This window comes from Falco peregrinus, chromosome 2 (genome assembly GCF_023634155.1).
Source record: "Falco peregrinus isolate bFalPer1 chromosome 2, bFalPer1.pri, whole genome shotgun sequence".
Classification (NCBI taxonomy): Eukaryota; Metazoa; Chordata; class Aves; order Falconiformes; family Falconidae; genus Falco; species Falco peregrinus.
The window spans coordinates 110672115-110960472 of record NC_073722.1 but is presented as its reverse complement, the minus strand read 5'-3'; the positions used below and the strand labels follow the sequence as shown (position 1 = coordinate 110960472).

At 43.1% G+C, this 288358-nt stretch overlaps 9 protein-coding genes across 25 annotated transcripts; 2 read left to right on the top strand and 7 right to left on the bottom strand.

Moving 5' to 3' along the window:
* Positions 1–64188: 64188 nt before the first annotated feature.
* Positions 64189–72894, bottom strand: MRM1 (mitochondrial rRNA methyltransferase 1). Of its 3 annotated transcripts, XM_013296210.3 has the most exons (5): positions 71833–72893; positions 71298–71391; positions 69259–69379; positions 65064–65183; positions 64189–64927 (listed from the first exon to the last, which is right to left on the bottom strand). In XM_013296210.3, exons 1-5 carry the CDS (start codon positions 72621–72623, stop codon positions 64878–64880), a joined length of 1176 nt encoding a protein of 391 aa, XP_013151664.3. In that variant the 5' UTR covers positions 72624–72893; the 3' UTR covers positions 64189–64877. The 3 variants fall into 3 exon arrangements, with proteins under 3 accessions (XP_013151664.3, XP_055653095.1, XP_055653094.1); XM_055797120.1 differs by lacking the exon at positions 64189–64927 and having other exon boundaries at positions 65089–65199; positions 71833–72894; XM_055797119.1 differs by lacking the exons at positions 64189–64927; positions 65064–65183 and adding an exon at positions 65208–68132 and having other exon boundaries at positions 71833–72894.
* A 1695-nt stretch (positions 72895–74589) lies between these two features.
* DHRS11 (dehydrogenase/reductase 11) lies at positions 74590–102221 on the bottom strand. Of its 2 annotated transcripts, XM_055798141.1 has the most exons (7): positions 102063–102221; positions 86784–86993; positions 80741–80835; positions 80170–80299; positions 79392–79484; positions 78670–78735; positions 74590–77689 (listed from the first exon to the last, which is right to left on the bottom strand). In XM_055798141.1, the coding sequence occupies exons 1-7, from the start codon at positions 102192–102194 to the stop codon at positions 77648–77650; spliced, it is 768 nt and encodes a 255-aa protein (XP_055654116.1). In that variant the 5' UTR covers positions 102195–102221; the 3' UTR covers positions 74590–77647. The 2 variants fall into 2 exon arrangements, 1 of the variants encoding a protein (XP_055654116.1); XR_008746206.1 differs by lacking the exon at positions 74590–77689 and having other exon boundaries at positions 78665–78735; positions 79392–79506.
* Positions 102222–105964: 3743 nt separating this feature from the next.
* GGNBP2 (gametogenetin binding protein 2) lies at positions 105965–125724 on the bottom strand. Of its 2 annotated transcripts, none has more exons than XM_055798137.1 (14): positions 125592–125724; positions 124725–124853; positions 120851–120931; positions 118500–118753; positions 117443–117541; positions 114172–114285; positions 112292–112501; positions 111110–111284; positions 109353–109547; positions 108535–108685; positions 108230–108355; positions 107997–108148; positions 107360–107608; positions 105965–106622 (listed from the first exon to the last, which is right to left on the bottom strand). In XM_055798137.1, the coding sequence occupies exons 2-14, from the start codon at positions 124815–124817 to the stop codon at positions 106419–106421; spliced, it is 2103 nt and encodes a 700-aa protein (XP_055654112.1). In that variant the 5' UTR covers positions 124818–124853; positions 125592–125724; the 3' UTR covers positions 105965–106418. The 2 variants fall into 2 exon arrangements, with proteins under 2 accessions (XP_055654112.1, XP_055654113.1); XM_055798138.1 differs by having other exon boundaries at positions 112298–112501; positions 125592–125723.
* Positions 125725–125774: 50 nt separating this feature from the next.
* On the top strand, positions 125775–152842 carry MYO19 (myosin XIX). Of its 8 annotated transcripts, XM_055798132.1 has the most exons (28): positions 125776–125931; positions 126400–126523; positions 127312–127398; positions 127721–127800; positions 133262–133337; positions 135200–135344; positions 136113–136261; positions 136475–136588; positions 137306–137438; positions 137658–137727; positions 138086–138188; positions 138401–138497; positions 138984–139060; positions 139441–139531; positions 140590–140758; positions 141073–141146; positions 141241–141362; positions 143081–143194; positions 143552–143728; positions 144582–144728; positions 145276–145383; positions 146243–146313; positions 147275–147384; positions 149208–149368; positions 150027–150156; positions 150346–150431; positions 150779–151084; positions 152039–152842. In XM_055798132.1, exons 5-28 carry the CDS (start codon positions 133326–133328, stop codon positions 152165–152167), a joined length of 2895 nt encoding a protein of 964 aa, XP_055654107.1. In that variant the 5' UTR covers positions 125776–125931; positions 126400–126523; positions 127312–127398; positions 127721–127800; positions 133262–133325; the 3' UTR covers positions 152168–152842. The 8 variants fall into 8 exon arrangements, with proteins under 8 accessions (XP_055654111.1, XP_055654107.1, XP_055654105.1 ...); XM_055798130.1 differs by lacking the exon at positions 127312–127398; XM_055798131.1 differs by lacking the exons at positions 127312–127398; positions 127721–127800.
* PIGW (phosphatidylinositol glycan anchor biosynthesis class W) lies at positions 130160–132280 on the bottom strand. The gene has a single exon (XM_005233680.4). The coding sequence runs from the start codon at positions 131694–131696 to the stop codon at positions 130176–130178; it is 1521 nt and encodes a 506-aa protein (XP_005233737.2). The 5' UTR covers positions 131697–132280; the 3' UTR covers positions 130160–130175.
* A 48-nt stretch (positions 152843–152890) lies between the features above and the next one.
* On the bottom strand, positions 152891–154441 carry ZNHIT3 (zinc finger HIT-type containing 3). The gene is made up of 5 exons (XM_055798140.1): positions 154268–154441; positions 154042–154073; positions 153868–153954; positions 153674–153754; positions 152891–153399 (listed from the first exon to the last, which is right to left on the bottom strand). The coding sequence occupies exons 1-5, from the start codon at positions 154345–154347 to the stop codon at positions 153209–153211; spliced, it is 471 nt and encodes a 156-aa protein (XP_055654115.1). The 5' UTR covers positions 154348–154441; the 3' UTR covers positions 152891–153208.
* Positions 154442–156180: 1739 nt separating this feature from the next.
* Positions 156181–158672, bottom strand: LOC106112258 (lysophosphatidic acid receptor 1-like). Its single transcript, XM_027781333.2, has one exon. It carries the CDS (start codon positions 157701–157703, stop codon positions 156735–156737), a length of 969 nt encoding a protein of 322 aa, XP_027637134.1. The 5' UTR covers positions 157704–158672; the 3' UTR covers positions 156181–156734.
* Positions 158673–165429: 6757 nt separating this feature from the next.
* CA4 (carbonic anhydrase 4) lies at positions 165430–185408 on the top strand. The gene is made up of 8 exons (XM_055798139.1): positions 165430–166013; positions 177174–177227; positions 178052–178222; positions 180545–180705; positions 181484–181580; positions 181852–181911; positions 182401–182564; positions 183591–185408. The coding sequence occupies exons 1-8, from the start codon at positions 165956–165958 to the stop codon at positions 183777–183779; spliced, it is 954 nt and encodes a 317-aa protein (XP_055654114.1). The 5' UTR covers positions 165430–165955; the 3' UTR covers positions 183780–185408.
* An 18714-nt stretch (positions 185409–204122) lies between these two features.
* USP32 (ubiquitin specific peptidase 32) lies at positions 204123–285277 on the bottom strand. Of its 6 annotated transcripts, none has more exons than XM_027781352.2 (34): positions 285184–285277; positions 262223–262350; positions 253901–254006; positions 253186–253304; positions 249723–249882; positions 239060–239191; positions 237435–237542; positions 236538–236653; positions 236092–236154; positions 234130–234213; positions 231286–231347; positions 231066–231168; positions 229090–229282; positions 227724–227899; positions 226834–226974; positions 223392–223551; positions 220973–221127; positions 220146–220227; positions 218314–218388; positions 217547–217685; positions 217157–217262; positions 216324–216497; positions 215652–215826; positions 214862–215013; positions 214012–214123; positions 213213–213424; positions 211589–211773; positions 211093–211179; positions 210086–210206; positions 209335–209526; positions 208443–208734; positions 207533–207966; positions 207094–207186; positions 204123–206541 (listed from the first exon to the last, which is right to left on the bottom strand). In XM_027781352.2, the coding sequence occupies exons 2-34, from the start codon at positions 262283–262285 to the stop codon at positions 206368–206370; spliced, it is 4746 nt and encodes a 1581-aa protein (XP_027637153.1). In that variant the 5' UTR covers positions 262286–262350; positions 285184–285277; the 3' UTR covers positions 204123–206367. The 6 variants fall into 6 exon arrangements, with proteins under 6 accessions (XP_027637153.1, XP_055651558.1, XP_055651559.1 ...); XM_055795583.1 differs by lacking the exon at positions 285184–285277 and adding an exon at positions 284520–284691; XM_055795584.1 differs by lacking the exon at positions 285184–285277 and adding an exon at positions 284520–284690 and having other exon boundaries at positions 223434–223551.
* Between the last annotated feature and the right edge of the window lie 3081 nt (positions 285278–288358).

Sequence of the window (288358 nt, the reverse complement as noted above, 5' to 3'; positions counted from 1 at the left end):
AGGTCAGAACGGCAGTATATTGAATCTCTAAACATACTGATCACACAGTTCTGCTAGCTCACTAGAATCCATTAATATCCAAGATACTGGAAGGGAAAGGGAAAAAAACGTTCTTCCATGAACTTAAATCAATTAGCTGGGACTAAAAAAATGTAGATTCTTGTGGAAGAATAAAAAATGGAAAACACCAGGCCTCATTATCCTGTCCCTGAAGTGCCAGAGGGTAAAATTATCTTTCATGATGATGTTCCGCATTGATTAGTCAAACATGTAGGAAATCATATTAAAGATTTGACACCTGATGTGGAATCAGAAGACTGTGTGCTACAATAGCACATGCAAATGTTGTGGCAAAGAAGTATGTGCTTTGGCCAAAGGAAAGGAAGACGAGAGTGTGGAAGTATGATGGGAAAAAGAAAGCTTGGAAAATTCTCTGTGGAAGAATCTTGTAGGCTTTAATGCTCAGTTCAAGAAAAAAAAATCTGCTTCTACAACAGGTATTCCAGAAGCTATATAATAATTTCCAGATCATTTCTTCTTTGCTTTTTGCTAATTATTCTGCAGAACCCATACCCAGAAGCTGATCAGATGCATTCAGGTTCAATAGGCAGAGTAAATTCTAGACAGCCATATGCAGAAATCAAGCACTCCCAAAGAGACATGTTATCAAGGTTTATAGCCCTGTAGTGACCTCACTGTGGATTCAATAAAAAAATAGATAAAGCCAGTATTAATGGAAAGAAACATTGCCCTGAAACGGGAGACTGAGATCTACAAGTGGATTGAACTGACATAACTCACTCAACTTGAGGGAAGCCACAGTGAGTTATACCACCTGAGACCAGGCTCTTGTGGTCACCCCAAGGGCAGGGCAGAAACAGCTGATCAGACCACATTGGACCACAGTGAAATCCTGGCTTTGCTGGAATCCACAGAGAAGTCTCTGTGATCGCTGTATTTGCAAACACCTCCACAATAAGCATCTGCCGCCTCCAAAGCTGCAAAAGGATCATAAATGACTGCAGCTCCCATCTCCTGAGTACCTGCAGCACCACGGTGATAAAGAGCTTTGTCTTCAGCATCAGCCAGGTACCAGGTCAGAGGCAAATCAACCCCTGTACTGACAGAAGCCATTTCATCAAACTCCACAGCTACTACAGTCCCAGATCAGGAAGGGGAAAGAAACAAGTTTTAGCTATTTAAGCAGTACCACTACCCTAGTGAGTGGTCTTGCCTGAATCAAGGCCAGAGACACAGCATCGCCATGAGAATCTGCCATTTAATATTACAGCCTTGCAAACCAAGCAGCCTGCAAGAGTGGCTTTTCTCATGACTCTTTACTGGTGGTGAGGATCATAGCGTGTATCTCTATGATCAAAATGCTGACTGCCTTCAAAACCAGATGAACTTTTAGATGAAAACATGGTATAAAATCATTATAGGTCTATGCTCTTATCAGACAACCATAATCAGCAGCACTGGGATCTTCCAGCACTCAAGGGCTAATTCCTACGTCAGTGTTAAGTAATTTCCATGGCATGGATAACTTAAATTATTTGGCAGATTAGACTGCAGGAAGCATAGCAAACATTACTTAAAGCGTTTTTAAAAGTGCTGTACAAAGTGCACTACAGCGATAAAATAGAGCAATACCTAATTAATATGCACAAAGAAGCCCTATCGTTAAATAATTTTAACCCCTTCCTTACCACTGATTCTTAAGGATGATGTGAACAGAATACATACTGCAATCAGCTAAGCAGAAAACTATCTTGGTTGTAAGACGAAGCTGACAGAGGTGCAAGTCCCTAACAGAAGAAAGCCACCCATAAAGAGAGCAAGAGACTGAGGCTTCCCCCTTCAGAACTATGTCTTTCCTCTCATTACTCCGATGTTAGTGTCACTGGCCAATTCATCCCGCGCTCTCAGCACCGAGCTCCTTACCTCAAGTTCTTGCTCCCTGTTTATTTCCATTGCCTTGTGAACATGCACATTTTTCTCCCTATAGTTCCCATGGACTATAGAAATCAAGAATTTTTACCATAGGACAAGACCGTGAACATCACATGGCCCACTGCTACACCTGATTTGTCCTCCCTACTTCCTCCCACCACCCCACCACCTTCTGCCTCCACACTGTTGTTCCACAACATAAAGGCACATGCTCGTAGGGCCTGTCCACGCATTGAAAGTCCGCACTGCCTTCAGCACGGCTCTCACCCATGCACTTTCAGTTCTCTCTGTTCTTTCAAAAAGGACTCTCCCTTTCTTGTCTGGTTTTACTTCCATCTTATACCCGATATTTAGACCCAGCGATGACGATCACAGTCCCTGGACAGTTCTCTGTGCAGACATGGGGCGCGCAGCAGAGCAGTTTTCAAGATTCTTTACAACCTCATGCAGCTGTATTCAGACTGGAACATTTGAACTCCAAACTCAGCAATTGAACTCACACCAGAATTGCTGCTGACAGTGTAACTAAATATAAGATCTACTTTTCTAAACCCTGAGGCCAATACAAGAAACACTGGTGAAGAAATGGGTATTTTTCATCCATTTGACTGCAGCGATCAACATTGAATTTGAACATAAAACCCAAAAGACCCATGTAGTATCACCAAAAATCCTGGAGTGGACTGTCAGATGATAATAAATCACTTGGAAATTACTTTATGGGTGAAATCATAAACTGATTTTGGAGCAAAGTTTTATGGAAAGTCACTGAGTGCTGGGGGGAAGGAAGTTTAGATTTCTCTCCTTCCTCCTATTTTTCCTCTCAGTCCAGACCACCCCACCCCATCCCACCAACAAATTCATCAGGCTTGAGCATCCAGTTTAAAATTTCTGCGGGAACATCTATCTGGTTTGTCCTTATTTGCAGATGGACAGCACATACTGCTGAAGACCACGACTTTCTGATGATGCTTGTGTCACCCTGGAGCCAGGGGTGACCTAATAGTGTGAGAAAAGCAGGCTAAATCTGCAGAAGATGATTTTATGGGCACAAAGTTACAGAGAACCGCTGACAAGAAGCCAATACAGCTGATGCACTTTCCTGGACTATTTAGACAAACGGTCCAGGCAATATAGTCCCACTGGCAGCTCCATGAGTAGTGGGGTAGCGGGAGGCAAGTACAGTATCCATATATTCACAGGTACCTCTAATATACACAAAAATATATAATAAGCATCAGCAGTCTTCATTAGAGTGCAACCAAGAATTATGGAGATCCTAACCTTGCAAGACAAATAAATTATTGCCAGGGGAATATTATGCATTCTAACAATATCTAATGTACCTCTTTGTCTCTCATAAATTACAGGGCATCCTCCGACTCCTAGAATATACTTGGTCTCACACATAGCCACTACATAGGCTTTTTTTTTCTCTCAGTACACACAGCAGAAATTCTAATCAGCATGGTCTTGCATAGAGATTTTAATAGCACAGAAAAACATACTTGTAGTCACATGTTCACTGGCCTGGTGTAACTATTTCAATTACCAAAGCAAATGACCACAATTTAAATGCACTGATAAAGGGAGAGCTCATTTGCAGTGTGTATGTAAGAATATCATTATTAGCTACACACACACACTCCTGTTCAGTTCCACAGGAATTCTACCATTGTACAAAGAATCTCCACCCAGTGTAGGCTATAGTAGATGATCGTTTGACTTCCTGCCTTTCAGTCAAAAAATTGCCAATAACACCTGCTTCTGCATTGATTTATCCAATGCAGACTTAACAACTCCCGATAGTGAGTCACCAAACTCAGTTCACGCCAGCAGCACCATTCTCCCCACCCAAAAAAAAAAAAAAATCCCTTGTATTTAACACCTTGCACTCACTACCGATAAGAGATGACACCTAGCAAATCTTAGGCCTTGGTACTCAGCGTGCATCGGCACCAGATCAAGCTATCTGATTTATATCAATAAATAGCTGGCCCTCATGCTCTTGAAATTAGCAGAACTTGGTGCATTTGCCCTTCTTTGCCGAGTGCTTTTGTCCACACCCAGACAGCACTGGAACTGGTCGACTGTTGTTTTCAAGCAGATTTGTCCAGACATCGGATACCTGCTTCAGGAGTTTTGAACATCTGGATATACCAAAAAGCACCATAGAGTCAGAAAGTTCTGTACCCCAGAACCAGATCTTTTGTTGTCCATTTCTGCTGGGAAAGACATGAAAAACACATTTGGTTGTGTGCTGCATTAAAACTGCAAAGGAAGTTAAAATTACTTTTAAATGTCCCGTTCTATTTACAAGGCCACAAGGACAATTGTTTTGCATTATTCTCTCAAAGTCTTTCTGCTTCAGGTTCCTTTTACCACTTCGATTGTCACACACACACATTCAAATCCTCCTTTAGTATGAAGAGTTCGAGAAGGATATTGTGCATAAGCCTTCATGGACTGGGTTTTTTTGATACATATTAACAAGATGACGGACACCCTGAGTAGACTGGTCAGGAAAGCAAACAAAGACAAGAAATATTCTCAGGGTGTTATTGATTAAGTGTTTTTCAGAACAGAGGGAATCATTTTTAACTGGTTTAAACTATGATGGACTCAAGTGGAAAATGCAAGCAGAGTTAGCAAAGAGCATAATTGACTGGGCATGGAACTAAGTAACCTCTCAGCACGCTGGAAGTGGTGGAGCAAGGGGGGTTACAGCTGGGGCTGCTCCGGACCCAGAGCCCTTTCTTCCCAAAGTGAACTCTGCCAGCAGCCAAAGATGACAACGACAACAAGTAAAGGGAGGGGAAAAAAGGGAAAAGAAAAAAAAAAAAAAAAAAGGTCCAGCCACTCAGTTACATGATCTAAATTCTAATCAAACATCATTTAAAGCATGTTTTATTTCAGCCTCTGGAGAGATAGTCCCTTCTGACTCCTCACCATGGCAACCGGTGTCTCATTTCAGAAGTGTCATGCCACATTATCATCTTGCCGGCTCACACACTCCTGCCTGACAAGTTCTCTCTGCCCCTTGTGACAACCGTTCCAGGCTTATGCTGTTTATTTTTGGTGTCAGGCTGGCCCTGGCAGATTGAAAGGCAACCTCAACCCCTTGAACAACAAGCACCACACCCCACTTGGTGATAAGAGATGATTTGAGAAGATATTTGCTTACATGTGTATAAGCAATTTGCTGTATGATGAAGCCCCGATGTGTCTGTGTGAATGCACGCATATGTATATGTGTGCAAAGGGGAAGGAAATGCAGAAGCATAACGTTTCATGAGAAAGCAAACAATTCATTTCAGATCCCAGGTAGTAGATTTCAATCATCAGATCCCGTTATTCACACAGAACAATACGAAATGTAGGCCAAAAAGGCATCATAGGTACCCTCTCCTAAGAGACAGGAATGCAAAGCCAGACATTATCTCTGTAAAATACCCTCACTGCATCCCTGCAGAGTGCTGCGAGACACAGCAGCAAAGGCACTCCATGGAAGGCATGGGGACAAAATGTAATATTAATTGCTAAAGGAACACATTAGAGAGATACTTTGGGCCAGATTCATCTCTGCTGTTGTGGTGTCAATTTGGAGCAACATCACTAATGTCGATGAATTATTTGGGATCATCTGCGATGAGAATTACAGAACCTCCCACATATTCAAGTAACGGATTCTGTTCATCACAGCCAAGGCTTCCTTTTAAGTATGTGATTTGTACAGCCTCTGCATAGGTAGGGCTAAGTCCACAGCTGGTTTCTTGGTGAAAGCATAATAATAATGCTGATAATAATTACAAAAGTACGCATTATTTATTTTTAATAGTAAACATAAGAAAATATCAGTACTGTTGACATTCATTTGACTGCTGAGACCGTGGCAGTACAGCAGGGCTTCTTTCCATTCAAGAGACCCAGAATTAGAAACAGTTTCCTACCTTGCCATTCAAGTAGGTAGAGAACAAAGTGTTCTTGGAGTAATTGTTCTATTGTTACCTACCATTAAGCCAGGAGGGAAGCCCTTGGGTATCGAATATGATGTCTAGGATGCTAGGTAGCAACACCACAAAGAAGAAATACAGAAATAGGTGTTGGCTGTAAAGACAACAGCACAGATTTCATATTTACTACCCAGACCAGTTTCTGTAGACCAGGAGAGAAGAAAGGTGAGGCTCCACTCTGGAACAATGCACTAAATGAAGCTAAAACAGCAGGAGTCATGAAAGTGATATTTTTCACACAAGTTGCAACTATGCCGAGACAGTTAGAATCTTGGTCTTAGTTAATCAGTAACTGATTTCCCAATTATCATTTTCATGGACAACAATCAATTTTAATATTGCTAACCAAATTAATTGAATGTCATTTTCACAACAGCCACACAAAGCCAGCAGAATATCTGACTGTGATGAGTCACTCAACACCGTCACAGTCACCAGGAACATCATTATCATAATATTTGTACATTTTTCCACCAAAGAGCCAAAGAGTAACTTACAACACTGAAAAATCATCCGGTTGCTTGGGAACATTTTACATAAAAGGAGAAAAGCAGCATTAAATGCAGTATGTGTGATAAAGGGCTTATATATTTCAGGTCATCTATAGACACTGGAGTTCCCATCCACACATTTCATGGAGAGAACAGAGCACCATCCCCTGATAAGCAGCTAAAAAGGATTGCATTCTGGAAACTTCATTATGATATTTTCACAGAAGTGATTAGGAAGCTGATTACTGACAATGTGCCACAAATACAACTGCTGCAGCGATTTCTTTCCCCTGTGTCATCAAACCTCTGTACCAATTTCTCTGCGGCTACATCTATCCCAACAGATAGTCAAACTCTTCTAGCAAAGATCACCAGGCTGTGAATAACATCTACAGAGCTGTTGATGGAAAGACTGATTCTAAAGTCAATCCGTATGATGGGACAGTATAAAAAGAAAAAGGCCATGAATGACTTCTGTTCAAGACAGCCATCACATGGACACAAAACCGTGGTCACTAAGAGACACAGCAGGTGGTCAGTGACCCTGGTAAGAATGGCCCTTGCTAGCACCAAGTGGGAGGATATCAATTGCAGATTCGTAACTGCTTTTGCAGTGACGAGTGTTTTGGGCAAAGCTGGTATCAGCCACGCCTTGCAAATTGTTCTCACCTTTTCAAAGCCACATGGTGAGAAAGGTGCCCATGATTGAAGAAAAGAACATCGGAGAAGGCTGGAAGACGAACAGTCTGAAGTCTGGCACAGCACTGCAAAACAAGGTGCAACAGCATTTAAAAGATGGCTGCAAGACTTTTCAAACCGTGACAGTCCAAAGCAGAGTTTCTCCATCAGACACACACGCAACATTAGGGATATAAACAAGTAGCACTGGCAATTTGTGGACAATCTCTTGCCTCTACCAAAGGCAGTATGTAACCCAAAGACTGAATATCAGTTGGAGCAGGGGATGAAAATTCTCTTGAAAAAATAAGACACGCTAACATCAAATAACTACATACCTACAGCAGTGCATTTTATTTAGTTTACAGGCATATATGCATGTGCTGCTCTGGTCCTGGGAAAGAGGTGTGCGTGTGGTTTACCATAGAGTTTATTGGGTCACAATGTAAATAAAACTTGACCCAGTTATCCCAAAGAAAGAATCATAGACCGGGCAAAACCATACAATTAACTCAGATGCAATCTTTGATCAAATAAGGAGCTAATTGGAAAACAGCTTTCATTAAAAACAAACAAAGCAATAAGATCATTTAATTTTCAATCCATTTTCTGGTAACTGTACCATAGAAAGACAGAGGCTTACAATAGCAAGGCATCTGTAAACAAAATATGATCATCCCAAGACACACTAATGGTGTTTTACTGAGTTTCTAAGAGTAGAGCATGTACATTTTTAAAACCATAAAACGAGGAGAATTAACATTGATTATGGAGCGGCAATGAAATTCCAGAGTTGCAAGTCCCATAAAAAGCTATAAACACAGCAAATGCTACAGGAGGCCTTTCAGAAAAGAGAAAAGGAAGACAAGGGGAGCATTTCACAATGTAGAAAGAGCTTCCAGGGAAGGCAGGGAGGGAGCGATGCCTGTATGGCTGTACTAACCATAGGCTCAATTATTCCCCCAGCTGCACACGTGCAACACCTCATCAGCTAAGATTTCTCAGTTTCTGTATCAAACTCATTCGTGTACCTAGAGGCAAAATTTAACTTACTCTCTTAAACAATACACAGCTAACAGAAATGGACACCCATTGTAGCAAAAACATCACCTTGCCTAGCCATCTTGCTTTATAGGAAACATACAGAATATATGTAAATCAGCAGTCTTTGGGGTTTTTTACCTGAAAGTGCTTGGGTACTTCTACTCACAACTGTATGCACAATTACGTGTAAGAGTATGTATGCACATGCATGTGTTGCTACCACCACATAACCCAGCCTGGGAGGCTTCCATTCCCAAATGCCCCAGTGAGTATCCACCCAGCTCTTCAGAGTTGTAAAAAATCCAGTTTGCACACTGACTGCAATGACAGGCTGCTGAAAGACAGCTCACATTGCCTATATGGTCCATCTATTCATCTTGGCCCACAAGCCTTCCTTGTACCAGCGCATGCTTTTTATACTCCATTAAAGCAAATCACTGGTGTTCTCCAGCAAACTAGTGTCACAGAAAAGGACTCAAAGACTGGCAGGAATTCAGCTTTGGCAAGCAAATCCTGTATTTTTGTTTCATATCTGCAGTTGCTCAGGCATATTTATATATCCATTTGTACACCTATCTTCATAAAAACCTAACTGCAACAAAATAAATAATAATAATTCCGCTGTTTCTCTGTTTCTGGTATTCTCCACCAGAAAGTGGGTAATAAAACAGCAAGCTCTCTGAAGTAGACATTACCAATCCAGGCCATGCAAACAAACACTTCACCATTTTATAATCTCACATGTCGAATGAACATCATCGTTCCCTTTGGTGTCTTAAAATATCAGGTCCATAAAATTACTAAAAGGCAAAGCAGCAATGCTGCCTAACACTAGGACCGCCTAGAACAGGCACGAAATCCTCTTCCCCCCACAGACCCAGGCCATGGTCCCTTTACAGTCTCCCTCGCTGAACAGCTAAGTTTTAATTTCTCACATTTGATGTCAGTTGTCTCCTCCGCCCCTCATAACTGTAAGACTGCATAACGTCTCTGTGAGTCCACTCCCTTCCTAGCTACCCACAAAGACACAATCACACCTGCCTCTGAGAAATTATGTTAATTTGCAAGTAAGTCTGAAGCCTTCAAGCTACATCTGTATCACCCTCGCTCATTTGTGGCTTTGAATCTGCAGAGCAGTGTTTACTGTGTGAAGTGCTTGCAGAGGCAATGGGCAAGCGAGGCCCACCTCATGCATGAGCTTCCCTGGAAGAAAAAACTGGCTGGAAACTGGAGTCAGCATCTCCCCACCACAGAAGTAGCGTGCTCAGGGCAGGGAGCGGTGGCCAGGTGCAACCTCAAGCCCTGAGCACTCAGTGTGCACGCAGTTACATCTCCCTGTCTGCCTGCAAAAAGCTGATACCAGCACTTCTTTCTTTCTTGTTTAGCCTTCCTGTGCACGCACTTGTCAGCAGCACAGGAAGGCTAAACGAGAAGTACTGTGGGCCTCTGAATATGGGAATTAGAGTGAGAGAAATTCCTGATATAGTCTGGTTTGTCCATTGCTGTAGTTGTTTTTAAATAATAGCGTACATGGCATGACAGATTCTGACAGACAGAAACTGGCTTTTCCAGGGAACAGATAGGGCTTTCCAGCTTTACCCTTTCAGAGCAGTGTTAAAAAAACCCCAAGTAATAATAATAAAAGAGACCCTGGACCAACAACACTGATGAAAAATACAAAATGAAAATATAAGCATTGCTGCTAGGGGCTCCCCTTAGTTCAGAACACCAGGTTTACGACAAGGCTATAATTTTGCAGATTATTAAGATCAAGTTGGTGGCGAGAGAGGGTGGGGGGGAGCGGAAATAGTCTGAGTTTGGGGAGAGGAGGAAGGAGGCTGGTGAAAATGCTGATACTTACTTACTGTAAATGTTGAGCCTATAAAACCTTCCCTCACACAGCAGCCTAAAGTGCCAGGCAGACAACAACAATAGCATGCTTGAATGAAGTTGTATATTGTTTTGTGAAAGCAGCAGCTCACAGCAGAACTGAGATTAATAACAACCGCAGCTTTCTCAGTGTAAGTTACAAGAGCACGCCAACACTCGCTGAGAGCGTTCTGCCCAGCAAGGCGAGCGCTGCAGCACCAGGGCTGCCATTTTCATCACCATATCATCATCTCCTGGTTGGTTCGTTGTTGGGATGTTTTTTTTTTCAAAGGGAATGGATTTCTGGGCTGCTGCCTGCAACAGCACGTGCACCTGCTCCTCTGAGACAAAGGAATTCAACAGGCAAATAAAATCTCTCACAAATCTCTCCTTTGCATGGAAACCCGGGTATCTGTGTAGATGCGCTTCCTGCAAGACTGTGCCTGGCAAAGCCAGTGGGGATGGCTGGGATCCCGGAGCAGAGCGGCTGTATAGAAATACACTGATCAGGGGGATAAGTGCTTACAGATGTCCCCGCGCCTTCCTGGGAGCTGGGAAGCAGAAGGCGATAATCCCGCCGTCCGGGGACCCGCCGGAGGCCGGTGGGGCTGCGAGCCGAGGCGGCGGGCTTCCCGGCCTCCATCCCCGCTGCCCCTCGGTCCCACTCGCTCCGCATCCCTCGTTAATTGTTGTTTGTGTTTATTTAATGAGGTGTGGAGCAGCCTCTAGCGGCGGCCGGCGGGCAGCTCGGCTGGGCCCGCCAACTGCTGAGGGGAGAGGCGGCGGGCGCCGCTTTCCCACCCAGGAGCTGCTCCCGCTCCTCGCCCGGGCGGCGGGGCGGCTCCATCCAGCCCCACCGCCTCACGGCGCCGATTCCTACATGGGCGCGGAGTGACAGTCCCCCCCAAAGCCGCCCTCCCCTTTACCTGAGGGAGATGCACACAGGAGCTGAGTCAAGCTTAGCCCACCCGCTCGCAGGGGCTGCGGCCCCCTGAGGAGCCGCCCGCCGGGGGAGGCAGCCGGGCCAGCCGCAGCGGGGCAGGCGCTGGCCTCCTCAGGAAGGTATTTCTTCTTTTCCTCATTTCCTTCTGTCTGAGGCACAAATTACCCACTCCTGGGTATGGGTGAGTCTGGCACAGCTGGGGGCAGCGGTCCCCTCACCAAACGCGGTTGTCCGAGACGGTTGGTGCGTGCTCCCTCACAGGCAGCAGCAGGCTTGTGGAGTAGCGCTGGAAAATCTCTTCGGTTCTCTTTCCTTTTTATTTACTCCCCTCAGCTCTACCCAGAAGCCTTCTGGAGTGCAGAGGAAGGCCCACGGGCAGCCCCCCAGGCCCAGCACCCCTCCATCGGCCACTCACCCCTCCTGTCCCCGCCACTTCCTGAAGCACTCCTGGCACTTTCCGAGTGGGTTCGTCCTCAAAAACTTTACTAAATCCAGCTTTACAAGACAGAGCTAGGAATATCCAGGTATGGGATGTGGTAACAGCAACACACAGGTGAGCAGCGAGATACATAGCTCTTGTCAAGGCTGGTTGCAAATGCAGATTCAGGCTCCCAATTTGTTCTGCTGTAGAAAAACAGGCAGTTTTCCTAAAACAAAGACATAAGATTTAGAAAGCAAACTCCTTCCTGTAGTCCCTGTTACTGCCTTACTCTAGGCAAGATGATAATGAGTGCTTTAAAGCTGTTTGGATACCAAATAAATGGGCGTCAGACAGCTGGAGAGAACCAAAATGATGCGATTTCCCCCCCCAAACACTTAAGATTTGAGGAGCAGATTCCTCCTGGTTAACCATGGGCAAGACTGGTGCAGCAGGTTTGATGGTAGCTGTTTAGCTTGTACTTACCTACCAAAAAGGTGCTTGGAGTTTTAATTAATTAAGAGTGCATGAATCAGAAATCTTTCATTGGAACTTGTTGCAGAAACACAAAAAACTCTCCCATCAGTGCTTGAGTTAAACTTATGCTTGCTGTTTGCCAGCCAGCAAGGCACCCTCAAACCCTTGCAATATTTATTCCCTTCATTTTGTCTCTGAATTGTGCTTCCTTCAGTTAAATTCACTTTGATAATTGCTTTATCTTGTCTCCTGAAGTTCCTCCAGCACCATACATCCTCCAGGCTCACAATCAGTGCAGTATAAGCCAGTGCGTCCTCACAAGTAGCTCAGTTACAAGGGCCTACCAGTCCAGTGCTCAATTAGGCACTTGCATGTCCCATGCTCATCACTTTTACTCCAGATTACAGTTCTCAACTGTTTTATATCCAACCTTTCCTGCCACTGCAGAAGTTATATCTTTTGGCTTTCCCTGGCCTATGATTTGCATTAATTCCTCAGAAAGCTGCTGTCAGTTTTCTTCTCCCTTTACTGGCACAGCTTCCAATTTTTTAATCCTTGATCGTTTTCCTTAATTAAACTCATAAGTTCTCCAAACTATTTCTCTACTGCAACTCCAGATTAAAATACATGTTGACCTCCTGGCCATGCAAGGTACTTCCCTCCATACCACTAGCTTTCATTTCTGGAAAGCTTCCTCAGACCTCCGGACTTGACACTAGCAGGAACCTCTCCATTACTGGTCTTCAAAGAGGTTCTCATTTCCCTCAACAGATTTTTCATGGATTTTGCTGAATCAGCTCAAAATCCTGAAAGGGGTTTGACATGGACCACATGCTTTCAGGGTCTTTTAACAGTCTTAATTTCTCCATCACCTCTGCTCTGTTTCCTTCAATATTTCTTCTTTATGCAAAAGGAAATTTATCTTTCATTCTGGCATATGCCCTGCCACCCGCCTTTGTGAACATGAAGGCAAAACTATCAGGGATTTTTTTTTTAGATTTTTCTTTTCTTCCACAATGTCCATCAATAACTCTCAGCAGCTTTTAGAGTCTTTCCATTGCTGATCTATTATTCCTTTGGCCCATGCAACATTTCTTATTATTTATTATAACCATTTTCACAGTCTTCATTTCCTACAACGGCTCATCCTGTCACTTCTTTTGCTCCTTGCTTTGTTCTGAATTGCAGATTCAGGACCATATCTTGGCACATTCTTGTTCCTCCACACAGGCAGGTCTGCAAGAACTCCCAGGTAGGCAACCAGCCACTTAAGGTGGGAGAATTCAAAGGGTGAAAAACCTCAGACAGTTTTGGTCCTACAGATGGATGGCACATGAGAGAAGGCAGCAAAGACCTTCTGTTAACTGTGAATGTCATCGGTCATTTTATACCAAGTGTATATATCACACTATAATATCATATATTGCCTTTTTGATAGCTAGCCTTGTCTATTTTCTACTTATTTCCATTTTATTCTGATCTTCTCCCAACTTTCTGCTTGTTTTTCCCAAGAAAAAGTTCCCCGTTCCCTTTCCTGAAACTCAGTTTATTTTTTGTGATGGCAGTTTTGCTCCCTCTAGTCAGGATAAAATACCAAGCAGAATGAAACCATAACCATGAGTTTTAGTTTATATATGATGTACACTATGAGGGCTCTTGAAATCTGTGAACCTTCATAACTAATGCTCCCATCCATCTCAGTAGAGCTACATGAGGAAAAGATTTGGCTCTGTGAATTTGCAATTAGATACCTAAGAGAATAAATCACTCCTTTTTCCAAGAAGCAAATTGCCCTCACCTATGTAAACAAAATCCCTCACTTGAGGGCAATTTCAGATTTTTTTCTAGCTGAAACTTTCAGTGAGATCTTCTCTGGAAGCCCTCTTTTTTTCCCCCTTATCCTCACCTGAATTTCTTCACAGCTTATCTCTAGTTTTTAATAGCTGTGACCACCTTAACTCCTACAAAAGTATGCACTAAAAAGCCACAGCCCTGAGGGTCAGAGTAGAAATGCTCTTTATTTATAGGGAGCACATTTAACTGTCATGCAGTTCCTGCCCATTTTTTGTGTCACCATTATTAATAGGTTTCTCTAGTCATCGCTGCCTCTGTATGTGCTCAGCTTTTGAGGATGAGCAGCACCACCTTGGACACTTTGTGGAGCAAGGGAACCAATAAAAAGACATTCATGAAAATGACCGTTTCAAGGGAGATAAAATATCATTATGTGAAATGGATTTGCTGGCACTCCTCACCGAATTTAGCATCTATTAAATTATAGAAACCATTATTCCTCTTATACAGAAAAGTCTGAAACTTTCCCTCAAAGATATATTTTATTGTTTTAAGTGGGGCCTAAATGTATTTTTTCCTTGTGATCCATTTCCACATATGATTTTTTTTTTTTTTGAACAAACAGGGCAATACTTCCCTTTTCCTACAACACAGGAGTATTTCTCTCCCAAAGTGATACAGCTTTATTTTATTAACAGCACAGCCTACCTGAAGTAAACCAAGTGTTTTTACTTACAAAAATACTGCTACACCTCCCAAGCATGATCTATCCAAATCCTCCACTGCGCTTTCCTACACTTTATTTTTCTTTTTTCACCAACATTTCCTAAACTCTGCCTCCACACTAGGCTTGTCCAGCATACTGTTAAAGGCAGTTAACACAGGCTGGCCTGTTAGGAGTTGTAAGAAAGTTTGGGGTTTTTTTCCTTTCACTGAACAAGTACTCTGGGAAGTCTGGAGGCTGCAGAAGCAGAAGTGTTCAGCAAGTCTATAATCAAACTTCCCCTGGCTGGGCAGGCTGGGTGCAAGAGGCCAAACCAATTAAATAGAACATTAACACACCGAGGGAATCAAGTGTCTGAAGAAAGTTGCCTGGAGAAAGAGGAGCGGATTGGAAAAGCAAGTGCCTCACGAAGGAAGGAAGTGTGGCCTTTCAGGATGAAACAGTGCACTTTTAGGAATACTTTCTGCAGACGCCTGAAGGGAACCTGTGCTGCAGATCCCCAGTAGATGCTGTTAGAGACAAACACCCGAGAGGCAAATGTGGAGGGGAAACATGAGAAAGGCTGATCCTGTTTGATCACCAAGCATAGAAAAAGTGGAAGAGAGTGGATGCACCCCTGCAAACAATTTTTTTCCTCTTCCTTTTTAACATTAAGAAACTTTGAAACACCTGCAGTGGGAAACAAAAGGTTAATTAAAAAGAACCCTAGTCTTTGCACTAAACTGATTGCTGGGACTCCTGCCAGCCTGGGAAGGTTAAAGAGCTCAAGCATGCGTGGGCTGCGGGGGGAATGGCTAAAATTTACAGCTAGCTCCCTGGAAAGTCACAGTTCAGCTGTTCTCCCGGAGCAGGTGCTCATGGGAGCGGGCCTGTCCCTTTCAAAGCGTGAAGATTGATGAAGCCTTCGCTCTCACCAACTGTAAATATACAACCAGCCTTGTCAGAGCAGGTTTGTAACATCACTTGCTGACAGCAAGAAATTTTTTTTAACCTCCTAAACACACACACACGCCTACCCCACACAGACTCACACACACACACACACAAAAGTACTAGAAAAAAGGCTTTTCCCAGGAAACTGAGAAAAGCCAATAAATAAAATGGGGGGAAAGGCATTTATGTTTTCCCTGCCCAGAGAGACAATAGATAGAGGACATACATGGGGTGATTTCATCCTGTCCTTCAGAAAACAAGCAACATCTTCCTTGGGCTGCGCAGTTTATGACCGAGTCCTGTAAGGCAGCTTGGACTTCAGCAAGTGAGCCAACTTGGGAGCCTGGCAAGCTTAAATCAGCAGAGCTGTGTGCTGTCAGCCACCTCTCCACAGAGATGGAGGATAAGCAATCATAAGAGATGATGTGGCTAAAATAACCATTTCACTCTGCCCTAGCACCTGCTAGCTGAGGACTTCATAACATGTTACAGATAGGAATTACTTACTCTTTGCAGCCACACTTATTAAGTTCGACAGCCTTGTGTTTAGATTGGGATTTTCAAAGAGGCCTTAGAGAATCTCTTGCCAAGGGAATACAGGCTGCCCGTGGGGGTGAGCAGGCCTCCCTGAGGAGCCAGAGAGACAGGGAGGGGGTCAAGCAGCACAGCAAAGTGATGGGACCAGTACCTGGGGTCTCAGCCTTGGGATATCCCTTTCTGCTTTTAACATCATGTATGATATATATCCAAGCACTCCTCTCCCATAATTAGTGGTTTAGTTCCTTGAAGGCACCATGGCAGAGGTGAGTCCTCAGAGAGTGTTTTCACCAGGAGAAGGCTGTCATTCATTATTATCTTAGGATGGGTGTTTTAGGCCTGGAAAATTGGGCAACAGACTGAAAAACACCCTGCAGGCACAGCCCTTGGTGCTGCCTACGAGGACTGAGGGGAGATAGGATGTAGACAACAGAGACAGAGCAGCAGGGGAGAGGTGGCTGCTTCTCCACAGAGGGAATTATTTTCACTAATAACATTGAAGAGTCACAGGCAAATCTAGCAGGAAAGAACAGAATTGGCAAGGCCTCTCCAAAGCCCATGGAAACTAGATTATGAATGCACTCCTGACTTTAGTGACTGAACTCCTTGGGTGATTGGAAACAGTGTTCTTGTATGAGTTTCTTTATTGTCCTGCCTCAGAATTCATTTCTAGCATGGCAGTCAGTTAACTAAAATAATTCTGCAGCATCCTTTACTTCTTTCCCAAGGAAATTTCTTCTGTGTTACCACTTCTCTAAGGCAAAATTATTGAAGGGTAAAAGAAAATGTTTAGCCTAATAAGTTTGATCTTACCCTTGCAGTGTGGAGGGATTAAATTCGTTGTTTTAGGAATACATTCCAACCACCCCATTGTACCTTGGAAAAGAATCAGTTTTTGTTTGGTTGGGGGTTTAGTTTTAGTTTTGCTCCACTGCTTCTGGTTTACTACTTTCTTCTGATTATTATTAATAGATTAGCACAAGAATACCCTTCCCTAGGGCTCCATGATGTATCCCCTGTTCTCTTAGGCAAAAACAGGGCACGGGTAATTTCTTGCAATTTTCAAAAAGCCCTTTGGTTATCTCTTTCTACAAGAAAAAGAAATTTTTTACATGTCTAACAAAGCTCCAACAAACCTACCTTGCACATACATTTGTACAGGATAACATTCATTTGCATTTCCTTCATGATACATAAAGAATAAGCACACCTGTGAAAAATCATGCAACTCACTCAGTATTTGCAAACCATCACATTCTTCCTTTTGCCTGTGTTACATCTCTTCTCTCAAATTCTTTGACTGACGTGGCTGTTTGAATTGCTAACACTCTGTGATGAGGACTGTCACTGTCATCTCGGCTGTGTTTACCCAGTGCCACTCACAGCGGGGTTCCCCTCCCCAGTGCAGTCCCTCACAATATGGTACATGCTAATAAACAGTAAGAGAAAAAGGTACTTCCCTCTTTTCAGCAGCAGAAATATAACAATCCTGATGAATAGGCCAGGGACTGGGAATGTTTCCAGGAGCTGTAAGGAAAAAGAAGTAATTTATTGCAAGTGCTAAAAATACATCATATACCTGTGAATACAGGTGACCATCACTTGCTCAAACGACTGGTGCTGTCCTTGGAGGCAAAAGACCACGAAGGTCTCTTTCTACCATAGTGAACAGCAAACAGCAAAGTCCTCCACGAGGTTTCAGGCAGGAGGGGCAGGTGTTGACATGTGCTTGCATTATACCCCACAGCAGAGGTGGCCTGAAACACAAATTTTCTCAGTAAAATTACATTTGGGTCTTCCATGAGATCCAAAATGGCTAAAGCGATTTTTTTATCAGCTTCATTATTACCTTCAAACAGCATTGTCATTCTCCTCCAGTTCTATTTTGCTTATCCCTTCATTAAACTCTGCCTGCTGATGTTTCAAATCCATGGTTGCCTGTTCTGCCCTGTCTCTATTACACCCAGATCTCCTTGGCTCCCTTTGCTGCTCTGCAGCCAGGAGAGGCTGGGAGCCTCCCTCTGGAGGGGGGCGGTTGGGGGAGCATGCACCCCCTTTCACAAATGTATTAAATGCCCCATACCATCAGGGCTGCTCCAGAGGGGCCCTGCTCTTCCTCAGCCCTCTGGGATGGAACTGTTACCTGCTCCAGGCTGAACCCAGCACCCCCAGGGTCAGAGCTCCTCCAGGTTTCTAGGGGCTTTTCAACATAGCCACATTCCCAGGTACATTCATAGGAACCTAAATTAATCGAGCTTTTTTAAGCCCTGTTAAGGGCTACTCCCGTTTCCATCCGCTGAGGATCAGACCAAACAACTTGCTTTCTTTTCCTACTTTTGCTAAGATGTTACAAAGAGGGAGGCCAAGGCAAGGCATGGCCGCCCATCCCCTCACCCACCAAGCTCCCTCCTTCAGAATTGGTATGGTGAAGAGAAGGAACCTGAAACCAAGTTACTGCTCCACTCCTGTTCTCCCAGCCTGCCCATCCACCCAGTGAAACACATGGCATTACGAACTTCTGCAGCTGAGAGGATCTGATTATTTTTATGGAAATTTGCTCCAAGTTCAGAAGCGGATCAATGACAATTTCTTGAGCTGGCTCCATTTTGAGAACCAAAATTGACTTCTGGAGAAGCTGCTTGATTTCCCCAGCTTTCCCCCACCAGAAAACAGATTATTGCATAGGATGGGGGTGATATAATTCTGCTCTGAATAGGTTCTGGGTCTATTAGACCTCAACATAAAACTCACGTAGGCTCCAAGGAAAACAGAATAGCTTCCTGCTATTCACTTCCATGTCTCACCTTTACACCAGAGAGAGATGGGAGTAAATCCATTTTACTAGTGTTCAATACACCACACAAATATAAATGGCAGCTCAGAACGTAACACAGGAGAGCCTCATTTTGAGCAATTTAGTTCAGCTTTTCCTTTTCTGAGTTCCCCAGTTTGCCCTAGTTCTGTTACACAGCCATGCCACTTATTTGCTTGCTATATTGTCTTGCTGCCTGCCCATATCTCTCCTCATTCTCCTTTCCTTTTACATTGGAAAATACTTTTCTTCTACTTCAAAGGCCTTTCACTTGTGTGCAAGTCCCTCTGTTTCCCACTCACCCGTCACCTGCTGGGTCTCTGCATCTCGCTGGGACCACATGAGCAGCAACTCACCAACTTGTTTGCACGGAGCACCCTCCCTGGCACTCTCTCCTCTGCCAAGGAGCTCCCGAGACCTTTCTCCGCACATGGAGGGAGTGTGAGCTGAATCGGGTCCACAAGAGTTGCACAGCCCTCAAGACACACTGCCAAAGTTCTTCTCATTTCTTTTCTGCCACACAGCCCTACAGCATTCACTTACACCTGCATGCTCTTTTGGCACCATGTTTATCCTGGAGAAACCTGACTCACCTTTTGCTGTTAAGTACTGTGATTCCTATCATTTAGGAAGAGTTTTAATGAAGATTCCGCTCATAAATGTTGGTGCAGTGCTAAAACTGCATTTTTGCAGGCTGTAATTGCGTCAGCGGAGCGCATTCTGTGCTGGACAGGCACAGGAGGATAAATGAGGCTTATCTTTGGTTCCGCTTTAATCCATGCAGCATCTGCCCAGCCTTTGCTCGTGCCTGGCGGTCATGACAGTTTACACCCGCTTGAATGTGCTGTCAGCACAGACTTACCAGGCTGCCCCATGGCAAAGGTCCCTCTGCCCACTCTGGTCTAGGAAAAGCAGTGTAACCTTTTCCATCTGTCTTCAAAGAAGAAATTCAGACTTTCTTTTCTTCCTGTGTTTCCTCCCAGCTTGGCCTTTCTCGGGAGCAGGATCTGCCTACAGAACACGCTGTGCTGCAGGAGAACTGGGAGAACTTTGTTTGGTTTTGCTCCAGCTCTGTTTAACAAATACTTACCTGAACTACACTTTTTTCATACTCTCATGTAACTCAGAGGCTGAGTCCCGCTCAGTAGGGCCAAATGGCTGCAACAAGCACAACCTCTCTAGTCTTCCACTTAATATGTTAAAATCATCTTGGGGGCACGAGGGGTAACAAAGATTCAGGCTATTAATGCAAATTCCTGGCTTCAGGTTAGCACAGTGCAGTACTTGCTGCCAGGCCTCCATAAAGAGGCTTTTAATTTAGCTCTAATAGGGAGGTTATTGTATGTTAAATAAACACTAATTGATTATTTAATATATATGCATTGAGGGTTAACTGCTATGTAATGAGCTCCTCTCCATTAGTGGAGCTGCTAAATGTCAATTAATATGGGTTTTATAATCAATTGATATTTAACATGCCCTAACTTCCCTGTTTAGACTTAATGGGTCAGCATTTCTGAAGTGGCCAATGCCAATAGTTTCTTTTAAAAATTAAAAAATATTTGTTGGAAGATTTACAACAGGATGGAAAGTTATGCATCTATTAAAAGCTCAGCAGATCAGCTCCACAGAACTGGATGCAGCAAGGTTAGTCTGTCTGATACCAAGACCTGCACATATCAGAAACATCTGGGAATGGGAGAGGGGAGCCACGTTCCCTTAACTTCTGTGGGACTTGGACTTTTTCCTATAAAGAGTTTCCAGAAAATGCTCTGTACCATTTCAAAACTTTGTACCATTACGCTCTCCCTTTATTCAGAACATTAAGCAGTATATGGCACAGAGCTGGGCTTGGCCCCTGTGTGATCCTGGTTTTACTGTCCACTTGCACTTAGATACACACTAGAAATGGGATATGCAATGCCCCATTTGGAAGTGACTGCAAGATAAATATTAGGGACAAGATTTTCAAGGATGACCAGGGGATTTAGACACACAGCTTCCATTTATTTTAATAAGCATCATGTCTCTAAATCTCCCAACTGCCTTTTAAAATGTCTAATGGCTAAAACTTTATTCACTTTGCCTCTCCTCCCCAAACACACACAAATAAATCATGTGCAAGGTGTTAGTGGTGTACACCACGGAGAAAACAAGGACATTTCTAATAAATGAGTGATCATAATGCATTTACAACCATTATCTAACACTATTTCTTCTAAAATTTCCTTACTTTCAGACAATTTTCATGATGTGGCATAGTTTAGCTTTGCTTACCAAAAATTCAGGCTGGAAAAGAGCATACATGGAAGTACAGGATCAAAATATCCCATCTGAGAGTGGCTTTTCCAGGTTTGCCCTCTTGTACCCAGGTAGACCCCTGCACCATAGCAGGCCACTCCAGAACCTAAATGCTCCCTGTAAGTATTACTATATTTCTAATCAGCAGGGCTGGGTGCAGGATGATGGATTCCTGTTTCAGTGTTCTCACTCTGATATGCAACAGCACTCATTAAAGGCAACTCGATCACTTTGCCATTGTGGAGAGCAGCTCATCTTACACTGAAACAGGTCAGTTCATACAGATTGTCTAACAGATATTAACATCACAGCCTAAATCCTAAAGTAGACAAGGCCCCCATCTCCCACACTTACAAAACACAGGTTTTGTAAAACGTGTGGATGTTTTAAGCAATAAAAGACTGTGCAGAGCAGACTAAAGCATGGAAATACCTTCTCTCACTGCCTTTGTACAGCACTAAGACAATGGATCTTAAAGCATCATTGCAGCTTTCAGGCAGCATTATGATGCAGATAATGAAGATGAAGAAAGAACAAAGAGGAGTATGTGGCCAGATCATGGTTTGAAGTCTACAGCCTGATTTATGTCATCTGAGAATCCGGCCCAGTTAGATCTAATTTTAACATCCTTGACAAATTCCCTTTAACGGCAAACTGTCAAAAGGAAATCTTTTCTCCGCCCCTCATCCTTCCATCTCCATGAGCTGTTCCCTGTGACAACACCGTTCTCCAGCAGTAATTGGCAGTATCATTCTATTATCACTTATTCTTAAGGCCTGAGGATTTCATTCCTTGCAATTTTCTTGTTGTACAAATTCACGTCTATTAGTTTAACACATGTGCATGTGCGTGCATTTATTCTCTCTGTGTGTGCGCGTGTGTGTCTGGCAAGGAAAACAGTACTTAAACCTGAAAGGGCCATTGTCTTATAAAAAAATCTTAGGGAAGCAAAAGAGCTAATTACTGATGACATGTACTTGTGACTTCCAGTAGGAGGTGCCTCTGGTGTCTCCAGCAAACAGTCTCAATTGTCCTTATAAGCATTTTAAACGGATGATGATCCTAATGAACTTAATAGCATCACTATCCAGGGACAGCATCAACTCATTGCCATCCTGTATTTTGCAGAAATAGCTTCTCTTTAAACAGTGTGCCCCTGCTTTGAACAGTAATGGTTTTTAAAAGTGTCTTAGCACACAAAGGCAAAATCTTTTTTGAAACAGGGTGGAATTGGTTGGTGATTATCACTGAAAAGCTGGCAGCCACCAGCTAACCTTCTAACAATGAAATATGGGAATTTACCTTCATGCTTCAGTGCTTGCTATTCAGCTGTCTACCAGGGTCTAAATCAATGATTCTACACCCTCCACTCAAGGTTTCTCTTTCAAATGCTGCACATATGACCTTAAGTTCATCATCTAAACAATGCAGTTCACGTTTAATTTCATTAATCTGAGATCTTCCATAAAATTGCAATATGGCACCATACCTTTCAAGTACCTTCATTAAAATCCATGTTATTTCTAAATCCTATGCATATCTATGAGGTCATACAGTGTTTTATTAAAATGGATTTTTGAAAGGCTCAGCTCTTTTATCACCAATTGTCATAAGGTAGTATACAATAAAAAAAATTTTAAAAAGAAATGCTCTCCTATTGCTTAGGTGATGACCAGCTCACCCATTTCTGCAAATTACCCCCTTTCCTAATTTTTAGCCTTTTTCCAAGGATTTTACATTTGGAGTGGAAGGAAAGAAATTATCAAACCCTCCTTGTTCCTGTGTTTTCTGCTGTTTACTGTGCCTGGTGCAGTTACCCTTTTGAATATATCATGCCATTCAGATGCAGTGGACATTATTTCCAGGATTTTCCCCCAGATGTGTATGTTCTCAAACTGCACATTTGATTTTTTTTTTTGCTATTGTTGGACTAATACATTGGCACAAGTTTATTTTTCTACTGCATCCCTCTCCCTATTTCTTGTCTGTATTATATATTATATGGTATTGTGATAACACTTTGGAAGGCCAGTTGGAGCAGAGACCTCATGATAGTAGATGCCAAGAGCACAGAAGACAGATCCTGCCCCCGAAAGGCCCCTCTCTCAGCACTTCCCACCCATTTAGATCAGAAGATATTCAAAGGAAAGAATTTTCCTCTTTATTTTGTGCTTGCAGCAAGCAGAAGCAGTTTGTGCAGTAAAGTTCTTACATAATTCAGACTTATGTGCATAATAATAATAGCAGCAATACAAAATAAATAGATTAGTCATCTTCCTAATAAGAATGTGCTGAGATCTGCCTCTAGTGCCCCGATTCTGCAAAGGCCCTGTGCATGGCTGCCTTCCTGCACTCCAAACACCTGCAGCCTCCAGACCCTCCCACAAGCCACTTGCACTTGACAGGATTATTTCCAGGATCAGGGAACAAATTCATCCTGCATGTTACCTGAGCTTACCTGAGCTGTGCTTGACTCTGGGTGTTCGCAGACCCCCCTACTGCTTTAATAAGCAACATCACAGCAGGGAAGGAGAGAGAGAGGGCTGAGCTCCCTGGGGGAGCATCTCGGAGGTGGGGCACATTCCCCCGGCCTTGCACAGGAGTTGTTGATTCTGCCTCTTTATTAGCAGGAGTTTTACTCCCTTCCTGTAATGAAAAGCAAAATAAAGCGCTATGCTCCAGCATTTATTACAAAACCACCAAAACGCACGTCCATAAGAAATCCGAGCAACAACAAGTTCCTTAAAACGAGGTTGGCTTATATGTCTCCCTGTGAACTGGGGAGAAAAAACACCTAAAAAGACTGGGAGTAAAAAAAAAAATCTTCTGGAGCATTGTAGTCTCAGGAATACCTGCCTTGCTTCTGAGTGACACGAGCACACCAGGCAGCAGCCTGTGTGCATGCAGAGGTACCCAAAATGCTGCTGTGACACACTCGGTAAGTCAAACTTTAAATCCTCTACCTACACGTTGAGGCAAACCAGCAGAGTGGTACTGCGTTCCCACCCTCAGTGGCCGCGGTGTCCCAGACTGTGCCAGGCTCAGTGGGACAGCTCGGAGATACAGGCAACAATCATAGCCTCCCCTCCCACGTTTTCCCCAGGCTTCACTGCACCTACGCTGGTTTCCATCAGTAAATTCTGCAAGTCTGGAGGCTACTGAAATCACCAGAAGACTTCTCTGTGTGTATGGGCTCAGTTTAGACTTCATACTTCAATTAATTGCAAGTGAGGCTGCATTGGAGCAACCATTGCTCCCTCCTTAATTAAACTTGCCACTTAAATGTAAGTTCAGGACCCGCATATCGATCTCTTCTGGAAAAAATCCACCCACTCCTTACGTTAGTACTAAACAAAAATAGATCCCTGGCAAAATCTAATGCAAATATTCACGTATTTAGATTTTTCACAAAGGCAAAGAGGACACAAATGACAGTATCTATGCCCAAAGGAAAATAATGTTCCACAGCATTTTCCATCTCCTAAGCAAAAAAAAAAGAAAAAGAAAAAGAAAAAAGCATTTCCATGCTCCTAAGTAGCCTGAAGAGACAAAGCTGTCCCACGGTCCTGCCCTCATCCTCTGCACTGTTTTACTGAGGCTCCAGCAGGAGACACTGAGACACTGCTATTGAGATGTCATTTGTGACAAACCTTCCACAGTTAATATTGGTTGATGACTTCAACCTCGCCTTCCTTCATCCTTCCATAAAAACATACCACGCCTGCAGTACCGCACTTACGGTGTAACATTACTCTGAAGAAGCAATTACAGCGAGCAGAGCAAGGAACTAAAGACAGGTCACCTAAATGAACTGAGGGAAAAGTACATGAGAAAACAAGAAAATGTCTTCATCACTTTTCAGGCTTCAAATTGGAAAAACAGGGATCAATACAGCAGAACTTCATTTAATGGTGTGAAAAACAATCCACCCCAAGACAGGCAGGAATCACTTATGGCAAAACAAACAGGCCAATTAGGGCTGGGCAGGGTGCAGCAGGATGCAGGCACTGGAGCCATTCCTCCAGCCTCGGCTGCCCGAGACACGGGCACAAGGGACAAAGCCACCAATGGAGGACACTCCGAGGCCACACAGCAAAATATCCCCCCAAAAAGGGCCACATGGCAGCAGTTTGCTCCTTTTTCTCCCCTAATTTTTTCACTGGTAGTGCTTGCCATTCATTTTAAGATTGCAGAAGTGGCATGCAGCACTGGCTGATGCAAACACCAAGAGACCCGGGCTGGGAGATGGGGACACAACACATCCTCGTGTGTGCTGAGGTTCAGCCAACACCTCTCGGTCTAGCCCCCAGAATAGCCAGGAGGAGGGTGTTATTGAGCCATGGCTTTATGTCATCCACAGTGCTGGGGATGTGCAGAACCCCTTTACCACGGCTGTTACCACTAACACCATTCCCAGCTGACAGCAGAAGACTCTGTGGAGCCACACTCACAGCATTCTTGCATCCTTCCTCAAGACTTGGTCCAGCGTGGCCTTAAAACTTTTGCTATCAGAGTCCAGCATCCTCCTCAGTCAACTCATTCTGCCAAATGGTTTCTGTGTTGGAAAGTTTTTCTTCATCTATAGAGAAATGGCAGCTCATCTCTCCAGCATGCCATTCAGGACACTGTACCCGAATGCAAACATCTGCCACGTGAGGATTTTATTGCTTTTACTGTCATTGCCACTGCCAGGTCCTGTAGCATATTAAACAGATTAATAGAAGTGATGTAGAGGGAGTATAAAACCTGCCAGTCTTCACTGTGGGCCAAGTGCCACTGAAATGGAGAGAGGCTGGAGCTGACATTTGCAGAAGTAACGTCATGTTATTAAAACAAATTTGGCATGAGGCGAAAATATGTTTGCTTTGCACTTAATAACGGCTATGAGAGCATATTCAAAATCAAATATTTGTAAGGCAGTAAGTTAGCATTTTCTCCTCCCCTTCGTCAGTCAAATCCGGTCCTCGTCTTACTGAGTCACAGGGCTGCTGTTTTTAAAAGTACATCAAAATGCAGAGTGGACATCCATCAGGCCTAAATCTCAAATTAACTTTGAATTTATATTTGTCTTCAGAAAAATAATCAACCCCAAAACATGTGGCCACAGTCTCTGGATGCATTTACGGAAAACTGCTATGCATTGCAATTTTTCTCTCTTTTCTTTTTTTTTCCCTTCTGCCGAAACATTGGTTGTATTTTCTCCCTTTATTTATTGGAGTGCTAAATGGATTATTTCAGTAATAAATCAGGCCTTTTCATTACATTTTTTAAGGTGTTGTCACTGTTATGAAGTACAGTGTGCCATCAAAATTAAGCTCAGATTGCATTACCACCTATTTTATAGATAGAGAATTACTTGATGGATTTTTTTTTTCCAGCAGTCTAAGCAGTTTGAGTCTTTCCTTCGAAGAACAACTGGCTCCCTAGTTTCACAGAAATGTTCCTCTACAAGTTACGAAATTTTCATTCAGATTGTCTCACAAATATCTTTGCATTATGTTTTAAACCAGAGGGATGATATTTATTTTAGCCCAAACCAACTATTCATGTAAATGCAAGGAATTAATGGGTACAGGCAATACTGGAGCAGAATTACCCGATGTGTCTGGCTCCTCTTTCACTTCCCAAGGTATAAATCAGAAGTAATTCCACTGAAGTCAGTACAGTTACCTTACAGCAAAAAAAAAAAAAAGCCTCAATGGCACTGGAATGAGGCAACCTTTCGGTTATGCTGCATTTGTAACAAAGGTGACTGAAGGAGATGCTGATTTCCAGGGTAATTTCTAGCTGACTTCATCTGAGCAAGAGTCCATGCTCCTTGCCCGCTGCCAGCTTTCCTCCGGGCGAGCACAGGGAGCCCACTTCATCATCTCCCCATTCCATGGCTTCGCTGCAAAGGACAAATAGCATTACTGAGGCTTAATTTCCAAACAAATCTCCACCTATGAGAGTTTAGTATTAGCCTTCTCTAATTAGCAATGGAAATTTCTACTTGGGTGTTATAATATGCAGTAATCATATATGAAGTTATGGGAATTTTATGAGTATTAATAATAATCTTATCTCTGTGTGTGTGCATGTGTGCAGGAGTCCGAGACAGTGCAGGGTAGCTCAGAAAATCCAAATTTAAATCTCTGAGCTTCCATATGTGATGGCAGTGAGTGATGTCACATCTCTCCTCACAGACAGTGGAGCTATACTGCACCCTCACCTCAGAGATCTGCATGGAAGTACCATCAGGAAAACTTCCAGAAAGCTTGCAGGGGTGAAAGCCTGCGTTACACTGTGTTTCCCACCCCAATGCAGGAATGGTACACGCACACCCCTTTGCCTGCCTGCTCAGGCTCTCCATCAGAAGGAGCACAGAGAGGCCAGCATGGGAAAGACCTGTGTGAGCCCCCCTGTTACAAAGCAAAAGCAAAGCATCTGTTCTGTTAAACACTTCAGCTGAAAGGAGTATTAAACACTGCTCTGTTAAAAGTACTGGATCTTGAGCGTATGTTTAAAGTTAAGTGTATTACGAAAGGCTTCCTGAATTACATCTTTATGAGTAGTATATTTATCTTAGATGGAAGATGTAGAAAAGAGATCCGTAACACAGCCAGTCTGCTGCGGCATGGCCACATCACACCGGGGAGCAGACTGAGCTGCACAGTTCAGGTCAGGTAGATCAGGTGGACGGGACTTTGAGTCACATAGGTTAAATCCAGACCGCTGACCTGCGGGCTCCGTACCACCGCTGCTGCGACACTGCTGGTTTTAAGCAATAGGTGGCACTTCAGGAAAGAGTTTCTTCTAAATTTTCAAAGCAAGGAGTTTTTCAGCATTCCTCCTCTGTGCCTTTCCTTTAAATCGACAGTAACATTTTTGCCAGGATTTTTAGAAACCAGAATTTCCCAGAAGAAATAAATAAACGTCTCACCTGCAAATTATACAAACCGCTCCAGCCTTCACTGTGCCTGCTCCTTCTTCCACCCCCCGACACAAACTGGGAGCAATCCAAAGAAATTAGTGACATTACCCTCCAGTAGCCCGCTGACACTTATGTTTCAATCTTCAGAAAAGCGACTGCAAATCTGTGGACATGTCTGCCTACTGCTGCAAAAGTAATTTTAGAAAACTAGCTACTGCACATTATGGGCAATACTTTGAGAGCCGTATGTGTCAGTGACCCGCTGCTGCATCCTCTGACAGAGCTGCAGAGCATTTCATTCGTCTTCCCTTTCTGGCCACAGCACTAGCAAGATGAAAGCTTGAAATCTTATGTATTATTTAAACCTTCCCTTCACCCCCACCCACCCACACAGCATCTCCGATTGTCCAATTTGGGGATAGCCACAGTGTAATGCACTGCACCTCTGTAGATCGTGATGTAGAAGCTGGCCACTGACCACCCTCCGAGCAAGTCTTTGCTCTGTGGCTTTGCAGGCTGCAGGGCTGGGGCAGAACTTTGCAGCTTTCAGGAAGAAGCAATAATTTCCCTTTAGTGCTCCGGGATGACTCTTCCTGAGTGCGGAGCGGATGATGTGCGTGCTTAGTGCTCACCTGGGAAGGGCCAGGCACCCTGCGATGCTGGCCACCAGAAAACAACTATTTACAACTCAGAAGTTTTCTCATTCATTAAAGACATAGCAGAGGACCAAGCTGCTCAAGGAGTTAAATGTATTAAGCAATTTACAATTAATATAGAACTCATTCCAGAGATATCTACTAGAGAGTACAACAGGGCAATTAACCCACTAATACACTAGGCTATTACATCGCTATGTCTCTTATTTTAGCCTGAGGTGATTTGAAACGCATTGGATTAAAGGATATTACAGGAGATAGCATGAAAAATAGCTTAATGTAATGAGCCATCCCGTGATGTCTGCTATTAAAGATGATTTGCAGTTGAAAACTACAACATACAGTAGTTCAGCCATTTAGAAACATGAGTATGTTTAACCCTTTTCTAGCCCATGTCCCTTAGATAAATCAGTGCAAGAGCTTCTCCCCCCACCCCCCATTTTCAATGCCTTTATCTGAGGATTATCAAATGCACCTTGTTAAAGTACAATAGTATCTTTGGGAGATTGGTGCCTGAGGTTGATAGAAAAACAGTAATCTGCTAATAACTTTTAAAAATAGATCCTCGAGAGAGTAAATAGGCTCAGACGGAGGGAGGCTATTTGACTGGTGACACGTCTGTGAAATGGGAACTTGTAACAAATATCTATACTAGCCTTAGGCCTGTCATATCAGTTTCAAATGGTAACTCAGAACTGGGAAACAAAAGCACCTTATCTTAAAATCTATAACCGTACAGCTTAGCATGGAAATAGCAGCACGCAGGGAGAGGAGGGCTCAGTGGTTGAAAAGTTCCTGCCTGTAGAGCAGACCTGCCATGGAGACCTCTGATAGCTCAGGCACGTTCGCTGCTGGGTTTGTACTGCAGGCAGCTGCAGGTCAGCAGCTCTGGTTTAGTCTGGCTTTGGTTAAGAAACCAACACCATAAAGTCTGGGCATTGAATAAAGGCATCTGGAAGGCATCTTGATCTCAAAAAGAAAAACACACCTGAGCAAATGCTTAGCTCCAAGCACAGAGCTTCACCCATGGGCTTCATCCACCTTCGCCAGCAAGGGAAGGACTGTGCTGCTCATGTCCGAGGTGGATGGTGAGCATGTGGAGGTACTGGGTGGCATCTGATCCTGCCCGCACCAGCAAGGCTGCCTGCAAAAGAGCCCAAAAACTGTGTTGCAGCCAACATGGCTTTCCACGAGTGGCTTTAGCACAGTTGCACATTAGCAGCACTCTGCCAAATTACTCAGCTGTAAATCACCTTCCAAACCCTGATCTCCTGCACAGACAGTGCTCCTGCACAGACAGTGCTCCTGCAGAAAGTCAGTGGCCTCAAGGATGATCTGGCTGCTCAAGGCCTTCTTCAGGTGAATTTTAAAACTCTCCAAGGATGGAGATTCCTCACACCTCCAGGCATCTCTTCCAGAGCTTGGTCACTGTCATTAAAGAAGTGTTTTTCTTACATCCAATCTGAATTGTATTTGCTGTTGCCTCTTCTTTCACTTTATTTAAAACCAGGTAGAAACACCTACAGAAGGCCCCTCCAGCCACTACGTCTACCGAGTCTGGAACAAAGGAGAAATCAAGCATTCAGCAGGAGCAAATGAACTCAAAGCAGAAGCATCCCATGGCATCTCCCAGAGCCTGGCATCAGCCTCCTCTGCAAACCCACTCAAGCAGACAGCCTCTGCCTGCGGCTGAGCCAAGGAAGCAAACCTCAAACCTGCCCAGGCTCAGGTACCCCACCGAGCCACTGGCCACCACCACTGAGGAGAGGGAGCCTGTCCCTTGGTTTGTTGCTGGTAACTTTTTGTGCTGTTCTTCTAAACATAGCACAGGCTTTATTACTTACATCTGTGAGTATTTTAGCCCCAGCTTGCCAACTGCAAACCCATGTCCTTCCAGCCCCCATGTCTGCTGATTTCAGTTCTCAGGAAAAATCATGATGCTGGGAAAACAGTTTCCGCCTGGACAGTGTGCATTTCTCGTTCTCCTATTTCTGCATTTTCCTCTCTGACTCAGAAGCAGTAAAATCATTGAACTCATGCTGTCAGTCATGTTTTTTGTCTATGAAACAGGTAAGATTCTGCACACCCCAGGCACAGTTTCTCTTCTTAACAATGCTATTTACACAGAAATAGAGATGAACAAAACAGGCACTTATTTTTCCACCAGAAAAAGGCAGGATTTTTTTCCCCATGTTTCCTGTGAAAAAGTTTCTTTTCTCAACAAATAGAAAGCAAGGAAAAAAACCCCATGCAACCTATTAAAGACATCCCAGAGGGACCTGGGGAAGAGTTATAAGTAAAAATATGATTAAAAGAAGATAATTTTCTGGATAGCTTTGCAGCTAGGTGAGGGATTACAGAGCTGGGTTTTCTTGCCTGCCTCAATGGAGACAATCCCACAGCAACTTCTTTTCAACTCCCGTACCTGTCATCATCTCCTTCTCCATCCTGTTTTGCGACGAGGTCCTGCAGACCTGTGGCATTAGGCCTCACCTCTTCCACCTCAGGTTGCCTTTCTCCATTTGAAGAGCTCTGCATTTGCTGCTCCAGCCTCAAATAACAGCCTGTTTGAGCTGGGGTTTCCAGCCAGACCCTCTACCCATGGTACAGGCAGGATCTCAGGAACAAGCCCATGTGTACCAATGCTCTGAGCATTCTTATTTCCATTTTGCCCCTGGAGGTGTGGTAGCAAAGTGGCTCAGCACCTGCAAAGCCGCCCCAGTGCTCCCTATGAAACACCCAATTGCCCCCATTGCCCTGCCAGCACTTGTGACGGGGCTCTGCACACCGCATCCCTCCATGTGCACGTGTCCTCCGCACCATCCCTATGGACATCTGCTCACATCAGCATGGCTGCAGGATTCAGGCTGCTGGTGCAGGTTTCTCTGATGGTGAAGCTCTCTGGTCTTCGCAGAGCAGTGCTTTCTCCCTGAAACCCAAATAAAAGCACTTGGTTGTAAAATAATATATTTTAGAAGATTCACATGAGGATTTTCTTGTTTGCATAAAAATAGAAAAACAATTAACAGGGAACAGTCCAAACTGATTATGCTTCTTACTTTGGAAAGCACGTTGGTGAGGTGCTTTTTACACAAGGGATAACTTCAGGGCAGTCAACATGAAGAACTGGGCAGGGTAGTTTGTAGACAGGAGGACACAAATGCTGCCTCAGCCCACATCTCCCAAACACAGTGGGTGCAGCTACTTCTTTTCCAGGAGTTTTTACCACCTCCTCTTGCACATTCTCAAAATATATGTAGACAGAATGAACAATTATCCAACAATTAAAGCAAATAACCACAAATGACACAAACACCACCAAGATTAAATCTCCACCTGAGAAAACATGACCTGGCAGTGCTCCCCACCTCCTTCGCACGGCTCCCAGCACTGTCCCAGGGCCAGTCACCTGGGTAGTGGAGGTTGCCCAGAGTATGGTCAATGGCTACTCAGGGATACCGTCACTGATTGCATTGGCTTTCAATGGTTAACCCATGCCCTGAGATTTAAAAGGTGTGTGCCAATGTGCACTGAAATTAGGAGGAGGATGGATGGTATCATTATGGTTCCTCCTTTGAAAAATTTGTGAGGAATGAGGAAAAGAAGGGGAAAAACCAGCAAAAAGTGCTCTCAGGCTGAGATTCTCCTGGACCTGAGCTGAGATATTTCCACACCAAGGTGGAAACAGAAGACAAGAAAAATCCATTTCCCCAACTGACACGCACACCCATGCCGCAGCAGCATTCAGCAGGGATTTTAGGCAGAGGGTGGTGCTTTCCACAAACCCTTCCACAGGGGCAGGAGGGAGGAGGTGGTGGGGACCTCTTTCTAATCAAAGAACTTGTCACTGCCACTTTGGTGTTAGCAGATGCCATGAACAATAACCAGGATCCCGTGCCTTTGAAATGCATTATTAACAGGCTACATTCATTGCTATCCACCCCTACTCCAACCGGCTTTCCTTTTTGTTTTACTCTGGGCTGCCTGCATCCCAAGTGGCACGGGAACCTGTCATTTCTTGTTTCCATCCAGAGGAACAAGTGATTTGGGAGAAGGGGAGAGGATGACCAGGGCTTTCTGACCTTTTCTCCTTCAATTTCATTCCTCTCCTCTGCGAGGAGAAAATGGCAATCACACTAGGTGGAACCGACAAACTCATCTCTGTGTCACTCCCTTACACGTACAATAGCTGTGTCACTCGGCATCAGGGACGAGGAGGCAGTGATGGGATTACGGGCCCATGATGGCCCTAATCTGTGAGCAGATTTAAGCCTTCCCGCTGTGCTGTCGATGCTGGCTGGGGTGGGGTTATTTAATTGTAAGGGTAGTTATGCAAAATGCAGCAAAAATCTACGTGCTCTGTCCATTTTTTCTTTCAAAGTGGGACTGGTGTCTCCCTGTGCCTGCAGAACTCCTCCTCAAGGGGGTAAGAGCTTGTGGCGTCTGAGATCACTAAGCTCTTTGCATCACTTTGTAAATTAAAATGAAGATATCCCAGGAATATACTATAGTGGTGAGGAAACCAAGGCACAGACAAGTCAGTAATGGGGCTGTCCCAAAAGCCATGAGAGGACCAAGCGCCCAGGTCCCTTCCCTGCGCCCTCCAGGGCTGGGCTTCCCCACAGCCAGGTGGGGGGGGACAGCACAGGAAGGCAGCCGGACACCCAGCGCGATGCCCACCCTGTGCCACCCCCAGAACTGCTCTGCCTGTACCAGCAATTATCCCACAGGGAGAAGACAAGAGACACCAGCGGTCCCTGCAGAACTGTCCCCAGCACCTTGCGGTTGCTACATGGAGGATAGGATGGCCCAGAGCATCGCAGCCGCTTCCACAGAGGGCCAGCCCAAGCCACTGCTGGCATGCAGACGAACAGAGCAACTAATGAATAAAAATAGTAGCAGTAAAAAATGGCTGGACAAGAGTACTCTGCACTACAACTGGCACCTCTTCACCAGGGCTTTGCAGGTCACTCCTGAACCTGTCCTGGCACACGCCGCTCGGTGTAATGTATTTGGCTGGTTTGATATTGAACGCGATTGTCTGCCACAGGAGCCCAGCGGGCTGTGCCTGCTGGAGGCAGTGCCTGCGGGGCTGCCGAGCACCAGCGCTGCCCCGGCCCCCATGAGCTCCATGCCAGCACCAGCCCGGTGGCACCGGGGCGCCTCAGCCCCAGCAAAGGCAGCGGAGCCACCACCACTACAAAGCCGTCGGGTTTACACAAACCACCGGCTGCGCCTCTTGGATGCGGAGTGACAATTCACATCTCACCTGGTGGCTGCGTATGGTTTGCAAACACACCTTGATTTGTGAAGGGGAACGGTTTAAGTTAAATTAGAGATTTCACATTAAAGGGGATTTTTCTAAACCGTTCTTAGCCTCAAAAGAATAGAGCCTAACACAAAACCGCTGGAGACAAGAACAAAGACCAGCTATAGCATCATTTTAGTCAACTGTAACTAGTTCTAGATGAGATATGGTGTTGCAGGACTATATATTCCTGGTCAGCATGATGCAAACTGCATGATTACTCCTAATACTCGAATGGAAAAGCACATGAAGGTGAAGGGGGGAGCAGAGAGAAGCAGGGGAGAAGGTTTTGTACAGAGAGATCTTCTACAAGAAAACTCCCTTTTTGGAGAGTAGGAGGGATATTAGTTGGTAACAGCAAGAGCACAGATTTTTGCACTCCTATAAATCATTATTACTGGAATGTCCCTGAGGGGATGAGAAGAATGAATCAGTTACACACACACACATAGCCAAACTTTTAGATGGAGAAAGAAAAAAAAAAAAAAAACCCACACCAAAAAAAGAGGGGGGGGAGGGGAAAAAAGGGGGGGTGGAGAAAAAAGGAGGGGGAGAGAGGGAAAAAAAAAGAAAAGAATAAAAGACAAAAAGAGGAAGAAGAGGAAAAAAGAAAAGATAAAATAAGAGAAAAAATAAACATAAGAGGGAGAGGTAAGATAAAAAGCAAAAGAGAAGGAGACAAAGGCAGGAGAAAGGGAAGAAGAAAAAGGGGGAGAGAGAACAAAAGCAGAAGGAGAAAAAGAAAGGGAAGAATGAGAAGGGAATGAATGAACTTTGGAAGCAATTTATAATTCCTTTCACCTGCACCATGAATTGAACATGCAAAAAAAAAAAAAAAAAAAGGGAAAAAAAAAAAAAAGGAGGGCAGGAAAGGAAAAATATTCCGCCTAGCATGCAGATTATCATTTGAAAAGATTCTGTTGCTATGTTTTTGTCCCTGGGTGATGAAAATGAAATTGTCTGATGTGTGCGCCGTGTTAGATTTACCTTTGCAGGGTTCACCCACAATCAGTAGAGAGGGGTCATGCCACAATATGTCATCTCACAGCTCCATCACACCAACTCCAATTTATACGAGGAGGTATTATGCATTTCAAAGGAACCCCCTGCGCGTGGCTCTTGTTACTGATCTATATCACAGCTCAGCTGAGGGAAGATTAGTTCTGCTGCAAGGGCAACGAGACTTATTTGTTTATGATTATATTCTCCTTAAAGACGCACTATTCCTTTTTTTTAATGTCTAATTTAAAGTGTGCATTAAAGGAGTTGGGGAGGGGGTGGGATGTAAAAGGTGAGAGAATTCTGCACTCTCCCACAAGGAAACCTAATAGTCTTAGTCTCCCATGCATCGTGCTCATTAAAAAAAAAAAAAAAAAATCTCCATTTAAATGCAAATTTGAGTTTTAGCTGGGGACTCCCCCAAAAGCTTCTCTTGGAAGCACCAGGGAAATAGGATTCAGAAACCTAAAATGGCTGACAGCAGCCGAACGCCCACAGAAAACCCTTCCCGTCTAAATACCCCCATCCTTCCCCTCCGCAGCCCGATGCCCCCGGGTGCCCGTGCCACGTCCTCGTACAGCCTGGCTGGCTCAGGCACAGCATCACTTATCACCGCGCTCCGCTGCAAGATTGTTTTACCTCAGGCAAACACCACCCCAGCGAGCTAAAACTGATAATATTAGCCTTTCAACTCCTGCTCGCTGTTACTTTAATCAACGTTTTCCCAGAAAGTCGACGGTTTTGTCCCTGATAAAGGCTCTGAAGGATTTAATGAGGCTGCCGAGTGCCGCAGACCCCGGGAAGCCCTGCTCAGCACAGCTCCCTGAATGTGATCTGGGGGGGCCCCAGGTGACGGTGGGCACCCAGGACATCACCAAGCAGCTGGCACCGCTTCCATGGTTCCTGAGGTGTGGGGCACCCCTGTAACCCCCCACATTAAAAAGTCTACAAGTCCTGGGAAGTTTTTCCAGCAGAAGAGCAGATTAGTTTGCTTTGATGGGGGTAAGGTACAGAAGAGCAAGGCGGTTGTGCCCTGCTGCCCTGGTCCTGCCTGCCATGGTGAGTATGCTCAAAACTGCCAAGGAAACCCCATAGCGGCTGCGGAACCAGGGCACCAGGGATGCCTCTCCCGGAGGAAAGCCCTACGCTGTTGGGGCATCCACCCCTGGGCAAAAAAAAAAAAAAAAATTAAGAACAGAATCAAGGTTTTAAAAAGAAAAAAAGCCGAGAGGTGAGATGAGGGAGGTGAGGGCACCTGTGACCGCTCTCGCAGCAGAAGGGTGTTTGCTTTCACAGTGAGAGCAGGGCAGGATTCACGCTGAGCTCTCACGCAGACACTTTTGCTTATTGTTGCTGGGCCTGTTTCCGACTCCTCTGCCCATGATTAACGTATCACTGGTTATAATAAATAGGCCCATTCCCATCTAGGAAATAAATGGGTCCAGTGGGGACCCACGAGGAGCGGAGACACAGAGATGCCGCTCTCTGGCCCCATCTCTCGGTACCTCCCAGCCCCTCGGCAGAGCAAAGCCGGCAGCGATGGTGCGAGTTTGCTGGGAGCAGGGCAGCGAAGGTTGCCCGCACACCTCCAGCTTTTCTTACTGTTTTGTTGAAGCATTTTGCCAAACTTTGTGAAATCCACACCAAATTGGAAGCATCTAAGCCGCCATCATCTTGGCTCAAAATTATCGTCAGCTGCATCGATTAGATGTGCAAGACTGAAAGTGATACCTATCTCCCTGTGCAGTGCTGTCACTGTGCTGGAACAATAGATGAACAGATAAAAGTATATAGAAGAAAACGAGTATATTAATTAAGGGTGGAATTGGCTCATATTTCACTTGAAACATACCCTGCATTTATGTGGCATTTGCCCTCCCCCAAGGCTGGAGCAGTTGGTGGGACGCAGGATGGCTGTGGTACCCATGGGGATCCCTCCCAAGGAGCTGCCGGCCCTACAACAGGTCCCTCTCACCCTGGGGGCCTGATCCCGCTCATCCATGTGCTGGGGAACACCCAGGGAAATCCGCGGCATTACCAAACCCCTGTGCCTTGACACAAACGGGCGTGCTGGTAAAGGAGCGCTCCCAGCAGCTCAAACCCAGTGTTAAATATTTTCTCCTTAAGTGCAAAATCTTTACAGTACGGCTCATTGAGCTTCCTCTTACCCCAGAGCTTCACCACAGAAGGAAAACCCGGGATGCCAAGGGCCAGTCACAGGTCCCCAAAATCCAGGTTTATCCAAAGGGCCTCATGGCCATCGGGCTCTGACCTGAGCTAAGAGTCTGTCTGCGCCGGCCCCAGCATCACTCACCACCACCCTGGGTGAGGAGCCGACAGCCAGGGGCAGGTGGGGGGTGTCCCCCCCAGGTCCTGCAGGAGACCCTCCTGGGAAAGGAGCCAGCCTTCCCTCTCCCTGCCATTTCCTCCCTTGTTCTTTGTAAAAACCACACTCATTCCACTACTTTGAAAGCTCATAATATGATGGGTGAAAACAATTAAATGAAATAGACTGGTAATACCCATGGGAAAACATTTTTAGATATGATATTACAATCTTGTTTCAAAATTGGATTTTGCCAAGAGGAAATACAGTTTATTATAAAACACATTTTCTTTTAATTTAATTATATAATCTTTGGCTTCAGAGAAGGGATGCTTAAATCAGACCCATTTAATTTTCAAGTGTATTCACCCATCACCTAGGGCAAATTGGTTTAAATTAGTAGGTGACTATATAAGTTCTAGATATGTGTCAGACAAAAATTTATCTGCGAACTCTGTATAAAAGACCATCTACATCAGCAGCACAGCAGCAGAAATTACCGGGGATGAACAGACAAGTATCTGAAGAGTAGTATTTGCTCGGATTTCAATGATGCCCGCTACAAAACCCGACCTAGGATTATTTTTTTTTATCTTTGTTAATGTTTTGCCAGATCAGTTCATCACACTGCATGTCTGCACTATGCCAATAAAAACTGATGACCTGCAGTTAGTTTCTACCAGGTGCATTAAATTCCCATAACGTGAACAGATCTTGCTAAGTCTACCATAGCCTCTTCTTTTGCAGAGATTACATTTCCAACCTAATGACAAGAGCGGTTTGTTCAGATGCTGCAGTCCCTGAACTCTTCCTGCGATCCGTCACGGTGACCCGGCGCACGTCGCTCGCCCGCGCTCTTGCGAAGCAGCTCAAGACGGACGATCCTGCGCACGTTATGTCACGCAAGTCTCTTCCCATCCCACCCCTTTTTTCCCCACTGCTGGGTTCCCAGAACCCACGGTTTGCTGGGATGCAGCATTTGAAAGTGGCCAAAGAAAATACCTCAAACCCAAGTCACACGTGCAAACCTGGCTTTGAACAAGCAGACGTGCATTTACCATTTACGGCTCCCAGAGCTTGAAATCCGCGGTTTACTGCTGCTCGCTGTGGTTTGGGATAATCACTCGGAAAGACAAGAGAGGAAATTCCTCAGCAAAAGGAAAATACTGCAGTGCAGTCAAGGCTGACTCGGCGAGAACACTACAGTAGTAATAAATAATAATACGTGGGACTTAGATGTGTTTTTCATTCCAGGTATCGAAACGCTCTGCACGAGCACTGGCTGCGGGGGGACGAGCCACCCCACGCTGTGCGGCCACGTGCCAGCCTGGCTCCAGCGCCCGAGCCAGCCCCACCACCAGCACCCTTTTGCCAGGGGGCTCCTGCCTGCGGGCACAGCTCGGAAACCTGCTCCAGGAATGGTTCTTGAGACCCACCTGAGCCCCTGGCTCGGTTCACACCCCCCATCAGCCCTTTCCCTATTTCTGCTCACCTCGGTAAACACGTCTAGTTTTGTACCCTCCGGAATAACTCTCCAGGTGATGGCACCAGCAATGGGCACAGGGACCTCGCGTTAAATAAACTGAAAAGCAGAGGCATCTGCCCCTGCCCAGTGACACCTGGGTCAGAGACCCAGCCAGCATTAGAAGACAGGAAACAAAAGCAATACCAAAACACAAAAAACCCACCATGCAAATGATTCTTGCAAAGCTGTTTTCTTTTTAAGGAACAACAAAATCTATATCATTACTCTCATGCCAGGCAGTGAGCACAGGCCCCTCTAAGAGCCAAAGCCTGCGAAGACTCCCACTGCCACAGCCCCAGCAGCGTGCGTATATATACATCTATACACACACAAATATAAACATATACATGCATCAGTGTAGGGGAATTCTGAAACAGTGATTTGAATGAATTGAGAGTGTTGCTCAAAGGCAAACTCTTACTAAACTCCATAAAAACATCATTGGCAAAAATAGCTTCTTGTAAAATAGTGATCGAAATCTGGAATTCCCACAGCCAAGATCTAAATCCTTCATTCCAGGTTAGACACAACTCCCGTGCCCTGGCGAGGGCTTGCCAGCACAGCCCTGGCTGGCACCCCGAGGCACAGCGTTGGCACGGGGGGGAAGCCCGCAGGTGCTGGTGCCGCAGCCATCGCTGGCCCCGGTTTTCCTGGTACCTCTTCCCAGGGACACGCGGTGTCCCATGGGCAGGGAAGGTCGCAGCCCTGGGAAGCACCGCGCTTCATGTGGTTTTGCCACTATTTGTGAAACGTCGATGGCTGGATGTGCTTGCCCAACACGTGCAGGTGTGCATCGACGCACGTGCAGCCATACTGTGATATATATATATATAAGTAAGCCATAAATCAATAAATATGATTATTTCAACAGGTGTTGGACATCCACCTCCTTCTGGGTCTTTGATGCTCTCCCCCTCAGCTCCCCAGTTTGGAGATGGACCCAGGCCATCCCACAGACCAAACCCTGCACGGACCAACCCTGCCAGCTGCTGAAATGCAGGTGTACTCCGAGTGTTATGAAAACATATGATCTCAGCCATGTCTGGCAAATAAACATTACAAGGGGCTGTTTCAAATCTTTGTAGTAGCAAATCTCAGCACTTAACTAGTAATGCAATAAGTCCTATCAAGAGCACACTGAAAGGTGGAATAAATTTCCTGGAGAACAATGCGGGTGATGTATGCATATGACCAATGCACAATAAAACTGTAGAATGGGAGGAAAAAAATGCATACAGTCAATACAATAAAATCAGCACAAGTATAGGCTGTGTAAGCAAATAAATCTAACAATCCAAATATTTTACAACACACTCACATGCAGAACATTTTTCCCCCAGAAATCTTAGGGAAAAAAAAAAATTAGACTGTTTTGCATCTTAGTGTATTGTAAAGGCACCAGCGGCTGTCTGCACAAATTACCATTCATCTAGGCGTTGTTGTGGAAATTTTCAAGGGATTTGCAGTAATTATATGACAAAATGCTTGCAAATCTCACTCATTGCTGAATAGAAACACACGGGTCAAAGATTGAACACTCTCAGCTTGGTAATTTGTAAATGTCAATCAGACGGGGGCCACGGGAGGCACACAGGCGTAAGCAGTGAAAGGCAGAGCGATTCCGTAGCAACCAGAAAAAGCCTTTTCAATACAGATTATAAAAGGCACGGGATAGTTTTACTTTCCAGCCTTTTTTCCTTTTTTTCCCCCCCCCCCCCTTTTTTTTTTTTTTAAACAAACTGATCACCTTGCACCAAGAGGAGGAGGAAGAGGGGGGGGATAGGAGGAGGGAAGTAAAGAAAGGAAGGAAAAACAGTTTAAATAAAACTGGTGAGATTAAATTAACTGATACATACATTCGCAGAGGTAGATCGTTTGCTCTGTAATAAATATGGACTCCTATCTTCCCTTCTCCGAGACAGCAAGGAAAGCAAAATAAAATTAAAAGATATAACAATAAAAATTATAAATGCATTGCGGTCCCGCAGACCAACAGCTTGTAATGAAGGCTGCAGCGGAGCTGGGTAGCACGTTATCTCTTGGGATCATAAATAGGTAGAGGAAGGCAAGGTGAGGGGGTCCGATGTCCCCCTCCCCTCCCAAACTGCCACCAGCCTCCCATGGGGACACAGACCTTCTTCGAGAAGTCAACTCCATCTTTTCCCATTTTCCGGAAAGTGGGATTTGGAATTAAATTGTTTTAAACTATACAAAAGAATCCAAATCCATGGGGAATACATCAAAGCGATGTGATTTGCCTCTCGGGGGAAGGGTCTCTCCTCCACGAGGGCGATTCCAGGTCCAGTCACCGCCCGGGCTCGGTGGGCACCGCAAATTCATGGTGCTTGCCCTCGGGGGCCTGCAGCTTTTCTGCAGCTTGCCCTCTATTTCAGCACTAACAAAAATGGTATTTTTGTTTAGCAGTGGTGATATCTGAGGGCTCCCGAGGTTGGTTGCCTTTGTTTTTTTTAAAAAGAAAGGGGAAAAAACCCACAGAATGACAAGATGCTGCTATTTTTGTCCCCAAAACTACTATTTTAGGACTGAAAGCCCCATTGCAGGAGAGCTGCAAACACCCCAAGAAGCTGTCCGGCCGTTCCCTTGGGTGCCAGGTGCCTGTGTCTGGCTGGTGACGGGTGCCCCCAGTGTCACCTCCCTCTTGTCACACCGGCGGGAAACCACGGCCAGCCCAGGCTGTGCCAACAGGGCTCCTGCTGCTTCGCCCGCGCGGAGTCACACCCAAGTTTTCTTAAATTGAGCATCATCTGGGGCAAGGTTCAAGCGCAGAAGGAAACGCCGGAGCTGACAAGCTGCAGAGATATTTTTTCCGTACCAACAGTCACAGTGAGCGCAGTGAGATGCCGTCGCCCACCAGGAAGGGCTGGCATCAGCCAAACCACAGGGTGTGGGCTGAACACCAAAACCATTCAGAGCCCTCAAACTTAGAAATGTCACTTTTGGTACATGGCATCTCCCAAGCCAGAAAGGTTACAACAAACAGCAGCAGAGCTGGAGGTTAATGCAGGAATCAGAGGATTTATACAGAAATTTGTCAACAGCAAAGCCCAAGCTGCCAAAATACACCCTTGGCTTAAGTGTAACGCTTCCCTCCCCCCTGCCCCAGGCTTATGGGAGCCAATGACTGGTTTAACTGGTTCAGAAGAGAAATCCCACCACTGACAGGGGTCACCTGTGACATGAAGACACTGAGGAGCACAAGAAATACTGTCCGGCTGCCTCCTTGCCTGCCAGGTGCATCCACCCCTCCCAGTCCCCAGGCGGGACCCCCAGTGCGGCTGTGATGGGCTGCCCCCCCCCCATACCTGGCCCCAGGGATTTTGTGACCTGCTGCTTCGGGACAACGTAAAACCTAAACGCCTTAAAGATACCGTTTCTTTCCTGCTGTCACAGGCTGAGCTCCCAGCCCAGCCCAAGCCCGGGTGCAAACGCACCACCCCGTGTTTGCAAAGGGAATGGGTGTCTAGAGGCGTCAGCATTTCAGCATCGCCACATGCTCTGCGTGGTTCTCCGCCAGGATGGAGTCACCTTCACCAGCAGGATGACCATGGGCAGGCAGCAGCTCCCAGCCCTGCCACGATCTGCCTCCAGCAGCGGCTGGGTGCCAGTGTCACCCACGTCACCTGCTGCATCCCTTCCCTCTGCCACCCGCGGCCCCAGGCGCACCTCACGCATCCCGAGCTCAGCCTGAAGCTGGCTCCGGCGCTTTGCAGGGGGATTACGGGCTGCTCCGTGGTGCTGGGAACGCACTACCTGCTCTGCCATTAGCTCCACCCTCAAGCGGATTTAATGAATCTGAGAAAAATTATGAAGTACCATAAAGCCACAAGTATCATAAAAAGTATAATAAAATTGAGAAAAGCTATTAAGTTATAAATACAACCAATACATGCAACATCACTCAGATGGCAGAAACTAGCTATAAAATAAAGTCATTTTAAACCATCATTCTACAAGTTACCAAGTCTCTTAATTCACAAGTCACACGTCCCTTTATGGCATCCAATCCTATTGTCTGTATCGAGAGCTTTATAACATATATCTTCCTGTACCGGTTAAACATACACGTGCCCTTACACACAATGGAGGACAAAGGACTTCAGGCACCGCTGCGGTACCTCTCACTGCCCCCCAGGAGGGAGCTGGGCAGATTTCCACTCTGTCCCTACGTGGCGTCTTATTTAACCAACTCCCCAAATATCTAGCAAGTGCAGAAAACATCTTTGGAGCTGCTGCCCCAGGTGGGGGTTTGGGGAGCAGGGAGAAAGAGGGGCTCCAGGCACCCCTTCAGCCCGCAGCCCCACATCAGTGATGCCGCCTGCACCACGAGTCACGCTGCCGCAGCATCAGGCGCCAAACACCCTTCCTATTTAAAACCAAAGTTATCCCAAACGTACCAGCACTGAAAACAAATTACTCTAATAAGGTGCTTAGTAAGAGGTGTATTCATTTCCTAAATATATACATATATATAAAACTCAACTGCAAAACCAAGGGTTTACAGTGCAGGTGTAATTCATTTTTGCTCACTCAATTTAAAGACCAGGCTTTGCTTATCAACCTCCCAATCACCGTAGAACAATTTCTTCTCTTTATTTACTCAAAAGGTCCTGCGTGTTATGAATATTCATTGTAATAATTGAACACACTGTTCACAGCTTGTTGTGTTTACTGTTGGCCCAATAAAAAACAAACAGGTTAATGATGATCTTTAATATGGGAATTTAATATTATTTCACCTATATATCGGCTAAAAGTTTAGCTTCCCCTTTAAGCCTCATCAATTTACTGAAAATAAGTAACCACCGTAAAAACATGCTGCAGACTATAAGTCAGAGGTACATGCCTCTATATATTTGTCTTCTGTGCTTTTTTTGCTGAATTTCTCATTTTGGTTTTAGCTAACGTACTAGAGAAAAAATGAGGTGTGATTTGGGTTTTTTCTCTCCCCCTAAGAATTATTCCTGTGATGGGGAGTTCAGCGCCGCTGGTCGGTCACGGAAGAGGTGGGTGGAACAGGAGCACAGCCTGGACTGACAGTGGAAAAAAACCCTGTTATGATCCAGCAGTCATTAGAAAAAAAGATTTACCAAAGATTGTATCCAAGCGAGGAAGCCTCTTAAAATGGTAATTGGTGCCTCTGCTTTGCCATGGGACGAATCGGCCGCGGCAGCGCCCTGGGCTCCCTCGGAAGATGCCACCCACACCAAGGCTGGTACTTGCTAATTAACCTACTCCAGTAAAGACCTAAGAGCTCCCTATTAGCCATTTAGAACAGGCTGTCAGAGACACGCAGCCAGACTAGAAAGGACCAGCACAAATCAGGAGAGTTTATGAGGATAACTTACATTAATTTTATCCTTTATAGGCAATAAACCTTTGCTGGTTCATTACTGTCCACTGTTAAGTTTTAAAGGAGTTTTGTAAGGCGGTGGGGAGGCGCTGCCCATCCCGTGTCCCATGGGCACAGCTCGGCGAGGAGGAGAGGTGGGTTTTGGGGACAGGGTGGGTTTGCTGCAGGCACAGGGCAGGGGACACAGCGGGGCCGTCACTGTCCCCCAGCGGGGACTTGCTCCCCGATGGCCTCGTCACTGCTGGTGTTGGCACAGGATGGGGTCCCCCCGCCGACCTTCCTTTGCTCACAGCTTCCTGCAAGTCCCAGCTCAGCACCCCCGAAGTTTGTTCTCTGCTTTTGGAAAGGGCGCGCTGGCCTGGTTAACCCTTTCCTCTCTGCTCACAGCAAAAGCTCACCCAGCACCAGCAGCCTGGGGATGCCACTGCGGTGCCCCAACCCCACTGACAGGGGATGGTCCCACAACAAAAACGCAAACACCAGGGCTCCCCGTTCCTTTCTGCCACCCTGTGCTGAACATCCCTGGCAGGAGGGCAGCAGTGCCAGCTGCAGTCGGAGCTTGTCCCCACTGCCTGCTGGGCACCGCCAGCTTGGTGCCATCACGCGACCAAGACAAACACTTCACTTGCTGCGTGCCTGGGTCAGCTTGAACACCCGATAAAAGCAAGTGCCATTGGGTCAGGAAGAAATTACAGAGCAAACTTTCAAACTACAGAGCAAAAATGATACTAAAGGTGCAAAGCTGGAAATAAAAAAAGCGTGAGGGAGAGAAACCTGCAGCCACCACCGCTGCCTTGTCTGTAGTTGCACGATGATTCCACAGCGTCAACTTGGCTGGAGACTTTTCCTGGGTCTTGAACGTTAGAGAAATATTATTCTCAGAACTACCTGAAGTTTTATTTAATGCAATAAAAGCTCTTTTTTGATGGGAATTAGTCCTGAAATAGAAGACTATTAGGAAATGCTGGATGATGTATAGCTCAGCCCTCTGAACTAATGAGCTCCCAAATACCGAGGCGCAGGGGAGGGGGCTGCCAGGGTGTTTGATGCCTTTTTGTCAGAGAGGTGGAAAATGGGACAAACAATTAAGAAAATGTCTAATTTAGCACTGAAATTAACGGAGATCTCAATTTATCCCAGCTAAGCAGCTAGTCCTCTATCAGAGCTTTGGCATTGTCACAGACTGAGCCGAAGCAAAGTTCCTCCAAACTACTCAAAGGAGATGAGAAACTAAACCCAAACTGACAAACATCCCCCAGCCCAGAAAAAACACAGAGCAAGAGAAAACCACAGGTATCACCTCACTTACAGGGTTTTACAAGGAATTTTCTATTAATAGAATTGTTAGCATCATTTAGTGGGAGATTATTCCCAGAGTCCCCTCCAGCCTCAATCAAGAGGAGCTACTGCTAATTTTAAGAAATGACATCGACTGTTTTCCAATTTGTTTCTTCCCAATTCTTGGCAACTATTTAATAAAGTAAAGGGATTCAGGGCAAAAAGAGGAGAGCAGCTGGAGCTGGGGTCTCAGGGGTACGCCTCACATCCCTGTTAAAGCACCTTTTTGCAAGAAGAAAGGAGAAAAAGATGAGGAAAAATCAGTAAAACAAAACCAGTAGCTAGGGCACCAGCCCCTACTCCTGCAAAGACAACAATAAACCTCATTTCCCTTTGGAAGGCTCCAAGCTGAGGGTAGAAAATAAAATGACCCAAGGAGATAATCTGCATTTCAGGCATTTATAACCTTCAGTGACCCTTACCTGAAACCTGGGCGGGGGAACTGAGGGTCCCGAGGAAAAGCCCCACCAGACTGATAACTGAGAGCACCTGAGTGCTTCCTCCGAAGCTCACACTGATGAATTAAGGGAGAAGTTCATTTAGAAATCGCTTGTTTCTCTGCAATTTTATTCAGCTCTGCAGTGGTTCTTAGCACACACACCCCAGCTGCAACCAGAGCAGCTCTTTTAACAAGTTCCCTTGAATATTTCTCCATACAAGAGGAATAATTAACCCCACTTGCAGCAGAAGGCAGGTAAAAGGAGGGGGAAAGGGAGTTAGGCCCCCCACACCTGGAGCTGCACTTTTGGGCAGTTTGGCCCAGAAGGGCGTGCTTGGCCCCGGGGCTGCCGGGAGCACCCCTTCCCACCCCGGCTCTGCACTGGGATGCCAAGCAGGAATTCAGAGATCCGAAACAGGTGACATAAAGTAGAAGGAACCCAACCCAGGAAGGCAGCTCCTGTCTGCTGGGTAAATGCCATATCTCGTGAGGCTGTCCTTTTTAGCTGTCTATATAAATAAAAAGGCTCCCCCTCGTCTCCATTTTTTTTCCACCGAGCAGCCTGTGTTCATTGTAGCAGTAAATGGAGTTCTTTAAAAAGGTGTACGGGAGCTCTCAGTATTACGGTTGCGACACTGACGGACACCATAGATCACACGGTAACACAATGCAGTGCGGATGCAGGGCCTGATCCTGTGCCCGCAGGGATGCGGAAAGCCCTGGGAACCCATGACCCAAATGGGGGGGTGAAGCCACCCTGAGTCTCGGGGAGCTGCGGTGCCCAGAGCCAGCCCCAGCTCCTGCACCAGCAGCATCCCTGTATGCTTTGGCACCAGCTTTTCCGACCGATCAGCCTGGTCCTCAATTCCCAATGTGTGGCAGCATCCCCCGGCCACCATGGGTACCAGGCCCTGGCGCAGTCCTGCCTGCTTTGCTGGGATTTCAGTGGGTTTTTTTCCTGTCACAGGTTCCCATGGCCATTTACAAGAAACTCGGTGATTCTGCATGGGACAGCGGTGGGGCGGACAGGTTGGTGGGTCAGCTGCCGGAGCGGGCACCGTCTCCCCCTGAGCTCCATGGAGAGGGCAGCCGTGGGCAGGATCAGGCCCCCAGCCCAGGAGAAACGACACCTGCTCAGACACAACGAGCATCCCTGCAAGGCGCACAGCTCCTTGGAGCAACTCGCAGCTTTAAACACTGCTGGTAGACAACGCGTAGCTCTGGTGTTACATACGGCAGCGGGTGGCCGTGAGATGCGCTGCAAGTAAGTGAGATACACTGGAAAAAAATTATATTTACCAAGAGACTGTCATCGCAATTTAGGGATGTGGGGGACTGCAGGAGGGGGAGGATGCTGCAGCCGGCCAGCCAAGAGCTGGGCCATGGGGCACACCTCCCCTGCAGCAGCAGCGCAGGCATTTCCCCCAGCAGAAGGGTCTGGAAGTTTTTTATCTGGCATTTTGCTGGGCAGGTGGAGCTCTGTGCACAGCGCGGCTGCCCCAGAGGAGACAGGGTTGCAGGGCCTGAACTCAGAGATGGATAATCCAAGATGCATTTGCTGCCTTGGCCCCTTGGCTGTGCAAAAATGAGTTGTGCAAAGTCCCAGGGGCAGAGCCAGTTGCAGTAGAGGTGCAGGGGCTTTTCTCCATCCCACAGCATTAGCTCACCTCTGCTACGCATGCACCTCCCCAGCCAGCCCCCCACCCCAGCCCCTGCTCTCCATCACCCCTTTGCCACTCTCCTGTCATTGCTGCTGTTGGCTCATCCCCTGGATATACCCAGGAGCTGAAGGCAAGACCCTGCTCCTCCGGCACATCCCGAGGGCAAATGCAGAGGCATGGGCAGGGACATGCTGTCGGCACCAGCACCACAGCCAGACTGGCCACCGGAGCCCAGAGCTCGGAGAAGCCCAGCAGCAGCCGTGAAACAAAACAGAGCGATGGCTGGAAACGTGCCTGGGTGAGGGGACGCTGCCCAGCGCAGCTCTGCCCTCCCTCCAGCTTCCCTCCGCTGTCTGGGTTCCAGTCCCACAACACAAGACTCGAGGCCAAGCAGCGACTGGCGCTCAGAAGAAACGAATGAGGAAAAGCATGCCACGAGGCGGGACTGGGACTTGGTCCAGGGGGCACCTCTGCCGGGGACAACGGCATCAGCCTGCTTGGTGCACCCTGTCCCGACGCACACGAGTGCGGGAGGAAGGAACTAACGCTGAGCAGCAAACCTGCACCTGCAGCAGGAGCGGGGCAGTGCTGGCAGCCAGCATCCCTCGCGGCATCCCTTGTGGCATCCCTCGCAGCATCCCTCGCATGGCTGGACCACCCAGACCTCTCCCTCCAGTGCAGGGGATGCTTCACCTTCACTGTTGGCGCTGCAAAGGAGAAACCACCAACATTATTTCCAAACTCTATGATAACGCCGGCTGTTTATTTCCTTAAGTGAGTTCCCGTGTTGGGAACAAACACGGACTTGCTGGTTTGCAGCAGGGGGAGGCTGCGGGTGCGCTGGGGCGCCTGGCCTGCCCAGTGTCCTCACGCTTCACCCAGCTGCCTCATAAGGAAATTATCGCACCGGAGACTTGGCCGTGGAACAGAACAGATTTTGTCAAATTGTGTTGAGATTTGTTTAAAGTGCATCTTGTAAAATCGCACATGTTCAGGGAAAGCAATCTGGGATATACTACTACCATTAATACATTCTTTTATATGACAAATAATAACGTGTGTTTATAAACATCTGTTACTGCACAAGCAAAAATAGTTCCAAAAAAAAAAAGAAATCCAATATAAAATAAAATGACTTTTTAACTTTAGAAATTCAGTTGCAATCATGAGACACAATCCATTTCAGACAGTAACAGAAATTTCTTTTTTTTTTGAGTACCAGCCAAGCGCCCGACCAAACAATGAGCAGGAGCAAAAAAGATCTTTAACATGACACGTGGGAGGGGAGGGGGGAGCTCAAGGTTCCTCTCTTCTCTCTTGAGAGCTGAGCAGCGGGGAGCAGACAGCGGAGCTGGAGGTACACTGATCCTGATCCAGGCACCATTCCCACCTCTGGTGTTTTCTTTAGGAAACCAGAAGCTACGTGTTTCCAACCCAGCTGCTTTAAGAAAGAGAAAAAAGAGGAGAATCCCCTGTATTTCTGAAAGCCCAGCTTATGTGTATACACACGTCTTCTTCTCATATATATTGCTTCAAGTAGCAAAACAAATTCCTATAACTGGGGTCCCTGTTCTACTCCTCCAGGCCAGCTAAATGATGCTGCTACACCAAACACGGCTGCAGCGTTCCCGATGGCCTCGGCTGCAATACACAATCTATACATCAGGTTTCCCAGCACGGTGCTGTGTGTGGCGCTGGGCACCCAGAGGGCCCCATCTGCACCCAGCCGATGGGGACACCCAGCCCAGCCTCTGCCACAGCCGCCCTGTGCCACGTGCCTGGGGACGGGGCTGGTGCCACCATCCCACGGACCTGCCCAAACAGTGCCACTGGCAGCAAGTGCCTGGGTCCCGTTTAGCCCCCTCCAAGTATGCAAAGGCAAAAAATGGATCTTTGAGATGGTTTTCTCACCCACCTCCATTCGGGCGCTGGTCTGGGCAGGTGGAGGGACCGCAGCAGCAGCACCTGTCACCCCTCCGCAGATCAGCCCCTTCATAACTAACAGAATGACCAAAAAATGTTTTTTCGCCATTTGCTCAGCGCTCTGCTGTGCCCCAGCACATTTCTTGGGGTTCCATCTGCGTCTCTCACGGGAGGGATGGGCCATCTCCAGTGGCCACAGAGGGGACAGACGGAGCTGGACCACGATGGGAGCTTCCAAACCCGGTGTGGCTGCAGCCAGCAGCTCTCACCCAGCATCCCTCAGCTGCTGCAGCCCCTCCCCAGGGGCGCGGAGCCCTCACCCACCCAGCACCCATCGCCCCACCACCACCACCTTGCACAGGAAAAAGCAACGCGGGTTTCCCAGCATTCTCCCCCGTTCACTTCTGCTGCTGCTGAGCCTCCGCGCTGGGGGTTCCCCCTCCTGCTCCCCATCATTTGGTCCGTCTGGGAGACGGCAGGGCCGCAGGGCTCACCCATGGGTGCCAGGCAGGCGCACCCATGCCTAATATCAGAGCTCCACCTAGTGCTGCACAGCCCCTCCCGCCGCCAGCCCGGCGAGAGGCAAGGGGGGGAGGGGAAAAAAAAGGGGGAAAAAAATTAAAACATATTAAAGGTGTTAATAAGCGACTTATTTAAACAGAGTATCACATATTGAACATTAATCACCTTGCAGTAAAAGTGTAATTAAGGAGTCACTCTGCCTTCTGGGGAAGGCTCGCTTGGAAGCCGAGAGAAAATGGTCTCTTTATTAACACAAATTATTTTATTTGGCTAAAGGTAATAATTCTAAGTGAGGTCAACGGGACTCGCGCACACGCGAGCGGCGCCGGGTCCCGGCCAGCGTTTCCATGGCGACTGAGCCAAGTTCATCCTCCGCGGTAATGGCTTTGCTCTCCCACCACCACTCAGGATTGTTTCCTGGGAAAAAACAGCCTTCGATCTGTCAGCAGCATCTCCTTGCTGCACCCGGCTGGGGACCGCACGGGAGAACCCCCACGGCCTTCTGAGGTCCATTTTGCAGAAGTCCCACGTTCAAAGGGTGGTGGCACCGTCCCCACCAGCCGCTCGGCACCAGGGCCCACAGCACAGCGCCCACCAGGTATTCTCCGCATGGGAATGGCATTCAACAAGCAGGACCAGCAGACAATATTTTTTTTCATATTTTCTAGCTCACGTGTAGCCTGGGACACTTGTAGGACCGCGTCCATCCCAGCCCTGCGCGGCCGAGCCACGGGAATTTTCCCCCATCACCTTCCTGCAGGGGAGCGAGGGCTTTACGGAGGCTGCAGCTTCCCTGAGGAACTGCCACAAACTGCAGATCCACCAGGAAAGCCGTGCCAGGGACGTGCCCCCGGATGTTTTCCAGCAAGAAACATTTTCCTTCTCATTTTAGTGCAGCTCTAGCAAATGCGTTTGGCGTCCTAATGGGCACCAAGTCGCAGCAAGTCATTTACCTGCGAGCACTTCCAGGCTTCTACGGCACTGAGTGTTCATTACGAGCAGGGAAGAGCATATTTAAAAATATATCTAATTTCATAAAATCGAACTGTAATAAACGTGCTAGTAAAAGGCAGAGAGGGTTTGGGCTGTAAAACCCCATTTTCCCAAGCACATTCCTACGCTCAGAGAACTCATGTGTTATTCTGTCTCCCACAGATTATTGTCTGAACACAGCGGTGATTTATCTGTCTCCCATGTCATGTCATCCGTTTATGTACAGTATTATATGTAGAGTATGGCATTAACATTTTACTATTATTCTTACCTTTCAATGCAAAAAGATAAGAGTGTAAATCTGGGAGACAAGGGATGTGTCAACAGCTGAGCCAGTGCTCCCAGGCGTGGGTGCTCGTCCGCCTCCCTCCGTGCACTGAGCCTGGGTTCACCAGGGGACCATGTCCAGCCCAGTGACCACGGTGGGGACATTCCCATCACTGCACCCACCGCAGCACCCCGCAGCGGGATGGGCGAGCTCTCGGTTCCCCCCAATAAAACAAACCCCCTTAACAGGAGCATCCCTCATGCACAGAGCATCCTCCCGCGAGGTTGCAAACATAAAGCACCTCCCTGCCACGCCAGACGGAGCAACAAACAGCCTGCTCACAACTTACGGCCAGGCCCGCATAACTTATTAACACCTAGTCAAGATTAATCAAGCAGGGAAAGCTAAAGCAGGTCCCTAATTAGTTACTGATGATAACTATATTTGTCATCCTCTCCCAATTAGTCTACTGTACATTTTGGAGTTTAATTGCACCTTGTTCTTCATTTAAATGTCATCATGTGCATATATTCTCCTCGTTCTTTAGTAAATTTGAGAAAAATTTGACATTAAATATAGATTATCTTTAGATTTTCATAATTAACACAACTGAACTGTCTTCAGCCTAAATACATCTCCTTATGCTATAAATCTGGCCGCTCTCCTGGAAGCGGGTATTTCCAGGGGCACCGCAGATGTGGGTTTGCATCCCCCTGGCACTGGTGACACCGGTGGCCGTGGTCAGGACGTGGCCTCAGGGACCCCCACAGAAGGAAGAGATGGGCCAGTCTTTGGGTTTTTCCTCTCTTTAGGATTTTTTTCTTATTTTTCACAGCCAATAACATTTTGAGGAGTCTGATTTGCAAACGGTGGGTCCGATTATACCCAGGCAGATGGTGAAGGTGAGGAGACGGCGTCACCTGCTGCCAGAGCTGCCCCGGGCAGCGTGGGGACAGGCAGCCCCGCTCAGCCCCCATCCCGCATCACCCTTAGGACAAGACACGTCTGTTGCTCCACCAGGTTGCACCCAGTTCCCGCAGACCCGGATCAGAGGATATTCAATATATTGATGTACACAAAGCTCCAGCCCAGTGACCTGCGCCTCTGCATCCTGCTGCCTTTAACCCTTCAGCTGCTGCCCAGAGCTCTCTGGCAGGGCTTTGTACCTCCAGCCTCCCCTGCCACCCAGCAGAGTTGTCACCGGGGGTGGGGACGCCCAACCACATTGCCCCCTGCGCCTGGCTGTGTGCCCGTTTGCTCACCCAGTGTACCAGCACCATGGCAGCTCGAAGGGAGCAAGACCCAGGGAACAGCTGATCATCAGCTGTTCCCCGCAGGATTCAAAGCCCCATGTGAGCATGAAGCCTCTCTCCTGCCATAACCACCATACCCCAGCCCCAGGGGGGCCCTGCCACATCCCCACCCTGAGCCCCCTGCCCAGACGGGGCCAGACCCACGCCAAGCCAGCGCTGCCAGGGAGCCAGCCCAGCGCGATGGCCCAACGCACCAGGAGCTGTGGGGCGAGGGGCGATGGGACAAGCCGGGATGGGGGGCTGCCCTGCTCCGCAAGCGTGCTGGCCACCACGTCCCGCGGGGTCTCGCACTGGCCGGGCTCCCCTGAGGGATGTTGGCATACTGGGACACAGCCACCCGCCGCGTACAGGCACAGGGAGCAGCTCCGCAGCCATCCTCCACTCACTGGATCCGCGGCAGAGGAGGCGACCAGCACAACCCCCCCTGCCCCCCCCGGCCCCCCATGCCTGCGGGGGCAGCCGGACACAGAGAACTGGAGGAGATACTGGTGGCCAGCAGCTCTGCCCACAGTCCCTGCCACAGCGATGCTGGCGCTGGAAACAAGTCAGGCTTCCAAAGAGGAGGGGAAGGGAAAAAGCAATGAAGGAAGCTGTACGGTCCTACCTGTTCCCTTAGGAAGAGGCTCAGCACACAGATCATCCCTACTGCCTATGAAGTGCAGGGAAAAAACGCGCATTTCCTAACTGCTCCGGGGCTCGGCGTGTCCAGCGCAGGGACGGCAGCCACTCGCTTCCCCGGGAGGAGGCTGCTGCTGCATGAGTGGACGGGGGAAGGAGAGGAGAAAGGAAAAGTGGGAAAAAAATTTTAAAAAACCCCATGAAATCAAGGAGTAGTCAAAAAGTGTATTAGAAGCAAATTTGGAAAGAAATCAATGGCATGTAATTAGATTTGATTTTTCTTCACGTTTTGTTTGGCTGAGGGTTATGTATAGACTCCCCATATAGCGGAGCAGAGAGATTAAAGCACAGGGAACAGGTGCCGGCTCACGAGCCGGTGGCCACCAAAGCATGACAGCTCCATCACTGCTGTCAGGAGGCACAGCAAAATAAACATATAAATAAATAAAGGGAAAACCATTCAGGGAGGAGATGGGCATTTGCTTATTTACTGTTTTAGCTGCTGCTCCCCCTACCTGAGCACAACAACCCCCCTGTCAGCAGGAAAGGGGCCGTGTGGGGACCAGAGCCCGACGCCAGCCCACTGCCTGGCCCTGCTTGGACCCCGGGCTAAAGCCCCCCCGATGCCACGAGGGACCCAGATGAGTCCTGGGTCACACACAGTGACAGGGATGTCCCTAAAACCATGAGCAGGGACTCCCAGTGTGTTCCTGCCGGCAGGAATGCTCCTACCCCCCCCCCCCCGCCCCGAGCTTCACCAGCCCGCTCCAGCCATCGGTGCAAGCCCGGCGCGGGTGTGCACTCACTAGGAAAAGAGAAGGGAGCCCACCCGTGCTGGGTCATCCCGCACCTCCGGGCAGCGGTGCTACCCACCCATAAAACCCCAGCTGGTGCGGTTTGAGGGTTTCGCTCTCCTCTGAACTGAAGCAATCCCTACGGAGCCTGGAAAGGCAAGCCAAGCCGCTGCAGGGGCTGCAGCACAGCGTTATCCCTCAGGAAAACACTGGGAAACACGCGGCAAACCCGGACAGAGGGTGGACCTTGGCCCTCCCCACACAGCAGCACCCAGAACAAGCTGCCTTCGCTTTACTTCCTATGGAACCTTTCCATAGCTGGAGAGCGTGACTCCACACAGCAGCATTTTTTCCAGCCAAAACTTGGGAAATGAGCACGGAAAAGAGGATGGGAACTGCTCAATGGCCTGCGTGGCCCTGTGGGAGCAAGCATGAGCCACATACATACATACACACACAGAGGCTTAGGTGCAATCTACACAGACATTATAGACATATAACTCCTGCACAGTTTTCAGTGTTGAGCTGCCAACCATCGCTCCTCGTCCTCCAAAGTTGCGAGCTATTTTTTTTTACCCTTTAACCTTGAAAATTAACCTAAAACGCAGGGCTCTGTACACATGACTTACTCAAATAAATTGCATCCTTAATTATGAACACCCTCCGCTCCTCCGTGCTCCAGGCCACGCTGCCCCAGCGGACACCCCCCTCCTGATGAGTGGTTATTGAACATGCGAACAACAATCAACACTAATTAAATACTCAGCTGTTGAGAGGAGACAATGTTTATCAAAAAATGCAAGAGGAGGGGAGCACATCTTCTGTTTTCTATAATTAGTTAGCAATATTCCCCAGGCGGTCTTGGAAATCGAACTCGGGTTTGTTCACATCTGTTTGGCACAGGCAGACAAAGGCCACCGTGGCCCTGGCCCCCCCAGACCTACACCCCAGTGAAGCACGCAGGGTGCAGCACCCACACCGCGCCCCCGGCCAGCGGAGGAAGGCCACCCGCCTTCCTCATCCCCTCCGTAGGTGTCACCGATGGGGATGAGCACACCGAAACGGGAGCGAGCCACCGGGGCGGCTGTGGGCTGCAGAGGTCCAGTCTCAGGCAGTGGCATGGACCGGGGCGGGGGGGGCACCCCAGCACCCCATCCTCACGGCCCCACAGGCACGGCAGCCACCGGCACCCACGGAGGGGGGACAGCAATGGCGAGGGCACAGGGTGTCTCCACCTTCCCTCAGACCCTCTAAAAACCAAACCCCTCATTGGCAGGAAAAGCATTTTGGTGCAAAATTAGACCTTTTTTAATTCTTTACTTTAATTCTTTAGTAGTTTTCAACCAGGGAAGGGGCAGGACAAGGCCGTTAATTTCCCTCTGTCTCACATTATTACCGGCTTAAAGATCTACTCAGCGCAGAGGACAAGAGTTAAAATTTCCCTGAAGGAGGGGAAATAAGGCGATTAGCGATTGCTGGGGTTTGCATACTGGAGCCTGGGACAGCGGCAGATAAGAAAACACTCGTGTCAGAATTCGGATGGGAATAAAGACCGACAGGAACAAAACCCCTCTCCGTCACACTCCACGCTGAGGTTTATCCAAGGGCGGCTGAACAGCCCCTGTCCTGCAGACCCACACTGACGTCACCACCTTCCTACACACCACGGGTAGTACAGACAAGCCTTGTAGCGAAACCAGTGGCTAAAAAAACGACCTCAGACAATGCTCTGAAGTTACTACACTGGCAGGTGCAGTGCTGCACAAGGAGTAGTGCTGCGAGCCCTTTGTGCCCACCCCTATAGAAACTGCTAGCCCTACACTACACGCTTACAGCCACCCCTCGTAGGCATCCCCTGTGCGCAGGCACTCCTACGCCGCACATCCAGATGGACACGAGTGCCCTTCTGAAGTCTATTCCCCTACATTAATAGCTCATCTTTCCAAATACTGAACATAATTCAATATGAACAAATATTCCCCGTGCAGCATCACCCCCAGCTCGACCCCACAGCAGATGGGGCAGCCGCATCCCCCGTGCCAGGAGGATGCCCGGGTGATGCTCGGCTGCCGGTCCAGCGGGAGCACGAGCCCTGGGGACACCCCTGCTGTGGCTCCCTCCCGCTCCCCGCCAGCAGCCGTTGCTTCCCACCCTCGGCCCTGCTCGCCGCTTCGATCCGTCAATACTGGGCGCAGTCGCCGGGAAGGGCAGGCAGGGCTCCGGCCCCAGCCCCATCAATCGGCAGCAGTCGCTGGCCCCGTGGGTGCTGCACTTGTTGAGCAAGGCTGCGGTGGAAGGAAAAGAAACCCCATGTAATACACTGCTCCTCATACAAAGCCAAAGCCAAACCCAAACATGTAGGAGCAAGCAGGGAGGCAGCAACATCCTTTAGTGTCTTGCAGAGGGTGAATAATGGCAGCAAAAGCAAATGCTGGGAGCCGGGGAGGAGCAGCGCCTGGGGACGTGAATCTGACCTGCAGCGGGGCTGTATCGCTGCTCCTGGGCTTCATCTGTTGCACCTGACACCGCTAATGACACACAAGCTTTGGTAGGAAAATACACTGGAAAAAATAGATTAAAGTTCAGCACATCTCGGTGCTACTGCTGGGCTCCCGGTCCTGCGTGTGTGCAGGTGACGAGGGCTTCGCCCCCTCTTGCTCTAATCATCGAGAGCACGAGCTCGCTGGGGATCAACACACTTCTCCTCTTGGCAAGTCTGAAGGTGACAATAAATAACAAATGATACTTTCACAGTGCTGTTCATCCCAGGGATCGCAAACCACAGTTATTAAGACCAGGAATTAATCCATACTGCCTCCCTACAGTACAGAGGGACCAGTACCCTGCACTCACAGACGGGACATCCCTGAGGATGGGGACGGGGGGTGGCACCAGTGCTGCGAGCCAGGACAAGCCAGGATGCTGGTGGTGCAGGAGCTGCCACCACCCCAGATGCGCTTCCCGACTCACTCGGCTCCTGGCATCAGCACTGCGGGTTTATGTAACCAGCCTCAGAAACCAGTACATTGCCCTTACACTCCACTGTGATCTACCCTAAATTCCTACAATATTTCTGGTAGTAAACAATCTCCAAGACTCATTTCTTAGAGCAGCAGCAGATGGTCAAGAGCATTTCCTGAAATTGAATATTATAATGAATTTAGGATCGAAAAAATTTACATAATAATCTGTTTTAGATTCTGATAGTGAAGAAACCTACACAGAAACTGCTTATTTTCAGCTATTTGAATTAAAGTATAAATCTTCAAGTACTTTAATTATAAACAAACTCTTTGCTATTCCAGATCCATGAAAGAAATTGAAAAATTAACTACCCGGGGAGGCTCAAGGCCACATGTCAGACTTAATTCATCGGCAAGTTTACCTCTTGTGACCCGGCGGCAGCTGGGGTGGGATGCCGAGGGGCCAAGCAGCCAACCCAACTTGGGTGTCCGAGTTGACTGGAGATCTGGCTGATCCTGTCGGGTCCCCATCAAACTGCACGGCCAGGTGACCCCACAGCAGCTCGCCTTGGACTGGAAACCTGCAGAGCTGCCCAGGGAAGGCAAGAGTTCTTGGATCAGGACAGTCTTTGAATGCACCGCTGCGGGGGTCCCAGGTTTGCACCCACAGCTGGGGATGGGTGGGTGAAATGAGAGGGGAGGGATGTGCACATGCTGCTGCATGGCACAGGTGGGATGGGACAAGCCCATGCCACCCTGGGGATGTGCTGTGCCCAGATCCTGGTGAAGGAAGGTCCTCCAGAAGAGGCGCAAAGCCCCGATCACACACAGACACTGGGGGCCAGGTCCCCCCCATGCCTCCTCCTCGCTCCCCCCACCTGCAGCACAGCCACAAGGGTGAGGCTGTGGAGCCCCTCAGGGCCACCTCCCGTGGTGGCAAAGCCAGCCCGTGCAAAGCGCATCCCCGCAGGACCCACGGTGGGCTGCGACGGACCTGCTGCGGGGGCAGCCAGGGCTCCAGCAGACACCTCCATCCTCCCGCGATTGCTGGACCACGGGAAAATTTCACTTTCCAGCCTCGTGCCAGGAGATGCAGAGGGCCTTCCCTTTTAGAAAAGCAAATATTTAGTCTAGATAAAAAACCCCGAGAGCGTTTTCCCCAGGTAATACTAGTAACTAAAATAATCACATTCACTTTGCTGGTTTAATTTTATATTTCCATTTCTACCTTATCTTTTTTCTGCAAGCATCATTAAACCACACCATAACAAAAATACATGAACTGTTATTCTTTCAAGAGAAGCCATAAACCACCTCAAAGCTTTTCAAGTTTATTCTTATCTCGTACATCTTCCTCTGGTTGGGTTGTTGTTTTTTTTTTCCTTCATGCATTTCAGAAAGGTAGTTTTCTCTAATGTTAAGAATAGTTGCATTGAAAATGAGATGCTGCCTCTGAAAAGCCCCTCTGGAGGATTAAATAAGTAAAATATAGCCAGAAAATAAACTGGAACCTCATTAAAATAATTTTGCAAGGAGAAATCCTACTTTACAATAGGTTTTCAATATCACTTAGAAAATTCTTAGAGTCATATATATATGTTCTTAATTCAGGACCTTCCATTAAAAAAGACATTATAGAGGGAACTGAAAGGCCATTTAGTACCCTTGTTTATATAAAAATGCATATTAGGCACAGATGCAATCTCCAGCAAAAGACTTGTGATACAGTTTGAATAAGCTCCGCTTTGCTGAAAGGTGCTAATGAGGGTTGGCAAAGCTGCGAAGGCACCGCCAGACACCACCACCTCATTTATTCTGCCGGGGAACGCGAGCCCTGGCACATCGCTCCTGCGTCCCCCTCCCTTTTCTCTCCCGCTTGCCGACCCCCCTGCAGTGCCGCTGGGGAGCGGGGGGCTTGCCTGGGCTCGGCTCGGGGGGGTTTGATGGCACCAACTTGCTCCATCCTCAGCCAACAGGGATAGGGCCTGCACCAGCAGCTTGGGCTGGGGTTGCAAAACTGCCCAATTCCCCCCAGCTGCCGCTCGCGGGATGGAGCGTGTGTGCCAGGAACAATCCCACATGGAAAAGGGCTACCTCCCCGTGCTGGAACTCCCTGTCACGCATCTCTAACGTACAATGCTATCCCATACCCTGGTATCGGCATGCACAAGGACACCTGGCTGCAGCACCGGCGGGACAACCTCCATCCTGCACTGCTGCAGCATCGCTCCACCATCCGCTACTTCATCTCACCCCGGGACCCCCTCGCTCCGATCCCCCCCATCGCTCCCGTCCCCGAGCCCACGCGGCACAGCAGGGAAGGGGACATGTGCTGCAGCTCCAGCACCTGAGGGAAGGTGGGTGGCAGCGAGGGGTTCTGCGGGACGGGGGCTGCACTGGTGTGCCCAGCCAAGTCTGCAAACAGGGGGGGTCAGCCTGCAGCACCCCCACCCCAGGGAGCCTCGGCAGGATGAAGGAAAAAGCACATCCACAGCTCTCAAAAATGGGAAAAGGGATTGCGGTTTGGGGACGTGGGAAGAGGAGAGGAGGGAAAGCATCATTTTACTATTCATCGGTTCCTGCAGGAGAAGCAGGCAGCAACTGCTCCAATTAATTAAACATCAGAGTTGCACTAATGATTTATACAGACATGGAGGCTTCCGAGCCGAGACCCCCGAGCCCTTAGCGGTGCTGGTCACCCCGAGCTGCCCCACGGGGCTGAGCCTGGCCCCTCTGCCCGCTCTCCTGCGGGCACTTTGGTGCTCAGACACCTCACCAGGACCCTGAACCCCCAGGGTTGGGCGGACTTTTTATCTTCTGTACAAACCTTTCAAAGGCAGCTTTACAAATATTACGGAAGGACATTTACACCCAACTGCAGACACTACAGCATCCGTCCTGTGCAAGTGGCCGTCAAAAGGGAGCTGGCAGAGTCGGGGCCGCATCCGTGGGACGCACAGGATGCGATGTTCGGATCTTCAGAGAAAACAGCTGAGCTACCGCTTCCCCAGCACAGGGGAAACACTGCTGAGCTGGCAGCTTCTAAAACAGGCCAGCGGGAAGAAAAAAAAATAAAAATTGGCAGGTTTAACTTTGCATCAATCCACAGTGGATTGTTACATTTTTAAAGTATATAAAACTATTGATCATAAGCAAGGCAATTACTGCCGCCCATATTTAACGCCATGCAGCAGGCGGTAAGGAGTCCTCGCTGAGCCCCCCCAGGCATTTCGCAGGAGGGGGCAGAAAACGCCGTCAGAGGGCAAAACCCCCAAGCAGAGCTCCTGGCACGTGAGCCCTCACACGGCCACGGGGCTGAGGTCTCTAAACCAGAGTCGTGGTTAAATGATGGAAATCGCCAAGATGGGAAGAGTTTTGGAGGCCCTACTTAAAGAGAAAGTAAAATACAGGCGACCCGCCCGCGCCCCCGTGTACTGACACCTATTTCACCTCCACCAGCTTCAAAACCCATCAGAAGTGCAGTGACAAGTCCCAGTCCCACTGAAAACACAAGAACTTCTCCAGCTTCCTCCAAACCTCCATCATTTTGAGTTGGGCCTTGAAATAGCTGCAATAATCCTGAGACTGAAGCCCAAGGGAGGTTAAAGCATCTTCCCTTGAAGCAAAATCACCCCTTACCCCCCCGGTGAGACCCCCCCAGCCCACGAGCACGGTATCGGTGCAGAACCCGAGCGTGCAGGCGTTACGCACAGCACAGCCGCTGCAGAAACGTCTCGGCAGTGACCAAACCTGATCATACACGATATTTGGGTGGCAAGTTTTGTAGAGAATAAATATCACACTTCAATTTCATGGCAACTTAGGGGGGTTTACTGGCAAATACCATGGCTTTTACATGGTTCTACCAATTACCGAGCAATTACATGTAACCTAGATCTGGAGGACATACAGCAGTGATATAATGTATTCCTCTCTCTGTTAAAAAGAAGGCGACAGTTAATAGAAAACTCTTTTTTTTAAATTATAAACCCCTCCACAATATTCCTGTGTGACATTATTAAAACTCCACATCAATATCAAACCCAAAGCAAAGACTGCCATCCCATTAACACATCAGTTGTGGGATGATCAATAAAAATTTACTTTAAACTGCACCATATGTCGCTCCCCACAAAGTTTTATTATTCAGATTCATCAGTTTGTACCTCAACCCCCATGCAATTAAATCCCATTTAGCAGCACTGACCTTCTGATTTGAACTTGTCATTCCTACAGCTGGTTTGGAGTTTAACAGCACTTTTAAATAATGAAAACAAAATGTCTGTGAATTAATGGTGGGGTATGGGGAGCCCTCCACCGGGAAAGCCCTCCTGCACTGCTGCCGGCGGCACAGCTCCTGTGCCGGAACAGGGAGAGAGAGAGAAAAAAAAAAAAAAAAAAAAAAAAGGAAAAAAAAAAGTGCCAGCACATTTTAACATGTTGTAGCATATTTGTAAACATCGTTAATCACGGATTAGCAGATGGTACTGTTAATTGCACCTGTGGAAGTAACAAGACCTCAAGGTTGATTACATTTACAAACTCAGATTGTGGCTGTGGCGCGGTGGAGGATTCCCCACCACCGGCGAGGAAGGTGCCTCTTGGGTGGCATTTCCAGCACCGGCTACTCCCGCCCCAGCCCAGCATCCCCCCCCCCCCGCTGTCCCCTTCAGCCATGGTACCACCTCGAGCTTTGCAAAGACAAAGGTGTTCTCTGTCCCAAAGCCTTTCCAGCTTCAGGAAACCTCCCTGGGACCCAGTGATGGATTTGATGGAATACGATTTTTTCGGTCGTCTTGATGATCTGTGCACAAAAGTGAAACCTGGGGCATGCGCTGAGCTTCTCTTGCAACCAGTTCTCCCTGGAGTTGATTCTGGGAGGTGAAAAAATTTGTGTTCGCCCCGGTTTTGAGGATAAAAAAGCCAAGGCACGAAGCGCGTCTTCTGAACCAAGGAAGACAAATATTTTGTCACTGTGCTTAGAGACACTTTGATTATTGAGAAATCATTTTGGAAGGGCAATTAGTAAATTTTAAAATCGATTTGGTAAATAAGCCTCCAAAAGGAATCCATGACAAGCAGCAGGGAGGGAAGAATTGACTTTCAAACTACACACACACACACACACTTTATTCATATCTAAACATCAAAGAGACTGTATGTACAAACAGAAGTAATCAGGAAGCATGTTTTGATCTTGCTGATGAACACAAAAAAATGACAATTAATGTCCTCCTTTATGATTTAAAGCTGGGAGTTTTCTTACAGTTACATTACAGGGACAATTATAGTCAAGCTTAAGGCTAAAAATAATGAAAGACTATAAAAACTACATTTTAACATTTAAAAATATCCAGGAAATTAACTGGAGAAGCAGGCAATGATCCAATTAATGGAACTCATTTATTAGATCCGGGGCAAATAGCACAGCACAAAGCTCCATCTCCAAAGGTGCAAGTGTGCAGAGGTCCCCATGTTCCTTGCGGGTCTCAGCCCAGAGCAGGGTGGAGCTGGGGCAAAGGAAAAAGCATTGGCCACGGCAGATACATTGGCCATGGCAGATACATCTGGCTGATAGCGGAGCAGAATCCCAGTGAAACAAATCTGGGCCAAAACTTCCACCAAGGGAAACAGGCTAAACGTGAACAGCAGAGCTGTCTGGAGTGGGATCTACTGTGCTCACAGAAGACTGTGTTGCAGCTCTCAAGCACAAAAATCTGAGCTGCAGCCCTAGTTAAGCGCTCAAACTCCTGTCTCTTAAAACTCAAGCCTCACGCAACTCCCAGTAAGCCTTGTCTGATACTTCAGTGCCAAATCAAGGTGCTCTGGGGATGCAGCAGCTGCAAGGGGAAATCTGTAGGGGAGTTGCAATGGCTGCTGGAGCAATGGACAAGTAACTGCGGGAACTTTGACCTACTTCACCCAACCTGTCGGCAGCGCTGCTGCAGGCACTCAGGTTTCAAAGCTTTTTGGGTGCCTTCCAGGAGTAAAGTAGCTGTTCTGTCGTTACTCACTTGCGTCCTCATTAGAGGGGGTGAGCCAGCATGGTCAAGCACAGTCTGATGGTGCCCGGCTTTCCCAAACACACACAAAGCCAGTGAAGCATCTCCTCTGTTAAGGTACTGCTTAAATAAATAAACAAATAAAAGCAAAAAGGAGAAAGTGCACTTCCTATGATATCAGAAATATATATACTTACCTACAGGTCAAGAATAAAGAAATGGTTTTAGCCTCATCCCTGCTGCTTGGAAGGAAGGATTCAGTTAGCCCCAAGTGATGAATCTTTCCTCAGAAAAATGAGGAAATCTGAGCCACGGGCACCCTCTGCTGGGGCACCCACAGCTGCTGCAGCACAGGGCTGGCCTACAGCCTCCCTGGCCCGGAGCCCTTTTATTTCATCGTTTAAAAAAAAACAACCAAGCAAACCACCAGACCAAACCCACATGCAGCCCACACAACGCAAGAGCTGTCGCCCCTGTCATGCACCCGCTCACCGTCACTCTGCGACCAGCTCGCACGACGGCTGTCGTTTCGGAGGGATCTGGGGTTTGTCCTTTTCCACCGGAGTGGGTGAAGGGGCAGACACAGCCCAAGATGCATGCCACCGTGCCAGGCACCCTTCTCCACCGCAGCCACAGAAGTGAGCACATGACACCTTTCAAGAGCTCTGTGTCCCATCCTGTCCCCCATCCCTGGCACCTGGGGTGTCCCCAGCCCCATAGCCACCCACGGCTGCAGCACCCACCGGCCAGGTCCTCCCAGGGATGCATGGGAAAATCCTCCACATCCACAGACCAGTTTACAGACTTCATTTAGCTCAAAGGAAAGTCCTAATTAGTCACTCTGAGTGATTTACTTGTTCATTTGGAAGGGGGGGGGAGGGGGGAGACTAAGCTGAATTGTTTGAAATTATCCCTAAAGGGCACTGTAAATTAAGTGTTAATGAGGAATCCTGTGCAAAGGGCCACAGTAGCTAAATAAAATAATTAAGGTGCTAAGTGATAACATTCATTTGGTTCTCAATAATTTAGCCAGCCTGGTTTTCAACCAGGGTATTTGCAAACGAAGCCACCCTCACCCTAGCCCCATGCCATCAGTGGAACCGTGCAGCTGGGGCAGCTCAGCATCCAGTAGGATCAGGCCCACCAAGGAAAGGAAACTTCTCCAGAAGAGAACAAGCTCCTGATTCCTCTTACTACCTGAAAGAAGTGCTCTGTTCCACTAATCACACCCCGGATTTATATATGACACAAAAAGGATTGATTCAAGTCTACTACCAATCTTTACAGAGGCTTTATTTCAATGGGCTGCATTTATCCCCACTACAGCTGTTTCCTAACAGCTCGTGTCCATCTTTCGGCAGCGCTGCAGATCTGCTTTACAACCAAGTACAACTTGGTGTGTTTACAGACATTCAAGCAGCAATATCGAACAGAGAAACCGCCTCATCACGAAGAAATTGCTACCAAGTTGTCCCAAATCACACCTGGCTCTCGCCTGCACCCTCTCAGCTGCTAGGGGGGCGGTGGGCTCAGGCAGGGGGCACAGGGTGGGCACAGCTGCTCTCAGCCCACATTCTCTCCACAGCACAGGTGACATACAAAGTCCCCTGTGCAACAAGCACGAAGCTCGCAGCCATCACAGTGAGTACGGAACGGCAAGAACGAAGTACACGGCTGGCTGCTTTGAAAACCCAGCTTTGTCTGCCTTCCTTACAGCCGCTCCTCCCAGGTGCCAGTGGCAGGTGTCACTCAGTACGTGCAGGTGTCTGACTTCAGCATTAAGCCAGGAGGGTTCTGGTGGTATGGTGCAGCAGCCAAGACACAGCTCGCATCAACGGGACACCCCCCCCGTAACTTGCAGTGACGGCGAAGACCCTGGAAAGAGCACTTCCATATCCGCACCAACAGAGCACAGCCACGGAACACCGAGCAGCGTCCCCACCAAACAAAAAACAGTTTCAATCACTATGCCTCAGCTTTTGGCTGCAGATGGAGTGCAGGAGAATACCTGTAGGAAAGTAAAACTAACTAACTAAAGAAAATCTTTTTTAAACCACAAGAAAATCATTCTGCGGGCCTGGATATTTGATTTTTAAATACAGAAATTTGGACAATGATGCCTCCGTGCTCAGAACTGTTCTTACCAGTAGCAACAGAGACATTCAGTGACTCGATCCCAGGGTGAAGCACTCTGCCAGGGGGTATGGCCAGCATCCGATGGCACAAGAGCTGCGTCTCTAGGGAAAGCCCATCACCTTCACTACCTGCAGAAGAAAGGCACTACTCAGGTCAGCTCACAGCTGCTGCCACGTCCCTTTTCCCCCCTCCCAAGTACAGTTCCCGCTAATGCTCTATCGCAACTACACCTTTGCCCTTAAGTCCACCAGAAACTTCACCAGCTCCCATCAGCAACAGCCAAGAACTACCAGAGGCAAGATGGGCACCTTACCTGCCTTCCCTTCCTGGCCCACTCCAGCCTCCCTGGACCTGTTCTTAAGTATCTGAAGTGGTTTTGAGAAATACCTGTGCAACATGCCTGCACGCACAGCGTAAAGCACAGAGCCTGGTAATGTGACTGCAAAGCTCCCCTCTGCACGCAGCCACCGTGCCTGCAGATGGCTGACCACGTACACGGGTTGCTGCCAGAGGGACAAGGCAGACGAGAGGCCACAGGCCTGATCTGGTCCAGCAAACCCCACATCCCTATTGATAGTGACGGGTTCAGCCTTTTCAGCGCACAGTACCACCATCTGGGTGCAACTTGTGAATGCAGACAGTTTAACCAGAGGCTTCAATTGATTAGTTGTTAAACCATCCAACAGCCCTGATATGTTTGGGCTGATACACTGGTGAAACAGAGTTGAAATCTATCCCAGGTCATTAGTAGTTGTTTGACTCACACTGTCACAAAGGGAAATGGAAAGGGAGAGGCTTTAAACAATCCTGTGCGCAGACAAGTGAAAATGCAGAAGACCACAGACCTCCCAGCCCACTCGGCTCCCCAATGAATTCTTCCACATTCATTATTTAGAGCTACACAGACAGCTACATGGCTGCAGGAACAGTCAGCTCATTTTGAAGACATGCTCACCCTCTGACAAAACAGGCTGAGCACGCTGGAAGCCACACGATCCCCTCCCACAGCGATAGCCCAACCCCAGCTGAACACCAGACTCATCCTGGGACGGCACTGCCGGGGCACACGCTGCCTGCCAGGGCTTCCGTGCCTCTGTCTGCCTAACCAGCGCTGTCACCAAGGCCTCGCTCAGCTCACGTAGATTTAGAGACATGAAGTTTAAAGGATGCTTTTAGGCACTTCCTATGCCACTGGAGACTCACTCCTCTATAAGGAGCTCCTTGCTGGGTTGAGTTGCCACAAAATTCTTCCCCCACTGTCTACGTATAGCACCTCCCCAGCAGGTCCCTCAGCACTGATCTGCATGACACCCCTCTGCCTGCACAGGGTAGCAAAGTGTTCTTATCCCATTTCACAGGCTGGAAGCTGAAGCCCAGTCTCATATTTTGCTGCTCTGATCTAACTGGCAAGATGCATTTTGGGTAAGGAAAAGAATGCCTTGGGTAATGCATCTTGCATCACCTTCCCACATGAAATAAGCCATACAGGCAAAAATATCCTTTGGCTGGGGTAAATGAACCTTCAGAAAACCAAAATCACATCCTAACCATTATTTTCCTTCTTCTGTAAGCCAGCAGTGCAGACAAGGCCTGGGTGAGTTGTCCAAGGTCATGGGGGAAGCCCGAGTGACACAAGGAATTGAAGCCAGGCCTCCCACAGCCCAGCCTGCCTCTTCATCGCTAGACTGTGGCTCTCTAAGGATGCTTCAAGAAATAATTAAAAATAAAAATTATATATATATATATTTAAAATCCTACTTTTTCCTGATTCAACACAGAAAAGTTTTACAACTTATAGTCATATTTGCCTCCTGAGCCTCTCAAACCACGTTCTCATGGGACTCTCCAACTGGGACAGCAGCTATTGCCAGAGGCGTGACAGCTCCTGGAGCAATCCTTTCCTCTCCCTGATAAGGGTCTTACGATTCCTAATAAAGGCAGCAATTTTGCTTCCAGCTTTTACAAAGCTTTTTATGGCTCTGGCTGCTTAAAATAATTAGGAACCATAAATTCAGGGCAGAAAGACTTGCACACTGTGACAAGAGGGAGGGAGCACTGACTGAATCAGATTAAATCCTAGTTTATACTGGTGAACCAAACATTTCCCACTTCAGATTTCTGACTTCCATCTCTTAGCTTTGTCCCTCACTGACAGGCCTCAAAGACCAGAGTTAGAGCTTGGCTGAAATGACAGAACAGGTTTCCTGTCCCATTTACAATTTACAGCACCTTAACAACTGCAGGCTCCAGTGCAAGAAATTCAAATCCAGGCAGAAGCATCCATGCTGGCAGTTCAAGAGAAATATGCAAAACGAGCATCTCCATAAAACCAACAATTCCGTGAACAGCCTTAAACCCCAAGCTAAAGACCGAAGGAGTAAAAAGAACAAATTACCCAGAAACTCTTCTTACTCAGCCATCTAAGTGCTCCCAATCTGTTCCTGTTCGCAAAGGCTCCCAGTCTTCAGGGCAGCCAGCCTGCCTGTCACCTTTGGCAATGACTCCAGTGCAGACAACATTAAACTGGACTGTCCAAATCACTCCCTGCCAAGGCAGCGAAGATGCCAGGAGGGTGAATTCAAGTCTGCAAATGCTTAACTTACAAGACAATCTGTGCAATGCTAGGAAACTCACTATCATGCTAAATTATCTCTGCTGCTCGCTGTAGCTGCAGGTACACTACATATTCAGATCTAGGATGTTTCTTCAAACAACCTCAGCATCAGACGACTGTAATGTTCAATTTTCTTTTCAGCAAAGAGTTAGTGCTCAGCAGAGAGTTGAAATCATTACTGCTGCAAGGTCCGGGAGCTCTCCTCATGCATCTACCAATCAGCCTCCAATCTCCCTTGACAAAAGGATATTTGGACTTTTTCCTGGAGAAATCTCTCATAATTCAAGGTAACGACACCACTGCCACTTTCACCCCCTTCCTTTCTCCTGGTGTTGTCGTTGTTTCTGCGATGCATTTCTTTGTGGTCCATCAGCAGCACTGCCAGCCTCCCTACTCCCTTTATAATATAGCTCCACACATCTTGTAGAGATGCCAGATTTGCGGTGTTGTCTTGTCAGTATTTCTAGGAGTTCAATAAACATTTTAATTAAAGGAATGTCTTCTGAGCCAAGAAAACCGCAGCACGGGGCAGGATTACAGCCCCTTGATGGCTCATCGCCAGCATGACACTACTTCCAAGTGTAAAAGCTCAAACCAGCTCTCGTGTCTGCCAGGTGACACAAAGTGGGGGGGGCGACACCATGGCCACACAAGGGTGCCTAGAGCAGCACTCCTGGATGAATTTCTTTCTCTAGCTGTCACGATGCCACTGCTCCCTTCACTTCACACTCCTGGGAGGCTGCACAGCCCCATACTCTACCTACGAAAGACAGCATTCTTTGCCAGTATCCTCTGCACAAAGGGGGCAGAAGCAGAGGGCTGTGCAGGAATTGCCCAGTCTAGGTGCTCAGGAAAGTGGCACCCATTGCTCAGACAGCGCACAGCTCTGGCAGGGAGCAGGTTACACTCACTCCTCCAGCTGGTACTGCAGGAGCCAACAGCTCCTGCCTTCTCCTAGGCATACAAAAGCAGCCACTGCCTGGTCTCCATGGTGGTTTCTGTGCCACGAAGCCCAACTTTGAGTTCAGACCATCCCAGCAACAGCTCCTCATGCTTCTTTCCAGACCTGAGCACAGCGATATATTCCTGTTTTTTTAAGAGGAAACACAACAGAGCAAAGACATGGCACAGCTCACCATTACAGCCTCAGCCAAGCAAGCGCAAACCCGTTCCTTCTAGGTGTCTCACTCAGGTTTGTGGTTTGCCAACACAAAAAATCCAGGTTCAGGGCTCTTCAGGACAGGATTAAAAGCGCCCCAGAACACAACACAGAACAACACACTGTTGGCTACCCTGACCCAGATCTGTCCTGCCACTGGAAACTGTCACCTAGACCCTCTGCAGCTACTAAACTCCCTGTTCACCTACACAAACTGGCCTGTCCTTGCAGTTCCTACTGGGAGGCTTGTCAGCTCCTGGTTTCATTTGCAGCCAGCTCATTCTAATACTTCTTGCTCAGTTTGTCCTGTCCAGACCAAACTGTGATGTAATGTAGCAGGCCTGCAATTAGCTTTGGAGTGAAACATCCCCCTGATCAGTCCCTCATACGTGCACCTCCACCAAGCCCAAAGCTCTTTAAATTGAAATACCTATTACTATAATAATGGGTTTATTCCACCGGAATTCCAAGCAGCTGATGACAGGAACGTTTTCCACCTCCTCAGGCTTGCTGACCGTTCCCACAACTTCCCAGCCTTCTGCAGTTTTAGCCTAGAAAGGGAAAGGGAACAAGCGTTAAAAACTTGCCTACTTTTCAAGCTTAAAAAGAAATTAAGTCATGTATGCAAACACCCATTTTTTTATTTGGTTTTTTGTTTTGTTTTGTGGGGTTTTTTTTACATTTTCAGTTAGGTTAACTGGCTTTTCTAGTTTTTTGGCATCCCTTGAATTTTTACCACCAAAGTCCTCCCTGTACCAGCACACAAAGCTTGATTTAAGGGGGGAAAAAAAAAAAAAAAAGGAAAAAAAAAAGTAATTTCCCTTCTGCTTTTTATTCTAGTTCAGCAAGCAAACAAACAGCAACTGAAAAGCCTTTTTTTTTGCCCATACAACAGTTCTAGGAAGGTTTTTGCCAGGAAAGCATACAAAAAGAGTAGCGTTAAACAAATTAGCATAAGGATAATCCATGGAGCAACGCAGTGGAAGTTCTCAAGTGCAGGCTCAGCCATCAGAAGCCCACAGTAACGTTTTCAAACACAAGTGCACATTTTCAAACTCAGATGCCAAAAATCAGCTCATATAAAAGGCAGGGCACTCAGCACTCAGTGCCTCACATAATCAAAGAACCAGCCTTCCCTTCCACACCCTAGTAAAAAGAGCCTTAATTATTTGTCTTGGAAAGCCATTTTAACAATAAAAGAGCCGCTGCTTCTTGCCAGCTTCATTTCCTGTGAAACTGGCACTTTTTACATTATGTTATATCAAATTTACACCAGCCAGGCAATGCCAAGGGTTAGGCCAGTGAATCTGGGTCCAATTAAATGAACTGCTGCAATGGCTGAAAATGTTAATAATTCAAGCTTTACAGTAACAAAGTGATTCATCCAGCTGTTTCAATTAGATATCAATGTATTTTATGTATCTTTCATTTCACCATCATCCAGAGCTCCACCTGCCACAGACCTACTATACAGATGGGCAAGGGTTTTCTAGCACCAAGTGAAGAGTCCAGGCTTACCTCTGCTCATGAGGCCTCTTGCGGTCACACCAGACTGTGACGAGCTCTTCCTAAACGGGACACTGGCACACAGTGACCCTGGGAGCGCAGGCTGGGTGCCTCTGCTTCCCTGAGGATCTGCAGCCTCTGCCCTCCCTGGGCTGAACCCTCCAACTCCACTGCTCCCCCCAGTCTGGGGGATCCCACATGAACAGGGGAGGGCAGATGAGAACCTGCAGCTCCTCGCTCTGCACACACACGATATTCAGATGGTCCTTAGCCCAGCCAGGGCACAGGGGACCTCCATGAGGAGTCAGGGCAATCACACGGTGCTATCACAGGGCTGACACACTCTGCCGATTCAAAGCAACACCCATGGGTTTGTTTCAGTTTAAATCACGTTTTCCCACGTGCATTCCCCTTCCTTTTGCAGCGTGTTTCTTCAAAGGGCCCTATCTCACCTCACCACACAAGTACAGTGTAAAAATATTCCCTGCAGCTCGCACCAGCCCCGGTTTCGCCTCTCTCCCCTGCTCCAAAGGCTGCCCAATACTGCCATCATGTGCTTGGGTCCCAGGACGCTGCCTCCGCCACACGCCAGGCAAGAGCTGCCGCAGGCAGCAGCGCTACCCCACGGGTCCCCATGTTAGCGAGCTCGCATCCTGAGCATGTTAGCGAGCTCGCATGCTGAGTACGGGAGATAGATAAAGCATTGCCCAGCTACTGCCACCTTCCAGAAAATGACCCACAACTCAGACCTGTTCCCCCACCCGATGGAATGGGACTGGGGGTGCATGCCTGTCAGCGGTGGTCCAACAGCACAGACCACCGGCAGCAAACAGGACTGCAGAGAGGGAGCACAGGACACTGGAAATAACTCGAGTCCTCTTCCTGTACCTCCTCTCTGTTCAATACATGCAATAATTGAGGTTTCTTGAAAGGAAAGGGGAAAAAAACCGTGGAACATTCTACCTTCAAAAAGCTCCGAAGATCATCTGTGCTGTAGACGTCGAAGACTTCCATAGTTCCAGAGCTAGCTTTGCTCACTGTCGGAGTCAAAGGGCAGCTGCAAGGAAAAAAGAAAGGAAAAGTGTCATGTGAGAGCAAAAAAAGAAATCCGGGAGACTTTTATTTCTGTGTTTCCTTCTCCTGCCTCTGCAACACAATTCCAACTAGTCCACTAAAGATCTCGCTGCTACACAGATATATTTTCCTATGGAGAATAGGAGGGCTGAGAAATTAGCGCAGGAAATAGGTTACAGCAGTTTTGTGCACAGATGGGTAACTGAAACACAAAATGCGTTAAACCAGAAAGTACCCAGGGAGGCTCCTTACTAGCCTGGAACACCACATCCCTGCAGCCTCCCTGCGGAGCGCAATGCAAAGCAGCAGCTGCCCAAGTTCAGCCCTCTGAAGAAGCTACCGAGCAATGCAGGCTAGAAACCTCTTTGGGAGCCAGCAGGAAAAGCAAGCAAAAAGCTTAAGGCGCAGATAACCAACCTCGTACCTGTTCTTCTGGCTTGCCACCACTCTGTCCACCCCCAAGAAGTACGCAGAGCGCAGCAGTGCCCCCAGGTTCATGGGATCCTTGATCTGCTCCAACACCAGCCAAATCAGCTGTCGGTTCGGACTCTCTTCATCCCCCAAATCAGGCTTCTCAACTTCCTCCAAACTCTTGAAATGGAGAGGGGTGGCCTCCAAACAGACGCCCTGGTGGACCCGACCTCTGCAAAGAGCATCCAGCTCTCGCCTGGTGACGTGGTGCACAGGGACTCCCCGGGCCGTGGCCTGAAGGACAAACTCGCTCATAACGAGCCGCCGAGAGCCGCTGCTCTGCTTGAGGAACAACCTGAACAGATCCCTCCTCGACTGGGAGAGGGCCAGGGAACACGGCGCGATCCCGAATAAGATCTCTGAGCCTTTAGCCCTCTCGACGGACAGAGGCTGTTGCTTCAGCCTCCTCCTCGCCTTGGAGAAGTCACCCCCCGACCAGCCCCACCGCTCCCGGCTGGCTGCCGCGGGCCTGCCCCTTCGCTCCTCGGCCTTGTGCCACGGGCGGCCCACGCGGGGGGCCCCGGAGCCAGCCGCCGCTCCGGAGACCGCCGGGAGGGCTGGCGGGGGCGGCCGGCCTGTCCCGCCGGGGGGCGGCCCCTCCTCAGGCCCACCCGCGGCTGGCGCTGCCCGGGGCGACGGCTGCTCCCGCGTGGAGCAACACCTCAGCGCTGCCCACCGCGGCCGGCAGACGGCAAGGGGCAGCCCCGCGGCCCACCGGGCGCTGTGCTTCAGCACCTGCTCCATCGGAGCCCCGAAGGCCTTTCCAGCGGGGCAGGGCCTGCGCGGCCTCAGGCCGCGGCGGAGCCGACAGGAGGCAGCGCCGCACCGCACCGCGGGCACGGGGCCCTGCCCGGGGGGAAGACACAGAGCTCGGCCCCACAGGCAGCCCGGCCGCAAAACGGGGGCGACGGCAGGGGGCGGGCACGCGAGGGGGCGGGCGGAGGGGCGCCCCTGCACGGCGGCTGCCGGTGGCGGCGGACACGCGTCAGCCCGGCCCCCGCCCCTACCGCCCGCGCGCGCCGCACCACTTCCGGGTGGGCACGCGGCCGCAGCAGCCGGGGGATGTTCCGCCCCGCCCGGCAGCGCCGCCTGGCGGTGGGCGGGGGCGCAGCCGGGCCCCGGCCGCTCCCTCCGGCCCCTGACAGAGCGCGGCCCCTCACCGGCCCCAGCTCCCAGCCAGACCCGCAGCCGTGAGGCAGGAGGGCAGCGCAGTCCCCTCACCCTTAGGCCCAGCCGGGTCACCCCGTGGGGCGAGGGCAGGGCTGGTGCTGCCCCCGAGCCTGAGGGGAGCCGACCCCCGTGGCCTGCACTGACAGGGCCTTAATTAACCAGAAAATCGGAACCGCTTCATTAGGGCATCCCAGCCTTGGTGAGGTGAGGGGCAGCATCCCACAGGCCCCAGGCCAAACAACCGGCACCACCCAGCCCGGCAACAGGAGCACCAGCGCTCTGCAGAGTCCTGGCCTTGGCCTAGCCCTGATATTCTTAATATTTAAAAAGAAAAAATAAGCCATTCCAGCCTCTTCACCACCCAGGCGACGTGCTGCCCCACACACGGGCAGAAAGGGCTCCCAGGGCAGTGGGCAGGCCCTGGGCCCACCTCGCCACCAGCCTGTCACCTTACACCAAAACTGCTCTTCTCCTTACCTGATACTCCATTTCCATCTTTTAATTTCATAAATGGGTAAAACAAGGGGCAGGCAGGGAACCGGGCCGTTCACAGCAATAGTGTTAGGGCTGCCAGGCGTTTATCCCTCTGTGTGGGCCATAGGGGACAAACCACAGTGGTACTCTTTCAAAAGGATTTTACAGAGAGAAGCAGAAATTTTTCAATTCCTTTTCTATACGGTTAATCTGAAGCATTGTTACATCTGGACTCAAAAATACCACAAAATTGCTTGTACGGATTGAGAGATTTTAAGTAAAACCATGTCCTTCCTGCTGCTTGCCAGAGCCAACTGTGCCCGTGGTTCCTCCCCAAAAAAGATCAGAGCTGAGACTACTCACCCAAGATCCCATAATTTGCCAGAAAACACGCTGCAGGTACAGCAGTTTTAACACAACGGATGATAGGTACAACGTGTATGACAAACAGAAAAAAAAGCACAAGAATAGGAAAAAAACCCCAAATATTGTTTTAATCCTATAAATGCTCTCTACCTATTTACAAGGCATCCAAAATATCTGCCTCAAATCCAGCAATTGCAGCCAGTTCAGCCATTCAACACGCATTTGCAAAAACTTCGTTGTCACTGACTACAGACTTGGGCTCAGCAATGTGCCTCTGTGCTTGGACAAGCTGAAAGGGGACTAGGAAACAAAACCGCCTTCAGTTATGCCAACAATAAGCTGCCTTGCTTCCAGGCAAGCACGAGAAAAGAGTTCAATATCCAAGTCCGAATAGCAACAGCAGCTCATCCCTTGCACAGCTTAGTCAAACCCAGCCATGCCCAGCAGCCTGCCTGGGGATTGCCGTGAACCCCTGTAGAACGCAGCATCCTTCCAACAAGGACCAGCAAGTCCAGCCTCCACAGGTCATCTGTGAGACAACTGGGCACTATTCTGCTCTAGAAAGTAATTACAGTTTTTCTTATGAAGAACCAAAATCACGTTTCTGTTTGAACTCTTCATAAAAGAAAGGTTTAGCTGTGAACAGTAAAAAGGATGTTATGTTTTTACACAAAAACTACAGTATACACAACAAAAGAACCACAGTGTGCCTCTCTTTTTATTCTTTATTTTACAGTTCACAATTAGAAACCTACTGATAAATTACACAATTCACCCTCTTATTTGGGGTTTTTAAATGCCTCAGAATTGTGCTGCCAATCCTATCTCATCCCAGGAAGGTGGCTCAAGGTGCCACCAGGTTACACAAGGCAGAGCAGCCAAACAACTCGTAACAAACCCCTCCGCAGGCTGCGTTTCACATGGGAAGTTAACAGGCAGCAGGAATTATCCTCTAAAAACACATTTGAAATGGAAAAATATACTGGATATCATTTCAAGGTTATTTTATAGACTTGCAAAGGTTACAAATGTTGGGGGGGGGGGGGGGGGGGGGGCATGGGGTGGAGAACCAACACAAACTTCCAGGGCTGCAGGTCAGCCGGGTTGTATTTGCAGGGAGCAATTTACCCAGACTGGCCCTTTTTCAAGGCCCTACATCTTAAGCAATTCTCTCCGAAGCCTCCTTTTACAGAGCAGAAAGGTAAGTTAAGCCCCTCCTCAGCTGTGCATTTCAACATCTACTTAACTTTGTACACAGTTGCGGCCACCTATTCATATATTTCACCAGTGCTACCCACATCCCTGCTCATTTGTTTTTCTGCTCAAAAGTTCCTAATTTCTCAACGCTTTTTTTGGCCTCCAACTCCTAGTTCAACCATCTTAAAAAGATGGCACACACTGCACAACAACAGCGCATCTGCTGAATTTCAGCAAGCTCCTGCAGAAGACGCCCTATGGAAAACACCAGTTTTCATAACAAGTCTAGCTGAACATCATAGGGGCGTGATAAAAAAGCACAGTAGTGCTTGAAACTTCCTTAGCCAAGTGCCTCTGAATTGAGGATCATGGTGGCACAGAGACCAAAGAACTTTTCCAGCTGGTGCAGGCTCTTTCTCTGCTGCAGGGAGGATGGCTGGCTGCATGCAGACCTGGACTGGCTGCTCCTTGCAGGACATGATCTAACCCAACCCAATGCTGGGGGTGAAACCCAGCTCTGGGCAAAGAGCCCACCCAAAGTCACCACCTCAGCAAGGTGGAGGAGGGCATGGCGTTACCGTCATGCAAGCCTTCACCTAAAGGGCATGAATTTCACTCAGAGTAAATTAAAAGGCCAAATCCAGAGATGAGGCTATGTGTACTTGCCAGTAGAAACTGGTGACAGATGAGGAATGGGCAGAACACACCGTGAGCATGTATTTATAAAGAGGAAAAAAAGGGGCAAATTGCCTTTGTTTTTCCATTACGAAGGAACTTTTTACCAGTTTTCTCCTTGTATCCTTCTACAGTCGCTTACCTTTGGCACAAGGAATTCTATGTATCACAAGATTTAAGTAATAATAATACTTCATATCAACACTCAGCACTTACACAGCGCTTCTCATATCCAAAGTGCTTTACAAAAGTTTGTGAGTCCTCACAACACCCCTGTGAGGTAGGCAAGTATTATTATTCCCATTTTACAGATGGGGAAACTGAGACAGAGAGGTAAAGTGATGTGCCCAAGGCTATACAGGGAGTTGAAACTCTTGACATAGTGGCCCAAATCTGGTCTCCCTTACGGTGGTGTAACACAGATGACCTCCCACAGAGGCATAAAATGGTGTAAGCAAAACAATCCAACCCTAGTTTCTCTGGCTCCCAATCCTCCACCCTGACGAACTGACCATACCTGCTCCACCTAAACCAATGTTTGCCTTCTGAAATGCTACAGAAAGTCCAGAGCACAGCAGGAGCGAGTCTGCAACCTTAAGGCAACATGTACATTAACAGCTCCATAGCTCTGCAGCAAGTTGGTCGACACACAGACGTCTTTCTGCCACACTGCGAGACAACTCAAGCGGTCTCCAGTGCTGCACGTATCAGCTTTGCGGCTGATTCTCTTCTCCCTCAAGTTAGAATAAATCCAGAGCAAAACAATGGGGCAGCACCAGCGCAGAACTAATATGAGATCTGAACCAGACCTTTTACCTGCTGCTTTGTAGGCAAACACCCCTACTAACATCTTTTCATTTTGGATAGCTTCGGCATGGTTCACTTCAATCTCTCTCTTTCTCTCTCTCTCTCTCTCTCCAAGTTTGTATCTCTGCATATAGACAAACTTTCAACATTTCCAACTGGTCAGCACCAAGCATTTAAACAGCACCATACATCTTTCTAAGACCAACCACTATTTCCAGAAAAAGTGTCAATGCATGCAAATACCACATACAAAAACATCAAGAGTGCTGGGAGATGATACCAAGGATAGAGGTGATCACAAGACAGCACACATTTAGTTTTTATTAAAAATACCAAACAACTCACTCTTACTGTAACTATGCCACTTAGATGATCATTCTAACCTGCAGAAGTGCAGGTTCTTTTCCTCCAACTACTTACCTACCTACCTAGAAAGAAAGAGAAATAGCAAGCACACACATTTATACTTCCTCAAACTTGGCAGGTGTGATTCATGTGAATGGGAAAGGAGGGTGTGGGGAGGTGGGCGAGATTCTACACCGAGTTTAGAGCAGTGGAGTATGAAAGAAGCAGAAAATATCACATGCATCATTACCATCAGTAATCAATCTGATGAAAATAAACCCCAAAATTAGATGGATTCATGTATGAGATCCACTGTAAATCTCAAACCCTAAGCACACTGCAGCTGGCAAACGTCTTGTGCCACTTCACCTATGTCCAGACACAGCATCAGCAAATAAGATCAAACAAACCTTGAAAAGAAAGCAAAAGGAAGAATAAACCAGCCTGGAGACAACAATCTTCCACAAACCACTTCCCTGCATTAGTTTCAAATACATTTTACTCTTTTAAGCAGTTTCAGAAAGGAGTGGGGGAGAAAGAGACCCACTACCATGTTTTTTTTAAAACTGGCTCAGCACCAGCACCAGCTCAGAGAGAGGGAGAGAAAAATAATTCTTCAAACACAATCCTTGGTACTTGATTAAAACGTTGCTAGCCAGCCGACGAAACCCTAGATTGCCAGAGGGTTCGAAGTGGAGTGGATACGCTGCGCTGCTCACGGTCCTCTTCATTTGCTATGATATCTGCTCCGTGGGCCTCATCTGTATATCTCCAATCTAGAAGAGACCAACACAGGATTTTACTGGAGTGCTGAAGTCCGTTTTAAATCCTGCACTGGGCACTTCCATGCTGCACCGTTACAGTGGCAAGCTGCACACGAAGAAAGCTCCTGTGACTAGAAATGAGCCTGCTTAACTGAGATACTAGAAAGAAATACAAGTGAATGCGGCTGCTCTGCCTTTAGCGCAAGGAATATAAGCACAAATATGCACAGAAAAGGTACAAGATGACACTGATTACAAACTCCCGTGGTTCAAGTCTTTGGTCCCGCTCACAAAGGGTCAAGCAGAAGCACTGCTTGACCAGCCACAGGCAAGACTTTTTATCTTCTTAGGACAAGAAGGTCAGTGATCCAGTGTCAAGATGGCCACGTCTTGCTCCAAGGAGCAGAGTTCACGCCAGGGGCTGCTAAACCTCTCACGATCAAAGTTTGCTTTTGCAACAGGAACTTTTACATTGCACATATTAAACTACAACACTGCTCCTGCCTCCTCCTGGCTCCAGCTCAAAGCTGGTCACTTATTTCATGTTTCACAGGAGGGAAGTCCCTCCCGGCACTGCAAGCATCTCACGCCACCCTTGGGGAGGTGCACAACACTCGGCAGGATCAGGCCCAACACATCATTTAGTAACTGGCAGAACCCAACCCAGCTGCAAAACTATCAGCAAATCCATCCAAAGGGGCAGAACATGCCCATATCCCTCCTGTTCCCCCTGCCTTGCGCAGCCCTTCTCTGGGGTCCAAGCAGCCCTTGCTGGATCCGCAGGGCTGTGAGCAGCCCGAGCAGTGCCATCCCATAGCTACCATAAGGGAAGTGTAAACAAAGGTGCTCACTGCTAATCCCCAGCCCAGGCTCCTCGAAGCACACAGCTGATATGGTGGCTGCAACCCTGATTAGCAAATGTCAGGGCAGCAGTTACCCTCTCCGCCTTCAGCCCCGCCCCAGCAGAGTCCTCCAGCCCAGCCACAGCCTACCTGTACATGAGGTGGGGCACTGAGGACATATATGACAGCGTTAGCCATATCTTCAGCTTTGAGACACTGGAAAGACAGGAAAGAGACTCAGTCAAAGGGCACCTCAAAGTTAACCACAAGATCACTCCTTTCCTAACCATCAATAATGAGTTTCGACAGTGTCACTGGGGCATGTCAAAAAGATGCAAGCAAGCAGGAAAAAAATAATCCATTGAAAATTTAACAAAGGACGTGTCTGGTGCTGATAATTCACCATTTGCTGTGAATAATCTTACTACTGGCACAGTAATTCTGCCAGGTCAGGCATTGCCATCCTTATCAAAAATTCCCAGAGAAGCACAAGAAATCCTGCGCTAGCCACCTGCAAGACAACATGCTCTCACATTTCTTCTTGTGCAGGCATGTTTGCTTATTATATCTTCTCTTCAATAAAGAAGTCATAGCCTGCAAAATGTCAAAGCTGACTGATTTATTTACAGGAACATCAAAACAAAAGGAAAAATATAGGCAGTCAGAAACTGAACCCAAATGAAAATCTGTATTGTGCGTAAATATCAGTGCAAAATGTGAGGTTTGAGTGCTGAGACTTTGGGAGATGCTGATTTTATCCTGGAAGGCACCGGGCCACTCTGCAGAACTAGTTCCTTGTGCCGTTCGCCAGGAAAGAGACGTGAACTACAATCAGAGCCACTTCCCTCCGTTTCCATTTCTCTTTGTCCTACCCGAATGCTCTCATAGGTTGCAGCAGCTCTCTCGGGGTCATTATCATGAAGTTTAAAAGCAAATCCCGTTTCCACCAGTCCTGGAGATATACACTGGAAAAAAGCAGAGCACATCCTAATAGGATTTGTAATTCCCCTTCTAAAAGAATGAAAAGAAAAAAAAAAAGCAAGAAAAAAAAAAAGGAGAAAAACTTTTTAGTGCTGAAAAAGCCCCCAAAACCACAGCCCCCATTCTATTGTCCTCCTTCCCCACTCTTTTTCTAGGGGAACAGTTTAAGTGAGCAGGCTTTGCCTTAATGATTATTGTGGCAGGAACCTCTGGGGGACTGCTGACGGGTACTTCCCTCTTCACGCTCCAAAGGGGCAGAGAAGCAGAGAAAATGACAGAAAGGCTTGTAATGCAAATTAACTTCTGGATACATCACTCCAGAGATGCAAGCTCTGGATGAGAGCAAACAGCCCCACTGACCGCCCCCCTCTGCTGCCATGAGCCCCCCTCGCTCCCTGACCGGCAGCTCCCCACTTTGTGTACCCAAAAAGTTTATTTCCTGACGCAGCTCACTGCTGCCATGCCTTCTGTACCCCAGGTCTCCCTCTGCCTGGGAAAGGGAGGCGGCCAGGGGCAGCTCGGCACAGGACCCGAATGTTCCCCAGGGTGCTGAGTACTATTTTTGCAATTCCTTGCCTGTTTCCCAAAGGGAAAACCTCTGCCCCATAAAGCCGGCCAGCTCTCTACCATCCACAAAGCAGGAGAGAGGAAGAAGCCCACGGTACTCACTGTAGCTCGTATATGAGTCTTTGCTTCTCTGAGCTCCTGCCTCAGCCCCTCCGTGAGAGCCGTAACCGCGTACTTGGTGGCACTATAAAAATGCACCACCGACTGTGGCACAACGCTGTGGCCATTCATGCTGAGGAGAGAGCAGAAAGGAAAGCGCTGAGAGGTGGGCGGCAAGCCGGGTCCTGAGAAGAAACCAACAGGATATTCAAACCAGCATTACAAACACAGAAGGAGAGGCTGACAGGGTGGCTACGTGAGGAATTCCCCTCTCCTGCAGGAAACTCACACCACCAGAGGCTCCTTGGACCCGGCTGTCTTCTGGAGCTGGTCAAGAAGCTTCAGTCTTCAAACTTGCACCATCGCAAGTGGTTGGCATTATCCTTTTCTCTGTGGTTAGGTCTTTCTTGCATTTAGACCAGCAGAGGTTAAAAAAAGCGGTTTGAAAAAAATCAACCATCACAATCCTTGGAAAATCTCTCCTTGGACACCACCAGCCCACTGCTTAAGTCCTCTCTAGGAGGCAGGGAGGAGCAAGCCCACGTAGCTGATCCCACATTCCCCCCTCACGTACCTGTTAATGTTAATAATATGCCCGTCATCGATGTTCCTCTCTTTCATGGACTGGTAGGCCTCTCGGGTGCAGATGCTTACAGCCATCACATTGACCTGAGGGATGAGCAAAGAAGACCAGGAGACCTGGTCTTTAAGACCAGCAACCCTGCCTGGCAGCTTCTGCCTCCAGCCTGTGACCCACGGCAATTCCCACGCAGGCCAAGAGAGGGAAATGCACATACACGCCTGCCACATGCCTGCCACCCAGCTGGGGCTGCAGGCCCCAGGGGTTGGCAGGGGAGCCACACATACCCAGCTCTGTGAGACAGCCCTGGCCTCCGCCAGAAAAAATGGGCTGAATTGTTCCAGGGGCAAACGTGAGGCTGGAGTGTGAAATAAGGGAGAAGAAACCCACCGCCCCACAGCCAGCACTGCCTCCAGCAGACAGCGTTGTTTATTTTGTACAGCACTGAGCACACTGGTGTTTGGGCAGCTGATAGGACACTAACAGCAGGTAATTAGGTCAGCTAGTTAACAAGGAAATCCCCAGATATTGCCTGTCAGAGCGCCAGGTGCTCAGCGGCACTGCAAACCACACAGCCAGCAAAGAGCTTCCTCCGCACAAACAAAGCCAAAGATCACATCGTGCCACGGGGAAGGCCAGAGTGGGCAAGTAACCCTGCAGATATGAAAGCCACCGACCTGTCACACTGCCTGCTGGCATCTCCCTCAGCTCTAAGCAGGTAAGGCAAGGAAGAAAGGACACCGCGATTTATCCAGTCCTATAGCACAGGATGCAGAGCTTTCCAGGCTCTTGCTCTTTGGACCAGCGCTCCCCAGCACACCGTGGCTTGGTTAAACTCGGTCATATCACCCCTGCAATGTGCCACCATTAACGCACAGATGCCTTCAGCGTTTGCTGACCATAAAGCACAGAGCCAAAGTTTCCAGGAAGACAGAGACATGGAAGTTCCCCCAGCTGGAATACACAGCACCCAGAGGTACGTGCAAGATTGATGAGCAAGCCAGCTCAGCAGCAGTGTTAATTGCTGAAGTTTATGGTGGTTTAGATTTAGAAAGGTGGCTGAAAGGTAGAAAGCGTTTGCTAAAGCCCTCTAGAAAGGCTGCAGCCATTCCAAGGCAGGACACACTGGCAGGTCCTACCTAATGGCATGTCACTTTGCTAACGAAATGAGCAGGCCAGACAGGTCTAAAAGCACCCCTGTGAACTAAATATCCAGGAAGAACAAAATTTCTGATGAATCAGAAGTCAGGTGCAATAAACGGGAGGAGAAGCAGGAACAAGGCCATGTGGGCAGCGAGCAAGGGATGTATCATCGCTGTGAAACTTATAAACAAGAACGGGGCAGGCTAACTAGGACTTGCTAGCACAGAAGGACATGCAAGACAGGAACATTAATTTGGAGACCAGAAAGTTAAGAGGCAGAGAAGGATGGATTTGAGAGATGCAATTACCGTGCAGCACACAAAAGATGAGCGGGGTCAGCTGAAGGATCTTCTGGTCACTGCTTTTGTCTTGGTCCTTATTTCCTATTCATTACTAGAGGCCGTGCTTGTGAGTTTTTGTCTTGGCAACAGATAAATAGCATGCTTATCTGATCTTGGGAGTACCCAGGCAACACAACAAAGTAGAGTCCTCATCCTCATCCAAGTGCACTTTGGTTAAGCACACAGTCACTGCCAGGTATCTCAGTCATCATACCTGGAACTACAGAGATAAATTCCCTGGCGCCAGGTTGAAGATTTACCTTGGCTGCACAAGGAAGAAAGTTAGCAGACATGTCAGCAGAAGTGGCACCTCAGCACTGGAGCGAAGCCCAGAGCAGGCAGGGCATCTGAAGGCTTTTGGATTTCACAGTAAGGTGGGCAAGGAAAGCAGGAGTAACCTGCTCCAGTCTGATGTACCAACCAAGTGAGGAGCCAGTCCTTTCCCATACAGATCTGGGCACCTGGTAGTATAAGAAGCCTTCATGATAAGCAACACGCCTGCTTTCCTCCCTGCCCCAGGAGACCCTGAACCCACCAGGCACCGCATCTTTGGTGCGGTAGCTCCCCGATTCCACTCCTTCTCCTTAGGCCACTAGAGGGTAACATCAGCCTGAAGCCTGAGACCCAGCTCCAACGCCGTGAGTCACACTGAGCAATGCTTCCATGCGTGGGTAGACTCACAACATTTTGACAACTACTGGCAAAGCAAGATACTAATCAACAGCCACATGGGAAAGTCCAGAGCCTGTACGATAAGCATCTTGGTACAACAAAACAACTGGCTGGAAGGCAGCTGAGCTGGGATTGCCTCGCCGCCTTTTCCTGATAGCACCCACAAGGTTTTTGGGTGAAATCCCATTTCAAAATGTGGAACAGGCACTCAGGAACTGAAAAACACACCTGGAAAACGTGCAAGTCTTAGGGCTGTATCACTGTGAGAAACAATCCAAAGGCTGTTGTTACAAATATCCACAACAACACATTTTCCAGCCTCGTTCCTGTTGTCAGAAGGGAAGGTTCAAAGATCCCTTCGCAAAGACAGCCAGCACATCCGTGCTCCGCCTTTGCACAGCACGCTGCACAAGGCAGCGGGTCCGGGGCTGCCGCGTGTCTGTGCTAATACAACAGAAACAATGAAGGCGCATTTTCTAGTAATTAATGAGTTCCAATTGCAGGTTGGGAAAACATAAAAGATCCTGTTCCTGGAAGCGCTGAGCATTTCACTTCCCAGAATCAGCCTTTTCTAACGCATCAGAATGAGCACCCCAGCTCCTAAAGCACACATAAAAACGCAGGTTACAGAAAACATATCTCTGCACAGATGGTATATAAAACCAAGAAGAACAGAGCCTCATTGGTCAATGAATAATACCAAGAAGAATCAAACCCATTTAGCATCTCGAAGAGCGAGAGGATGTGTGCTGCAGTCCTTTGTGCCCTGAACAGTGCAAATGGAAAGTTCAGCTTGATTTCCTGACTGTAAAGGTCAGTAGGTAAAACGTGAAGGAGCTGTTCAAATCCCAGAGCCTGCAGTCAGTGTGTACATAGCACCCAGCCCTGGCTACTCCTGTGCGGATCGAGGACAGCTGGAGGACTTTGCTCCAGCCTCATGTCAACCTCACAACCTCACAAACATATAAAGAGGAAAAGGGGGAAGCTGCAAACCAAAAGATGACGGGCTCAGAACCTGCCTGTGATAGCACGCTCCCTCCTACACACACACCAAATTTGCTGGCTGGCAACGCTGGGCTCTGTGCTGCTGTAAAGCAACAGAGACACGATTCCTAACATGAGATTCCTGCAGCCCAGGGAAAAGCAGCTCCTCCCTTGGGAATAAATACCAGACAATAAGGAACCAAAACATACAAAAAAAAAAAAAAGAGGAGGAATAAGTAAATAACATGATTTTTGTATAGCAAGGAATCTTACGGAAGGGGAAACTGGAAGGAGACAGAGCCTCAAAGCTCATAAAAAATGCATGGAAACAAAAATCGATTTACCAAAAAGAAAAAATGCCTTTAATTTAAGGCCCTAATGCCTCCTAAATCAATAGATCGATGGCTGTTTAGAAACTTTCCCTGTCTGGCAGCCCAGTAGCATGCTGAAACTCTCCAACAGCATCTCAAACTGCGCTGCTCTTTAAGACCTTTCTCCAAGGGACCTTTGGAAGAAGCCTCCCTGCTCCCGCTCAGTTCTGCAAAGCCCAGTGGCCCATGAAAGGTGCTGGCAACCTTCCCTCGTCCTGACCCTCCAAGAGCTTCAGAGCATGTAGGAGGAACGGGCCTGGTGCGTGTTTCCCTGGGGCTGGTGTGCCACATCGGGGAGAGCTGTCACTGCAGATTCCTCCCCAAAGCCCACTGCGACGCCAGTGCCTGCACAGCCACGGCCGCGTTTGGAGAGCGAGATTTTCAAGCAGGAAGGTTACAGCCACAAAACAGCGGCACACAGCAAAACAAAAAACCCTGAGCTATTACTACCACTTACCAGCAGGCTAAAAAGCAAAGCCCAGGCTTGTCAGGCTGCCTAGGCTGAGGTGGGCGAAGCACTTGGCTCTGGACTGGCTGTGGGCATCACCCTTGCATTAAGGGTGCAAGTTGTTGTTCAACTACACACAAGTCAAGAGCAAACCCACCAGCTTCTGGGAAGCTGGCAAGAGGAAAACATCTACCAGTACAGGAAGAAAGTTTGGGTAACTCAGTCTGTTCCCAGAGCTACACCAGCATTTTTGCCAAGCAGTGACAGCACATACAGCCATACAGATCACCTCTGGCAATAAAACATGCTCCCAGCCTGGTTTCATAATGCTGCCCTTGTGGAGGCATCACCCTGCCTCTCCTCCCACCCCACCCATCACCCCCAGGCAACTCCAAAGGGTGAACACAGCAGCACCCACAAGGACAGGAGATCCCACAGGCTCCCAAACTTTGAGCCATCATAAATACCAACACTGGAGTGTCACACAGGACAATCCTCATTCCCAAATCTTTCTTCCTAAAGGTGGTGGAAAGTGAGGTAACAGGAGCGCTCCCACCTGAGCAGCCCAGGAAGAGAGCACGAAGAGAAAGGCCTTCAGCTGGCAAAAGCCACGTGTCTCCCCCAGCCTGACTGCCTTACAACAAACAAAAGGTCAGAAGAACAAAAATGAAGAAGCGTAAAGGATGCGCAGCATCCACAGAGGCATTCACACAAGACATGATCACAGTGACCAGGATGAGTTTACAAGGCACAGGTGACCCACAGGGCCAGGCTTGCAGCGAGACAACGCTGGGAAGTGCCCTGCTTTACACCAGCTCAGCCTCAGCTACACTTCACTTAATTTTCTTTAAAGACTCCATGGCAACCAGGGATGGGGAGATGTAGCTGTGCAGTGACCCAGGCTGGGCAACCCACAAAAGCCTGGCTGGGCAAACAAAGCTGAGCTGAGCTTGCTTTGGCTGCAGTCACAGCAGCTAGCAGACCAGCCAAAATCCTAACAAGAACTTAATTAGCCAGGATACGGCAGCTCTTGCCCTGGCAGCAGGAGTCTGAGGCCTCAATGCGCCTCTCTGTTTTGCTTTACACAGCCCCTGAAACTACTTCTGGATGAACAGCCACCAGCTGCCGCAGGAGCCGACAGATCCTGGCTGAACCCGCTGTCAGACACAGCGGCCCCGAGCTTACAGCTTGGAGCAGCTTTTCAAATAGACGTGTCTTTTACTTCACTGGGACAAGCTCTCACAGCTGCTGGAGGTGCTGCAAGGCTTACTCAAAGCCATGAGTTTGACTCCAGTTTCTATGAGGACAAGGCTTTCATGCACAAAAGTAGGTAGTACAGGAGGGGAAAGCTCCTGTTTCAGCCTCTCACCAGCCAGAGGTGCAGGAAGGTCAGTACAAAAGGGCTGTTGCAAGGGCACAGTAAGTGGCCTGGGGTCCCACTGCTGTGGCTGCCACTGCTATGTGCAGAAAAGGGCCATCCCATAACGACAAAAGATGGTGAAGTCCCCAAAAGATGCACAGCAGCACCTCAGGACAGCAAGACCCAGGGAGAAGCGCTGCTAGTAACAGCATGGACCATTTGCACAAACTCCCAGTTCGGCATATGAAATTGTCTCGATCACATCCAGCTCTAACCAGATTACGAGCAGAAAATTAAGCTAAAAAGACAAAAAACATTACAGTTTTTTAAGCCAAAAAGAATCTGCCTGTTTTACAACCCACTGCTACAACTAACAGGATTAGCTACAAAAGCCAGTGCTTGGCATTCAATTTCCTATTTTACTGAAGAAACAAAAAAAAGCAGCAAGGCTCATCACCCTTTATAAAGCCATTGAGCTAAAGGAAAAAATGCTACTGAAGGTATCGAGCGTTTTCATACTCCAAGGTGAAGGCATGTGGCTCAGCAGTGCATGATGTCTTTCCACTTCCCAGTCGGCAAGCCCAGGCCATGTCAGAGCCAGAGGGGAAGCAGGTCCTCAGCTCTGCACACATGGAATAAGTAGATGGGACTATGGTGCCGGTGGCCAGAAAAAATTAAAATCTAGCCCAGTTCCCACTCTATCAGTGGCAGTACTCACATCTATCATCGTCCGCCAGCCCTCCGTCTTCCCTGAGAGCAGGGGCTCCGGGCGAGCCAGCCCCGCGTTGTTGATGCAAACATCAACTCCTTGATGAAGCGTCTTGATGGCGGAGAACATCGACAGGATCTCCTCTTCGTTGGAGAGATCGCACTTGTACGGGATGAGGGTCCCCGGGTAGCCGGCACTCTGGCATTCTGCTGCCAATTTCTAAGGAAGAGAAAGGAAGGAAGTAAACAGCCATCAGCCTCCTCTCCTCCTGGAGTAGCTTATCCAGCCACTTGCTTAAAAACACACCCCAGGGCTAAGAAAACACGGCAGGCTTCCCAGCGAGCCTGCCTTTAAAGTAGACACTAGGGAAGAATCACTGAAAATGCTAATTAAGAAAGAAGAAATATCGATATACATGAGAGTCTGAGTGCTTCAGCCTTTAAGTTATTAAACTTGAGGAGACGCTCTGTGCTCATCCATCACTCTGGCAATACAGGTCGAGGCAAGCAAGTGCTGGCAAAATACAAACAAACACTGCCATGGCACCAGGCGGCAAGTCTGCCACACTGCTGCGCGGATAAAGGACGTGGCAATCGCATACCCGACAATTCCTCGTTAGCCGTTATCAACAATTATTCCAGGCATTCAGATCTTTTATCAGACTAGATGATATAAAGCAAATGAAAGGCCAAGAGCTGCTGCTGGTTGCCCGTGTTAATGATGTGGCAGCCACCACACCAAATCCTCTGGAGGATGCCCTTTACCCCCTGATGCTAATGAGAAGCAGCATCTCATCTCTGATGTGTCATATTAGCGACAGTGACAGCTTCCAGTGTGAAGCGAGAGCCACATGATGTCTGGTTTCTGCAGAGAGATGGACTCTGGCTACAAACGTCCACCAAATCACTTGAACGCCATCGCCCAGGGCGCTTTCACCAACATGACATTTCAGCGGGTGCAATAAAGCTCTCCTGCCAGGGGCAGCTTTCCCACTCCTCCCAGCTCCTCCCTGCATACCAAGGACTGCAGCTCACAGCGTTTATAAAAGGAGGAGCGAGGCCCAGCACAGGAGTCACCTGGCTGGAAGCAGAGGACCTGGGACGGTGATTGCACATGCCGGCGGCTCTGAACAGCCAAGCCCACCTGCCTTAGCCAGCAACAAGGGTGCAGGGAAGCCAGTGCACCCACCACAGCACCTGGGAGCACCCGAAACACCGCTGGGAAGCTCACACCAGAGGGATCTGACTTTTTTTGCTTGCTGTCAGGTGTAGCATCTCATCCCTGCTGTATCATATCACCTCCCGGACTGGCCCAGCCCCTCCTGGCCCTCCAGGAGGACACATGGGAGAAATTCGCACATTCTGGAGAAGGCAGATGCTAAAACCAGCCCCGCCATCTGTACCGACATCGGGAGGAGCCTGGAGAGCCATGCTGGCCTCAGACACAGCTCGCTCTCATAGAAGCGGGAGTGACACACCAGAGCATGGAAGGTGTCCTTCTCCCCGGGGAAGCTCGCAAGCCCCCGGGCCCCTGTCCCCTCCGCTCAGGAGAGCTGATCTTCCAGCAGCTGCAGCAGGGGCAGACCTGCCCCACACAACACCCAGCATCGGTGACACTCGCAGCGTGTGTTTGCCAGAAAATAAACATCAGACAGAGGAGAAAACAACAACAAAAAAAACCCCATGGAACATAAGGGAAAGTGGAAAGAGAAGGAAAACAACAACAACAACAAAAAAATCAGAGACAGCACGGCACCTGCTCCCCCAGCGCAGGCTGTCAGGAGAGCTTGTGGGGCTGCACCAGTTCATCACCACGGGACCGGGCAAACGCCAAACCAAAGCCTGGGCCCGGCTCCCATCCAGCTGGCCTCCAACGCATTCCATCCTGCAGATTAGATGCCAGCATGCCCAGGAAACCTGCTGGTTCTGACCCCTGAAGTTTTGTTAGAATCGGCTCTCTTGTCCCCCAGTCAGCACAATGCAGGGTGGCCGTATGCCTAAGGGTAAGGAGGAAGGCTGGCAACTTGGTTAGATCCGCAAAATCCAAAAAGGGGAAAAAAATTAAAATCCACCTGAAGATGTGAATTGGCTTCCAACTCCAAATCATAAAGTGTGCTCTTCATCAGTGGCTTTTTCAATGACCAACTTTCTCTTAGCCAAGTTTAACACAGAGCAGGGCTCAGCATCCTCACTGCAAGAGGAACAGCCAAGCCAGGACCTCCAAACCCCTCTCTGTGCCCCAAGCACATTCATTTTAATTACCCTGGGGCAAGTGCTCTGTTTGGTAAATGTTTTTCAGCCTTTCTCAATACCTAACACCACTGCTGAGCTGGGTCAAGTCCCTGAACAGAGCATTTAAGCTTTTCTTGATTTGCCTTTCACAGCAAGCCACTGCTTTCAGAGCCCACAAGCTGAATCCAGCGCAGGTCCAAGGGTCTGGTCCAGAAGCCACTCTCCTTTCTGGGTACCACTTCAGTGAAGGCACTGCAGTAACACAAGAATTATTATTATTGCTCTCACAGCACCAGGCAAGAAGGGGACAGACATGCTGAGTTCAGCCCAGAGATCGATACATCCCAACAGCATCACGCTCTCTGGAGAGCTCTGCTTGGGCTGAGCTAGACAGTATTTCTGCCCAACAGAGAACAAAGGTCCCCCTGGGACTGAATCGTACCTCTCTGTACCCTCCTGGGGCTGGTTTCACTTTGCTATATATGCAATCTTGGTGATTATGTGCTGATCATAGTAGAAAAATATATAGTTTTTTCAAGACTAGTGTACACACTTGAGAAAACAGTTGGGGGAAAAATTCTGCAAGAGTAGCATCTAGAAAATTAAAAGCAGTATGAAGGGCTGTTGGAAGGTGCTAAACCACTCTGGGGATAGGGCCTTGTGTCTGCAAAGATAAAGGAGGAAAAAATGGGCAAGGGGCCTTCAGCCAAATTCTTCACAACCTGGCACCAAGGTGACAGCTTGGAAGTGCTCTCCGTCCCACTACCCAAACTCAAGCACCCCACTTATGGGATCCACCCCACTCAGTATTTCCTGGTAAAGTACCAAGGCTCATGCCTGGCACTTTTTCTTCCTAGTTCACCAGGTCATGGCCAGGAGTACGGTCTTAATTTGCTCCTGGAAGAGGGCTGGTGCCCTGGCACCTCCTGCAATTGCCAGGCTGCGTTTAGGTTGCTTGAACAAGGGCTGGGCTGAGTTATCTTTCCAGTGGTGCCTCCAATTTTTGCTGCTGATGTCAATGCTCGTCACAGGTAAGGTGGGGTGCTGTCTTCTGAAGCCAGCGTACTCACACACAGAAAGCAAAAGCAGGGCCCCCATCGCGTCCCGAGGCTGAGCATCATGGCGCGTCCCAGAGCTGCTGGGAGGAAAGCTTAGAGCTGATGGCAGGAACCGGTCCAGCCAAACTCAACCCTGCTGAACTTGAATCAAGCGACACCAATGATTTTAAAAGATGAGAAATACAAGCACGAGGGATTGGGATGTATCTCCCAAAAGAGGACTCGTTCCAGGAGAGCTGGCTGGAAGGATGAAGGGCCCGTCAGCATGGACAGGAAAGGACAGACAAGCTTATCTACAGCCCAGAGGGAAACGCCGTGTTTAATATCTCTGTCTTCATGTTCAGCTGTCATTTCTCACTATTCAGTGAAACCTTTCACTGTTCAGTACAGCTCTCGATGGGGGCAGACAGGGTCTAAATACCACGGGCTGCAGCACAACAACCGATGAAGGAGCAGATGAAACAAGGGATGCTCCGGACAGCAGTGGCTGTCGTGGTGGAGCTGCCCATCCTGCTGCCCCAGTCAATTTCCTTAGCTTATGTCTTAGATGTACCAAAGAGAAAGCCCTTTCTGAGAAAGGCTCCTCTGCTACAACTGACCAGAGAAATTAAGTATCTCTCAAGATACTTCTTCTGTCTGGTGTCTCGCCGCCTGAAACAAGCCTCAACGTGGATCCTTTCATCTTTCAGGCTACACTTGTGTTAAGAAATTCTCTTTGAAAATGAAGTGCCGAACACCACTGACACTCAGGCGGAACTGAACATGCTTCAACCCTCTGTAGATAAAGAGTCATCACAGGCTCTTCAAAGAAACATCAACTGCGGGCAAGTTTGCAAGAGAAGACTTATGTAAAGCAACTCTCTGAATTAGGAAGCTTGCAATATTTTTTTCAGAGCATCCGTTAAGTCACTCAATTAATGCTCATTCCACTTTAAGCACACCACACACACAAGAAGGGAAGGAAAAAAAGAAAAAAAGCTGGTTTTCCAGATTTCATAAGCAAGTTGAGAGTGACCATGTAATGCAACACCAATACAGATGAGGGTCGGTGCGCCTCCAGCAGCTGGAGGTGAAGATTTGAAACAAGACCTGAGCATCTCTGTTCCACACCATTATCACTAGATGCTTGGCAACAGACAGCCGGGTGCTGTAGCTACTGGTATAAACTGGGATAACACAACATAAGAAATAGATACCCTACGTGTTAATATGTTTAACCTAGAGCCATCCACTGCCACGGATGCAAGCCCTGGTCCCTGTAATTCTGACCTGCTACCTCGCATGAACACAGCACGCGGCAACTCCCATGAAAGGCCAGCTTTCCACAGAGGGCACCTAAACTGCTCGTGGGATACAGCGAGTCGGTACGGCAGCACGCACTAGACACGTGGGCTGCCGTGTGCCTCTTGCTTAGACACCAATTTTTCCATTGACATCACAGTGATTTACCTCTGCTTCCAGCGGTGTTGGATGAATGAATAAGCAAATGAAAAAAACAAAAACGTTAAGCACCTACCTGCATGTAAGTAAGATGAGACTATCTGGTCATGCTGCTTCCTATATACTATTTAGTTGTCTGCTTTTAAAGGTTCTAAAAGGATGCCTCACATTATGTTAAGAATAGGTCAGTTCTCCCAAGAAGGGGTTAATGCTCTTTGTGCATACAACACTTGGAAAGGGCACAGTGCCATGCATTTAGATTCAGTCTTGGTAAAATGGTTTTAGAAAACTAACTGATATAAAAATTTAAAGGGACTCTTAAGGGGAGGAAAAAAAAGAGTCACGTAGGGCTTTATTTGGCAAACCATCCCATTAACTCCAGACACATTTAGTTCAGAGAGATTAAAGCTAGAAGAAACCATTAGGTAATTTTTAATCTAACCTGCTATTCATCACAGGTGCTTGCATCCTACTGATTTAGCTTATGCTTAAATACATAGCTGTACCAAGAAACCAACTGGAAAGAAACCGAAGACACCCCAATTACTTTTGCTATCTAAAGGAAATGAAGGAGAAAAATCCTAACGAACAGCATCACAGTTGTGAAAGAAAACAGGGGGCTTACAAATCCTTTCATTTTACTGACTGGCAAGTTTGAAGCTTCTTTTAATTAAGATTTAATGCCACTGCAACAGCATAATACAGGAAGAGATACACAGTGAATAAAGCACGAGACTGTGGTTGATTTCCATGGTGTGCTCTGTGACCATGGGCAAGATGCAGAGCCATTTCCCCATCTCTAAAAAGGAGATAATTACATTGAGCCCCTTCCTAGAGCTGCCAGGTACCTGGGGCTTTTTGCCCGCATGTGATTCAATAATGAGTATTACTTCATATTTCTTCAAGTTCGTTTTGCCTGGCTCCAGGTGCCCAGACAGGGCTTCCATGGGAGTCTAAAAGGAGTTTTCAAATGAATATAACAGTAAAGCGACGCCTCTTCCCTCCCCTAAGCTTTAAATTGATGCTTTTCACTGATGGCTTTTGCCAGTCGTCGCTCCTCAGCTTAGATCGGTGTCTGCTCCAGGACAGAAGGAAGAACGGTGGGGATGGGGAGCTTAAATGGAAAAGCAAATGTGCAGTACTCTGCTGGAGATACCAAAGCAGAGTACAGCCAAAGAAGGACTAGCACCAGTTTCAGACCGTTTACCTGAAGTACATCTCAAGTACAGGCTGCCTGACCAGGGAGACTAAATTTTTCACACCGCTTCAGAAACCCACCACCTCTTGGCACAGGCAAAGGAAAAAATGCAATCAATACCCAAACAAAATTTAAGTCCCTGTATGTATTTCTTTTCACCTTGTATCATCCTAAATGGACTGACTTCATAGTCCTCGCAAAGACTCACAGGTGGCACACAAAATCAGCACTCGTATAATAAATAACCCAGAAAAATCAGATCTCATTTTCTGAAAGAGAAAGGAACAAAACCCCAGGGAACCTCTGGGACCTATCTGCTGTTTATCAGCTTCCAGCAGCAAGAAGCAGACCGTGGAGAGGCATCTAAGGAGTAACAGTCCCAGCCAGGTAGTCATGACCATGGTCCTCACCAGGGCTGCAGAGCATGGCATGGCAGCCCTCCCTCCTGCCAGGCTCCTCACCCCCACGGTGCTGCCACAACTTACGATACCCACTGGAGACAGCACAAAACTACATCTTGGCATATCCCCAGCATCAGCTGTCCGGGACATCTCCTGGATGCTACCCAGGCTCTGGACACGGAACATCAGCATGGTGCATGCCCTTCACACTGCAAACCCATCCCGCAGGCTCCGGAGGGGCCAAGCGGCATCTCCTGTCCACCCACTGCCCGTGGGCGCAGCGTTGCCCAGGGAAGCCCCTCGGCTGGTCTCACCCCAGGCACTGAAGCCAGCCTCCCTGCTAACCAGGAGCCTGCCTGAGCAGTCACATCTTCCTGGTACTGATAATCGTCCCCCCAGACTGCTCCAGATTCACGTTGGTTTTTTCCAAGCTCTCTCTGCTTCCTGCACTTTCTCAGTAGTTAAACATCCAAGTTTATTTTTTTCCTAGCTCACTTAATTTTAAATTCCCAGCGTTATACACGCAAGCCAAATCGTCCCATTTACGCTGCCCTGAACGTCCCTGCTACCTTAAGACATTCAAACAATCACTCCTTACGTCAAGGCTGAAGGCACTTTTTTTCTTTTTTATTTTTTTACTGCTTGCTCAGATCACGTTGCTACGGGCTGGCATGGGGGAGGAGGAAATACGCTTGCTCCTACGATGACAGCTCATTAAAGCAATATCTCTTGCTTATTCTGAGGTATGACTATCCTAAAACAAGCATCATAGGTGCCTGCCTGCTCTTCAGCTCCAAGATGCATAAAGCAGGTTCCCACGCAGCCAGGCACGTAGATGCTTTCCTTCCTCAAAGGACCCAATACTCATTAAGACCGAAGCTGCTGTCTTGCAGCCACCCGTGGTCCCCCACCAGCCCTTGGCTGCCTTCATAAACAGGGTTCAAAGACCGCGTTGCTCCAACACACCCAAATGCCTGCATGCAGCAGACCTGACAGTCCACACATCACAAGCTGGATCATTGCCCATTCCAGCAACAGATTTCCAAGGCAACCTGCAAACACACCACTCGGAGGGCAGAGCCGAGCCTGAGCTTCAGCCTGACACCCTCAGATCACGGCACATGCCTTCTGTGTCATCCCCACCACAGGCGAGCACACCTCCACTGCGCTCAGGGAGTCAGAAAAAGATTATCTGTTTATTTTAGTTAAATCAGACAGCAAATCCTGCAATAATGAAGGTCTGAGATGCCTCACGGTACCCTGAAGATCCAGGGTGTGATCAGAGGTCCATGGAAACCATCAGGACACGCCTGCCCTGAATAACATACATTATAATTGAATGTATCGCCGTACCTTGTGGGTAAGACTCAGGAGCACTCTCGAGGACAGCCAGGACATGATCCCAGCTCTGTCACGACCTCACTGGGGGGCTTTTCCCCTTCCCAGCCCCAGCATCCCCACCTGTGAGACAAAACAGCAGCAGGTGATAATCTTCTTGCTTGGGGACCCAGGAAAACCTGAGCATCAACTGCAGCCACCGGGCTCCCAGAGCTTGGCCAAGCTCTGCACCTTGCTGTGACACAACACGCCTGTCAGCATGGCCATGAGCAAAGCACCCACCACTGTCACCAAAAAAGCTGCCACCAGACCACGAGACTGGCCTTTTCTCCTCTCAACACCCCACAGCGCAGCCCTGGCTCGTCCCCACAGCTTGCAGGAGCTGGGTGTTTTCCCGCTGCCCCCCAGCACCACCCACACGGCAGCAAGCATTCCTGCTGCCAGGGCACGGCCAGACCTGCGGTCCTCGTCCCCATGTCCCCATGCATTTCTCCGTCTCATCGGCTCCCATCCTGCGCCCGTGTAATCCTCAACGAATCCTCTTCTGAAAAGGCAGATTAACACGCGCTGGGCGAGGAGCAGGCCTTTCCCCACCAGCTCCCAACGCTCCCCAGTACCAAAACAGAGATGACAGGTCCTGAATTTTAATACACCCCAGATTCATCACCCACCGACATGCAGGACAGAGGCTCCCACACACCCCAGCCCAGCCGCAGTCGGAGCAGGGACGGTGCCAACAGGGATTAACACTTCCATCGCCGCACAGCGCGGGCGCCGCGATCAAACATCTGTACTGATGCCAATGCCACCGGCCGCAGCGGGCTCAGCGCTGCTCACATCTACGCTGATGCTAATCCCCAGTTAAGCTGAGCAGAGCCGCAGCTGATCTGCATGAGCCCAACAGGGAGTAAAGTCCGGCTGCAGGAGCGAGACCGCAGGCCCTCTGCTCCCGCTTCACCCGACAGAAGCGGGGTGGGCACAAACCCCCCCAGGACCAGCAAAGGCAAAATAACCATGTTCAGTCAGGAAACTACCGTTAACACTGTGCCAGCTGTGCCTGGACCTCCCTGCCCTGGGACACCCTCCACAAAGACGAACCACAGGCCAGAAAACCCACCCTGTGTTTGAACGCTGCTCCCATACAGCCCTCTGACCATTCCAGGGTTTTACATGGGGAAACTGAGGCACGGGACAGCCACCCGGTCTGCCCTGTTACACAGCACGGCAGAGGCAGACCACGCACCCCACTGCATCTCCAAAATCCCAGGGAAGGCTCAGTTTTTACTTATTTTTAGGGCTGCGACCATGACATACCCCGCTATCACGGCTCTATCACAAAGCCAAAGGGAACAGAAGAGAAGCAGGGAAGGGAGGGCGGCTGAAATAAGACATTTTAAAAGCACATTTTGGGGGAAAGCGGATAAATCCAACCTGGTTTAAAAGCAACCCCTCCCCCACATGCCGCCTGAGCTTCAAGGCTGTGCAAAACCATTGGGACAGCGAAGCATTTGTTCCCACTACTCAGGACAGCAATTATGGGATCTCTTTCCTATTCATCAGGAAAGGACCTGGTCAGGGACAAGCGGCAATAAAAGCACCTCAGAGGCCTTGAGTACCCACCATCCCCGAGGCAAGGCCTTCACCAAACACAAAACAAGCCCTTCCAGAGGCCAAGGAGATTCTGAAGGTCATTCATTTACAGGGGACTGTGCCTTGGGATTATCCTGCCTGAAGCTGCTCCTCCTGCCTTAGAAAATAATTCACTGGGCTACCAGACAGCCTAGCAGCTCTGCAGCCTGCATGCCACGAGAGCGACAGGTCTGGGGAAGAGGGGCTGGGGAGCCATGAGGTCCTCAACGAGCTTTTGGGGACAGTGGCTCACCCACCTTTGGCACGGGGAGGCCAGGAGCTGCAGAGCCTGTGGGCACAGCCAGGCTGCCCGGTGGGTGGGAGCCAAGCACCAAAATTCAGGTTTCAGCCATGAGCACGTTGCTTTAAGTCGCACAATTAAGACAACACAGGCCCAGAGGTGAAAGCTGTGCGTTCGGGAATGCCCTCCAAAACGCAGCCCCAGCCGTAGGGCAGACGGACAGAGCCCACCAGACACCCAGCACTGCAGGGACACCCACAGCTCGACCCCACGGACAAGACACCCAAAGGGGGGATGCCAAAATTTTAACCAGTTGACCTCTACACCATCAACATGATTTGTACCCAGTGCAATTAAATTCCACATTCGGGTACTATGAAACTATTTAGCCATTAATTAATCGCCTTGGAGGACTGAAGGGGTCAAGAGCCTCCCTTGCACCTTATAGCCCGGGCAGTGATGGGTGGTGGGGATGGGCCAGCCTGCACACGGATATTTGGGATGCGCAGCTCCCGCGAGGAAGGCTCGGCTTCTTCCTCCTCCCACACCGCCACAGCATTGCTTAACGAAGAGAGCGCAAACCTCTTCAGAGATTGGACTGCTCGAATCTGCAATCAATAGCTCAGCTTATCAAAGGCTGTTTCTTGAGCAAGATCTAACCTTGACAATGCAGTCCCTGGTTATAAATGTTACCTTTGATCAATAACTGTCACAAATGCATTAGAATTAATTGGTTAAACCTTGTATGCTAAGCCACGTTTACTGCTTCCTGCAAAGCTCACTCTCCACACCCTAACAAAGAAAAAAAAAATATTTTTTTTAGAACACAGCATCTATGATTAGATTTCTTCAACGCCTTACGGCAGGCCATCACCTGAGGGCCCCAATCCCCCCGACGCAGCCTCGCCGCACGGAGAGGGCAGCAGGTTCCCCCACCAACATCCCAGAGAGCAGCCAGGTACCGCCGCTTCAGGGGATGCTCACCAGTCCCCCGGGAGCAGCCGCACGCTTTGTTACGTGGCTTGCAGCGGACCCAAGGCGCTCCCATCGCAGACTGGGAGCCCAGGGTGAGCCATACAAGATAAACCCACCAGCACCCTACAGCCACCAGCTCTGGACACTCCAACCTGATGCCACAACCCGGCAGCTCAGCTATTTCCAGCAGCGAAGTGAAGGACTGCAGAAGCCAGCTGATTTCCCGCACCTCTTCGGAGGAGTCTCTTCTAAGTGATGAATTAACCACACTTGGAAGGCATTGAAGAAAAATAAAACAAAAAAAATAAAATAAAATAAAATAGCATAAAGCAAGTGACTGATGCCCCAGCCACCCTACAGCAAGGTATCAAAGGAATGAACGAGCTGCTGGAGGATTAGAAAACAAAACCGAGTGCAACAGCATCAGGTGTTGCCTGTTCCAGAGCAGCCGACACCGCAGTCGGAGGGGGAACTCCTGCCAGCACTTTTGCCATTCTCTAAAAACATAAAAATAAATACAAAAATACATTAAATTAAATTTTATTATAGAAGAGTGTAATACCAAGCATCAGCTGCAAACTCTCTGGAAGCAGCTCCCTGTCTCACACCTTCCTGTGCTCCAAAAGCACCAGAGTACCTCGATGCCATCACCATGACTGAGCCAGACCCTACATTTACCACAAACTCTCCCAAGTCTTCCCCCACCCCAGGGGAAGAACGCTGCGAAATAAAACTTCTGCATCACACTGAATAAAAGACCAGAGAGTGGTTTGTCAGCCGTGGGGGAAATGTTTTGTCCCATGCGCAGGGAAGCTCCCTCCTTTTTTTGTGCTGCTGCAAGAAGTCAGACACTAAACACAAATTTCTGGGAAACATCAGGAAGAAGCAAGTTGAACAGCCTCGGAGCGAACCCATCAAAAGTGATGCTCTGCTTTTTGTCTGCGGGATGGTGTGACTACTGCATAACCTGCTATCGTGCACCAGCTAAGCTGTGGCAAGTCATTAAATCACAGCAACTTTCCTCGGGTGCTGGAGACTCAAGGGATCAGCCAGGGGGTCCCTGTGCAGGTGATCATTGGACAGGGCACAGTTTTCACCAACGCTTGGTCTTACGGGCTCTGAAAATTCTTGGCTAATTCATAAAAGCACAATGCTCGCTCCTGACTTGGAACACACATAGGTATCTGAAGAGCAGAAAACACTCAGCAAGAGCACATGCCAAAAAGTCTATGACAGCTGTTAGTACCTCCAGGCTTCTCATTTAAAACAAGCTTTCAACCTAAATTATCTCCTGGCATTCAAAAGTAAAATAAAGCCATTTAAATTATTCCTCGATGTCTGACTATTACAGTTACTGTCGGATGACCCACACGATGACTCTCCGCTCACAGAAGTTGCACAACTGGGGAACACGAGGCTGCTCGTGAGCCGGGGCTGCAGGATGGGCAAACCCATGGTGTAAAGGCTCACGGCCAGAGACAGCTTCTCAGGGGAAGCCCAGTCGCCGGAGGCCACGCTTGCCATGGCTGCATGTAGAAAGATGTGACAAAAAAAAAAAAAATCAAATCCAGTTTTGAAATAATACTGCTGAAGTCAGCTGGAGCACTAACTCAAGACACGTTGAGCATGTGGCTCTTCTACCGAGCCACTGGAAGAAAAAAAAAAAAAAAAAAAAAAAAAAAAAAAAAAAAAAAAGAGAGAGAGAGAATTTTGCCGTTTTTGTAAGCCATTAACATTTTTATTTCAAAAGTCAAGTAATGAGCACTGGAGTCGTGACACAGGTTTTATACCAAAACCACAACTTTGCAACTCCTTCATTAGCTTGCCTCAAGCCCTTATCTGATTTTCCAAGAGATTAAGAAATCTTGACATAGCATTTATTGCCCTAGTTAAACTCCCCACAGAACAAGATACTCTTTCAGTCACCAGTTTACAGTAGGTTGTAAAACCACCATGTAGAGTGGTTTCAGCCACCTTACCTTAAAATGGATGACTAGTGCATAACATTAATGAAAACATACGCTTTTCTGCTACCAAATGAACACCACATTCCTGGTTTTTAACTGTACCAGTTGCACTCTTTCCATTTCAAGCTGCCTGGATTTATTTTGGGGGTTTGCTCCTCTAGTACACCGTTATCCACAATGGCATTTAGCAAATTATTCAATTTTAATAGAGCAACAAGATCTGTCCTGCAGGAACTGTGGCTGCAATGCCCCAACCTCTCCTTTATTCGCATCTGGCAACACCAAGCCCTCAGCTCCTTCCTATTTCTCTCCTCTTGTCCCTTCGTCACTGCGCCCCAGCCTGAACATCAGTGCCGCTTCCCCCATCCTGCCCCTCCGGCTGGAGCCGCTCTCCTCGAATTAGCGCATCCTTCAAATCCCCACCAAGGCTTCCTGCCAGGGGATGGTCCTCCAGCTCCCAGCCAACCCTGACTTGGAAGATCAGCAGCCGGACATAACAGATGAGCATATTTTGTGGATAGATCTGGTTATACAGTAACTAATTAAGGTAACGACATGCTTACAGAGTGCTGGTGGCCCAGACCCTCCTGTTTCCTTCCTACTGTCCCCACAGCCAAAGCCCCTCCAGCGGGCAGGAGCCCCTAGGCAAGGTCTGGCTGCACAGTCATCCCCGCACACAACGCCACCTCCTGCTTCTCGAGATGGCTTCTTACAGCCACGTCCAAAGTCCCAAGCCCCAGCATGAGTCTGAAGCCTGAATATCTTCCTCTTTTTTTTTTTTTTTTTTCCAAAAACACATTAGGTGAAGCTCCTGGAGGAAAGCTTCATTACCGCAAACAACTCTGCTCCGAAGGCACAGCAGGAGCCAGCAAGAAGCCTCACCTGTGCCAACACAGGTGTCCCAGGCAGCCACTCCAAGGTGACAGACCTGTTCCCAGAGTGAACCTGGGCCACCTCATGCTTCACCACCTTCCCTTCCCCGAGCAAGCAGCACCTCTGGGATTTGGTTCTTTAAGGAAACATGCTTTGCGGCAAATAGAAACCAGAATAGCAGCGGAGCAAAACACAGCCCAAACATCTAACTAAACAAACAACCGTGTGCTGCAAACACAATTCAGTCCTCGAAAGAACGAAGCCGGGACAAACATCAGCTGCAGTGTTAGACACAAGGCTTGGAAACGCAACAGCGACAAGGGACTCGGAAGGGGCCGAGCAGTCAGCATTGCTCGGTACAGGCACATACCACACAGCCCAGACAAATCACCTACATAAAATGTGATTGCATTTTGTGCAGATTCAAATAAAAAGACAAAGCCTTTAAAAGACTGCTCTTTCTTAAATCTATACCGCATTTTTGCCAGAAAGTTTCAGAAAGGAGGGATTTCAGGCTGCAGAAAGGAAGGAAACTCCTCTGCAGTAGTGAAGGAAAATACAAGTTTCATTTATTTTCTTTACCAAAGAAAATCAAAAGGTTTCAAAAGCAAATCCAAAGAAAGTGCAGTATTGGAAACAGCAATACTGGAAATGGCTTTTCTGTCCTTTCTGGAGCGGAGTGGGAAACAACAGCATCCTTTACCACATCCTTCACCAGGTACCACAAGGCTACAAGAAGCCAGGCTACGGAAGTACATCCTTAAATACCGCTGGCCGCACATGGGAAAGCCTTCGGAGAACTCGGCTTTCCCTGCAAACCACAGTATCAAAACACTGGGAAGTCCAAAATTAGAAGTAAGCCCCAGAGGACATTTAAACAAGTCACATTGGGGTATTTTCTCCTCTCTGCAAGCAGTCTTTCTGATTCATGATGAAGAACGGAAAAAGTTTTGATTCCTCTGAGCGTTTCTTTATTTAACCCCATATCTCAGCAACACCCACCATGTCAAGCCTCGTTTCCCATGATTTTTTGGACAGTTTATTCTTGGTGTGGCCAACTGTGCATAGCAAGTCCTTATCACCTTTACTAAGGAAATACAAACCCTGGGTGTTCGTACGGACCTCATCGGGCTCGGCTGCCACCGAGCAACCAAGATGACAATATTTGGGCTGTCTGACTGTAACTTTTTTCTTCTCTTTTTTCTTTTTTCCTTTAAGAAGGAAACTTCTTATGAAATGAATAGGCTTCAGCCTGCGCCGTTGCGCGGTAAAGCCTACAGACACATCCAAGGACAAGAAGGACCCCACAGAAGCTACACTGAGCATCTTTAAGGCAGCGGCGAGGTGCTGGCTCTAGAGGTGGGTGAAGGCTTAGCTCTTGAGATGCTCATTGTAGGGGTGAGCAACGTGGGAAGGTCTGGAGCCCGATTTTAACACGAACTCGTAGAAACATCCGTATCGCCCGAGCACCCGCAGTGGGCCGGTATGCACCGCACCCCCCCGCACCCAGCCCCGCTCCTCACAACCCATTTTTAACCTCGATAAAAGGCAGCTCAGAAAAAAACAACCCCAACCGAACCTGCTCCCGGGGCAACTCCCACCCCCGGCCCTGCTGCTGCGGGGTGGCGAGCCCCTCCGGGCCCGCCCGGCCACGGGAACCCCCGCGCCGCAGGGGCACAGCTGCTCCCGCCGGGCCGGGAACGGCGGCGGAGCCCGCCCGCGGGGGGAGCCCACCCGCACCGGGCCCGCAGCAGGGCGAGCGGCCCCGCCGGCCCCAGCCCCCGCCTCCCGCCGACCCGGCCCCAGCAGCGCTCCCACCCCGCGGCGAGGCCTCCCGGGGCGGCGGCCGAGCCCCTCCCCGCCGTGGGACGCCCCCGCCGTAGGGCTGCCCGCGGCCCGACCGGGGGCCGCCCACCCTCGGCCCCCGGCCCCGCTACCTCGATCTTGTCGACGCTGCGGGCGCAGCCCACCACCTTCATGCCGTGCTGCACCAGCGCCCGCGCCACGGCCGCGCCGATGCCCACGGAAGCGCCGGTGACCAGCGCGACGCGCCCGGTCCAGCGCTCCATGGCCCCGGCCCCGCCGCCGCCGCCGCGCACAATGCGCCGCCCGCCCGCGCCGCCCGCCACGCCCCCGGCCACGCCCCCCGACCACGCCCCCGGCGTGTCAGGCCGCGCCCCCCCGCCTGGCGTGCACCGAGCGTGCGAGGGCTCAGCCGGCGGCGGGGGCGGCGCTGGGGCTGGGGGCTTCCTGCCCGAGATGGCCCCTGCGAGAAGGGTGAGGCACCGCGGCGGGAGGGACCTTAAAGGTCATCCAGTGTCCCCCCCGCGGGGACAGGGCCACCTCCCGCCAGCCCGGGTGGCTCCCAGCCCCGTGCCCCCGGCCCTGAGCCCTGCCAGGGACCGGCACCCACCGCCGCTCTGGGCGGCCTGGCCCGGCGCCTCGCCGCCCTCGCGGTACAGAATTTTCCCTAATGTCTGATCTGAATCGCCCCTTTCAGCTGGGGGGGTCTCACCGGAGCGGAGCAGAGGGGCAGAATCCCCTCCCTCGACCAGCTGGCCACGCTGCCGGTGGCTGCTTTCTGAGCTGTGAGTGCACTGTCGGGCCACGGAGAGCTTTTTGTCCCCCAGTCCCTCCCAGTCCCGCTCCCAACCCACTCTCCGCCCAGCCAGCACTGGTACTGGGGGCTGCCCTGAGCCAGGTGCAGGACCTTACGCTCGGCCTTGGTGAATCTCGTGCGGTTTGCACAGCCTGTCAGGGTCTCTCCAGAGGGCATCCTGTCCCTCCAGCACATCAACCACACCACACAGCTCGGTGTCATCGGCAAGCTTGCTGAGGGTGACCTCCATCCCGCTGTCCCTGTTGCCAACGAGGATGTTGAACAGTGCCAGTCCCAGTACGGACCCCTGAGGAATGCCACTGGTCACCAGTCTCCACTTGGACACCCAGCCATTGACCGCAACTGAGTGCAACCACCCAGCTAATTCCTCATCCACCGGGTGGTCCATCCATGGAATCCCTGCCTCTCATTTAGAAAACGAGCATAAGTGGGAGAGGAGAATGCAACGCACTTCCAGTCCTCAGCTGGAGTCTGCAGCTTCAAGCCCAATGTTTCCATGTGTATGTCCAGCTGCCACCCTCACCATGGTGGGACAACCAGCTGCCCAGTTTAACTGGGGGGAATTTAAGGGACTTGCCCGTTTGCTCTGAAGTTGGTCAGACCTGGAGTAGAACCGCGTTCCTCTGAGGTCTATCCTCTGCTGGGGCCAATGGCTTGCTGCAAGAACTTACTGGGAAAACTGGTTTGGAAGGTTCTTCCTCCCGCCAGCCATGCATTGCTGGGCAGCTTAATTTAAACCTGCTTTCAACTGCCACACAACAATGGGGAACTTTATTATATAAAGTCTGATTGCTAAGTACCACCCCTAGAGCTGATTGCACAGCCTGTCACTGAAAGTTTTTTAAAAAATAAATTAAAAAAAAAGCCACCAAAAAAAAAACCCAAAAAAACCCCAAAAAACACCACACTAGAAGGAAAAAGCTACACAGGTATTCAGGTTCTTTAGGATGCGTAAAAAATGAAGCAGCACTGGTGTACTTCACTCGACAGGGCAAGGGGTGCAGGAGGTTTTTCCAGGAGGCGTCTGAACTCGGCTTGGTGCAAGGCCTGGGGACAGCACAGGGCTCCTGCCTGGGCGGTGGGATGCAGGAGCTGTTGCAGTCAAAAGGGCCCCTTGGCCATAATAAATCCGCAGGGAGACTGGGGCAGCACCCACTGCACACAGCACCCAAGCTGGCCACGTGCCGAAGGGGCTCTGGAGCTGGCCACTTTCCTCCAAGCTGCAACCCCGAGCAGGCTACAATCCCACCACGTTGAGAACAAAGCGATCCCCATCATTCCAGCTGCGGTGAAGCACAGAACAACAAACACTCCACTTGAAAACTGGGGTTGCACCAATTCCCAAGGGCAGACACCCCTTGGAGCCAGCTCCTCGCGATGTACGAGCAGCACGGCCAGCAGCCCCGCTCTTTGAACTTCACTGCGTTTTTCCTGTAGCTGGCGAGCAGAGTATTTGATTAAAGAGAACCGCCACAACAAGGACTCCCCTTCCCCGCGTTCAAGATGAAACTCCTCCCGTTTGCAGAAGCAGCCTTTTGCCATCGCAAAGGCCAGGTCCTTGTGGCCTCGGAGGAAGCTGAAGGGTGGCTTTCACAAAGGCGAATTTCAGAGTTCAAATCAGGACTAGGAAAAGCATCCGTACGTGTTTGCTGTCACTCTCCATGAATTAATTCTCGGGTTCTTTGTGAGAACCCTGGGCAAATTAAGCATCGCCAGGCACAGTGCCGCTTTATAACGTGGCTGAGGCGTGAAGCAAAGCCAAGAAAACAGGTTTGTTTCTTTCTCAGAAAGACTAAGGGAGCACAGCACAGAAAATGAGGATGTTAGAAGTTATATTCTGTAATTCTCCTTATACCCCCCCACCAAAACCAGAATTTTCTTTTTAGTGACAGCTGCCACCATAATCATCATATTAAAAAAAAGCATTCATACCTTTATAGTTTTGTTTTGTAATTAAGTGAAATAATCTGTGAATATATTTTAACCATTACCCAACTGGACTATTTATCTAACTTGGAAAAAATTACGAAGGTAAAGCTTATTCAAGAACGTATTTTCACATCTGATTTTGCAAAGTGGCTACCAAATCACCAAGAGGGATGTGCATTAGCAGAGCATGATCTCCTTTCAGTATGAAGGCTACCTGGGGGTTTTTGTTTCATTATGAATATGCTTATATCTTGATTTCAACTTCAGACATAAGTTTTAATTCCTACATTTTTTCAACTGCACTTGTACAACACATAGCCATCATCTCTAGATAAACACAGATATATAGCCGCTCCCAGGTGCGGGTGCCACAGAATTCACCTCATGTCAGCTGAACTTGGATGTTCACTGTGCAGAACCGTACCACTGCCTCATCTTGTTGATTTAGCACCAGGTATTAAACTGCTTTTTTCTTAATCTCCCACACCCTGCATCTTCGCCGCTTGTCAGATCACCCTCTTACAAAGAGGCCGTGACATTAGAGACCGTATTCAGTAGAACAAGACATGGTTGAACGGATATTTATGCAAAAGCACTCCTGTTCAGTCTTCACAACAGAGCTTGTTATTCCATTAAGAAAATGTCAAGGTGTGGTGAAAAGCTGCTTTTTGTTCGATTACATTCTGACGGGCTCAGGCAGCAGCTTCGAGTCTGCGTTGTCAGGGGAGAAGGAAAACGAGCGCAGTAGTCTCCTAACTCACCGGCATCAGTAATTGTCTTGATGAAAAACTAAATTAAGCCCCAAAAATGGTACAGGCTGCACACTCCAAACTCAGAACCATCATCAAACCAAGTATGCTGCCCTTGGGCACAGCAGCCATGTCAAGAGTTACAGAGCGCACCCGCACAGCACAAGGCTGCTGGAGACCCCTCAGCCAGCTCCGCACCACGCCGATATATTGTCCGCGAGCCTGGAAGCAGAAAAGGCACTCGATGCCACATGGCGCCAGCCAGGCTGGGTGCAGCACCACACGGACACGACCGAGCTGCCATGGACCCCACTTGCTTGGCGGTAGCTCGAAGATCTCTAAAGCACATGGAACGGGGACCCACACAGCCCGGCAGGCTGGCTGCCACGAGTGCCGCTGAAGGACCTGTGCTCTTCCCAGGCCAAGCTGACTCACCTGACACCCACCTCCGCGAAGCCACGCAGGCTGAAGCGACAGCCGCCCATCTGCACAACAAGAATTCAGACTGCTGGGAAGGAGAAGTAGAAACACGTACACCAACTTTTACTATGCATATTAATAAATATTCTTTATTTAAATTTTGCACATTGCGCTTTAACATATTACATCCAAAACATTTTGCAAATGGATGTCTACTTTGTAAAATCTTATATTCAGCTCATTGTCATTCTGTACAGAATTATAGGTACAACATTACTTTGCCACTAGTTTGCTTTTTTTAAGTCTCACAGTAAGAGAAACATTTAATGAAAAGAGATGGCTTAAATTATAAGAGAGGCTTGCACAGCTACTCAACTAAAGATACAAGCCTGAAGAAAGAACAAAATTAATGAAATCACCTCCACCAGCCTCCCCAAAAAACAAGAAAAAAAAAAAAAGAATCACATTAATTTAAGATAAAATTTTGCCATAAGTCACTAAATTAAGTTTTTGAAAGAGAAGGCGCAGTAGTCATCTTGAGAATTTCAGTGAAAGACAGAGCTATTTTATTGTATTTAGTTCGCTCCAGCCGTTGTCAACCAGCTGTTACAAATGGGCCCCTTGTGATCATTTAAGCGGCAGTATTTATTAAATTTCTCCTTCAGGTGCTGTCGGTATTGTTCTCTATTGCTGTAAAAAGACTTGTTGTTTGCCATAAAGGACTGTATTTCATCTTGTGAGATAAAGATTTCCTCATCAGAAGTGCATTCAGACTCATCCTACAAATGGAAACAGGCATTTAAGAACTCGAGCATGGCCCCCCCCGTGCCGCACACCTCTCCTGCAACGGTACGCGCTGCCTACAGGTATCTGAAGAAGGCTGTAGCCTTCACGGCACGACACCGCACGCGGTAGCTGGCTAATGCAGTCACCCGATTCACAGATAGGTGCTCCACTATTTTTTGGGTAAAAGGCAGCCTATACAGTCCTGAAAGCTACCAGAATAAGCCTCAGATTCTTAGCGCATTTCCATTGAAAGAGGATGGCTTTTATTATATGTTATTACATATAAATATTATTCTTTTTAAAAACAAAAAATAAGGAAAAGGATGTAAAGCAAGGGGAAGGAGAAGGGAAGGGAGAGAGAAGAAAGCTGTCCAAGGAGCCCGTAGTGGGAGTTAATATTTGAGGCATGAAGGCAGCAATAGCACATGCTTCGTTTTATGGAATAATGCAATCCTTGGTAATGAATACTTATAACACAAGTTCTGTCACTTGCATTCCAGTGACGGGCAATCTCCCCTCCTCTGCAAAGCATCCGAGTTACACACTTTACAGAGAACACGCAAAAGCAAACAAACTAAACCCTAGGAGTGTAAGCAATGAATCTCAAGTTCCGTTGTGTTCTCCCTTGTAACAGTTCTTCGGCGGGATTTGAGTTCTAAACCCCATCCTCAGCCCCGAGGACTTAAAGCAGTATGCTACAACCTAAAATTCAAAGCAAGCGGTTACTTACAAGGAGTTCCACTAAGCTCTTGGCACCTTTTCCACTATCAGGAACAAGTGACATTTCTGTAGGTTCTGCAAACTGTGACACATTTTTCATATGCTCAAACCAAGGCAACTGCTGCCCACTTTTTTCTGAGCTACAGCAGCTTTCAGCGTGTGTGTCTTTGGTCTTGTCGCGATGACATTCTGTGTGCGTGATATTTCCTGAGGTCTCTCTGTTACCTGGATCTGCCATACAGCTTCCCAGTTTCTGAATCTACAAATTGAAAACAGCCTGTAATGAACTACTAGCAGTGTTAAATCCGAAACATTCGAGTTTCAGATGGAAGCAGACGGAAAGAGGAAAGGAAGGAAGGTCACAAAGAGAGCAAGGGTATGTATTTTTAAAATGTGTGCCTGGGAGGAGGGGGGGAACAATACGTTAATTCACTGAGTGTGCAAAAGTGCACATGCTTAGGAACACAGGAGAAAAGAGACTCCTTCTGCCACAGCCTGTTCTAGGAAGGGCCTCCCTTTCAAAACCTGGATGGAGAGGTAACCCAAGAGCCTTGTTACCCCATTTACAGAGTTAATCACAATCGAAATTCGCAACACTTTTGTTAACAACTTTAAAATAAGCATTCTGAAATAGCTATGTTCCTTACATGCTCATTCTCACACTTCAAAGTTTTACTTTTCTTTTTCTTCTTTTTGTTTTTGCCTTTTGTGGTACTCTCTTCTGAATTAGCCCAACATTCCACACAGCTATCTCCATCCTCCTCTTTGTCATCACAGCGATGGACACATGAATCATCTCCTGCAAAAGACAAGAGATTTTCTTCTCAGCCACTTAAGTTTTGCTGATACTAACCCGATATTCTGTTCTGACCAAACCTACCATTTTCATCATGGTTGCAAATGCCTTCAGTGCAGGCCACATCTGATCCCTCTCGAGATCCTGTTTCACTGCCCTCCATGCTAGATGAATAGCCGCAATCGCTACCATTACAATGCGGAGATAAACCTGAGAGGAAGCAAAAAGTTACAGTCATCTACAGCAGCCGTTGCAGATTCTTTCAGTTAGGCCTCTAACAAGAAAGAAGTCTTAAAAAAAAAAAGTAATTTTTAAAAATAGCTGAGCACTGTTTACTCCATAAACAGTAAATGCTTTTAAAAATGAAAAATAAACAACATTTGACATACCTTTCTTAATTTTAGGTGAACCTAATAGGGTACCACTGCTAGGACAGGTGCAAGAAGTGCTTTCATTAGTAACAATTACTTCTACACAATTGTTGGCTTCTTCGGTGCTACCACAGGCTTTGCAACTACTTTCCGTGAAGTTTGAGTTTTCCTTAAAACAAAGCAAAAAAAAGTACTTGCAAGTACTGAAAGTAGCTCTGTCGGCAACTTTATAAGGGATACTCTTTCACTAAGAAAAAACAGCTGACAATGATTGACAACAGCCACAGCACTGCTTGTGCTTCTTCAGAAGCACAAGACAACCAAAAAAGAAAAACGCCAAACCAACTGCTTTCCCCAGAATAATATGACCTATAGTTAGCCTGTTAAGTTCAGCCAAGAGATCCAGAATAATAATTGCACTTACTCAATTAAAGCTTTCCGTTCCCCAAAAATTCAGTGGTAATTGTCTGCAACTAGCATTTGAATTCCCATATTCTAAGTGATCTTTACAAAAGGATAGTTGGAAAGTGTTCTAGCATAACCTGACCCATAGATTTAGGAGGTTTTACTTAAAAACAAAACAAAACCACCCACCAAACCCAAACCCCCAAAAGCTAAGGAGTTCCAGGCAACTACTTTACAAAAAGACTATACTAATCTGTTAAAGTATTAAATTCCACTAGCGATCAAAAACTAGTTCCCAGAACTGAAGTATGGCAGAAAAACCCCAAACCTCTCAAGAATTCTCACATGCAGCAGTGAGCTGATGATTGAAGCACCAAATCAGAGATCTAGTTACTTCACACCTGCAAAAAGCCACAGCTATCAATGTTTACCTTTGCTTGATTTATTTCCTTCTCTTCTGTTGCTTGCAAAGGAGTAGGGATCTCACACACGCACTTATTTTTCCGTCTGTTCTTTCGTTTTTGGCGCTTCTTTTCTTGTTTAAGCTCTCGGACTCTTTCTTCTTCTGAAAATTCTTCACAGAGCTGTTCCAATCGACTAATACCCTGCACTTTTTCCACAGCCATCTGTTTGTAAGAGGTTAGATCTATTTATAGGTATTAACACAACTCAGGTTTTTACATTTATTAAAAAAAGGAGGTGGTAAATAGCTGGTAAGTACTTTTTATCATAAAGTCACAGCAACACAACTATTGACTATAGAAGAAACATGTCTATCCAGGTTTAGTCACTAAATTTAGATTGCTGGAGAAGATACATGTATGGGGGAGCACTGCACTTAATTTGTGGCCCAGAGTTGCAATTTTCAGTGAAAGGCTGTGGACCTGAACACGTTTTTGGATCTGTTTTACACAGTGGATACTCTGGTTATTTAACACAGCAGCACAAAAAACCTACATCAGAACTACTGCTACAGAATTCCTGCAGCTCTTTGTCTAGAATAATCAGCGAGAAGCCTAACTGATTTTTCTAGGCAGTCCAATTTTGAAGCGTAGACATATCTCAGAATATAGCATGTATCTAAATATGTCCCTTAATATTAAATTTAGAACATGTACCATAATGGCACACCTACATATTAAGTTGCAAGAATATAGTTGAACTAGTAAACTATTCTGGATCAGTGCTCCTGCAGAGATAAATTTAAATTCACAGGTGTTTCTCTCTCTTTTTTTTTTTTTTTTTCCCCCCTCCCAGATCACTCCGGGAACTCCTTCAGCCAGAATGAGACATCATTCCCCACTCACCTTAGAAAAGGACCCCATATAAAGACACGGCAGTTCCGTATTTCCAGTTCATAGCCAACCTTACACACCAGTACAATTACCCAAGTTTCACAGTGTCAATGAATTTCCAACACCATGCTTTACTAGATTAAAAAACCAACCAAGACAAAACCTGACAAAAATGCCACAGTGTACCCAGTCCAATGCCACTTCTACAGCATTGTCTCTCAAAAGAAGTTACATGTAAAAACTCCCAAGAACTAACTAGATTAGGGTTCCACTAAGATCTTTCCCAAACTGATTTTCTTCCTCCTCCTCTGATGTTTCAGAAGCTTTTAAGAGAGAACAGTCATTATGAACAGAAGATAAAACATAGCCAAAAATATCCGTCATACCAAAGGGCAAGTATACTATTGACATACGTTAAAGGAACTGCACAGAGTTCTACCTGAAGTTCAAAATCCCATGGGATTAGAGTGCACATGGAACTCACTGAATCCAAGAGTTAGCAGTTGTGTTTGTAATTCAAAAGCACATCCTTCGTTTTTACTAATAAGCCAAATAAAAACTACTGTAGCCAGAGCTACATGAAACGCTATCAGGTAGGAATACCTTCACTGTGAATTAAAAACATAGAAGATCCAGCGTACTATATCACGTAGCTTGGAAGATAAATTTGCCAGCCTCAATCTTTTATGTTCCAGCAGACTTTACATCAGAGCGCAACCCAGTTGTGCTATGCATGGACATTACACAACTGTTGCCCCGCAGTGAACAAGGGATTGAATCCAACACCCCTGAAGCTCCTTCCAGCCCAACGTTAGTAGAAAGCAGGAAAAATTATTTTAGTGAAAACGTACACAGTTACTACAGCAATTCAAATACAAAAAATTGAATTTTACCTCAAAGCTTTTGCGTAAAGCATCAACACCTAGGTAAAAAAGCATCTGCCACGTCTGTTCCTCAGCACGCAATTTCTGCCAGATTCGGTGTAATCTTTCATAAAGATGAATACCCAGGCAGGTCAAAACTTCTTCTTGGGCTATGTCTATTGTCTTAGCATGCCTTTCTCTTCGTCTAAAGGAAGAGTTGAACCAAAGTATAGTATTGTTAAAGTAGCTGGAAGTCTACCAAGAGATCAAAGCAGTTCAATGACGTACTTTATGTACAACTGAAGATACGTTTGCATGAACAGCTTTTTAAATAGAGTTCTGCTGTGCTGCATGCAGATGCAAAATAGAAAGGACCAGGTCAAAACCACCAGTACATTCCTGACAGATTAATACGTGCACAGCGCTGTTAAGCTGCGCTATGCCTTCCCACCTGTGACTGCTGAAGGTGTAACCCCATCAGCCTCTGCCTGCTCCTACTAGGAGGGATCAGCAGAGTTTTAAAGCCAAAGAGACGCAGCCAGTCTTTTGTTTCCTAAAATTTGTATTTGGTTTCTAGCAAATATTCCATTTTCCTAGACATTTATGCATCAGTTAACTGAAACTGAATAAAGACACACAGAAGGTTATACATTACTTACCGTACAAAGTCAAAATATTTCAGTATTAATCTGCATCTATCATCTACTAAGGAAAAATCATTATAAAAGGATTTACCCTCCTAATGAAACAGTATGATTGAGCTTTACAGATATTGAGGTCAGAATTGTATTTTTCATTGGAAGATTTTAAGATGCTGGGTTCAGGAATTACTATAATATACAAATGGCGACTAGAAAACTAAATTGAATACTTGGCATTTGGTAAAAGTGTCAACCAAGGTTCTCTTTCTATTTCGCATATTTTGAACATCTCAATGGAAAAGCAGGCAGCCTAGGGAGTGAACAAATAAACTAGAAGGCATTTGGCGATTTCTTTCAGTCTTGCCTTCAGAGTTAAATGCACCTTAAAGTCAAAAGCACACTGAGAAATCTTCACTACTTTGAAGCACTATCTTGAAAGTCTACTTCGACATGAATATTGACATTCAGAAGTTTATTATCCAGCAAGGAGGCAAAAATCGTTTGCAAAATACATTCAACAATAAAATAAAGAAGCAAAGCGCTAGATAGCCCACTCTAGCAAATTACATACTCATACCCTCCTGCGAACTCTGGTTCAGCTCGACCCAATAGGTGTGCGATGAAATCTGTTTCACAGCATACATGTATATGACGTTCATGGGGACAACATCGCAAACCCTCATAAAGCGCGGCGCAGTAGCCCTTTTCTTTGCTGCAGTCTAGCTCACCGATAAGAATATTGTATGCCCGAAGTACTTTATTTTTGCAGTCAGTGCAAAACCTGTGTTAAAACAGAACATAACAGAACTGAATTCTTATTCAAGCAGAAATGTACACCCACTTAGTCTAAGTTGTAATATACTGAGCTATTTAATAGCACATGCTATATTTAAACTAGGTCACATAAGGTTTATGTTACTTCAAAAGGCAAAATAGTAAGACTTTGGCTGTAAGCCACGTAAGTTTACTGTATGTATTATACTACCTATCATATATTACCAGTCTGGATATCAACTTTCATGCTCCAAGGCATAAGTCAGGCTAATTGTTAATATGAAGGAATTCCTATACAGAGATGCAATTCCACATTTGTTCAAAGATCAGAAGTCTAATAGCAAACAAACCAAATCATTAGTACAAGCCAGGACAAAATTCCTCTCAAGTAACACACTCCGAGTTACTTTATACCAATTATTTAAAGGTACACTCAAACGAGTGATAAGCAATAAGAAAAAAAGCTTCCTCCGTTGCCTGCTGTATAAGAGCAATGTTTCCACTACAAGCACCTTTAAACACATTTTGAATTATTAGATTACTGCACAGATAGCCAAACAAGGTTTTCTTATAACACAACATACTCAATTTAAACATGTGCTAGCTCAGATAACCAATGAGAACCGTATAATTATGAAGACTGTTATAATTATAATCTATATATATATTAAACCAAAATTAAGCTCATTCTGTTTTATAAGAGGAGTAATCTTCGAGGAGCTACAAAACCTCTTGCTGTATTATTCTAAAAATGCAAGTCAGACAAGCTGCTCACATTTCAGCTTTCAGTTTGAAAAGCTGGCTCTTCACGCCATCTCTGGATGGGGTTTTTCCCTTTCCTAGTTTGTCCAGTCACTTGACAACACTAAGTCAAACATATTTTGATGTTTGACAGAACTATGATAACTGGCTAGTTTCTGTAGTGAAAGGAAAGAAAACAGTAATATTATTGCAGGTTAGCATCAGGAACACTGCCAACGCCATGTTTAATGTCACAGGAGATTAAAGTTGTTTTGTTTCCAAAGTGTTTTTTCCACACCACCACCACCACCCACAACCGTCTGTGCCCCCACAGCTTGTATCAGAACCTTCAGACTACTGGAAATTAAAACTTTCAAATCAGTATGGTAGCTACCGTACACGTGCAACAATAAATTAGTAGCCTTTTTTTTTTTCCCTGCAAGAGAGACCCAACAGCACTAGCACTACTAAGTCATAAACAACTGTTTTAAAACAGTGATTTACAAGCAACACCAGGCCTACAATCTGCTTCTATTAGTTTAGCTCACATTATTTGGAAATTGCATATACTCCCCACAGGCCTAAAAAGAAGGCATAGTTCCAGACAGAGTAAGCTACTTGTGAAAGAGTGAAATAATATACACAGTTTTAATACATCAAATTGTAAATCATAACGTAATCCTAACCAAAAGAAGTTAAGATAGGCAGCTATTACTTCAATACCGCGTTTCCCCTACCATGACCCAGAACAACAGGTAAAACACAAAGAATGTTTCACCGCCTGTGTCTCAGCAGTTGCCACAATGCCATCTGGCAAGGTACTCGAGTCCTCTACATTTTTAAACACAGTGTGAAGTCTACATACATTTTAATTCACAAAAAAAATGCAGCAGCTATTCCTCAAAACGAAGGTGCGCCTTCGTTCTTTTAACATACCTGTGTTTTCGTAGATAGGTTTCTAATGTTTCTAAAAGACAACTAGAGTCAATTAAAACTACTTCATCCCTGCATTCCTGGGACATGAGCTCCCACACATCCATCCAACAACCCCTGCAAAAAAAACCCAAAACATAAGAAACAAAAGACTATATATTATCTTGTTAGGAGTTTAGAAAAGAAACAACATAAAGCATCATTCGTTTACCTGACTGCTTGCTGGAAAGGTCCACAGCAGAAAGTGATGCTATACTTACTCTCCTCCTTCCTGCTGTCTTCACTGTTTTTCTTATTTGCACTTAATTTCTATGTACTGAGTGTGCTACTGCTCCCTCCACTGTCACATAGTATTAAAAAACATTTTTTAAACCTATACCATATATATATATATTTCCTAAACAAATGCTATGAAAATGCTACCATGTTCCTTCATTTACTTTTAATCCTTTATAGGCTAAGCCTTAACTTTCAGTGAAGTTACAGTCAGACATGAGATACAAATTTTGCTGTCTGTGTTTATAAACCCAGATTCATAATGACTCTTTAAAGTTACAGCTGAAAGCCAGTAGTAATTTTTCAGAATATTACCTTTAGCATAAACACATACAAGGTTAAATACTTCTGGCAGATTTAATGTCTAACTTAGTAAAAAACCAAACCAAACCCCCAAAGAAAAAAGCAAATCAAAACCCCCACACTTGCACACATCTATCACCATAAGAAATCATAAAGCACCCCCTACATTAAATTTCCAAAATTTGTTTTAAAAAAACCCAAACCAACCAACTTTACAACACACATTTGGATATGCTAAAAGTACACTTACAGAGCAAAGAACAAACTTTAAATAGCAAGTCATGTTTACTTACAGCCTTGTCTACACTCGACATTTCATCAGAACGGCCATTTCTGTTTAAGCTCATGGATGGATACAACAGAGCAGGAAAACCGGGGAAGAAGCACTCCTATTTAATAATTAGCCCTCAAGAGTATTTATGCATGCTACTATCTAGTTTGCTAGATCACATGGCTTGCATTTATGAGAGGTTAAAATGCTCCTTAGCCCCAAATGGAACAGAGTAGCCATAAACCAGGCACACTGAAACTAAGGCCATCAAGGAACTCTCAAGTGGCACTAGCTAGTTACGTAACTTGTATAATTAAACACACAATTACAATTCAAAGCCTTTTTGTGTGTATAAAATGCCTAACAGATGAAACTAATCTGAAGAAGTTTCTTGTAATGAAGTGAAGCAGAAAGCTCTACGTTGATAAATAGAATTTGTTCTGTAAGACTATTGTGTCCGACACCTCCATGTCTAGGCTGTTGGTGCATTCGCTTCCATTCAGACCAGCAGATTTATTTGGAGAAATATCAGTACTGATACACCCTGATCAGTTCCACAGCACAACAAACCAGTATCGACTGAGCAAGCAGAGAGCAAGCTGTGCTTCTTTACCAAACTACAATGATTGTCCACAAGCCATGTTATCAGATAAAGCTGAAAGCTTTACTTGCAGTGTATTAAAATACTGCTCTTCCACATATTCCCTATTAACCTGCCAGCACTGAAAATACTAAGGGGATTTATTCCGGCATAAACTGAGGAAATAAAGGCAGCATTTTCCTCTCTATTCACCAAGTTTCAGAATTGTTCTGCCTTGCCAAGATGGTAAGTGCAAGTTCCATGATATATGTTCTTACACAGAAAAGATTAATCTTCCTAAAAACAAAGCAGAGAGTTTAACACTTTCATAATGCTTTGAATTTGCTTTATTTTAAAAAAATATATGCCCCTATACGCTTACAATCTTTTGCTTATGTAACATAAACTTTAAACTAATCATATGAAAGGCCTGTAACAAAAATATAATAGGAAATGATGATTAGCTGCCACCATCCTCAAGCAGCACAAGTAAAAATCAAGTGTCAAATTCCACAAGCCTACCATCTCCCGGGACTTATCTCAACCCAAAGAGACTCCAGTCTGCATAGAAAAATACATGTCCTGTAACTGGAAACCATGATCAAGCTTTCACAGGTTGTATGCTTAACCAGAAGTAGAACACAACTATACTAAAGAAGGTCCTGGACACTCCAGCTAAGCATAGTAGTCTAATTCATTAGTCATCTAAAAACCCCAAAATATAAAACACACCCTACAAACAAGAAAACCACCCAAAATCTGCAACAGATTTACAGGGAGTGTTTTCTCAGTTAACCAGCTGGAATAAACCATTTCAATTTCAAGACACGGAGGCACACATGCATCTTCTTCACTGGTGTATTCGAAACATGGCACCACATTTAGAGAAAATACAGTCTACAGAGTTTTAACCCTGCAGCCCAACCACAATAAAGCCCTTTATTAACAGTCGTGCAAGGCATTTTTAATAATCCCAAGCAAAACGATGTATACTTGTTTAACATATACCCTTTCCCCTCAATGTGAGGAAAAATTGCTGATCAATCATTTTGGTGTAGAGCACCAAAACCAGTTTGTCTTTCCAGAGCGCTGTCTATACCACAATGCAGAAGCTATCCGTGCCCCGAGCAGACTATATTCCAAGTTACATCAGACGAGACACGAAAAGCACAGAGAGCACTGGTTTTTAATGGCCAAGTTGTGTTTTGGCAGCTAGTTTTGAAATTAAACATGGATATTGTTAAACAATAAACACCCCCAAACAAAACACTCCACCACCAAGTAGAAGACCCTAAAGACAAGGGGCTAAAATTGAACAGCTAGTACTAACAAGCAAGTTTGGAGAAACAACGGATTTCATATGGTAGCCCTAAACTTCCTATGAAAGCATCACCAGTTACCTTACAGAGCTCTGACAGAGCAGAGGGACAACTCACACCGAGGAAGGAGCACAGATCTTACGTTGGGAGGCTAGAACACCTTATGGCACTAGCTTTGTCCAGTCAATAGTGTGAGCAAGGGCAGTAGGAAAAGTATTACACATCCTACTGGTAAGACTATCACTCTTACTGCACAACAAAGGGTTAACTACCTTCTTACAAAAACCTACAGAGAAAACCTCGTGCGTGCCCTACAACACACGCTGCCCAAAACCCCTGGCTGCCTCTTTTCCACCCCTACAACTATTCGGGTCTACTATAAATCCAAACAGCTCAGAGATTACTACACTGGCAAACAGGTAACAGCATAATAATTTGTTTCTATGCTTACATATAAATTAGTATCAATAGTTTGGATCCTCAGAACATTTTAGATTGAATTGTGCACATTAAACACAAACTTACCCCAAAGGTTTCGGTTTGTGTGTGTCCAAGGAGTGTAATTGACATCTCTTATTCTTCTTACTTTTGGGAATTGCATCAATCATATCATTCAGTTTGGACCTATGGAAAAAATGTAACTCAGCATTCTGAAAACATTGTTATGCAGAGAAGTTTGAAAGGGATTTATTCAGCTCATGCATCAGAAACAGGTATGATAACGAACATTAGACCTAAAATAGTCTTCCAGTCCCTCATTTTCACTTATGTCGTACAATCCTGCAGTACCAAAGAAAAACACAGTACAGATTTTCCAGACAAATTCTACTAAGAAAAAAAAAAAAAGATAAGCCATATCTAAAAAGCTATTGCGTAACTTCGTAACAGACCTCGAGCAATAACACTTACTTCAGAAGCAGAGGGAACCACTGTGACCACTTTATCAAGTTATCAAGTTACACTACCTCACCCTCCAGATCTCAGTATCCCCTGCTCTGCACTGACCCTTCCTTACTTCCCACTGGCCTGCTAACTGGAGCAAGAAGAACAAGCTGAAACCAACTGGAAGGCAAAGGCCCATTGTGGTGAGCAGTGTCTGTTTGGTCTGCTGACAGCCGAGAAACAAATGGCACTGAGGCCATTTATTGTGCTAGCCAAACCCAGAAGGTTTCGCTTTCTCAGTGTTACCTTTCTACTCAAGAGTAGAAATTTTCTGGGAGGGAGACGTTAATTATTATTTAATTTTTTTTTACATGCAGAGTAATGGGGTGAAGAAACACTCTTCTTCATGAGAGATCACAAAAAACCCACAATGCCTTTTTCAGATTAATGACTTGACATTTTAATACTGGTAGCTTTCAATCGCAATCATGACATTGCAACTGATGATACGAAAGATGAGGTCTTTTGGGGATTTTTTTCCCCCCAGTTTAGGCAATGACTGGTTTAACATGACTGTAAAAGACAGGATTCAAACTTGCAACAATTTAGCATCGCCAAGAAAGTTGCAAAGTCAAATGCACAGAAGCTAGCTTTCCTTTTTGCCAGGTAAGGATAATCTGTGCAGTTCAAAGACACTTACCCATGCACATAGAACAGTGTATAAAGCTTCTTTGCATCAGTCATACAGCTTCGAGTTACAGAAAGAACCCCCTTTGGCCCTACTGTTAGGGGCTCAAGTGCTGGATTTCCAGACTCTACGAGCTGAGAAAAGAGACGTTCCACACTACGACGACAGCCAACACAGGGGACCAGCTGAGAAAGCGCACTCAAAACTTCACGTGATGTCACCATCATGGCAATATTTAAATCCTGCTGTTTAAGCATGCTATGCCTCTAAAAAAAGAGAAAGAAATGAAGTAATTAAAAAAAAAACACAACCAAACAAGCAACATCTTAAACTGTTCAAGACTTCTTTGCCTTCAACAGCATTTCTTTTTCAAAATACACCTGTGGAAAATGTACTCAGTGCTCAAGAGTTTCAGGTTGCCGTCTTATTGTAGATCACTTAAAATACTTACTGTATGAACAAAACCACACTTGCTAATATCATAGGAACAATTCTGCATCAAGTCTATCCTCTGGAAGGAAGCTAGTGTTTTTCTCCTCCTGTTCCCTCCTCTTACCACTCAAATCAGCAAATGCTGCTCCCAGACAAATGGCATACCTCCCTGTCCTTATCAGGAAGCCCTTTTGTTTCCTACTCCTCAGCACAGATGTTTTAGTAAAGGGCCTCACATACAGCTCTGCAAGTTTTCATCTTCCCCTCACACTCATTTTGTCTTTGGCACAGAGAAAGGAAATTTCTGGATGCTCATTGGCATATACGGGAATCTCATTTACAACAAACTTGGTCTGTTCAGACCAAGACAATTTAGCAATATTTTTCCTGGAAGGTTAAATGCTATTTCCTGTTACAATTCTAATACCTGAAAAAAAAAAAAAGCACATATTACTATTCAGGGTGAAACATCTGAATGTTCAGTACTGAACATTCAATGCGTGCTAATAATAGAACCTTAAAGGGAACACCTTCTAATATTTCTTACATCAATAAACAATTCTAGGAGCTTCTCCTGGTTCCTCTGTCAAACACATCCAGGCACGCATAGACACAAAAAGCACATACCCTTCTATTTCTTCTAACTGCTAAATTAGCGGTGTGGACTTCATCAACACTGAACTGCCACTAGCACAGCTATGCAGAAGACAGAGTCCCCTCCTCACGCACCAACACACACATCTACGCTTAGAACATCAGCGCTACTGGCACTTTCCAACATTGTAAAAGCGCAGTCCTGTCAGTGCATTAATTGCTATAACCAGGGGAAAACGAAGCTCACAAGTACAGCTTTGTAAGCATAGTTGTATCTATACAGGGAGCTTTTTGTCACAATAATATTTTCTGTATTCTTGTCATATCACACCACTTAAACATGCCTAATGCAGAAATGACAAGTCACAACTTCTGGAGAAAGAAAAGACCACACAATATAGTAAAACTAATCGATCTCATGGAATGTGTAAACAGATCAATTGAAAAGAGAAAATATTTTCAGCTCATTTTATGTAATGCATGTTATGAAAAGTAAAGCTATTATGAGATAACATTTAGTCTGTGCTCTTAAAGGCAGGCACACTAAATAATCTGACAAGTGATATCACTCTGCCATAATCCTCTTTCCTGTAATTAATAGTACGAGTCACAGCAACAGCAGGAATGAGCTATTTTCACAACACAGCTATGCTTCATATGCAACATATGCCTGAACTGTGGCTGTCAACCCACAAGTAAAGAAGAGCAAGCTGCATAGCAGCAAACTGCCCCGTACCTTTGGACATCAAGTGGCACAATGTTTTAGTTGCTACAGGTGTTATAGGGCTACAGTTACTTGCCAGAGCATTAGCAGAGTAATTTACTATTATTAAAGCTTCAGGGGTACCACAAACCCACCTCTCGCTATTCAACTATACATAATCTATAAAGCAGCACATTAATTCTATCTCGGTATGGTCCTAATCATAAGAACTCCATCTTAAGCAATGCACACTTCCACTTGAAAAAGCAGTTCAGAAGTTTTCAGAAAAAAAAAAAGAAAAGAAAAGAAATAAAATCTATTTAGAAACTGTAGTTTCCATTATGCATAAACTGGCAGTGACCATAAGATGTTATTGTTTTTACAAGTTTTCAATTCTAACTAGGTACGCAGCAATTGCCTCCTGACAAGTCAACAGTGTATATATAGATACTGTGAAATACAGAAAACAAATGCACCCAGTGTACTTTGGTACCAATATGTAATCGCATATAGGTGCTGACATGTCTTTTAAGTCATTCCAGGAGTGACAACCTCTTAGAGAAGAGAAAGCACAAACCTAAGGAATGCAAGATCTGACATGTGGCCTTCTTAAAAACCAGAAAGCTGTATTTACCTGAATGAACTGCTTTAACTGTGCACCATTATTCTGATGTCCATCAAGGTTTAGCACGTTATCAGGAAACTCCATCACCATCTATACAAGAGAGTGAAAAAAAATAGCTTTCAGAGAAAAAGTCAAACAAAAAGAGTTAGCTTATTTAACTTTCCTGTGGAATTAAGATAGAAATTACATTAAATTCTCATTCTTTCCACGTAACTCCTGGAAGTTTGGGAAAGGATAAAAGTAACAGTTCAAGAGAGTGACTCTTTCAGCAAAGTACCTGTGTCAGTAATATAATGTTTAGAGGCATTTTATAAATGGCAGCTCTTAAGTAGCCCTTACAGAGAAATCAAAAGTTGCTAAATGCAACATCAGTATTTATATCACACTATCTACATGACTTGAAACCCTGTTTCAGTTTAAAATAATTGTACTTCAACACATGAAGATCCAAATTGATCCGACGGCCTAAATCAATTTATAAAGCTATGAAGAAACAGTTGCAACTGTTTAATGACAGACTCATGGACTCCTTCAAAGGCTAATATAAAACCATATTAAACCAAGAAGGTACTCCAAGGTATACCTTGTTCTGTGTGACTGCAGCTGCAACTCTTAAGAGGCTCAAAGTAAAATGTTAAGCCTACAGAACAATGTGATTACTCGTAAGTAATAATATTTCTTTTAAATATTTCTTGCAATAAAGAAGGCAATTTCTTGGGGGGGCCGAGGGCAGAAATCAGTAAAATAATTTTCAGTCAAAACCCCAACTTTACAACCATGGAGAAAAATTAAACCAACTAGAAAAACTTGTAAAAACTGCCTTAGTTAGTCTTCTTTGTCCAAACTGAGAAATACAGACTATCAATAGGAATACTGGAAGTTCTCTCTAAAATCTGAAAGACGAAATAACTTTGGTTAATAACTCTAATACCAATCAACGCCAAACGAAATTGTCTGATTTTTTTTTTCCATCCTCCACCTTCCCTCACTTGTCTAGTAAAGACAGAATTCCCAGCTGCCTTCATAATTGCTGACACTACCTCCAGAGAACGCATATATTTACTTTTACAGGCACTCCAACATTGCTCCAAAATAAACATCTATTCTCCAAGGCCAGAAAGCAAGGCAATATTTTGATCTCACATGTGCTAGAATTGGAACATTAGCACAGCTGCCTTATCTGTGTGCAGAACAGTGCCACAGTCCGTGCTAATTCTAATCTCCCATGTCTTTCTCTTCCAGCCTCCCTTGCCCCTGACCTATACACACTAAGCAGCAGCACAAGCTTTTGCTGCAGAATTACAGGCTTCCTACATTTGATATTTCTGTGGGCAATGAGCTACATGCAAAAGTAAAAGCTCTATCTGCTCATAACAGAGGGAAGAGGTAAATCCGCATTTTTTTATTCCTCCTTCACCTTCATCTCCCACTATCAGACAACACCCTTAGGTATTTTGTACAACAGAGTGAAATTATCAAAGACTAAATTAATTCATGTGTCTGATGAGATTTTATTAAGTGGTTAAACATCAACCACCATCACACCCTGAACTGGAAGGAAAAAAAAAATCCCGTAATACCACATCAAATGGAATGCCTTCGAGAAATCATAAAAGCTGCTTAAGAAATGAAAAGGGTTAAATATTTAAACCTCCTTTCATTTCTAGTTGAGCCATAAGAAACAGAAAAGTGTGGTAGTGAACAATTCATTTGGAGGAGCAGTATCACATTGCACCTAAACAGCTTCTTATGCTACTACAAAGCAAACGTTACAAGTGTAAGAGCATTACAGGCCATTCATTCACTAATTTGCAATCAGTGATTCACTATTTCTAGATTTAAGACATAGATTAAGTCTTCCAGCTGACTAACAGAAGTAGCCCCATTATTTTTAAAATTTGAGTTTTAAAAGAGGTCAATAGAAGCCAGCTGCTGTCAACAAACACCACGGTTATTTAACATTAATGCTGCAGATGTAAAATTATGTTTCAAAGACAACTGCATGTCTTGCAATATCTCTCATTAAGAATTTAAAATGTAAATTACAGACAACCTAGACAAGGAAGCCAAGTTCATTCACTTGCTTCTGCAGATTTACTTAGTAAAAGCCTCCAGAAACCACCTAGAAATCAGAGTACTTTGCAACAGTTAACAGAATGGGAAAAAAAAAAAATTATGGACCTGAGATAAGATTTCCTTCATGGTGAGGATGACTTGCACTTGCATAAATGCCTTTCACCCAGAAGGATACAAAACTTATTTAAAGCTATGGGAACCTCTTCAATCATGAGCAGGACTTGCCTCTGGTGTAAAAAGGACAGTGACAACATAGCACAATTGCACAAAGTTTGGGTCTGGCATTAGTTTCTGGAACTAAACTACAAATGGAATTTTAGGTCAGTTGAAGTCATCTACCTGACACCCGGTATAGCCAAATTTTCTCTCTCTCAACCTACTGCACACAACAAAGGTAATAAGTACAAGTCTTCTACCCGACACAATCTAATAAGTAATTTTCACTCGGGAGTCCGGGAGGTGGGAAGAAGGAGAAAGAAATCCAAGATCTTAAAACTACATGGGGAATGGAGGGACAAAATAAATTTCAAGGCATGGCCAAGACATCAAAAAACCCCAAACTTACACGACTGCTACGCAGTGCAGGTAATCAAGCGCTCCAGGAGAGCTAGATACCGCTTGGGACAGCTTAAGGAGGGAACCCTGCCTAATATATAAGCACCACTAACCAGGGAAGACAGACTATGTAAAAAGCCAAAAAACAATGGTGGTATTTGGTAAATTAATAATACGCCATCATTTAGAACAACCAGAACTAAAATACAGCAAAGAGCCTTTCTTCAAATGTAGCAAAAGCCAATGAGCTTGAGATACATTATCTTTAACAGTGGGATGGAGGGCTAAGAGACTGTCTGAAGATACTCGATTGTTCTAGAAGACAGAAGAAATTATATTACAAAGTTCATCAAGGTAGCTGATGCAAGTGAGGCATTCTCCCATACTAGATCACACATTTTTACACCCTTTAAAGCAAGAGCAGTTACTGTCACGCCACTGACAGCAACAGAAGTCAAATATGAATAATTAAGATGCCAAATCATGCTGTCCAAGCCCAATTTTGTTTTGAACCCAACATTTTCACACCTGAAGAATGAAACCAAATGACAACTAGCTGGTTAGAGAACATTTTTCCGTTTGCTCTGTGCTCACCTACAACGCAATTCCTGAGCTTTCCTCTAAACACCTGAGGAAAAGAGAGACCAGGGAGCCTCCAAGCTACATGTAGTTCATTTTTCCACTGAACCTTCTGGAAATGGCACACACACCCCCACCCCCACCGTTTTTCAGTTCAGAACACCACACCAAAACAGACCCCCTCCCTCTCGGGGTTTGTTACTGTAGACACAGCAGCATGTCACTAGCAGCTCGATGACCCTTACTTTTGGTCAAAGCTTTCCAGAAACAAGCTTTAGCCTTTTCTTGCCTCTTTAAGAGCATGACTGCCTCGTGGTAACCCTGGGGTTTGGCCTTAACATGGCTCCCTGCCTTATCCCCTGCAAAACGCCTCTGCTCCGCATGCAGGCTCGGGCGCCGGGCACGCTCGTCCCTGGAAAACAAGTTGCACGCGAGCTCCAGCACAGCACCAACTTTCTTACGAGGCGGTCTGCGCGTTCCTAGAGCCGGGAATCAGATAAAAAAGTTGCCACACGAAGCGCTGTTGACCCGAAGTGTAGCAAAGTCCCCAAGATTACGGCCGCAGGAGCAAAGGAGGAGCCTGGCAGGCCTGCCTGGAGAAAAGGCCTCGCCGGGAACCGCAGCACCCGGCCCGCCGCGGGGAGCAGGGGCTGCGGGGGGCTTGGGCACTCACCGTCAGGGTGTCATCGATGTACAGGGGGATCTGCCTCTTCTCGAACGGGAACTCCTCCTCCCCGTCTCTGCAAACGGCCACCAGCCGCGCCATCTCCGCTCGCCCCGGCGGCTTCCTCCCAGCTGCAGCCTGCGAGCAGCCCAAGCCGGGGAGGTAAATCCCCGCCGCGCTTCCCCGGCACACTTTCACCAGCCCGGCGCCGAGCCTGCTTTACCCCATCGCCTGATTCACCACGCCGAGCCCCGGCCCACGCCCGCCCGCCGCTCGGCCCCGCCGGGGGCTCCAGAAATAAAATTAAATTTTTTTTTTTAAAAAAGGGACTAGGGGCCGGGAACGGGAGAGGTGGGCAAGCTGGGAAATGCGACATAACATGGAAGAAAGGGAGGGGACGGCGGGGAGGAGCGCACCCGGCCTCCGCCGGGCACAGCCCGGGGATGGAGCCCGCCGCTACCCGCCCCCCCCGCCCCAGACAGGCCGGCGGGGCCCGCCCAGCCCGGAGCGCGGCTGCGGCTGCCCGCGGCCCCGGTCCGCCCGGCGGCGGCTGGACAGGGAGCGCGGCGAGGCGGCGGCTCCACCTGCCGAACGGGGCCGCCGCTCCCCCCCACCCCGCCCCGCCCCGGGCGACCCGCAGCTGCGGGAGGGGGCCCGCCGTCCCCCACTCCCCCCTCCCTCCGGCGGGCCGGGCGGTCGCAGCCTAGGCGAGGCTGCGGGCAGACCCACCCCGCGGCTCCCGGTCCTCGCCCAAGCCTCCGGCGCGGCGATGGCGGGGTAGCAGCCCCGAACGGAGGCAGCCGGCGGGGCCGGCTCCCGGCCTTCCCCCGCCTCCCCGCGGCCCTACCGGCCGCCTCGCCCTCCCCGGGCCTTTACCGGCTCCTCCGCGAGTCGCCGGCCCGGGCGCTGTGACAGGCGGGCGGACACCCTGGGCTCCGCCACCGAGCTGCCTCCTTCCTCTCCCCCTCCCCGGGCCCTCCCCACAGGCGGCGGCCCCGGCCCCGGCCCCGGGCGGCCCCGCCTTTCTCTCGCGAGAGACCGCAGCTCCGCGGCGCCGCCCGGCCGCCCCCGGGCCTGCCCGCAGGAGGCGCCCGCTCGCCCGTTACCTCCCGCCCCGGGAGCCGCCGGCACCGCCGGCCCGGCCCGGCCGCCAGCGGAGCGGCTGGAGGGGCGCCCGTCACAGGCGGCGCGTTTCCACCGCGAGTGGGAGGCTGAGGTAGGGGCGGCCGCCGCGGGCCCGGGGCCTGAGGGCGGGGGCACGATATAGGCCTGGCCCCGGGGGCGGGGGCAGCGGGGGCGCCTCGGGCCTTCCCTCCCGTGAGGCGGCCGCTGCCGTCGCCTTCCCGCCCCGGGGCCCGCGCCTTGCCTCGGAGAGGGGCCGCGGGGCCGAGGAGCCGGCGGGACAGGGGCCGTGGGGCCGAAGAGCCGGCGGGACACAGGGGCCGAGGAGCCGGCGGGACAGGGGCCGTGGGGCCCTGTGGCTGGGCCCTCGCCGTGTCCACGGCAGGATGTGAGGAGCAGGCCCCAGCGCGGCTCCCGTGCTCCCTGTGAGGTGCAGTCGGTGGGAGTGAGGGGCCCAGAGCGTCGGTGGGATGAAAACTCATCGCTGACTCGGGTGGGACAAGGCCGGAGTGCGTTGTGGGCCCACGCGTGGAAGCAGCCCTGATGTAGGTTTTGCTGTTAGATGCAGCCCAGTGCAGACCAATGGGGAGCGTAAGCAAACAAAAATGCATCCAACACCTGCACTTCAGACTCAGCCCGAGCATCCAAGTGCAGCCTCAGACCTCCCTGCCTTGATTACGTGCCAGGTAAGGCAGGCTTTAATTTGACTTACGGTCTCTGACTTAAGGCTGTTGGCTTCTGCAGCATCCTTGTGCAGCCAGTGAGAAATCCTGTGGCTCCTTAATTTAGGCAGCCAAAAAAACCTCCACAGCCTTTCTCGGACTATTAAATAACACAGTTGATCTGTTCATTCTTGTTATTTATGTATATAGATACTAAACTCCTCACAAGAAAACACAGGGTAGGCAACTAGGGAGCAGGAATATATTTTTTTCCTTGTTTCTACAAAAAAACCCCATCTTTAGTGGAGGAGGTAATTGAGCTCATCATGCAACATCTCTACCTCTAACAGAAACACTGTGCAGAGCCACATTGCTGCCCAGTTTGCATATTTTCACGGTTTTCTTCTTCAGGAAAAAAGAAAGATGGGATTTTGTAACAAGGGATAGTTTCTCAGGTTAGAGTATTGTGAGCATACCGAACTGTGGCGAGCGTATGTTGTCTTCGCAGGCTCCGTTCAGTGTGCGGGCTGCTGGGTCACTTCTGCCCTGCCACTCCCAGAGCATGGTTGGATCACATTGACAGAACAGCAGTGCCCCAGATTTTGTATTCTCAGGGTGCACATTGATAAACAACTTGATATGAAAATCACTGTTACATTTAATGTAATTTTTATCCACAGAAGAGGGTGTGGTTTGTGTTTTTTTATTAAGTTGCTAGAACGTGCAGCTTGCTCATTATCTACAAACAGTGAAAAGACAGACAGCCCCTTCATGCCGTTCATTTGCATGCCCCTCTTTTGCCTGTTCTTTAGGCTTTGAAGTAGGATACTGCCTGAAGTCTTTATTGTAACATTTGACTTCAAAAGAGAGGCTACTGGGTTGGAAAGGAAGGCATTCTGGTAAGTTAATCCTTAAAAATGAAATTTGGTAAGGAGCTACTAAAGTTTAACGTGTAACAAATTTAAGGATAAATGTAATCAGTCTACCACCATATTTTTTTTGTCCTGCAGCCCGTACAAAAAGGTTGTTTGGTGGAATTATGGCAGCAAAGACAGAACAATTTATGTTTTCTCAGCCCTCTGCTTTACTATTATTATTGAAGTCGGTGGCACGCTACCATTTTAGTCTTACTAGTTGAAATATCTTAACACTTTTACTAATTATGTAACAGCTAAAGCAAAGTTTATGATTTTTTAAAATGTATCTTTTGATCTGTACAAGCTTACACTTCTAAACACACCCCGAAGTGAAATGAAATGGAGTTCTTGCGCCTACCAGCCACTGAGCTAACAGCTACTGAGGTGGGTGCAGAGAAAGCGTCTACAGCAGTAGCGTAGCGTTAACTCCTCTCGCATCTTTTCAAACTCATTACGCTGCTGTTTGCTTGTACAGACTCTGTGATCAAAGAATGCTTGCTTGCATTTCTTGGTTCTTTCAGAGGCATGGTTAATTATCTGTATTCACAGTCTAAACATTAAGCGTCAGTAACTGTGCCGGTTGCTTCAGGGCAGAGCTTGCCACATTTGTTATCAACAATAAGCAATGAGAATTAATCATCTCTCATTAATTCAGTGGTGAACAACTTCATACGGCTTTAAAAGCGGGAGATGGCCTCGCGATGCGGTACTGTGCCACTGTCGAGAGAAGCGGGTTGTTCTTGCTCTTGTTCCATGTGCACCACAGTCCCCTCGGTTTGCCAGCTTTGCTTTCGCAAACCACAGCTACATCCTGGAGCTGGTACCCACCACCCTGCTGCCTGCGCACAGGGCTCTGCACAGACACAGCAGACCTCCCACGTAATCTTTGCTTCACGAAATGGAGTTGGCATCTGGATAGTTTGCTACTTGTCCAGACACAACTCTTGCTTTGTCACACCCAATTAATGCATTAATTCTGAATCACACTGATAGACTTGTGCTCACAGGCAGAACTTAAGCACAAGAACTCACTGCACTAAAGTATTTCCAAAATTAATATCCATGAGTAATTCCGCATAAATGAGTAGTGCCATTCAGTTTGTGATGGAGGCCTTTCTCTCCTAGGCAAGGATAGGAAACATTTTAAAATAAATGCATACACCAGTTACCAGAAAACTCTGCTATGAACTGTGACAACTGTTTATAAGACATTGTTGCCAATTAATGGCATTTGTCCCCAGGATAACACAGGCTGGTTTTCCTTTAATCCTGAAGACTATATGGCCATAACTTGGAAGTAAACAAGCATGAAACCAGCATGGCCACAGCCTATAATCCTCAGACTTCACCTTTTCATTGGCCAGCGGCTAAGAGAACCTTGTAAATTTAAGAATATTCCACAGCGTGTCTGCCTTAAGGAATCTGATTTAGAGGCTTAATCTCCATAGGTTTTATGATTCATCACATTTGATAGACAGGAGAACTATGAAATATGGCCCATGTGCACTGCTGTAACTCCACTGACATTAGACATCTATCATCAACTACCATTTGTATTCTACTTCTTAAGTATTTATATCTCCCATTATTGAATTCCTCACAATCTTTAAATATATTTCTCTCCTCAACAACTTAATGAGGTCAGGAAGAACTGTCACAGTCAGAAGACTGAACAAAGAGCATGTGCTGCTCTGGGCTTGCAGGAAGACTGTGATAGAGAAACTGAGAACACCTCATGTCAGCACTGTGCTGGGCACCCTGGCCCACTGCATCATGCTTCTTTTCATTTGCACGCTGTTTGTTTGCTAATAAAATTTAATACAGAACGTTCCCACTTGAAGACATCTCAGCTGTCAAAATACAACACTAAATGAGTTGCTGTTTAAAAGAGTTTTATAGACAAGTAGGTGGGCCTCGAGTACTTTCAAAGTAGAGCTGAAGACCATATATTGCAGCGCTCCTAAGGAGGAGCTGTCACAACATGTTGATATGCAGGTTGGGGGTGAATTAGTTTTGGGTCTTTGTATTTTCTTACAAAAGGCTGTGCTGCTCTTACTATGTGCACCACAAATGCCAACAACTGCTTTACGAATGCATCTACAGTTGAGCTTTGTCCTTTGGAGCATCACACTTTATCTAGGGTCTTCATTTATATTCATCAGCGAGGATGAAAATAAAATTTAGCTTTAATTCAAAGGCTAATTTAGATTTCAGTATATGATTAACATTTCACACACACACAAACACACATCAAAGTCAAGCATGAGCATAAATCTTTGCAGGACTACGGCCGAAACATTTTTAAGTGTCCATTTAATAAGTTTTATATAAAGGATTATTCTTACACGGGCCTTAACTAGGTAAATCTTGACACAGCTAAGTCTCTCTCTAGATATAATTATTCATTTTCTTACTTTTCATCTAGCTTCTACGCTATACACTGTTATCTAATTCTAGAGCTCGGGTACAAATACAGTTCACTAACTAAATACCACATAATGCTTCTGCATGTGTGTTTATAGCAGCAGCAGCAGTATTTGGCAAACAATCTCAAAAAGCAAGCTTTCAGGAAAACATGTAACAGCAGCAACTGTATATCTGGTAAAACAAACCATTAGAAGATAATCAACAGTCAAGCATAAAAAGCTGTACTAAGTCATAAATTACTGCAATACACACAGGAAAAATACTATTTTTTCCATTAAAATACCATCATTCAGCTACAGCAAACAAATTAGTCCACTTAAGACAGAGCGGAATCACCAGAACTTTAATACTATATTTCTGGCATGTAACATATACATAACTAAACAGTTAAAAAACATATAGAAGTGTAGTATACATAATGTAAATGCAGTCTTGCTGTGGAGCGTGTCTATCAGTATATTCACAGTACCAGTCATAACGTTTGCTAGCAAGAAAAACAGTAATTGGTTTTTATTAATAGCGCTAATCAGGCAAAGGTGTGACAGCTTGCCTTCCCTTCCGATAGGCATGGCCTCCGGTTCATGCTTTCTACCAGTATTAGGGGACCTTACAACATTCCAGCAACAGGGCACGCTGGACCCCTTCACAAGAAGCTTTGTGAACACCAGCATGAGATCAGTCACTACAAACCAGGTAAATAAAGTCAGGCAGTGAGCAACCACCCATATGCAAAAAGACAGATTAGCCATCCGGCGGGACACAGGCTCCGCGTACACTTGCGACACATGAAGAAATACGAAGAGCACGAGAACTGTGAGCAGTGAGAAACACACTGCTTCAATCCAGCCTTTGACTGAGTTTCTGCACTTCCGCAGGCAGAGTCCCACTTGGACACTCGCCATATATATGGCTAGGTAGCCAAACAGAGAGAGCAGTCCTTCCCTGTTGGCATTTAAAAAGCCAACCCTAGTATTTCTGCCATTGCTCCCGTGCAAGATAAACATCTTCAGAGAGGTAGCATTAAGAATAAGCTGATAAAGCACAGCGAGATTTATAGCCACAATCCAAGAGTTCTTTTTTGGAAATATGGCTAAAAGTAGTGAAGCTGCAAGCCTCACAAATGCTAGGGTAAAGAAAAAATTCCAGTGCACTCCATACTCTGAAGTATGTTCATGGTACTCTATAGATTTAACACTAAGCAGTCGTCCAATGCCAAGAAAAATCAGTGGCCAAACGGAGGAGAACTGCCTGGCCAGACTGGAAAATCTTGGTTGCGTCACAGGAGACTTTTGTCTAACTTCAGGACAAACAAGAGCGTTGCCAAAAATAAAAGCTCCAACCCCCAAATCCATAACTCCTGTTCCATAGGTCTCGGCTTTGGCGTAGCGCCTTGGATACTGTGGGAAATCCACTGCTAAAATGCTGATTGATGTCAACACATTGATGTAAACACGAAACACAGTTACTGCTGGAATGTATTCCGGATCCAAGTACATCTTTTGGAAGTCTTTTACAATTTGCCTAAAAGACACTCTGGTCTTGCGTTTCCTTTGGCTGTATATTTTAGAAAATACTCCAGCACAGAAGGCCGCAATGATAGCTGGCATGAAAAAGATGATGGGAGACAAGACTGTACAGGAGAAGAGGAGGGGAGATACTAGCACAAGGAAGTCTAGCAGCAGGCTCTGTTTCCTTGAACTCAAAGGTTTGCCATAGTTGAGGTAATACAAAATCAAGAGGAGTCCCCTGCAGAGCAGGCAGAGCGGAGGCAGGGACAAGCCCACGGAGATTTCCAGCAAACTCGTCCCGTTTAAGTTGCTGATAAAGGCTTCCTTCAGGTGCCTTGGCGACATCCTTCCTCTGAAAAGCACAAACGGGCGCTTGCCTTAGTTTTGTAAGACGGGGTGGTAGAACTTCACCAGACTGAATCTGCCGGACGGGCTGACGGGCACGCAGGGATCTCGGGAGCTTCCCGGTCACCCGGCGGGAGGAGCACAGGGCGCTGCCCCCGCCGCCGGCCCTCACCGAGCTCCCATCGCCGCCTGCGCTGCTCCGGGAGCCCGCACGGGCTCCTGCGGAAGATGGCGAAACGCCCAGTGCGGGGCTGAACGTTCACACCGTGGGTAGCCCCGCCGCGTTCTCCGGAGCGTTAACGAAACGGACACAGAAACCCGCGACCCAGACGAGGCCCGTGCCACGGGCAGCGCAGCGGAACCGGCGGCTGACGGCCTTGCTAGAGGGGCCCGGTCCCACCGCGGTGCCGCCGCAAGCCGGGGCACGCCAGGCGTTAAAAGCAGGAATCGGGAATGCGGGGCTGCCGGTCTGTCCGCTTCGCCCGCACGGGCTTCGCTGGGGGAGCTTACCGGTGCGGAGCCGGAGCCCCCGGGCCGGCCGCGCTTTGTGCGGTGGGCAGCGGCCTGCTCTTCCGCCGCGCTGGGCCCGCCCCGGCCCCGCCCGCCCCGGCCCCGCCTCCTCCGGCCGCCGCCGCCGCCCGCTGCCGCCGCCCGCTGCCGCCAGCCGTGAGTGCGCGCTGCCCGCCGGGCCCGCCGCGGGAACACGCGTGGGGCTGGGGCGGCCGCGGGGGGTGGGGGGGGGTGGGGTGCCCGCGGGGAGGGCCCCGGGGGGCGGCGGGAGCCGGGGGGCGGCGGGGCTGGCACGACGAGCGGGCGGCACGCGTGGCACTGCGGCGGGCCGGGGCGCTGCTCCTGGGCACCGCCGGCAGAGTGGTCCCGAAGGGGGGTTGCGTGCCAGGCGAGAGCGGAACAGGAATAATAGCATGGAAAATAGCATCGAATGAGAATAGAATAGGAATAAAATTACAGTAAAAATAGAATAGAATAGAAATGGAATACAAACAGACTAGACTGGAAAAAGAAAAGAAAAATAAAAGTACTGGCAGTCTCAGCTGCTGGAAGGCAGCCAAATTCTCCCTGGTGATGTGACTGCAGCCCCCGTTTGCCACCGAGGGCCAGCAGAGGACACAGGAGGAGGACAGCAAGCGCATCTGGTTTCTCCTGCAACACAGTTCCCCGCGTCACTCCTCTTCCAGGAGCACTAGCGTCTCTGACACTGTCAGACCCACACATCTTTCCCATTTGTCCCAACAGGAGGAATTTAACAAAGTTGCAGTTTCTTGCCAAGAAACCTTGCTTTATTAATTCAAGAGAAACAAAACATTTTATTCCTGATGTAAGGAAAGATGTATTATTCCCTCCAAATGAGCTTTATTTGCTTAATGTATGACTATTACTCTGACAGCGCGGGTAGGCTTCCTAGCTCCAGCGTCACTTGCGCCCCACCGGGATCGGTAATTCTGTCTGAAGCCTTCAGGCTCTGCTTGTGGAACCTGCCAGAGAATGACATGTCCAGATTTATTTTGTTGTAAATGCCTTTTTTAATTTTTATTTTTTTATTTCAGTCTGATTTGAACAAGCTATCGTAAAGGCCCCCTCCAGCGTTCTCATCCATAGGGCTGGGACAAGATGCCAAAGCAGGTAAAAAGAAAACCAGGAGTTGTGCATGCTAATTAAATTTTACTGCCAGGAAAGAATTCTTGGCTTGTTACCATGCAGTCAAGATTTGGTAACTGCTAATGGATATTCACCCGGACTTGACTGGACCTATTAACTGTGGTTTTGAGCTGTGTTACTAACGCCAGCTAGCAACTTTTGTTATGCCATTGGCTTTAACGGGGCAGGTGTTGATGCATGTAGCAAGCACATCCTTAAGGGTATTTTTCCAGTAAAATTCATGGACACGTGAGCAATGCAGTGTAGGCATCAGAAATGATTGTATTTTCAAATCCTTTTTTTCTTTTGGCTAAGTGATTGCCATCTCTTCTCAAAGAAGCAACGTTGAGTAGGAGGGTACAGGGGAGCAAAAATAAAAAATGAGCCCTTTCTCAGGTCTTGCAGTGTCCGCTGCACAATGGACTTCAGTTGGCTGGTGCCAGCATAATGCAGCGAACACATGGGAGGGTACAGAAGAATGGGCAGTTGGCAGAATCTCATCTTGTCCATGAAGTACTTCATAATTGTGTGCGCCTGCTCTCTGTGAAAGCTCAAGCTTCTCAATGTTCATTCAGAGGAGAAAACCAGAAGTCACTTGGATGGCAATGCTTAACTCCTTCGCTAAGCTTTTTGTCTGTCCCTTTGCTGTGTAAAATTTTGCATTACTGGAAATGAACTACTTATGCTGTCTGAAAAAGATAATAATGCTCCTAAATGAGTACATTATTGTAGCTTTATTTTTTTTTTTTTAGAAATGCATTAATGGGGGTTTTGCAGTATATTTTCTGCTGTATTAATGGGCTTAGCTCATGTAGTGGGAATGCTGCTAACTAAATATAGCACTTTTTCTGTATAAACAAGGTGATGCTGTTCATTGACTTGGTTAACTTGTAAAGAATTGCAGATTTATGCTACTAAATGTAAATGAGGGGTTACTTTGGAAAACTTTCTGTCAAGGAGAAGGAGAACAGAAAAGGAATACCTGGAATGCAAAAATCAGGACTGGGATCTTTTCCCTTCTTCGTTCTCTCTTCTAGCCACTCTCTTCTTCCCCCCCAGAAATGACAAACAGAACCTGAAATCTCCCTTCTGGCCAAGCTTTCCATTACGTTTGTACAACAGAAGTGTCCTTCCAACTAATGGTGTCAAGGACATGGGAGCCCAGAGGCTAGGATTTAAATACTTTAAGTGATTCGAAGGGGACAAATCTTCACCTAATGCAGGCCAGCTCCTGTAACACCGCCATTTCTTTCCCCTGGCTGCCACGCCTGCGCTCTGCAACGTCACCCTTGGGGCCCTCAATCTCTGCTCTAAAAATAAGTCTTTTTTTAGGAAAACTGCATTTGTGTTGGACCACAGTAGCATTCATCTCTACCTTAGCCTCTGCAACCAGGCCTTCCTGCTGCCCAAGGCAGCCTTTGCATTGAATGCATGACACTCACAGGCTTAGAAACATGCCAGTTAAGAGCATCGTTAAGGGTGTGCTGAACAACCTGCAAAATAGCAGGCGCCAGGTAGTGCGAGTGGAAGGACACATTCTTTCCAAGTGCCTTTGCTTACAGCCAGAATTACCCGCGATGAATTCAGTTTACAGACAGTGTTGTCAGCTGCTATCTCTCATGTGCTAGATAATAATAACTTTCTAAAAACAGAGCGCCCCATGGGAACCATTGATGCAGAGGGAAGGCAGGCGAGGAAGAGTAGCTCTAACATACCAAGTTATGACTCTTGCCAAGACCAAACTTCTGTTACATGGAAGCAATAGAAGAGCTATAAACTATAGCTGGTGAGGTGCAAGTCCAGCTATATTCAGCCTTTGACTGGCGCTGATCTGACATCCTTTCCAGGAAAAAGGCCAAAATGAAGATTCTATCACCCAGAATGACCTCAGTGAATCACTTGAAGAAGAAGTTAGAGCGTTCCTCGGTGATGAAGAGAAACTGCATCTTTTTGATGACCTCACGAAAGTTAATCCGGTGACAACTACAACAGGTAAGCTGCCAGCCAGGAGAGCATCTCCTGAGGAGTCACATTCCCTGGTGGCTACTAATATATGGTAGTTGCTGTTCTCCTTGGATTAATACTGTCATTAACACAGTAGTTAAAAATTCAAAGCTTACTAAAGCCTATTCAGAGCCTTAGAAAGTCACATTTGGCTTGGTTGAATTTTTTTCAAGATACTTTTATTGTAGATTTAGCCATGCTGATCTGTTACCAAGCTCTGCATGCAGAGGCCACGTTTGTGGTGTTGGTTCAGGTAGCCAGGGTATGACTGAGAGTTAATGCTACTGAAGGATTCCAGCATGACCTTGTGATTGCAGTTTGGTGGTATAGGAACATATCAGAAAACGAGTCTCTAACTGAGATTCAAAATATATCCATGAAATTGGTTTTGAAAAGTAAATTCCTCACTTGTCTTTTGAAGATAACCTTTTGAAGATGAAGAAAAGCAGACAGGGAATTCTTGCCTCTGTCTGTTCTGCAAGTGAACAGATTTGCTTTCTAGGACTGATTGTGTGAAACCTCATAAAAGCACAGGATTTATTGGATGGAATAGTTAGCAGATCCCTTAGGATTTTTAAAAATAAGGGCAATTCTTTAAGACATCGTTATGTATATTAGACCTGTATCCCTCTCTTGATCACTTCATTCTCTATTAAACCTAATAGGTGAGGTATCTGAAGGCTTTTGTTACAAACAGGCACAGGAAGAGTCAAATACACAAATACATATGATGCTAACAGAAGGTGTGTCTTTCAGTTCTGAAATGTCTTCAAGCAAGATACAGAGTGAACTTGTTTTACACAAATGCTGGCTGCAGCCTGGTGGCTTTGAATCCATTTCAGCCTGTCTCCTGCCTCTACTCACCTGAGCTTATGAGAGAGTACCATGTTGCACTTCGTCCTCAGGTAATCCTTAGATTTGAAATAACTGTCCTTCTGCAGAACCCAGATGTCAAGTTCTTCAAATCCATGTAAGCAAAATAATCCTAAAGGATAAAACCCATTTCTAGTGAAACATTAAAAGAGCAGTACTGTTTTCAGAGAAACGCGAGAAGACATTTGCTGTTGAACTGTGTACTTACCGTTCTCTTAAATATGAATATTCTTTTTTACTGCCAGGATTTAAAACCTCACATCTTTGCAGTGGCTGAGCAAACCTACAGAAACGTCCAAAGCCAGATAGACCCTGTAAACCAGTCAATAATTGTGAGTGGAGAAAGCGGTGCTGGGAAGGTAAAGGTGATTCTTTTTTTCTGACATTGCTCTTAAGTTTTGAGATTTGCTAGAGCACGTAGCCAGTCTGCTCTAGCACAACTCTTGAAATATGCATAAAGCATTAAGTGATGGCTGCAGTTACACAGACTCTACTTAATATAGCTGCTCTTTAGGTGACATCTGTAATTTCTGGGAGGGCTGGATTTGAATCGTTCCAACCAGAATTGCACCTGAGTTCTCACCCTAGTCTGTCAGGGAGCTAGTGTGGGTCTCAGCAAGCCCTCCGCAGAGACCTGGAAGAAGTGGAAAGTTCAGATCCTATCCTAGGCCCTTCTGTAATGGTCCATCCCTATTCAGGAAGATATTGAGGATATTTTTAAGCCTGAGAACAAAATGATTTGCTGAGTGTTAATGACTCAAAGTCCATTTATATTCAATTCATCTTAAGATACTAGCTGTTAATTCTAGCTGAGCTTCCAGATGGTTACATCTTGATAAAACTGCCATTCAGCAAAGCACTCCAACTCCACCAGCATTTAAATGTGTGTCTGTTGCATGTAAGCATATGCACAAAAGGTTTCCACCAAACTAGAGCTATAAACCTGACACAGTTATTATCTTTAGCATCATCGCCAGCTGCACACTGTGTTTTCAGAAGCTAGCACTGCTTCACTAACCGACATAACTAATAACATGGTGAAAACAAAGACCTTTTGTCAAGCCTCTGTCTTGCAGACCTGGACCTCTCGCTGCCTTATGAAATTCTATGCTTCTGTTGCTGCTCCAGTTATCTCCCGAAAAGGCAATGAAACTGTGGAAAGGATAGAGAAGCGAGTGTTGGATTCCAACCCTGTCATGGAAGCATTTGGTAAACAAGACTTTTTTAACCACAAAAAGAAGTAGTGGCCACTGTGTCACTGTGTGTCTTTGTTAACACACAAGTCTAAGCTAGCTCTTGGTCCTTGTCTTAAAAGACAAACTCTTCAAATACTGGAGCTATGAACAAGCACCCTTAGTATCTGTATCTCCCACATAGAAGAGTGGAACCACTCTGATCATTCTGTATCTGTCACTGGCAATTTCACAGGAAATGCATGTACCCTGCGGAATAACAACAGTAGCCGTTTTGGAAAATACATCCAGCTTCAGTTAGACAGGTAATAATTACTGTGTAAAAACCTTATCTATTGTCTTGTTCCTTTAAATCTTTGCAAGCCTGTTTCTGAAGTCTGCCATAGAATATTTTATATGTCTTTAGAACATATTTTGGTTTGCTGGCAGCTTACTTTTTTTTTTTTTTTTTCCTCCTGCAAGCTCTCACCCTGATCTCTAGAAGAGAGCAATGGAAAAACAGAGATGCAGTTAAGAACTCTGAATAAAACATTACATTAAGCTTGCACATAACTGAAGGTGAACTGCAAAGCATTCATTGTCAGTCGGTATCGTAACAACACGACACCTATTGGATTCTATGAGGAAGTTTTGTTGAAATTTTTGCTTTTTTTCCCCCTCTAGATTCCACCATCTGAGTAGTGCTTCCATTCAGACTTTCCTTTTGGAGAAGACCAGAGTTGCCTATCAGGCCCCCAATGAAAGAAACTTTCATATTTTTTATCAGGTTTGCCTTCAGTTAATTTTGCTAGCTATTTCTGACAAACAGTGGGGATGTAATCACCAGCTTTAGCACGGTTGCAGCTTTAAATATTTAACAGCTTTCCTGTCTGCCATGCTTCCAAATTAAATCATGCTCCTAGTACATTATTCTTCATTGTTTGTGAGCTGTAAATACCAAAGGCAGAAATCAGTTGTTACCTTATTTTCTGTCTCCAGATCACAAAAGGTGCTACTGCAGAGGAGAGGCTGGAATGGAACCTTCCAGAAGGGGCTCACTACCGCTGGCTGCCAAATTCTGAAAGAAACTTAGATGGTAAAGATTAGTTTCACAGACTGTCCGTTAATAATGGCTGTAACTTTCAAGGCAGGCAGGCAAAAATGTGTCTGTCCTATTAAATCCCATGACCCAGGTTGGTCAGCCAGCAGCAGACGTTTTGCAAAGCCGCTTGCATTAATGTGAATCTTTTTAAGTTTCATTGCCCTGTTAAGTGTTGTCATCTGTCTTAAAGCAGCGGTTTCTGGCCTAACGAATTTGCATCTCTCTGTGGCTATGTTTAGAAACTGTCTTGTCTTTGGATGTGCTTCAGCAACCTGCTGCCTAACTTCAGGGCCCCACAGAGTCAGTGTTAAGCCGATGACTTGGTTCTCCAGCTTGTACTCTGGGATTTACCAAAAGAGCATCAGGCTCCCTTGGTGTCCTCTGCCAATTCCAGCTAAACTGGACACGGTATAGAGTGTTCTGCTTGCCTGTGTTTGCGTGCGTGGCTTTCGTTTAAATAGAACTTGTTTGGCTTTTCAGAGGACTGCTTCGAGGTGACCAGAGATGCAATGTTTCACTTGGGCATTGACCGCTCCACCCAGAACAATATTTTCAAGGTCAGGTACAAAGCACGGTCACCACAAGGCTGCTAGTGATGGTTGGAATGTCTTTTAAGTGTGGGCTTTCTGCAGAAGTAAATCTGTATCAACGTACAGAGCACGGGTTGTTTAGTATTCCTGACTGGAGGGCCTGCAGCTACACATGAGGTTGCATAGCCAAATAGTAGATCTTAACTAAAAACCTGCACCTGTGAACTTTAGTTTTCCTTCAGCAATTGCAGCACTAGGAATTAACATAGAAGCCTGGAGTCTACTTGTTTTGTTTTGTGCAGAAATGTTTTGGCTTGTCCTGTGTGTGTGGCGAAAGGAAGGCTAAGAGGGCACTGCCTTGGAGGGCAGCTCTGTTTCAGAAAACTCAATGATTGACTGTATTTCAGGTGTTGTCAGGCCTTCTCCATCTTGGGAACGTTCAGTTCTCTAATCCAGTGGATGAATCTCAGCCTTGTGAACTAGAAGACAAAACCAAAGGTGAGGCAACAAGCGTGCTGTGCTCCAGCGTTATCTTAGTGCAGGTGCCTAATGGAAAGGATTACTATGCTCTTCTGCTTGATAGGAGACTATCAAGGTCACGGGCAACCCAAAATTTAAGCATGTTTTTGTTCTTTATTTCACAATTTCAAAGTACTGAACAAACAAAAACCTAATGCCTCATTGCTCTGAGAGATAATAGCCTTCCGTTACAGGTCAAGACAACTGCAACATTAGACAGTCATTTCAGAAGGATTATTGGCCGAACTCTTGCCCTTGATTGTAATCTTAGGTTGACATCACAAGACTTCCAGAAATCTGACCCGAAGTGGAGACCTGGGCTTTTAAAATGAAAGCTTTGAAGTTTTCATGATAAAGACTAAAACTTAGTCACAACAAATCTGTTAAATTGTGGCACAGAATATAGGTTGTTCTGTGTGTCTTTAGGAGGCTTGTGGATCTAGTTTTCCTTCAGAACTAAAATACTGTTCTGAATAGTGAAGTTCCCTACTATTATTTCCCACGTGCTGAATTCACACTACTTAATATTCAAATAGTTTTGCAGCCAGCTCAGGTTAACAAGACCTTAAATGCTTTGCTAGCAAATACTCATTCTTCTACATTTCCTTAGTATCCCCCAAATCCCCTTTTCTTCTGGTTGTGACTGTTTGATTTGTCTAGCTGCATTTAGAGGTGTCTGTTCAAAAAAGTAACAAAAGATATACCTAGAGAGTACTCTCTAAAATGCCTGCTTCAGTGTGGCAAACTTCAGACTTTTCAGTATTTCATTTTAAAATTGAACATTGAACAACATTTCGGTTGTTTCATTTTAAATAGAGTACCTAAACTTTTAGGGGTACTATACATCCCAATTAAAAGTCTGGTCTTGCAAAACTTTCTCCCAAGTTTGGGTATAAAGATCCAAAATCCACATTTAAGTTGCTGAGTTCATGGAAGTGTCAGTTTTCTGTATTATCTCTAGACCTTCCGTACCTTTGAAGGGGCCGCATCCATGTGACACTCCAGATAACCTTGCGATGGTTTTTTTTCTGAACAAGGTTTTGTGATGACTGCTGCAGATTTGCTGAAGATACCTGTCGAGGAACTACTGGAATCATTAAGAATTCGAACAATAACCGCTGGAAAACAACAAGTCTTCAAGAAGCCATGCTCCAGAGCCGAATGTGACACTAGGAGGGACTGCCTCGCCAAAGTGATTTACGCTAAGTAAGGACATGCAGGCCAGGCTGCTGTGCTAATCCATATAACTTTTGTGAGGGAACAGGGAGGCTGGAGAGATTTACTTTCCCTCACTTTCTGCTTGGACTCAGTAACATCGTAACCCTCCCTTCCCCTCTCGCCACATCCCTGATTCAGTTGTAGATAGGGACACAGAGAGATCTGCAGAGAACTGCCGTTTCATGTCAGCAGGCAGCATGCCATAATTTTTTTGTTTCTTCCACATGATACTGGTATAAACAGCAGTAAAAGATTGTTGTAACCAAGCACTTTCCAACTAACCCAGCTGTCGTTGTCTGCAGGTTGTTTGAATGGCTCGTTTTGGTCATAAATGAAAGTATCTATGCAGATCCATCGGTGTGGACCAGCTTCATAGGTATGGTTATTCACCCCTGGCTTATCTGAGGAATGGTTAAGTCCTTCAAGCTACTCCTAGAGCAAAATGCACTGTCTTCCCATATTCCTTCTAGGTTTGTTGGATGTTTACGGTTTTGAAGCCTTCCCTGAAAACAACTTGGAACAGCTTTGTATTAACTACGCCAATGAGAAACTGCAGCAGCACTTTGTAGCACACTATCTGAAGGCACAACAGGTAATACCTCACTAAGATCAAATGTGAAATAACTAATTTTAAACTAGCATCTTTTGTCTCTTTAATTGCATTTCTGTGCCTCTGGTCAGATTGCAACCTTCAGTTGAGTAAGCAATGCAACAGAACAGTAGGATGTCAGTAACAGTTGCTTTTTTAAAGAGGAGCATGTGGGGCTGTTGGTGAAATGAGACAGGTTTCTCTTGAGTACTGGAAAACTGTTTCCCATTATACAGCTCCAGTGGCTCTGTGGCCTGTTAAACTGTTTGCTTTCCCTGAAAGAGCTGAGCACTTAAAAACTAAATTCTTGAGGCAAGTGTAGCCTAAATTGAGACTCTCTTGGAAGCTGCTGGTTGATTCTCTTAAGTACAAAGTACCTAAATGGGTGAGGAGCTCCTAGACCTGAACTTGGTGCAAAGGCAGAGCGCGCAGCAGAACCTTGTAACCGGAACGCCAGCAGCACGTAGCACCGGGTGGAGGCCTCCTGCCGCAGAACAGCTTCATAAAGCTCGCTGTCATGCTGGTACCTTTAAAGACCAAAACCCACTGCGCATCGGCTCTTCTTTTGGAACGAGGAGGTACACGAGTTGTGTCGTTTCACAGCAGAGAAATTATTTGCACCATGCTAAATGCATTGTGGCCACTTGCCTAACTGGTCACACACTGCTAATCCCAGTTCTCATCTGAGTGCCCTGAAAGCTACAGAGTCCCTGCCGGGACTGCTGCTCTAATAGATGTACTTCAGTCCTCGCTAAATTCCTCCACATTACAGATTTGTTACCACAATGCTCTTTGCCATTAACTGGAATCTGGGAAATTATTTTCTTGATGGCACCTTCTGCCTCACAGCATAGTTTTGTCAATTTATTCAGGAGATAAGTATCTCTTTGACCATAACCTGTGCTTTCATACGCCCAGCCTTTTTTTTTTTTTCCTGCCTGCCCTCATTAGTATGCCAGGGGTTAATGGTCAGTGGAGATGGAAACCAAGTTCAAGCACACAATTACTTTCCTTGAAACTGATTCATGACCTCTGTTTATAGTAACCCTCCCAATTACTGCCTGCCCTCTTACCTCTCTTGATCTGGCTGTGTCCCAGCCCACTTAAACGCCATTAGCGGCTGTGCTGAGCAAGCGTTTGGCAGGAGACTTTTTAAATAACTGGCCAGAGCTTGTGCTTGTTAAACACTCCTGACAGTTTGATCTGTAATACGGCATATTGTACAAATTATTTCAACCAGTATCTTTCTCTATTTCCTTTTGGATCAGGCTTTGATTTAAATGGTGCCAAGTTAGTAAAGTCTAGTGCAGAGTGGTTGGTTTAGGGCTGTGTCCCATCTAAGGAAGGAGTTCTGCGTGTTCCTTGCCCTTCAGGGCAAAACTCAGCACAGCCAGGAGAGGCTTAGTACAACGGTAGCCTCCGTGGGTGTACTCTGTAAAGCAGCCTTGCAGCGCACTGATAAACCTGTGAGGTTCCCAAATGCTTACACAAATCATTCCAGCAGGATTTGCTGCTATATATTCAAAAGCTACCTGGGGTAGAATATCCTCCATTGTTTTTTTTCCTCAAGGTTGCCGTTGAACACGAGCTGAACTTTAGATTAGCAGACTGAGCCTGGGATTAATTTGTTAAACAGTAACCGCAGCAAACTGCACAAGACAGTGGTTATTTGAGCTGTAGTGCCCTCTGCTGCAGAATAACCAGGTTCTCTCTTACTTCAGGAAGAATATGCAGCTGAAGGCCTGCAATGGTCTTTCATAAACTACCGGGATAACCAGAACTGCCTTGATCTGATCGAGGGCAATCCGCTCAGCATTTTTTCTTTGCTGAATGAGGTAAGTGTGGATCTAGTTGTCTGCCTTCCACCTGTGCCACCAAGGAAGACGTGAACGCTGAATTAGTAGGAAACTTGTCAGCCATAACATTTCTGCCAAGCTCATTTTCAGAACAATCATGACACTGCCTCTCCTATTCCGGGTTGTGTTTTTTCCCTCTGATCCTGGATGTTCTGACTCAAATATGAAGCCTCAATTACATTATTTTGGGTTTTTTTCCCCCCAGTATTTCAGGGCTTGCATACTCAAAGCAACTCTAAAAGTAAAATGGCTATGATTTTAAAGTGTCTTAGCTTTTAAAGATAGTTCTTCATGACAAATAAGAGATGCTGCAACTTTGTCTCGTTTGCTCTGCAGGAGTGCCGTCTGAATAGATCCTCTAACACTGACCTGTTCCAAACTCGGATTGAGAAAGCCTTGTCTAATAATCAATGTTTAAGTCGAAACAAGTTCAGTAAGAAGCCTAACTTCATTATTTCACATTATGCTGGCAAAGTCTGCTATCAGCTGGCAGCAATGGTGGAGAAAAATAAGGTAGGTGCTTTCAGAAAGAACTGTGTAAAAAAAACCCAAACCAAACCATCCTACAGATCAAACGCAATTAAATCAAGGCACCACTAACAAGCACACTCAGTGATGCTTACTGGATATACATTCCTTGCTCTGAGTAGATCCTTCAGGCTGTGTAAAGGCGGGCGATGTCTTTGGTCTGATTCTCGGTCAACCATCGCTGGCACAAGCAAATGCTCTGTTAGCAGACCTTCCAGCTGAGGGACCAGCAGACCATGTATCACCAAATCAGGGCTTCTTCCATTCCTGAGACAACGCAGAAGTGTTAATGGCATCAGGACATTTCTATAATCATAAATACAGCGGTTTGTTTTTCCCCCAAATTCAGATAAGTTTATGAGAAGCAAGAGCATGGACTTCACTGATAACTCATGGAAGTACCAGGAAACTCAAGTTTTGGCCTCATTGTGCCATCAGGGAAATCACCTGCAGATATAAGGGTCCCTTGTTAGTTCTGACATCGCTACCAATTATGACAAGTGGTATTGGGTGATACAATAAGATACCATCTCTTAATTAAAAGGAAGACTTCCTAATATCTGCTGTAGACTGTCCTACGGGATTAAACTAGTCCTGAGACTTCTAGCTCGCGTCAGTGGTTTAATGAGAACAACATTAGGAGCAGTCATACATGTGACTACCTGAATCCAACTGTGAATGAACGTGTGTAGTCAGAATTGAAACTACAGCTGTGGTTAAATCAAAGCTGGCATCAAAAATACTATTCCATCTATATATGTGGAATTTTTAGTCATTTGCAAAGGTAACAGGTTTCTGGCAAAGTCCAAATGCTAATGAGTCATGTTTGTGTTCGCAGGACCCCATTCCACTAGAGCTGGTCCATGTTTTGCAGAATTCTAAGGACCCCTTGCTTCAAAAATTATTTCCTGTGACAGAAAGGAATCAAAATAACATCAAAACACAGAACAGAGCGGCTATTGTTACAGTGGTGTCAAAGTTTAAGGTACATCCTATTCAAGTTTCTGCTTTCTACTGTTATCGTCATAACTAGGTGAGGAAACAGTATAGCTGGACCAAGATCAAGTGTTGGTAAAATGAAGCAGCTGTAAAACAGAAATAACCTCAGGCTCCCGATACTCTGGGTTTTAACTCTGTCCCATTTTACCTTTTCCTTTAACACTCAGGCATCTGCCTCTTTGAGGATTCTTCCTACCTGTTCTTCTTGAGGGGTTAGCTTCAACTGATGGTCCTGCTGTAATTTTGGAAACTTCCTGAATTTGCCATCAACAATCTCACAAAAGCATCCACAGAGTGGATTTTTGCTGCTCAAGCTGTCCTCATAGAAGGGCCCTGCTAACACTGACTCTGTAAACCCATGCTTGCTAAAAATGGCTTCACTGTTTTTATAGAAGACCACTGATTAGCTAAACTACCTGCAGAGGAGTCCCTAATTAAGCCTGTAACTACCTGCAGAGGAGGAGTCCCTAATTAAGCCTCTAACCACCTGTGGAGGAGGCGTCCCTAATTAAACCTGTATTTGTTTTCTACAGAGTTCACTTGAACATCTCATGCAGATTTTGAATAGTACCACAGCACATTACATCCGGTGCATCAAGCCTAATGCTGAGTGCAAGGCGATGACTTTTAGAAGAGAAGAGGTAACTTTGCAAAAGCCTTTCCCCACCGAGTCGAGAAGCTTCCTGGAGATATTGTGCAGGGCTTTGTGTTGGGTCTTTTACGATCCTGAGTCACTTGCAAAAAGCCCTCTTCACAGCATGCTTTGAAAGCGCTTTTTCTCCTTTGGAGCTTCCCAGATAAATGGATAAATGTCCTTTCAGAATCACTGATGATGCTTGTCTAAAACAGAGCGAGTCAGCACAGCAGCCCTTCCAGATGCAACTTACACATTGCTGTATGAGAAGCTCTGTTACCAGAGCGCTCCTGGGTGATTTGGGGTGCTGCCGTCCCAGCCCTCAAAACAGATAACGGTGATCTGACTGCTCAGCAGTCCTGGTCACACGGATACCTGGACGGTGAATGCTCACAACAAAACTTTGCTTGCTCCTGGAGTCTAGTGTAGGACAAGTGAGATGAGATCAGGCAACAAGCATGTCTTTGGGAACAGAGCAGCAGATGCTAAAGCTGTAACTAGAGAACCTTATCTGACGTAAAAACAAGCAGCTGTAGTGCTGCCTTAATTTTAAACACTCAGAGAATTTGCTGATTGCATGCGAGTACTATTAAAATGCCAACACTGGCTTTTCATATTCTGCTGCATTTGGTCAGTGCAGGGGGTGTGGATACCGCGAAAGGGGGCACGGAGGGCTGTCCCCCTGCATTAGCGCTGCCGTGACCCTCCTCTGGGTGTTACTCAAAGCAGTAGCTCCAAGGCTGTGTAACCCCCTTCCCTGCCCTCTCCAGTCATTCCCTGGCCACCAGTGCAGCACCCCCTGCGCAGACCGTAGCAGCAGTTTCCACAGACAGAGGTCACCTAAACCATCTCAATTTATGCCTCAGGTTCTCATCCAGCTCCAGGCGTGTGGAATAGTCGAAGCCATCACCATCAGTGCGGCAGGCTTCCCTGTTAGGTAGGTCCAAACATCTTGAGCAGCATCTTCCATAATCCATTTCTACAGCAATTACGGCATTATTAGTTATTCAGAAGAGCTTGTAAGCAGGAAATGCAAATATTTTACAGTCCGTTTCAGACCACAAAACTACTAATTCTTTCAAAGCTGTCTGAAGAGTTCTGCTCACTACTTGCTTTTAAGCTTATTTGAGCACCTCTCTTTCATGTTTTGGGGACAAAAAAATACCTGTCACAATCTGGACTGTTGTTCTGCATTTTGGCTAGTGACACTCTGCTTGTTCAGCAAGTCCAGAAGTGCAGTAACAGCACAACAAGCAGTGCTAGCGCAACCTGCATTGAAGACAATGGGGTTCTTAAAAATACACCAAATACTATCAAAGTCCAGATGTATGTATAACACACCCCTGGTCGGAGAGCTCACTGTTCCTTTCCAGTCTGAGAAGCTGGGGAAGAGGTGTTTTGATGTAGACTGTCACGTACTAGAACTTTCTAATTGAATGTGCCTTCACAGTAACATTTTCAGCAATTAAAATTAAATTATAAATGGCATTCATCTAAGCACCGTCACCTTGAAGTGGAGCATCTCATGGCAGCCAGGCTCCTTGCTGGGCTTTCTTGCCCACCTTTAGAGGATGGAGAGAACAATGCCTGAGCTGGTCACGGTTTTGACAGCTTGGTGTCGATGGGCTGAAGCTCACCATTATCACCAACAAGCACAAGTCCCGCTCAGTCTCTGCTCCAGGCAGTCACTGCTGTTACGGGGCAATACGTGGTCTCCTACATTTCCTCAAAAGCTCTGTGCTTTGTTGCTTGTTGCTGACTACGTAGGCATCACTCTGTTTGCATTCTCTGCACTGGATCTTTGAAGCCATTCTGCAATTTCCACCCCCCAAAGGATAGGTTATTTACCATATAGTAAATGATACTTGCTTACAATTAACTGTACGTTTGTCTGTCAGGATCCCTTTCCAAAGTTTCACTGAGCGCTATGACCTACTGAGGAAATCTTGTGGATCCAACAAAAACAGAGCGTGTGATAAAAGCAACTGTCGCACTGCCGAGAAAAAAGGTATGTTTCTTTAGATAATTCCTCTGCTACCAAGTAGAATTATCACTGCATCGATCTGGTATCAAATAAATCAGATAAAATTACTGTATTTAGCACTAGGGACACCAGTATTCTCAAAATATTTTTCTAATCTGTCGCCAACTTGAGTTTCTAATTTGCCTAAACGCTTACAGCAGGCTCTCTTTTAAAATGTAAATCTTTCATCTTACTGCCATTTTTCTGTGTTCCTCTTTGTTAAAGCAATTACGGTACAATGGTGTTCAAGGTCCTCCCCTGATATAATTTGATTTAGAGTTGGTTCTTGAATAGACTTGAAGACCACTTACCTTTTTGCTTATATTCCTTCTCCTTCCTTTCTTTTTCTTCCCCACCTTGTTTTCTTGCCAAACACACTGACCTTCTAGCTTACCTGGATTCTGCTGCTTCTTCTACCTTTTGCAAACTTCTGTATGTGATTGTTTTTTCTAAGCAAGAACATGGATGGAATTTAAAAAACACAATCCAGTCTACAAGGTAACATCTCTGGTATGAACTCCTTGATGAGGCAGGTGACATGTAATACTGAAAGTTACTGCAACCCCATTTTCTCTCCCACATTAATCCCATCTTCACCCAGTGGGTCTGTTCAGTAACCAGTAAACATGGGAAGCAGGACCAGTAAGTACCAGCCTGTCAGATAAGTAAAACGGCTGGAAATCTATTCACTTTATGGAAATGAAATGAACTAAGGAAGCATAGGCTGGAAAATTACTTACACACCGTATCTTTCTCCCTCAGTTATAAACCCATTAGCTGAAATGCCTCACTGCGATAGGTTACTAGTCCTTTTTATCTTTAGCGGGTAATAAGCTGCAAACAAAGCAAAACAATTTCCTAAACATGAAAATAAGCTTTTGGTTGCCTTATCAGCCCAGCCCCCTGAACACCATCATAGTCACCAGATGTCTTCCTGTAAGCAAGAATTGCTTGTATTTGTTTTCAGTACCTTAAAATGCTCTCATCTCCTTAGAAATATTTATAGCAGAAAAGCAAACAGTATCCAGGATGGAAAGATACAAAGGCCATCAAGTTCCGGCATTGGGCATGCAGAATCTCATGCAGCATTGCCTTGAACAACACAATCTCTTTCAAGGACAGGTCTGAATTACCTCTTTTTCCAAATAGATTAATCTGGCTAACATGTTTGTCTCATAATGCAAAAAACCTGTGTACTACATCCCAGAAATGGTTTTAATAGCCACTTATTGCTGCAATAAACTCTTGCTTAGTATGTGTCCCTGTAGCTGCTTCTGATGCCCTGTGAAAGCTGCAGCATTGTGTACGATTTTTCTGTTGCCGCATCTTTCAGTACATTAATGCTGTGAGCCTGATTAGGTGCTGTTTGGTCTTTGTTCCCCACAGCTTTGAGTTTTGGGTATTTCATGAGATTTTCTTAGGACTGAGCTGCTCAAATATCTTCTTAATTGGATTGCTTTTGCTTTCTAAGTGAGAACAGCTGAGCCCTCCGTATGTGTGTTTCATTGCCTCCATCTACCCATCATGACATAACCCACGGGCAGGTTATAACAGGGGTGGTAGGGCAGCACCCAGACTCCACCCTAGGTAAAGCACACCACCACACACGCTGGTTTTCTGGCTGCTAGCACATGGCGCAACCTATGCGGTCACATTTTTCCCTTAAACACAGCTAGACCTAGTGATGTCTCTCAGCTGTCACCCCTCCCCCCCCTCCCCAAATGGCCAGGAGGTCTCAGTGTAAAGACAGTTCCTTGGTCCTGATTTCCAAATTTTGTGACACCTTCTCTTCAACGCTTCATTCACAGGCGAGACGCCAGTGGTGGATGATGACATAGCACCACGTTCTGTTGTTCTTGAGATCCTTCAGAATGTTATGGGACAAACTGCCGCTGAGCAAACAGGGGACAGAGCAGAAAACACTTCAGTGTACTGCGGCAAAACCAAAGTATTTATGGCTAATTCTGTGGTAAGAGCACTGTTTCCTTGGCTAAGAGTCCTGGAGCGTACCTGCATCACGGGGATTCTGGCACAGATTATCCTCGTGGTTTAGGCGATACTGCTGCTAATGCCAGTGCGACCAGCGTCTGGCATTTTCCTTCAGTTTATTAAACTAAATCAAACATCCAGCAGAATCCAACTATGAGAAGCACTTAGTTTAATGGCATCCTTGTTGCTAACGGACAAGGAGCTGCGCTTGTGTCTAGCATTGTCGGTGTCCTCCCGGTTCCAGTGAAGGCTTCAGCTGGTGGGCCTGGGACTCCGACAGGCCTGAGCTGCTGCTCTGGGGGCGCGGTAAGGGGCCAAGGGCACTTGTGCAAAGCCTGCGTGCTGGGAACCCCCTTCAGTGCAGCTAGTTTTAAGCCAGCTGCCACTGTGAGTGTGGGAGTGCCCGCTTTTTCTCCCCACAACAGTCTTTTCTCCCTCAGGTCTTACATTTCCATTTGACGTGTTATCTAATAAGCACTAATGAAGTGCTCTCACTTCTAAAACCCAATCCAGCAGTCTTGGCACACCAAAGTGTGCGTGTGGTTTTCTGGCAAACACCAAGAGGCTGTAGAAGGGGGAGAGTTGTGAACACAGCTCCGTGCCTGAGCGTTAACTGCAGGCTCGTGTCCCCAATGCAGCTGGAGCAACTTGAAGCTAGAAGAGCAGAGGTGTTAAATGAGAAAGCGTTTTGCATTCAGTGTTGCTGGAGGAGATTCAAGCAGAAGAAGCTAGCTAAGGAGAGATGGTCCGCGACTGTCATCCAAGCAGGTAATTTGATAAGGGTGTGGCTGACTATAATATCACAAGTAACATTTCCAGTTACACTGGGTGTTTAAAAGTGGCAGGAGTGGTTACATTAATTGAACACGGAGAAGGCTTAAGTGCCATCTCTCTTACATTGTGTGCAAGAGCTTCCGAGATGCTTTGAACTCATATTTCTTCTAATTAAATCTTCAGCTATTCGTTCCTGGTTAGCCAAGAATCGCTTCCAAAGGATGCGCGGGGCTGCTAATGTTATTAAGCATGGCTGGAGGAAATGGAAAGTAAGTACCCTGCTACAGGAAAGCACTGAAACCGAGTGACTGGGGCTTTTTAGTGTTTGAGAGGGAATATGCCTGTCAGGTAACTGTACAAACCCAATACTGCCACTTCTCCAGAAAACTCTTCTCAAGCTGAAGAGTACAAGGTGGATGCCAATCTTGTAGAGCTGCTGCTACAGGGTGGCAGCGCAGACAGCACAGTAAACTTCCTTCATGACGGGGGAAAATGTCCCAAAGGGCTCCCTCTCCTTTAAGATGCCCCCTTTTTTAGACTCCGAGTTTTGCAGTTTTAACTTCTGTTCAAGATGTTTGAGAATTTTGTTCAAGAATATTGTTCTGCATCTCTTCAGGCAAAAATGGCTGCGTTAGCAGCAGCAGAATTGGATGAGGGTGAAGAAAAGGCGTTCTCAGTTCCTGGAGCTACGGTGACCTCAGCCAAACCACCTTTCTCTTTGGAAACAACTTGGCCTCTGCAGGCAATAATTCAGTTCTGGCCTCTTGGCCTTGCCCTGGCTGCTGCACCTGTTACTGTAACGGGACTTCGGAGAGACCTGTCCCTGCTGGCGTGTCTCAAGGTGCTGCAGGAGAGCGGCAGCTGCAAGGTGGAAAGCTGTTTCTTTGGCTGCGGCATCACTTCTGTTAGAGCTCTCCCACAGGTAACCAACCTCATGCACTCGAGGCAGCAGCACAATTAAGCTCTTCCGTGCAGGAACCTGAACTCTTCTGTTGAGCGGAGCGACCGTGAAGTCTGCTCTCACGCTACCGTCTTCCTTTTCCCACGGGCTTAGGTACTGAAGGACACCGACAGCAGCAGGTCAGGTTAGGCACAGGGCTGAGCTGCGACTCTCGGCCAAGCTGGGAAACTTCTCGTGATCGCTGCCATAGGCACAAACTGATCAGAGCTCTGCTTCAGGAATGGAGAGCAGGGATCCCGACACGGGCTCTGCTCCTCCGTACCGTGTACTTTTTCTGCTTAGGGGATTCAAGCTGCACAACAGGTGAACACATGAAAAAGCATCCACCTGGGGAAAAACCTCTGGGTGCATTAATATCGCAGTAATTCTGGCAGTAACTTCACTGTGCAGACATGCACGGACCAGTCTGCGTAGAGGGTTTTCAGGGCAGAAAGCAGGGCACAACCTTGAAGTACTTAATCTCCTATGCACATGCAGAACAGTCTTGGATACCACTTACTACAGACAAGCCACAGCCTACGCTGGCTTCTCTCAGAAATTGTGCTCCAGTTACAAACCACCTGGTGCCTCTGCTTGGCTTTTTTGGTGAGAACGAGGTTGCACAAAATGATGTGTGCAGGAATGAGCCTGTGCCTGGTTACAGTTACTATGAGTAGGAAGCAGCAGTACCAAGTTCAGTACTAAATACTCAAACCTTCAGTGTTTCAGCCAATTTCAGTTCAAATTACAGTATTGATACTCGTTGTTGTAATCATTTATCTTAAATCCATTTGGCTAGGACTCCTTTGGAAGTTTGCCCTCTATCCTTACTCATTCACTAGTTAGTTATGTACTAAAGCACTACTTGGTTTGAATAGCAAAATTAGCTCAAAATCTGGCAAAAACATCAGCTGACCTCTCTGCCTCTTCTTGTAGGGCTCCATCAAGTTTCACTGTAAGAAGTCTCCCCTGCATTACGCAAACATCAGCCCCCACACAGATGCCTGTTCCATCACTGGACTTAACCAGATCTTACTGGAGAGGAAAAATCTCCTTCCGACATAGGTTCTGGCCATCTGCATATACTGTACGTTTTCCTTCAGGGAAGGGCTGTCTGCAAGCTGCTGCTTTCAAATTACTCGACGTCTGTATCTGCTGCTACCTCAAGAGCTTTCCATATTGATGCCTTGTACATATACTATACTTCAAAATCAGAATGCATAGGGGGGAACTCCTCCTCTGACACACGCACATATTAGAGGAAATACCAGCACTAGGAGAACACTCAATTAAAACAGATCAAGTGCTTTGAGCAATATATACTTGAACTGAACACTTGTGGCATTACCTGGGAGAAGTAAGAGGCTGGTAATGGGAGAGCAAATAAGGCAAATGTTTCTGGTGCATGCTGGATTCTCCCTGGGAGGCACAGCGTTGTGCCTGACCGCGAGTGCTGGGGAACACCGCAGCAGACTGCGACTGAGGAAGTGCGTGGCAGTCGGCTGTAACACTGAAGGCAGGTATCTCGGGAAAAAGCAAAACCAGACTCTTACTTTTTATCTGTATGTTCTGCCACAACCGCCATGCGTTTCTAGCACTCCCTCGTCAACAGCGTTACCCCTGCAGAGGTTCTCGTCAGATGCTCCGTCCATCTTTTTGTCGTTGAAATGGGTCTTGAAAATGTTCAGCAATTCTGTGTGTGCCACTTTGAAATAAACTGCTAAATACCTTGTAAAGGTATCTGACCACCTCCAACAAGGTTTAGTTAACAAAAACATTCCAGAGTAGTTTATGGATTAAAATAAATGCAAATATATTTAACATTGTCATTGGGAAGCAACATTTCCCACAGTGTTTCTATACCAACAGAAAGCAAGTCCACAGAACATCAAGTTTAATTTCTAGTATCTAGAAATCTGTCCAACACAACTACGTCACTGTTTATCAATTCTAAATTGAAAACTGGAGCGCTGACGCCCATGAGAAAGTGTGACCAAAGCTAGCGGAAATACACAGAACGGTGCACTGCGGCAGCACGGGGGGCTGCCAGGTGTCTTCCATCAGGGGGAAAAAGTCTCAAGGAAAGAAAACCATTCCCAAAGTAGCTCACTCAGGAAGAATATTCTCCTTCTCTGAAGGCTCAACAATTCTCAAACAGCAGTCAGCAAACTCAACAAATATTGGCTCCTGCATGTACTTCTTCATGAGGGAGCTTTTATCTTCTGCTTGATCAACTGTCAGTAGCAGCTGTCTGAGATGTGGATTCAGAAGCAAGCCTCTCAGCTCTTCTGATTCCCCTTTAAAAAAAATAAGAAGGAAAAAGATAATCAGTACTAATCTTGCAGAGTTACAGAGTGGTTGACGCTGCCCTTATTTTGCAAAGAAACTTTCAGAGCCATAGCAAAAGGCCAGGTATCTGACACGTAAAGCTCTACGGCCTTGCAATGAGGTGCACGACGGGGCCAGAGCGCAGCGCTCCGTGAGATTCCCGGGGCTGAGGGCCTGCCCCTCCGCCTCACCCCCCGCAACCACCCCAACCCCCCCAGCTGGCTTCAGACCTCTCCAGGTTACCTAAAAGCTTGAGTTTGTGCAGCGGGACACGGTCCTGCTCATCATCTTCTGCCAGGATGTCCTCCACCGACCAGGGGCTGCCTGCGGGCGGGGAGAGCAAGGCTGAGGGGGGAACCCGGGCTAAGGGGGGGGGGGTGCTGGCGACGGCCGGGCTCCTGGGGGGGCCGTGGCCGCCCCCCGCCTGTCCCACCTACCTGCGCGCTGCTCGGCGCGGCTGGGCCCGCCGGGGAAGGCCTGTCCGGCCGCCGGCCGCTCCCGCTTGGGCTCCGGCCGGCATCGCTCTGCGGGAGAACCGCGTTAGCAGCGGAATGGGCCCCCCGACCCCCCCCCGCCCCTCCATTCCCGCCCCCCGCCCGACGGGCACTCACCCTTGTGGTTCCTGCAGCACGGCACGGAGCAGCTGTGGGGCGAGAGTCGCCGGTAAGGGCGGGGGCCGCTCCCCTCACCAAGCAAGGCCACGCCGCCCCCCCCGCTGCCTGCCCGGACCCCCCTCCGCCCCCCGCACCGAGCAAGGCCACGCCGCCCCTCCCGCCTGCCCGACCCCCCCCGCCCCCTGCCCGGCCCCCCCCGCCCCCTGCCCGGCCCTGCTCTCACTAGGCGGCGGCGCAGCGCGGGCAGCGGTACTTGGCGGCGCCGGCCGCTCCGCAGACGGTGCAGGGCCGCGGTGCCCGCATGGCGCCCGCCACCGCGCCAGGTCCGGCCAGCGGAGCGCCGAGCGCCTCCACCCAGGCTGGCTAATCCACCGCCGAGAGCGGGGCCCCGCCGAGCGCCTCCACGCAGGCGGAGCTAATCCACCGCCGAGAGCGGGCCCCGCCGCCCGGGGCTATTGCCCACACACGCATATACCCCTATATATCGCCTCTTGATGGGGGTCTGGCTGGATTCCAGCTGTCACCTTGCTTTTGAAATGGCAATCTGCGATAGACAGCGCTGCATACTGTATTCTGATCATCACACATCACTTTACCCGCGGCGGTATGGAGATTAATAGAACCCAAATAATCTAATAAATAGCACACAACAACACCCCCTCGGGCTGATCTTTGCCATCTGCCCCGTGGTGAGCTTTGGCTGAATCTCCTGTACAAGCGTAGGCTGGAATCCACCCAGCAGGAGAGAGCTGGTCAGGTTCCAGCCCAGCACTTCCCGAGGCTGGTGGCACCGGAGTTAATGGAAACACTTACGGTAGCGTTCAGAAGAAAAAATATTGGAGCCAGATTTATCTTGCCTGAGTTACATTATCCATTTAAATAATTAATTTTAATTATGTATCATTTCGTGCCATCCATTTCCTTAAATGTCTGAATTTTAATTCAGACAAAGGAAATTCTCCCATAGTTCTTCAACGTAAAGTAGCTCAGAAAAGGGGTTTTATAGCCATAAACGTAAAGCACTAAGTATCGGGTTTGTTAATGTAATGGCACTTGCCCATCGCTTACATTAGGAGGTGAACCCATTTCTTACACAAACCCCCACCATTTTCTCATACCTGCTCAGGAACAGATGGATGGAGTTTTCTTCTTGGTTCTCTTACGCCTTTGAAATGCTGAAACAATGACAATAGAGCAAACAAACCAGGGAAAAAACCCCTGAAAATGCCAACCTGTGCTGCAAGGGCCGATCTGGGTTGGGTTGTGTGTGTTTGATGAATGCAAGAACGTTATCACAGCCGGGGTTATCATGGTGATGTACCACTGAGTAGCATCTGAGCATACTTTAAAACCAGAAAGATGAAATGTCACCAGGATCTGTTCGGTCAAGGCTCCTAGACTGGTAACCGTGCAAGAGAGAAGACACCGAAGCATTGAGATTCTTCCAGACATTATCCCTCTGTGACTAAGGATACACATTCATCTCCACTAGGATCCAACAGATCAACTATTCAGTAGCTGATTTCTTTTTTGGGGGGGAAGGGGGTAAGGACTTTTCCTTTTACAAAATACTTGGTCTCAACATTTTTATTTTGTTTTGTTTTGTACAGGCAACTTGACCGCAATTCTGACACTGAAGAATTCCAGTGAGATTTTCTCCTAGAACAGCGCAAATATCAGAAGCCATGGACTCAAGCGTGCCTCTATTAATAAGCAGAAATATGAGAAGCGTAGTCACAAATGTCTCATAAAACCATGTAATCCAGCTACATACTGCAGGTAAAATTACATCAGCAAAACAGTGCTGAGCGCCGCCATTAATAAAGAGATATTCACAGATACGCTTTCACTGATTAAATGAGAAAGTAAAACTACATTTCCCCCCAGACTACTGAAAATTTCCTAGCCACCCAGCTGCCTTCAAGCCCGCACAAATGACAGCAGAGCGGTGGGAGCCTTGGCAGGGCGGCGCGCCCCACAGAAGCCTGCTGCACAACTCGGAGCCAGCACGGCTGACGGACTCGCTTCGGTCGCCGAGCCAAACAGCCTCGCGTTCCCAGCGCCGGGCTGGCCGGAGCCGCCAGGGAAAGCTGCCCCCCGCCCCCCGCCCCGGCTGCGCCCCCCGCCCCCGCGCTGTCCCCCGGCTGGGTGCTGAAGCGCCGGCGCTGTTCCCACCCCGCTCCGACTCCATCGCCCCGTTCTGGGCTCCCCAGTTGCAGCGAGAGGGGGAGCGGCTGGGGAGGGTCCGGGGGGGCTGCGGAGGTGGTGAGGGGCTGGGACATCCCCCGACGAGGCGAGGCTGAGAGCCGGGGCCGTGCCGCCTGCAGAGGGGAGCCATCAACGCGTACAAGAACCTCCAGGGCAGGTGGCAGGAGGACTCTTCTCAGCGGCGCCCAGCCACAGGACAGGGGGCACCGGGCACAAACCGCCGCGCAGGGAGTTCCACACGAACACGAGGGAAAACTTTCCTTTGAGGGTGGCAGAGCGCTGGCACGGGCTGCACGGAGAGGCTGCGGGGTCTCCTTCTCTGGAGACATTGGGAACCCACCCGGACAGGACACTCTGCACCCTGCTCTAGGTGACCCTGCATGAGCAGGGGGGTCTCCAGAGGTCCCTTCCCACCCCCTCCGCTCTGCCATTCTGTGACTGGGCCAGGCACAGCAGCAGTCCTGGACCAAGGGCAGGCCCGGCTAGATGTTCGCAATGGTGCAGGCTCGGACACGGTTGGTGGAGAGGCATTGCAGAGCCTTGAGCTTCGCCCCCAGAGTTTTGGCTTTCAGGGTATATATTATGGGGTTTCCCAAACAGTTCATGGTTATCAGCATAGCCGTGCAGTTTCGGAAGATATAGATGCCTGGGTAAAGATCAAGGGGGCACTGATGGTTAGTTGCATCGAATATGACTCCTGCGAAAAAAGGAGCATAGGAGATCAGCGTCAGGAGCCAGATAAAAATACTGGTTCTGGCAACCTGGATTTCAGCCGATTTGTAGGTGCCAGTAGCTTGTCCACATGCCTTCATTCTCAGCTTTCTTTTCCTCAGGATGATAATGATTCTAAGGTAAGTGAACAGAGGTATCACAAAAGCCACCACAACATTGGGAATGGCAATGAAGATAAGGTAGTTGACACAAAACGGACTGTAGAGGACAGAGAGATTTTTTTCCGTATGCAAGCAGTTCCACCCCATCAATGGCAAGCAGCCCAAAAAGAAAGCGAGGACCCAGTTAATTAAAACTGCAGCTATGGAATGCTTTCTAGCAACCCTGAATCTTGTCCTCATGCTTTCAGCCACAGCCAGATAGCGTTCAATTCCAATGCTTACCAAGTTATAGATGGTGGATAAAATAGACACCGTATATAAAGCATAAGGTGCCAGCATATCCTCGGATCCAAAGATTGTAATGTCAGGGTTGCTGATGAACAGCATCGAAATCCAAAAGCCAGAAAAGCTGGTGAAGAGATCAGAAAAAGCCAGATTGCAGAACAGTATAGAGATAGGCTTGTGCAGGTCCTTCGTCGCCATTCTGGTGAAGATGACTGTGCAGTTGAAGATCACAGATGCGACGTTAATGGTCAATTGAGGAATGCCCAATGCAAGTACTAAATAATGGCTCCAAATTTTAGTGTGGTTAGCAGAACAGTTTGGGTAGCCATTCATGGTGGAAAATCCTACTTTCAACTGTTAACAAGGTCTGCTTTACTCATCCCATGTTCCAAAGGAGACCGTACGCCAGGAGTGTTACTGCCACTTTGTTCTCCAGGCGAAGAACGAATCCTGACGCACAGCTTCTATTGCCACATCATCATCATCATGACAGTGGATTAAACATTAACCACTTGTGGTTTTAAATATTTGGGTTACCAGCTCAGGGCATAGCCAATTACCTTTAAGTTGCTAGGATAGCCAAAACTGGAAAACATATTTACCACAAGAGAGATGATCTGCTTAAAGTAACATTTATCAAGAGTAAAATCTGGCCAGTCCTTATGAAGGTGAATGCTCACGTCAGTAGTTTAAAATTCTTTAAGGATATTCTGAAATGGAATGAATGTGAATTCAACTTTAATACACAAAGAAATTAGATGGATAAAGGATTAGAAAGCCAGAAAATGAAAAGCAGTAATTTTTTGGTTTTGGAGGGGGTCGGATGTGACTGGTGGAACTTAAAGAAGCGCACAACTGTTATGCCACCAACCTGGGCCCCCGTTCAGTGAGGATGTAAGTCCTAATTTCAGATCAGCTCTAGTGACAACACAAAACTTCTAAAGTGCTCGAGATTGAGCAAGATGCAGCAGAACCTAATTGTTCAGTCTCTTGCTTACAACTACAAACTGATGCAGCCAACAGTGGCTGTTTTTCTAAGTGCAGTTAGATCATTATCTACAAACCCCAAACTTGTAAGCAAAACCATATGATGAACCACAGCACTTAAAAGGGGATCCAAAAAGGTGAGAGTATTTGTCTCCACAGATGCTTTTGTGCTTGGGCTTACAGAACTATCTCTGTGCTGGAGTACTCAGAAGTTGTCAGAATGGACCTGAAATTGTACGGCCTTTCTTTCTCTTGTGTAAATCACAGGTACTGATGCTTTACAAGCTAAAAAAACCCAAACAAACAAACAAACAAACAAACAAAACACAACAAAAAACCCCCAAAACATTAATGAGTTGTTGAATTAACTTAGTTTGCACACAAGGAAGCACAGAATGAAGCACCTTCAGTAGATTAGTTGTATCGGAGACTTGAGATGCCTAAGCAGTTCTGAAAATGCCATTTTTCCCACCTTAATTAACTCTTGGATGAGAATGTAGTTAGAAAATGGCAGACCCTCTACTCATACCTTTGTTAGGGGATATTTTGTGCTTGCTTATTTAAAGTTAATTTGCACATTAACAAAGCAACACAATATCATTATATCTTTTCTTTCTCTTTTTAAAGGTAAATGATTTTTGAGAACTGGATTGAAAATACTTGAGACGGAGGAGAAAAGCTCTTTGGCCACCCCTTCAGTGCTGTCGGCAGAGGGCACTGCCGGAACAAACAAAACGCCGCGTAGCACAGTGAGGCGGATGGGGGTTCTGAGCAGAGCCGTTTAGGTGAGCAGTACACCAGCATACCAGTATGCACAGCACCGTGAATATTTTTTCTGCCCAGAAGTGGCTGCATTTGTTTGCCAATGCTGAGTGTGGGTTGCCTGTGCATCACCTCACGTTTCATTCAAAATGCCCACATACAAGAAAAATCTCCAATGTGCTACCTGGCTGCTACCTGCCATCTATCCACAACCGAGCGGCTTGCCTTTAGCAAAATTGTCCAGGTAAAGCCATGTTGCTTATGAATTTATTCTGATTTAATTTCTTTTTCACTGTTAGCCTAACAAAGGATTAATTTGCATTAGAAACAATTTTATACCATGATATTGCAAAGCAGCTCAGCTAAGTTTATGGGCCTTTCACGTTCAGTGCTGACATCTGATCACTATAGCAGCAGCTCTGGCTCTAGAACTGTAAATCTGTGAACTATGTGACCGCTCTGCCAGCATTTACAACGTAAGAAATCTGTGCTAAAGTGTTGAGCTTAAAAAGGAAAATTCCATAGCTTCTTTTTGTCTATTAAAGTTGAAGTGTATGAAAGTATATTCAGGTCAGTGTGCAATTAGTAGTACACAATTATTATATACTAGAAATACTTTATGCAAATAAGTAATAGGTATTTCAGCTGGTCACAAGGAAGTGCAAAGAATGATTATCTAGAAATAAGGGCTGAGAATTGATTATTCAAATCTGCTGATGTATTACTATCCTATAACATATTCTTCTCAAAGTGTCATGGATAAACCATTCTTTGTGCACTCTATAACCCACCTCATACAGAGCTGTGAACCCCACCTTTGGTGTGAGGCAGCTGCTGAACAAGGCCTCCGCTATTCCTGTCACCTCGCCCGTGTGGTGACATCAGCACCGCATGGCACCAAGCCCTTTTAATAGCAGCAAGTGTGTTGGCAGGTAACATGCAGCACAGGTTACCGTCGGCCAGGAACGGCAGAGGACACCAGGCCAAGCCACCAGCACTCCTGATCTCTTCTGATTGTCTTTTCCACAGCTTTGTGAGCTGAGGGAGAGGGGCTGAGGGCTATGATGAACAACAGGCTACCCACAAAGTAAAACATCTTTAAAAATATCCTAGTTACTAAGAAGAGTATATCCATAAACTTGGATTGTGAAGTGCCCTACATCTTCCTGAAAATGCTACTAAAATTCCTCTAATTTGAAAATCTGATGTTCAAGCATGAAACACTGAACAATATGAGATCAGAATGTAATTAAAAATAATATCACGTAGTATAAATAGCTTTTCACAAAAGCTTTGTAATCTTATTTCCCTAATATAATTGCATAAAAATTAACATAATGTTGCTAGATTAAAGGAGACAATTTTCTTGTGGAAACTGCTTTTTTTATGGGCTTTAATATACAGAAAACCCCAGATCTCTATATTCCAACCCTCTGTAATAAAGTCTGAGCTCTCAAAACCAGAAGACAAGTAGTTTGAATTCAAAACACTGTGTGAGACAGAAGGCTGCTACATAGCCAGATCTCTATATATAACAATTTCAACTCAAGGGCATTCTTATACTCCCATATTCTGGGAACTTTGCAATCTTTCCTGTACTTACAGTCACAACACACCAGTGAAGAAAGAGTGTTATCTACATTTTACATATGGAAAAAGAACAATCACATTATTTGCTTAAGATTGCACAGAAGTCCAGTACAGGGGGAACTGAATCTAATCTCCTATATCTCAGGCTAACACTTTAAACATTGGCTGTACCTTGCTGTTGGCAAGCCTTTGACTGATATCTATCTAGATTTCACCTTCTGCAACACTTTCTAGTGCTATATTTTTTTTATATATTTCTTTATCTGAATGTCCAATTTGTTCTGATGTTTGCCCTGCATAAGAAATGGCATTATTTTGTATAGAATCTCAAAGTTCAATACTAATTATCCGACGATTATGCCTGTGGAGGAGACAATAATCACTGAACATGTTGGAGATACTGAGAAAGAGAGGTGAGAAGCTTTGGGCTGGGTTTTTCATGACCATTCATTTCAAGTGGCTGTTGTGGAAAACCTAACCTCACACAACTGAGCCTGCAGTTTCAGAAATTCTCATAACCTGCAGCTCTCAGGCTTCAACAGGGATCTCAAGTGCTCAGCAGCACAACAGGCCCCAGCTCTAACATGCCAAAGTTGATTCCAAAACAGGAAATTAAGTTCAGGAGCTGAGAGTCTTAGTTCTGTGCAGTAACCCTTGGACAACATACACTTTTACCTTAGGGTGATGCAACAGCAATTCTCTATGTCCTTTATGCTAGTAATACACCAAGAAACTGAATTATGTCTGAAACTACAGGAGCTGAAGCTGTCATGAAGATAAGAACCCTATAGTTCAGTTAAGCTACAGATGATTTGGTGTTAACTTTCAAAGTCATGTATGTACACTACACACAGGAGAAAAAACAAGGCACTGAAATTATAAGGGATTTTACTGTTCTGGCTTCTTCCCTGTCACACTCTCCTTGAACTCACATCCAATTCCTACTCCCATTCTTGAAACACCAGACCTTGTTTGCTGTGAAATGCAGTGGTTCAGCTTTCTCCTCGGCTGCCCCTGCTCTCCAGCTATATGCTGTACCAAGCTGTGGGCAACATGCAACCTGAGCCAAAAAATGGCAAGCGAAGTGCAGCTTGGCTGAGTCTGGAGGAAGACTAATTCCTGCTTGCCATGACTTTCAGCAATGCCTTGAGACAAGAATATCCATCATCTCAGTTTTTCAATGGGCATCATGAAGCCTGCAAATACAGAACATTCAGGAAAGGGAGTAATACAGATAAGGAGCCTATTTATCCAATTTATGCTTTAATTTATGCAGATTAAAGTCTTCCTCTTTGGAGAGGAAGACACAAATGGGATGTATGATCTCCTTCCAAGATTTTTCTGAGATGTTTTCAAAACAGAGAGTGCTCTGCTCCTCCTCCACCCAATCTCTTTGAGGAATTTTTACCTCACAGGTTTTGAATTATCTGACATCCCAGCTATGCTTTCATGGTCCTCACCAGGGCCATAAAGCAAAGACAATCATCAGGCTTGAATCTCTCCGACTGCTATTTAGCATTACCTTGGCTACAAGCCAAAAAATAACGGCAAGGACAGCTTGTTGCAAGAACACCCCCACAAACCAGGCCCTCTCCCCATCTATGCAGAGCCTAAACGCTTCTCTGAGATGCCAGAACTGTTATTTTCACCTCTGAGGGACTTGTATTATGCTCTCTAAAGGGAGACAAACATTGCTAAATACCTGAAACCAAGGCTGAATGGTAAATGAAGCCTTCCACTGATAATTTATACGTGAAGAAGCCAGAATGCATCTTATCCCTTTAGACATGAAACGGTCCGCATAAAGGGCATCTTCCTTCTAAACTACTACAGAGGCACAGTGAGGGCTCTTGTTACAAAAAAGCAATGGTCAGGAACATGTGTGTGTCAAAACCAGGCAAAGCAACTAGGCAGGCTGTAAACGCGCAGAGCTAAATTTACAGCTTAGAGGCACGCGTCCTTCAGAATACGTCTTTGTAATTCTAGGAAATGTTAAGTCGCACACTGCTAGTGTTTCATCACTCACCAAATAAAGACTATTTATGCACACAAAGAATAGCGTTTTACATAAATTCTGGGAAAAGGAGGGAAGTTCAGCTTTACTAATGATGACATCGCATAATACAGGGTCTACTCCTCAGATACAGCCTAAAATAGCTAGCGGTTAATGCACCAGAGCTGAGCAGAAGGCCAAATCGAGGGCCATTGCAAATGCTTCTAACTATTCCATGGAACTGACCTTGTGTTAGAATAAGGTTCCCAGTAGAGCAGACACAGGAAGAATCATAGCCAGCTCCCTTTTTAATGGGAAAGATGAAGACTGATTCACCAACAGCTATGAAATTCCGGATTTCCTGTTCAGTGGTGAGGGAACTCTAATGGAGAAAATTACATACACAACTAAATGAAGAAAGTGTGTTCTCTTACTCTGAAGGGTAGGTCTCCCAGTCACCCAGTCACTAATCATGAAATTCATCTGTGTGTTAAGTTCCTTGGAAGTGCTTCCCTCTCCCCCTGCAGGGACAACTCCTCCCAGGTCAGCTGATCTATGAACACGATTTGGACTCAAGTGAGTCTCATCCTCAACAAACCTTAGATCTTCCTTCTAGGAGCAACTCAGCCTCCCAGCACAAAAGGCTGTGTCACTGCCTTGACTTCGACTGGGACTCGTGCATTTGTGCCACAGAATCAGGCCCAGCGGGCTGTCATCCCCTCCTGCCTGCACTGCTGGGACGCGGGGAGCCTGCAGCCGGTCAGCTGGAAGGTTAGGAACAGCTCTGGACTTCCTCCCATCAGCACATGGTAGGATCATTTGGCTCAGGCACAGGCAAGCTTCATTAGCTGTCACGTCAGCCCCTCCAAGCTTCCCATGAAGCCCTTTCAGTAGCAGCAGGCTAATGTCAGATCTCACGCATTTCAGAAACCAGGCTGGGGGGAACACCTCCAAAATGTTTGCTGCTGTGGCTCTCAAGGCCACCAAATAAGTGCAGTTTTCACTGGTTTTGATATTCCCTCCTGTTCTTACCTATTCTGTAGCTATGGACACAACTGCAATCATTATGTCAGAAAAAGCCTTGAGTTCAGTGATCTGCAAGAGACTCCCTCCTTAACTTCATCTCTTATCTCCTCTGGCCACGATCCTCCTATGTATTTAGGGTTTAATGTCCAAAGGCCTTTATATAGAACCCACCCACAGTGCAATTCCTTTCAAAAATGTCCCTAGGTGCAAAGATGCCATCAAGACCTGATAATCAAACACCTGTCAGGTAAGTTTTTTTAGAAAAAAAATGGAGATCACATGATGTCTGCCCTGTTCATTTAGGTTACAAACTTTATAAGGAAAGGGAATGTCTTTCCCTGAGTCTGCCTTTGCTTTCTAGCACAAATAAAGAGTTACTTAACATGACTGCAGTGGAATTTATTACCACTTTAATAATGACAAGTTGGAAGGTTTAAAAAGTGGAGAAAATAAAAAGGAAAAAAATCCCTAAACCCAAGAATCCTGAATTTCAAGATCAAAATTTCTAACCCTCAGATTTTTTGGTCTCAAACAGAAGGTTTCTATCAGGCTCTTAGCTTTCAGAGAACTGAACACAAATAGAGCAAAAAGAATTCATCAAAGAGCTTTAGCTCAGCTCCTCTACTGAAGACCATCCCCAGAAAAGAAAGAGAGAAAAGCCTAAGAGTAAAATGTCTCGTAGAGGCCATGGGAGGCTGACACTACCTGACACTGCCACATTCACGACCCCCATTCTCTCTACGTGCTCAGCATGCACCTTGCTTAGATAGCTCCACTGAGACAAACTAGGAAGTTAAAAAAAATGCAACAAATTCCCTTATTGTTCTTGTCACTGCAGTAACTATTTATCTTAGCACCATGTGCTAGGCAAATCATCATCTGTTCATGCTTTAATCTACCTAATCCAGGATGGAAAAACACTACCCGGCAAATCTTCATTGTTGGACTGTTATTTATAGCCATCCTTTTTATGAATAAAAGACCTGCTCATAAGTCAGCTGTCAGATTTCCCATTGTTATTACAGGTCCTGATCCTGTGTGCCCCTACTACTCACAGCAGAATGGCCATACTCCTCACCGAGGAGCTCGCAGCTCTTGGTAAGGGCAAGAAGTCCTTTTTGGCTCCTCTTTTTAATTCAGCCCTTGCTGGATGACTAGGCTTGCTCAGTGCAGCCAGCATAATGCCACTTCACTCTGCCCACCCCTTCGTGGAGGAGCACTGGGTCAAGCATCCTGCTCTTCTTCTTGCACCCAACCCAGCATGTGGGTTGTACCCCTACAGACAGAGAAGCATTTGGGGAAGGGGAAGAAAAAGTTGCACTCCCCCTTTTGTTTTCCTCAGCAGTATCAAATTCTGACCCCAAATAAAAAGATGAAATCTATAATAGACACTATAGAGCAAAAAGTAATAGTGCTACTTTTCTGTATACACCTTTGTTTGTCGAACACAAAGCCTGAATTGCCACTGAATCAGACACATGGAATTAAAGCATTCAGATAGGAAAGCAAAGGGAGCAGAAAAAATAATTTGCATCTATTATACTGTAGTACTAGAAGCAGGAAAGTTAAGACAAAATACTATTTTTAAAAAAGTACAACATCTCCCCCCCCAAACAAACAAACAAAAAGAAAAGGTGTGCTCTCAGTTAATTCACTAAGTGCAAAAGCATATATAAGTAAGGTGTTGGCGTGCCACCTAATAAACATTTCCTGTTACTGCACGCAGCAGTCCCACTTTCCAGTCTCACAAATCTACTCCAATCCTGAGCAGCTGGTTGGAGGGGTAGGGGTAGGGGGGTGAGGGAGTTGGGGTTTTGTTTGTTTCATTGGGTTTTTTTGAAACAAACCACTAACCTTAAGACACACATGGATCGAATCATGTGGGCTGTCAGGAAAAAAAGCTACCAGTAAATAAAATTGTAGCGTTTTAGTAATAGGTCACTAAACCTGCATAGGTTGCAAAGTATTAGTTACTCACTACAGGCTTAGTGCTAGAAATCCTGATTCCTTTTGTCATTCATTTTTGAGAAATGAATAAATTTAGGCAAATCAGGAGCAGGGTAAATCTGGAGAAATTACAAAGGGGAGGAGTTCACCTTCCTGGTTATGGCTTTCAGGTCTGTCCAGGACTACTTACTCTGGTATAAAACTGAGAGCAGAAATATGATCACATACTAAGAAGTCTAATCAATTCTGGTTTCAACACTGAGCCTATTTAAAATAGATAATGGAATTGCTGTTCCTTGCTCTCTTCTCCCTGCACATTGTCAAGACAGAGGCAGTAGGTAAGTCCTTGCCTGCTCTTTCTAACCCCATGTACCAAGGTTACTTTTATTTATATACATACAGTATAGACTCTCTTAATTCTTCTATATGACAAATGGAGAATGCTTTGTTTATTTCTATGCCTTTTATTATTTATGGTAAAATATCAAGTATAGACTTTTCTAATGAATGAACGAGTGGTTTGGGTTTTTTTTACCTATAGATATTCTAGTTGTCCTCCTGCTCCAAGAAAAATCAATGATGTTTGACTTGATCTTTATAGTTAATTATATATGGAAATGTAAAAGATAGATTCTTTATCTGTAAACTTCTTTAAACTTCAAATAGCTTGTTTTAGTTTCCTACTCGTATTGCTTTGCTTTTTGTGATATAAGATGAAATTTTCACGGTTGCCTACTGAGAAAGAAAGAACAATATGTCTTTGCTGCATTAGCCCAGCAGATCCATCTATTTTTGCACTCTGGGCACTATGCATGTAAGTACACTATGCACTTACAATGACTAGATTAAATAGCGATCTATAATTAGTATTGAAAAATGCAGAGGGTATTTTTATGCTTCTATTAGATCAGCGATGCTATAACATTGATTAAATCACCTTTTCTATGTAAATATCAGCACGCAGCCTCAAAATTAAAGATAAACACTGCAGTTCTTAAAAGTAATGAAGGGTCTATTGTTTGCACTAAAATAACTAGACTGCACTGAGGGAAAAGAAGAGATACAATATTATCAGAGGTATCAGAGGGAAGCACTGCACCGAGAACCTATTAAAGAGACACACTTTTAAAGTAGATCAAGATTCAGTTGCCAGGCTTAAAGTAACAGAGGTCTGAGGTGCTCAGAAAGTGCCTCAGGAGCGCAGCCTGAGCACTGGGGAAATGAGGGGGTGGGGGGGTGGGTTTCCCACATTTTATTTCTCTGCTCTTGATTAATTCTCCATATCAATGACTCAGTAGCTTGCCTTTTCCAGATTCTTACCTGACAGTTCAAATACCTTCCCTCTTCTTTAGTCCGTACTTTAGAGATATTCTCTCTCCAGAGGCTTCCCACATGTGGTACAGGTAAATAGAAACACAAAGAACCTTTGCTCTTCCAAAGTCTACAGATAGTGTTTGCTTGATATTGATTACTAACTAACGCTTTGCTAAATTTACTGCTCTTTTAAGGGAGTTACTACAGGATCTTGAAAGACTACTTAGAAAACCCTTATGGGCTTTATTAGATTAGCATTAATAATTAGTGCTTTAGTGGATGGAAATAAGATAGGGAACACATATACTGTCTTTTATTGAGGTTTTTTCCCAGCTGTGATTATCTCCATTTTCTTCCCTGAGTGTAGAGGCAAACTACATAGTCATTAATGCACAAGAAGCTTGCTCTCTCCCCTACCTTCTTTTCTAAACCTTTTCCTGAAGTAGAAACTTCACAGGATACATTATGCTATGCTAAAAGCTAAACATTCCAAGAAACTTCAGCTTTTGAGAATCAGCCTAAATTATATTTTGTTATATTTGGAAAGTATATTTTTTTTAAAAAAAATAAGCATTTCATTTTGATCTTACCACTTTTCATAAGTAGCTTGAGTGATATCCACTGATCAATTCATTTAACATACCTCCACCAGGGCTGTTTTTCTACTCTAGGCAGTGTCATAATTCACCACAGTTAAACAGTCAATATAACTGATTGCTAGCCTTTCAAATTGCTTTCAGCCTTCACTTGTCTCAATAACACCTATTTTTAGAAATTATTGCTAATAGTCCTCACAAGGCTTTATAAAGAAGCAAACTTCATTATCCCCATTCTACAAAAGGGGAACAGAGACACATTGGTGCAGCCACCTGCCCAAACATCAACCAGCACCAGGAAGAGCTTGAATCTCTGTCCAGCATCTCATCCACTAACTTACATGGAGCTCAGTTAGCATATTCCATTAATAGCTGCACTTAGGCACCTCTGATGGCTTGCTTGATTCCTTTGGGAGATCAGTAACCCTCTGGTACTTCTATTAGACAGGCAGAAGAGAGGCAAAATGTCTGCAATGTTCCAACAGGAATATTCCAGACCTCTGGGAAGAGAGGTAATCAGTCTAGTGCCGGTCAGAGAACAGTTGCAGAGGACAGTAACACACATCCATCTAGAAGCTTCATGGTGGAGTTACAGTAAGCTCCAAGTGTTACTGAAAAATAATTTTAACAGGAATGGAATGAACCTCAGCATGTTTTAACCTTTTTCTTTATCACAGACCAGGACTCAGCCATGAGAGGACATTCTTCCACAGTCCACGCTCTAGTGCTCCAAAAGATTGATGCATGATAGAACATGATTCCTCTAATTTTCTATATTTCTACTTACATACTTTTAACTTTCACACACATAAAATTTACATAACCATGCTGACATTGACGTCAGCATTAATTCTCAGTCTGATGTTTCCTCTGGGCCATTCAAATACAAAGTAAAAATGGTATCTCTATAAGCAGCATTAAAAAAGGTGCTGTAACTTTTTCCATTTCCAGTTCTAATGGTATAGATTGCATACATATTTATAATTGTATTTCAAATCCATTTTAGGGTTGGCAAAATTGGGATGCTGATGCATTTAGATGCACTCTGGGATGAAAATTTTCATTTTCAGTTGTTTAAGAAAGAAGAGTAACTGCAGCATAAGACCTGTAACACAGAAAAGGCAATAAGCCACACCTGCTTTAGGCAGTAATCCATAGGTGTTTTAGCAGGTATGGATTGCCTGAATTTCTCCCTCTCCACCCACCTAATCCAACACATGATTAAATATAGTTGACAAGCTATCACTGACATTATCTGAAAGTAATTACCTCGACAATCTCAGTGCAGACAGAGTCTTGATCTCAAGTTATGATCTTTATGCAGGATACATTGCTTAGGGCTTCCTTCTCTTTCTTCCTTGTAATCATTCAAGCAGCCAAAATAAATGTAAAGGCTTCTCTGGTTCTGCCTACCATCATCCATACATATCAGCGTATGGCATCAGTGCCAGATCCACTGTATGCAAGAAGAAACAAGAGCTCACATTTGTCAGGTTGCTGAGTGTGCACTGAGAGCAAGCGATACCCGCTGATACTGCTCTGTGCTCTCCCCTCTCCATACAGCGACATAAACTGCTTCAGCAGCAGAGAATTTTCTAGCTTTATCATCTGTGCTGAACCAGTAGCAGCATTTAGCACTTAATAGCTTTGAAACTCTGAAAATTTTTTACTAATAAACTTTCCCATTAAATGTGGATCCTGCAATTAAATTTTAGCAAATGAACCCTATAAGAGGGACTGTCATGGCGAACAGAAGATTAGCCATTGTCATATTCACTGTCATACTTGGCTTGCAATTGGAGGAGGTTTATGGCCGAGAGAAGAATGGACACAGACTGCTTGGCCAGGATATCTAAGGATGCAGATCCTGTAATCTCAGAGTACACTTATTTCCTTCCATAGTTTATGATAAAGGCACAAAGTGGTAAGGCGTTGTAACGATTTTATTCTCACTTTGACACCAAAATTCAGTAAAAGACAGAAAAGTGCTTGTGGCAGAGCAGCAGGTGACACAGTAGAGCCAGAGAGCAGCTCTTCACTTAGCTCTAACAATCTATTTCATTCTGGGGGACAGAGAACCAAGCCCACTGGGCAAAGAAACAAAATCGTGTATCATTGGAACACTCTTGAAAAGCAGCGACAAGACGGTATTAGTCATATATGGAATGAACTTTGAAATGTTTTTCACTTCCTACATTTCTATAGCCTGCCAGGTGTGGCATTCAGGTATATCTGTGTTGCATAAAAGGACAAATTTGTGTCAGACCAGGAATGTTTTGGTTCTCTTCACATTAGTCTATGTGCCAAGGTTATTCAAGAACATGTACTGTGCAGGCACATCCCTCTGCAAATCCTGACTTCCTCTTAAAGAGTTACACTTGTAAGCATTATAAGATCACCTTTGCTGTCTCCATCATATATCAACCCAACAACTGCCCCTCATCCCCATGCATGACTTCTGAACTGCTGAAGAGTGATTGCATATAGCATGCTTTAATTTTTTTAGGCATTTGTTTTATCTATGCAGTGCCTAGGGCAGCATACATCCATGTGATGTAGGCATCGAGGTTCTTGGGCAGGCAATTTTTTTACTAGGCTGATGCATCCAAGGGCATCACAGATGCAAGTTCAAAAATCATTGCTCACTAGTTTGCAGCCTGTTTCTGGTGACATGCAATGAGTGGGCAATTTTCCATGCACACAGTGGACCCAATCACATTATTAATGCTCCATTTAAGGATCAGCCTGACTAGCGTGAGTACACCACATTGTCATCAATTTGTATTAACTCACTGTTTAGCTGACTCCGTGCAGAACTGCAATGTGCTGCATCACCTAGCTCTCCTCCAGCATCCAAGTCAGGGTGCCTTTCCTGCTGCTCTTCGCTTCAGCTGTGGGGGAAGGAAAGGAATATGGTATAAGCCATACATAGGAGCCATATGCAGGTAACAAGTGACATTAATTCAGCCTAGGAATTGCTTTCCTTTCTCCTATAGCAAAAGGTATCAGCATAAGAATTGGAATATCCTTTATATATTGCAGGGAATAACCCTGCAAGTTGGGCACTGTGATACTTAAGAAAACTGGAGTTGTGGTTTCTCCTAGCACTCACATTTAGATTTTGAAGACTGGAAGCTGAAAAGCACTTTCAGAGACAGGTGCTGCTGTGAAATACCTTTCTCTTAGCTGCCTAAATAATCAGCACAGACCTTTCGGTTTTGAAGACATGCTGCAAGGTCCAGTTCTTCAGCTGGGTATCTGTCTCCATGTGAACAGGTTTTTTTCCCCTGTTTGTGGCATTGCAGGAGATGCTCTGTTATGTTGCAGGATTTATCTAATGGCCTGTTATTAGCTTTTTAGTCATGTTTGTAGCCATAGGATTAATTGCCATAAACCCAGCACAAAAGACTAAAAAATGACAGTAAAGCCACAAAGTAGTTTGTTTGAATTAAATTTAAAAAATGCTAAACCAAGGATTTCTGAATTTTATTTGATGCTGCCTCTGTTGTAAACAAAGCAAAACAAAATACCCCACACAAATCACCTTAGCCCTGGATACTCATTTTTTGTTAAAGGCCAGCTTCCTTCTTTGATACAGCAAATTTATGAGGACACATATATATGACAGAGGCTGTAACAGTGTCACAGGTCACAGCTAAAAACATTTTTCCTCACTCTCTGACACAGAGGAAGTATCTTGCAAGTGTCTATAAGGCATATCTAGGATCTTCCAATCACTTTGGATTTTTTCTTTAGTTTATATGTGTTACAAACAAAGACCTCATTGAGCATATGATTTATGTATACATGTCCAAATTATAAACACTGTGCTCAAATCAGATGTGGTTACTTGTAATGCTTCACTACTATAGGAAAACTTATTTTCAAGGCTAGCTCACCATAGTATCTTGGAATGTACATACATACAGATGTGTGCAATTATGAAAAATAAAATTTCCAGGTAAAAGTGAATAGCAAAGAGATGAATGATGGCAAACATTTGTTTTTACATGGTTAGTGATACACAAATCTAAAAGTAAACATTTGGAACTGATTTTGCCTGTCAAAGTAGTTGATCAGGACTTCCTGAGGATGTGTAATACTTAAGAATGTATAAATAGACTTACATATATCTGCTCAGTTTGTGTTCAGCAATCTCATTAATTAGAAAGACAGACTTAGATTCCACTTACTTTTAAGTTGCTTTGTCTTTTGTACTAAAGATAATAAGGTTCACAAAGCAAGTTAAAAATAGAACAAGCCCAACACTAACCAAAGCTAAAAATATACCACATGCAAAACTATTTTTTGCCTTCACCCCGCTGCAAAGCCAGCGGTTACAACAGATTTTAGGGATGGATTTGAAACTAGTGTACAATAGAGCAGTGATGAGAACTCTGACATTCAGGGCAGCCTGGGCTTTCTGAAAAGCACCAGTGCAGTGGGAGCGCTATCAGCTACGTGTCTCAGAAAACAACGAATTGTCAGCGAGGACATGGCTGAAAGAGGGTGACAAGAGATCTACAGGGACAAACAAAGGAGTCAGTCAGTGAAAGAGAGAGAAGGGATTTTAACTAAAAAGCAACAGAGGATATTCTTACTGTCTCAGTACTTCAGGCTGTCAGTGGCATAAAGGTCATTCACACTTCAAAAGATTAAATATAGTTAATAAAAATAGCTAACCGTCAACAGATAGAATTAATTCCAGCCACTTTATCCAGGACAAAACCTGTTTTAGTAACTCTTTTGTGCAGATGGGCAAATTAGAAGAGCAATTTTCAGCTAGCCTGGATACCAGTTGTCTCACGGCACTGAGTCAGAGGAGATGCGGGCTTCCAAGCAGCAACTCAGCAGGTCCAAGTAGGGCAGTAAGCAGGGAACAAGTAGGACAAAGTAGATTTAGGAATCTTTATGGAATTCAGGCAATCTGACCATGGTCCAAAGAGCTTAAGGGTCTTTTCCTAGATCACACAATAGCACACTGGCAAACTGCTAACGCCCTGGCTTCCAGCCAGAAGCACTGTCCTCCGTCTGGCTGCGTAAGTGAACAGGAGAGTGAGTTCTCAACCGAAGGAATTTTTTGCCTCAAGTTTCCAAGTTAGGCTTGATAGCTAAAACAATTGAAAACATTTACAATAAAATGAAAACAATACGTAATTGTATTGTTTTCCAGCTATTCTGGTGCCAAGAAACAGCTTTGGTCAGGAAACCAGTTGTAAATTTGACAAGGAAGAAACAGAGATAAGTGGGACTGCTCACTTGCCAAGAGAGACTCCCTAAACCGAACTGTCGTGAACTTTGTGAAGGAAGAGGAGGCCTTCAGCCTGGTTCAGGCTACTCTAAATTCAAACCCAGTAAAGTCAAGGTGACACTATAATATGGTGCATCGCCACTTAAATCAAGAATCCATAATACAACGTAAGAGCCAGATATAGTTGATGATACAGCAATTGTAAATCCAGGTGTATATGTGTACTGAATGCATATGTATACTGAATTATATTGCTTCCAGTTGTGACAGGAATGCAGGTGTCTCTCTTTAATGCCAACTAGGCGAGGAGCTTTTGGGAATCCTGGCTGGCATCTAACACCATCCTGAGTGAGGTGTGAATGCTCACGGCTCAACTCACTTGTACCAGCAAGGTAGGGGAGTAGCTATGCAGCCCTCCAGGGCAGCTCATATCACACCAATGGTTTCAGCACATCAGCTACAAAAACAAATAAAAACCCCAGAACACCAAAAAACCCACTTTCTGCTGCATTTTTCTGGGCAATAAAACAAATTACAGGAAAGAGAATGGAGGAGCTGAGGTTTGTTTGAAAGAGCAGTCAGGTGAGAGAACTGCAGGATGGGATCAGATATGTACTAAGTCCCTGTAAGAAAGGGGCTTCACAGAAAGAGAGACAAAAGGCTTTGAAGCGGAATTGGCAGAAAGGTGAAGGACACGTTGTCAAAAGATGGGACAAAGAATGGATGAAGCAAGAACAGGAATTGGAGATTATGAAAGAACTATTTGAACACTGTAAACACCAGGAAGGGAAAAGGATTGTTTAGGGTGGTTCAGTGATATTTCTAGGAGTGATGGGATGCAGATAAGCAAGTGGAAAATGTAAGCTATTAAACGGGAAACATTTCCTGACAGTGAAGGCTAATAGACTGTGGAAAAGTATCCTAAGGGAAGTGACAGGATCTGCTCAGACAATTAAAACTAGACTAGACAACATACCTTAGGGTACAATCATGCTAAAACCACAGACAACTGACTGGATGTGACAAGTATCTTTCTTTCTTGCTTCAGAAATAAAGCCATAAAGCCCAGGGGGAAAAAAGGACCATTGTAAATGCAAGGTTCCTATATGTAGGGAGGAATCACACCCGACCCAAATAAAATCCAAATGCAATTTTTCCTCGTAAGTGACACAGAGTACAGCAGTTTGGTTCCTCCTGAGCAGTATCTACACAAAAGATCCTGTTCTCTAATGTTACATTACCACCAACTAAAAAAAAATAATATCTAATTCACAATAAACATTAATTCATTGTTTGCTCAGGCATTCTGCAATGTTTAATTACCTCATTGTTTAAGGTTTAACAGCTTTAAGGACCTTTTTTCTTACAAACTTCTGAATTTATATCCTGTTCTACTTCACTGATACCATCCAACTTCCTAAACCACAACTGTGATAAGACCTTGATAAGAAAACACTAGTTCTTTGTTAGCTTGTAGACATTAGGAATTTTGCAGAAAACTTGCAAAAATTAAATGCTGATTATTTGGTGTACGTTGCATTCCACAGAAGAAGGGAAGAATACTCATGAGTGCTGGATGTAAGGCAGCAGTAGCCACCTGAGGGCTGGATTTTTTTTATATTTTTTTAAACTTTTTCTCCCTGTCATCTTGACATGCAGGCTGGAAGATTTTTAGTGTGCTCATGTGTCAATCACTAAGACGTGACTGAAACGCACAAGCTTATTTGAGACAACCTGCTGAACACTTATCAGTTAGTGAAAAATCAGTGGTGGCGTTGGAGAAAGATTGGACTCAAACTCAGAAATGAAAGGCTCCATAATCCATTTCTCTCCTCTGGTCTGGATACACTATGTATCAGGACCACTGACAATATGATTTGGTGGTATTTACCTTCCCTCAGTGTTTCCTGTGGTTGTCTTTGATTTTCGTCAAGGTCAAGGTCTAAAAGCTCCACAACCCAACCTTGTACCCAATAAACTTACTGCACTTACTTGTAATTGTGAATCATATTGACTGTAAAATTTGATTTGCATTACAGTAATGCTTTGATATCTAAGTCATGATCACACTCCCATTGTGCAAGGCACTATACAAACCCAGAACAGTAGACCGTTCCAAGAATTTACGGTAAACAGACTGGAATACTTCACCCAACCTTGATTTCTCACCTGACAAGTTCCCTCTTTGATTTAACTCACATCCCAAAGAGTCTGAGATCAAATCTTTGCAGATAACTGTCCTCTCATGCTGCATAGGTGCTACTGTCTTTAAATATTTGTGTCCAGGTTGTTCCTGCAGTGCAACATGGTTTCTCCTGAAGGTTTATGCACATATACCTTCCAAGGAAAGACTGTGCCCAATCACGGGGTGCTGGCGCTACAATTGCTACAGCATATACTGACCTCTGGGCTAAAGCAGTTGCCAAAAATATGTCTGCAGTCACTCATTTGTGCAAACACTAATACATACAAAACATAACCAAGCATTGTGAAGATTAGCTTACCTGGTATTTGCTAGGCATTTATTGATTAAAATATTAAGGCACTTGGTGACATTCTGGGCTTGGGACTTCTGGTTTGGCTGTTTCCCAGGGGAGATGAGAAATCGCTCAGCGCTGCTGGAGATCTGGCTGCTGTCTTGTGTACACAGGCCTGGAAAAAAACCGCAACAATCAGTTTTAAAAATGGCAGGTCCTAACGCTGTTTTGAGTATGTTTGGAAGTGTGTTAAAAAACCCAAACTTTGTCAAAACCAATTTTTTGATAATTGCAAAATATTTATGGAACAACAAGTAGAAATCACTACCGTTCTTCCAATACAAATGCATTATACAAACACAAAGCAATGTTGGTCACTTTTCTTCTCAATATTACTAGACTACTAAACTAGAAAGTGAGTCAACTTTCTATTTGTTTGAACAATATTTGAACAATATAAACAATTATTTATAGTGTTCAGCATAAGCATAAATTTAATTTCTGTGAGAGACAAACTGAAACAGCATAATTTTTTTCAAGATTATATTAATTGCCACAAGCTCATTCAAGCCTCCCTCTGTTGTTACAGCTAGCCACAATTTTTATCAGGGTTCTATTTCTAACGTAGTACTTAATAGATGGACGGTATTGCTATGCTACTGATATGAAAATAAAGGTGTTAAAAGCAGTTATGAGCCTTCCAACAGATGTGTTATAAAAGATCACAAATTATGGTAATTGGTACTCTAATGACAGCACTCTTCCCTAATAATAAATGGCTAATCAATTTTAGTGATTAAAATGTCTACAATTTACTAATCATAGGCAAACAGAAACCATACTATTAATCTTGATTATAAGAGGTTTTGAATTGTTATTGATTAAAGTAGCCAAGAGAATTATTCCTGTTAAAGTCCATTTAAACTTTAAAACTGTCATAAACAGCCATTGAAGCATGCTGTGATAAACAAAATATTTCTTACTTCCCTGACTAGGTCAACACATACTTCAGTTAAATCAGCTGTCTTCCTCTGAATTTCATATTTCTTCTGACAATGAAAAAGTAAGATTAAGACATTCTATGGAAAAAATTTGCAACCATCTGTGTGGGATCACAGCTGCATTTGAATGAAGATTCCTCATGTCTTTTGAGAAATGGGATCCCTCATTTCTTACAATTCCTTATTGCACCAAGTAATCTTTAAAATAGTTCCTGGAACGGAGTGAGATAAGTCATCTTGCATAAGTGAATTTACAAGTGTATGAAAGGATGGCAAGTACAGAACTGATAAAAGGAGATTTATTTTAACACTACATATACTCAGATGTGGAACTTTTGCCTCAAGAAGTTGCTGAAGCCAAGGTTTCAAAATTGATTTAGAACTGCAACCCATCCAGAGTTCTAGTATTTCCTGCTAGCACAGTTTTGAGGGAATATTAACAGGTGTAAACTGATTCTTTTAAGACCAGGAGGAGATCTAGAGAGAGGACAGAACTGCCCACTGCAGGATTTTTATGCTTCTCAATAATTTGATATTAAAGCCCAGATAGACTTGCTGGATGGTGTGCTCCATACTGCTAAGAAATCTTTAGCAACTCAAGATGTCTTCACAGCTGAAGCACTCACCTCTTACCAGTCATTGTTGTTTATATATTTAAGAAATGAAACATCTTGTTCTAATAAAACTGGGCAGACAAAACCAAGAAGTTGCCAAAAGTCTGTGTGCCCAGTCATCACTCTTGGAGAATCACAAGTTGCGAATGGTTCACTTCTGCTTTTTGGGGGACAATTTGTGCAGCTTTTCATTCATCTAATTTAGAATATCTGATGTTTTTGGTGTGGTGTTTCTTTTTTTTTAGTTGGAGGCCATTGGTGCTATCAGTCACAGAAGTGTGAACAGCCACAGTGTGAAGGTACTGCTAAACTATTTTTCCTATCACAGTAGCATTTGAATTCTATTTTGCAAAGGGCCTCATGATAGAAACAATGCAAAAATCCACACAACTCAGCATTTAATGCTGCATGATCATGTTATACATAAATGTAAGGGCTAAACATGATGCCTAAAGAAGGGTATTTTGAAGACACCACTGCTTGTGCTAACTATTCATTTTGTTTCAATCAGGGATAATCCTTCAAATATAAAAGTAACTTCAATGTGTCTGGGGTTAATCACCCCAGCAATATGGGTACAGACAGCTATTTAAATTCTTCAGGACAGTTATGAAAAATCCTATGTTCTACCTAAACTGCACCTTTTGTTTTAGCAGCAGCATCCACCTAGTCTGCTTGCTGCCTTGTTCATCCCTGTGTCCTGCCCAGCCCCCCATGGTACTGACTGTGCTGGGAACCGCATTTTGCTGCCAGCACCAGCACTACCCACCACTTTTTGGTTGGGTTTTTTTTTGTTGTTGTCGTTTTTGTTATAGTTTCCAAGTTTCTCTAGTTTCTACAGCTCAGGCAACCTCAGTGGTAGTTCACTTTCTATTTTACAACCATTTACATGTGCATGTTTTCCTCTAAAGCTTAGCAGAACATGCTTGACACATTAATATTTTTAAAACTACAAAAAATGATACGCTCAAAAAGTTCTTGTATTAAATTCCAACATCCAAAGACCTTTCCTTCAAAGATGTCACCAATTTTCCAAGCAAAAATATATTGACTCTTGGGTGGCTTGGCTTTAGCAAGAATTTGCAGTATACAGAAAAACATTTTTTTTTTCATCCTTAAATAGATCCTCGACAATGGCATCTAATAGACAGCACCTGCAAAGGAAACAAACAGTCACCTATCAATATTGTCACCAGAAATGTAATTTATGACAAGAACCTTAAGCCACTGAATTTTGAAGGATACAATGTGAAGGGGTCTTCAAAATGGAACATAGGAAATAACGGACATACAGGCAAGTACTGCCAAATATATTGTTATGGGATTTGTTTGTGCCTTCACTTGGAACCAACCATTCACTTCTTCTGTGCCCTGGGCAAGGTGTTAGATTTCACTACTGCTGCTTAAAAGCAAGGAAGAAAAGATAGCACCCCAATATTTCAGAAGTGAAACTTTCAGGCCACCTTCTGAACCAAGGTTTTCTGGGAACTCTGGGGGAATTACCTAGTTTTTTGATTTGGGACATGATCCTTGATTGTCTTCGCAGAAATTGGTTCTGTGCATGTGTAGAAACAGAACTTGAGCTGTCTAGGGAACCTCTACATCAAACAACTTCTAGGACTGGGAGGCAGACAGGTATAGGGGTTTAGGACAACGGTCTGGGCAGAAGTATACAATTTCTGCTGAATGCACCTATACCCTTCATTTCTGGGTATATTATTGCCCTTTTTGACCCTTGCTTCTGCACAAAGGAGAATTCTACTGGAGAACAAGCTCTGGGAAACCCATTCAAATCAGTGGCTTGCAGTGTGTGTATTTTACTAGTTCTTTAAATAATGAGCTGCAATCTCAGATTTCAACCTGTTTTCTCTGCATGTGGAAGTCATCTCATGTGAGCTTGTTGATCAGCTATTTACTGATTCAGTAAACAGTGAATCAGTCAACAGCAATTCAGTAAACATTGAATAGTAGTTTAGAACTGTTTCACTTCCTCCACTTTTTTTTTCACTGAAAGCAATACTAATGATGATGCTTCAACAGTATTATGCAAAACTACTTTAAGGTTAAAAAAGAATCTGTTGTCCTTTTTTTTAAATTATCTATAGATGTTGCTAAAATTCTAGATGGATTATTTTAACTGCCAAATCCCTAAAGAGGAAAGTTGCAAGTGGTAAATATTTTCCTAACTTAAAATGAAAAGGTAGGAAGGTAGACATCTGGGTAGATTTTCACAGTCAGAGTTTCTAGTTTAAAACATCAGTATTTTGAAAGACTGTAAGAAAAAGCCATGTTTTAACTTTTCACTAGTGTATGGGTTAATGACCGTCCCGTTACAGAATGATATTCTGGAATCTCCATATTACAGTTGCTACGCATAGAAATATCTTTGACACAAAAATTAATATTCATAAGGATTGGTCAGAACTCTCATCTTTCTCAGCCATGCAAAAGGATTAAGTTTTTAATCTGGGCTTTCAAAATTTCTTCCTTCTGAGGGCAACCAATTCCTGTGCTACAGTGAGTACAATTCACTAAAATGGTTATTGCTTAAATTACAGCTGCAATTAGAAGCTCTACGTGAGATTAGACTATCATTATGTTTGACGATGTGCAGATAGCAAAGGTCAGTGTCTCAAAAGTCCTACAATCTAAATAAAGCAAGCCAACAAAGATAACGTTACTCATCCATTTACAGATAAAAAAGCAAAGTAACTAAATGACTCACACAAGCTTCTAGTTCATTTGAAATTCAGAACAGAAATGAAATCTCTGGGGCTTCAATCCAGGTGAAAACAATCCTATGGAAAGAAAAGTACTGTGCTTAATGTAGAGGTCTTAGTAAGTAAATTTTAAAAATATATCCCAAATGCTTCAAGCACAGGAAGTGAGGGTGATTTATAGAAAAATATCTCCTAAGAAAATTTTGTTTTGTTGTTAACAACAGATCAAGCATCACATTAAAAAGATATAATGACTTAGATGCTTAGGCTTAAGTTGCAAAGCTACTTTAAATTAGAACAGAGTATCTTTAAATCCTGCCTAACACAAATGTTACAGCATGGATGATAGGAGTCAAAAACAATGCTTAAAACCTGAATAACCTGTGATCTCTGATAGAGTGGGTTCTCCTAGACAAAAGATGAAGGAATACAGGGGTTTCTGAAAGGTATAAGTAGCTCTGACTCCTGGGGTTATAATGGCAGCGAACAAATCCCTACAAATCCCCTCAGTGCAATCAAGGAAAGACAGGCTGTTACCCTGTGTTCTTCCAAACACAATTAACTGATGATGCTCCAAAGGATTTATCAACGGATGCCACAAAATCTGTAAAACCCTTACCCCAGGACAACCCAAAGTAGGGCTCTGTCCTTTTCCTCCATTTTACAAAGGAAAACAAGCATCATTGAATTGATTTTATTTATTATTATTTATTCAACTGAAGTACTGGGTAGCTCCGCCCTCCAGGAAGCGAGGCTCTACACAAGTCATTCCACTTCGCAGAGCAAATCTTTAGCATAAATTTGAATCTCAGGAACATGCATCTCTCTACTGTCACATACTATCATGTCTGATCTGATATTTATTTTGTTGTAAACAATGTATTTGTCTTTCCCAGTTAAAGTAACATTAAGCACATTCCCTAAAATTGGAGGCGGAGGTCTGGGAAGCAAATACAAGGCAATAGAATTTCATTTGCACTGGGGAGTCCCAGGTGGGCAGCAGCAATACCTTCCCGGGTCAGAGCACAGCATTGATGGAGAGAAACAAGCCATGGAGGTAGGTGAGACTGTGGATTACAGCTTTTCCTCAAGAACTCTGGCCTTTAAAGATACTGTTGCACAAAAACTATTGGCTAATTCTCCTATGTAACCCCAACAGTGGAAATAAAGAATGGAGGACACATTGCTCGCTAACCAGAACACGCAGGAAAACACGCTAGTGTTGCATGGCAGAGGCACAGAACAGACAATAAATCTGGAGTTAGATAGCCTTTTGGGAGGAGAAACATTTCAAAGCCTGTACAGTCCAATTATACTCTCACACTGCTTATTCAGATTATATATTCATTTCTGGAACTGCAACTGTGAACTGACCTATGCAACCAAAACCAATATATTCTCTTCAAGGCAAGAGAAGTTGCCAGCACTGATACACATGGATTGGTGGAAGGAACCCACCCCCCCCTTTCAGACCATGATGTAAAAATCTGCCTCTTCTGCTGCACAGGCTGAAAACTGAGGGCTGCAGCAGTCCAGAGAGCACGTCCCTTTCTGAGGAGATGTCTGAAATGATACCGCTGCTGATAAATGATGTTTCAAATTATAATACACTTACTGATTGGCTCCTGCCTTGGGTCAAGGACCCCGAGCTGCTTGTCCCCAGCCTGCGAGCAGCAAAGCAGTTCTGGCCCCACTGCAGCACAGGTGCAGAGAAGTAGCCAGGCTGCACTCACAACAACAAACTGCAGAGGAAAATGAATCATATATATATATGTATATAATATATAATTAAATAATAAAATGAAAAATAATTGGCCTTGACTCTTGTGTTACAGCTTCATGTTGTCCACATAAGAGAAGATGTTTCAGATATAACAGAAGCAAAGAAAAATGCAGATGGTGTGGCTGTGTTAGCATTCTTTATAAAGGTAGGTAGCCAAATTTCTAATTGCCCATCGCCAATTTACCAGCAATTTGGCCGAGTGATCGATTGTTAGAGTAGTCCAAGACCTAAGCCTCCCCATCTTCTGCAGACATTCAATGCCAGCACTTCGCTCCTTTACCCATTTCTATACAGGTACTATATTACCTGTTGTTATCTTTTAGCCTTGTGGTTCTTTTCTGTTTTATTCATAATTAATTTAAACCAACCAGTTGTTGAGAAATGCATCATTTGGAATAAAAATATTTCCATTTCAGGTAGAAGAAGAAAATAAAAACTATGCAACTCTAATAAATGAGCTAGAGAATATAAAATACAAAGGTAAGACACTTGCATCGGTCAAAGTGCAACACGTATTTACTTCAAGCACATATACTACCAGGTAGTTCATGGTCCAATCCTGTTCTAATTATGGTATTGTGACTTGAAAGTCAAAGCCAAAAGATAAAAGTTAGTTTGCCAAGCAGTCAGAGCATCACAGGAGGGAGAAAATCTAGTCCTCTGTATTCGCAGAGAAGAACAGCCCCCCTAAACCAGAATGAGTATTCCTGCTTCTGTAGGAGGAAGTGAATGAGAAGAAACCCATGCAGCGTTAACACAAGAGGAGTGCGCAGCTTGTCCTCAGTGGGATCCTGCAGCTGGCAGTCAGGATCTCACAAGCAGCGCGGTGTGGCTGCCCCAGTCAGTGTGGGAAGCGTGCGTGGGGATGAGCTTTCCAGAGCCACGAGCAGCAGCCGCATTTGAAGACAAATGTGACCACCACCTGCAGCCATGCTTGTTACAAGCGGTGTTTCCCCCTGGTTTGTCTAGGACAAACAGCACAGATGGAACCTTTGCCACTGAGCTCTCTTCTCCCACCTGAGGAAGACCTTGGAAGGTACTACCGGTACGAGGGCTCCCTCACCACTCCTGACTGCCATGAGGGTGTCATCTGGACAGTATTTGAGAAGCCAGTTGAACTCAGTATTTCTCAGGTAAGTCGCAAGGGGATAGCCTGGAGAATTAAACACAAACTCATTAGCTGCTTGCTTTGCTCCTATGACACACACACACACTTGCTTGACATTAGCCCAAGCATAGTCCCTAGTGCCGTTTTTTTGGCCCCATTAAATCACCTCTCAGAAAACAGCAGGAAAGGGGAAGGAAGGGGAAATGACAATGTGGAAAGAAAGCCAAAAAAACCCACAGGTAAACACTCAGCTCAGTGCTTCAGCAGCAGCACTTCCACTGCTATCATCTGCTCACTCCCCAGTTTCACTGCTTTTCTCCTATTGCCTTAAGTATCAGGATACCAGAACAGAACACTTTGAAATCCAGACTTTAAGTCTATAAGCATCAGCTTTAAGGCATGCATTTTTGTCCTATAGAGAGGAATGGGAGACTGAATCATCACTGCCTTGAAAATACAGATTGTTCAGCTAACAGAGTACATGATGAAAAAATTCAGATGTTCTGGAGTGGACTCTCAGCAATACCGCCAGCCAGCACAGCCTGGCTGAGAGCCAGCATCTGTATTTTTCTTCCTTCCCTGCAGTGCACTCATCATCACTTCAGTCACAGGGCAATGCTCAGCCACGCACAAGTCAGGAAAGCGCAGCGTGCGAGAGTGAGCATCTGCTTGCACTGGGCCAGCATCACGCGGCAAGCAGTTAGAAATTGGAAGCAAAGAGAGAAAGCCTAGCTCTTTTTCTTCGAGTCACTGTGACGTAATGGGCAAGGACAGGACTGTGTGCGTCAAGAGGACTGGTGTAACCAGGTCCTTGAGCTGGACAAAGCATTTGGCTCACACAGAAAGGAAGTCCTCATGACTTCGAAGGCTAAAAGAAGTCATCTGTTGATGACCTCTGGCAATAGCCTCCATCATATCATTTCCTGCAAGGTTTAATGCATCCATACAGTTCAAAAACAGAGCAAGGCACTGCAGATTTTTAATATAATGATTTCCAGTGTTCTATGGAAAAAGGATTTAACCATCTATTTTTTTTCCTCAATGTTTGCAGATTTCTCAGTTTTCAACAGTCCACTTTGATGGGAAGAACTCAACTTACATGGCTGAAAATTTCCGGCCTGTTCAGCTTCTGAACGAACGAAAGGTGTACTGGTCCAGTGCCAGCGTCCTCGTGCCTACTGCTAAGGTTTTAGTGTTGGTCCTGATGCTTACGTACATCCTGAGTTCTCTTTGCCAATGAACGCTTTGCACCTCATTCAGGGTTCTGGGCTTTTTGGAGGTGGTTGTTTTTATTGCTGTTGTTGGTTCTTTGTATCAAGTAATCTCTCTAACTACCAACTCATGAATCATATCTCAATACAGAATTTAACCTTGCCCTCCTCCAGACACTAACCGAGGACTTCTGTTGCTGCTCTTATATAAAATGAAACCCATTGCACTAAATCACAAGAATTTAAAGGAACTGTAAGATAAAGCTTTGAAGATTCAGATTTTAAAAAGCCCAAAACACTTAAAACATCGGGATGGATTATTTGCAAGCCTGTAGTTTGAACACAACACTGGAAGGACACTTTACAAGCAATACAGGCGATCTTCAAGAGGAATCTGTTCTTAAGTGCCTATGAAGGGTTTTGTTTGGAGTATGTTTACATTCAACACTGCATATCAGGAAGACAGTAACATGTGGAGTAATTCTTATAATCCCTATCTTGTCCTACATGAAGGTACAATACAGAGCAAAGAAAAAATGCTCACACACAGTTCAGCAACATCTGGGTCATCCATAGTGAAGGACATGTGACAAATTTAATCTGTACTAATGCAATTTCCCCCCTTCTTCCTTCAGAACATCTAAAGTTAATTTTTAGATAAGGATACTGGATTCTTTTCACCTAATCTACTGATTCTGGATTTCAGGTGTCTCTATTAAGCCTATTTATTCAGCCTAGTACAGCATCCTTCTCTAGCATTCTCTGCCAATATGATGTGCTAGAAAGAAAAAGAGAAGGTCAGCCACAGGTACCAGTTGCACATCTGTGGAAATTCTCTCTCTTTGGAGGGTTGCATTTGAAGCATAAGACTTAAATGATCCTTTTCAGTTTTTGTTTGCCTAATAAAATGGGATAGCTCAAAGAACAGCTCTTTCCAGAATCATGATTTCTGTTTCTAAATGTCAGTTTGAACGCCCTCCCCCCCTTTTTTTTCTTTTCATGAAAACATGCCTGCAATATTTGCATATGGTTAAGATTCATAGCTTTTTTCCAAGAAGATTGTGATTTGAACTGATTTCTTCAGATCTTATTCAATTACTTACAGAAAACCTCAATATATTGGAAAATAGTGTTTCCTTGATTTATTCCAGTTCTCTCTCTGAAGACAGACACAAGTTTTGTTTGGCTAATGCCATATAACATGTTAGATCTCCTTTTAAAATTTTAGATTTTGGCCACACCAAAATAGGATGTCATAGTATCTGACTTGTGGTTTTCTCTTTAGGCCAATGTTTGCAGAGATGACTTTATACTACAGCTATACGGCCATTTCCAGGAAAACCATAGCAGTGAGACTAACCACAGCTCATCAACAGAGAAAAAGCAGGGGGAAAAATATTTTCATATTTAACAATCAATAACATAAGCTTAAAAAATTACACATGGAAAAGCGAATTCACCTTTTTAAGTTTAGAGAAATGATTAAGACTTTGACTGTATTTTTAGCTAACAAAAAACTTTTGAGAAGCAAACAAAAACAAAGGATTAAAGTTGAACAGAGACCCATATTTTTGCTGCCTTGAGTTTTTTTCTTTTGTCCTTGCTAAAGGGGAATCCACACAACACTCATTCAGAAAAGGAATGTGACATTTCCCCCTACTTCTTCACAAGGTTTAGAGCTGGGTTTGCATTTGAGGGGGTGGGCAGGGGGAGGGATTTGCAGTATGTTGGGACATTTCTGATGTCAGCAGGCTTCTGGAGCTTTTGCTTCACATGAGTCACCCGGGTATTATTTGCACATAGCAAAATTGTTTGAGTTTGGCACCTTGCTCAGCAGAACTGGTGCAGACACCCAGCCCATCAGGTAGAGGACAGGCAGATTTCGCACAATGAAGGAAAGGGTACCATGGATTTACCCAGTGCAACTTCACCTCTGTACAAACACGCAGCTAGTTCGTTAACCAGAATAAACAGTTGCATACCTACGCATCTGTTGAACATCTCTGTGTTAGCAATTTCCATTACATCCCTCAACATCCCACAAGCAGAGAATGCTTCAAAAAATTAAGAGGAAAGAATCTTTGTTTTCATGCCGTGGTACAAAATGTAATAAATGGAAGTATTCTGAAAGACTCACATTTTATTGCTCTTTCAAGAGTTACAAGCAACGTGGTAAACAGCACAATCACGTACAAAAGTCCTGTAAGACGGGGAGCTCCTGTTTTAAAGACCAGTAATGTGAATACTTCTCAGGGTGCCTCCACTGAGGACAATGCCTTTTGCACTAAAAAAGCCCTCTGTGTCTGTTGGGATAACAACCCACCACCTTTCTCCATTTAGATTATTTACTAAATTAATGAAATTATTTTCATTTCATAGGACACTCTCTTAAGAGTGATTGGAAGAAACTGTGGATGATCCATGTCAACTATCATTTATTGCTAGTGATCAATGATAAATTACAGAGGCAACTTTTCACTAGGCTGTGCCTCAGTTTATCATGTAGATAGAGAGAAACATTTACAGCAGTTAGATATGATGTGGGGGAATCTTATTTGCGGTGAAATACATTAAAACATAACTAAGAGGAAGGGAAAAAAAATCTCCTGAAAAGATGGTTAGTCCTCTGTAAGCACTCTTCTGCACAAACCCCAGCATGAATCAAATCCGAACAGACAAGTATGACCATTTTTACTGAGTGAATCTGAATTTTATGCCAATGAGGAACAGGGAACTGCTACAATCTGCATCTGTGTCAGCCATCAAGATCAATCTGTTCTTTGTCAGAGGTACCTCTTTGCAACCAGGCAGACGCATTCTGTTCTGGTGCAGGATGTAACAATTACAGGACTAGCATTAATGCAGTGAATAAATACAAATCTACAGCAAAAGCTATTCAACTTAAAAACCAGTAAAAGACAGAAAGGTGTGAAGTGGGACATTCGGTTTTCTTTTGTGAAGGCAGTTATGGAAAAGTAATTTGCTGTTCCGCAGGTAGCTTCAGGTGCTGATTTTCACCAGTTTTGTCTATGCTACATTTGGCATGAAACTTCTTATATTGTGAAGACACTAGGAAGCAACAGTAACTCCTGAAGAGCAAATAGGCAAGCTGTGATAATACAGGAAAGGGTGGGGGAAGGAACAGCGATATTTAGAAAGACCCAGAAAGAACAGTATTTTCCCACTTACAGAATAGTTAATGCAGAACTTTGCTAATACATTTCACATATGTCGGAGTCAGAGCTGAAGACTACTCTAGCTCCTGTGACTGAAAGCTGGAGTACAATAGAAACTGAAATAACCTGGAAACTAAAATTGTCTAGAGGTATATGTTTCAAGTTTAAAACAAAGCAGGTCTGAATCAAGTCAGAGGTAGAACATTATGTGGATTGCAGACAACCAGGTGTATGAACTGATCATGTTCATGAGTGCAGAGACCAAAGTGTTTTGGGAGATTATCAAAGTTTGGATGTAGCTTTGCTTATAAGAACTCCACCCTTTGGAAGCACCTTGCATTTTGGATTAGGGTTTGCCTGTAACGGTTGTCATGGTACACTCCAGTCACCATAAGGTTGAACAGCAGCTAAGGACTCACCAGGCTTCGGTAGGTCCTCTCCATTTCTAAATATATAGCAAGCTGGGATTACATGGATTTGTATAATGCATCCAAAAATCAATTCTTTTCCAGTTTTGGATCAGACCTTGATTTGAGTGCAAGCTTTCAGAGGCCTGAGAGGTGAAGAAGCAGATCTGCTGTATGAACACAGGTCTGGCTTCACCCTTTCACAATCATCTGGCAATTGGTTGGGGGAGCAGGGTCAGACCACAGGAGGGGCAGGCACAAAAAAAATTCCTAATACAATATGTTTTCAGCAAAACATTTTCTCAGGAAGCAGAAAGAGACAGGGAAACCTAGCCATTACTCACGAGATATATTTACATTATCCACAAAGAATTTTAACAAGCTTGCCAGCTTCATTATATGGTCAGCTCCTCCTGCTGACAAACACAAGCTCAAAATGCACTTTTCTTCCATACAGAATTAATTTTCCATGATTGCTTGGGGAAAAGAATAAAGCTTCTTGGTTTTTCCTTTCTTCCCTTGCCCATCCAGAAGTGGATTTCACAGGAAAGACAGCATTTGCTGGCAGAGCCACAGCCTTCCTGTTAAACAGATGTCATATAGCAAATCCATGTAAAACATCCCTCTATCCACCTGTAGTCAATAAAAGGGTACAGAGGAGCCTACCTAGCTTCCCAGATTGGGAAGTTTAATAATTTTGAAGTTTAATAAATGTGTTAGTACTAGGTGTAACAACAACAACAATCCAGAGAGGGGGAGACCTGTTGCCTAACACTGCAGTGTGTGCAGGAGATAACACCCCACCACAAAAGTTACGGTTGGATTCAACGATCCTAAAAGTCTTTTCCAACTGAAATGATTCTATAAAGGATTGTATGAAAAATTATTATGCTTGGAGATGTGAAGCTTTTTTTCAATAGATTTAAAAGTGTGCTTAGTGATTTTCTTGCCACTAAGCACTACAAATGACATGGGATTTAGAGACATTACAATGACAGAGAAACAAATGCCATGGTAGCTCTGTACAGCCAGAGGTAGCTGTGGAAAACGTTTCATATAGGAGAAAATCATATATAAATTATAAAAAAATAAAGGAAATACAGACTTTACTAGTAAATTAATGTGTATCTATGGAAAAGCCAATAAAATTCTAGCTAAGATGCACCGAAGAAATAACGCACAAGGAAACAGAGACTGGCAGCCTCCTGCCACACTGCCCAGCCTGCCGGGCTGCTCCCCGCAGCACAGGGGATGGCATGGCCAACCACAATCTGGCGGGATTCTTCCACAAGAAGCATCTAGAACCCACCTCACTCATACAACACGACTCTTGCTGCCTACAGAGCCTTACAAAAGCATCTGTTCCAACATGAGGTGATGCACCCATGAGGCAGCAGCCAAGCTGCCCATCTGAGGTATCCTGCACCCCAGGGCAACACTCTGCCTGGCAAGTCTTTGTGCACCTTGGGTTTTGTCAGTGTTATTTCCTCGTTTGTTGTCTTTGCAGGCAGGACTGACTCACCATTTTGCCGTTCACAGGCTGTGGGAAGCAGCAGCGTGGCTGGGCTGGGGCCTCTCTGAGGCGGGCATGGTGGACAAGCTGCAGCACTCGCTGTCACCAAGGCCGGGTTCAAACGCCAGGCAGGGTATCCCTGCCACTGAAAAAATGAGCTGAAAGGAAAAAAGAGGGGGAATGTAAGGAAAAAAAATGGGAGAAAAGAGAAAGAGACCTTTTCAGCACAGCCGGGGGGCAGGCTAGGGGTAGGCCCCCACAGCCCTCACCTGGTGCTGGCCGCCATTTTCTGAGGGTGCCTCAGGCTGAGGGGGGCCCAGCGCGCCCGGCCACCGGAGCCCAGCACAGCCCCCGCGGCCTCCCCGTGTCGGGGTTGTACCTCGGGTTTCAGGCGGCAGAGGCACGCAGCAAACATTTCACCTCCAGGAAAACACCTCAAAAGCTGGGCTGGTGGGGGCTGGCTGGGGACCCCAGCGTGAAGCGCCCGTCAGGGGCGGCGGGGAGGAGGGTGACATGTCCAGGCCCCATGAAGGAGCTGGCCAGCACCTCGGGGTCACCAGGGTGGGGCTTGGTGCCCATCGCAGGGCAAAAAGCTATGGAAGAAGCTGGGAAGGGCCACAATGGAGACGTGTGGGCAGCGGCCACAGCGGCCAGCTCCGGCTGCGTGAGGCTGGGGCAGCTTGCCTTCCTGGGACCCTCCACTCAGCACCGACACAGCTCGCCCCAGCCCACCACCGAGAACGGGAGCAGGCAGGTTTCATTATGAAGTCTAAATATATTTCCTAAAAATAACCCCGCTTGGGGCTTTTAGTATCAGAAATAAATCCATATATACCGATAAAACCTGATTATAATTAGTCACACAAGTAAAATTATGAGTGTAATTAACTACAACAATTAATTGAAATGCCTTTGGGACATTTATTTCCCTCCTCACAGTTGAATGCAATTTGCATTTAGAGTTATATTATACAAGGCATAAGATTGTAATCAATTTGGGTTATTTTATTATCTTTTACCTATTAATATCTTCTGAAATGATTTAGACATCTAGTACGGTTCTGATTAAAAAAATTCAAACAGCTGACACTATTTTAATAAATATGGGTTTTGTTTTCCTATAATCTATCTCCTCCTCACTAAACTTTTCCATGCGCTTTTTATGATATGAAGAGAACATTCACAAAAATATATATTATTTTCCATTGACTGAAATTACCTTCCTAATGTCAACACCCATTCACTTCCCACATTACTGAGACTACTCTCTGTTCCCAGCCCATGGGAGAAAGATCTTGATTGATTACTTTCCAGATACGTGCGGTTATGAAGAATTTATGAGAGAGAAAGGAAGGCAGAAGTTTTACATTTTGCTGATTGTGCCGATGTTGAGATTAAGCCCTAAATAAATCATGGTCATTTTCTATCAAGAATGGTATATCTTGGAAAATCTAGAATCATTTGAGTTTGTTGTACGTTAAACGCTCAGCATTACACACAATGCTTTCTTACATGCAGTAAAACATAATGTTTTATGTCCTGGAACCCAACAGTCACTTCTGAACCTACGAATAATCCTGGGAGGAAAAGAGTAAATTCCCTGAGGTAAGGGAAAGCTGCTGCTTAAAAGAGCAGGATAAAGACCCAAAGTCAGCCACCAAGGTGCTGAAGTCTTCCTCCAGTTCTTTCACACAAAACTCACTGCAGCTGATGGCTCTCCATGTAGCACTGCATTCCGAACACATATAAATAAAAGGGAGGATTCTCCACTGATTTCCACATCATCAGAGAATTTCAGTGCTCCAAGTCACTGATATAACACAAACATTTTGGGAACTGGCTGTTGGGACAGTCCCGGTCCAAGGGGTGTCCCTGTGCAGAGAACGCTCAGATGAAGTCTACAAAGCAAGTTGTAAGCAGGAAAACTGCCAAAGTTCCATTTACTTCGATGGTTTTACAACAATTTGCTTGGCAGAGAACACAGTGTCTTATCATGTGCTGCAAAAAGGACTCCAGTGTCACTCATATGAAAAAAAAACTGAAATGGGTTTCTATTGTCCTGATTGTTAATATTGCAGTGCCAAAGCATAAACGGGAAGGTTTGGTTTATAATCCCACAGATATGAATACAGATGTTATGGAACAAGATTGATTTATTTAAAAAACCCCAGCTATTAAAGCTCATAAAACACAAATGTTCAAATTACATGGAAACACATTTTAAAAGTTAGTGCAATTTCTACTACAACCATAGAAATGTTTTGAGATTGTGACAAAGAAGGGTTGGTAGGACAACAGGCAATCCACAGTTGATGATTTGCAAATGTCTCACATAAAACTCATTAAAAAGAAGAATCACATGTGGCCATTTCTCAGCAAGTACCAAATGACCTCGGTAACAGATTCAGCCTCAAGAAAGAGATGTTTGTCTGGCAAAACCTTGTGGCTTGTTTTGCTCACACAAGGTAACACACGTAGGAAGTTTATAAAAGATCTGTGCAACAGAAGCACCTCTAACAGTTAAAATTTGTTTACAAACGAAAAAGAGCACGCACAGTAAGCTATATGAGATGGAATTAACTCTTCCAGAAGTCATTCCCCCAGCTGTTTAACTCAGGTGTATATGGTTAAGTCAGTCTTAACTTCTCCACAAGATAGAGCTGCCTAGTCTTCGACTTTCTGGCTAAACAAACTAAATAGAGGCTTAAAAAAACCAAAAAAGACTGAGATAAGGATAAAATAACCCAAACACACAACACAGGAGAAAGTAAAACTTTACTTTACAAATGTTATTTTGCAATAGTTGCCCCCAGCAGAGCCTACAGAAGTGGCAGTGTAACCTGCTTCTCCATTTAGAAAATCAGGAAGCACAGTATGATAATAAGATCTGCTGCTTGCATGGGCAGAGGCAATAAAAACTTCAGTATCAGTGCCTGCTTTGCCGTAACTTACTGCCAAGTTCCTGTCAAGAAAGCTGGAATGGAATGATTAACACATCCTGCACCCTCATTATAGAGCATTCAATTATCCCAGGATACTCCATGGCAAATAGATCATTTTCATACAGCACTGTACCATGCTTTCAGCCCTGTACACTCTGTAAAAGCTTGGCCAGCAGTGGTCTGCTTTTCTGCACCTGATCCGGAGGGCTTGTATGTCTTTTTTCTTGTCTTCAAACTTATCTGAAAGGGCGTTTCAGAAAGACAGGACTCTTACAGCAACGCTCTTAACACTCCTGCGTTAGGATTATTCAGTAACTTTTATAGGAACCTCCTTGCAGCACATTCTCGAGCATCAGTGCCATTTGTTCTTATTAAGAGGAATTTAATCATCACTGATGACTTCTAAGAGTACTTGACCATCAGTAACATTATTTCTAATACTGGAAGGGCAGTAGTTTCCTCTCCTCCCACCCCTTGCTCCTATTTAACCCTTTAAAAAAAAAATCCCACTCAACAGCATACAGCAAAATGCAGCATTATCAGTCTTTCATATGAGCAAACCAGAGATGTAATACAACCCTTGACTCTTGGAATTATGCCTTTTCTGGTAAGCTGGAGAAGTTATAGGAACGGATTAAATGGACAGAAGACAATCATAAGGCTCCAGACTTCTGTCTGTACTGATATAGGCACAGATACACATCTATATACATCAGTGGAAGTAGCAACTCATGAAATAAAAGGAAATGGCAAGTATATTTCTAAAATGTAGGAGGACACAAGATACAGGGAGGAAATTGTAATATACAGCTACATCATGCACAAGAAGGAAAAGTAAAGTTTTAGGAGTAGGTAGCTGTCATCACCTATGGCTGAAAGACTCAAATCACATATAAAAAGTGCTATTATAAAAAGCTTAACTAGATGCAAGTTGTAAATTGGAATGCTAGCAGCATTCCAGAAACCCGCCTGCTGCTCCTGCGTGCCGTGTCGTGATACAGCAGTGTGGGTTCATCGATTATCAGTTCATTGGCTCTCTGCAAGATGTTCTGGGACAGGGACCTGGAGAAGCAGGACAAAAATTGACCAAAATCAAATTTTTGTTCAAAAAGATGAAGGTAAATAGCAAGCCAGACTGGAAGAAATTGTCTTCCACCTTAACTACTACAATAGCAACATATTTTTTTTTAACCAACCTGTAACAATTTCCATTAGAAATGATTCTATGTTCATATTTGCTTCAATCTTCATGGGGGCAGGAGGCAGGGAAGCCAAACACCCACAGCTAATGAGACTTATTATGATGATGGGAATTTGACTCTTTTGCCAGTGTGCAGTAATGTGTGCTGGACTCCTGAAGGTGGGTTCTTATTGCCTCTACCAGACACCAGCATAAAACCAAGATTTGTAAATCACACTGAATGCCACTGCTCCCCCCAGACCACATCTTCTCTAGAAAGCTGCTGCCCACTGTTCCTCTTTCCAGAGTCAGGCATTTGGGTACAAGGCATCGATAGCACTTTAACCCAAATCAATCTGGAACACTATTTGTTAAAGCGGGATGTTTTTTACAAATTAAATCAAAGTGATTTATGGTGTGAATCTGCAACCCAGGCAGGATCATCTACATAAAGGCCAAAGGTCCAAAGCTGATAAACTGAAGCACACAGTCAGGGAATGACCTGCCACATGAGGGTCTCTCCAGCAGATAACTGCAAAGACTGGACAAAAAAAGATAAATATTTATTCTGAAATAAAAATTCAATTAGAAACCTGACAAAAGAAATCAAGTCCCATACAGCGTACAGCACAGCACCCAGAAATTAACACAGCAACGTAGCATACAAAGGGAATGAACTCCTGCAAAGCAGAGAGCAAAGCTTTACAGTCACCCTGCTAGCAATTGCATCATGTGCTGTGACAAGTTAAAGTATCAAATACATTTTTCAGACTGACCTTACAACATTTATCAGAGTGCTGTAGCTTCGAGGCAAAACACACGCAAATCACAAGGCTTTCTTCAGTTAAACTGTGAGAGTAGATAGCACCAACCATTTAAAGAACTCCAGCAGAAATAAAGACTGTGGGGACACTTGGAAACTGGTTCACTCTCAATCTATTCACCCTGAGCCAGGGCATACAAATGTGGACGTGGAAAAACTACAAATAGTACAGATAGTACAAGTGACCTGCCTATAACCCACTCAATTTTCAGTATTCCAACTATTTGGGGGATCTAACCAGTAAAATTACTGGAAATATTTGGTACTACTTGCAAGGGATTGTCAACGTAACTCAGTTCAGCTAGGGTAGGTATTCTACATTAAAAGTGATGTGGTAAAGGCAACTGCAGGCAGGTCTCTGAAATTGTGCAGCTTGTTCCCCAGCTAACAGGACAGAACAGCCAGGCAAAACACTTCCCCCCAGAACCACCACCATCCTCCCCCCCTCCCCTTCCCAAAAATATCTGGCCACTCTCTGCAAGTATTCTTCCTCAAATACCTTCCTGTAATCTTTTATTTTAAGCAAAATATATAAACAAAAGAAAATAATGTCAGTGTTTTATTATTGTACACATGAATCCAAAATACACATTATATTAATCACCAAAATAAATTATTGTACCGGTTTCAAATGGTGGGAAACTTCAGTTTGCCTTGCATTCAGATGGAGAACATTTTATAGTAAGACATCCCTCTGGGACAATATACATTTTCATGGATTCAGTTGAAAGTTATCATATATTTTTTTCATATTAAGGCTGTGTACATTAAATTTAGGACTGTGGGAAACAGAAAAAGAGCCTGATAAGAATCTTAAGTTATCATTTAATGCAATAGAAATGAACAAAGCCATTTCCAATAGCTCTTGCAAAAGCCCCTTAAAACAACAGCTTTCCACAGATGTCTGGAAAAAAATAAAAAAGCAGATATCTGTCCAGAGAATCTATTTTCATATTTGAATGGCTGTAGTCTCTTTCTTTAGGCTAGTAACTCTGTGCATGTTTCCAGAAAGCACTTCACAGCTGAAATGTAAAACAGAGAACACAGCTAAGAAAACACTCCCCTGTCTCTCTTTTTCCTCACGACAGAGCAAAGAAAAAGTAGTTTTGTTTAACAGACTGGAGCAATCTGAAAAATCAGAGCTCAGGTTGCGTACGTGTCAGCTTTTCCATCGCTGATACTGTTTCCTTCAGCTATTCTGCATTTATTTTTAAAAGGTCATTAAGCAAGACACAAAAGGTGAAGTGCAATGTTACAGATTTATAACCTGCCCGAGCACTTGTTAGACAAAGGGTCAATCTGCCTCAAACACAAAAGCTGAGGTAAAGGAGGCGTCTGCTTTCTACCCTGAAACATCAAAGTCCAGCAGTTAAAGCGAGCAAGACCAAACCCAGCTAAGAGTGAAATATATTAGGAGGGGATATTCACATCTGTGTTCTATCCCTTACCTTCCTTTAATCAACTCTTAATATATGTTATTTATTTATTTGAACTCTACCCTTCTTCACACTCAACTTGTCTTTTGCTGCATTAGACTACCTGCCACTCACATGAAAGAGAAGGCAACTTTAAAATATAGCCAGTATTTTTGTCCCAGTCAAATCAAATAGGTTAAACAACAGTCCAAGCTTCTTATCCCTACAGATTTTTTGCTAAAAGCTAATCATTCTTCAGGACACTTTTAAGTCTTACTGCTTTAAAGTGCTGCTAGTTCACCTCGTGTCTCATTAAGCAGTCAAATCTCTGGATTACGCTAAAAGCAAAATTTAATGGCTTCTTTGATTGAGTCGCTATTTGCAAATATCACCTACACTGAAGGCAATCGTAGTCTAGCTTATATTTCATTCACAACCATTTAAAAAAAATATAATTAGAGGAAAAGGTAAGAAGTTTAAACACCCAGTCTGACATCTTCTTTCACATCTCATGGTCAAATGGGTCCTGCGATATGCTGCCAACCTTTTATCGGAACGTTTCCACTAAAATTCTCTTTGTTACAAGTTAAATACTGGGGCTGTCTATGCTCAAAGAGGCTGTGGGCCCAAAGATTTATTCCCTTGCGTATGTCTTTAAACAGGAACATTTTTATATTCAAAACTGAAGATAAAAAGGCAAGACCACATGGCTAGCATACATTTACAATTCACTTGCTCGTGAGCAAAGGCATAAACATGAGCGTGTGTTAACAGTCAGTATGCATCATTTTGGTCTTCCTGTGTGGAATCCTTTCCTGCCCCTTGAAGAAGCATGCTGATACAAAGTGAATGGTTTTGATTTAAAAGTCTCCAAAGGGTTTTTATTTCACATCAAAAGGAAAACGTCACCTAATGAAAATTCATCTAACTTTCTGTTCTGTTTGCTGGTGGGTCACAAAAGAAAACCTCCAGCACCCAGGTGAGGCATTAAGCCACGATTCAAATTGCTGCATGAACTTTTGAACATCAGAGCTTAAAAATTCAGCCAGGTCTAGCCTTGTGAGTTTGGAAACAAGTTTAAATCGTAGGAGAACTCAGGCTGGCAGGGCCTGCAGAGACCTCCAGCCCGGCCCCTGCTCAGAGCAGGGTCAGCCCAGGCAGCTGAGGGGCTCAGCCAGGTGGTTCCTGAACTCCAGGGACAGAAACACACAGCTGCGGTGTCAGCCCGTCCGCTGCCACACTGCCCTCGTGGTGAGCAACTTTCTCCTTGTATCAGGTCAGAACTGCTCCCACTTAAAATTTCTGACCGTTGTCTCCATCCTCCTGCCACCGAGGAGGCTGGCAGCACCTTTACAGTTACCCCCGTGTCTGTCTTGAACCGGAGGGGGCTCGGGGGAGCGCAGGCTGTACTCTAGATGTGGCCTGATGAGTGCTGAGCAGAGAGGGGTAATCACTTCCCTCGATCTGGCCAGGCTCCGGGTCCTCTTCACCTTCCTTGCTGGCAGGACACGCTGCTGGTTCCTGCCGAGCTTGCTGTCCTCATCTTTAGTTTACTCCGAGGCTGCATCGCATCATCGTGTGCGTCTATCTAGTTCCAGTGCTGAGCTCTTCCTCCCTGCCTTGGGCAAGCCTTCAGGCACAAATCCCGTATGCTCTGCCCTCCCCACGGCATGCTCCTGCCTGGCACTGGCACCCAGCGTGGGCAATTGACAAAACATCAATGGAGCGCTGCGGAGGAGGGATCTGCCTAACAATGCAAGGGCCAGATCTCTGTCCTCACATTGTTCCTTGCATTGTCTCGTTACTCCAAACATCGTAATACAAACATCATTTGTAAGGCTTTCTTAATTTGTCACTGGTGGTGCTGGATCCTGTTTCTGGCTCTGAAGCAGCAGCTTTCCTTTGTTGTTATCCAGTACTTAACTAACACACGCTCTTCAGTTTTCCTGCAGTTTCTCATTGGGAGGCCAAGGTTTATTTATAACCCATATAAATATTTTCTCCAACAAAATGCTGCATGGAGTGAAGGGACAGTTTTTAATCTGCAAACCATCTCAGCCATTGTGTGCTACGCATAAAGAAGGTTTAGATGAATACCGTCCTTTCTATATCATATTTCAGCAAATTTTAAACCAGATTACCCACGTACTCAAAGCTACTGAAATACCTGGCAAAACTACTCTCTGATGTTAAGATTGAGCTAAGCCTGTTGCCTCAAACTATTTCTTTGATGTCAAACATAGCCAGCACACAATCCACCACCTTTCCAATTTGTCAGTTTAGTTCTTTTCTTCTACCTCAGCTTGACCAAAAACCACTCAAATGGATGGTGTAAAGACAATGTAAGTTGCAAAATACTTTGAGGAAATAAGAAGCTAGAGAAGAGTTGGTAAGAAGAAGATACGCATTTGCAGAAAAGATCTGAAAGTCTAGATAAGATGACCTGGCTGTGACAGAATACTAACAAAGTAAAAAGAAAGTCAGTCAGAAAAGAAAAAAAAAATATCTTCATTTAAGCTTTTTTCTTTAATTATAAAAATATTTGGTTTTATAGCAACTGTATCAGCAAGCATTAGGGCATGCCCAAATTCAGTGATGACACTGCTTTGAGCAGGAGGCTGGACTGGATCACCTCTTGAAGTTCCTTCCAACCTGAATTATTTCATGATTCAATAGTCCTACGCAAAAATATACACCGCAATATTATTTTATTTCTATTACGTCTATGTTACACTCTGTGGAAAAGGCAGATGGTGGAAAACAACCCTGAATCTTTCAGTTTGAGCAAAACAGCAATGTATCTGTTTCTTTCACGAGGGAAAGGGAAATCTGCCTTGGTAAGGCCCCCAAAATGCTCCCTGTGCTTCCCACTTCCTGGAAAAGGGAAAACCAAGTTATTTTAGCATGTTACACAGAACTGAGAAACAACCTACTAAGCAATGTTGAGAGGTATACCACTTCCAAAACCTGGAAAGCACAGCCATCACACACATGAGCTCCAGGAGCATTTGTACTTTGCACCCAATCAAAATCTGATGCTGAAAAAAAATTTCAGCAGTACTAAGATAAATAATATTGCTTAACCGAGTACAAGGAGTCCTGTATTTTCAGAGATCAAACACTTTAACAAAGGCTGTGAAGCATCTGCTGCTATTTTTTTTTTTTTTTCCAGGGAATGGAACTATACTAACTCTGATAAACAAAAGCAGCATGTGACCCAGCTAGGGACATCTGTTTGCTCTCTAGTTGTGATTTTTAAATACACTGTTAGAAGGGGAGGTTCAGTAAGTCAGGTAATGCGGGACAGGAGATTCAGCTGCCTTTGCCCTGTTTTGACAATTTTATACAGACAAGAGTCACGAGTGGCTGGAACCAGCACTGAGGTGACGGTAAAAATATGATGCTAAAACAAAAATTATAATGCAAGCAATTGTACCCTTCTTCAGGGCAGTATTTACTGCTGGTCTTATTTTTTCTTCCTTTATAAAAAAACAAAAACCAACCAACCAGAAAACCAAAAAGAAAAGAGTGAATTCAAGCTAAATGTGGAGAGACAACTAACTTGATGCTTTGGAAGAAATCCTACTCATCAGCACATAGGTTTTCATTTAAGTCAAATCGCATTTGTTTAAACAAGAATTAAACATAGCCACATGGTTGGCTTTAAGGAGAGTAAGAGGCTAAGACGACTAGCTAAAGACTAAGGAAAACATCAGAGTCTGAGTTACCAAGAACTGTTAGGTATCACAGACTGCTCTACTAGCTGGAAAAATAATACACACACCATTCCTTGAAGCCATGTGATCTGTTCGTCTGGTCGCAAACGCCAACAGGAAAGTAATTACTTTGATGGAAGCCTCCGCAGCGGTAATCAGGCTGGAAACATGCAGTGGGATGGCAGCTTCGAACCCATTGAAAGGAAGCATTTAACTGTTAGAGACCTCACTGGAATGATCCTAAATAAAAATGAAAGTTGTCTTTTGCCATTATTTTTCCTCCTTTGTTTTCTACCCTATCAATTAACAGAGAGAGCCTGCTGGATGTGCTTTTGCACAAAATGGATAGTCTTTTCGCAGTTATTTATTTACCTTTCTTTTCATCTTAAAATGAGTATCCATACATGCTTTTCTTGTCTCTGCACTTCTCACAAGCTTGAATAAACGCAGGAAAGCGGCCTGGGTTGGTTTTATCCCCATGTCCGGTCTGGGGGCATCGCTGCCACGCAAGATGCAAATGCTGCCAGCAACTGATTGCATTAAACAACAATGATTAATACAAGATTAACAAAGTAATGGAAGGTTTCCTTGTCATTTTCCATGAAATCCAAATAAAAGACTAAATTGGATTTTCCAGTAGCCTTTCAACTATGCCTTTAGCTGAACAACCACCTGAGCCTACGCCGTGGCCTGCGGACACCCCGATGTCCTGCTCAGTTGTCTTCCCTCAGAGCCTCTTTGTTTGCTTGGACAAAAGGACTGAATTGCAATAACTAGGAAAACTGCTCAAGTCTGTCTTAATGACAAACATTATTTAATCCCCAAAAGGCAAGAATCTGGAGTTTGTGTGTCTATATGACGAAACAGCCAGGATGTCACCCACCTGTTTTAGATTTTTTGTGAGCTACTAAGACTCACAAAGTGAGCAACTATCATGAGCAAGAGTCATCATTTCTGGAGTATACACATACACTCAGAAAATTTCCATTTATATTAAATCCAGAAGCATCCTTAATATATTTTCTAGTTTGTGGCTCATTTTGCCAAAGAGACCTTACCAAACATTGCTTTTAATTTTCACAAACAGGAAATCTTTTACACATGAACAAGGAAGTTGGAGGCTTGTCCCAAACAAAAGGCACAATCTTCCAAGCTTCTGTCAGGTTTTCATTTTCCTGGAATGATACATCAGCAAGCATGGAGGACTGCATTTTACTAACTGCTTGCTTCAATTTACTGGATCTAAGGGGAAAAGTGTAACAAAAGCTGCAATTAATACATACGCTGATGCCCCGGGGCCCTCAGCCAGCCAGGCAGCTGTGCCCGCAGTCCGTGTGCTTTCTCAGGACACTTAATGGCCCTGATCTGTAGATAACGAATAAACCTATGATACAGAGAAAAGCTGCGACACAATCTCCTGTGCTAGAGTGCAGGGAACAGGAGGATACATTCTAGCTGTAACCAGCAACTCCAGAGCAGATGCAAACAATAGATAAAGATGAAGAGTACTTCTGGAATTGGGCTTTTAGGATTTAAGGGGAAGTGACAGTGGTCAACTCCTTTTGGTAGCAGAGCATTCGCGGGAGTTTATCCATCTGTTTTTTCCATCACGCTGGTGGACATAAAGGGTTTTTGCATAAGCAGGTACTCTCCCTGCTGCGTCTTTCCCCGTCTCTCCCAGGAGAAAAATCAAAAGCCATTCTGTCGGTGGACTTTACTGGAGGTTTAAAGGAAGCCTACCTAACCACCTTCAAGAGCAGGCCATATATTTTTAGCACTTCAGACACACGTAAAGGTACGTGGGCAAAATTCCAGCACAGCCTGTTTCAGAATTGCTCCCATCTTAAAAAATCCTAAATTCAGAGAACCCTTATCTGAGATGTGTACAGTTTTGACCTGGGAAGTAAAAGGCATTCAACAGGAGAAAATAGCTACATTTTTTTGGCAGTGATATGATCCCTTCATCTTTTTAATGGCCCTTGGTACGCTTCTGAATCAATAAAAACTCTACTACTGAAAATATCACCTGCAAACATTTTTGGTAATTAGAACTTTAATTTTTTAAAAATTGCATTTTCAATACCTAAAAGCCTTAACAGAGGAAATTCATGATAGGACCAGCCATAGATCATACTATTTGATTCAAATTACATTTTCAATATTGAAAATGTACATATCACTCAAGTGACAGTAGAATTATCACGCTTGTGAAGAGCGTCCATTGTGAACGCTCTGAGAATTTATCATGAGGCAGTGAAGACAACTGCACTGAGCAAGTGACATCACTTAATGCTGCAAATACTACAATTGCAGTTGATAAAGACAGCAAGAGATGGCTTCATTTCCAGAGACTGGCATCATCCTTGGTGATACTGATGCATGCTAATCCTTGGCTAAATATCCATTTAGAGTCTTCAAGGGTCATAAAATAAGAACAATAGTTCATTTCCAGCTAAACATAACCACACTGTTTTTGGAATCATTCAAAAAACAAACATCTCCAAGCGATATGTGACTCCTGACAGACTGGCTCACTGTGGACTTTGGTCCAGTTGCCAACTCAACCAGATTTACTTCCTTTTTGGAAAAAAAAGCACAATTGTAGTTGCAGTAAGTCTCTCATAATCAGTGTCTGCTCAGAGGAAATGTCTCAACACTATATACAGTCAAGAAGAAAATACGTGAGCAAACACTCACAGACGTAGAAGCTGCATCAGAAATGTATCAGCACACCAAGACCGTACATGCAGTACCTTCAGATCCTTGTTTCAAAAGCACTGCTTCCAAAGCAAAACGTACATAAGGGATCATTTCACTTCTGAAACAGATTTGTTTCTAAGAGGAAATGTCATTAACAGCAATACTGAACAAGGGATTCTACTGAGAAAATATGAAACTTACCTTTTGTAAACAACAGAAGAGTTTCAGATGAAAATACAGTTCAGGTACAGTCTGCTTATCAGTTATTGGAGTTACTGGTTCCTTTCTTCCTTTCTTCTCAGAAATTCCATGACACGACAATTGGATTCACCTTCTGAGGTTTTTTTATTACTTCTAACCTGCAAGCTATCTGCAAGTGCACATGTCCAAACAAAGCAAGATCAATTTTGACCTCTTAGCCATGCATGTTTGTCTTAAGAGTTGTTAGCCCTCTGGTGACCAAGTGAAAGATTTTCGCCTTTGACTTTCCACTTTGTTAAGGTAGCCCTAAGACTTGCATCAACTAAAATCTAGCAGTAGGATGTGTCAGGATACTGGCATATGTTAAAATCGTCACAACAAGCGTGCATCATGCATGGAAAAGATTCTAGACGAAATCTCATATTCAACTCTGAGGAAAAAGCCCAAATATTTTCTCAGATAAGAGTATTCTCTTCCTTTCCTTTTTAAATCTTGGCTTTATGACCTGACACAAGCAGGGAGTGTTTCCTCTAGCAGTCATGTATCAAACGAGCCACATCTCCAGTAAAATTTTCCTTGCCAAACTCAGTTTATATCCTGAGCAAAATTTTCCCAAAGACTTTTGGCCATTAGCATTAACCTTACAGTTACCTGGATTCACAATGAAGAGTGTCTTCCTAAAAAGCCATTGTTAAGTCTCTGTTTATATGATACTCCATCTTATTTCTGCAGGTGGTACCAGAAAGTGGGCTTCACAATGGCTTCAAGTTTTTCCCTTAATAAGAAAAAGAAACCTAGTGGAACCTTTGCCATAACTTGCAAAGAAAAATAAAGATAACCAAACACATCACCCCCTGTATTGACCCCAGCCACAACACAGGGAACAGTTCTGTGAGCCGAGGCATACTTTCACAAGTTAGATGGAGCAGATGACCTCCTTTTTCCCAGCCCAAGTTATTCCGTGATTTTACAGACCTAACAGGTTACAAAACAACATCAGAGGAAACAATGACCACCTGTTACAGCTTGTGACTCTTCCTTTAGCGACAGGGAAGAATTTCCTTTGCCGGCAAATGTAGCAGTTTCATTCCCCACCTAATGCAAACTGCTGTCTGGAGACATCCAGGCGCCTGCCCTGCAGCACTACGGACACTGTACTTCTGGGCCTGTTTTTAGAACTATATTTTTTAACTTGCATCTTTCCTTTTTCCTTCTGTGTCTTTTGTATGAATCATACATTGAGCATGCTATTTTTAATCTCATGAAAACAGATATTCTGCTTGACTTAAAATGCCTATCGATCAATTATACAAGCACAATTAAACGCTTATGTGCAGAACTACTAAGTGTCATTTACTTCAGATCCTATTGTAACATGAACAATGTTAAGTCCAGGTGAGGCAAAACCCTGTGCTAATATGCAATATGCAGATGATTCCCACTGCAGACAAACATCTTATTTTCTCACTTTACCAGGTCAGGAGTCGGTTTTATCCTGAGTGCAGCATGAAACACGCTGCCTGCAGAGCTGCACTGTCCCAGCTCCAGCTGAAAGCCAGAAGTCAGCCCATGCCACCATTCAAAGATTTGTCTCCTAACTTCCTATCAGACCCTCCAATGACGGAATCTTCACATGATTTTCTTATAACCCCATTATTTCTGGAACATCTTGAAGAAAACTTTTTTTTTAATCTAATCTCTTAAACTAAAAAAAAAAAAAAAAAGCCTTACTTACCACAGCATGAGAACCTGGAATAAAATTATTACAGCTTGAATATTAATTGTCCAGTATACTTACTAAAATTAAGCAATTAAATATTTAAAAGATACTACATTCCCCACCCCCACCCCCCCCCAATAACCTGCAGAAGGATTCTCAAGGGTAGGTAAGAAAGGATCTCACATGCAGCCACTGTGCTTCTAAGTCATCACTGAACTCTTCAGATCTATCAAAATTGCAACACAGAAAAATGTGAGAACTGCTAAATTAATGTGGTTTAGCACACTAGTTCTTCAGACTTATAAGGAAAGGTCTCACTCTCATGTACACAGGCACACAGTTTAAAGATTAAATAGGCTAATTCTAAAAAATACTGAACAGGATGATCTCAAAAGGAAAACAACTTAAAACTCAGAACAGCTAAAATTTCTTGGTACTTCGTTCTATGCTAGACAAACTGCAAAGAACTGCTGTATGCGCACTCACACTTGTGGATTGACAAATACATATAAGCTTAATGAAAACAGTACAGAAACGTCAAAGCAGGTAAACAGCTATTAAAAATTATCTGACAAGAACTGACACTTTAATCTGCATCCACAGTATTTAATTTGTTTGAATAATATAGTTACAGATAAACAGGTTCACTCCATATACAATTACCGATACCTTTTTTTAATACAGCTCATATTCCAGTACATCAACACTATTTTATTTACAAGGTATTTATGTACATTAACATCTTTCTAAAGTCAGTGCATTGTCAATAAGTTTTATACAATAATTTACAAAGTGAATGTAGTTAATAGTTAACTTAATAAATTTACTACTAATTCATGAATTAATTTAATTTAAAAAATTAATTACAACCAATGTAACAAACACAGAAGATCAAATAACATTAGTAGATTGTGCTACCTGCTTAAATAAAACATTTTAAAGTAAATCAGTTGAAAATCTTTCACTTTTCATGGAGTTTGCAGAGGGAGGAGTAGACAAATGGGCACTGAAAAAGCTTCTAACCTAGAAATTCACAAGTCATGTTTGTTTTTCTTCAGTATCAATGTTTAGATCACTTTAAAGATAAAAGACCATATAGGATAGGGAGCAACACTTACAAGTAAGAAAATACTTATTTTGGAACTGATCTGCTGCCCTCAAAGAGGCACAACCTCCAATAAAGGCAAGGGGTTTTTTGCCGGAGCGAAGGCAGCAAGATCAGCTGATACAATTTCTGAAATGGACAGAACTCGGATCTTTCTGGAAATTATAAACTTACTGGTAGGTTTGGCATTCTTGTAAAACACATTAAAATGAACCCAAACATTTATTTCAGAGATCAACCGTGTAAATATCAATTTTGTTAGTGAAGATAAAAAATCTAAAGAATTTGGAAGATAACACATGACAAAATTAGTAAGCTGCTTAGACTCAGCTGAAGAACAAAAGGCCAAAAGGCTGAAACTTTTATTTTCATTCAGATATGCAAAAAATTTAACACTGAAAATGTTTAAAGAAATACCTGCTCAAAAAATAACCATCTTTTTTCCAGTCTCTGCTAAGACTCAGTCATGCTTTCCTTCATGCATTAAGCCTGTTGACTTAAAAGAGCTTGTTGCAAGGGCACGGAAAGCAATTCTGGTTTAATTGCAAGTATATGCATAACCTGTCGCAAAACCAGAAAATTTGAAAAGGCAACCAAATTTTTGGGAAAAAAAAAAAAGAAGAAAAAAAAGAAACTCCATCAAATTATGAAACGAATGGAAAAAAAAATATCCATCCATGAATGCTACGATCGCTACCTGACAGCCACAGCTTCTTATTTGTTTGAAATACACAGTGGATAATTCACAGCCATTCACTCCAGAGCCCTTACAATAACAAAAACAAACTATGTTTTTGAATTTAATTATATGAATTTTTAAAAGTGCAAATTCAAAAGCAACACCAGTCATGAAACATAAGCTCAAGCATCTTTCCTTCCAAAAGCTGGGAACATTTTGTGCAATGTGCACATTTTAAGACACCATGCGTGTAATCACAACTACTCTCTTCAACCTGAAGTTTCTTCTTGAGGCATCTCAGAAGTCTGAGACAGCACTCTTCAGGCAGAAAAGCCATTCCTGAAACATGTTGATCTGCACAGCCAACACACAGAGAAAACACAATTATAATAAACCATTCAAGTGTAGAAATTAATCTCTTCTCAAATTATGATTTGGTTGTGCTCCCAACATACAGAAAGAAAGCAACTGACACACATTAGTGGTGGCAAAACCGGAAGCTTCTCTTACTCTTGATGATAATTCTTTAAGTTTGTGCACTTTTCCTTCTCTTGCTTTCCCTGTTTTGCCAATAAAATGCAATAAAACTGCAGGAAAAAGGAGGTAGCAATATCATGTTGTCCAAAAGACAACACTACAATTTTTTTCCCCATTATCTTAAACCTAAAGAGAGCCTTAGGGGTTTGTTAGAACGGTTGGTAAACTCTGCACTACTTCATTTAGCTCTTATTTGGACTATTTAATTTAGCTCTTATTTGGTCCTAGTCGGCTTTTCTCAAACCATTTTATTTAAAGGCCAATGGCAGTCTCAGCCTGATGTCTAACATCAGAAATGTTTAGAGCATGTAGTGAGATAACAGAACAAAACAATACTATCTTTATATTAACTGCTATTTAATTAGGGGTTTCTTTTTGTGCTTTCAGATCACAGGGTACAATAACTACACTTAGGTTATCTGTTTCAGTGACATTTTTGCCAAATTTAAGTTTCAGGATGTCATCCCTCACATTCTCAAAACAGTCCATGGAAGACCATCTGCTTACTGTAAAACACAGTACTTCTTATAATCGGACTCAAAATCTTCATCCATGCTGCTCGTGTCTGCCATCTTTTTGCCATCTATCTTTGGCAGAAATTGTGCATAGTCTACCCCCTGCTGCTCGTAGAAAAGAATGTAGGCAGAGTCGGTGTCGATTTCATCAGGATGCAATTCCTGAGAAAGAGAAACAGTGTCTCAAATATGCAATGGGACAACTGCGTTACCATCACTGAACTTAAATACACACAATAACTTAAAATACACACAACTGCCCTAGAAACAGTATTTTTAACCAGCCACTTACAACAGGAAGAATCACATTTTCTGTCTCCCTTATTATAGCTATCAGGCGCCGTTATTTACTTGAAAAGTACGACAGATTTTACAGTGATAAATGCAAATACTTTGAAATGTCAGAACTTAATTATTCAGTAATTGAATACAAAACTGCTAGCATCATGAAGAAATATTCTTGGACTTCCATTTTTAGTCATTTTTCCATCTTTGTACAAAATAAGCATCTTTCCTTAACCACAGTAGCAGCTGATGAACAGATGTTAACTTGAAAAAAATTTCATGTAGAATTTCAGTTAACAATTTTAATATTTATCCGACACAACTTTTGAGATACTTATGATTTCAAAGAACAGTTCTCACCAGATGTAAATTTCTTTGGCTCTAGGTAACCAAGACAAAAATTATTTGCGACAAAAATAAATGGTTTACCTTACAGCTACTGTCATTGTAGCAGTACCACTTGTTGTTCGGGTTTTTGGCATAAGTGACGTAATGACCCCCTCCCATAATTCCTGAATGGCACTGAAGAAAATGAAGAAGAAAATAAATTCTAGATCAAACATCAAACCCCAGAATTCACAGAATACATTCTTCACAAATCATGATCTTTAAGTGAACAGTGCTTCATGACAATTAACACATCTGGAGCTGACTAACTTTATATATTTAAGCAGAAAAAACACTATGCAAAGATACACTTTTCAGTTGTACTTAGTTTTATGGCAAATTTACATGCTGACAATGGCCCTGCTTTGTTCTTCTCAATAGTTCCCTACTTTCTGTAGTGAAAACAGTAGAGTAAATGCATTTAGTCAAAACGAATGGCACGCAAAGATAGTTTACTTCCATCAAAAAAAAATCAACTTACCGAAATTGCATATAGATTGTAAATAGGGTTAACGCACACTTCTTCTCTTTGGTCATCTGTAATATCATCCTCGCTGTGGTTATCAATTTGACCGTTGATACTGCCATTACTATATGCATTCTGCTCACAGATGTATCCGTTGGCTAGAGTCATCTCATTGTCCTGAGCAGTATATAGTTCACTCTGGCTACCACCCAAAATCTGCCCTCTGGTAAGAGCATCACCTTGATTAGAAGTAAATCTCTGCTCCTGGTCAGTACCGTTCTCTTTACTTACATCCAGATTTTCTTTGCTACTTGACAGTTTGTTTTTACCCAGTTGTGGTAGCCGCAGGCGCCCTTTACCTCTTCCTAAAGTCCTTGGGCTACTATTTGGGCTACTGTTTTTACTTGAAGGACAACTGGCTCCACTCTTCCTCCCCAAAGATGGAGATGCTATAACAGAAAACACGTGGACTACTAAGATAGGTGAACTTGTAGTCTACTTTTTTTTAGAAGTGTTTTTTTCAATAACCAAACATTGAAACCCACTGTTTTGCTACAACTAATAAGTAAGTACATAGAGGTAAAACTATCTTTGCATACACACATACATCCACCTATAAACCGAAATTTAACTCTCTTATGCAGGATCACATTCCTCACTCTTAATCCAGCCCACTTACACAAGCAGACAGTGCCAACATCTACTGTTACTGCATAATATTTTTTTTCCTTTCCTTTTTTTTTTTTTTCATTTAAATTATAAAGCCTCACTAAGCTTTCTACGGCACACAATAACAGAAATCGGAAACAAGCATTTCAAGGTAAATTTTGGCCGAAGAAACATTAAAACTATGTTCATAATATAATTTCCCCCCCCCCCTCCAATTTATCAGTATTGACTGAAATTTTCCCTAATTATTACCCACCTTTGATATTATTCAAGACAGTAGTGTTAAGGGAAGATGGACTTCTGTTCAGTGTATCTCCTTCCCCAGGTGGGTAAGTGATCTGCAGATCTGCTTTTCTAGACTCCCCTTGGAGAGTCCGTAGTTCAGGAAGGCTGTCAACCTGAAGTGTTAGCTGCTTTCTTTGAAACTGACTTGGATCCCTTTGTACCAAAAAGGCACTTGGGTCAAAATTTTCTCTGGGAAATTTAACAATTTTCTGAGATTTTATCCAGCGTCCATTTACGAACTGAAATCTTTTCAGGTGAATGATCTAAGGAGAAACACATGAAAGAAAATTAAAGGGGAACAATTACATCACACTGAGTAATTTCACTGTTTAAAAATACTTTTTCATGAAACACACACATTTTTATCATACGCTGATAAAAAAACCCAGTAATAACGCTGTCTGTTACAATTTGGATTTTGGGATCAAACTGGTAAAATATGGAACTAATATTTTCATGGGGAAGTGACGGAAAAGGTTGCTTCAATTCATTGATCAGCACCACACGTTCGGAATAACCTACCGAATTTGAAAAGTGACAAATGCAGGTGTTACACAACTATATAAAAGATCAGGTTACTGGAAAGACTGCCTGAGTGTGAATTCTATGTCAGAACAGATGACACAATGCAAAACACCACCATTTCTTGTAATGTATCAGCTAAAAAGATTCAGAAGGATCTGAGGCTTGCTTTATTTGCCTGCATTACAGAAATGCATGAAGCAAACTACGTCAATACCCCTCCTGAGACTGTGAACAAAAGCAAATCCTACTCCGAACAAGGAGACATACCTAGCAATTGAAATTTGTGATCAATGTACTTTGGTTTTGTTGCTGTAGAGGAAAATTACACAAGCTCATACCAAAATTGGGGGAAGTCTCCAAAGATCCAGTTTTTTGGTGGCCAAACAATGGGTCTTGCATTTGGAACAGTAGTACATCTCATCCTCCCCTAGTTCTTCCTCACTGGTGAAGGCTCTAAGACAACTATCCAGATTGATGGGCTCTGCTTGGGCTCGTCGGCTTTGTTCAACACTTTCATGTTCTTCCACAATCTGAAGTGAGATAAAACTGTATCTGACTTGGAAACATATACATACTGCTCAGAGGAAGCCTCTATTCACAGTATCACACAAATATCATCATATTAGGTTTAAAGATTAAAACTAGATGCACTAAGTTTTAGCAGATACTTTATTTCAGTTATGAAGAGGCAGACATACAAATAACGCACTGTCCTTATTCTTGGGTTTTGCTTACAAAATTATCCTTAAAGCACAAGTTTATAGATTCATCTCACAAATTTGAACCGCTATTCTAGATTCATTTGCCTATAGGCTTACCTTTTGATATGTTTTGTTGACTGTCTATAGCACTGGTGTGCTTAGAAAATTTATCAAATTAACATATTTTATAATACATTGTGGAGACTAGATCCTAAGCAACACACAACATGCAGACAATACACTGTTGAGGTTTCTTAAAAGCTTCCCTTCCACATTACGGTCACGTAAGAAGTCTAACATTAAGACATTAATGTATCCAGAATGTGGTGAAATGGGCTGTGCTTCAGAGCTATTAACAAACAACAAAGGGTTTACATTGAAAATTTACCCGTTCTTGTGACGTCTGGTAGCGCAGATGGAGTGCTGTTGGATCCCAGTCTACAGCAATGTAAGCATTCCCGACACACGCTCTATCTTCTGTGCACTCAATTTTACAGCCACGGCAAAATCTAAATCAAGAAGTTAGATGTGGTAAGTAAACTGTCCAATAACTAAGTTTTACATTACATCACACTTCAATTCCGCTCCTTATTTTTTAACATATGCACTTTCAAAGACACAGGCCGTGCCTCCAGTGTAAAAGAAGAGGCATTTTTATAAAACAATAATCAGTGTCAGTTTGCTGTTTTAATACAGGATTTGAGAAATGGAAGCAGTTGGGTGAGGCTCAACCATCTACCTGTGTATAATGCTGACCAAGCCCACCTACAACACCCAAAAACTACAATGCTCTGTCTCCACACGTCTTTTACATCATGATAGCTAATGTACTTGATTTATGCAGCTGTAAGAGACTTTTTTTTTTTTTTTTTTTAATGAATATATGGCCTGAATATCTTCCAGCAAGGCTCTGGAATTTTTATTAGCATGTCTTTGTGTAGGTAAAAACCCAAGCACGCTTCCAAGGTGAATTTCTAATTGTCTGTTGTAGTCCTTACTCTTCAAATGGCACAGGAACTAGCCAGGGTAGATCATTTACATCTAAAAGTTTGGCTTCATATGAAGCCCCTACAAATCATCCAAATATGTACACATACGTGCATGCATATATATATACACATGCACACAGAATATTGTAAGGGGTTAGAAGGTTTTTGATAATCACATCTGTCTCCTAATTTAAAGTTTCTGTGTCAGCATGGAGTTCAGCTCTCCAAGGCATAAAAGCTATATTACAGTGAAAGTCTGCCATGTGAGAGTTTTGCCTAAATTAGATTACAGATTCTTATTGTTTGATATTACCTCTGAAGTCTGAAATGTATCACAAACCCATTACCATAAATTACCTTTTTGCTGGAGTGATTCCCTCCCTTAAATCCAAAAAGGACAATTTACCTGTACCACGGACACCAAGCACAAGAATTTCCATCCTTCTGAACAACCCTTAGGGTGAATGGATACTGATACCCCATGCTATCATCACTGAAACAGAAGAGAACGCAACGTGAAAAGTGAGCACTCATTCAGACTGCCAATTACCTTCCTTCACTATCTTGCTATGTTTACTTTAAAAAAAACCAAAGAAAAAATTGCCCTCAAAAATCACAATTTTTATTAGATTGTGCTATAAAAACAAGACTTGCCTTTACTTCGCTCCAATTTGTCAGATACAATTAACTATCAACCACTGCATGACAATAAATCAACCGATTTGTGTAAAGCCAACCTTTAAATGCAGCTAGGAGGTACAGTACGTTTACATTAATTATTGCCATTATTATGAGAAATCATAGCTGATAAAGATGAAGGTGAATATAGTTTTAAACCTTGTCACCAAGTCTAAGCCACTGTATTATGTCATTCAAGCCAAAGACCGAGATGCCAGACTCACCAGTCCTGTGCATGATTACTGGCTTCCTGAGGCGGGAGAGGGCTGGCCAGCCTGGAAACCTGAATCCACACTGCATCATACAGGTCTCTCTTCCGTGTATGAACCGTACAAGGAACAATTAGTGGCATTCCAAAGAGACTAGGACGATTCTTCTGAGATGAAAGAAAATATAATTCTGTCCGCATCTGTGTATGTGAAATAAAAGAATGACTCAGATATGAGTATGCATTAACACACGTTACCGTAATTACTAGGATGCTGACCTTGTTACTTATTTCAGGCTTTGGCAATTAAAATAAAGCATTAATTCTCTATCGAAAGTACCCTATTTCAACATTTTTTTTCCAGTATTAAATACTGTAAATTTTGATCACTGACTTACAACTTTTTTGTGCATTTTATATATTAAGACAATGTTGTTTAGGTATTAGACGACATTAAACATAGATCTGTAATTCAACCATGTATAATATTTTATATTTTGTATAATGTATATTTCTTTTCCCATCACATGGTAATATTGTAATGAAGACACGCACCTAATGATGCTAATGCCTGTCCCCAGATGACCCCTACACTAGGCAAGCCAATGTTTGCTAGAGAAAGAACACTTATCTCTAAACCTAAAGGAGACACTACAGATTTGTACACAACTTATTCCAAGCAGACAAATTAACCTTCATGCTACATCCCCCATTTATAAGGAAGATTTAACACACCAGTTTAATGACACTGAGGTACAGCCAAAGCTACTACATTCCACAAGTGTTATACAGGTAAGATTATTATGCATTGGTAAGATTTTTGACAATGACAAGCACGGATTTTTGGAACAGCTTCCACAAACCACTTCCACTGGTTTTTAAGCTGTATGACTAAAGCTTGTAATGGCTCAAAAGCATTATACCCACGCCTACAAGATTCTGCAAAATTTGAATCAAGGTAACAGTGGTAACAGTGGTTAGTGGCCACTGCTTGAGAGAATAAAGCAAAAGGCCCCGTACAAACACACGGTGAAGAGGGCAGTCAAATGGTCTCCTGGCCCATATCCACCAGGCTCTAAACACGACCAGGCTCTGAAGTCTGGACACAGTGCATACAGAACACGAGGCTGTCTGAGGTGTTCAGTCATCCAGCTTTGACATTTAGAGTTCAACTTCAGCACTGATGCTTTTACAAAGAGTAGTTCACGCCAACAGAATGACCCAGGAATGTACTATATAGCTTCACTCTGTTTCCGTGTAAGAAATAAGGCTTTTCCACATACTGGGAAAGAAATGCATTTCTAGTAGCTCCTCTAATTAGAATTTTTTCTGCTCAAAGAGTCTGGAACATTTAATCAGGGAGTTAGTGAACGCCCAAGTATGTATCTCAGCATTAAAGAACTGGGAAGCATGCCAGTACTAAGGAAAGAAAAATACACCAACGCTAGACATAACCATTTAAATTTACAAGAGTTGTGTTTCTGTAGAACTTGGCGCCCACTTAAGAGGAAAATGTATTCACTCCCTCTTCTTAAGAAATAAAGATTAATTTATCATACGGACATTGAAAAAAATCCTCACTGGCTTTCCTTCAGAGCGTGTTACGTGAACAGTTTATAACAAATGCAAAATGTACTAACCATTTTCCTGTGGACTGCAATTATATACCCTGTACAGGGACTATCCGAGAGCACGGGCACGTGACCGTTGAGAGTCCAGTTGGCAAGGTTACGCTCTGTTCCACATGGCACTACAGTATTTGGCATTCCGTTTGGAATGAGGGTTGGTTTAGGAAGGTCCCCATTCATCATTACGTTGGGTGCTCCATTAGCTGGTGGCCCAGTCGAGACATCTGTTGACAGACGATTACACCCTCAATTATCTACAGTAACCAGAACTGATCACATGATTTTTATCCTTTCCACCCTGTTCAATGCATTTCAGGAAATATCTTCTACTCTCCTTAAGACCAACATCTAACCTTTATTTGCCTACAACTTTGCAAAATCAGAGCATGCAAGAGCAAAGAACAGCAGAGGTGTTTACAACCCATATAAGAAACCACAAGCAATAAAAGCAAAACCACACACCACACTTCCAATTTTTTACTTGTCCTGCCTTAAAGCCAATCCACAAGCAATAAAACATTTTGTTCAAGACATCTTGCGTCTTGAACTGAAGTAAGTATATAGCAACCTTCAGACTGCTATTCTGGGCATGATCCTAAAAAGGATCACAGATCATCAGTAAATGATCTGAGACTGCACACAGCTCCTTTGTGGATCAGAACTCTTATTTGTCTTGTCTTTAATCTTTAATGTTTACTTAGTAATAAGTAATAAGGTTTTCTCATGAATGTCTCCAGTACGTAAGCACTGTGCATTTTAAGTGAGGATTAAATGCACTTAAATAAAGGAAAATAAGTATGTTTTGCTTTACCTGTCTGCACAGGACTTGATGCTGATGTAGGGGATCCTGGAATTGGTATTTCGAATGCACACAAAAACCCACTCACTGATAACCGGACTTTCTGGTTGTCTTGAGGAAAGTTCTTCAGCAAAAAAGGGGAAGTTAGTCAGACCTGCATATACTGCTATCCGTGACTCTGAATGTGTTCTGTTCTTTTGAAAATAACGTATCTATCAGCTCATCCTTCCCCTCCCAGCTGCTTTCTTGCACCTCTCCAGAAGGAAAAAAGGAAGCCAACAAGGACACTCCTTTGCAGATCTCTGCACCAAGACCTGAAAGAGTTATTACTGGTTCTCTAAACAGACTGACAGCCCCTAGTTTCAAGCAGCTTTAATCATATTTAATGAGAGCAAAAAAATGTACACATATATACATATGCACTACGCAGAACTAAGCCAGTCATTACTTATGCCTCCGATATCTTGAGCGTTTAAACTCATCACAGCACTCTAACTTGAGATTTATTACCTGAAGATTATTTTATCCTTTTTTTCCTAAAAATATCAGTAGTAATCAATTCAATTAAACTTCTGCAAGCTTCTACATCACTAATAATTTTGTTTACAAGTGGTTTATTTTGGTTCAGTTTAGTCTGATTTTATATCTATTTAAAGCAAGCCAAAGCATAGTTTAAGAATGAAATAGAAGTTCATATAGAGCTATAGCTAAGCTGACTTTATCATACTTTAAGTTAAATTATTTCACAGTTCTTCTAAACAAAGCTTAATGCCAAAAAGATGGTAGTACGCCACTGTACACAAATAACAAACAAAACCACCAAAGGTATGCTGCAGCAATACTTAATTTTTTTTCTTCTTACCTTTATATTGGAGCTATGCACTTCTGCAAGTAGAATCTGTTCCGGTTTCAGCCCGCAGAGTTCACTTAACTGTTTTTTCAAACCTGTATACTTTTCATCCATGTTCAACCTCAAGCCGTATCGAACAGGAGTAGTACCATCTAATTTAATTACTTTAAAGGGGAAAAGAAACACACTGGTCAGCAAACCAGGAAAGTTTTAATGAGAACAATATATTACAGCTACTTACTTAGTAGAAAGTATTTTTTCCCCACTTGAAGATATGTTTTTTAAATATTTTTTTAACCAGTTCAACTTTCAAGGCTTGAGACAAATGTCAGAAATCTCTTGCCGCATAGGCAGTAGAAAATGGTTTCAAAATCTGTTTCACTTTTTTATCATCTTTGCTTCTTTGCCCACAATACATCAGTTTTTCATAGCATAGTTCATGACCCATAAAGTAATTTGTGTTTGTAGACTCCCCCCAGCCCTTCTTTTTTCACTCTGTGCAGATTTAAAGACAACCTTCACGACACAGTGAACAGAAGAAAAGTTCTCAGAATCTCCATTTTGCATGTTTCTGCATTAAGTCATTTAGTCAAGACTGAAATGGGCCATCTATGCTCTATTTTTAAAGGGTTTACTTTAACTGTATTCCAATGAAAATCTGGGTACTCTATTATATTAAAATGGTTATACTATTTTTAAAAGTACCACACCAACGAAATCTGGATGTTTCCTAGATGTTCTACATATACAATTTTTATTTTAGCAATGACAAGTTTATAGGGAATTAAACGCTACTACTCACCTGTAATTTCTAGGTGCATGTAGCTATCCATTGGCAAAGGCAAGGATAAAAAATTAAAAGGGTCAAATCTAACACTTATATGTCCACAAGTTTTACATTTTACTTGTGACTTCAGCTGCCCATGAAATAAATCCACAACAATGGATCTGTTTCTTCTCAGATGGTTTTCCCAGGCCTAAAGTGAAGTATGACACAACACAAAGTTAGAAACTGAAGACTATTTGCTTGAACTACAGGAAGTAGTTTCATGGGAAGTCAAATGATTTCCATAGAAGTTGTTTACCAATTTCTAATAAATAGGAAGTATTTCATTTCAACATGAATAAAGAAAAGTTAATTCAATTAACACTATAATCAAGGTACAACATCATTTAAAGTACTTCTGAAAGGACCATCAGGTATCTTGAAATATTTTGATGCTCCACAATTCTGAAAAGTTGTTCAAAGTGACTGTGAAGTATCATCTCTATACCTTTATTATAATACCTAAACCTCATTTTCAGCTCAAAGGTGAAACCGACTCCTCAAATCAGAGATATAACAAGTTCCAAAAGACAGCAGAGTCCTGAAAAAGTACTGCCACAGCCAGCCTCATCAAAAACTTAGCAGCTTAGTACTGTAAGGAAAAAAAAAAGCAAACAAACCCTAGCCCCAAAAAGTTTTAACTCATACCTCTGCTGCTACTTCCCAGTCTGGTCGACCATCACTGTCTTTCAGTTCAACATATGGCTTATCATGAACTCTGTTCAAATCCTCATGAAGACCATCCAAAAGAAAAGCCAGAAGCTCCTGTGAGTCTTGCTGTTGAAAGCCATTAAATCTTGGTGCATATTTTGCTATTGTCCACTATAAAACAAAAGCCAGAAAGTTATTTTAACGTCATGTAATAAAAGCTGTAAGAATAAATCAAAATATTTTAGACAAGACACCTGCTGTCAACGAGCACAAATTCAATTGCCAGGAATTAAAGATAACCCTCTACGCTTTCAAAACAGAAGACCATTCACAGGCAAATGCATAATCTTTTGTCCATAACAAGTGCTATAAAAGCCACATCTTATACCACAACCTCTGATTCACACCATGTAACTCCTCTGAACTTACAACCACTGAATCATGATTATATTCCACAGAAAGCGGCTCAACTCCTGAGCACCAGGACCGATGAATCCTGGCCTCCTGGAAATGTGCACCTCGCCCCTGCACAGCCCCTTCCTGAAAACCTCCCCTATGTTCCTTACAGGTGAGAAAGCAAATTCTGTGACCCATTTCAAGTAACATCTGTGATAACGAACTGCCCAGGATACGGTCACTGGCTTCACAGCCAACTTCTAACACTTGAAACCTGTGTCCAAGTTTCCTTCCCTTTCTCTAGGGGAGATACTGATTTGAGGCCAAGAGCCACTACAATACAGGTAACACCAGGAAAAACTGCATTAAATAATTCCTGCTATTCACAGAAATTCTTGTGTTCCATCTTTAAAAAACACACATCAGAGGCTCACCCGCAGCTTTAACGGTGCTATATTCTTCTGAGTTCCGCTCCACAGCTCCTGAACCAAATCCCCATAGCACTTGGCCATGTGTCCTTTCATTCCTATTGGATTTGTCCTAGAAACCAAGAAGTAATTAAGGCCGTACTAAAATTTAAACAAAGTTCATGCATAGGGATAAACAAGGAAGTGCAAAGGCTTCTTGCTGAACTGTTTTAACTCTCCCAGAAACAAAACAGGTTTCATTTTCGTGTATCTAATCTAGTATCTGCTGTAAAGCTGACAGTTGATAACACTGAACTTAAGAGGATTTATTCAACGTGTCTACTTCTGAAAGCTGGAACTCATTTTAAAGAAATGTTACAGCATCTAAAATGCCAATGGTCTCAAATAAAAAATTACCTGTTAAGTTCATAAAGATGTCTTCCAGAGATGAAATACCTTGTTAGAGGTTGTGTATTACTGACACACTGGATGCTGGAGTTCATGAAGCATGTGTTACCCAGATTGCTTAATCCAGTAGCACCCTTTTCAGTAGGAACTGAGAAAAAGAAAACATAATTATACCAATTGTGCAGATGTAAACAATTCAGAATGGTATATCAGTAAAGTTAAGAATATGACCTTTTCACAGTAACCAGTTCAATTTAACCTGCTCCCAATTACAAGACTACAGCTGGCACAGATGAAACAGAGGACCAGCCTGTTCAAAACACCTTCTCTCTCTACTTAAGTTAATAGAAATTGAGGTATTTTGTTGGATCTGATCCACCACGGACCTCAGTACAATCCATACAAACTATTTTCAGTTTGTATGTATTCAGTAAATAATTATGGTACTGAAATTTCTGGATTGATTTGTTAAAATCTTAACTATTCCTTACCTTAAAAAAATTTCCCAGATAATAAACACAAACCTCGGAATTTGTTATGTACCATTTGCTAGTGCTGCATCTGAACATCTACAAATTTATCTGTCTATACATCCAACACTTGCACATTTCCAGCATCTAAGTTAATACAACAGAAAGAACAAGCCAAGCAGCACAGGTGTAAAAGACCTCTTCCGATGCTAAGCGGGCTTATACTAAAAATAATTGTTTCAACATAATATAGCCTCTCGGATTTCTCTTCTCATCATAATTCAATTACTATGCTGAAACACTTACCTTTATGTCTGTCTATTTTACTGCTGTTTGCTATAAAAGACATCTCTTCCGGCCAGCTCATGTCTTTGTTTCGAACTAGAAAGAGATATGGTATAAGGATTTTTTAAAATTCTTTGTTACTTGCTCCAGAGAGCTTATGCAGCTGAAGAGGTTTAATTAAAATTTTCTAATACTTAATTGAGAATAGAAAATTGCTTATTTTTAGTTATTATTTTTGCTAGGTTTTATTTCATTGTTTCCAATCATTATTGGAAATCATTCTAATACCGGCATCATTCCAGTAACATCTTTAGAAAGCAGCCTTGAGACTTCCAGTGGATTACAAGTTTTCAGTACTTATTCTAATATTTAGTATGTATCCCCCAGATCTGAACAGATCTGTTCACTTCATGAGTGATCACTAATATTTTTTGTTGTTATGAATCACCAAAAGATTGAAGTGCATTTCAAAAGAGGGACAAAATATATCTGTTTCAAGATAAAGCGGGACAAAAACCCACAAGCTTTTCTAAACTAGCTTTACCACCGCCTCTCCACAGGTCCCCTCTGTAGACCTCCCCCTAGCATGGACACAAGCATACAGTGAAGTGGCTTAAAGGACATGGCTCAATAGAGGAAAAGGGAGTAATTTTTCACTAGATCGCTTCTCACAGCCAGCTCCTCAGATAGGTGTCAAGTAGCTGTCCACGGGTACAGCAGCTGGCATCACAGACAGCAGAAAGGCAGGCTGGTTCTTTCGTGGCAGTGCTGACTTAAAGCCTGTTTGTTTACTGAATGACAGCCTTGGGGTTTCACCTGATACAGCAAGGTGCCGTCCCTCTCCCCTCTCACCACATAAATTCCCATTTCTTCTCTTGTGTCTGGTGATTAATGCAGGCACACAATGAACTGCATCATCCACTCTACCAATTTTAACTTGATTAAATGTGAGCTAAGCCAAATGACAAAAGGGATGAGTCCATCCAGCACACCAGCCTGAGGTGCAATATAAAGCTATGTTAAGTTAAACTTGTACAGACACAACGTCAGACCCAGATTTCTATAGCGCCTCTGTGATGTAAGGACAACGACAGAGTGGATTAAATACGTATACTTCTGTTTCTCGTATACAAAAATTAGCCAAAAGGTCAAACTAGGCGAAAACTCAGCTGATCTGTGCACCCTGCTACCTTGGACAAAGGCTTAATATACTTGTGACTGACAGCACTGCCTCGCGTAGTAGCGCATGGCAGGAGTATGAGACACGAGAGACATAAATTGAAACAAGAAAGGCTGAGATTGTTTACAACGCCTTTTTGCCACGACAAGAGTCAGTCAAGCAGTCAAGTCCAAATGAATTAGGCTCTCTCCAGATGTGAAAATAAAAGCAGCTTCTAATGAAAATCTTAGCAACAAAACTGACATGGACCAAAACACGCTGTTTTCTCCACCTTTTGCTTTATGAGTAAGAATGTATACATGCAAACACTGTAACCTGAACTCTGGTAAAACTAGTGAAAGAAAAATCAGATAATGAAAAAGCCTCAGATGCCTCATACCGCTTTTGTTTAATCTCTGGTATTTTAGTTATTACTGTAGGAATAGCGGATTATTTGAAGCTTTGGTATTTCTTCCTGTATTTCTTTCAATACATACATAGAAACAGACATCTATTTACACATACTCTTCATTCTCAAAATACTTCCAAAACCAAAATATTTTGGTATTAGGCCTATATATTTGGGTAGTTCGGGCAATTACAGAAACGGGTACTATATGCAATTTATTAACCATATATATACTTATATAAAACTATCAATTTTTAGTAAAGCATTTATAGGCCCTTTTTATACCTTCTATTACTAAATGCTGCTCATCTTGGATTTTAAGATACTCCAGTCTGTGATCTTCATCATCCAGCAAAGTAAGATAGTTCTGCAGAAGAAAAAATAATCATATAGTTACTACTTCTAGACTTAAAATACTCTGAGGATATTTTAATCTCAAAGCAATGAAATTAAAACAGTATTAACAATTTCTTCACAAAAATGAGAACACCAGTTTTTTACCTAAGTTAATTAAATACAGTAGTTCACTGATCTCCACAAGCATCTAGTTCAATGCTTTAATGTTAAGTGGTATTTCTTTAGAATGAGAGAATTACACGTACTTAATGGTTTGGAGGAATGCATTCTGCTTGTTCATTGTGATTTGTTCACATGCACATTTGAAAAAGATCCTGGATGGCTGCTGGCTTCTGTGCCAACAGGAGCCTATAGCATCATGTGTGGCACTGAAAGAATATACTTCTATTTTTATTTAAAACAGTTTCTATGAAATTTCCTATCAAGCCTTTCAATAGGTCAACAAACTGCTAATTTCTAAATACACCACAAGATAATTAAATGTTTATCGGGCTAACAGGAAAACAAAAGATAATTTTTCTGGGTTACGAACATTTCACTGTTTGGAGTGCACAAAAAAAAAATATATCTAGAAAGCAAGTGGCAAGAGTTTTCCAACCTGGGCAGTTAAACTGCAAAGGGAACTTACATCCACTTGTTTTTGGGTTTTTTTTCTGTGCATGTACATGTAATAGTTTCTAGAAAAAAAAAAAAAAAAGAGATATACAACATCCAACAGCTGATTAAAAAAAAACACAACCCAAACCCAACATTACCTCACTATTGTATAACCAGAGGCGCATATCTTCTTCTTTTATACGTAACCTCTGGGAGAGATATTCATGTATCTCCTTAATTGTTTGCATTCGACTGAAGCAGCCAGTGTAAGCCAACACTCTTTTTAAAGGAGCATTCGGTGAAGGTACATTCCCTGGATTCACAATCATAAGAAAAGGGCAAAAGATAATGTACATACCCATAGGCCAACTGAAATCAGATCAGTAACTTAAACGCTATATATACAATAAGCATATTTTGTCAAAGTAGTACGGAGTTCTAGTGCTTCTGTATATGGATAAAATAATGAGTTAGATTGAAAGGTAGTTGTTACTAACCCCTTGGGACAACAAATTTGCTATCATAAAGCAGACAGATTTACCTCCCTTCTTACCAAAACCTGGTAGAAAATTGCTCCCCAAAGATTCTCATAGAAAATAAATAACTTAAAAGAAGTTTTAAAAGACTGGACTATTCTGTTAAAGACAGAGTATCAGGGTCAATGGCAATTTTCAAAATAAAGGACTTCAAAATTTTATGAGAAATTAAATAAAAAATAAGGTAAGAGAAAATCAGTCTGACTGTTCTTGGAAGCAGCGTGACTTTGCTTCAGCTCTTCCATGGAGATGAATACTGATCTGTGAAGATGAAATCAGCCTGGCAGTTTCACAAGAAAAGTATTCCTAATAACTAAATTTCTCAAAGCATATTCTGTGAAGATGCCTAGGATTTTCACCAGAATTTCTAAACAATCTCATGTTTACAACACAAATTAATTCCATCAGTTGAGATTGTTGCTCTTTTCCATAATATGAGCTCATCTTTAAATAAAACATTCGCACAAGAGGTGAGACCAACTTTACATGCTTTATTCCTTGAGCTTCCTTGGTTTAAAATTAGGAAGTTTCCAGCTCCTCAGAGAGACAGGTCTATAACACATTCATGAAAAACTTATTACACAGCCAAACCCAATCGGGTGACTGCATTGCTTAAGTAACCACAGAAGTGACACTGTTCTACTTTCACTGTCAAAAGAGTAAAATAAAATAAATAGTACCATATGAAAAGATGCAGTATTACATGCAATTTGACAAAAGAGTAAAACTAAATTGTAATCATCAGTCAGTAAAGCATCAGTTTTGCCCCAGTATACCAAGCAAAGTACTCATTTTTTTGTAAAGAAAACAAAAAAGCATTTTCTGAGATTAGGGATCAGAGGATTAGTTGTAAGATTACAGCAAGAAAGCGTATTTGAAAACTCAAAAAGATTAATAACTGATTGGACAAATAAATTAGTGCAGAGCAAAATAATTCCAAATCAAGATCAAATTTGGCACATCAGAAGATTCTCTTTATTTGAATTTGGGCATTTTAGGATGTCCAAACAAAGCACTTCCCATTTTATTAGGTCAAGTAGGAAAAATTAATTTGGGTAGCAGGCAGTTTCTGTAGCGGATCTTGATCGAGCAGGCAGCCGCTATCTACATGTTAAGTTTTAGATTCTACTGAAGCAGTGAAAAATGGAGCATCTGCATGAGATTTTTAAACATAGGTTAACACTAGCAAGACTAAAGGATTTAATTTTCCGAAGTCAGGTGAGCCCATTTCTGGACATATGTTACTGTGGATGCAGATATACATCGGTGTGCATCCAAATGCACATGCATGTGAACATCATTTATTTCTTCAAACCTCTTGTGCAAGGCAAGTATGCAACTGTGCACACAAATGTGTAACCAAAAACAAAACCTGCAACACTTCTCAGCTGAAATGTGAAGCTGCAATCTAAAGACTATTCTTACAGCCCATTACTCGTACAATCTTCTGGCAAGCATTACCATCACAATTATGGCACATATATTTCAGTTTGAAGTTTACACTTTCTACAGTATTGTCTTTCTGAACTGCATCAAATAACAGCCTTCATATTTCATTAACTCTATCGCTTTCTAAAGAGTATTAAACAATTTGGGGCATTAAAGCCTAGCTGGCCAAGTAACTCGGAACCAACTGGCTGAACAATGATTTCATTTATTCTAGCACTGTACTATCAGATACACACACAGAGCCCAATGCACAGGTGCATCTATTCTATGGCTACAAAATTAATTACCAACAGGAATAATGAGATCTGCCCTTCTACGCTGTTTTGTTTATGCAGTGCTCATTTTTCACCTTCAGCTCACCAATTTATTTGCAGTAACTATGCAACTTAACGGACTTCATTGAAAATGCTCCCTCACGCCTCTTCCTTCCAAGAGAAGATAGCAGGAAAGCCTTTAAATCATTACCAAATGCTGATTGTGCCTTACAGTTGATTAGCTGGTGTACAAGCACAGTGGCAGCAAGCTTCTACAGCTGTGGGTCTCGCTTTCTTAGAAACTGCGCACTTGTATTCTTGCTGCATTCTTAAGTTACCTCTGGGTAAATGCTGAGGAAACATTCTCAGGCTCATCATACCCATATTCACCCAGATGTTGGACTGCTGCGTTCGAGTGGCAGGCTGCTGTCTCAGGAAGAGCAGATAGCGAGGAAATAACTCTAGCTCAGGCACATTTGTTTTGCTGTTTTTGATCACCTAGTAAAGATGTTTAAAACATATTTTAGAGACCGCTGTTCAAACATATAGGAAATCCCAACAGGAGCAGGAAGTAATTGTTAAAGCAGATGATTAAAAATATAAACAATGTTTTACTAGGAGATGAGAAATCTTCTGAACTTCTTACGGGGTGTCTTAGGCAAATATCCACAGGAATAACAATTCAGTGATTTGTAAGGCCTTTTTGAAGCTTATTAGTGGCAAATTGTCAAAAGCAAACACCATACTCAGTGGAGCACAGCTTCCTGTGCCATACTATAGAAAAAACCCCCGAAATATATATTCCTGAAATATATGTGAATCTACAATGAACCTCAATAATTCCACACTGTGTATACTTCAATATAAAAGTTTCACAATTGTTGAAAAAACACGAGCTGAATAAGACATTTGTTCTGAAGTTTCTGAACTATGAGCTTGAATTAAAACCTTTGTATTGCAAGTTTGTAGACTGAAACTTATGCTGACAAAAACAGCTGAAACTACCCCAGAATACGACTTGCAGCTTTTCAGTCACCATTTTTACAAAGATTTTGTAGATCCGTGCAAACATAGGCATACATAAATGGCAGGAATGTTCACTATTTTTGTGACCATGTGAAGCAGGAGAAAACACTCCGTTTAAGATGCGAGAAACAATAAAATGCACTGAAGTAGCATTCAGTTACAACAAAAGCAATATGATGACATTTTCTGGAAAAAAACAACATAATAGTCCCTTACTGTGGGGTGGGAAACTGGGACTGTAAGTGCCTGTATAGATGGTAGTAAGTAATCAAATGGGCTTTAAGAATTCAAGTGCTCAGATAACCAAGGGTCAAAGCGTTGCTTAATTATGGACTGTAAAGCTACAGCTTACATAGGTAGTATTTATATTTTTCTGCAGACAGGATATCCAAACTAAAATTCTCTCATTCTGTATAGATGTCTCTCTTCTAATGACCCTATTGCAAATATCTCAAGCACATTAGTTTATGTATAAAGAGATGTGGCCTTTCCTGTATCACGAAAGGTGTTGTTTCCATGGAGAATGTGTGGGAGAAAGGTAACAGAAGCCAGTGATTTTTCACTGTAAAATAATTACCACTACTATGGCTAACAGACCAAATCATCAAAAATCATACAGCTAACTCTCTCCATTTGTGACACTGTGTACTTGCAACACCAATCACCAAATCTCTATTGCTACCATTAAAAAATAAAAAAAAAAATTAAAAAATCCCCTCACTTCCTTTTTTTAAGTGTTGTTCCTATAAGAGACCACCTGACACAGAATAAACCAACCACTATACGGAATAAATATACTCAACAGAAACTGAAGAAAGTTCCCAATGTTTCTAAGTGAACAGACCAAATTACATTCATTTTTCTTGCCTCTAACATCAGCCTACTTCTCTATAAATTCAGTTTTGATAATTCAAGGCATGCCAGCTTTAGCTCCAAATGATTATGACCTGTTAATTGTTTTGCAATATTACACACAGAGAAATAGAGAGATAGCTCAATAAATTGTGAGCAAATTGTATGATTCAACAATGGCTACTGCTATATAATTACTGCTTCTCTCTCACAAACAGTTACTGTTTTAACTGCAACCAAAAAAAAAATATCTCATTGAGATAACACAGACTATTGGTCCACTTAGTCAATTCCTTTTAATATATGGCACTTCCATATTTGAAAATTATATTCTGCAATACATTCCGCATTGAGCCCCAAATGAATTTTTATTAAATATTTTACAGCTTTAATATATAAAATACTAGTGTTAGTTACAAAAAGTAACTTTGGTTCTTCAAGGTGTTTTTTTTTTAAATAAACTGTTATGCAAAGAAGTACAAATACCACCTTATCTTTGATAGGCTCTTGCTAATTAGTTAAATTTTATTACAAGGCTTTAAGTGACTACAGGTAATTAAATAATTGTTGATATAAAAATGCAGTATTACTGATTTATAAATACATTTTTCTTACACAATTAAACACTTCTGTTAATTGTCTGTAAAACTATTTCACAATTTTATTGTGATTCATTGGCTTTTCTGCTTACTATCAAAAGTAAGAAATGTGAAAATTCAATACATCTGAATTATTTCCTGACAAATAAGTATTCCTCAAATTTGGAGAAGTGTTACTGATTTTGTGCAGAAGGAGAATGGTCATCACTTGCCTCACCAGTAAGATTTTCTGGTACTCATTAGAAAAAATGCAAGGCAATTATCATAATACTAGAAGAAGAACGACACAAAAGAACTATTTATTTTTAACAAACGATCTGCTCAAAATAACAACTGGTATTCCTATGGTCAAAATATATAATACCTGCAACAAAATTCAAAGCTGAAGAATTAAAACAAGATGGGACCAACTGGATGAGCATATCAGATGAGATCCCTTTTGGTGAGGTCTTTGCTTTTAGCACAGAATACAGTTGACCATGATTGTGCTAATGCAGCCTTAGACAATAGATGCCAATTCACTTTTAGCATCTATTTCTTGAGGAATTACTTATGATAAATGCTTTATTGAAAAACCTTTGACTAAAAGCTGTACAATTTCACCAGTCTGTGCAGTACTCAAAAGCTGATATGCTCATACACAAATTCTTTTTAGGAATAACTACTCCTGCAGCTTGTAGCTACAGCTCAGAAGCGCTTCTGAGCAACCATTTTAACAAAGAAAAGTCTTAGTTTTCTTCACTGGGATCACCTATTGCTATCTGCTTTTTAGATCATCACCAAATGTTTTCTATGACACTGAACTTGAAGGACAGCAACTGTTAACTTTCCCCCGCTTCCTGAAGTTGTGAGAAAGGCAGGCGTTTTCAAAGCTGCAGGTGTCTCAGTTTTAACACTATTGTTTTTGCAGAACAGTTGAAAATTTATCTTGGCTTTTAAAGACGAGTGTTTTGATGCCAAGTCTTTTAAACTGATCTCAAGTCTACTTTTGCCTGCTTTAGTAATCATGATCATTTGAGCAGCATTTCTGTCCTCTTGCAGTATCTCCTGGGGATTATCTCCTGGGGATTGTGCCGCAAACCTCCTGGTAAATATCCACAACTTTCTATCCATGTCCATTTCTGAGACTGCTTTTTCCCAGCTTGCTCTTCAAGACTTTTCATTTAGACTACCCATTTTGAATGAAATGGGAGATGACCATAAAAGATTACCTTGTGCAACTGGCAGAAGCTTGGACACATTAGGTTGTTTGTATTATCTTGGAGGTTATGGCAAGTTAACAGCATCTATAATCACAACTTACCGGCCTGGGCAAGGACAGATTTGCTCCATACCAATGGTAAAGTGCTCTCCAGACTGGTTCTGGTACCATTATGTAGTCCTTTCCTTCAATCAGTTGTGGAGATCGCTTTAATCTTCCACCCTCCATTGTTAACGATGCAGCCTTTAAACAAAAAGAACTTTGTCAAATCTCAAGTGGAAAAAATAGCATGTAGCTGCAATGATTTTAATTCATGATCACAGAAGGCTTTTTAATTATTCAAAAAAATTTAAGCAGCAATTTGCAACTGCTTTTCACACTGAAAGATGGTATTTAAATGTAACAATAATTAAAGCTCAAGTTTCACTATTTACTATTTCTCTAAGTAGTTGTCTGGTATAAAATTCGTACTATGTTTCTTTTGTCACCTATGCTGACAACTCATATACTGCATAGAGAAATCCAATCTATGCTCATCATTGATGGTGCTGGGCTGTGTTTTATATTTTGTTTGCATAAACACTGGGAAAACTGTCAGTTTTGTTTTACTATTTAGTTAACTATTTTCTGTTTTTATACAACAGCAATAAATACTTGTATTTAGATTGAAAATACTGAAGTGTTTAATCACTAAAATATTTTAAACTTAATGCTTAAAGCTGTGTTTTCATATGTCTTTTTCATTTATAAGTCTTGTTTAAGAACATTTTGAATACTTGTCTTCCCACAAAACACTCAGTAGTAGTAGCCTCAGAAGAGGAACAGAATTTTTTCCTCTTAAGAGTAAGAAACTCAAATTTCGTTATATATTAGCACTTCTTCGTCATGTAAGTAAGCCACTAGCTGAAAAAAAACCCACAAACATAAAAAGCTGTGATAGAAGTATGCTAAAAGATACTTTTCCTACATTGACATCACTCAGATGTATTTACCTTCACTGGTTCTTGTGTTACTAGGGGTTGGTTATCAATAGCTCCTGGTTTCTGAGGATTAAGCTGTAGCAAAGTACTCCCATTGGTTCCAAGGAAACACTGGTTATTATTGTCCGAAGTATTATGCTGCCTAGCAAAGCATACATCAGTCCCTGGTGTGCCAGGGTAAAGAGTATCTGTAACAGAATACAAGGAAAAAAAATAAAAATCCTCTGTTTCAGTTCATGACTCCATAAACCATACATGAATGAGTTAAATTCTTGTATCCTTTTTCTGTTTGTTTTTAAAAAAAGATTGTTGAAGAAGTTTGCTATCCTTCACACTTCAGTGAAACTTGCAACTCTTCCAAACTACAGAGTGGCAAATTACAGAGTGACAAATTATTGTCAGAAAAGGTGACGAAGAGGATATATGATATCCAAATACCAAAGCAGATTATCTACACAAATACCTGTTTGAAAATAGCTTAACTAGGTTTGCCGGTACAAATGTGTTTAGCATCTGCTCATTATCTGTTGTTTGAATACCAGACTCCTGAAAATCTTGTATACAAACCTGAATATATATGAAATAATGCCCAATTTTTATTTTTTTGTCCTTGAAAAAGAAGATGTTTATATTCTGATAAAATCTCCTTTGGTTATGCAGAACACTAAATCTAAATTTCATGTTAATAAAAAGAACAAACTTATAATGTAAAACTTGTCTCCCTTCCTGCCCTTCCTCTATCTTCTCCAACACCCACCCCAAAAACAATCACAGTAATTTATCTATTTTAAATTGAAGTTACAGTTTTAAGACACAGATTTTAAAATACCAGATGCAACATTCAGCTGTCTTGTAAGAAAAAACCCAACATCTCAAATTCTCACAAGAACAAAAATCTCTTCTTTCAAAAGATGGCTCCTAGAATCTGCATAAACTCATTTAGATCACATGCCCGGTAAAATTGTAAGCATGCTTTTCCGATTTTTTTTTTCCTGCTTCTTTCCTCTTTGTAGTATCTGAGGTCATCTCGTTGGAAGACATAATACAATGCCCAATTAGGTATGACCTAGAAACAACTTAATGTGAAGAGGGGGGAAAAAAAATCCACTCAGAAAATAAATGATAGGAGAAAAACCATCTTGAAAGCAATTCTGGAAACTACTCATAGCATAAAAGATGAATTGCTGTTTAAGCAAAACTGTTTCTTGTTTATCCACCACAGACTAAAAAATCCTAGTAATTCACCAACGTCCACTTGTAGGCCACTACTGCAATCTAAACCATGTTATCTTTTCGCCTGGAGGAATCTATGCGGCATGTAGTTTTCTCTAAACCTGTTCTACATTAAACCTCCAAGGAAATAAGATGTTATGCTTACTGCTGCTAGTAGTCTCTGAGGCTTCTGATGCAGTAGAAATATTATCTGAAAACTTTTCTTCTGTTGCACTGAAGTAATTAAGACCTCCCATTTTGTCTTCTCCCTGTTCTGAAGTATTGGCTGCAGCAGCTATGAGCGAATTCTTACCTCCACTCAAGACAGACGAAGGCTCTATCACAACAGGGTTTGCATCCTAAAATTGGTAGGAAGTAGAAAAGTTAATTATAAGCCGATATCAAAGACATTTAGCACCAGCCAAACCAATCACCAAAATTCACAGCTGCATGACCACTTTTGTATATCACAGTGCGCATTATAGGAAAAAACATTTTCTACACCTACTGATGAAAAAACTGCAGAAACTAACAGTCAAAATTGTTAAACCAACTGAATAAAACTCTGCCGTACAATATAAAAATGGTGAAATACCAGAATTATTTTCTCTATCTAGGTACATAAAAAGACAACCATTTTAGACAGCTGTAACTAGACTAAATATTTGAAGATTTGTCGTTGTTGAATTTCATGGGATTAAATGAGAACAGCTAGCACAAGATCAAAAAAAACCCCATGGTTTCCTCAAACCTGCAACAATTTAGTCTTCCCTAACTTTGTTTTGAAACAAAGTTCCTTCGTCTCCTTTGGAGAAAAGAATTTGCAAATGCAATCTGGCTCACACTTAGGCAAAATATAAGTGGAGAAAAAAAAAAAATATATCTGTGTCCTCCACCAAGAGTGTAACTTGCCTGCCCAGTACAGACAACATGTAAGAAGAATCCTACTCAATTTATAGCACCAGTCACAACGAGAAACAGCAAGAAATGAGAAAACAGAAAAGGGTATTAACTGAGCCTTAAGAGAGGAAAGAAGAAAATCCACGCAATAAACATCACTATAACAACACTGAAAAAAAGGGATGTTTCCTGATTTATTTGTCCCCTATTTATCATGTAACTAAACATTATATCTTGTCAAATTACAAAACTGTGCATTAAATTGAGATGTATAAAATAAGGCTAAAATGTATGTTGGAATTAATGTAATAATTTCTAGAGTTTTACGGAAATTCTGAGTGTCCTCTTTGCTCAAGAGGCAGACAGAGTGACTAATGGCATTGTGCTATTATGCAAAGGATTAGGTATGAAACCATGTGCACAGCTGAGTGCTTATACTATGACGAGGATTAAATTAACTAGTATTTCAGGTATTTAAGCCATCATTTGTCCAATTCACTGTGCACAAAGAAAAACTAATTACATGGTTAGTTAATGCATACACTGCAGTTTTCTGAGTATTTTTAGTTATTTGATTTTATAAAACAACTCAAATACTTACATGATTACTTATCACTATATAAAAAAACCTTTTGAGAAATAGTTTATTTCCCTTGTGTAACCTGCAAAAAGTATTTATCACCACCTCAAATTTTATTAAATACGTTTTCTTTTGGGTAAGTTCATAGCCATGCTTTAACTTAAATATTTTAGTTGGTGGGTAGTAAAAAGCACCCTAGAACAATACCCTTTTAGTAGGACTGCTTTGATCACCATCAGGTACTGGACTACTATTCTCCATTGCCTATAAATCCAGTTATACCAATTCTCTCCTTTATTTTTCCAGAAAATACAGTGTGTATTTGTGGCCTAAGTGAAGTCAAAACCAAAACAGGTAGCTCTATTATCAAATGGATCAAAAGACTTAATGGGAGCACTACTGTGAGACTGTATTTTTATTCAAAAAATATTTTGACATGCAGGAATGATGAAACAAAGTACAGGAAGAGATGACAGTTTAATGAGATTATAGTGAAAAGCTCACCATGTGACAATGATTCAGCAAAACAATTATTTTCCACTAAGAGACAGGAGTTGTTTGATTTCAAGCATTATTGGTTAAGCAGTCATTGGCTGCAGACTTTTTTTCCATCAACACATTCACAGAAACCCTTACTCAGTATATAGTAGTATTATACTTACGTATTTGACATATTCTTTCCACTGGTGCCACCACGGCATTGCAATAAGAAACCAGCTGTGCCCTGGCTGAAGACCATACCTGCTTTCTCTTTCTAACCAGCCTCTGTACGTAAAGAACAAACAACATGAAGTATCAGTTGAAACAAGGAAACTACAGTCCTTTTGAAAATATTCAAAGGTGATTCTGAAAACCATTTAAGATTCTGAGCAAAACACGCACCTAATAATCTGTCCTTCCTCTTCTGGAGTAGCAGGTCGTAGCCCCAAAACTATATGACACACCTGGAAAAAGAAAGTAATTCTTATTAAGAACTACACCACTATGAAACAAACATTAGGTAAACACAAGAAAAGAACAGCTAACGAAACCATTCAGAAAATTCTTTTCAATTATATAGCAAGACTACCTAAAATTGAACAAATCACTAAAAAAGAAGTGTTTTGATTATGATATTCACAACCTGTTCCCTCTATTACGACAAAAATACCAAGAATATCAAAAGCCCCAAGACAAATTAAGGTGAACAGAAAATGAATTTTCATTATTTTCAGGTCTGAAGCACATGCTATGAAAGATCACAGCAACTGACACGGATCAGACATACAAAAAGTTAAGATGCCTGTACGTACTGGAGAGAGGTAATGAGAAATTGGGAGATTACAAGATATTAGAAGAGGATAAGCTGAAGGTTTAAAATAAAAAAAATGCAAAGGGGAAAACTGGGGAGAAGTGGTTATAAAAGGGACTGAAAGGAAAACAAGCACATGAAGAGACTGAGGGAGAAGTTTAAAGCAGGCCAACGAACCAGTCAACACTGAGAATGCTCTCAAAATTGTAGAACACTCTCTGAATGTCTGATGCTTTTTCCTTCTTTTTTTTTTTTTTTCCCGTCTTGAAACAAACACAGAAGGCACCATCCCCTAGATGGCTGCCTGATCTGGGTGGAGTTTTATTCCGAGTACACAACAACAGCAGTCCCTGACGGGTAATATATTACTCCTCTCTTCCCAGTGAAACCATCCTGGCCTTGGCTGCAGCAATGGCTGGGGCTGGTTCTCCCAGCAGCATCCCAGCCACTGGGCAAGCAGCAGGGAGCAGAGGGGAACCGACTCTGCAGGGGTCTTTGTTTCCCATTGCAGGAGGAGGGTCTGCTGTCTCGTCTCTGAGACTGTTTTCAAATTGGTTGCTGCTCATAACATGATTTTTAGTCTTTTCTTTATGTCTCTTTTGAGGCTATCAATTTGCATCTCAGCTGGAAATTTCTAATGACTGGTGAGATATCTTATTTAAATTTATATTACAGTGTGAGAGACCATTCCACATTCTGAATAAAACAAAGACTATTAGCTGCTGGGAAGCAACAGATTTTCCAGCACACACAACACAGCTGGCTCTGACATTTCTTTTTAAATTCATGTAACACTGTGCTAGTATCAGATTCTTCATATAAACTAAACCCGCTACAAATAAACCAATTTGTTGACAAGCCGTCCAAGGCACTCTACTCAGACTACTTAGCTTCTCTTGTCTGCAGATGAGACACACAAGCTCATGACAGCTCAAATGAATGCCCAGACAAATCAATGGCAGACTCTGTCCTGCACGAGTATGCTGTTGAGCCCGCAGCATGAGAGTGCTTCATAAGATAAAGTTATCAAAGGAAATAAAAATCTAAAATGAAAATATAGCAATTTTCTGCCAGAGAAAAAAATACTGTAAACGAGACCTCCAACAAGCAATGTGTAACAATGGCAACGTGTAATCATCATTAAGACAAATATATTAAATGTTCATTCATTCTACTTCAGTATTGCATAGCTACTTGTTAGTTCATCAATATTAAGTTCTGATGATGGATAAGGATAAGGATATATAATGCTAGACAGTCCAAAAATAAAGACAGCCCTTCCTGAGAAGGTTGCTGTGTAAGCAAAACCTGATGCAATTAGAGATAAAAAGAATTTTCAGAACTTTCTGATTTTATTCTTTTCAGCTGTGGTGCAGCTGATGGTCTTCGAGTACTCTCACTCAGTCACCCTTAACTTCTTTACAAAGAATAGTTCAAAACACAATTTATAAAGTAGTCTAGGGTTATAAACGGGAGAATCAGGAGTATGCTAGTCAGACATCCTCTCACAACAATTTAAAAAAAAACAAAAACAAAAACAAAACCCACAGCTTCCCTCTGATGAAGTATTTTTCTGGTACAATCTGCCTCATAACTAATCAAGTTTCATTGGTAACGTGAGAACGGAGCCCACCAGTTCTCCCTGGCCATCCCTGGAAGAACTGAGACTGTCATACAGGGCTGGAGGTGAACATTAGATTAGGACAAATCTTCAATGCTCCATCATTATTTATTACCATTATTATTATTATTATTTAAACTCAAAGTATCAACCTCTATGGAAAATGGGTAAGGAACAAACTGCAGTGAACGAAAATACTCTCAGGGGGTCATTTTCTGCACAAAGTGAGCCAACACTAAAATATGACTGTTTTAAGAATTTACAAAAATCTAACTCAAGCTTGATTACAACCAAATCGTATACACACTTAATCCTCAGCTTTGCAACACAATAGTGATATGAGATCACAGCTTTCAAGGACTGCTTCATTAAGAAAGCAACAAAAGGTTCCTTAAACGGCGTTAACCAAAAATGTGAAGGGAAAGCAGTTGTAGAATTACTGATACCTTTTCTCATTTCCTGTGTCACTTCCTCAGCAAAGATTTCCAGGAACAATTGTTTAAGAACACAGCCTTTTTCTAATGAAAAATATAACTGCTGATACACTGGATATTTCATTTTATGAACAGTATTGTTTATAAACATTCACTTTATCAAATTAGGCTTTAGGCATCTCCATACACTGAAAAGAATAGTAATCAAATAGAGAATCATTCCATCAAGGTAATGCACAATTGCAAAACCACATAACTCAGTGAAATAAACAAAACCATAAGCACGTTAGCACAAATGCTGATGCTGCAATTCATGGCCACGCAAAAAGCTCATGAGTTAGTGACCACAATTTTCAAGTTTAAATTTCCTCTAAACATACCTGAAAAAGCAGATTTAAAAATTCATTGGCAAGTGCACTCTTCACACTCCATATCTGGTAGTCCTCCAGAGTCAGGTGTCCAAGCTTAGTTGAAGGGAAGAGAATGGAAAGGGAAAGGAAAAAACCATCAAGCTATTAACCTATTTCTATTAAATGTGTCATTACAAGGCATGACAAAGCCAGTGATTTGACAAAAATTTGCATCTACCACTGATAATAAAATTTAATCCAATGAAAGAAGATAAAACAAGTTTTAGCATAACACATGTAACCTAGAAAACCAAAAAGCTTTGAGAGTACAGAGGACAAACTACACACAGGCTGTAACCTTTGCTCCAGCTCTCCATCATTCAGATTTAGTACTCATGCTCAACTGCAGTAGTCATACCTTCCCACACCACGAAACCATCAGAAGCAGTATGTGACTGGTCAGGGCAATCACTTTGCACGAAACAAGACTGAGACAATCTAAGACTCTGATTGTCCAAATAAGCTCTGCATATACAGATACTTGATCCATTCAGAAACCCACCATCTTCCTCTGTGGGCTGGGAAAAACTATTTTTGATCATCAAGTCCTTATGATCTTACCCTACAACACAAGTCCTATTGATTCTTAATCACTTGCAAAGTTACAGTAGTGTTACCACTGACAAGAGTCAGAGGACCTTGTGATTTTCAACCATACAGTGAATGGATCAAGCTAAATTGCTTATACTGTAATATAATTTATAGCCATTTTTACAGTAGTGGCAGTTACTCCACCTCTTCTTACAGACCATTTTCTCCAGAGTTCACACAGGTCAAAGCTAACATGCAAAGAGAGGTTAAACAATTTATGTAATTACTGCACCATCAGCTCTTTCCATCACTACATTCATGATGCAACTATGAAAGATATTCTGAAGACTTAATCTTCTTTCCCAACTCTTTGTGGAAAGAAGACTGCTATACACTTCCTTATAAATGACCCATTTAAAATAAACAAATAATAAAAACCTCAAAGGATGAAAGAAAGAGCTCACTGAAGCCATATTTTCTACTGCTTTGGCAATGAAAAAATTATAATAAAATATTTGCCCACCACTTTGTTGGAGTACAAGCAGGCAATACAACTATTCAAACAAGTAATTAAGCATTCCTAGACATTCTTTAAAGTTTTTCTTAAATTACTTAGTTTCCAGACACACATCTTAATTAGTGAAGTAAAGGATGAAATAATAGAAACAACTTCCACTATATTGTTTGCAGATGGTATCTTGAAAAAGCAAGAACTTAATTAAAGATTTACACACAGCTAACTATAAAGCACAATATAAGCTACTAAGACTTTTTTCTGTGTGTCATGACAGTCGTGACATGTCTCCATAGTTTAATGGATACTTAGGTCTGAAACAATATCATCATACTAGTTCACTGGTTGTATATAATGATACTGCAAACAAAGTAGTTTGAAAATGATAATGCATAAGTTACTACTGAATTAATACAGTTCTGTTCCAGCACAGGAGGTGTCTTTATACAGCATAAAGTATAAGGTAAGTTAATGCATTACCCCTTGTTTCACATGAACAATGATCTTGCAAAAAAACCAAACAAACCACAAAACAAAACAAAAAACCAACCACAAACAGTTTCTCTAGAACAAGTCAAGCATCAGATTTAAAACTGGTATTAATTATGCATAGCAAAGCCTTGCAAACAGTATATGCTTCAAATTAATTTCATCTGGATATGTATTTTTGGTTTAGTCTCACGTATAAAAATGGCTTATAAAATTGAAACATGTTCTTTCTCTCACAGAACATGGAAAATCTTAATGGAAAACTGACATTTCTTGAAAGAGATTTTTCTATTGACGCATCTGCTTTAAAGAAAGCACAAGATTTTACTTTCTTTTTTATAAATCAACTGAAGATACTAGGGTATAAAAGTGACAAAGAAACAAGAGCAAATTCCTACCTTTGTGGTATCATGCATATTCAAAATATCTTCTACAATTTCAGATAAATCCATGTTCAATTCCTTAGCAAATAAAGGATTAGAAAACAAGAGTTAAATTCTCACAGCACTCTGGAGCTGCATGTGTTTAAAATAAAAAATGTAACTGTAAGAAATGTTGATGATACCTCTATATAATTCACAACTGAGTGCTTCCAGACAGTTGCACTTCTGTACCTAAAGTTTCTTTATATGAAACAGACTACATTATAGTCAAATCATTCTGATTTGGTTAATGGCAGGTCAAAGTTAAGCGAGGCAAGTTACATCCAGTTATCAATACTCCTAAGCTAAAGTAGTTCAAAAGGAAGCCTGTATTTCACTGAAACCAAACAACATTCACATTCCTACTTTTGAGGATGACTTTAAGGAACAGAAGCAAACAAATAAAAACCAAAATAACGTACAGGTATTTTATCAGTACGGTTATCTTTCCAGACTTCCAAAAGTGCAACAACCATTTCTTTAAGTTCAGTGCGAGACAACACACCATCCCGGTCAATGTCAAAAACCTTGAAGCAAACTGAGAAAAAAGGAAATTACTTTTTTATGTTAGAACTACACAACAACTACTTTTTTATTTCTTGCAGAACGTAAGTCTGCAGAGTCACAAGAACATGATTTAGTGCTGACAGTTTTGATGAGGCAGGATGCATGTGTGGTAGTGAGGAAATGGAGCAGCTGTGTTTAATAAACTGAAATCTAGATTCCTGCAATTCTGTGCTGTGTTTTCTAATGTGACATAGCAGGGAACATATGTGCATCCAGAAATTTCCAGTGAATGATAGCTTTTAAGTTGCAGCAATATGGCTTTGGAAAAGTATGGCACAAAGGTATTTCAAAACACAAGAATCTTGCAGGGAGCCAGCTGAAAACCGAACAGTAAGCACGCCAGAACATGCTATTAACCACAAGACAATCAAATAGGACATTCACTTGATATAACATATAATGAATAAGTAAGTGTTTGCACTTTCTATACTGAAATACACATTTCAGCATCACAATGCAGGACACTGCAAAACAACTTCTGAAATATATTTTTTTCCCTGAAACATGTTGATAATTTATATGAAGCTATGAATAAGTTATAATACATACAGAATTATGTTTCATCATTATTGATAGAAGGAAGCCCTGGTATTTAAAAATCCTTTAATTTTTTAACTCTTAAAGTCTGTCACCTTTCACAGACACACACTTGTTCAGCGGAAAATATTTCTAAAAAGGTGGAAACAACTAAACTTCAATGCTCAAACCAAAAAACTTCTCTAAAATTAACAGTTAACATTTTGCATACTTACACTTTTGTCTTTCTGCCAAGGGTCCCCTGCAACATGCTGAGAGCCCACAGGAAATTTCTTTAAAATCTATGTGATTGTCTCGGTTTTCATCAAAAGCATTAAACAAACCTGCAAACCACAAAAGCATCTCCTGTTACAGCATCTGGCTGAAACAGCTGACAATCATACTTTATATTTACATGAAAGGTTAATTGTTAACATCTGCAAAAAGAAGTATAAACACTTATGATTATAACTAATTCTTCTAAGTGTAATAAAGATATTTAAGCACTACTAAGACCATTTTTAAGGTGAATTAGATCACTCATGTATGGATAGACAAAGCCAGGGGCTGGGTCAGGGATGGAGGTGGGGGGGGAAAATGAAGAACTCTGAACCTTATTCTCACACCTTCCTCATAATGCCTGATTTATAGACAGTACATCTAAACCAGTATGGCCAGGACAAGCATTTTACAAAAGCTAAAGGACCAAAATAGCAAAAGGTACTCAGATGCCAAATGCTTCTGCTTTTCCAAAGCACCTGATAGAAACTCCTATGAAAATCACTGAATACCATTACAAATCTGGCCCTAAGTGAGTGAGCAGTTTTAGTTACCAGTCTTCAAAGGATTTAAGAGTTCTATTCATTCAGCACATACTTTTTTTTTAGCCCATAGATATTTTTTTGTGTGTGACAATGACTCAGTTGCACTATCCACAGAAGACATACATAATGACCAGAAGCTGATCAAGTTTAAGTTTCCCCATAGCACCTGTGTAAATTTCTATCATTAAGTAGATAAAACACACTTAAAAGCAAAAGGATGTGGGGATATATCCCTATTGAACTGAACATATGTTCTGGTGTTTTAACAGATTGCATCCACTGCAAATAAATTTCCCATCTTCTAGTTACTGCTGCCACTTGTCAGCAAAGCTGACCATTCAGTGACAAAAAATTCCCACTCTAGAACTGCAGACAAAAACTAGCTGTAAGCAGAATGTTACTTCGTGTCCTTAAGTTGTGCAGTAAATGGCAATTAAACAATTGCAACCTCCAGTTATTACCAGAGTGGCTTCAACTTGAAAGACCAGCTTGGTTATTAATATGTCTGCATTGCAACATACACATCTCCTGAACAAAATCTTCCTTAACTTACACTATAGGGAAGATCATTTCATTGACAGCATGATACAACTTCTGACTTGCATGCTGAATTGGCATTTCAGAGATGAAACACGTTTGTCAGTTTTGAAAAGGTCTCCTATTTTATCTCATTCAAGGACAGCAGTACATTTTGTCACTATAGAATCTTAAGGAACCCAGTGAAAAGATTTAAGCAACTACAGGGCAAATTATACAACCAAGTTCAACAAATTTCCTGACAACTAACAACAATGTAACACACAGAAGCATCACTTCTTTGGTCATTCCAGATTTCCCAACAAACAGAGATTGCTCAGGTCTCTTGTCTCATTTTCAAACATTCAGAACTCAGTGAAATGAACTCTGTAATTTAAACTTAAAATAGATTTTAAACCAGGCCCCCTTTTAAAGCTGTAGAATTTGTACATCAGTAGACCATCAGGTACTGAACACCACAGCATCATCACTTCCTTGTACATTTGACCAAATTTCCATACCTTCGCTCAGAGATGGATGAATAGGAGGGGAAACTAAGGGGGCAAATGTTTCTAAATCAAAACGTCCAGTTCTTGATTGAGCTTTTAGCAGCCAGTATCGTTTTTCGAGATCGATGATGTCAGATTCTTCCACTGTATAAACAACAGAAGTAAAATAATATTTTGGTAGTATCTGGACTGCATTAGAATTCAGTACCAAATAAAAATGCAGCATTATTTTGTCACAAAGAGAAAAATTATGTTAATCCTTTTTTTATGCCTGACACCTGCATATAAAAATTAAAAATATGAGCAATAAAGGTCCAATATTACCTTCTTTATCTACAGAATCATTCACCATCTAGGAGTTCAACATTAAAAACACATCATCACAAGCACTTAGAAATAAAGAAATGAAATCCCATTGCTAAAGGCTCCACAGTCTTCATTTTCACATATTTCTTCCTGGTGAATTGAACAGGTAGATTTTATGTGCAAAATCTTACTTTCCCAAGGTATCCAGTATTCAAGTCTTCTAAAAGGATGTGAAGTAGCATTTAAAAAAAAAATCCCAGAACTTTTTTAGAATAATAAAAAAAAAAATTAGTACTTGGCTGCTCTTGAAGAATTCCTATTTGAAATTTTTAGCCTTCTTATACAATAATAAGGCTAAATTATAATGTGACATTTAAACACTGTATCTCAGCAATAATTTTTTCCAAATATAGAATAGCTTGTTTTACTTTATTATTTATACTACAGATGCACTTAGAAACCCAGTCAACATTGGGCAGTGATTATACAAACCTAGAAGACACTTTATACAGAGGAATTTACAAGCTAATTTAAAGAAGGGGGAAAACCCCAAACCCCAAAACCAGCAATGAGGAAAACAAGGTGCTAAGTAAAGGTTAAAAAAAAAAAAATACAGAGGAAGAACTTGTGTTTTCTTTCAAAACATTACATACAAACATCAGTCTCCTTATGCTTTATCCTTCAAATAAAATAAAATAAAAAAATAAATATTAAAAAATCATTACATTTCTGCTCAACAATACTTTTAACCTTTTTACATATGCAAGTGTGTCAAAACACTGCTTTAGGTCAGTGCAAATTAACTGGTTCTCAAATAGATATGTAATGACAAAGCTGTCTATATTAAGAACCACTACGTGTGATCCCATTCCCAGATGGTTCTGAGCCTTTAAATCCACGCCAGCTTTCTAATAGGTTTAACTTGAGCTATTTGGCCTGGTTTAGTCTATAGAAACAATAATAATCCTTTAAGGCTTAACAACAGAAGAGACCCAAAAAGAGTTGTATGTCAAATTGAAATTTTATTGATTTATTTTCTTATTTCTGTCATTGAGATTAGTAATTTACTGAGAATAGTAATTTAGCCTAAAAAAACCAACACAAAAAACAAAAGCAAAAAAACCCAAACAAAACAATAAACATGAACTAGTTGTCATTACCCAGCAGGCAATTCATATAATGCATCAAAACAAAAATACCATACCCTTATCAGCAGAAAGTTTGGGAAAATTTTAATGAAAGATTAATAACTGAAGCAGAGTTGAAGAAGTGGAAGGGGTTTGCAACTTCCCGCAAAATATTTTTAGCCAGTCTAACTAGAAAAGTCACATCAGTGAAAACATCCTCCCTTCCCTCTGCCCATTCCGTACAATCACTAGACAGCCTTGTGTGCAGAACCCCCACAGCCACGCTGGCGTCCTAGGGTCGGTCGCATGAAGCTAATGTAACTTCAGGCTGTGCGGAGAAAGTTTACCTTCCCCCTTAACCCCAGGCACCTGCCGCAGCATCCTGGCTTGCACCGTTATCAGCTGTCATGCACTTACATAGTGAGATAAGAGAGCTGGTCCAGAAGGAAAACCGAACTGTATTCCTTTCTCCTCTCCTCCTCCTTCCTAGATGAATCGATTCCCTTGTCTGCTTTACCATCTCCTGGCTCTGGGTCATGTTGTAATCAGAATGGTGGAGCTGGAATGGGCCCTTTAAAGGCCACCTAGTCCCACACCACCCCACACCCCCTGGCAGCGAACAGGGACACCTTCAGCTGGACCAGGTTGCTCAGAGCCCCGTCCAGCCTGGCCTTGGATGTTTCCACAGATGGGGCACCCACCACCTCTCTGGGTAACCTGTGCCAATGTCTCACCACACTCAGCACAAAAAATTTCTGAATCTGTCCTCCTCTAGTTTAGAACCATTACCCCATGTCTTATCACTACAGGCCCTACTAAAAAGTCTGTCCTCAATACATAAGGAAGCAGGAATCTAAACATATAAAGGAAAATTATTCTACTAGAAATCAAGAAGGAGAAATGCAGTAGTTATGTCTTTGAAGATCAGCCTACAGAAATGTCATAGGTGCTTAGGACTGCCACAGATGTCAGCAGCTTCATGATCCTAAGCAGAACAGCCAAGCGACGTAGAACTGCATTTGGCATGTTCCAAGAAACACAGGGGTCTCTTCACGATTTAATGATGTACCTGCCCCAAAACGGTCAGCATGTCACCAGAGGAGAGAAAATCTACCAAAATACACTCTCACTCAGGCTTGTTGCCTCTAAAGGTATCAGGATGCTACAGTACTGATATGAAAGAACTTGCAAGACATGACATTAGGACTAGAGTACTCGTATTCCACAGGAAATACAAGGAAAAGTATATTCATGGAGTTTCAAGAACAGAAATAAACAAAAAGAAAAACAACAAATGAAAGGTAAAAGATGCTTTATGAGACAGAACCTTAAGTACACAAAGAGAATCACAGTACTATGATACTACCTAAACAACTGCATATAAAGGGCAAGTTTGTACTGTCATTTAGAAGAACTGCAAATATACATTATTACTCTCATTAGCAAATACAAAAGCATTATGCTAACTCTCCTGAGCATGAGCATGTAAATCACTTTGTTTCCTTTTAATCTACCTTTGTGACTGGGAAGAATAACAAAAGTGCTAGTTGCACTTCATTCTTGAAATGATGACACACTAAGAATATTAAAAAAAATAAAGAAGGTCACATTGTCTTTACTGAAGAGTAAATCTGCAGAAACTTGCTTTCACTGGCAGGTGCAGTATTTACTTTTAGTAATTAAGAACTGAAAGACTGTTTTATTTTCCCAGAGAACCTTTCTCAAATATCTATAGTAGAAGCTAGTTGTACTCCATTTTTTAAATTGTAATTCACAGAGAGCTTCTACACTGCTAATTTTATTGCTTTATTACATTAATCTCAGAAAAGAAAGGTTATCAGAAAGCATCTTATCTGCATTTCTGTCAAGCAGTGGTTGAAATTATATGGTCTTCTAAAAGACAAAGAATTTTCAAATAATCATCTTCAAAAGAAGAGCCGATAAGTATTAGCGTAAGTGTTACATTGATATCATAGCCAATGCAGGTCCCCTGTACTGACTTGCTGCAGAAGAGCCTAACATTTTAGGAAGTAAAACTGACAAAGTAGTAAATAATATTCTTCACACTGATTAGACTCACACAACATAGTTTAAATACAAATAAAAATGTGACAAAAGAACACTTTTTGTTCATAGTAACAATGAATAGCAGCCCACTGCAATAGTTTCACTTACACAAAATACAGAAATATTTATTGGATTAAGCACACATGAAAGTTTAACTGTGCCATTGAAAAGCCAGCTGTTACATAATGTGATTTCTACAGAGTGACCTCTTTGCTCAGAATCTTGTAAATCAGTCTCAGGATATATAGTGTACCATCTATTCCTCCATAAACCCAAGTTAAAAGAAATCTCTTGTGATTTATGATATATACATATCATCATATTTGTTATTGACGTTTAAATGAAGCATGATAAAAGCAGACTGCACTTTTATCCGAACATAATGTGTACAAAAAAAATTGCCATATTCTAGAGGGTTTACATTGGAAAGGTAAAATCTTTTATCCAAGTATAAAATTTCTTTCCTGATGCCTGTTCAAATCACAGCAGGAAGTATGAACTGGGCTTTCATTCAGTAGTTCAAATTTTAAATAATTAGGATTATTTTAAAAGACGTATCTTATATAAAATATAGCCCCAAACATCAGAACAGAGTGGCTTTCTAGGCCAGTAAGTATTAATTTTTGTCAATTAAATACAACACGATTATTTGAGGTCACATGGAAATATTATGCACCTGTGAAATTTAACCATATATATGCTATTTTAGGTCTCTCTCATCACTTGTCCATTAAAAATATGAAAAAACTTTTGGATCTTTTGGCTCTGTAAAATTATCACTAGTATTTTTTAGTTCAATCTCTAAGAATTAGACAAGTATAATCAGCGGGATAACGTCAAGTACACCTCAAGCTACAGTCTTCATATTGTAAAGGAAGAATAGGCAAACATTTTCAGTAAAAATACGTATTTGAGTAACTCTACTGAAAAGAGTTAATTTAAAACCAGCTGCCACACTGTGATTGGCAGGCAGGTTGCATGTCAATGAAAAACACTAAAAAAAGTATCCTTCATTTTAATGCCATTCCCATGACATATCCACCCTTCCTAAATATTGCAGCAAGCCATGAATAATCCTGTCTTAAAAAAAAAAAAATTAAACATGTGTTTTCATTTCAGTAACTGTTTATTACAACTCTTTATAAGACCAGAATTAACTAGGCATTTCAATATATTTTAAAACTTTCATTTCTACCCACCTATTGGTACAATCCTCTCTGGTTCACAGCAGAAGCAGCATACCATATTCCCAACATTTTAACTGAAGCTTGCTTTGTTTTACCGTTTACCATGATATCCTCCATGCAAAACCCAGTCCCCAGCTGCCGAGGGAGCCCTTCATTGCGCAACGGCTGAGTCAGAACCAGAGACCAAATGACTGAACACCAAACAGGGTTTCTGACTAAGCACACTTGTTTGTCGCTTTCAAATGAACACACTGAAGACTCTGGGACCTGGGTACTGAGAGCTGCTTTGCAAGATATAAAATAGCCTGGGAACTAAGAGGATAACAAAGTGGCAAGATGCAGATTAAGTGACACTGAGGCTTTTTCTTAGTGGCCTGGTCTGCTGTAATACTTTCATCTTTCCTTTGTCCTTATTGAAAAACACGCAGAGACACACAGAGAAGGGAATATTGTAACTTCAGCCAAGATCCTTGTTTGTGTCAGACACGACTATCCAGGTGTTTACCTAGCAGAACACAGATCACCAGTGCCTTAACATGAGAACATGTACAGAAGTAGTATTAAATACTGCAGTTCCTCTCAAAGTAAAAGTGTTCACACACTTGGAAAAAAAATAGCAGAGAATAAAATATGCTCTTAAAGGCACCTTTAATAAATCCATAACCTTCAGAATTGCTTTCTGTTGGCTTCCATGCATCATTAAGAGACGGTTTTTCAAGAGTGGATACCACAACTGAAGTGGGCAAGCACATACTTAATATCCAGACAGCCTTTTAACATGAGCAAAGTTAAGTGATCACTTCATTTCACTTCTCTTTTACAGACTCACATCTTCAGCTTACCATAAAGCCCTACAGGTTTATAAACCCATCTCTGCCAGAAAAGGTTACTTCCACAACATTCAGTTTCAATTTTATACTGTTTCAAGAAATCACTCTTCCATTTCAACCATGCTGTCTGGTTATCCAGGGCTTCTCTCATTTACTAGGCTAAATTAGCAATAACTCTATGTTCTAAAATATAATTATTGTACTGATTACACACTGTCTTAGCTGCATCTTGGTACGTAAGAGCTGTCAGAAAAAGCAGGAGCATTTTGATGAAATTTTCTGACAACTGAAGAGAGTCTCTTCAATTCAAAGGAGATTTAAGATGCTATTTAGTAAGAACTCAGTGACACAAAAACTGGGCTCCAAAAGAGTACAAATTACAGAGTCTGTCAGTTTGAAACCAGTAACATCTCTGACAAATGGGATTATTTTCCCCATGGACTGGAAACCTGAGCATGTAAGCCCCTTCACATCACAACAAAATGACACAGCCATTAAAAAAGGGCAACCACCACCTATGTTGCCGCATCAGCATCTCCAGCTGAGTGAAGGAGACCAATGAGGTCTCACCTGGAGTCAATATGACTGCAACCCAAGGCTGAGCTGGAGCGGAAGATGGAGCACCTTAACTGAAACAGACTTGAACTGGGCTCATTTTACTTTGGCAAAAAGTAAGACCTATTTTACAGGTAGGATGGAGTCAGTTTTGTTCTGATACTTAAAGAGAGTGCACACTACCCAGGGAAGGCAACAAAATGACATCCTCCAGTGGCTGCGAGCTGTGGTATTACTGAATTACCCCATTAGGACTTAAGAGTACCAGAGAAGATTAGGCATTTAGTTTGTAATTATTAAGCATGTATAATGATTTGGGGGAGTATTCCCCTATAGAGAATTTTAGTGTTAGCAGTAGTCCCTGACATGATTTATCTTTGATTTACATGCTTTACCATAGTGTTATTCAATACAATGGTTTAAAAATAAAATAGAATAAATTGAAAGGTACCCAATCATACTAAGAAACTGAGAAAATCCAAATGGCTGCTAGTTGGTCAGTACTCAGGCTCAGGAGAGACTCATATCCCTGAAACTGTTTTTTAAGAACAAAAGTCCAAGAGAAACTTAAGTTATTTTGGTAGCTTTCAAATGAAATGATTCATATTTATGATTTAAGTGAAATGGAACAAAATTTGATTAAAAGCAGTAAGTGCGTGCAGCTTCCTGTAACTTTAAAATTTCTTTTCTAATTATGTGTTGAGAAATATAATTAAAGTCATCTGCATACCAAAATAAATGTTATTTACAAATGAAAAATCAGAATTCCTTTGTTTCCCTGATAGCTTGGCTCATTAAACAAATTTAAATGGAGTCACTGATGCTTTGCAATAAAATGTTCGCTGTCTGTTCCTAAATCAATGTTAATAACTTCCACTATTTTTATCACTGCAATTTTTCATGTCCCTGACACATTATTCAGGATGTTTAACGGGAAGCCCACTGAGTGGAGGTAAGGCTTGGGAGGAGGATCTGAAGCTTGAGCCGGGAGAGGGCGTGCTGCAACCCAGCCAGAGTCCTGCAGTCAGGTAAGGAATTGCTAATTGCACCAGCAAGTTTCACAAATTAGTCTTCATTTTACAGCAGAAATTTTAAAACCTTCACTCTTTCACTGCATTCTGCTAACAGTGTTTGCCTAGGTTTACTAAACATTATTTCAGTAACTACTTCTCCCCAAAGGCAACCATTATCCTAGGTAGAAGTACTAAAAACAAGCCTTCATTTAAAGAAAAGGAACTGTCACAACAGCTCTTACTGGTTTACACATTCAGCTGTGTTAAGAATACTTCTGTACTGAATTTCGTACTTTTTGCTGACCTGATTAGACTGCAATTACTTCCAAGTGCCCAAGCATTTAACTTTACTTTTGCATCTGTTGTATGAGATTCCCATACTGTCTTGAATCACAAAGGAAATCATGGAATACATCATAAAGTATTTGTCCAGACCTGGGGGAGGCGGGTTAGTTCACCAGTTCATCTTCCTACTATCTTAAATTTCAGTTATCTGTATCTGTCATTTGAAAAGGTATCGGGCTGCAGACATTGTAACACAGCACAACTACTTTCTGGTTTTCTTATTACAACATTTAACTGAAAATAATAAAAATGCAGTAAAAATCTATCTTTTCTAGAGGTCCAAACATAACTGTATTATGAGCTTTCCAAATTTGCTTAAGGATACTAAGTCTGTTGACAGTATGCAGTTTGAAACATTTTACAGAGTCAAAAATACATGTAAGTTATGTAGTTTTCTGAAATACAATTGAAAGCTTGACCTCAGACCTGACATGCACTTGAAGATTCAATAATCACTTCAAACATTCTCAAATATTTTATTTCAGGTTTTTAATCCTAGCAATGCAAAACTTGAATTTTCACTCAGTTCTACCTTCATTACACTCAGCCAATGGCTTGTAAAAGTAAGCTATCACTAAAGAAACAGAAGACTACCAACTACTAGAAAACACTGAATTTCTCAGTAGTCTGATGCAATATACAGCAAAAGAATTTTATTTTTTTCAGAAGTTAATTTTTTTTCCCCCAAGAACATAGGTTGTGTTGAAACACCCAGCAGAGACCCAAACTCTGCAAACATAACTCACAAGTCTTTAAAAATCTGGTAACTTCTCCAACAGAACATGTAGCCATATGAAGCAGCACATGGAAAAGAACAACCATGCATACAAGTTTCCTAGAAAAGAAACAAGACTATACACTTCCTTCTGTAATTTGGTTTACAGTATCAGATGCCACTATACACCAGAGTGTTATGAAATTACCATAAACCAACTTGATCATAAATTAAAACCAAATACAGGAGTATTGCTTTAACTTCTGACCTTAAAGTATGAGGAATTGCAAGATACAGCTAAAAGACGGTGAGCTGATATCAGGACTGGTACTTTCAACAAAGATAATGGCTATGCTGAGGTAGGATCACTGAGTCTGCTATGAAAATTTAAAGAGCAAGACAGTTGCTTCATGAAGGAGTCAGTATACTTAAGAGCAATTAAGCAAGAATTGAGATTGTACAGTTGAAGATGTCGAAGAGGCAACTGGAAGTTAGAGGGGATAATAATCATTAAATGGAAAACAGACTACACTCCTGCAGGTGTGCTCCGGGAAAGATCGTAAGGCTGAAATAGTAGCAGAGACACCATGGTTAGCTGATAGATCCCTGCAACCAAAAAGGCTCACATTTAAACTGAGATGCTTGATGCAATTTGACTTTGAGACTGATGAAGTAAGTGAGATTCTGTTAAGACAAAGGTAGGAGAAATTTGAGATGAAAAGATGAAAAGACTCTCTACAAAATGAAAAGAAAAAACCCCACCTATTACAATAGGAACAAGTATGACATGGAACCATCTGCACAATTTTTTTCCAAGAATTGGAACAGATTTTGTTCCCATTCATTTTTTTCTAATATGCTTCTCATCCAGTCTCCTTAATTTTGTTTTTAATTATAGCACTTCAGTCTTAATTTCTCCAATTCTTTCTTCAAAAAAGTTGAAAAAAGAAAGGCTTTCTTCTTGATACAAGAACATAGGTATGGGCTGGCTAAAATAGAGTATTATGCTCTTCAGTCTAAAGACCATTCTTTCTTGAATCATTTATTTTGCACATCCAAAACAGCTGGGAATACAGTTGAGGGCCTTGCTGCAGATGGTAACAGTAACAGGTGTATCAAAAACAGAAGTAGGGAGAACAACATTAAATCTGAAATAAAATCTATTTAAACAGTAGCTTTTTTTTATTATAAATCTCAGTTTCAGTATAAAAAAATTTTTCACAAAATGCATAGTAGAAACTGTTGAGAAAAAGTTTCCATTTCAAAGCATTAAAAAAAAAAAAAAAGCAAAGCAAGCTCTGAGGTAACATCCAGAGGTTTAAGGTAAAGCTTTCTTTGAACACTTAGGGCAAAGGAGACTTGACAAGGTTGGAGGCATGGCAGATCTCAGTTTGATACAGCTGGAGAGATTTTTCCCAGGGCTGATGCCTAGGAAATTCAGAGGGTTGGTTGTTTTTTTCAGCATACCTCCTCCTCCACCTCCACTAAATACCTCAGAGTATTTAGTGGTCTTCTGTAACCTCCATGTCTACTGCAGCCTGTCATGTAATGCAAATAAATTACCTGCCTATAAACTTCTAATTTTATTATGCATTTTCATTTCAGATGGTCAGAACAGAATTTTAACGCTCAGATTTAAAACCAAGAGAAAAATCTGTATGTTGCTTTATTCAAGTAAAACACCCATTAAAGAGATTAAATGCCATGCTGACACCAACAAAGAAAATTATGAGAGTACATAAAATATAACTAGATTGCTCAAAGCACTTGACATCTCAATAGCAAACACCCTTCTCCCAGGGATACCAAAGTCCCTTAGATGCTTTACTGTAATGTATGCTTACATTATACTTGCACATCAAGTATAATTTATCAGCCTTTTGTTTTTACATTTAATTTAAAAAACAGCCGCTCCTTCTTTTACATTAATACAGACATAAGGAAGCACTTGTACTTTGGAGATTATTCCTAAATGCAAATTCTGAGGAGGCTTCTCTTTAGTTAATTTAGTTCCCTGACTAGATCACATGCCAGGAATATTACTGATTCTACTGCAGAAAGCAAATTAAAAGGTAATACTTATTTTTGAAACTACCATTATTTTCAGAACCCTCAACAGTTTTACGATCTACTCTATCTATAAATATAATATAAAATGAGTATTAATGTCAAGTCACTTTAGATAAATTTAGTATTTGTCAACGAGAAGATATTTTCCTTTTTAGTTTTTATTTTTCTTAATTTACTTGGTAGCAAACTTCTACTAAAAGAAGTGTTGTAATCTCAGTATTGTTATCTCTTAAAAATAATGACCTGCGGTGTCCTTGTACATGACAATGTTTTACATGTCACTGCACAAAAAGCAGAGAACGAGTTAGCACAGAGAAGAAATTTATCTCACTGAACAAATTCCACATAACTCATCACAGTAGTGAGGTTTAATGAACAACTGTGGAAAGGCAACAGTTTGTGTCTGTGAATTTCAAAACAGTTTTAAAAAGGCACATAATAACAAGCATCATTTACTTACAATGTGTGACTCCAGCCAGGGTTTGATAGAAGGTAGGGGTATCACTATCATCAGTGAGTGTCACATACACACCTCCAGACAGCAGCCAACGGGAAAACGTGAAAGCATCTTTGTTGTGCAGCAGCCAAACCCTGAACTTCTCATAGTTTACCTTTTCACCCTTTAAGAAAAGTAAGAAAATGTGAGCTGTTTTTCTCTGCTTTCTCAGTGCCAGTAAACAGGAACCATCCAGCTGTATGAACAAGAACTGGGACAATCTCCTATAAAAATAAGTACCAAAATATTTTTTTTTTCTTTGGAGTCATGCCTGTTTTTCTATTTCATTCTGAAATAGAGCACTGGGAAGGAAATTAGACTCCTCATCTCTCTCTGCATTTCAACCACCTACTCAATGTGGCCTTTGGAAAGTAATTTACTCTGAACCTCAGGTTAAAGGGATTAGATGAAAAATAATTAATTATGACTCAAAATAACAGAGGCTATTATTATGAATTTAAATTTATTACAATAGATAAAAGCACTTATGTGCCAAAGAACAGATGCTACAAAATCATAAACATTCTGTTATATCTGAGCAAGTATACAAACTCTTTATGCAGAAAAATTAGATTTCTGCATAACTAATGGTATGATTAATCGCTGCAGTAGCATGTCAATTTTTTGCCTCTATTGACCAAAACCCACTCTGGAGCGTACATGTGAACAAGACATTCACTCCTAACTCAGCCTCTCTTGCTGGATGTCTCATGGAACTGCCTGTTCAGAAATACACAAAACCCACAGATTCACAGAGTTTAAATGATGGAGAGGCTGTTTAAAGCATTTAGTTCAATGGTTTCCAAGCTGTGGCCATGAAATCATAGGGATCAGCAGACTAATTTCTACAAAACCTACAAAACTAACTAAAATAAAAGCAAACATCAGTAGCCAAACTTGTTAGATGGAGATCCTAATCTCCATGAAAATAAACAAGGGTCTGCAAAGTGAAAGAGGTTTCAAGTGACTGATGATTTGAACCTCCCTAATACCACAGACCATTAAACTTCACTGAATTATACCTTAACATAGTCTAACAATTTGCATTTGCCACGGACTATCTGCAACTGCAGAAAACTGAAAATCCACTACTTCCTTTGCCAAGTTGCTTAAATGGTTAATTACCATAACTGCTAAAACATTTGCTTCATATTCCAATTGTAGTGGATTATTTCAGGATCCAGATACTCATTCTTTTTATGCCTCTCTTTCCTAGATTAAAGTGTGTTACATTTTTCTCCAATACATACATGCAGAAACACCCCAATACTTCTACCATAGACTTCCACGTGGCTGTAATTCAAGGAAATCAAGATGCGACATTGCTATTTCATCACCAATTTAATCTGTATCCACATGACTGACTGACAACACAGTCCTAACCTTCCTCTTACCAACACTGATTCTGACTCTTCATCCCTTCTCTTTTGTGACCACAACCACATTAGTGCAGTCATGTGGCAAAACAGATCTAGCTGAAAAATAACCTACAGGATTAGAAGCTACAGAAAAAGGGCTTACTTCTCAGCCAGATCAGTTTCCCAATCCAGTTCATCAAGGTATCATATAAATACTTGAACCAGCACAAAGGCAGGAGAATGAGTGACAGTCAGGAACAGGGTAACTCAACAACATGGACTTTACAGGGTTTAGCCCATAATGGAACCACTTGCTTAAGCAGAAAAACCTCAACTGCCAAATCAACAGAGAAGAAAAAAGCAGCCCACTTCTTGGTTTGGGGTTTTTGTTTTGGTTTGGTTTTGGTTTGTTTTGTTTTTTTTCTAACAGTTTGGATCAGAGGCAAGATCATTTTCTTACTGCCTGCTCCACTCTACTTTCCCTCTAGTTTTTGCACTGCTTTCTGTAAATGCAGCAAGAGCCATGCCATGTTTCACTGTGACTCTGCATCATTCCAATTGATTAGAGGAACGACAAGGAAGAAGAGGGAGAGGAAAACTTTGGACAGGGGCTAAAAAGCATTTGAAACAAGCAATGTTTATAGCTGAGCCATGATGGAACTTGAGCAACCCCAGCAATACAGGTATCACTGAATTTGTTTCCTGTATTTCAGAAACAACAGCGAGGAAAACTCAGATTTTAAATCTTCTATTTCTAGATGACTACATGCAGTAATTCTGAAGAACAGAAGTACCTATAAACATCATCCTTGAAAGCATAAACTCATCCACCATACGGCAGGAAGGAAGGCCCACAGCAGGAACATTAAACTTTCTCACTCTCCAGCAATGACCTAGTATGATTAACAGGCCAGTAAATCCTGCTGAGTGGGTTATTACACTATTTTCATTTAAAAGAAAAATCAATATACAGCATTTTCTTGAACAGGAAAAATGGTACAAAGCCAGATTGATACTTCTCTTCCTGCGAGTCTTCATAAAGTATTTCTGGATTTCTTGGACAGTGTGCAATTAAATTTTAGGGTACAATTCATCACATCATATTGATGGGAAATTATAAATAGGAAATACTGAAGTGGGTCAGCTGCAGAAACTGGACTGCGGTATACATATGATTTATGATTTCAGCCAAGAACGAAGAATGTAATCATTGCCTACAAAGCCAACACGATACCGCTGCCAGATTAAATGAGTCTGCCTCAGCCAATGGCCACAACCAAAGTTATCTTCAATGAAGTACAGTAACATTGAAGGTAATTAGGTAATCTGATATCCACAAATAAAGATTCTAGTCAATCAGTTTTTCAGTGGAATGTATAATAATGAGTAGATTTTGCTGATGTGTAGTCCTCTGATAACAAATGAAGTGACCAAAGCACAACCTGATAATTCATCAGGATCAGTAGTGCCAAAGAAGTACCTGTGAATATTTAGAAGTAGCAATAGCCTGTTTTAGAGGAGGATTTCAGCAAGCTTCATAAAGATTACATCTCTCAAAGCACCTGAAGCATAAATAAATGTTGTAGCTCCTGGCAGGCAGTGAGACAAAAGTAATACTATAAAACTATTATTTTTAAGCAACCACTGCTGGCAGGCATTTTTAAATCCAGGATGCAGATTTTCTTTCCCTTCTCAGGTCTGTGTTCTAGATTTCTTCCCCAATTGCAATAAAACGTTCACACTAATGAATAAATTTCCACTAGCAATATTAGTATTTAAATTTACTTGATAACATGATTACCCTTGGGAAATTATTCTTTTAAACTAGCACAGTAAGTACAGTACCATGGAGAATGCCTACATTTATATACCAAGCTGCTATTCACATCAATACAAATTACATGCACTATTACAACATAAAAAACTATGAGCTTTTACCCAATTTAACAAGGTCAGTTTGTTCCCATACATGCACAAGCATGTACACATCAGAGAAAAAAACCCCAAACTACTCAATTTAATTTTCGCTTTTTTTGTAAACGTAGTCAGATAAAACCTGTATGAAATACCTCAGAGAAACATTTCTTGAGTGACTCTGGGACCTTCCCATCAACCACGTGCAGCATCTTCTCCATCTCTTCACGGACAACATAACTCCCAGATTCATTAGAAAAGAGACTGAAAATGTCTGAGAAAGTAGAGATATGTTTAAGCAATTACAGTAGTTACATTTTTCAAAGATTTTGTTTACAACTGGCTGAGAATGCCAAAGGCATTCTAGTGCAACAACTAAAGGACTAAAAACTTCGGTTGATTCAATTTCAATATAGCTCAACAAAGTTTAGGTTAAGAAATAGCTCCTTTTTCTTTTAGCATTGTCCTCTAAACAAAAGGAAAATAAATACTATCAAGTCAGATTAACAAAGAAGACAAAACAACAGAAGTCAGTAGGCAGATGCTTTCATTTGTTTTGAAAAATATCAGTGCTGTTCTCCTTCCTCTGCCCACATACAGCGATCAACAGTCTTTCTGTAGGATCCTAACATTTACATTCATGATGATTTACCAAATATTTCATTTTGGTGAGTACAGAAAACAAAAATGCACTGAATTTCATAATATACAGCTTAAAAATGTCTAAAAATATTTCTACCTTTATTGGCAAATGTATTTTACATATAAATATTGGGACTTAATATACCACAATTTGTTCGCTTTATATAAGTGTATTTTACACTCACTATTGAGTATCCCGTTGTTACTGTTGTAAGTTACATTGCTTACATTTTGCTTTCTCTTCCTCTCTGCCTCTTGTAAGAAGAACTAATCCAACTATCAAGTTATTGAAGTGCAGCCCCTTGGATATTCCTCCAAATGAACAGTAGATAACCTAGAAGAGTGAAATAGAAAAGTTAACCAGAAAGTTAACAGGGAGAACAGAGATGTCAGAACTAAAGCAACAACTTATACAGACTCACCTCACATTCAGCTAAACACAGTTCTAATATTAATTCTGTTACACTTCGTAGCATTTCCAGTACTGATAAAATAGCCTTGCCAGGATCTTTTATTTAGGGAAAAACAGGTACTTTTAATGAACAGCAATACATTTAAAAAAAAAAAAAAAGTTAGAATCCTCCAATGAAGACAGCTTCTTGCTTGCTCACTGGTGTTATTTCCTCAGACTACTTTATCAAGATAATAAAGATGAAATCTCCTCTGGATAGTCTCAAAACCATCAAGATGTTGTTGGAGTATCAAGTGTTTCATTACCCAGTCCCAGGAGATGCACTTCCAGTTAAGCCACCAAAAACTACTGCTTCAAAAAGATGTGACAGACAAAAAAACCCAAAACTTTCAGTCAGCTGTAACTTACTATCTTAACTTCACAACTGTTGCTAGAATGACCTTTCCAGTTTAGTACCCCACTTTAACAATAGCATTTAAATCTTTCTTCCAATAGAAAGTAATAGAAATCAAGCCGCCTAGTCAGAAGTTACTCAAAGATCCACACCAGAGCAGCTGCCAGCACCAACACAGCCAGCGGAAGGGATGAAGCATTTACCTTTCTGCACACTTCAGCTTAACTCACTCAACAGCATTTTAACAGTGATTCAACAGTGATATATGAGGTAAGAAGGAAGTAAATCATTTTAGGACAAACAGCAACTACTTTTAGTAAACAAGAATTACCAGCTCACTTATTCCAATATATTACTTCATCTTGCTCCCAATACTACAGAGCACAAGTGAAAATACGTATGCTGTATTGCTCTTCAAACACAGACTCCTGCAATCCCAAATCTATTCCTACAAGCACCAGTAGTCTAACAGTACCACAAAACAGAAATCTGCGTTAGGTAGTAGAATTTAAAGCAGTTAGAACGTATCAATTATTCTTACACTGAAGAATTATTTCAATGTCTTTGTCTTATAATTTGATTTTCTTATACGTATCACAGTGAGCATCTAACCATAAAAGGAAAGCATTAAGTCTAGCTGATGGGGAGCTATTACAGTGGAAGACCAGAACAAAGTGATTTGTCGCTGATCACAGTTCGGATAGCAGACTTATTTGCTGAACTTGGGTTTTATATAACTTTTTCAGAGGGAAAAATAAAGGAACAGAGATCAACTTCTATTAAGAAAAGTGTTATGCACATTTTAAATTGTATTTTCTTTGCTTGCATCTGAATTATGTTCTAAATATACAATATTAAAACCAGGACATGCACACACAGTTATGCACTGCTTTTTAATTTTTCTCCAGTAAAGCCCTGAGTATAATCTTTATAAGAGAATTTAGCCAAATAGCAACAGCAGCAGACTTCAGAGGTTAACAGAGCTTCAGAATTATTGTGGCTGGATTCACTATTTTGTGTATCACCCACAAAGCAAAGTGACGCATTAGTAAGCCATGGGATGAAACTCCACAGATCTTAACTACCACCCTCTATCTCTTTCCCCCTACCATCTGTTTTTAGATATATGAACTACAACCAGACACAATCCTAAACAGCTAAAGCAATATTTTTAACTTCTTTTGACCTCTTAAGCTCTGTTGTGTCTTTTTTCCCTTTGAAACTACAAACGCTTGCATAATAAACTTTAGGGGTTTTTTGCAAGCCTACCAAAGAAGCCATGACACATTGGGGCCCCCACAGGCAAAAATCCACCCATCTGCAGAATTAACACACTATTTATTTTTTTTTAAGCTTCCACCATAACCATCAGGAAACATTTACATTCACAGATGATTAGAAGGCAACAGTGAGAGATGGTATGTGCAACTGGAGTGACACTTGTCTTCTAGACTATTAGCAGTGCTGGAAAAAGTGCACACTAACATTATCTTAAATGTGTGACATCCTGTGAATCTACCTAACAAGTTACAGTTTTAAACACATCAAAACAATCTACTTTTAAACCATCATAAAACAAAATCACTACAGGGGTGTAGAAATTCTCATGTCAATTAGGACTTCAGTTTTTAAGTTTAAAAGTTGTTACAGCACAAAATCTACCACTGTATGAGGAACTCCCACAAACAGCAGAAACAGGATCATAAACCTACTGGATGTATCCAGTGAATACTCTAGTTAATAAATTTCTCTTTGAAAAAAACACGGGAATAATTCTAAACCAGGTTTAAAAATATAAATCAAAACTACATTAAAGTACAATTAGAATTTTACCTCTTTGCAGACACCTACTGCCTAAATTTTCTTTTATGTACTTCCATCTTCTGTCTCTCTCAACACTGTAGTTTAACTGCTGTTTTAAACCACTGCTAGCTTTTCCCCTGCCCCCAGCCACTCGTTCCCACCCACACTCCACTTCCAACATCTACATTTATAAACATCTACAAACAAACATTCATGCAGCACAACTATGAATGAAATCAAGGGAGCCAACCTGGGTCTGAACTAACCATTTCTATTATCAGGTTTCATTAATCTAGCCCAAATTAGGTGACCTCAAGGTGAGAATAAGTAGCCAGGATTAAGTTGACTGTGAAACTGGTACAAAATAACTACATAAATGACATTTCAAATATTACAAGAGAACTTCTATACACTACCATGTGTAATCAAGTGCAGTCTGTTATCAGTTGTGCCCTTCAAAGGAGTCACAGAGCACAACACTACAACAAAGTGTAATAAGGAGGGATCCACTTCTCAGCAGGCTGAAATCCCCTTGCAAAATGTGAATGCGTGTCTCCCAAAATAAGACTGGAAAAAAATTTACCATCACACTGATGCAGATCTATATGTCAGGAAATTGTTCACCAATGAACTAACAGCTGTCAATATTTGTTATTCTAACTGTAAGCTAAAAAATCAGTAAAGCACTTCAAAAGAATCTGCGTCTTTTATACCGATAAAGAAACATGTAGCAAAATTTGTTGCCAAAAAGGTTTATTTACCTTAAAACAAATAGCTGAACACTGGAAAAAGACATAAGAGAAAGCAAAATCTTACTGCACTGTTAGAAAGAACAGCTTTTGAGATCATCTGCTGACCACTATTTGTTATTAAAAATGAAAATTTATCTTCCTTAGCAGTTTAATCACTTTCAATAATGTTTCATACTAAATTACTCGTAAATCACAAACTGACAGTAATCTGACACTTTTCAGAGACAGATCTGAGTAAAGATGGAAACAAACTGACAGCAGTTAGAGGAAACCTCTGTAAGCGGGTGCAATAAAGTCACTAGGCAGCTCTGAATCTGTAGTTTTTCCTATTAAAAAAAGGCAGAAGAAATCAGCTGAAAATTCCCAACAAATATATTATATGCCTAATAACTTCCACATCTGCAGAGGCTGGCATATGACTCCTTTGAATCTCTTCAGTATAATGTTGTAGGGCTCAAAAAAGAGCTTCAGAAATGTCCAGTGACAAAGGTCAGACAGATCTGTGTTTCCTCAAGTTCCTCAGCTGAAACGAGCTGGGATTCAACAAGAGGTTCACAAGGTTAAGTGAAACAAGAAGAAAGTTACTGCAACTAAAATCCCTCTTTCTATCCCCCTCTTTGCCCTCCAGTAACAGCAATCACAGTGCAACAGCCAGAATCCTCAAGCACAAGTGAAGGGAAGATGAAGAAAGCTGAATACCAGAGCCACGGGAATGAGTCACTGCTCTTGGTATCTCAGGTGTGGCTTCCACCTCAAGTGAAAATTAAGCCAGGACTGGGAGTGACCAAATAAAACCAGCAGTGGGCCTGGCAAGGGCAGAGGATAGATCTGACTAAGCCATCCAGTGCTGTAGTGGCAAAAAGAAGAGAAGGAAATACCTAACACAGACTAACTACATTAATTTGCAACTGCCTTTTATGTTTTGGGTATAACAAGGTGCCTTTCCAGCAATAGGAAGCAGACTAGCAGAATTCATTTGCAGAAGGCGTTCTAGACAACCTCCGAAGAAGCATCAAGCAGCAAAGTAGTAAAAAATTCTAAAATTTTGTTCACCTCTCTATCACAATTACCAGACATAACACTGAAGCAGATTCCCCGAAGACACTTACCTCAATATAGTTCTCTGTATGTTACCTTCCATAAATCCCTTCCTTGTCCACCCATCAAGCTATCACTTTTCATTGCTATCCACTTAAGAGTATTAAAAGAAGTCTGAAGGCAAGTAAACGTAAATGAGGCCGATAATACAGAATGATCTAATTCTGCAGAAAAATTATGTAGAACCTGCAGTTTCATTCCACTGTAAGACACAGTGCTACCTAAATACATTAACTTCCCATAGGGTGCTCAGATCATCCTCTTCTATTACTGAAGTTTAATACATTTACAAATGCTTCAAGGGCTAAATTATTAAAACTAAATTTGTGCTCTATTTGCCACAATGATTGTATATGCTTCATGGACAATGTCATGGCAGAGATCTGAATTCCACACTTTCTACATCTAATCATTCTGATTTCACAAGATGCCTTCAAGGCTACACCACATATGTAAGCAATTTACCTTTATATTACATTGGAATCATTACTTTTTTAAAACTATGCAGTTATCTCTGCCACCCATTATAGTTGAAGTCTTAATATAACTAATTTTGATCAAAAAAACCCCATGAAGAGCACAAAACAGAAGGGAATTCTTACATTTCAGATTAACAAGACTTGCAAGACCAAAAAAAACCAAATTGAACAAATGAGAAATCACTGTTTTTCTTCTATAAATTCTAATAAAATAGTAACTTTTCCTTACCCTTTATTCTCCACCACTCACATTTAGCCCTTCTATGCTTTGAGACTTTTCTAACAGCTATTTCATAAACCAACTCAAATAAAGCTGTATCTTCTCTCCATCAATCTGAAAGCATATTTGTAACTCATACCCATTTCTGAGTTTTTCCACTTGCTTCTGTTGAACTCTGTACATCTCAGTTATGACACCAGCTGAATACCAAATATTACATTTATACATTATTTGAACATAACACATTGACTGATCATGATACAAACACAGAAAGGGAATTCTATGGATAATGTCCAATGTATTAGTATTTAACATAGGTTATGTAATTGCGGCCATAGGCATCTAGCACTACTTTGAATTTAGCTGCTTAATCATTCTTTGGGAAGAGTTTATGAACACTGAATAGTTATATCACAGTATATAAGGGAGATTAGTTTGCATTTCTAAGGAAGGAGCTGCACAGTTTTTCACCTTAATGTGCTATTTGGAAAACTTCTAATAAGATGCACCATCAAACTATGATGCAATTTTGTATTGTCCAAAATTACTTAATATGGTTACACCTTTACTTAAAATAGCCACACCCAGACAGTATGATAGCAATTTTCATTTCCGCATGTACAATTTAGTATAATAATATGGTACACAATCTTCTTTTTTTTTTTTTTTTAAATAAAATTTCAGTCTGATGTGTTGTGTTTCATGGATAACTGAAGGTATAACAATCTGGTTCCTCTTCTGTTAAAAACAGTCTATACAAACTGTTCCCTTGAGGTCCAAATCCCTGGCCCTGTGCCCATACACTCTAGAAGTAAGCCTGCTGGAAGAGTAGGAGAGGATGCTCAAGGCATTATATTTTGGCTCCTTTCTCTACAGCATGTAAAATGTCCTGAATTCTTTCCTAATTTTATTCTTATGACCCCTCTTCTCTCCCAGCCCTTGAGAAGCCTGTGTTCTTGTTCTATTGGCAGCCTCTTCAATGTGTCCTTCGTGTCTGTGCTAGCATCATCCCTCTTCTCTTTGCATTACTTAGACTGCTGCTTGTTAACCAATTAGGTCACATTTGGAGAAAAAGATGCACTGACATTTAACTACTTAGTAAGTATCACAGAATGCTGTGTATAAGCTGTCTCACAATTATAATATATGTAGGTACATATAAAAGGTATAAAACTAATTAGTCATTGAAATGACTGCACAGGCCAAAGGTAGGAGGTCCTTTCTCAACGTTCCTCTCCTCCTCAGTCTAAAATACAAAGCTACTAAAAATGCTTTCTTGAAATATTATCACCTCCTGTGGACAATATTTTTTATATTAAGGTGCCTACAACTGCATACGGTAATTGCATTATTTCCTTAGATTTAAAAGTAATTCCCGTGTTCATACATCTCTCCACTAGACCAGCTTTCCTGCAGTTAAAACAACGCAAAGACAGCACATCTCAGTTTCATTTTATTAATATCTTCAATTCCATTTTTCCAAGAGATCCTTTCAGAACATTACTGTCCTGAACATTTAAAAAATATTTTGTGTGCATGACAATCATGCAAATTGTTTGACCAAAGTTCCACTGGCTTCAGTTCTCTAGTTTATGTCCCTGCTTTAAAACTCTGTGTTTTTAATTTAATGAATTCCTGAAGGCCTATCACTACTCAGATATGAAAAACTATTATTCAAAACAATGCAGAGAAGACAGCCCAGCAATCTGAGGCTCAAAATGATCAGTTTTAATGATTGAAAGGCTGAAAACTCAGAGCAAGGCTTTAAGCTGCCTGATGACTTTGCCTGCCTTTCCACATCCTGAAGCCAGGAATTAAAACACATCTCTCAACAGTATGAGCAGGATCAAATCCGAATTTACAGTGTTCAAGCTCATAGATATGACTACTGCATTGCCTAAATATGAATAGTGTAAGTACACAGTAATTTGTACCAGAATTCTGCGATGTCATCAAAATGGGCACATCGACATCAAAAAGCAATTATAATTCTTCCATTAATTTTATTTCACCACCAGCAAACCAAGAACTGCAGTATAACTATAATGAGCGTAAAAAGAGATAGTCATCACTAAAATCGTGTCTTTAAGGGGAGATTTTAAAAAAATTAAGCAGAAGGTAGCCAGCAGACGTTTGAAAACCCAGAGTCTCTATTTGTCACCAAAAGTTGACTTCATGCAAATCAGTAATTTGATCCTTAAGACTGGTATAAAAGGGATAAAAAAAAAGTACAAGTTAACTCACAAAGTAAAATTCTTAACATATTATATTATTTCAAACCAACTGTATATGGTTTGGGATACATTTTTTGTTTCGTTTTATGGGCTACTAACAGTCAAAGCATCCAGACGACACATACAGAAATGAATACTGAAGACCTGTTTTAAGCTACGGGCAGATCATGTACTTTAATTAGATAGCACTAACACACATTGCAATTTTTCCTGTTAAGTGCTTGAATACCCACATTAAAAAGGAAAAAATAAAATCAAACTGTTAACTATATCCCCCTCTTTGGCAACACTTAGAAAAAACAGACAAAAGAATGGATAAATGGTTAAGCTTAGAAAAAAAGTAATTCTACCACAGCGTTAAAACATTTAGCAATGCACACTTCACTATTCACATTATCTAAACAATACTGGAAGACTTTTATGCTGCCTGTGAGGTCAATAACACTGAAGACACCAGAAATAGAAGCTGTGATTAGAAATGACATGGAGCAAGATATCATTTGAAAGGTTTGTCTAATCTTTTTCCTCTCTACCAACAATAATTTAATTTCTCTGTCAAGACAGAAGCAACACTATGAAAGAAAATAATCTTTCAAACATTAATATGTACAGGATGTTACTACTATTTTTTTATATCTATATGCATACAGAATTTATATCCATGTAGCATATTTTGATTCTGGGTATTCTTCAGTTCATTTATACATTTATTATACATGAAATTATTGTTAAGAGCTTGTAGAGATTAATATGCACTTTAGAAAACAAAGTAAAAGCCAATGGAATCTCAGAGAAACCAACAGCAAGTGTAACTCCAGAGTAAATAAAATCCTCCATTATAATGGCTATATAGAGTGTTAAAATTTCCCATTTTACCTCCCCAAATCTACATCTGGACCTTCAGGTTTATTCAAAGTCATCTGCCACTTATTAGTTGGGACAGAATCAGTAGCTCAGTCAAGCACACATCACTGACAACCCATGATCCAAGTCTGGAATATTATCTTCAGATAGATAATGTACATTGTGATATTGCAGGCAAAAGGGAAATTAAATCATATCATGTATCTGTAGAGCCATATTTGTGTGTGCACATCTATAGGTGTACATTATCAACCACGTATGCCTCCCCAGAAAACCAGCAAGTTTATAGATTACCTCAGCAACTTTTGGAGGGACTCCATCACCAAGAACTTCCCTGATGAAGCACTGTTGAGTCATATAATATGAGAGTCCACAAGTTCTCTTGAAAGCATCTTTCAGTCGCTTTAGCTCTATGTCTGTAACTGTTGAGTGAGGAGAATGAAAAAAAAAATTTGATCAGTAAAGATGACATAGAAATCTAATACCTTAAGGACTCTCAAAATCCTATATGCCTTAATTTCCCTTCCCAATAAAAAGATAAGAAGAAATTAAATGCATGATTTCACCTAAATAGTGGAAAATCTGACTACTACAAAATGAGATCTGATAATCGAACCTTCCCCAAAAGAGGGAAGTGAAGTAGACCTAAGGTTACCATCAATGATTTTAACAGTTCACTGCCTAAGTTTTCTGACTACAATAGCATATTACAATTTTTTCTAAATTAAACACCATTATTGTCACACAAAAGGAAAATAAGCTTGCTTTATGATCAATTTTACATTGCGTGTAAGCCAGAGAAATGATCTGTAGCCAAAAGTGATGAATATTATTAAGAGCAGCTCCAGCAGCATGCTTCAAGTAGTTTCATCTAGCAACCAGTCTACCTTTCTGTATATAAGAAAATATATTTAATCACCACTTACATGCTCATAAGACAGTACAGCGAAGCATGAATTTGACAGGAATACTACAGCTAAACTTTGGACTACATGTATTTCTTCACCTAAGATTATCCTGCACAGTCAAAATCTTCTTGCCAGCTAAAATCTGTTCAAACTTGTTCACAATCTGTAAATGTGAAAAGTTTCATGACATCCCATTTATACTTGCACATGAGCTTCCTGAAAAGCAGAGACTGCTTTCAGGTTTTACAAGCATAAAGCAACTTTCTAACAAAGTGTTTAAGAAGGGAAGTATCTCACTGAACAAAACAAGTCCTTTGTCAAAAATCAAGTTGCAGAGAGTAACACACCATGACCTGGATCCCATGTAAGTTAATACATAGTGCAGAAAGACCTATTTACCACCTAGAAGCCAAAAGAAATGATGCTGTACATGAAAGCTGTTTCACTGTATTTATAGTAAGGCATTTTCCTTACCCTGATATAACAAGCTAGACAGAAACAACGCTGACATGGCCAAAAGCTTGTCAAGCTTTTTGTTAGCCAAAATAAAACAGAACACTTGAGAGCTTAATCCAGCACTCTCTTTAAAACTTCTACATTTCAATTAATTCATTCATCAAAAAAAAAAATTACTCCTTAAAAGTAAATCACACTGAAATACTCGTCCCTAATTTTAATCCTAGTCAACATTGAAACAGACTAATGTCTTCACTTAACAACTGTGTTTGAAAACAGAAATCAGGTTATGGTTCTTTTAAAATTTTGTTACAGATTCTGGGTATTTTTGAACAGAAAAAAAATAAAATCAAAGGATCTAAGAAACAAACCTGAAGTATGAGCCACACAGCACTGGTGCCATTAATTAGCAGGGATTTGGCCAAAGACAGACTCAAGATATTCTCATCACATAGCTTGTTTTAATAAAACAAGTTTACTTTAATTATGTGGCAGAAGAATGTTGGTATAACTGTTACCTGGCTTATATGGTGTTTAAATTCCCCTATTTCACATTAACATCTGTCCACAGAGTCATTTTCTTTCTTTGTGTCTTTACATGGGATGCTCTAATGAATGCTCAAACACTGTTCGGCACACCAAAGTTTTCCTCCAAGATTTTCCCTAGCTAAGGTGAAACAGACTCTCAGATACAATATTTACAACCTGAAGCAACATTTTGAATTACAGAAACAGGAAGAAAAATGAAGATTCTGCAAAGAAACAAACCTTCATGCCACAGCATTTCCTCCAAACCCTTGCAAGAAATTAACAGAACTTCTCAATCAGAGGGATGCTTCGCCTTGTCTCCTCCACACCCCCTATGTACAACGAAACTACAGCAACTTTTCAGCCAACAGGAACAACTCCCCACCACATCTTTGAAGAGTAAAAGCTTGGGATTGCTAAGAGGTAGCTTCTGGCTTCATTATTTTGGCAAGGTAAAGCAACAACCTAGACCCTACACAAAATCTAGCAACAGTTCTTTGAAGAAAGCTGATTTATTTTGTTATATGCATGTGCACGCACACACACAATTTTAATAAAACCAGACTCTACGAACCAGGTTTTTTTCTCCCCCTCTGTTAATTTTTTTGAACTACTCACCCATTAATCCAATCTGGTTTGTGGTCATTTGGCAAAAAAGTTTATATGCAAACAAAGCATTAACTAACCAGATGCTTAAAGCTTTACACATATTATAATAGACTTTCAAGTAACATGATTATTTCTTACTGTAAAAAGAAGCTTGAAACATACACAACATATACAGCCACTTAATAGAACATTGCGTCATTACCGGCGTTTCCAGGTTTAGTTTCCTGGCTGCACAGAAAATCCAAATAATTTTCACTAGAAATTTTGAGCAAAATTATTTTTTTCCCCAACATTTATTTATAACTACTCATTTTGTGTTCCTTGATCCAATTCCTTAAAGCTTCTCCCCAGCATGACATCATAGCGCAGAGCAACAGAGGCGGCTCTGCGTGAACTCAGATGCACATCGGCACAGTGCTGTATCTGTGCTGCACCAGCAATCCCCGCAATTTCGGGGCAGAGCAGTTTTGCACAACTCTCGTTACCTTCCAGCTGCTGTCACTGCTGAGCCGACTTGCTGCAAAAGCACTTCGCAACAGGAACACAAGTACAATCTTGCTGAGTTATACTTGTGTGCAAGTTTCTTCTAGGATTAATTAAACAAAATACAACAGCCCATTGCCACGTAAAACTTCCAATTACTGTTTTAATAGAAAATTTTATTTATCCAATAAAAGTGATATGTAATAGGCTAGAATATGAAGTGATTTTAGTCAGTCAAGTACCTTCATAATCATAAAATCTACTGGCCCTTCCTTTGAGATTTACCTGTGCTAACAGAAATTAAAAGTAATTTGTAATCTGACAACCTTAACCGCAGACCGTATTAGTACTCCAGAGATATTTTATGTAGCACCTTACATTCCCAAGTGCATGAAACATCGTATGCTCCGAGTCACTGAAACGCAACCACCTTTCTGGTGACAGAACTGCATAAAGCAGTTATTTCTTGCGCTAAACTGACGCAACAAAGAGCAGTGAATTAATTTAACCCTGGTAGAGTTGCTGTTTTGCAGTGTTGCAGGACAGAGAAGGCCTCTAAGCAAATAGGTCTCACTGTATTGAGTAAAGAAGACAAGCAGAGCGATGAAACTTTGACCGACTACATCTTGGGAGTAACGTGTACTCCCAAGAGCACTGCAGGCAGCAGTCATCACTGCTTCCTAGAGCACCCACGACTGCCAAGTGTGTACTTCAGGCAGTGGTCAAGAATAGGAAATTGCCACACATACATAGCTACCGTGAAACACAGAAGTGACAGAACTCCTACTGAAGGTGAGGAGAAGGTTGGGAAGAAGGCTTGTCAATCAACACTACCAAGGCCTTCAAAAAGAACTGTCAATTTATCATTTAATAGTAGATGATAAGTTGATACTGCTAATCCACGTTACATTTCAAGATTAAGTTATTAGTGCTAGAGACCACTAAATATTATTGTTTGCATGCAGAAACTACAAAACAGAGCATGGAATTACAGGAAAGGTAATTACTTCCATTCCTTCCTCAGCACACATTAAAATGACTGATGCTGGCCATTTAAAATTATCTGCAAAGCTTTGTAAAAGTAAGTTCATTATACATTTAGATCCAGGCACATGGAAGTACTACTAAAATCAGCAGAGTATAAATCAAAGATACTATCAATGTTTACTGTGAGTCTGGAAGACAAATAAACCATTTCAATACAAAATCCCAACACCAAAGTACCAATTACTCAACACAGAGATATAACATGACGGCATGTTGAGAGGAAATAAAACTAGAGTCTTAAATTATGCAAGTAACATTTCTAGAAGCAATACATCTATTACTATAATAATACTAAAGATTAGAATACTCACATTCCCACAATTAACCTTTTTTCCCCCTCTGTTCCACAAGTTCTATGCAGCAAGTATCACAGACCATGGAGATATTTTTAATCCCACCTTCAAATGTAAATGTACGTCAACAACCCTGTTCCCTACACTGACCTAAGTTCCTTCATTAAGTATATTAACTTTTTCCAAAGGCACTGTCTTACCAAACACCTTCAGGAGACAGATGTCTACAAACACCTAAGAAAAGTCCATTCACAAGCTGCTCTCACTAGACAGTTAAGACAGACACTACACTATCAGATACAATGGTGCATTCATAACCTGAGAGTTAAAAACAGAACACGTAAGACTTCCCAAAATAAGTTTATGGTAGTCAACACAGCAAAAGCCATCTCCACATTTCTCCTGCCAATAATAGGTGGCACAACCTCAATATTATTGCAGAGAACGTAATGCAATTGGAAATGCGCCCCAAATTCTTTACACCTCAAGGCTATAGAAGCTTACTTTTTATTGCAAGGTTCCAATTCAAAATAATAAAAGCAAGTTTCAATAGCCAGATACTGTATTCTAATTCTAAAAAATATATCTGCCCACTTCCAAAAACCACTGCTGAAACAAACAGTCTTTTCCACACAAGGAAAAGTCACAGGCTATGTCATTCTGTCAAGGTAACTTTACCAACACAAACCTCTTCAACGCTGCCTTAGCTGGGCAGTTTCCAATAAAGTTAAAGACAGTTTAACAGAAGATCAGTGCTGCATCTAACTCTCTAGGGAATATTCCAGCTCCAGTTTTCTTAATAAAGTTTAAGTGAAACCATGCAGTCTCAGCTAAAAATGTCACTGCAACTTAAAGTAATTGTAACAAACCTTCAGCTCATCCAACTGCTGAGGTTTTTTTTAGTTTAATAGTGTTACTTAAACATAATGATGTTTATATGGATTTATGACTCTACTATTTTTTTTAAATTCACGTCTGTCCAGGTAATGATTTGTGTAGGGCCTTCCAAAACAGTTCCGTACTGGAAATCACCCTCTCTGCACTGCTTTCACTCCACATATTTATCACCACGTCATTCTGGAGTTTTCCTTTTAGAATAACACTGTATCTGAAACCTAGGTGTCCAACTCTAGACTTAAACCTTATTTTGCCACCCATATAAAACTGACTTGAGGGGATCCTCACCACCTGTGTCACTGATACAAATGGCAGCTGCAGGGAATCTGTCTCAGAAAAAACACATTAAATTTATGTAGAAGCCTAATGTTAGTATCTAATGTTCAGAATGTGGGTATCTATGTTCCACTTGAAAAGGAAGGCAGGGAACACAGCTGAAGTTACTGCCCTCCTTCTTAAAACTAAGAGGGGTGTGTAAAACCAGGGTTAATTATCTAAAGCATTTACTGTCTAGTACTCAAATTCTGTAATATTTACATGTGCTTAACCAACTACTCTCAAATTTAAAGCCTGTTGTATAAAAACTATAGCCCAAATAGTGTACATAAAGCGATATATCACAATGTTTCTCTTCAAGCAGCAGATACTATTCTTTTTGCTAGCCCTTCTGTAATGTTTTACTTTAACTTCAGATGTACCTGAAGTTCTGTTTAACTAAACTAAACTGGAGGAAATCAACCCTCAGAGTGGAGCTTTGGCAAGTTTTACAGTTTTACATTCTCTGTTCACTTGAGAAACTTTTCTTCCCACATCCTGTACCACTAATCCCACCCCCATCTTCTTGTCTTTATCTTGGAAAGTTTTAAAATACATTGTGAATAATGTATGGTTCAATGTACAGCACAACCTCTGTCGCTTCAAGACAAAGGTCATACTGAAAAGCACAGGACAACTTTATGCAACAAACATCTGTGCAAAACTCAGCAAGTTGGGAAGCAAATACTTGTCTCAGCAAAAGTTACTTGGATGTTACAAGACTGCTAGTGAAATTTATTATGAGTCATCATAAAAATATGACTACATAACTAAATACACCTAATATTGATACTTTTGTTTGTTCACTTCCTGCTTTGGGAAAAGAGATAGAAGAAAATGGTTATATCAAAGCCAATTCCTCAGTAATCAAAGTACCTACATTGCAATCTTCCTTAGAGACTCATGAATCTAAGCTAAGGTTTGTACAAATTACCTCAATAGTAGGTTTTAGTTAAATACTGTAAGAAAGTAGTTAAAATCTGCCTTTTTTTTTTTTTTTTTTAATGATGCAACATTAGGAACACCACTGAGGTCAAGAACACAAGAAGCGCCATGCACCACAGTCTCTGCTTGGCACAAGTAACTAGCTTGCACCTAAAGCAAGAATGAACAGAGTAACTTACCTTCCCATCTTTCAGCACATGGCTCCTTTCCAACACCCTTGCAAAGAAGTTTAAAGATTTACAGATGCACTGAAGGGAAGCAACATCAAATATTACAAGCAAGCACTGCTGCTTAAGCTGCAACAGTTTACATGCGCATGTTAAGCATTACAAGAAACAAATACACATTTTGAAGGGAGCTTGTCTAAAGGTTAGAAGAAGCGGTTAGTCAGGCTTAATGAATTTGTTACAGCTTATATAACATAACTACTATATACCTTGTCTGTGACATGTGCAATGAGAGAGCGCACAGGATATGCGTTTTAAATTCCCATTTACTATTTATTACGGAAGTCAGACAAGCCACCACAATACCTTCCCTTACAATGCTTCTTCCCCTGCCCTTCAAAATCTAAGCACAATGATGTAAAATGCTGTGGTGATAGAGTATGAGATACAAAACGCAGCTTTCAAAAAGCATACAGTTGTCTGTTGGACTAAAGAATAAGAATAAAAGCATAGCATTTGAAGTCTTTTAATACTGCCTGACATTCAGGCAAGAGACACTTAACCTCTCCATGTCTTAATTGTCTCAACACTAAAATGAATATAAGTTCCAGCCTACATCAGACAGATGTTTGATAAATGATCTAAGATACTCTGTAAAAGTACTATAAGCTACTACACTGAGAAGCTGCTTTAATCAATAAAAAGGACAGAATCCCAATAGTTTAACTTAGGGTAGGTGGAGTTAATCTGCCATGGCTACTATAAACCAACAGCCAATGAACATAATCTATAACAAACTAGACACAGAAACAACCCATGTACCTGTCTTCTTTCCTTTCACCTTATTAGAGAAAGTAGTGACTGCTGAAAACAAATTAGTGATTTGGTAAGCTTGATTTACACCAGAATCACAAAAGTAACGTGCAAATCATCACTTCCATTAGTACATGTAGCAGTAACAGCACCAAAAAGCTAATAAAATCTTTATATCTCAAGAAACTAAAGTATTTCATTTGGCTACATGAAAAGAAATTATTCTAGCTTACAGTTGACCAGCCAAAAAAAGGCAAATCAAGGCAGAAGATCACAATGTAGTGGCAACGCTGGAAATCAAAACAGGAAACAAATTACTGCATAAGCAGGAAGAAAAAAAACAGAGAGGATGAAAAGTTCAGTTAAGGTGAAGGATCAAGAAACATTGAGCTCATCTGACTAAAGTATCTTACAATATATCCAGTAGGGCTGGTACTTTTTCCCAGAATTGTAACCATCAAAATGCCCACAATAGACACACGTGCACACACACACAAATCTGGATTTCCAGTGTCACTACTGGATGAAAAACAGCTTGCTATGTCAGTGCCTTAAGAAAAACAAAAACAGAACCCCCCCCAAAAAAACCACCAGCCCTGCAGCTCTCAAGTATACAAAGTAAGCAATAATTTGCAACCATCAGCATAACATTGCATTTATTCTTTACTAAAAATAACTAAACCTGAAATCTAATAAAACAGACAGCTTGATCACCCTTCAGAAAGCAAGCAAAATTCACCTACCTCAAGCTCTTCCTGACTTCCAGCTCAGGTTTTAATAATTCCAATATTTTGACTTTTAAGCAACAATTTTACAGGTTCAATATCAAACTCACAGGGCATATAATTCTCTAACCAGACAATTATCTTCCCTGTAATCACTTGCTCAATATTTCCCCCAGGAATCCCCATCCTAGTTATACATGGAAATTTTATTACTTTTTTCATTAGTCTTTATTGTGACTTAATGGCTGCGGTTATGAAGATGTCAAGAACCAAAGCAATTAGTAAAAAGCTTCAGAGGTAAAAATGTTCAAGTGAACATAAAGGATGTTTGGGAACAACCCCAAATAGGAAGAACAAGCTACAAAATACAACTGAGATAAATGAACCAGCTATGACTAAAAAGACAACCTCCACACCCACCCATCCCTGCCAAAAAGAAATCCACTTGAGAATATTTTGGGGGAAAGCACATACAAAAAAATCCTGCCTCCCCTAACAAAAAAATGAATCTACCCTTAAGGAATCTTTCATAACCAGAGCATCAAAACTGGCACCATTCAAATTACACAGCACATCTTGCTAAAGACTTAACAGTCTTAACATTACATTTACTAGTAAGAGGAATTTAAGGATAACAGCAAAAAAGTTTTGGTGGCGTTTTTTTTTTTTTTTAAATCAAATTATTCAATCCAGTTGTATTTTTTCCTCCTACCTATTCTTTGGGTTTTGGCAGTAGTGGCTCATCCTGGGGATAAAGCTTTTCTTGGTTCTATTAGACCTAACCATAATGCATATCAAAGGTTTAACATCTTGTGTGCGAAGAGCAGAAGAAGATTTAGTTATTACAATAGGATTTGCCAATTTTCTGTAACATGAATACTTAGCATTTATGTGACGCTTTTAATCTTCAAAGAGCTTACTTCTCACAGTTACCATCGTCAAAAAGAACGCCATTAAGCATTACTAGCCTGTTTTATCCATCTGTAAGGTATCTCCATCAGGGCACATAGTCACATTGCTATTTTGGATTATGTTTGCTTCAAGCACAGCTAATCAGCACAGGTTCTGTGACAACCCTCCCCATAGACTACCGTGGATAGGAATTGCTACATAATAGCCCCGACAGTGAAATAATCCTCCCACCATCTGAGCACTTAAATCTTATTGGCTATATTTTATATCCTCAAGAATTAAAGGAGCCTAGTTTTATATGCTTACCAGTCCAACCCTGCAAACCACAGAAGAAACCTGAAAGAACCTGAAAATTCAGAAACAACTGCGGATCACTGAAATAACTTTTCATGCGTACGACCACAAATTTAAGTGCAACAGACTGCAATATTAGGGACAAAAGCAATTACTGTTATCAATTAAAGAACTAGTAAGCTCATTCTCAGTGACTGAATAAAGTGATTTCTGGCCCTGATTAATCACAGGATGCCATAGTCAGAGTACTTACCACTTCTTCCAAGATGAGGTGCTCTCACTGCTCTAGATACTCTCAATAAATCATTGCTGACCCTGGAGAAAACACGCTCAGCTAGCTGACCAGCACAGCCAGGCATGGAACCAGTACATAAAAAGACAAAAGGAGGCAGAGGTGCAAGTTTTAAGTGGTTTTAAACACAGAGCATAAGCTGTCTTGCAGCAACAGCACCAAGAACTCTGAACTCCCCTCCAAAAGACAGAAGCATGGACAAAAATTAATTGTGGATTAGGCAAACCCTAAAAGTAAGCAACCCTGTCTGGGATGCCTGCCTTCACCTGAACATAATCATCACCCTCTGCCCAGTTTCCAACCTCTTCATTCCTCATTTTTCTTTCATTTTCCACTACTATTTTCTTCTGATGCTTCTTCGTAGTTTATGTAGTTTGTACATGATTTCATAGGAAGATGGCTTTCACTTTCAATCTTCCCAGTACTTAGACTGGACACTTAGTCCGACTTAGATTAGAAACAAAACTCTGCTCTTCTGAGCTGTCCCATCACCAGTTTTCCTGGCAAATATACTGAAAGTTTGTATTGTCACAGGTGAGCAGAACAGCTTCTGTCACAATTCAGAAAAGCTGCTTCCACTTTATTACCACCATGAAAATCAGCTAGACATCCATGCTTGTTAAGACAAAAATAACAATGAAATTATGTTATATAACTAATCTCCAAGAAATAAACAGCCTATTAAAAAGAAAGCCAAAGGCACATGCCAACTATGTAAATGCAAACAACACATAAGAACCTTGCTACAAAATAAACTGGAATATAACAAATATTTCACACCCTGTCTCCAAACAGTGCCAAAGATACCAAATGCAGCTATACCATGAATTGTTCTTTAATTAAAAAACAGTCTAAGCCTGAAATTTTAACATTATCTGCAACTTCTGCATAGGAAGGCAGTGTTTCCTGTAGCTTTCGGTGAGGACAAAAGGCAAGGAGTTCTAATTTGCAACTGCCAATACAGTTCCGATCAAGTATTTACTCAAGTATTAGTCTTTGGCAGTTAAAAGAACCAACTTGGTTAAGCATAATACTTAAATACAAGTAAAGAATAATAAAAGATTCAGATAATATTTACACACTACTAAATCTTAATCTCTAAAGTTAGAAGAAAAGTCAAGTGTTTTGGCACAAGCACATTACACACATGTACATACATACAGCTGATGGCCAATAAACGGCTCTATTTCAAGCTTTCCTATTCTCGACTCTTGGGGATACATCTGCCTAAAATACAATCTCAAACTCAATGCAAAGTGAACTAATTTAGGGTCGGTCACATACTTCTGTCTTCTGTTACACTGTTATAAACACATGATAACAAGTTTACTACACAATCTGGGAATGGCTGAAAAATAAAAGCATCACAAATAGAGACACTAGTTTATTCAGTTAAGAAATAAAATAAAAACTAACATGTGGTTAGTTCTGGGACCCTACTACATGTTTGGTAGACCACCAAGAACTGAATCAGAGAATTATTTTTTTTTTTTAACAGACAATAGCAAACCATTAGTGTCACTATTTCCAAATTCCACTGCCACTGCGGCATCTCCTGTCAAGAGAATTCTCCATTAACACCCCAGGACTAATATTTTGAAGAATTATCCTGAAAGAGGACATACTAGTTTTAAGAATATCTGTGGTCTATTAAAAAATGAATCTCTAAAAATACTCCTCATCAGATGCACACTATTCCTAAGGCCCTACACTTAGAAGAATGAGATAGCATATTTAGATACCCCATGTAACAGCTGTATGGGAAACCACCTTGCAGTTAATTTTACTGCCACTGACCAATTTAGATTGATGCAATGACTCAAATTTCAGTTTTGTATAAACACACTGTCCATTGTTTCACAGAAGAAAAACAGAAACGGTATTAGAATGACTTAACACCACAGAGCTAAGATGCCCTGAATAGCATCAGCAGTTGGAATCTCTCCCTGAATCCCTGAAGAGACTCACAAGATATCCCCAAGGACAGTACTGTCTCTATTAGAAGCAGTACATTTACATAATAAATTATCAACATTTTATATGAAGATATATTTATCAAATTTTTATATTCTGCTTTTTAACCTCTATTCTTTTAATTCTCTGACTTCTGAGGAGATCTAGCCAGTGTTCCATATCGAAATTAGTGTGTATTATGGTTCCTTCCTCTTTTAACCTATCTACATGGCAATGCACTCATTATTTAAAGAATAAAGTAAGTTCACACAAGATATTTACACAACTGCGCTTTAAGCAAGGTGATGAGAAGACAAAGCTGAATTGCAGCTAACACAAAAACATGGGGAATTTGTCAGTGGCAAAAAAGATCTATTATAATTCTTTAGGAAAATAAAAATCATGTTATTAGCTGCAAGATTGGAAAACAGGGACCAAAAAGCTCTCACATCACTTTTCCACTGATAACAACTTTCATTAACATCCTCAAAGCATACAGAGCAGGCTATACTGACTGCACTAACTGCTGATGATGATTTTTCTTAAGAGCAACACTGCTTCAAGGTCTGTGAGGTGCAAATCCACTTTTCTAATTTTTAAACTAAAATCCAGGATTTAGCTGTATCACAGTTAGGGAAAACATGGTAAAAATCTTTGCAAGATCAGGAAATTTCCAGTGCAGAGTAAGATTTTGTTTCTGGACTACACTTAACAACTAGAAACACGGATTGAAAGGAAGTGCTTCTTCAGCCCTAAATAGATTCATGATGCCATATTCAAGTTCATTTTTAGAACTAATTCAATCTGCAAAACTGAAGTTCTCATAATTACTATCCCAATACTTTCAGTTCTTTTTCTCTATATCCACAGACTTATTAAATCTGGCACTTCCTGTTCTGCTTGGGTTTCTGAGTTCCTTCCACATTTTTTTCATTCAAGGTTTCAGAATTTTAGAATAGATTTTCCAACTACTGCATTAAAATTGATCATTTGAAACAACTGTCAAAAAAATCCAGCTAAATCAGTCTTGCAATCATTTGCAGAGCTCCACTGAGAGAGCAGCAAATACCTGTTAAAGTACTTCAGTTCATGACTTGCTGCCAAAGCAGTCTGCCACAGGACAAAACCCGAGCATTTCCATTATCACTATAAATTAAGATAAGGAATATGAATTCAAAGCACAAAAGAAATTTAAGCATACATTCCACATTAAATAGTTAACATGAAATTAAATTGTATGAGTGGATGACAACTGAAAGACCAGCACTAACAAAAAGATAGATACAATGTGAATAAAAAAAACAGCTTGTGAGGAAGAATTCAAAAGGGCTTGTAATAGGTTTTATTTTTAAAGGACAAAGAATACATTTTTATACAGAATGCAATTATCTCTTATTTTGGCCTGGTGACATTGCCTCTCGTAACTTCTCAGTCCAATCCAGACTCTAAACTAAGCAAAACAGCTTCAAAGGACCTGGACATTAAAAAAAAAAAAAAAAAAAGAAATGTTATAGAAGACACTGAGAATTAGCTTCACTTTCCCTTTGTAGGTGATGGTTAGAAGCAAGTATGGCACTTGGACAATTGGTGTGGCTGCCTCACTCCAGACAAGTTCTACGCTGCTTTTCTCTGCAGCTCGTGACATGCACCTGCAGCGTACCTGACGAGAAGTTAAATCCCTTTTCAAGGTACAGAATGTCTCACTGACTGTTTAAAACCACGCTACAAGTCAAAACTGAAGTATATAGCCATGTGGAAAGCCTGATGGTATTTCTGCCTGTCTGACCAATGCATCCAAAGTTCCCCATTATGAGTAAGGGGCTGTCTTGTTAGTTTCAACAGCATCCTTGTCCCAGAAACTCTGGATGGTTTGCAGCACATTCCACCTTAATGCACTGGTGAACACATTAACCTATGCCAGTTATGAATACCATTCCAGAAAAGAGATCATTATTTTGCCCCAAATACACCACATGGTTAGCACAAAGAATTGTTAGCCCCATCAGCACATTTCCATGTGATAAGAGAGGCTTGTTATGTGTTGCGATAGGCTAAAAGGAAAAGGGAGAGGAGGATTTAAACACCCTAGAGATCATGGCATGTCACTTGATATGCCAACTCACCCTACCTGCGATACCTAATCACTGTAGTGGAGGTAATGATTCAGGTAAGTAACTATTTCAGTGCTTTCACTATTTTTACTTTAAGTACATAATAGGAAATAAACCCTGGTCATTACAAACTGCCTTGATTGTCATTTGTCCAAACCTTTCTCAGACATATCCTGTTTTGCTTCAAAACCAAATAAGGGCCATGTTGCAAATGTTAGCATATTTTTAAAAGAAAGTAATTTTGTTAAACTGTTAATATTATTTAACCAAGAAACACACATCTCTACCTCCTAGAACTCAGCCACATGTCAGTATTACACTAAAATAACGAGCATAATTTACTTTGTTTCTTGTCATTATAATGAATGACTTAATGGTCTACACGGAAAAATGCTGTGATTGATTATAACTTGCATCAGTTTTTAAACAGATATGGTGAACCACTAAAAAACTGTATGCAGACACATTTTGTTTAAAACCAAGATTTGAACCCAGCCTATACCCATGAAGAATCAGAAATCTAGAAAAGCTTTTACACTAGTTTAATAAAACTGCAGTGCAGAAAGATGTATTCTTTCCAAACATGTCCCCACCTATAAGGACTACACCAACCCTACTCATTAAAAAAAACCCCACTCTCCGACGTGTTAAAATTCATTACGTAAAGAAGAAACGGTAAGTACTATTACACAGCTAAGCTGAAAACACTAAAGCTATACACAGTCATCACTAACAAAGGAAAGATGTCCCTGAAGAAATCACAAAAGAGAAGGTACATTAGGATTTTGCCACTCTTTCAGCAAGCAGGGTATTTTTATTCCAGTAAGTGCCAGCAATAATATAGTATTCAAAGTTTTGTGAATTAGACCCTTTCAAACTCTAAGGCAGAATCTACCTTAATGGATTTTTCTTCTACATTCATCTTTGCCTAAAGGCTTCGTTGTATCATTATGTAAATGACCTTTTCATATGAAAATTAAATGTTAAAAGATGCTTTTTGTAGTTCTTCACTACTGCAAATATCACATGGACACTCACAGTAATTCAGACTAAGTATAACTTAAAGAAAAAGTAACTGCTTCAAGCAATATAACAAATAATGAAATAACTTGGTTTTAAAATATTTAAAAATTTAAAGTCTTATTTAGAATTAACCTTAAGAACTTACTTTCCTATACAGAAAGCTAAACTAGGAAATGATCAGTTTTGTTATGAACAATACCCAAGACTAGATTGTAAAATGCCATTCCAAGAACATGCATGCAGAACTTGACAACCTGCATATATACCTCCAGCACACTTCCCATCTCCTTGGATGCTCCTTGTAGAACACAGCTAGCAGTCAACACCTACAGAGAGGTTGGGCAGTTTAGCCTCCACTGAACACCAAGCCCCACATATTATTCAAAACCATTCTGTACGTTACCACCAATTAGTTTAGTGCTGCTAGCTACCTAGGGTGCAGCAGCTGAGTGGATAGCAATCACCATACTCATTACAAAGGCAAAGACTTACCATTCAAGAGCAGGCAGAAAAACACTCACACTTCTTCTTGTCATTAAGAACACAACCTCACTTCACAGGTGTCTGTAAGTACCTAACTCTATAAGGTTCTGTGGTGAGACACCAAATGTTTCTTGGTGCTCTTCCAGCCCCTCAGTCAGCAGCAGTAAAACAAGACCACACCTCCCAAGCCAAGGAGGAACACAGCACCTACCTGGCCAGCAGGACTTAAGTGGATGCAAAGCTCCCCACCAAACAAACATCTAAATTTAATAGACTACTGTTAAATAACCCAGGAGCCCTAAAAAAGCCAGCTGGGTAGCTCCAGTTAACAATAGACCATGAAATACCTTAAGTCAGTGGACAGAAACAATTCCGGTATTTGAAAATGCAGCATTTGTTCTACTCCTCCTCCATTTCTGTATGCTCACTATATTTTGAATTTCCTCTTGAACCAAAAAAAGAGCAGGAGTATTTTAAAAATAATCAGTAGCTAAGTCATACAGATACTGTGATAAGAGCTAAAGGACATACAACTCATGACACCTACCTGGCATCCCTCATATACCACATTATTTAGAACACATGTATGAATTCACAACCTAACCAAAAATATACTCCATTTTTAGAAGATACTCTGTCATTTTTTAATGACAGATGTTAGAAACATCTGTTTTCTTCAAACAGAAAAAAATCATTGTCAGTCCTATTACAAAGCAGCAGTTGTATGATAACCTTAATTTATAGAATTAAATAGACATATCATGCCTCACCTAATTACATTGCTTGCTAATGCTATGTTCTGTTTTATTGTCACAAAGTTTGTCATCCCTTCACAGGCCCATTTTTTGAATGTGATATCAATTTTTTTGAGTACTATGGAGCTGAATGCCTGCCTGGCTTACTTTATGAAATGAGAGAGTAGGCTGGCTTCCCTTTGAGTACAGGAAGGGGAGTGAGGGTGGTTTTACTCATTTCTCCCACAATGCCAGCATCCAGAAAGCCGGATACTGTTACAAGTCAAGTATAACAGGACTCAAGTAGCCCCCTCTTTTCTTTTTTCCCCTTTCACATTTCATTAGAAATACTTCATATCATTTTGAAAAGCTTCCTATTTTCTATTTTTGTCTTGTTTTCTCTGTAGGACACTGTCAGGTAGATTTAGGACCCTGATGTTGTATTTCATAAAAATAGGCTTTACAAAATTCAAGATGAACAGAAATATTGCATAGAATTTATCAGGCTGGAAAGTATCTCAGGAGGTCACCGAGTTCAACCTTGTGTTTGAAACTGGGTCAACACTGAACTCAACCCAGCTTGCAGAGGGTTTTGTCCAGGCAGGTCTTGAAAACCTCTAAGGATGAAAGTTCAACAGCTTTCTCTGTGCAGGTATATTTAACAAAGCAAACAAGAAGCCACACAAAGCCTGCTGTTACAGGAGTAAAAACTAGAAACTGATTAGAGAGAGGTGATCAAGAAAATAACTGATTTCATCGATTAACATACAAGAAATAAAGCAGAACAAGCAACAGTTACATGAGCTATGAGCTATATGGGCATATAATCTATGAAACAAACCTACTGAGTATTTGAGTACTCAATTTTAGTCTACATCAATACAAGAAAATACATCACAGATATAATAGCCTGATAGTGTACTTTTTGTTTATAACAAGATGTTTAACACTCAAAATGAGGATTTGTTCAGCTTATCCTTTAGTTTCCAACCACCGTGGCTGGAATGATATTATCTTTTTACACTCATTTGGCAGCTTTCCTTGACCACTTTGATTTGAATCTCAAGTAACGTGCTGACAGAACAAAAATGCATCCAATGTTATAAGACTACTATTACTTAAACACAAGATTCACCTGTTGAAAGTGAGAAACAGAGGACTCCTAACACTTACTGAATCATATTTCAAGGTTCTAAGAGCTCTTTGCTTTAAGATGTTTCTTGTTTATGAAATGCCTACATTGTTAAACCCTCCTTTATCAGACTTACGTCACTGTGTGCACATCCAACATTTCAGCGCTTACTCGACAACTCCCTGCCATGCTCGGAACAGCGGGACTTGGGAACCACCAAGAAGTACTAAAAACCTACTAAAAGGTACACGATCAGCTCCTTCAGAACTGCAGCACACAGAGAAGCCTCAGCAGAAGGCAACATCTTCTTCTAACCTTTAAGTTTGCAACTAGTATTTCGTAAAGAACTTCTAAAGACCGCAAAAGGCTTCTCAGGAAAGGAAACTTACTTGACTTAAGTTCACTACACCAATGTTCCTCATTTCCAATAGGAAATAACTTGAGCAGTTAAAAGTAAGAAGAGGTTGAAAACCACTGAGTACACTTCTTTAAACTTGGAACCTGACGTAGAAGAGGAGAAAGTGGTCACTGCAACTCAGCAGATGAAGAATTACAAATAAACAACTCCTCTTCTAACAGTAGCCTCTTTTCAGCAGTTCATGGAAGTTTAGGTAAAATTCCCCAAGTCACCTGTGCATTGTAGTAGGTGTTCAGCAGAGACTGCTGAGGTATCCTCCCAAAACAAGCATCAGAACTGAATGCCAAAGTTGTGAAATAATTACTGTGAATTTGAGTAGCTACTTGCAGCTCTACGGATTTATAAACAGGAAGTGTGAAGCTATGCATTCATACCTGCTTTAATCATATGACAGAGCCCTAAAGCCATCAAATACCGGCTGACATAACAAGTCTTGCTGTATAACCTAGACCGTCTCAACAGTGGATCCATTCATTCTGATAGCTTCAAAAAAAATAAGAAGAAAAAGAGGGCTGAGAGAGATCTAGGCATTTTCAACACATGCAGCTAAAAATTCAAAACTCCTTAAACAGAAGGACACAGGTTTATACCCCTAGAAAACAACACACCCTGAAGAATGTTCGCCTACCTATGGAGTTCAAGCATGGTTTCTCAAATATGAGAGAAAAGAAAGTAGAACAACTGCCTTCATGGGATATAGAAAGAATAAAACACTAAAATGGTTCCCCGATCACTTTTCCTAAAAATGCATCTGGGGTTTATTAAGTTAATTTCATAGTCTGGAGTAATAAAAAGTAGTCTTCTGTGGGATCAAAGGCTGAGTCCATGGATTTTGTCACCAGGTTGAGATCAAGACAACCTCAAATACATTATTATATATTTGCACAAGTTTTCCATCACCCTTTTGTCAGATTTATTACATCTGTACATTTGAGGATATTAACAATCAGACATCAGATATACACGCCTTGATTTAAATAAAACAAATGTAGCTATTTTTCAAATTCAATCAAGACACAAAAGGTCATTAGCAAGATTTATCCTCTGCCCATCACATAACATCAGTCATTATTGGAAAGCATACTAACTAATATTTTTGTGGATTAAAGCAAGTTTTCATTGCTTTGACAGGCTTCTTGTTCTTCAGTTGGTAGCATCTTTGAGATTACACAAATAGGAAAGAAAACTGTCCTCAGAAACTATTTCATGACCTCCCCAGAAGCAAATCCTACGAAATTTATACACCTGCAAGTTTTGCCTCAATATTAGCTGGCATTTTAATTGCACATACATTTTTGAAAGACGGCACTATTCTTGTTCTTTCTTTTTGCTCTTTTTCTCAGAGATAATTGTGCACAGAACATAATGTAACAGATCTATCAGATGCCACTCTTTTCTCCAAACAGTACTCACTGACCACACTGACGCTGTGGCAGTTCCCCCTTCTTCCATCCCAGCATACATGCAACAAAAATTTTACACGCCTTCCACTCTGGCACAAATTTGACAGATCCATGATTATTCACTGACATTTCTTTTAAGTGGTTACCCGACAATATTTAGCATACACAAGCTGAAAATGGCCTGAATTAGCATGACCTTCCCCAAGTGGCATTCACAGAAACTTTAGCAATAGATCCTATAATTTCTTAACTTCCAAGTATCTGCATAAATTTACACTCTGTCTGCAATTATGTTTTGAAAGTTACTTAAGCAGAATACATTAACAGTCACTGGAAAATACAGTTCTTAGGGAATCTGAAATAAATTGGCCATCAATACTATGTAGCCATCTCTCTCCCAGGGAATCCTCATTAAAATACCCTATACACAACACAGCATAGTGCAGAAGCTGCTGTGCTGGAGCTAGTACAACAGTAATAGAAAGTTCCTCCTTTTATAAAGTTTTATTGGCCCGAAGACAGCTCTTTAAGAAATCAGGTGTCAAGGCTGCCAGCAGAACAAGTAAAAGATAAGGCAGACTTTAGAATGCTACCTCCCAGGCGTAAGGCAAGGCCCAGCACTAGGCGTTCTCAGAAAGAGCGAGCAGCCAGCCAGCCGGATTAACAGAATGATAGTAGAGGCGTCAGAAATCAGAGGCACACGTTGGAAATGTTACCAAACCAAAAAGGGATACTGAGCGAGCTAGGGAAGCCTGCCTGACTTGCAGTACTGCCCTAGGAAGAAAACCACTCTTGGAGCTTAGGGCTAAGAAAAAAGTGCAACAAAGTCAAGAACCACATTCACAAACTTAAATTTGATAAAGTAACCAAAAATCTTATGCCCAGTTTGGAATGAAGCACTTCTTTTACTTCACCTATAACAACCTGTCTGTGAATTTCAACTCCTTACAAAGAAGCCATGCTCAGAAGGAGGTCTAAGGGGTCAGGAAGAGCTCTTCCCTCAAGTTTGGAACCCATACCTTTTCCACAACAACAAAGTAGTGCCTCTGGCTACTATAAATAAGATGACCGTAACTTGGGAATATTCATAACAAGAGAAGAGATGCCTAAAATAGCATCCCTTACTTCTCACTCCCAAACTACACAACCGGACAGAGATTTCACAAGGCACAAGGGAAAAAGGAAGACTAAAAAGGCTCAGTGTGACCTGCACTGGTGGACACAAGACAACTTCATCATGCCTATCCACATGGCCACGTCATCCACAGCACAGTCAGCTGTGTGTGTGAACAAGCAGAAAAAAAAAATTGCAGTACCATTTCATGCTCAACACTAGACCGCTCTCAGGCTTTCATCTCCTTGAATAGAAGTTACATTTTAGCTACCGTTATTTATATTGTGAGCGTTTAACCACAAAAACTCTCCTCACCTTCACAACCTTTGATTACTCCCAAAACGGAATTGCAATAAATAAAACTGCAGCCATTCACAGCTTACAAGCCTTATTTTCTGAAGCTTACAGAACCAGCAGCACTTATTGCATTTTTCCCCAATATTCTGGGAATCTGAAATTAAAACTAGCGTCTCACTTTCTGAATCACATCTAGATTCTAGATCAGAATGTTCTGAACGATTACTACTTCTGCAAGTATAATTCACCACTATCGATTACATATGAAGAACTCACAGTTGAAGAATTTGTACAGTATCACCTAATATAAAACTTTCTTGCTATTTAACGACCAGGACACAACATTAGAGAAGGCAGCTCTAATTAGATATAAATGTATTTGGCTTTCTTTTTTTTAGTATTTGTGTTTATCCATTATCTCTGTTTGTGTCCACAGAAATGCCACAAGTACCAGCATGGTTCTGTGCAAGTAAGAATGGCCTAACAAATAATGTTTTGATAACTAGCCTGTTTTATACACACAATGATTCACTGGTTAAGTAAACAACATAGTTATTTAGCAAAACATCAATTTATATTAGAGAGCCTAAAACAACCTTTCTGTTCTCCTACAGAAAAACAGTATTAAATGCCTCATACAGATAGAATAACATCAAAGAAAAATACTACATTCACTATGCAAGAAATAATTTTAAATAACTTGTTAAAAAAATCAATCTTATTTTTATGTCAAGTAAACTTTTAATTGTGAAACATCCAGATGAACTTCCTAGATTTTGAGGCAGTGTACCAGTTTAAATCTAACTTGAAAACTCAAAACATTTGGTTTTTCTTATTTACGAACTTTGGAACATATGTCTTGACCAAACAAATATCTTTTCCACCAAAGAGCTTATTTCAAACGCTTCTTGTTATAGCCAACTTCACGCCTCTCCAAGCTACATTTATGACTCCAGCTCCTCTAAAAATACATATAGCAATGCTTTTGAAGACTTCCTATACTTTCACTAGATCTGAAATTCTTCAAGGCTACGTTTAAAATCTGTACCAAAAGTGAGTTTGAATCACGTATTTGGTTCTTCTGCTTGACAGTATGTTGCTCCATTTCCTATTTGACATGGCACCCCTCAGAGGTTCCACCATAAAAAAAAATAAATTAAAATACTTAATAAAAATCCCATTTCACATCAATTCGTTTGTCCTTCAATTAATGCTCAATGTTTCCTCCCACTTTTCCTTATCAATCTTTACATGCTTTTCAGATACAAGTAGAAATAAAAAGGGCAGCCACGTATTGGTTTGAGCTTACAAATTTTATCAGTGCTTTAAATATCAAACAGGTGAACTGCTTCAACTGTCCATGCTGCATCACATGAACGCACAATAGGGCAACAATTATAAAAAACCAGCCTTCCTGCAAACCATTTACTGTTGAAAATTACTGTCCCTCTTTGTCCTTGGACTTGGATATCAGTCCTGGAGCAAGGTAGCTGACAGGGTGTAGCTTGCCCGTCGCCTCGAAGCCCTGCAGCTGCGAGTATTCAGCATTCAGCTTGTTTATGTTTTCCCTTCACTAGTTCCTCTTTAAATTCTCCGGGAGCAATCTAGAAACGGACTAAACCAGCAACAGATATAACAAACCACGCCGAGCTACATCCATCTTCCCACCCAGAGATGCAGATGCGCGCTCCCTATCGCGGGCAGCGCCAAGTAAACATGAGGAGCCGGCAGGGACGAGCCATGGGCGGCCAGCGCGGTAACTCCTGTCACAGCGGAGCGGCAGGGCTGCCCGGCGCCGCCTCCCAGCCGCGGGCACGGCGAGGCCGAGCCTGCCGGGTGGCAGGAGGGTCTGGCGGCGACAGCGCCCGCCGGGTGCCCCGGCCCCTCCGCGCGCTCCCTCAGCGCCGGGCCGCGGGACGGCACCGCCGGGGGGGGCGGCTGCGACTGGAGAGACCCCCCCGCAGCGCTGCAGCCCGGGCCCCATTATTAACGTAGGGGAGATAAATATACATATAAATAAATAAATAAAGGGGGGGGGGGAAGGGGGCGGGGAAGGAGCCTGAGGTAGAGGAACGGCGCAAGTGCCTCCGCGCCGGGGTCTGTCATGGTGGTGCGAGGAGTCACCAGGCACCGCCACGCCGCCCGCTGACAGGGGCAGAGCGGGGCCCGCTCCCGCAGACACCCCCCCCCCCAACGGATCACTCCGCACCTTCCCCCCCACCCCCCAACACGCCCTCACCCCTTCGCAGGGCCTCGTCGTAGCTGAGGAAGCCGATGCGGGACTCCTTGGCGCCCATGATGCCCCTCAGTCCATGGCCTCCCCCGGCGGCCGGCTGGGCGCCGCGGAGCCGGGCTGCGCCGCTAGCGACTCCGGAGCACAGGGCGCGGGCGGGGGGGGGCGGGGCGGGCCGCGGCGGCCGGGGGGAGGAGGCGGCCGCGCGCCCTCCCCGCTGCCGCCTCCATGGCGGGTCACGTGAGCAGCCCGCCGCGCCGCGCCACGTGACGGGGAGGGCCGCCCGCCTCTCCCTTGGCGCCCCCTAACGGGCGCCGCGCGCTTCCCGCCTCCCCCTCACGGCCCGCCGAAGGCGCGCGCCTCTCCCTCAGCAGCCGGCCCGGGCGAGCCGCTGCCCGTCCCTTGGGACAGCGGGGCCCGGCGGCGGGCGTGCAGCGCGGCCAGCGCCTCAGGCCCGGCCTGGGGGCGGCCAGCCGTGCCACGGAGGGCCCGGGAAGAGCTCTGCCCTCACGCCTCAGAACCTGCCGCTCGCCACCTGTCAGCGCTCCCCTGGGTGGGCGGGCAGGCACTGAGGGGGTGCGGGGCAGCCCGGCGGAACGGCCTTTCCCCCCCACCCCGGGCAGTGCGGGGGTGGCGGTCCAGCGCCTCGGCCCTTCAGCCCCCCTCGTACCTCACAGGGGCTGCGGCTCTCCTCAGCAAGTCCCCGAAGGAGATGTTCCTGCAGGTACGGGGTGACGGAAGGAAGTTCCTGTTCCATTAAAATGTCTTTTCAGTGTCTGAAACAGAAACACGGACTGAATCGTAAAAGGATCAGAAATACCTCTGTCCTTTGCTTGCTCTTGAACATGTTTGGGTTTAGTATTCAGTCCTATACTTGTACAGAACGGGAGGTTTTCCCAAATGGCTTTGTTACAACATTAATCCTGGTAACGTACCCTGGGTCACTCCCAAGCAGAAAATAAGGACTTTGAAAGAAAACACTGATTTCCAAGGGCAGCTTGTTCCAAGGATTGTTCCATGCACAGAAACAAAGCTTGTGAAAACACCAGTTGCGAGTCATTCCCCGATTTACAGTTTCCGTACTGAATGATCTTACCACATCAGAGCTGGAGAAAGGTCAAGCCAAAGTTACTTTCACGCTGATGTAAGGTCACACGTAGGTATTTTTATAGCAAACATTCCAAACAAATTTCATCTCTGATATGCAAAGCCAGGAATGCTGCTCACAGAGAAGCTAGCTTGAAGGCCAAATTTCTCCTCACATAATGCTACTCAACTGCAAAGACACTGCAAATGAATTAAGCTTTGTAAAGCCTCCTTGCTTTTTTTTTTTCTGCCATCATCTGAATTGTTTATCATCTTAGATCTGTGACAAAGAATATAATTATTACACTCAAGCATAAAATCTGCCACAAATAACCTTTTGTCTCTCTGGAATATAGACTATGACGGTGAGGGGGAAGCTTAAATGCTTTTAAAAATTATAAATTAAACCATTGCAAACATACTTCACCTACCAGTCACTTGTTACATACTTATCTTTTAAAGAGGTTATAAGCTCCCTTGCAGCCTCTTACTCTTATGCTGCCTTTACATATCTCTTCTCAGTGTAGTCCCCCACCCAAGCAGCTTTCAATCTAGATACAATATAAACTGTTTGGAAAAAAAAATCAGAGAGAATTAATTCTACAAACATGGCAACAGGTCAATCAAAAGCATGTCAGCAATATTAGAAACAGCTAGGGAAGTCTGTTTCATCTTGTGATTAAATAAAGTATTCCAAACCCTAACGATGGCATTCTTTTTGCCATGCTCCATTTGTGATGGACCACTTTTTTTAAGTATTAACTCACAGCTGAGGAGACATGGTTTAATTCCCCACTTCACTGTGGTATTCCTTTGTGACCTTATGTCTAGTAATAATCTTTTAATGTTTTGGTTGCTCCTCTGAATTGCAAAGATAACAATAGAGAGTCCCATTTTGCTTGGAACAAGCTGCGCTGGGATACAGCCAGACCCAAACTGCCAGAGCAGTTACAGAAAGCAATTAGAGCAGGAAACAACTACAATGGTGTTGTAACACAGCTTCACACCAATTTCTTCTAGTTTTCACGCCAATGTCTCCAGGACTATTTATCCTTGCCTCGCCTCCCTTAAGTCTGTTACTTTCAGTAGGTTGTATTATTAAACAGCAACAACCAAAACCCAAGTAACGAGGCATACCACAGAACTGACATTAACACTCCCAGGCCTGTTTCCTCAAGATGCATAGAGGTGAAGGAATCTGCGGGACAACAATTCCTGTTCAATGCTATTGCAACCCCCACAGTTTAACTGCTGTCCTGCATCTCCTCGATTCCATGTAGCAACATGGATGAATTACCAGCATCCCTTTTAGTATATTTACGGAAACCCATAGTTCTCTTTTCAGATTTCAAAAAAGCCTTCCACAAGTTAAGCTCTTCTAATTGCCCCTCTCTAATGAAGTACATCAATTCCACCAATTCTTAGCAGACTCACTCTATGCCAGTTTCAGATCACTTTTTCGAGTATGGATAACCAGACTTTTACCCCATTTTCAGCTGAGGCCCCACCATCACTTTGCAAAACTATTCCATTTTTATCTGTTAGGTCTTGACAGAGCCTCCACTTGTAGCACACCCAAACCCTGTTCTCAGGCAGCAAAGATTATTAGGCAGTATAGGTTTTTAATGGCAACTGGTTCACTTGGCAAGTCATGAAAAAAAATGAATGTCTAAAATTACAATTACAGGTCAGATCCTGCCACCAGCTTGAAGTATAGTCACAAACAACGGACTGTATTTGATGCAAATGAGGAGGCAGAAACCTCTAGTGAGGAGTTCCTTCCTCTAGAAGGAAAATGGATTGGAATGATGGTTAATAATGATGGTTAACACCTCAAATGTTTTTCTAAATGCTCTTTCCAAAATGGTTAAAAGCATGTATTACTTTCAAGCTTGCTGGTTTTCATAGCTAGCTAAGTTTAGACTTACCCTATATTTTTGTACATTTTTAAAAATCCAAACTCAAGTGACATCTCTTCCATGTCCCAGAGATACAAATGATGTCTAACAAGCAGTAAAATTTTGTTTGAAGAGTGCTTTAAAATAATTTGCTTGATCCATTGTATGCACCATAGCTTGTGCCAAATTTAATAACAAAGATATTCTAGAATGGAAAAAGTCAGACTGGAGGTTTACGATGGCAGTGTCTTTGTTCAGATTAAATTAGGTATGTTCTCAAAGGCATTGAAGGAGGAACCTAGAGATAAGACTTTGTATGCTAACCATGATTAGATCTGGCAGTAAGTTTTTAATGAAGCCTTGTTGGGGAGCATAAGATTATAGATGTTGCTACTATTTAAATATTATGTCAAAGGAAAATCAAATTAAGATACAGTGAATTTATATTTGTATTAGGTGAATTAAGCTCTGCTTTTCTAGCAGAAAAGGGCTATATATGCAAATCTAACTGTAACTGGCCACGTGTCCTTTTGATTGCTGTGATTTATTTAATTATTCACTAATCACAAATCAATTCATAAGCACTTCCCAAATATCTTTTAAGTGTCTTTGCATCATTGTCAAGTATCTGGAAAAACAGACATTGCCTCCTGCACAGAAGCTGCAGGAGCTTGCAGCAACGTTACCTTCTTGGTAGAGCAACCAAGCTGTCATCCTCCTGGTGACTGGGGGGAAGAAAAGTCACACAGACTTCAGCTGAGGCTGACGTGGGCATCTGCTAGGGAGAAAGTGTTTCTTGAAACATTTGCATTGGAAAGGCCTGAACTCAACAGAGATAACCCAAGTAATTGTGGAACTGCT

What these genes read in the sequence shown, in the direction of transcription:
- MRM1 (XM_013296210.3), bottom strand. Translation starts at nt 72,623, where the DNA reads ATGGAGCAGGTGCTGAAGCACAGCGCCCGGTGGGCCGCGGGGCTGCCC. An exon ending in GTGGCAAGCCAGAAGAACAG is followed by an intron (nt 71,392 to 71,832) that starts GTACGAGGTTGG and finishes TTTTCCTTGCAG; the next exon opens with CTGCCCTTTGACTCCGACAG. An exon ending in ATCTTCGGAGCTTTTTGAAG is followed by an intron (nt 69,380 to 71,297) that starts GTAGAATGTTCC and finishes TTCCCTTTCTAG; the next exon opens with GCTAAAACTGCAGAAGGCTG.
- DHRS11 (XM_055798141.1), bottom strand. Translation starts at nt 102,194, where the DNA reads ATGGAGCGCTGGACCGGGCGCGTCGCGCTGGTCACCGGCGCTTCCGTG. An exon ending in CATATTATTAACATTAACAG is followed by an intron (nt 80,300 to 80,740) that starts GTACGTGAGGGG and finishes CTCTCTCCTCAG; the next exon opens with CATGAATGGCCACAGCGTTG. An exon ending in CAACCTATGAGAGCATTCGG is followed by an intron (nt 78,736 to 79,391) that starts GTAGGACAAAGA and finishes CTGTCTTTCCAG; the next exon opens with TGTCTCAAAGCTGAAGATAT.
- GGNBP2 (XM_055798137.1), bottom strand. Translation starts at nt 124,817, where the DNA reads ATGGCGCGGCTGGTGGCCGTTTGCAGAGACGGGGAGGAGGAGTTCCCG. An exon ending in GAGTTCGCAGGAGGGTATGA is followed by an intron (nt 111,285 to 112,291) that starts GTATGTAATTTG and finishes CTCTTCCTTTAG; the next exon opens with ACGAAGAGAAAGGCATGCTA. An exon ending in TTCACCTAAAATTAAGAAAG is followed by an intron (nt 108,356 to 108,534) that starts GTATGTCAAATG and finishes GCTTCCTCTCAG; the next exon opens with GTTTATCTCCGCATTGTAAT.
- PIGW (XM_005233680.4), bottom strand. Translation starts at nt 131,696, where the DNA reads ATGTCGCCAAGGCACCTGAAGGAAGCCTTTATCAGCAACTTAAACGGG.
- MYO19 (XM_055798131.1), top strand. An exon ending in CAATGGTGGAGAAAAATAAG is followed by an intron (nt 143,729 to 144,581) that starts GTAGGTGCTTTC and finishes TTGTGTTCGCAG; the next exon opens with GACCCCATTCCACTAGAGCT. An exon ending in CGCGACTGTCATCCAAGCAG is followed by an intron (nt 150,157 to 150,345) that starts GTAATTTGATAA and finishes TTAAATCTTCAG; the next exon opens with CTATTCGTTCCTGGTTAGCC.
- ZNHIT3 (XM_055798140.1), bottom strand. Translation starts at nt 154,347, where the DNA reads ATGCGGGCACCGCGGCCCTGCACCGTCTGCGGAGCGGCCGGCGCCGCC. An exon ending in CCGCGCCGAGCAGCGCGCAG is followed by an intron (nt 153,755 to 153,867) that starts GTAGGTGGGACA and finishes CCCCGCCCGCAG; the next exon opens with GCAGCCCCTGGTCGGTGGAG. An exon ending in GCACAAACTCAAGCTTTTAG is followed by an intron (nt 153,400 to 153,673) that starts GTAACCTGGAGA and finishes TTTTTTTTAAAG; the next exon opens with GGGAATCAGAAGAGCTGAGA.
- LOC106112258 (XM_027781333.2), bottom strand. Translation starts at nt 157,703, where the DNA reads ATGAATGGCTACCCAAACTGTTCTGCTAACCACACTAAAATTTGGAGC.
- CA4 (XM_055798139.1), top strand. Translation starts at nt 165,956, where the DNA reads ATGGAATTGCTGTTCCTTGCTCTCTTCTCCCTGCACATTGTCAAGACA. An exon ending in TGAACAGCCACAGTGTGAAG is followed by an intron (nt 177,228 to 178,051) that starts GTACTGCTAAAC and finishes ATCCTTAAATAG; the next exon opens with ATCCTCGACAATGGCATCTA. An exon ending in AGGAAATAACGGACATACAG is followed by an intron (nt 178,223 to 180,544) that starts GCAAGTACTGCC and finishes TGTCTTTCCCAG; the next exon opens with TTAAAGTAACATTAAGCACA.
- USP32 (XM_055795583.1), bottom strand. Translation starts at nt 284,577, where the DNA reads ATGGGCGCCAAGGAGTCCCGCATCGGCTTCCTCAGCTACGACGAGGCC. An exon ending in ACCGTACTGATAAAATACCT is followed by an intron (nt 236,155 to 236,537) that starts GTACGTTATTTT and finishes TTATTTGCTAAG; the next exon opens with GAATTGAACATGGATTTATC. An exon ending in TTTTAAATCTGCTTTTTCAG is followed by an intron (nt 231,348 to 234,129) that starts GTATGTTTAGAG and finishes TTCTTTTTCCAG; the next exon opens with GTGTGTCATATAGTTTTGGG.